General features: G+C 35.2%; 3 long non-coding RNA genes across 5 annotated transcripts; 2 read left to right on the top strand and 1 right to left on the bottom strand.

Moving 5' to 3' along the window:
* The first annotated feature begins 62,691 nt into the window (after window positions 1–62,691).
* On the top strand, window positions 62,692–83,609 carry LOC143694401 (uncharacterized). 2 transcript variants are annotated; one of them, XR_013182865.1, is made up of 6 exons: window positions 62,692–63,797; window positions 72,067–72,161; window positions 73,870–74,102; window positions 74,686–74,758; window positions 79,776–79,841; window positions 83,192–83,609. It is a non-coding gene; the product is annotated as an uncharacterized LOC143694401 (long non-coding RNA). The 2 variants fall into 2 exon arrangements; XR_013182864.1 differs by lacking the exon at window positions 62,692–63,797 and having other exon boundaries at window positions 72,002–72,161.
* LOC143694402 (uncharacterized) lies at window positions 74,778–224,027 on the bottom strand. Its single transcript, XR_013182866.1, has 3 exons — window positions 223,936–224,027; window positions 162,460–162,576; window positions 74,778–74,808 (listed from the first exon to the last, which is right to left on the bottom strand). It is a non-coding gene; the product is annotated as an uncharacterized LOC143694402 (long non-coding RNA).
* Window positions 166,190–218,362, top strand: LOC143694235 (uncharacterized). Of its 2 annotated transcripts, XR_013182584.1 has the most exons (5): window positions 166,190–166,379; window positions 184,648–184,759; window positions 186,860–187,031; window positions 187,345–187,383; window positions 217,451–218,362. It is a non-coding gene; the product is annotated as an uncharacterized LOC143694235 (long non-coding RNA). The 2 variants fall into 2 exon arrangements; XR_013182583.1 differs by lacking the exon at window positions 186,860–187,031.
* Window positions 224,028–288,358: the final 64,331 nt, after the last annotated feature.

The raw sequence follows: 288,358 nt of genomic DNA, 5'->3' as shown, positions 1-288,358 counted from the left end.
ATGCAAAGTTTTATTTTGCTATTGTGTCTTTGAACAACGCTTAGCATCTCTACATATGTTAATTATGAGCACAGCAACACCACTTTCTGGGTCTAGGGATAATTAAAAAGGGTATCAGTTGTAAGGGACACCATAGATAGATGGAAATAGGGATTCTAGTCACTATTCCCTACCCAGACAATGACTTTGCTCTCATGTCACATTCAGACAGTGAGTACTGAAAGAATGAAATAAGCTCCAAATTTCTGTCCAGCAAAAGCTGTCTCTTGAACTTTGCTCTGAACTTCTGATCCTATAGAGACAATGTTCTTCCTAGCACTGCTGAACTCCTACACTATAAGTAATATCCAAAGAACCATCTCTGCACTACTTTTTCTCTAGAGAAAATTTTCTATTTTGTGCCCATGAGTGAAAATTGGGATCTGAATACTACTTTTAAACAAAGCTTAGGAATCAGTCACTCTGCCTCTCTGCATATCTCTGGCTATATTCTGAAGTAAAAAGAGAAGAAAATTGCCTTAGTACCTTTGAGGATATAGCTATTAGACACTAATGTTGCTCCTTTTGGCACAGTGGCAACTTATCAAGCACCTCAGCAGAGTGAGACAATTATATAAAACATATTTATATAAATTATTTCACCTGCTTGCTTCATTTCCCTATTAAATATCTCTGGTTACTCTTATCTCCCAGAGAGGGTCTTCTAGGAATCACCCTCATAAACTGTGCTAGCATGCATTCAACATTAACTCAGCATTAGCTCAACATTTAGTAACTAATAACACTATAATTTTGTTACTGGGATTGAAAAAAGTGGTGAGTTATGGCTCACAAAAGTACAGTAGAGAAAGATTTTATAGTTATTAAAGGATATGACTTCTGAAAGTTACCTGCTTTTTGCTGCTGTTCTATCTTTGCATAAGCACAGATTTCCGAGGAAAATACCTGTTGCTCAGAGAGAGGATTGTGTGATCTCATACTGCAAATATCCTTTCTCCTCCAAGCCAAGGAATTTTAACCAATTTATACCTCAGGGCTTTTACCTCACTGGACAGCTGGTTGTATGTAGTTATCTCAAGTCAGTGTTCTCTTTAATTTCCCTTCCAGTTCTCTCCCTTGGAATAGCTCATTAGTGAAATACTGGACAAAACCTCTTAGGTTTTACCACCTGTGCCCCTAATTCCTAACTCAATATGGTCAGAAATAAGGATTGACTTGCCTGAAATCAACTGCAGCACAAAATTAGGGGTACAGAATGAAAAGGTTACAGGCATTTTATGGCATATTTTTAGTCCAGTAGACCATGGATTTTAATAGCAGCAAGGGCAAGATCATGCTTTCATGAAGGAAAATTTTCCTTCCTTTCTGAAGGAAAATTATCTTAGTATATATAATCTTTACATAATTTTAGAAAATCTCGGTTTGCATATCTAATTTATTTTATTTTGCTATTTTTTCCTTGATATTTCTTGCAAGGCTTGAGTAGAATATGTACCAGGAACTTTTAAGTGGAGACTGGGGGAGCAGAAATCCTGCAAAGTGTTAAATAGGCATGCCACTGGTAGGGAACACTCAATGCTTTGGTGCTCTGGGCCCATGAAACAGCAAGTTCCAGTGGCAATTAATGAGAATTCATGACTGATTTTTAGCTTGAATATTGTGGCTGTAAGTGGAGTCTTAGTACCTTAATGATTTGGTAAATTAAGAGACTTTGGCCTCCTCTTTGTAGATTTTTCTGTAGCCTTTCTAACAATTTGTGGGCATATAATCTTCTGAATGCTACATATCCTTGTTTAAGAAACTTAAAATAGGTTTGGTTAAACTTGAAGTGTGAACCACTGCACTGTGGTGTTTCAGCCACCCTTGCTTCCTACTTCCAACATCCAGATCAACAGCCCTCCTTGACAGAGTTATCAAGGTTCTTTTCTCTTAAGAAAGTTAATTTATACATATCAGATTTCCTCTAAGGGTGAGGCTTCTAAATAGCAACCTGCTTTTTACATAACTAGGACTCTGGGAGTGGCTTTCTTCTGTACTCTTTGATACTGGAGTACTGGCTTTCCTGGGCTGCCCTCTAATTTGCAGTGATTTTGGTGAGAAGAGATTAAGGTCTGTCATGCCAGAGATTTGCATGAGCACTTCTTCATTTCATATACAACACTTCAGTTTAGCTTTTGATGTGAAAGTAGAGCTCACAGTGTCTGACCTATTTATCCCTTTTCTTTTCCTTTTTTTGAGATAAAATTGTTGTATAGATGAATTGCACACAACAGAGTATGTGTGTTTGGTTACTGTGTCACTTTTGGTAAATCAAAGAGAAAAATCTTTTGTAATCGGCTACCCTTTAATTTAATAACACTTTTGATAAATTGCTTGTATACAATAGGTTATCAAACCCAAACATTAAAGATTTCAGTTTGACAATGCTGGAATGAATCATACAGATGGAAAAGGCCAAATTCACAGTTCTTTATCTGGAGTAAAGAAAAAAAAAATCCTATCAGTTTCAAGACTTGCACTAATGAATGAATAAAGAATTTAAAATCTGGCCTAAGGAAGTTAGAGATATGCTTGAAGCATAACTGTTCATTAGAACAGCATTTACAATTCCTTTACCAGAGAATTTTAGCACACTGTGGATCATTGTTTATTGTTTATTGTATACTACCATTAAGAAATACCTCCTTATCTTCTTTTTCTTTTCCTTTCTTTTCCTAATTTATGCCCTTTTCTTGTAACTTGTTCAGCTTCCCACATACACAACCCCCATGCTGGATCTGCTGCACTCCAAAGCATGTGAGTGACAACAGGCTTGACAGCCCTTGGGGTGGTGAAAGATCTGGCGAGAGCAAGCCTCCCCAGCATGCTCATCAGGTTAGTGAGGATACTGTCATGGATAACAGTGCCATGTATTCTTGTCAGCCATAAGTGTAAAGTGATTGCAGCCAAACCTTTCCTCACAACAAAAAGAGAAAAGGCTGAAAAAAAACCTTCTTGAGACAGTGAAAGATTATGATGCTTTCCAATAAAAGAAGGCTCCCTTCAAAGTCCTTTGCAGGCATACCTGTTTCTTGTTTCTATCACTTGCACACTGTAAAGAGGCCTTACACTGGCTGTAAATATAACCTATTTGAATTTTATATTCTTTTATGCTGTTGCAACAGCATGCTGAGGCTTTAGGATAAACACAGACTAAAGCCAGCTTGTTCCATTAAGACCTTGATTCACCTATTTTAGAGATTTCCCTCTCAGAAAGATCATGGAGGTAAAACATCTTTAATGGGTTACCCTGACTGTGCAAAGGAAATATCTACTAAGGGAAATAATCTACTTCAGTCTCCCCAGAACTCAAACCCAGCCTGTCTTCATCAGCTCTGTGTGTGTGTGGACAACAATGTCATTCCTTTAGGTGGCCAGCAACAGCAGAGACCCTCTCCAAGAGGATCATAGCAGAGTAGGTGTATCTGGCCCATTCATTGGAAAAAGGCCTGTGCATGCTGCCTGTGATATGGTGGAAGGAATAGGGAAACAGCTGTCAAGCCCAAAGTCAGCACCTCAGCAGCTGGAATCTACCAGCAATTTCAGTTTGTGCTACTAAGTTGAAACAAAAATGCAGTCTGTCCCATTTCAGTTTGCATTAAAATGTGCTCTTTACTTGCTGCAGAGGTAATAATCATAATAACTATTGCAGATGAGCATTTACCATATTTGCTCTCCCTGTCATATCACATCACCATTCATGACTAAACATCCTGAGGCTGAGAGAAAAGGATAGTACATCTCTATTTCCTTTGCACACCCTCATATTAGCCAGGTAAAACATGACTTCCACAAGCTCCTTTTGATTGAGGTAACAGCAATTGTTGTCTATTTAAATCTGGTAGGTGAAGGATTTAAAGTTAAGTGACATTTTCTAGGTCAGAAAGAGATTCAGCACCTGTATTTTTCAATGGCATGCCCTGACTTCTGCCTTGTGCTCCCACAGCTAAATTTTATCTCACAGAGCTGAACACTGGTGATGAATGTGCTGTGGAATTTACTTTGGAAAACAAATATTTAACTTTCTACAGATCACTGAAGACCTGATAAAACTTTTGAGTGTCACCTGCCTAATTTCTCTCTATTTTTAATTGAAAAATCTTCTTATTCTTTTCATCTAAATATGTGGTTCAAATAAGAATGGAAAGGCGATTTGCAGTTCTTTTCAAATATCACTCAAGCAAATAGGATTTACAAAATCAGAGTGTTCAGAGTGAGTCTTTGGAGGAAAAAAATCCTTTTAAAAGCATCAGTTATTTCAAAAAGAGGAGTCATATTTATGATTAATCAAGAGGGCCAGTGCTTCCTTCTTGTTTTTGGGTGTGGAGAGGCAAATGGCCAAGAAGGCAGGGTTGGGCTGTGTGTGGGGGTGATGTGAGCAGCTTTGATATCCTGAGTGATGCTCCCCTGTGCACAGGCTGGTGGTGCAAATTCCACAGTGCAGAAGGGCAGAACAGGAGCCAAGTAAGCCCTCCAGAGAGCCAGGTAGTGAGATAGATAGTTTGTTCCCAGCAAAGACATGGGAATGCTGGCACCAGCTAATTAATCTAGCTCCATTCTCCAAAATGGGAGATTGGAGTCCACAAAAGGCTTTTGTTCTTGTTTATTGTTTCCAGTAATTTCCTATGAGAACTGAAGGCTTTCTTGTGTTAAGGCAAAAATTTAAACACCTCACAGTTGCTGAAAAATATATCCAAATACAATATTGATAGGAAAAGCCAGCCTGAAAATGCTAGGGTGAGGAAGAGATTCTGCACAGGGCATTTTAGACAGTTCTTTTTCAACTCTTTTCAATAAATTAACTAAATATAGTGCTTATTTATTGTTTGCATTTCTTTAGATCACTCAGTTTATAACAAAATTCTAATTTGAAATTTTTTTTTTTTTTACTTCAAGATCTTGTAGATTTAAATTTTAAATATGTTAAACTTTTTTCCCTCATCTCCTCCCTAGAAAGCAAAGGAGATCTTTTATAAGTCTTGACACACTTAATCTTGTTAAGTTCTGATATTAAAAAAAACCCCCAACAAATGTATGTAAATCATTCGAGTGCTAGGAAGTATTAGGATAGGGACTGAGTATAAAAAGGAAAACATAATTGTATTACCATATTGCCATGTTGTTTAACTGCCCATAGATTCAATATTTAGTTAATTTCTGCTCATTTTACCCTAAAATGGGATGTAGTAAAAAAGACAAAGTGCATTGAAAGGAGAAAAGGCTGATTAGGGAAACAAATTGTTTCTATATTAAGTACATACAAATAGATTAAGATTATACAAGACAGAAAAACACAAACAAGGGGGGAATTACAGAGATCTGAAGCAGCATTATTTGCCTGGGGAAGACATGTTTATATGCAATGACTATTCACTACTTCTCTAAATTCAGGAAGCAACGGAAATCAAATTATGTTTTCATATAGTAGGCTCAAACCAAACAGCATGTTTTGGTTTTCTCCTACATTAAAAAAAAAAAAAAAAAGTTTTCATCTGTGTAACTTGTTGCTAAAGTATTTGCCAATGCCAAAAATTTACATAAATTTTAAAACTCATTAAACAGACTCAAAGAAGAATAATCTTTGAAAGGCTAATAAATATAAGTTAAAACCTGCTACTCAGGAAGACCTTGAACTTCAGATCAGAGGAAGCTGTTAGACTGTACTAGGAAAGTAGGTCTTTAATATATTTTGCTGTGTTTCTATGCTGTTCAGTAGAGGAACTACCTTCTTGCATTTCCCTTGATCAATCCTGAAAGCAAAAAACTACATGTAAATTTTATTCTACCCCAAAAAATTACCTTTTTTCTGGAGTTCAAAAAACCTGAACAAACATCCAAAATTTAGCAAGACTAAATATTTTGGTTGTCAGAAAAATATTGGCCAGGTTTCAGTGAATTAAATTAAAAAGAAACAGTAAAAAAACAAACTACCTATTTACAAAACAGAAAATCTCATTTTCCTCCCACAACTATTCATATCTATTTGCAGTCATTACAGGTAAGAACATACTGCTGGTGAGGATACTTAAACATATAATTGCACAAAAAATATAGCAAGTAAAGTAGTAAAACAGGCAGAATAAGATAATACAAAAGTTAGGCTTATTTTATATTGGACCATGTTTAAAATTTTATAATGAGTTTTGGACCAACTCCACTGAAAAAATTAGAGAATCTCTTCCTATTGTTTTTGTGACATTTTACTTCAGGATTATTTTGTTGTTCTCCTTGCCTCAGTCAGTTTACCTAACTTTCACGATCCAGTCAGCTAAAAGAACAATTTACAAGTTGAATACTTTAATAAAACAAAGTGAGTGAATTTTACTTATGGTCGGCCCTGAAAATAAATTTTCTCTTCTGCTCACTCTTTGTAGCTAATTATCTAATCTCCTTCAAATTCTTAGTAAGCATAAGCTTGCCTTTTCTGGTGATTGATACAGAACTACCCTGATCTATTAGACTAGGGCACACCTAATCCTAATATTGCACCAAAAGGAATTGAATTGGAAAAAATAAATTAAAGCACAAATCTTCAGCATGTGAGAAACAAAGCTGACTTTATTGCCTCTAAAGATGGTGTTCTAATTCTGCAAATTTAATTCCACATTACATCTAGAAAGTCCTAGCTGCAATAGTTCATATTTATGGTAATATTAACACTTTTGAGAAATCTGGATGTTATATAGGTGTGACCATCCATCCTTAAGGAGAAGCAATTTTGTTAAACTGTCTGAAGCTAAACCAACTGCAGTTGGAAAAAGCAGACAAGTTTTACTCAGAAACTGGGGCTTTTTTTTTTCTTAAAAAAACAGCCTTTTCCTTTCTGTCTCAGAAATCTGGACTATCATTCATTTCAATGACAATATTTCCTCTTCCTGTAAAATCTTGATTTTTCCTAGCCTTAAGCAATCATGTCTGTGATCATGCTGCTGAAATAAGGAGATTCTGAAAGACCAGCAGAGTGAGAGACGGCTGAGAAGTTGGAGGCATGGCTATTTGTCTAGGTAAGATACCCTTCTGTTAATAGTATGGAGAAGCAGTGATGATCTAGCACAGTTGGAACTGGATCTGCTTGCTCTGAACAGCTGGGAGAGCAAAGATGAAGCGTCAGCTATTTAGTGTAATTCCGTGTGTTCTAAAATCCAGAATGTCATGGGAGTGATGCATCGCCTTGGCTTGTCAGACTGGTCCTTCTGTGGCACAGATTATATCTGAGGCTGTCTGAGTTTGCTCAGTGTTTGAGATAAGGAGAGACTTTGAATCTTGCTAAAATCCCTTAAGAAACCAGACACCTGAACTGCAAACAGATGACATAAGCAGCAGCAGTCAATAATTTGGAAGTTTATCTCTCACTTGTACCATTCAGTGGGTGTTTAAACATTGATTTTCTTGAAATTAGAATCAGGCTCCCAGGTTCTAAATTAATTTTTAACTAATGTACAAAAGGAAATGCTCCATTAAATTGCTGCTACTGTATTACTTGTCACAACACCAACACCACCTTCTGCTGTTGCAGAGGCCTCAGTTCAGCAGCCTCTCATCCTCCAAACTGCTTGAAATCAATAACACTCTATTCAGTCTCCCAGCAAACAGTGAAAAATCTGTTAGCCTAATCCTCACAGAGAAAAAAGAGATGGAATTTTATGTGCTTGTTATTTACATTTAAGAGTAAAATAAGGGTTGAAAAATACTCTTTTAAGGCTGAAGTGTTAAAGTTTTGTTGTTTACCTAGGACTTTGTGACAGAAATTTACTTTGTTTCATGGACTCTCTGTGGACTCCAAGGTGGGTAAAAAATTCTGACCTGCAGCCTGAGGTCAAACTATGAACCTCTCCTTCCTGAAGTTTTCAACTTTGCATAGAGCTGCTGACTAGAATGTACTTATGTGATCTTCAGTTTTCTCTCATTTTCCTTTCATTAAGGGAAATGTGGATGTTCAGTAAAGTTGCCAATCAGATGTGCTTAATATTGGACTAGGTCAGGAAGTCACAAGTTTTTTACATGCCTTTTGTGCAGGAGCAATTAGAACCGGATAGCTTTCTATTTCTCTTGTCACATGGAGGCTTTTTAAAATATAATAAGATAGAAACAAATGCAGTAGGGTGATTTTTATTATACCTAGCTCATCTAGCATTGCTCTCAAATTAAGTTATAGTTTTCAGAGGAAATCACCATATAGTATATTTATGGTTTTGCTATTGTAAATCACACCATCATTATTGAGATAGAAAATCTACAATAATTATACTATCATCTCTATTTTTCCTATAAATTCTGCTATATATCAATGGGCAGAGAAATAACAGCTGATATATATCCAGTGCATATAAATGAGCTGCTACTTATTCATTTAAAAGTAAAGCAGCTTCTGTACAATCTGTTGCATGTTCCCATAGCTGGAAATGGGCCTGTGAAAGCAAACACAGTTGCATATCAACAGGTTGGGCCATCAGACTGCATTGACCCTTTGAGGTCAATGAAAAGAATGTTAATGAGTACAGTGGGCTTTTCAGCTGGATTCTGGGTGTTATGTACCTATTCACCACAGATGTCTACTTCAACTGCAGAAGTAAACAAAAATATTTAAGCTACAGGTATCATCCTTAAGGCATGACTACTTTGCTTTCACTTCCTAACCAAAACTTGCTTGGTCTGGTTCAGGACGCTTTTACACAGCTTTACTCTCATTGCTGTAAAATCGAAACAAAAATTTAGTGAAAACTTTTTTGCCTCCTTGCATAGTTTCAAAAAAGAGTTTGGTGGCACACAAATGGCTTCAATTAAGTGAAAATATGTTTAATTTCTGTAAGTCAATAATTTGAAACAATCATGTTTAAAAATTTAAATTAGCATAATGAACAGAAAAAAAATGCCTCTTCTAATCTTGATATTGTTTTAGGTTGAATACATTTCATTGTTGACATTTGAATTTGTTACTGGTTGAAGTTTAAATTACAACAATGAAGGCATATATGTTTCAGATTTAAATTTCTCTTTGTTTAATATAGCTGTCAAGTAATGAGAAAAAAGATCATACAAATAACATTTTTAAATAGAAAAATATTTTATAAGGTGGTCAAATTTCATTTGGCTTAGCTTCAAAAAGGAATGGGTTATTTCAAATTTGCAAATCCATGAGCAACAAATTTTGTATCTGATTTGCTTCATTTGTAAAGGCAAGCTGAAGCAAACTATTCCCTGCTTGATGCTCACAGTAAGCATATCTCCTGATTTCCCAAACCATTGGAGAGGATAGGTTCTAAAAGCTAGTTTGAAGTCCATGATAAAGAAAGAGATTTTCTTCTAGTTCTCTGTTTTGCCTTATAACTTTTCTAAATGCTCTGACAAAATGCAAGCTTAAATGTAAATTTGGTGTCTATCACAATGATTCTCTTGCAAGACCTAAGAAATAGTCCAGGCCAAAAAAAATCTTGAGGGGATCATATTTGGCTGAAATTAATGATTCTTCTAAAACTACATTTCTTGTATACGGGATGCAATTTTCAAAATTTCATTTTGAGGGGGAAAAATGTCACCACAATGCTAAAGAAAATCTCATTTTACCATTTTCATAACAATTAAGCTTTGCTGACAATTTTACTACTTACATTTTCGATTTCTATTTTAGATTTTTTCCCACACTCTGTAAATTATAACACTTTAAAAGTTTAACCAACCACAGGAATTTTCCTTCCCTTATGTCTCTCTTCTTAAAACTTACCTTCCTGGAGGGTTTGGAGTCTGGAAGATCTGTTATACATTGAATTTTTTTCCAAAAATGGAACTATCAGCACCTCCACAGCTCTAAGGGTTAATTTGCTAAAAGCTCTTCATTGTTTGATACAGATTTAATATAAAAGAGTGATTATTCTGCAAGGGACTCTCTCAAAGTGTCCAATGCTTGGTGCACCTGCAGTAGAGGTGAACAGACCACTGAGGAGGTCGTAGATATAGATCTCAGGCAATTCAGTACAGACCTGGCTGTTCAAACTGAAAAGCTTACACTTCCATAGTTATGACCTGGTTCTGTGGGTTATTTTTAAAGTAAAACATTAAATCTGCCCACCTCAGTGTAAAGAAAGTGTGGTTGGACTAGATGACCCCACCACGGTCCCTCCCAACCTTACCCTTTCTGTGATTCAGAGAAAGCAGCAAACTGATTTTCCCTCCAGGAGGATGCTCAGGGCTGGGGATGAGATATGGCAGGTACATGCCACTGGGACATAGGTGTGAGTGACATTTCTGGCATGTTCCTCACCACAGATCTCCCTCCTGGCTAATTATTGTCCAGTGATTGCTGAGCTGGGGAGCACTGAGTGGTTCCAGCACCCATGATTGCCTTTTAGCATGCTGCTGTGGGGACTCTGGCTGTCTGAATGTTCTCTGCAAGGGAACTTGTGTGCCCATTGTTTAGTCACCTAAATCCTTTGAGGACACAGGCCTTCGGTGAAAATAAAACTCCAGCTGAGTTAGAGGACATTTGGGGAAAGACTACCAAAATGAAATTGTTTAACAAAGATAATCTCCTGCTCACATATCACAGTGCACTATTTTGTAGTGAAACTGTTGAATTTTAATTACTTGAAGAATCTGAAAAAAAAATTGCTGGTTTGATTTTCAAAGTTTTCTGTATTTATAGTTTAAATTAACTTTACTGCTTATATACTATTGTTTATGTTAAGTATACTTCATAGCTATTAAATTTATATTTTTCACACAGTCTCTTGGATTTTTTTCTTTGTTTGATGTTCTACAGGGATATATGGTCCCTTTAAGGAAAGAGTAAATTTTACATTACTTCACATGGCTCATTGTTCTGACTGTTGCTGTGTATTTCCAACAACATATTCAGGCTTTTTTGAAAGTTTTGTTGTAACTGACTGCCGGCATCCGAAAGTGCATTTCAGGACTAGTGCTTGAAATGTATATACTTTTTCCAGGCCAGTTGAGTAATGAAAACATATTTAATTATTTCCATGCTCTCGAATGGTGTACAGTGTAATTAACTATGATGCAGATTTCCAGGCTAATTAGAACAAAGTGTGGTACCAAATTAATCGGACACAAAAGTACCTCTGAAGAGCAATGAAACAAGTTTATGACTTGTGTTTCATAAAAGTAACATGAAAGTGGAATGAATGCAGTATATTAAAAAAATTAGGAAAACTGTTAAGATGATCTTCAAGGCAAGACAAATTTTTGTCAGTTCATTTAAGAATCAAGTGGTCTTTGCCTTATGTGATTCAAGCCTCCCTCCTTTGAAGTGTAGCTGCCCACCAACATGCTGGACCTCATATCACACAACTCCCTATACCATCTTCTCCTTAGGCAGGAAAATCTTTCCCTACAGCTACTTGGATTCTCACTGATCCACTGACACATACTCTCAGATTTTATGACATCTGCTATTTTTCCTAACAATTTCTAGAGTCATACTAAATTTTATGAGTTGCAGCTTTCTTAGGAGGGGAAAAGCACATATAGGAGAAGTCTGAGAATTCTGTCATGTCCTAAAACAGAAGGGAAGGGAAGGGAAGGGAAGGGAAGGGAAGGGAAGGGAAGGGAAGGGAAGGGAAGGGAAGGGAAGGGAAGGGAAGGGAAGGGAATTTCCATAGAACTGAAAGGATATTTATATCTTGTTACTTTTTTCTTCATTGCTCTGTCCCAATTTTTGTTATCCCATTATAAACAGATAATTTTTTGTGAATAAAGATAATGAAGAATTATATTTACATTTCCTTCAAACTGCAGCCTAAATCTTTCTCTCTGATTCTGTGAAATATTTTGGGGGTTACTTCTGAGTCATAGTGCATAGTAGAGGAAAAACTCAGATGGGTTTAATTTTTACAGGCCTGTTAGTCTCACCTCAGTGCCTGGTTAAGTTATGGAGAAGATTATTCTGGGCAGTATTGAAAAATGCCTGAAGGACAACACAGTCATCAGTCAGCATGGCTTCATGAGTGGAAAGTCCTGCTTATCAAACCTGATTTCCTTTTATGACAAGGTAACCCACCCAGCTGATCAAGGGAAGCCAGTTGATGCGCTCTTGAATTTCAGCAAAGCTTTTAATATTGTTTCTCATGATGTCCTCTTGGACAAAATGTCCAGCCTTCAGCTGCACAAAAGCATCATGTGATGGGTGAGCAAGGGGCTCATGGGTCAGGTGCAAAGGGTTACACTGTATGGGTGCTGCTGCTATTCAGGCACTAGTGGGGTACACAGGCCTCCATCTTAGCTCTCTTCAATATCTTCATTAACAAATTGAATGCAGGACTCAAAGGAATACTAAAGTTTGTAGATGATATAAAACTAGGAGGAGCTGCTTACTTTCTTAAAGAGAGGCCCTGAAAAGAGATTTCAACAAATCAGAGGTCTGGGCAATTGCCAACTGTATGAAGCTTAACAAAGACAAGTGACTGATTCTGCAGCTGAAATGGGGCACCCTGGATGAATGACAGGCTGGGAGGGAGAGGCTGAAGAGCAGCACTGCAGAAAGGGACCTGGGGATCTGGTCAATGGAAAGCTGAACATGAGTCTGCAGTGCCATGGCAGCCAGGAGGGCCAAGAGTGTCCTGGGGGGCACCAGACACAGCACCGCCAGCCAGGCAAGGGAGGGGATTGTCCCTCTCTGCTCTGCACTGGGGCAGCCTCACCTCGAGTCCTGTGTACAGTTTTGGGCATCACAATATAAGAAAGACACTGAACTGTTAGAGAGGTTCAGAGGAGAATGAGGCTTTGGAGAAGCCTCATGAGGAGCAGCTGAGGTCACTCGGTCTGTTCAACCTGGAGAAGACCTCACTGCAGTTACAAGGAGAGACACTGATCTCCTCTCTTTAGTGACCAGTGACAGGATGTGAGGAAATGGGCTGAACTTGTGTTGGGGAGGTTTAGTTTGGGTATCAGGAAAAGGTATCTTCCCCCACAAGATACCCAAAAGATGGTGGCTGGGCACTGGAACAGGTTCCCCGGGGAAGTGGTCACAGCACCAAGACTGACAAAGCTTAAAAAGCATTTGGACAATGTTCACATGGTGTGATTCTTTGGACTGTCTCATGCAGAAGTTGGACTTCACCAATCCTTGTGAGTCCCTTCCCAGCTCAGGATATTCAGTGATTCTGTGATTTTTTGATGCCAGAGTGTAACTGGTTTTAACTGTGGAACTGAGAAAGTGGCAGAAATTTTCTTGTTATTCACAGAATGGCTACAACAGAAGGGAGTTTTTTCTTTGGGTATGTCAAAATCCTCAAAGTAAAGGTGGCAAATACAATTTTTGCTTTTTTTCTGCTTCAGTTTTCTTCCAAACAAGAAACTAGTCATAAAGAGGTGGCAGAGGTGCCTGCCACCTCATGGAGGGTGGCAGGCACCTTTACCTTCTCTCCCTGGCAGTCATTCTCTCTTACTGGTCCATTGCTGGGGATCTGGCATCATTCAGCTGTTTTTCATGAAGAGGAGAACAAAGTACTATGCCAAGATCCCTCCTTTAAAAGGCATAATCTTTGTATTTGTTCCTTTGATTTCAAATATGGTTTATGGCCAGTATTTCTAATTTGATCTGGGCTATAAATGGAATGTTAGAAGAGGAAAACACATCAAAACCAAAACACACCTGAAATGTCTTTTAAATCTTAGCACCTATGATAATATTTATCATCTTTACAGTGTGGGGAACTGTCTCACATTCTACATGTTCTTCCAAGAATCCTCTGTAACAATGATGGTGCTGAAAAAATTAGTGATGGCCTGAACTCATGATTAAAAAACTGAAGCTATACAGTCCATAACTACAGTTAAACTGTAACCTGAGACTGCTCATACCCAGTCAGACATAAAATGAGACTGTAAGTTCCTGAACCCTTGATAACAATGCCATTCCCATTGATGTTATCACCAGTCAAACTATTCTCACTGGAAATTAATTGTCAAAAAATTCAAGTAGAGGAAAAGCTGCTGTGCATGCAGTTGTCATAGAGAAAAATTAAGAAATATTTCCCCCATACACGCCATTGAATCTGCACTTGTATAGACTAAATATAAAATGTTTTGACATTTTCGGACTTTTACTTAAAATGTTTCACAGCTAACTAAAGGACACAATTCTGTTAGGTTTGATATACAGCTGTTCAAATAATTTAGGCATTAGGGAGATGACCTGCAGGACTATTTTCATTTGAGCTTTTCTTTTTTAAAGGGCTAAGTCTGTGTTTTTCTTTTAATTTCTCTAAGAGCTGTAGACCTTGTGTCCTCAGCAGAGAGAAGATGAACAATACAAAACTTTAAGCTTAAGAGGAAACAGACACAGAAATGAGGTTTTTGGGTTTATTCGTTGTTGGGTTTTTTTCCAAAATCCTTCCCTTACCACTGCAGTAAGAGGCAGCAAGAATATCTTGAGAGTGCCAGAGTGCAGAAAATGCTAATAGGCTTTACTGGCCCTGACCTGTCTCCTCTGAGGCACTCACCCCTGAAATGGTCTCATTTAAGCTCAGGTTTGTGAATTCAGTCTTTTCCTGATGTGAACATGTTAGTCTTGTTCCACCCCTTGTTTAGGTGTGTTGCTCTGTCTCTAGCCCTCTCTGTGTCCCCAGTGCTTTCTGTCACTGACTGGGCTTTCTCCTTGCCATGCTGGTGGTTCCTGTTGCCAGCACTGCTTCTGCCTGTTGTGTTGGGCCCCTGCTCCCCTTTTTCACTCAGCTGCTAAGGGGACAGTGGTCCTTGTGGTTCCCTGAGGTGCAGTGCATATATGTCATTTGATCCCCGTGCAGTGCTCTGGAAGACAGGGACAATCTTGATGCCTTTGCTGCTATGTTCTGGGAAATGTTTTCCTTCAGACCATTGTTTAGTGCATCACTTTTGTCTCGAGCAGGAAAGGAAGGATGATTTTACTTAAATAATCAAGGATTACACAATAACTTACAATGCAGTGATCTAATTCTCAAGACACTCAGCAAAAGCTGCTTCTACCAGTTTCAGGGGTAAATGGGGTTCAGCTCTTCTGCAATTCAACCCCATATATGTTAAGGCTCTGGCCTACCACGTGGAAAAGTTTCGATAATTCCAGTTTTTCTGTTGCTCTCTAGAATGGTTTGTATCTTTTGGAGGCGATTAAAGCATTTAGTAATTGGACTGTGCTCTTAACCAGGTCCTATAACAGAGGCAAGAAATAGATGATTAAGAGCCATGTTCCATTTATGACAGCCAGGGGACAAATTTTTTTGCTGGTGGTGCAGGATGGATTGACTTTAATCCAATTTCTGCCTTCACAGCAGTGAAAAGGGGTGGAGAGAATATGTATGTCTCAGAACAGGCTAACCTTGTTTGTGTCAGTCATGTTGTGTCTAAATCTCTATTAATACTGAATGAGCATTTGTGTCAATCACCAGAATACATTTCATCTTAGTGCAGATAAAGCTAAGGATGGATTTAAGTCCCTTGCATTTTTCTGTGGTAGCTTGAAAAAGAGATTAATTTACCCACTTGATGCACTTGGTTGAAGTGAAATATGCTATACCAGTCCAACACAGATGAGGAAAATATTTGAAGCTTATTTATTAGCGCAGGTTTAAAACCACTAACAGATGCTAGTTTTCATTTTGCAAGAGCAATTCTGTGTGTGAAATAAGGAATATCTCAAGTTTTCATAGTTCACAGTGAACCACTTGTTCAGACTGGAATTAGACCGAAGGAAATGGTCTTTTTCTCTGAATTGTCAGCTGCTGTTCAATCTCTGCTAGCAATGTTTACAAGGAAAAATTTTTTGTACACTGTCCTCATCTGCCATCTGGGTTTAACTAAGTCTGTGAAACAAATACAATTATCAGGGGGAAACAAGTCAAAACAGAATTTCTCTCTGTAATATGGCTCAGTTAAATTCCCCTTCTCAGGTAAAGTGAAAGATTTATGTTTGAAGGAGCCTTAACATTAACACATACATGTGACATATATGCAATGCAGTTCAAGCATTTTTCACAGCTCCTTGATTTTTAGTGTGCACATATGGCTGAATACAAGATTAGTATTATTATATCTACTTGAATTCTCATTCATCCCTCACCTCCCCATGTACATTGTGCATCACCCTCTCCTTCATTCATCTGTGCTTAGATTTTTTTTCTCCCCTCTTTTAAAAATGTTATTTTTTTTCCAAAATGAGATTAAATAAACTGATATTAACACTTTGTTTGAACAATGGCACTGCATTATATTAGAAATTTTTGATTAAAAACTATTAGGTAAGCACAAAAGTGGTAGAAAATGCTGTGTGACTGTAAAGAGAGCATGTAAGTGTTGACCAGTTTCCAGAAAATTTAAACTTCTGGTATGTTCTTTTCTAAGTTTCAAGAAGTATGTAGAAGAACATATACTTGATTTGATAGGCTAAAAATGTGCATATAACAAAATTATCTGACGATATCTGTCATGGATTGTTACCAAGGTCACAGTCACTAACAGGGGCTCATCAGGTGTATAAATACATACATACCATGTATGTATTTATAAACAACAAGATTAAAAGGGAACCCAGGCAGTATGGCATCCATACCAACAGACACTTTTCTGTGCTCTGCAAAGGTGAAAATTGAACTGAAATGCTGAAAGCGAAAACTCTAAGAGTGATAAAAGTCATTATTGCTGTGCGTCTTCTTTGTATGGCAAATGACTTGAGTTTTGAAACATTAACCAAACAAATTTCTTGTGCAATGTCCTGGAGAGATAAACAGCAGGACCAGGCTTCTCAACAGTCAAGACTTTAATTTGGGTAGGCACAGGGGAGAAAAAATAGATTATTATTATTAAGGTCTTATTGACCTTATCTAGTCAATAAGAAAAACAGAGAGAAAGCTTTTGTTTGATTCTGGCCCTCTGCCTTTTCATTTCTAGGCTGAAGTCTCGATAATTTTCCGTTTTATTCAATCTTTTCCTTTGAAATGGTGCTTTGGGTGTGGGATAGAGATGAACTTCATATTTATTGATCATTATGGAGAGATAGTCTGACTGACACTCTGAAATGGTAGACTGAAATCCCAGATCTTGTCAGTCTATGGATATCCCAATCAGCATTTTCCAACATACTTAGAGGACAAACTGTTTAGAAAAGAGGTAGATTGTATCTTGCTGCTTTCAAGTCAGGTGCATGTTTTACTGAAACTACATAATTGACATAGGCTCTCTGCTAATGATTAGTTAAAATCCTTAGATTATAGCATGCAGACAATCTACTACTCACCTCTGGCCTTAAAATCTGTTGTCAAGAGTCTTTGACTTGTAGGTCAACCGCTAATCTTTATTAGAGTTTTCAATAGACTATGATTTCACTTTCAGTGTTTTTTTTTCTCTCTCTGTGCACATTATATTGATATTATATTATATTGCTTTAAAATATTTTCCTGATTTTAAAATTTATAATTTCACAGTCTGGATATAACTGTTCTTGAGACTTACCATTGCACTTGGAATCCTTTTCATATATTGGTAACTTGTCTGCATAATTGTGATGGAAGGAGATTATTTTCTGACCTTTTCTTTGATTTCAGTCCTGTTCATGGATGATGTTTTTTTCTTGCATCACAGTAATATCTGCAAATTGGTAAATACCCTTGAGCTTACTGGTTATAATTAATGCCTTAACAGACATCTTATTGTTTTTGTATTTATATAGTATTAGATGTTTCTTCCCTTCCACTTCATTACAGATCATATTTATACAAAGGCTGGATGGCTGCCTAGTCTTTTTTTTCTGTATGTACAGAAATAACAGAAAGATCTGTGTAGGTCTTTACAGATGGGAATGGTCAGATCATATGAAATCAATTGTGAAGACCATATTGGAAATCTAAGTCAGATGATTCTTCTTGCAATGGCAAATTTTGCTTACTAGAAAAGAGCTTCAACTTCCCCCTTACTAATGTGCATTTAATTGTTTGGAAGGATTGCAAGAACTGTAGAGGCATTCATAACTATGAGCTGAACTTCAAGTACAGGCTTGAGTTCTAGTGATTAGCAGGAGAAAAGGCTGCAGCAGGCAGTGCATTGCTGATTATGGGAATATTATGTACTACAGAACACCTCACATATTATTTGTTTATACCTATTTGTTTATGCTTTACTACTAAATACAGCTAGGAAGACCACAGACAAAAAAGAAGGCCAGAAGAAAATGGCATTTAAGGTCTCTGTATCTTTCTTTTCTCCCACCCATTATGCCCTACAATCAGAATGTAGTAAGGCATTTCTCTAGCAAAATAGGATATCTTAAAAAAAAACAACTCAAAACACCCAACCAACCTTGTGCAAAATTTCTGTGATCCTTTCTATGTATTTATATCTCAAAGATTTCACTTTCCTATAAAATCTCAAGTTAGCTGTCCTCCCACTCTGCTGGGGAGTGAAGTGTGTCAAGTGAAGCATCTCTAAGCCCCAGAAGAGAAAGCTATCTTTGTAAGCTTCTCTGCAAGACATCCTCCTGATAGGATAGCTCCCTTTCATCCTCTCACTTAGTCTGCAGCAGCTTTCCCACCCAGTCTGCCCCTTTTCATGTTTTGTTTTCTCAAGACTTTCTGATTTTCATCCTTAACCTATGAGCACTTTTTCCAGATGTGCGGCAAATGCTGCCTTTTCAGAACACAGTTTTGAAAACAAAAACATTCCAGTGGCTAATTTCTCTCAGAACATTGATGTCTTTGTGTGAGTAGATACCAGATGAGTTCAGAAGCTTGGGGGAGGCCTCTCCTTTCAGCCTTCCTGGTAATATGAGTCAAAACTCTATATACTCAGCATGAAAAGGAAACCTGCTTCCTCTAGCACCGGATGGGGCAGAAAAATATCTGCAGCTGAGTTGATATTATTCCTTATGGTGGTTTTGTTGTTTATTTTGAGATTTTGCTATTTCTTGATTTGGTAGAGTCATTCTGTAATTATTACAAGGTGTGCAATACTTTGAATTCCTCTTAACAAAATGCTTGAAGCTGATTTCAGTGGCAGATTACAAATTTGAAGACTGAGCTTGGTCCTTTGATTTGGCCTGTCTTCTCTGATGGGGTGACATGACCCCTATAAATAAAGTAATACCTGTTGAGGCTCCTGGAGATCATGGCCCATGTTTATGGAGGTACAATGCTTTTTAAAAAGCTATTTTTTATCTATAGTGAAAGAGGTTGGGAAGATTAAGGCACTAAGAGGAATGGATGAACAGTAAGATGAGACCACAAGTTCAGAGATGCCTTGAGACAAAAGCTACTAATAAAACCACTTTTTTAATAAAAACACACTGAGTGTTAGGAATTTCTCCTGAAACTCTGAACATGCTGGAGAATATGTAGTCTCCAATGAAATTAAAGAATCCTAAATTAGTGATTGTTCTGCTATATGTGGACCTGCTTTTTAAGGTATTTTAGTTAACTTTTGCTTTGAGGCTGTTGACTTTCTCTGAAAGCTAATCTAAGCCCCTCTTTTATTCAAACAGCTCAAATATTTTCAGATTACTTCTTAGAACTTTTTGGAGAGAGACTGAAATGGCTTTTGGCTGTGTTAGCACACATCCAGGAAATATCTAATGGCTCAAACCAAGCCCAGTGCAGCTGCTTTAGAGGAGATATTAATAATCTTAAACATCTTGGAAAGATACATGCTGTATTAATGGATCATGACAGCTAAAAACAAGGTCCTTTCCGGTCTCTGTCATTACTCAGACTTAACACTACTTGAATAATGTCAAGAATTTTTTGTGAGTAATTTAGTTCACAACTGTCTCGAATACCTGCTGAATACATTCTTTCTACTTGAGATCCATCCTAGCAGAGACATAAAGAAAATGTAGAGAACCTTTCAAATAGGTTTTTCTAAATGAGTATGAAAAGTGTCAGTTTCTAAGAAATGCTTTAAAAATAACAGGACAAACATATTAAGTAGCACATGTATCTTCACAGTTTTTTATCCCAAACTTAATATTTTGATAAAATGCAATTGACTTTCCCGCCCAATCATTCCTTGATCGCAAGTCTGACATTGACAATAAGTTGTGGCCTATTGTAGGTAGAGGAATAGGATGAAATCTAAGGAAAATACAGTGTATTCCTGTAAGTTGTCAACTATTCATGAGAGAATAATTATCTTTAGCCTTAATCAACTTGGATCCAGAAAGAAGCATTAATTGTATTAATCCCATTGTTCTATTTTATGCACAAACTTGTATAGTACTTGTTCATTTTAATTTAATTTGTATTATCTAAAAGGTTTTCCCTCACAGGTGCACAAGAAACAGGATAATAATTTTTTTTTGATTATACACTTACATTTATGTAACAACATAAATATATGCATGTCCTTCAGGTTTTTAGTTTGAACCTGAGTCCTATATTTTATCCTCAGAGATTTTGGGGTGACTGTTATTACTGCTCATGAGTTAAATGCAGGAGATACTTCAACAGTGACAGTAAGTGTGAGTGACATTTGATTAGATAGATTGATTGGGTTAAACTACTCAAGTTTGTCTTGTCAATTATAAACTTTATTTCATTCTCTCTCCACAGAAGAGAGACAGATTTATAGTCTGTATACCATCAGATCAATATGCATTAAAGACAGTCAGTTAAAAAAAAGGTGAGAGAATTTGTGTCATTGGCTCACTAAGGACTGCAAATGAAATTATGGCAAGTTGAGGTTTCACTGGCGTAAATTATCCACTGTTTTACAGATTATTAAGCATAAATGGAAGGATAATCTAATGTCATCACGGGATCACTTGCAGAATTTAAAATTCTTTCCCAGAATGATTTTCCTGGCATCTATTTAAGAGATGTTCAAGTAGTGCTTGTTCTTTAAAAAATCCACCACTGGAGTTACTTTGGAAAAAAGGTTTCAGTTAAGGATGTTTTCATTTCTAGTCATGTTTGTCATGTCTTGTCTGAATAATTAAAGCTAGTTTATTTTCCCCTTTTACTCAATTGAACTATTTATTGTCTTTTAAAAGATTAAAGTGTGGTTTTCTGGTTTAATATTCTTTAAAAGTGTTTCTTGAATAAAGTATGTGTTTTATCAGTGTTTTCACATTCACAAGAAATCTATTCTGACTTCCTGGGATTTCGTCAAAGTCAACAGAAAGGCAAGCATTCCCTTTATTTTATCTCCATTTATGAGAAATGTGGTTAATCAGGGATAATTGGATCAGTTTTTGGAAGAATTATTAGGAATGTGCTACAAGGTCACAGATATGGGTTGGTAGATTTCCCCTGGATTTCCTCTTCAGATGAGTTGTCACCTGTGAAGTAGATAGGATGCTGCTTTTGCAAAAGGGTTTGTTAGAGTCTTATAGTTTATAATTATTTATGGTTTAATAGTTTTTAACCAGTAAGAAGCTTCCTTTCTTGTTGCATTTTCTGAGAAACAATTCCTCCTTCCTGAGAAATGAGAGTGATGTGATTGTGAATCAAAGTGACCTGGCAGGGCCATGTGAGCATTCTTTCTAGCATTTTTTTGAACAATTTTTCTGAACAATTCCTGTCCTTACACACCACCTTTCCATATGAGAACTGCAAAGCTGATTATGACCTTTCTGCACTAAAAACATAAACCCAGCTAATGTGGTTGTGGGTTCTTTGGGATCCTGGAGTAGCTGCCTTCTTTCTCCAGTTTGGCCTTGGTACTTTCTGTGCCTTTGCTTACTTTAATTTCATTCATTGCAAGCACGGTTGAAGTTGTTTGATAGTAAAATAGGATATCTCCGGAGTTTTCAGCAGGAAGTCTGTTTTCTGAGGAAAAATTCAACAGAATTGCCTTCTCCAGTTCTCAGGGTGGCTGATATTGGTTCAGCCTAAAGATCAGGATTAGTAAAGGGGAGTTCGAGCATGTGTAGCAAGCACCCTGTCAAAACTGATTGGATCATTTTTACTTTTTCCATGCTGCAAGCCCAGAAACTATAGGGAATGTTCCATTGCTATAAAAATTAATTCTTTACTACCCCAGCCACTAAACAGTTTCCTCTAAGGCCTAAAATATTTTATCTAACTATTATGCCAATTTAATCTTAAATTGACTTCTGAATTAAAGATGATGTGCTTTCTTTAGTTGTACTAATGAATATATTTTCACAGCAAGGTTGATTGATTTCAAACATTGTCTGCTCCATTAACCTGTGACAGCACACAGCATTAAAACCAAACTTCTTCAATACCTGATTTTATAATTGAAAAATAAATATCTTTGTCTTAAAGGAGAATATTTTTGGTCAGTTAATAAATATTTCAGATGTTGATCCAAAACTCCATCTGGAATTATCTGAGAATTAATGTCTGTGATTTTTTTTAAAGATTTTTTGGCATTTTTTTGGCAAGAACAGAAGTGATAATAGAATTGAGAGTGCCATAGCCAGATTGCACCTGGGGGAGGGGAGGAGTGATTTGGTTTCTATGTTGCTGCTGCTGTGAATGCTGACATCCCTGAAATCTTATGTAGTTTTGAGTTTGAGGGCTGCAATTAAGATTAAAATCTAGTTCATCAACAAAATTTAGTCCTAGAGGCAGTCTCTAAGCCAGAACAGACCCACGGGATGTTTCATCTGAGCTGTGCTTTTATGACAGGGGAGGTAGAGAATAACTGTCTGGGCAATAAAAAAATTCTGTAACAACTGACACTGTTATTACTGCTGAAAGTGGCTTAATGTAAAGGCAAGGTGGATGTCACTGTCACTTGATACTTGCTCTGACCAAGGAGTGGACACCCGTAGTGACCAAGACCAGGTCCCTATTAAGAAACTGGGACTCAGGTTAGCATTTTGCCTGTTCAATCTGGTTGGACAAGCCATATATATCAAGGGTCCCTTAATAATTTATTTTTCTTTCTTTTTTTTGTCAATAAATCAAGTAATTTATACTTATGAAGTGATGGATTTAATTTTAGGAATCGTAAGAAAAACATCAATTTTCAGACTTCTTCTGGAAAATACTTGGGTTTAGAGAATAAGCTTCCTCTGACAATGTCTAAAACTTTTTTTTTAAACTGTTTTACGTGGAAAAATCTAGGAGAAAACAATCAGCTGCTAAATATAAGATTGAAAACCTTTGGGCATGTGCAAGGTCAGCAGAAAAAGTAAACAATGTAGATCACAAACTGAGTAAAAAGCACACATGCTGTTACTAAAAAGCAAGCATCCAATCTGACATATGAACAAAGCTGTAGTGTGGAAGGCGCAAGGGTAAACTGCAAGCATTAGGCTTTCAGCCATTAGTGCCTATGAGCTCATTGCTCGTGTGATTGCTAGCCCAACTGAAGAGAGCCAAAGAAACAGTTCAGGACATAACCTACAAAACTGGAATAATAAGGAGGGTGTAATCTGTTATTTGTTTACATGGTGGGTGAAGCAAGAAGTAATGCATTTGAACTGCACAAAGTAATTCCTCCTCAGGTCTCTGTTAGCCCCTTTTGTCCATGATGATATCGTACTAAAAATACTCTAAGCTATATCAAAAGCAAATGCAAATGAAATCTTCTTTTAGATAAATGTGAGAAAACGAGGGGGCTAATTAACTACAAACAAACAAACAACACAAACAAACCCAAAACAACAAAAAAGCACCTCAAAACCCCAACAAAAAACAACCCATCCAAACATAGCACAGAACCACTAAAACAGCAACACAAAAACCTCCTGGGGTATTGAAACTGTGTGGTCTGGGAGCTTTGAAAGACAATATTTTGAGAAGAGAGGTTAATATATTTGTGGGAGAAATCAGAGGACTCAAACAGATTCAGCGAAGCAGAAATTCAGGACTGGTCAGTGATGACCTTGCAGGAAGAGGATGAAGGCTCCTAAGATCCAGCTAAGAGACTTTGAGAAGTGATGAAGCTATTGTTGGTTTTCTATGTTATGTTTGCAGGAAAAATTCCCTCCTTCATTTAAGAAGAGAAATCTACAATACTTTGGTTACCTTAGTACTTTGATACAATCCTTTGTAATTTATAAAATAAATAATAACATGTAAAAGATATTCTTTATTTATAATTACTCTGCTCAATAAGGATTATATCTTGATTATTAAGACATGCAGAAATTATTTTAGTGCTGAATTAGAACTGGAAGAAATTTCCCAAAGCAAAACTTTTATGGGCCTGCATTTCATTTGTGGTTTTTACTGACATACCATTATTAAATAGGTGAAGCACAGAACTACTGAGTGTACTCAGTATTTTTTTTATCAAGGGGAGGTTTGGAAATGGTATCTGGAGGTCCTTGCTACACATAAATATCATGTGTTTGAGGCACTTGATATGAATTTTTGGTCACTAAGATACTTGGAGAAAAAGATTTTTCTTTTAAATGAGGAAAATATAAATTGCATACAATAAATAAATATAGGAAAAACATTCTTGATTTCTGTTCAAAGAAAGGCCTGATTCACATTGCAGTTAATGTTCCAAATGTCCCCCAAGGTCAAGTTCTGAATCTTTATTTTTGCAATGTGCCTGTGGTCAGACTGATCCTAAATTAAATTTTTTGCTCCTTTGTCCTCTTTTTGCGTCAGGGTTATGTTTAAATCAAAGCATAGATAATGTAGTGTACTGCATGAATTGTATTAGATGTGTTATATTGATATACTTCTGTGTTTGTGAATAATCAAATCCCATGCTTCAAGATATTGCTTGATCACTTTTTATCACAAAACATTCATTGGAGCCTGGCTTCCTGGGAAGGATTTTACAAGAGTCTTTCGATTTCATCTATTTGGTAAACTTCATTCAGTAGAACAATGGATTAGAAAGCCTGTGTTTGTAAACTTTATTCAATATAAAAAACTACAACCCTCAGCACATGAATGACTGGTCAGTGGCAGTCTTAGACACGGAGAGACAGGGCTATCAATGTTATTTGGGAGGCTCTTAATGAGATAAGGGAATGTATGGAATTAAAGTAGGAAATCTACCAGTGTTATTTCCAGTTGAAATACCTTCAGTTCATTTCACAGGGCAAATAAATACACCAAAAATAAGCCTTGTTTTTGATAAAAGAAACCCCACTTCATATTCTTAAAAAATATACAATTAATATTGCCAGTGAGGTGCTTCCTACTTGGAATTCCTAAGTAAGAGCAGCAGGATGACATGCAGGCTATAGACTGGGGAGCTGTATGTGAGAAAATCAAATGGTGAAGTTGTCAGTCTAGGATATACCATTTGTCAGTAACAGTATGTCTTAGATTTACATCATTCTTTTTATGATGACTATAACTTTGATTATGAAACTTACTTACCTTTTTATGAAGTATTTAATTTCTTTTTGTACAAAATTAGCGCTAAATTGGCAAGTCTATGAAAGATCCTGTAATACTGAGTTATTTATTGACAAGCGCTGTAGTTTTGTTCCTGTAAATATCTGTAAAAGTTGATTTTTATATTAACAAATACATAATCCATTTCAAGAATGTACCCTAGTAATTTTTTGGGACTGTGAATTCAACAGTTTAATTATATATTGTAATTATGCTGACATCCGTTGTAGAGGTCTCGTTATGTTTTTGCTGCTTTAAATTTTCTCAGGAATAACTGTGTGAAGCAAATACTATTTGTGATCCAGGAAAAAAAAAATAAAGTGGGAGAGACCAGAAGCAGTTACAAAAGTTGCAGCACCAGCCTTAACATCTTGTCTCAGCTCAGTTTCAATATATTCTCCTTGAAGTTGAAACTAAGAAGAGATTTCTCTTAAGGCTTGTACAATGCCTGAAAAACCCTCTTGTAAGACTGAGTACTGAAATTTTGAAGCTTAGAGGAAGAAAGATCTATCTTCATAATATTGCAGAAATGGCTATCTCCTAATCAGGTGAGAAATCCTATTTAAGTTATTTTCTCTAGCTGTTGTTAGCTCTATCTTATTTAAAAATAACCTTGCACAGATGCTTATCCAGAGCAGCTCTGATGGCCTCATATGACTCTGATGCTGCAGCTGAGCTTGTTTGGCAAGGGAATTGTTCCAGCTGGTTAATTCCTACCCATTGGTAGGTTTTCGTCATTGGATGACACTCTTGAGTTCCATTGACAAATTCTACTGTAGAGGAATTCTATTCCTTACAGGAGAGCAAGTGAGCTGGGACTTCTTCCTCAAATATGTGGTTGTATTTAGTTGTACAAATTTGGACTTCACATTTCAATGCCTCCTGGAGGGGTAGTTTGACTAGACCTCTGTTTCATTGCTCAGGAAATTCTCCCCCAGTCTTTGTGGACTTGCCAAATGAGCCAGTCTCAGCTGGTACACATAAATGGGGTCTCCCCAGCTCCGCTCTCAGTGAGCACCCTGTTGTTGCCCAGACACATGGGGATGGGAAACAATTGCTTGCTACTGTTGATGCAACAAAAGTGCAAATCATGCAACCAATGTTTGTTTTGTATATGCCCTGTGTGCATAGTAGGAGGAATTGGGAGTGCCTGACTCAAGTTTCACCAGCAATCGGAAAATCTTCCCTATATCAGAAACAAGGCAATTTCAGTGTGTCAAGGTCTGATCATGTCTTTCCCACTGATTGCAAAAATAGATTTTCACTGGCTCTATTTTTTCTGGCCTATTATATGGCTCTGAACCAAGTACTAGCAAAGGGCTACACTATTCTCCATGTAAGACAAAAATAGATAATTTCGGTCCTGAATTGTAAAGTTGTTGTTGTTATCTCAATAACTCCCTTCAGTGGAGACTGCATTCATTACACCATAACACTGTCATCCTCTTCAGATCATCCTTCCCAAAAATCTTCTAAATATAAAAGCATCTTTTCTTTCCATCCCTTTGAAGGACTGAATTTTTATCTGCTGCTCTTGGCGATATTTTTCTTCAATTGTTATAGGAATCTCAGTCCTATGGAGGACTGAGGATTACAATAAATGGAGGATTACAATAAATTAATAGATACTTAAAGTTAATTGCTGCCTGTTAGTCATGAAACTATAATCAACAGTGATCATATTAACTTGTATTTAATTAGAACATATCTAAAGAAAATAAAGGTAGCTCACTGCAGTACCTTCTCCAAACAAAGAAAAAAACCAAAAAAACCCCTATACTTTATTGCTACTTTCAGTGTGTATCTTTAAGTTTCAGTTAATAAGTTTCTTTTGCTTGTCAGTGATTATTCATTTAGTATTTTTATCTCAAAGTCTTTAAACACATATAATAAGACACATTCTTTTTGGTAAGGAAAAGAGATTAATCTCTCTGGGCATCTCCTCATTGCATTTTTTTTAGCCTCTTCTTTCTCAAAGTCTTGTATAAATAGTAGATCTTGTTGTAGTTTAAAATCAGTCTTCCTAATTCCACCATTGTGGAAAAATATTCAGTCTAACTTCCCTTGATGATTCTACTTACATTGTCCAGGATTTTTTTACATCTTTTAGTAGCAGTATGATGATTTGAGACATGTATCTACATCATTTACTTGTCTAGACAGCTGTGTGGAAAGCAGAAGAATCATAGAATAAGATATTGAGTCATGTACAGAGCTGTAAAAGATTAGGACTGTACTTATGAATGTTGCTGTAATGAAAATAATGCTTAGTAAGTCTTCCAAAATCTGCAACCTTGCAAAAAAAGCAGCAAGTTTTTGTTTGGTAATTTTCCACTTAATGAACCCTTTCAGTGTCTCTTAAAGGTTGTTAATAGGTTAAAAAAATTGTCAAGCTTTATTTCTCAAAGCAGCCATTCTGCCTTTGTTTCCAATCCCAACCAGGCACCATGTATTGAAGTTATGATCTGCTTTCTTAGCTGTTTTTTTGTTCACTGGACTTCTTTTGACAGAACCAAGAAGTTAGAAAAAACCCTTCTCATAACTATTAAGCAGTTGAAAAGCACAAACTATACTAAAGAAAATTTCTGGATCTAAAAGTATTTTGGGAGACATGTAAAAATGTTTGTGATTCAGGTAGCTGTCTGTGTCCTTCAAAGACATTAAAAACCCAGACTGACTAGCTAGTAGGTGTTGCTTAGTCACAAAATCCTACATGTAGTAATCATAGCTCTAGACTATTATTACATTTACATTTTCATTAGTGCTATAAACTCCCCTGCACAGCAGGATTTAGAGGCAAAATACATCTTGTACAGAAATTAAAAAGAAAAGTGTTCCCTTCACTGATGTGTCAAGGTTGAAGAGTTCATTATACCATGATGATCCTTAAAACATATAGAGTGAAATAGTCCAGAAAGAAGGTGGGATTTTTTTGTACCTGGATCTTCTATCTCAGTTAAAATTGAGCATTGTATTTGACTTTTGTCCTTCGTCTCAACAAATTCTGTGAGATTTGTCACCAACACAATCTAGGTGAAAATTATATCTCCTGATTAAATTAGCATGAACATTTCTATTCTGGCTTTCTAGAAGACTAATGATTCAAATAGTATTATTCTCTACTAAAATATTTGAATTTTGTTTTTATACAATTAACAACACTTTTCTGTAATCATGTGTATCATATACAGAGATGCTAAGGCCCAAACAAAGATTTTTTGTGTCCTAAAATATATCTGAAGGATGTCACAGAAAGATTAGGGGTTTTATGAAATCCCAAACCTGAATAGTTCCATAGATGTAAATGGCCTAATGTATTTCTGACAAGCAATACAGAAATTTACATATATTCCAAAATGGTCTTATTTTAAATCAATATTTAAACTTATGAAATTCAAAATGCATGAAACATTGGTATTATCTTACAAGTCTGACTCATTGGATTGAAATTCATTTAACAGATTGAGTAAGAAGCACAAAAGTATCAGGGATCTGCCTCCATAAAAAGCTGAATCTCCTGAACCCTCTTTAAAAAAGGTTTCATTTTCACCTTGTCATGATCTTGGTGGGCTCAATGCTCATGCTCAATATTATTCAAAGTTGTTCAGACTTATGGAAAAAAGATCTATCACCCAGGCAATGGTAGAATTTTTCTTGAGGAGGAAATAAAACAACTAGCATTTTCTTTCCAGCTGCACCTTCCTGAACCTAATTTTATTTTGTATTCTGTATGAACTACCAAAAAAACCAAATGGGTCTTGGCTCTCAAAAAGTGAGATAGAATGAAAATCATTAAATATCTTTGCCTGTTATTCACAGTCCGAAGCTTTAGTTAGCATATGCTTGATTGAATTAAAGAATATAAAATGGGGGAAAGCACAAGTAAATCCCTATAGCTCTGGAATTGTGAAACAGTTCTAGTTAAACAAATATTAGAAAACTGGAACTGTAATGGACATAGTAAATGTTAGGCCACAATTATTTTAAAGATATCTAAAGCTCTGAGGCTAAAAGGGATTCAAACATAAATTAACAAGGAAAACACAGTGGTGATTGCTAATTGCTCCACTAACATGGCAATGTGCAACTTTTGGGAAATTTTAAGACTTTGATCAGAATAGGAACAAAGACTGACACTAGGCCACAAAAAATACCATGGGGTTCTTAACAGGATGTGGGATATTTTGTTTGAAAATTTCTGGATGAAATTCAGTATATGTCCTTTGTAGCTGGCTGTCATATCATGTAGTGGTAGTTATGTAACTACTGTTCAGGATGTTAATTACTGCCTTTCAATTAAAAACATTCCCAGTGAGTGGACAAGGGTAACAACTGCAGAGGTTTTTTTAGACCCTGCATCTTAGGACCTCCTGGCTCATTAAACACAATCTCATATTTCTTTTTTTTTTTTTGGATCAACCAAAGAGGCACTATTATTGAAGACTGGTTGGACAGGGAGATCATGATGCAGAGTTTTTTGTCCCTGAGATCAGCTCAGGTGGTTAGAGCATGGTGCTAATAATACCCAGGTTCTTGGTTTTATCCTTGTATGGGCCATTCACTTAAACATTGGACTCAATGGTCCTTGTGGGTCCCTTTCAACTCTGAATATTCTGTGATCTTTTAGTCACATAAAAAATTAGTTCTGTTCATAAACCACTGCTTTCTCTACCGGCTAAAATTTTTATTTCAATAACTCTTAAACCTGCATAACATCTAACTTGTTTGTTCTACTTATATATATCAAAATAATATTTTCCTCAAAACCCTTTTATTTCTGTATTTATCAAATTCTTTTATTTTTCTATATTTTTTCATTCTTTCAATCATCCCAGGCATTTAGTTAGTCTTTCTGAAAACTGGTGATTGCCATTTTGTATTTCAGAGGAGATCTTAATGTTTTATGTTTCCTTATTGAAAATATTGTTTGATATGGAATATTTTTTTTGAGCCCAACTTAGAAATGGCTTGCAGTCAGTCTCTAATTCACAGTTTTCACTGTTTTTCTTAGGTTCTTATCATTTGTGATTTCAATTGTAACTTTCAGTTTTATTATAGACAGTCTTGAGAAAGCCTAGTACTGAATATTGGAAGTACATGCCTAAGTGACAATTTTTTGACAGAGAATGTTTTATTACCCTAGGTTGGTGATTGGTGATCCTTCACCAATGAAAATTCATTCATATAATCCTGTGACTGACTTCATTATAAACTCATCCACAAAGCTATTTCAGTATTATAACCAATGTCTTTATCTAAGATGAATTCAGACATCATTATATATAGTGAAGCATATATATAACCATGTAAGTGAGTTTATATGAATATAAATTGTATATATAGTTGTCTTTCATCTACATTCTCAACTCTAAGCTCCCTCTTGTCATTTTATGGCTTTAGATGACACCTTGGTTAATACACTTTGCATGTAACTATGGCTTTCCATCTACTGTACATTTTTAAGCGTAGTGTTGTAAGTTATTTAACTCATTTTCACAGTACATTTTGACTGATGAACTGGAAGAGCACAATGCCAACTTTGTCACATGATAAAATATCTAATATATATTTTAGACGTAAATATACATAGGGATAATAAAGCTATGTTAATTGATATGATGATTTATCTTTCTGGCCATGATTGAGAGTACGTTAGTCTAACATATTAAAAGTTTTTCTCACTGAATTTGAAAATAAAATTGAATCCTATTTGGTGAAGAGGATGCCAAAACAGGTATAGTGAGAAATAGTGTAGGGGTTATAATAAAAGCATAGGTCTGTGACACAGTCTTGATCTACTGGTGACTTATATACTGAAAAAACATTATAGAGGTGCTGGATGTAGAATCCTTCTTAGAGGAACAAAATAACCAGATTATGTTTTCAGAATTCAGAATCCTTTATGGAAAAAATTGCTCAAGTGTAGGCAGGAAGGAAAATACTTGTACTGCAGTAAAACTTTCTATAGCTTACAAGGTATCTGCGTGGTAGCTTCCTTGAATACCTGGAGATAAATCAAAAGAATTTGTTAGAAAAAACAGACAAGTATGGCAAAACAGTGACCCTGAAACTTCGTCTCCTCAAAGATGGTCTGGATAATTAATAGAAGAATTATATTATTGTATGTGTAATAAGAATATATTAATAATAATTTCTTATTGTCCACCTTCTCTATGGAAAGGTTTTTGCCAAAGATAATGGAATAGATTAGAAATCAGTGACTTACTAATTTCCAACAGGGAGACCAAAAATGGAAATTCCAGGCTCCTTCAGACTGATATGGACTGAGACAGGGTCTACATTAAGCGTGCTGTCATTTTGTCATTAAGAATGCAGAAAATAACAAACTCCATCGTACCTATTTTGTCTTGAACTAATGCTAATATATGAAGGAAAAAAAATGACAGGACACATACACATACACATACACATAATGAGTATTGCTTAGTGTAGCAGAAACAAAAGAAACTGCAATTCCAAAATAGTATTGCTTTTTAGTTAGTGAAAAATGACAAAGTATATTTAATAAATGTAGTAGGCATATGTGCAACAGTAGGCAGGTAAAAGGAAACTTTTACCTCTGTGCTCCTGGAAACTCAGTTAAAAGGTGATTGAACCACAAGGTCTCATCCCCCCAAAACAGGGGGAACAGACTGATCATTTCAAGAATGTGGAAAAGCAAGCTGGAAGGTGGCAGCTAGCCAGAGGCTGTAAAAGAATTTCTTGTAACCAATCAGCTGAACATGTGCTTAAGGCCAGAAAGGCAAAGAAAATCTGATGCTCAAAGTCTTATAGAGAAAAAAAAAAGATATATTTTTGATAGGAAAGACAACATGCAGCTTGCTAATCACTATAGTAAGCAGAGAGTTGAGGTTCAGATTTTTTTTCTTTTTTTTAGATCTCTATGGCTACTCTGTTCAAAACAAAAGATTTAATTTAATTGCATAAATAACTTCTCACTGACTAGTCAAGTGTTTGATATATCTGAAAATAATGCACTTATCTGAAGCAAAATATGAACTTTGTACCTCAATATCAGATTGCTCTTTGTAGCTTTCAGTACTCACATTATGTAGTCATTTACACTGTGAGCAGCAGCACACTAAAACGATGGTTCGCTTTACATCCATATCACAATCAACATTTGTATGGATGACTGCTTAGAATTCAAGGGAAGTAAGAACTGGGGCACGAACCAGCCTTTTTGTTCTGCTCATCTGAATAAGTTTATTCCCTCAAGGCTACAGAAATGTTGAAGACGTTAAGTGTTCACTCAGAACAGAAGTTCTGTAGGCTGCATGGGGGCAGAAACTACCAAGGAATGTTTCGTATCAAATTTACACCCAACAGAGTGAGGATGAGTAATTGTTAGGTGAGAAGTTGCTATAGCTTTGTGTTAGCAGTTCTGAGTTCAGCTACAAGATATTATCTAAGACCCAATGGAGATCTGACTAGGTGACTCAGAAAATTAGTAATGGCTTATACAATCATTTCTAGGTCAACAGTTTGTATATACTGAACTTTATTCTGGTAAATCATCACTAGCTGATGACTCTTCTGTGGTCTCTGAATTGTTATTCTATATTTGTTTTAGTGAATGGACTACTTAAAATAACTGCCATGGCAGGCCGCCTTTGGCATAGCTGCTCATTGCTGCAGTAGAAACAGAGACCTGACTGGAATGGAGGATAGAGCTGCTCTGTCAGCCCTAGAAGCAGCTCTTTCAAAGCAGAAATGAGATGCTGCAGTGTAATATGGAAAAGGTAGAACAGAGAAATTTAAAACCATCTGAGACAACTGAACTGTCTGTTCTGATATTCCATATGAAAACTTAAGTTCACCAAGTTTCCCCTGAACTGAACTTGGTGTCTTGTGTAAGTGACATCTGTAAAGACAGTGAGATCCAGAACCACCCTTGCAAGATGCCTTCTCCTCTCAATTGGCTACTGGAAGAATGAAGGCTTTTTTATGGTGATTACATTATTAAAGGACTTGAACCTGGATGAAAAAAATTTGAGCCTGAATCAGAAGAATCGCATAGCTTCCTTTAGTTGCTTATTTCCAAATTTCTTCCAGTGCTTTTTCACTTTCTCTCCAAGAATTGTTTACTTCATTTCTAACTAAAATTCTCATGTCTTCAGCTTGCAATCCTTAGCTAAGATAGTGTTTTCCAAAGAGTTTGTATAAGCCTTAATTGTCAAGTATAGCCTCTGAAGGTTACTATATATCATAGGTCCACCTATGAGAGCCACCCACTTCTACTTACACATTATATATGGACTAGGCATTTTAGAAATTGTATTTCTGCTTATTTATTTATACTTAGAAATTCCACGCAAAGGCTTAAATTAAAAGAATCAGATAAGCAATTTCTCTCATTTAGATTTCCTCTAGATTCATCTTTTGCTGACAAAACAGGCTCAGTCCAATGTTTTCTGAAGACTAAGGGTTTTTTTTTCATAACATATTAATTATACATATGTTAAATCAGGTTTTGACATGACTGCAGGAAATCAGGTTTTCTACACTCTTAACAGTAGTTTCCATGTATTTTTCATTCCAGTGAGTTCTTTTCCATTTCAGTAGGGCTCAAAGAGTACCTTTGCAATCTCATGAACACAATGTTTACTAAATCATTAATACAAAGCATGTTTCAAAAACAGAATAAGTTTTCCAAAACACATTTTCAGAGGGGATAAGGAAACAGCATTTTCTTCAAAACTTGTTAGTAAGAAATTCAGAAGGTGGTTCTGAATGGGAACAACTGCACAGGGCAAACAGATGGCAAAAATCAAGACTTTTATATGCTGCTTCAAAATAAATAAGGAACAATAACTTGATCCGCCATGTTCTTCCTCTTCATCCTCTTTTTTTCTAACAGAAGAATTCCTGCTGATTTCTTCCTTGTGGAGGTTAGTGTTGAGCTCACCCTTACCCCCACACTCTTTGAAAGAGTTGAAGAAACTTTTGATTCTCTAGAAGAGCTCATTACAAAGCCCTGATATGACTGATTAATTTGTCCAGATACAGGTGGAAAAGGGCAAAAAAAAGCAGTGGGGAAAACATGAAAACTCAAGAAACAGGTTGACAGTTCAATTTGTAATAGGATAAATTGAAAGAGTAAGGAAAGTAAAGACAGTACAAACCTGTTTCCCATATTTTACACCTGTGGAAGAGCTGCATTTATTTCCCTGATTTCACCTTGAGCTGTAAAATAGATTTGGGATAATTTTAAATAATGGTTTTCAGGGATTAGGTACCTTCCATTATATTAAATCATGTAGAAAGTTGTAAAGACGTTACTGAAGGGGACCTTTTTTACTACTAGTGTTCAAGAAATTATGTTTTTGAAGTTTTTGAGACACTTTACTGTATTTCTGTGATAAAAGGTGTTTGGATCATCTTAGCAGCAAAAGCTGGGTTTTGTACACATTACAGGGCATGTGTATTATAAATAAGTGTGTGTGCATTTTAATATTGATTACAAGCTTCAGTGTCTATTGAAGTGTTTGAAATGGAAGTAACTTTTTAAAGGAATAGATAACATATAGGTAATAGTATTTAACTGAATCAATGGAGTACAAAGTAATGGGAAAGCCTGATTTTCACTCCTTGGAGTATTTCTGGTATTGGCTTTTCTCATACAGATAGCTTAGGGAAAATGTCCAAAGACCACCACTTACCTTGGCAAAAATCCTCAACTAAACTAAAGTGTTCTAGATTTAAGTTCTGATGGCACTAGAAAGGGCCAGCTCAAAACCAGTTTATCACCTGACTCTTACTCCATAATTTACCATGATTTAGGTAATGGGTTCATGAGCAACTGCTAGAGGAATGAATTTGTTTAATCAGTCCATCAACATTGGTGATCCAATTACTTTTCAGTGCTACTTACAGGAATTAGAAGACAGACTTTTGCCCACTTTTGAAATGTAATTCACAGTGGCCTTTGGGCAGTAATATGCTAGAATTGCATCTAAATGCAGGAAGCTAAGCAAAACCACAGAGTTTGTAATTCGTCTGTCTCAGCAAAAGTATAAATTTAAATACAAATGTAAATGCATTCCTAAATAATGATGCCTTTGTTAATTTGAGCTGCAATGAAGATGACAAATTTTAATGAATGGTATGATTTTCCTCTTTCCAAATGTATTATTCCAACCACTTTATTTTTCATTGTTCACTAAGCAGTACTGGAATTAAAGAAACTAAACATCTTCCAGCTTGAACAGGATTTTTTAACAAGCAGAATATTTGAAATTTGTTTGCTTTTTTTCCAGTCTGCTTTTAAGAGTCTTAGTGGGTAGAGATTAGGCAACTTTTCTACAAAAACTATTCTATATTATAGTTGAAGCAACTTGGACCATGTTTCTTTTGCTTTCATCTTAATTTTTTCCTACTAATATTAGTTTTCTGGACATCAAACTGGTACGTAGAGTAGACTGTAAATTCTTTGACATAGGCTTAATAGTTGAAAGAGTTCTTCTCTCAGCATCCAGACCTTTAGCCTAATAGCCTACAGAAGTGTGGAAGTATTGTAGAATGTCGTATTTCAGTTTTCTTATGTCACCCCTTTGCCAATCTGTATAGTGGAAATTCCCTGTTAAAGAGCGTTGTTAGTACAATACTTAAGAGATCACACTTTAAGTGTTTATTACTTCTTTTTTCATGTATTTTATTTTGTTGATTTTGTTAAGTGAACAGTTTCTTGCTTGCAACTCTGCTTCATCAGTTGTCTTTTGTTAGACCAGTTACTAAAATTGGAAGCATCTGAAAGCTTTGGGTTTATATGAACCTATTTGACTACAATGTTAAATCATTAACTCAACAAAAATTTCCCTCCTAAAACTCATGGTCCACACTATACATGAGAAATCCCTGTGTCACTCTGTGGCTTCTGTGAGCCCTTCTTCCCTGGAAATTTATCTACTATCTCTCACATAAAAAGTAGTATATGGAATACAATAGAAGCATATCTCCAGAAACAAAAAAACAACAAAAACCCTCCAAATTCCAACAAAAAGGGGGGAATATTTGGAATGTATGCAAAATATATTTCTTTTCCCTTAGTATTTTACACATGCATGTTAAGGTGTGGTTACATCAGTCAAATTCCTCAGGACTAAGCTAAGAAATGATGAGACAGGAAGCTCTGTTACACTGCTGTAACAAGAATATTGTGCACATGTTTTTGTTTAGACAGCTCTTTTTTGTCCAGAGGTGCCAAAGTCATTGTCAAAATAGTCCATTCCACCCTTTTCCAATTATCATGTACAATTTGTGAGCAATGCTAAGATCCTTCATAGAATAATGAGAACTTTAATTTCACTGCACACCTGAAATGCAGGTCAGTGCAATAGGTGACTGGCTGAAATGTGTATACAAGGTATGAATAATGCTTTCTTTTGCACTTTTGTGAAGACAGCGAAACAATTTCAACCTGAAAAAAACCCAGAACCTAAACCAAACCGCACCCACAGCTCTTTGACTTTTAAACCAAAATTGCACTTGCTATTTTGACTTCTTTATGAATCACTTAGTGTTTTTGAGGCTTTATGTGCTTTTGTTCATAGCACAGGCAAACTTTTCATGAAGTTGCCCATTTCATACTAGCATTGCACTTATGGCCTCTTTCTGTTCCAGAGGAAAGAAAGATTATTGTTTCTACATCTTTTAGTCCACAAGAATCCAAATTTCATGTACTTTGACGGAAATATTGATATTTAGTGGAGTATTAAAAGTTTTCAATTTTTTTTTGAGAACCTTATAGGAAGTAATTTTGAGTTAAGGAGAAGGGGAGGAGCAGCCTGTCCTTCAGAAAAGACAGGCTCTTCATACGAGAGGCAGCTCTTGCAAAGGGCATGCTCCATTTGGCTTGTTTCCTAGGTAAGAGATGAAACAAGCCATGTTGCTTCAGGCAGATGAAAGCTGGGAAGGAGATGGGGGTTGGTTCTGACCCCAGTTCCTACTTGTCAAAAATGTGTGATTTTTTTTTTCTATTTAAATATATTATAAAGAGCAGAGGGGGGCGGGTGAAAAATGGAGGAAGAAAGCCAAAAAAAGTCAGCTATTTTCTGGCAGGTTAGCCATCAAGTCTCATCATGAGAATGACTATTATGGTATGATACCAACCCTGCAATGTGGAATGCAAAAATGCCTTTTACTGAGACTGTCCCATTTGTTTTTAAGGGCCTGTGTGCCAAGAGGCTCTCCAGGAAACTGTTTAATACTGCAATCTTAAGGCAAAATATATTATTTTAACTGGAACTTTGTTCTTCAACTTAACCTTTAACACCACCTTAAGGATCAGATTATTAAAAAGTAAAATGTGTTACATATATATATGTGTATATATATACATATACACACACACACACACACACACACACACACACATATATATATAAATGATTTGACCTTCATTTCTAATTTAATTTTAAGAAGCAAAGTGCTCAGACCTACCACACAATGGACAGCACCTCTTTCTGAGAGAGGTCTGACAGACTAAAAATGCATGGTCAGACTCCAAGCCTATCAGAGTACCATTGTTCTCTAGTCATATTCTATGGTCCTTATTAAATGAGATGCAGCAATCTCAGCTGGTATCTGAACTACAAATCTAACAAGTAACTGGGGAAGAATGTTATTTGCTCTGAGTATATTTCCCTCCTGGGAGAGATCCAGGTTAATGCTTGATAATCCTTTTGTATCCAGGGTTCAGGCTGTCTTTCCTTAAAGAAAACTTCCACAGAAGTCACTAGCATTAATCTTGTAATGTAGGAATTAACACAGTTATGTTAACATTTATATCTTGAAAGCCTGTACAAATTGTCAAGCTAACAAGATGAAAAAAATCTTCGTTCTGAGAGATTTCCTTCTTAACAAAAAATCTCAGTGTTGCATGTCATCTTCGTCTCTTGTCAATTTATGTTCCATAGCTTATTCTCTGTATAAAAGAAGTAGTCCCAGGGAAGTCATTAGGAAGTAGGAATATTATAAATGTTTGTCTAGAGCCAGAGTTTGCAATTTTATTGCTGCCTATTAGAGGTGTGAGAAATGGAAACTTTGCCCAAACTCAAGCACTGTTAGAAAATGTTGATAGCTGAGCATATCCATTTTTAGTTCTAGCATGTTCTGCTGTGTAATTTCTTACAAATTCTTCATATATATGCTTTGTTCTTTATCTGCCTGCAAGTTGAAGAGAAAATGCAGGAATTTGGTGGAAAGTTATAGTAAGTATTAAATACTGGCAGTGAGAAAAGGAACTATCAAATATGGCCAGAGTAGAATATCATCTCAATATATATCAACAATAAAGACATATTTACTTTGTGACTCAAATTGTGTAATATGTCTCACAGAACTCAGCATCATCAATATTATTAAATTAAATCTTCATCAGTTGGATTATAACATCTTAGAGGTATCAATTGCTTTTGAGAGCTTAAGAAGCTTGTTCTATGCAAAGCCTCTCTAGCTATGCTAAGTCTTGGAAAAGCTGCAGTCATTTGCATTTGGTGCGACTACTTTTTTTATCATAATTTATGAAAAATAATCAGTATCACAAAGTCAATACTTTTAGCAACAGACCTGTTTGCTTTCTGAAACTCACATCAGAAAAATAGGTGGCTAATTATCAGAAAAATATAGTTCAACTGGACATTTCCAAATTCTGCAAGTTATATCTAGTGCACTCATTAAAATTCTTGATACTGAAAATCTGTTTAAACTTCTGAAGCTCAGGCTGAATCTGAACTTCCAGACACTTGGGAAAGTAACAAACTAGATATGCTCACATATTAGTCAGAAGTGCTGTTTAATAAAAAGACAAACAAATTATAATAATAGTAATATGAATAAGTAATATGCATCCAAATAAATGTGTGGATTTGAGTATTAGTTTAATAGGATGATAGAACAATAAGGAAGCAATTAACTGAAAAGAAAACAAAATAAAAAAACCTCCCCCAAAATGCCTGTGAAGAAAAAATACTCTTGTCAGAAACGTTTTTCTTCTCCCATATTTTAAATAATCTCATTTTTTATTGCAAATATAGTTTTAATAATCTCTAGGAATACTTTTATATATGGATTTCAGTTCAGATTTTTTAGTATTAATACTAATTAAATCATACATTTTTTTTAATCCATGTTCTCTGGAAAACTAGAAAATGCTCAAGTAGGATTAATCTTTCACAGAATTAATTCTCTTTTTTTTTTTTTTTTTTCCAGATCCATACAAACATGGCAGGGTTTTTTCCCACTTTTAAGTGTATCTTATCTATGTTATATGTACTAGTTAATAAAAATATCTCTCTATCACGTGTCTAGGGGACATGAGACACCCCAGCTTGTGTACTAGAGCCATGAGGAGATATCTTATCTGATAGAAAGAGGAATTCAAGGTTGCATGGTAAAAGCATGCAATAATTGGTCTGAAATCACATTACCTACTTTTTAATTGTGGCTCCTCCACCTACCAGCTGCATATCATGGAATGACTTGGCTCCAGACTTTAAAGGCCCTCCTAAATCTCTGATACACAAGGCTGCATGAACGTAAACACTAGAAGCTGCTGCAGCCTGTGTGTGATTGACATTCTGCTGCTGTAAACCAACGCAGAACAGCAAAGGTTCTCAAGGGGGCATGTCCTGGTAAGGCACTGTTGGTTACTGGGGTGCCTGAGCAAGGACCAGAGGGGAGGACAGAGAGGCCAGGTCTAGTCCAGAACTGGGTCAGACAGAGCAGCTGGATCTCTTGGATGATAAAGAAGATGGTCAGGGTAGGAGCAAGGCAAAATCAGATGGCACTGTTCACTCTGGAGAATGCAGCTGGGCAGGGGGAACTGGATGTAGTGCTTTGCATGTTTGTCTCCTCCACAAAAGAAAGACTTCAAATAGTTTAGGGATGGCTGTGCTATACTTCTTCCTTGAAAGGAATGCAGGGAAGTAGATTTGTTTTCTCACATAGTATGGAAGTGATCCTCTGTATCCTTTCCCTCTGCATGAGAACAGTGTGCTGGTGCTTAGATTTTTTATCTATCTGAAGAGAAGGGCTTCTACACTCCCATAGAATATATGGAAGATGCTGCCAAGAATATGATCAAGGACTTTTTCCTCCCTTAAAAAGAAGAAAGCAATACCTGTGATCTCTTTTTTTTCACATGAAGATCAATCATAATGACTGAGAAAAAGGATGATATCTAGAATTAGTTTTTGCTAAACTGCTAAAAACTTGACCTAGAATATTGATTTATATAGTTGTGGGGATATTAATTTTTTATTACTCAGTAAATATATTGTAATATGGTTGCATCCCTGGACATATAAAGCAGTCTTACTTAATTAATGAAGAAGAGAGTACTCACACTCTTTTTTTAATGTGACATTTATCATAAAACAAGATTAAATAGTTAAAATTGTCTAGCTCCTTTCCAGTTGAAAGAAAAATGTAATTCTTTACTAGAATTACATGTACAGGATATATGTTCAACTCTATGTATGCAAGTCCATATCATGGAGAGTTTCAAACCAATAAAGTCTTGGGGTAGCACAATAAACTTACAAATATATTGAGTCTCAATATATTCTTTCCTTAGCTAAGAATGTATTTCTTTAATTTACTTTCCTTACATACATCTGTCTCCATGGATGTGCAAGGCTGCCAGTATATTTGACTTCAGTTTCCCAAGGGAATCCAATGATTCCTATTTCATGCATTCAAAGCTATACACAGAAGTAGACATTCAACTACAACAATCAACAAGCTAAGCACAATAAACCAGGCTTTCAATCTTAATGTAGAAAGCAAAGCGACATCCAAGGATCAAGTGTTCTCATTGCATGTTACAGATGAAAGACATGGAATATTTTGATATATCAGAGACTGGGACAGAGCCCTTTGTAGATACCTGATACTTTGCCCACAGGAGTAATATCTGAGTCACCTGCATCTTACTTCTGTGTTTCAAGTCAAGCAAAGGAATAAGAGCAACTAGACTTGAAAGGAGAAGAGGGAGTCAGCTTCAAATGACAACATTATAATGACCTGTCTTAGCTATAGTAATTTATCAGAAAAATGAAGAACTTTCAGCATCTTCCTCTCAATACCACCAGCTGTGTCTGAGCTGACAGTCTTTGCCATCAAGACCTTGGCAAAACACTGCTTACAGTGAAAGTGTGCGTGGGAGTGGGAAAACTGGGGGCATAAAAAAGAGTCTACTGCATTGATACAGTCACCACAACTAATTCTGATCCTAGCTTGTACTTTCTCATCATGTACCTCAATCACAAGCTGGGCCAGGCAAAGGAAAAATGAATTATAAATTCTTAAGAGATGTTGTCTTTTAGTGACTAAATATTTTTCTCAGTTTTTCAAAAACAAGATTTCCCAAAAGTTATAACCCCTGTTATATTTTTGGCTGGAAATAATTGTCATTTATCTTCATATCTAGAAGAACACTAAAGCTTATGCAGAAAGAACTAAAACTAAAAATTTTAGAGAATCATAAAGAATACAGTTGCAGTTTATTTTATTTTGTATTTTCAGAAAGAACTGAATGCATCAACTATGCTGTTGAGAAGAGATAGGAGCACATTATTTTTTTGCTATACATTTTTTAGGTAGAATGGTGTGCTTTTGAGAAGCTGGAAAATACTAGAGGCATTTCATAGTACTGTTAAATGGGTATTTCAGTGTTACTTTGCTTCCCTTGCATTTCCTTGGATCTCTTATCTTGAGCCCATACCAGGCTAGCCAGCGTAAAAATTTCTCAAAGGTATTAAGTGAGCCTGGTGTCACTGCTACTCTCCAGCTTCTCAGATATATTTCCAGCTGATCATCATGATACCCATGCCTATATCTTACAGGGGCTTTTGTAGCAGAACAAAGCTGCCTTTTAAGTGTTGCTGCTGTACAGCCAGGCACTAGTCCCCAAAAATACACCTGGGGCTGCATTCCCTGCCCTGTGTGTCCTGTGTGATCTAGTGCTGGCAAAGACTGTCACTTTGCATGGCTAACTATAGGGCAGACACCTATACTATGTTTCATCTGCTCCTTCAATCAATGTTAGAGATCTCTGTTCTAATTCTACAGAGTAAAAATAGTTCTCTGTCCCAAAGTACCCAAAATGCGCACTGGGGAAAGAGAACAAATAAATGACATAAGTAGTGTATGCAAGTAAAAAAAATGGTTAACAGTACCTAAAACAATGGAAAAATTTCTGGTAGCCAAAATCAGAACCTGAAGATTGCTTTGTGTGTTGCCACAGGAGATCAATTAGAGTAGCATGTGTGTATTCTGAAAAGTAGACTTCTGCTGAATGCAGAGGCTGTCCACTGCAGCTGCTTGAGTGTGATATTATAGTGTAGACACCATCATCTCTTAAAATGTATAATGATGCATGAAAAATGATGTGCTTGTGAATTTTGTTAGAGTTAATTAGTCAATAAATATTAAGAGCACTGTAATTATTAACAAGATTTTTTTTTGCTTTCTTTTATATAAACACATCTAGTCATTCAATAATTGCAGATATCTAGTGGCTTGGGGCGACAGTGGTGCAATTAAATTTTTTTGGCTGAAAGGAAAAAAAAATCTCCAGAAATCTAAAAGCAATGGAAACTGAAACAATGAATGAGAATACTAAGTGTAAAGCAGTAGAAAGAAAAAGAGTAGCCTCCTGTTTTTCACTTTAGAAACAGTTGATATAATAATGTTTTTGTTCTGTTTTTTTTTTTCCTGCATTTTGAAATACTAGTTCTATTAGTATCCTACTGAGCTTGAGGAAAAGTAGTCATGCACACAAAGCAACTATGGGTTTGTTCATGTGAAGACATTCAAAATACTTTACAATGTGAGTGAATCTGCATCCATCTTATCCCTGCATGCACCTTATACTTGCATTCAGAAATGAAAAGATCTCTGTGGGACTAGCTAGCACTTTGATTCCGAATGTTAACAAATACAAGGACTATTACACATTTTAACTTATGTACATGCCTTGATTTAGGCTTTAGTGAGCTTGAACTAATGTTCCTAATAATTCTAATGCCAACAACCATAAAACTGTTAGAAACCTTGTTTTTGGGGTGTCAAATAATGGCATAAACAAATTCTTCAAAGTTAGAAGATAATTTTAAATGTTGTACTGCAGATTGCAGTCTCCTTTGGCAATAAAGGTCACTAAAGCAACTTCATACACTCATGTCAGTTTTTCTCACTGGGCCTAATTATACTATTCCCTTAGGAGGAAAACCCACCACAGTCCCACTATGTTCTTGAGCTAGGGTTTGGATTGGGGCAACAGGATGAAGATTTAGGCAACTGAGATTTGCAGATGTTATAGATTTTATAAGCTGTTTTTCTCTCTTTTGGAAAATCTACGCAACCGAATCAAATAGAACAAATGCAATAGAAACCTCTGACTTGGGAATGGAGTGTGTTCAGTGTCACTAAGGCCAAATTGTCTAAGAAACCAACACCATCTGTTTCCTCTCTTCCAGGATATTTATTCACTTTGAATTGTTTGTTCATTCTTTAGAGATCACTTACTAATCCCTTCAGAAATTCTTCGTAATTTTTTGCCCAAAATGGTATTATTGGGAAAAAACAATGCAAAAAAACCACTTAATACTATTGTTTCTTGAATTCCAAATTCCACTTTAGGAAAATGCACAAAAGAACATAGACAATAATAGGGCATACAATGCTTTTCTGAACCACAACTATGGAAAGGCTTTAATGCCTTTTGAACAATTATATGCTAATTCTAATCCCATAAGGTTTCCATAATCCCATAACCTACTTCAGGCATGGTTAACCAAGCAGGATAATCTTTTCATCTCAGGAAGGGATTTATAGAATAAGGAAATGAAAAAATTAATATAATCAAAATTATTTGTCTTATATCTTCTTATGTATTTTTCTTCCAGTTTTCCAATACTTTCGGAGCATCACTAAAATGATAATAGTCAAAAGTTAATTGTAATGGTGTTTTAGGATCCAAGAAAACTGTCTAGAGAGATAAGGAAGTATAGGTAATTTTCATTCATGGACAATAGGATTTTTCTTCCCTTTAAAATTCTAATGCATCTGAACAATTTTAGCATCAGAACACTAGATAACAGCAAAAAGATGGGTGATCTCATTTATTATGCCAAGTATTGCTTCCTGTGCTGTTGTTTCTTCTTGAAGTGACAAAATTCTTTTACTCAGTCTTAAAGGAAAAGCTCAGCTGTGCCTAAGAACTTGAGTGTTTTAGTCTGTATTCTAGAATTGTAAACCCTGGAGTTGAACTATTGGTGTGAGAGCTAAAGAAATGCCTTATGCTATTCCTAAACAATATTTTACCAAATCTTTCAATGTAAGATCTACTGTTCTGAAGCTTCTATGACATAGGTTCAGGCCAAACTAGTGAGCATGCCAAGGAAAAACCTACGTGGTTTGTTTGTTTCCTTGTGATGTGAAGGTGTCTTTTGAACTTTCTTGAACTGGAAACAGGAGATTTGCATATATGCCAATATTAGAACAATGAAACAATCTCGATTGTTCTGAGGAGGGCTTTGAAGGTGGCCACAAAGGTGGGACCAGTGGGTTCTTAGTAGTTAATGTGGGTAAGTGGAGCTGAGCTTTGTGAACACATACAGCTACAAGTTACTTTCAGTCACCTCAGAGCTGATGTAAATTAAGAATTGCATGCCTGAAGAGCACAATGCCCAATCTAGGCATGCTGTTCAGAGCTATGATCCAGAAGCACTCAATCCTGGTAACTGCAAATAGTCTACATATTAAAGTTTAATTTTGAGCAAAAATTTTTAATACCCCTAGTGCCAAAGTGTCTGCCTCAGCTCTACTGACATCGAGAGGCTAACATACCTCATAAATTCTCTGTGCTGTCAGTGAGACTAAACCTTATAAACACATATTTTAAACTATACCTTGCACTCACATGATTCAGCACAGTAGCCAAGATCATTCAAATGAAATAAAATTTAGAAAACCCCAATATTATTGTGTTTCTTTTATAATTTTTTTCTGCAACTTGCTATTTATTACCCAGAAGCGGCAATAATTAAATAATTTTAGTTTTACTTTCTGTGTTGGGCTTTATACTAGAATCAAAAAAGTCTTCAAGCAGTGGCCTATGCTGACTAGAAGAAGGTTATACTCTTCTCTTGTCTTGGTGTATTTGGACCATGTTGGAAGGAATTCCAAAGTTCCAATAGATTAGAAAGGCAGAGAGTGAGTATGCTGGATTGACCTTTTCTGGTTGTCAGCTGCCTACCAAACCACTCTGTCACCCCCTTCTCCATCAAAAACACAGGGGGAGAAAAATACAGTGGAAAGCTCATAGGTCAAGGTAAGAGCAAAGAGAGATGGCTCACTAATTACCTTTGTGGGACAAAAAAACTCTGTTTGAGGAAATTAATTTAATTTATTGCAAATCACATTCAGAGTAGGATAATGAGAAATAACAGCAAGTTTAAAATCACCTCCTTTCCTCTTGGGCTCAGCTTCACTCTTGACTTCTCTTCAGGGTCCTGCCAGGGACTGTCCTGCTCCAGCACAGGCTCTCCTACAGGGTCACAGCTTCCTTCTGTGCATAGTCACCTTCTCCAGTGTGGGGTCTTCCATGGGCTGCTGGGGAACCTCTTCTGTGGCACCTGGAGCATCCTCTCCCCATCCTTTTGCACTGATCCTGGTGTCTGCAGAGTTGTTTCTCTCTCATATTCACTCCTCTCCCTGCTCTGCTTTGCACAGTGTATTTTTAGCCCTTCATGAACCTGTTCTCCCAACTCTTTGTCTGTCTGAGGGGCTCAGCTTTGGCCAGTGGTGGGTCCCTTTGGGGCTGACTGGACTGGTTCTGTCAGACATAGGAAAAACTGGGATTTTCTCATAGAAACCACCCTTGCAGCCTCAGTGCTATCAAAACCTTGCCAAATAAACCAACGACAGTGAACCAGAATAAAAATAGGTTAAAAAAGGACCTAAATGTCAGATCAATAGATCAATAAGTAGTTAAGAAGTGTCAGTTGAATTACTTCATGCCTTAAAGTACATATGTTCAAAATTTGGGTTATTTTCCTTGTTATTTAAATGATGCATAGTGGTTCTCTAAGTGAAACATGGGGTTTTAGGATAAAATATCTTTTATTCAGAAAATAATTAGAGTAAATATGCTTGAAAATAATCTTAATATTAGATTTTAGTTTTACTCTTAAAAAAAAGGAAAGTAATATTATTGCTATAATGAGTCATAGATTTGCTGTCTGGATAAAAAATACATTACAGCAAATGTATTGCAGGATGTTAGAAACCATCCAGGAAAAGGGAATAATACTAGAATATATTTTAGCTGGAATATTCTGTACTTTTGTAAATAACCTGAAGCCCTAATCTAGTGGTTTAGGTAGAAGATCACAGAAGTTCTCAAACATTAAAAATATCACTTACAAGATTCCCAAATAAAATTTGTGAACCTATGTAGGAGGCTTACATCATGGAAAAGATATTTCCCACACACGTGATAGAAAAATTTGTCAGAGTTAAAGAAGATTTTAAATAAACTGAAGTAAAATATTTTGACCAAAGTGTTGACTACATTATTTTTATTTTTTTCTTTGGGGGTGGTGGGGGGGTGTGAATTTGGGCTGTGCTTTTTGGTTTGTTCATTTGGGGTTATTTTGCTTGTTTGTGTTTTTGGGGTTTTTTTTGAAGAAAATGCAATCAGTGACTCTGAAACATGTTTTGAACTTGGCTTCATCACATTATGTGTTCATGGAAATTGGAAAATTTAGAATATTTACTTTTAACACTTATCGAAATATTTTGCTTTTTTATTAGACTTTAGGAAAAATAAATTTAAAAATACTTATAGTTCTCTCTTGTAAGCTCCTAGTAGTTATTTGGACTGTTAAAAACTGTCCAAGCTTAAGTAATGTTTTGGTCTCACCCCTGAACAAAGCCTTCTTTTTCACTGTTCTAGAGCTGCCCCCAGAGCAAAAGCAGTTGTTACAACTACAGCTGTGCTTGTAGTAGTGGAAAATGGTTCTGTGCATTTTGGTTCAGATCAAAGCACAATCATATCAGGTATTGTAGGAGGGGTTTAGAATCCATTGCATGCCCCTTGAAAATGGATAGCTGTTATTTCAGCGTTTTTTAATGAAGGCAGTCCTTTATTATCTAATGCTTTGTCTGCACTTGCATATTTTATGGACTTACAGGGGATAAGACAGGAGAGAAGTAGACTTTAAGTCTCAAGGCTATGGAGGCTGCAAAATTCAGTCTAGCTATTAGCTCTGAGCTGGAGCTGTGCCTTTGCTAACAGAAAAGCAGCAGCATAAGTCACTGAGGTGAAGGTTTATTAATTCTTCACTGCCTTCACTGGGTTTACATGGTAAAGATAAGGTCTCTACATTTAGAGCTTTGTAAGATAAGAGTAAGTGATACCTTATAGGCTGTTATGTGTATGACTTTTGGTACGTGCTACAAATTACTGCTTGAGCTAAGGAGCAGTCACCTATTAACCTGCTGCTGGTTACACAGGCTCCAGATTGATTGCTGACAAGATTTTGCTGTTTGGAGGGAAAAAAATAAAGTGGGAGACTACCCTTCTTTTCTAGTTCTGAAGAACCACAAGAACACAAACCAGATCCTACAGCTACGCTAAAAAAAGCTGGAACTTGCCTGTAATACAGACTTCAAGTGTATTTTGCTGGGGGTTATGAACATTTGTAATCACTAATTAACTTAGCTGTGAAGATAAAAACTGTTTTGTCAACACTGAGAGTTTCACTGAGGAGTGGGGAAAATTTAGGGTGGGTCATAACATGCAGCTTTCAAAAAAGTTTTTGCTTGTGTGGGATAAAGTCCTACTTGTCTATGCTGGCAAAATGCTTGTATTATAGACATCTGATAAATCATGCATGAAAGAAAATGATAAGAGGGAATGTTTGTGTGTACACACTACAGAGCCGTGCATGTTGTAGTGCAGAGCTGTGAATGTTGCATTTCAAGTAAGTATTTATATTTTTTGGATGAGTAACAAAGTGAAAGGGTTTATGGGGAGTGGATAAAAAATATTGACTTAGCTTTTTCTTAGAGGTAATTCAGGATATTACAAAATTATGTGCTTTTGGAACATTTATGATATTTCACATGGACAGTTAAATGTCTTTCTGACTGAATATACTAAGTACCCCCTCTTTACATACTGACTGGGAAGTGTGAGAATTATGTAAGCTTTGCAGTTGTTAACACTCAAGTTTTACACTATGCAATAGTTTCAAAGAAACTAATAGTTAAACTGAGTTTCTAGAGAAAGGGTAGGTTTATGTTAGAATTATGCACACTTTTTCATCCATGTGAATTTTTCTCACTATATTTACAGTGTTTCAAAATGGATGTGACAGGCAACAAACAAAAAGGGGACAATGCAGTAAATATTTCCATACTGGTTGTTAGGTTGTGAGAGGGTAGGCTGGAATAATTTATGGGCTGAGAGAGTGACAGAAGATGTAACTTGCATCACTTTATTCTCCTTTAAACTTATTTATGCATCAGATCTCAGCCCTGGAACAAAGAATAATTTGTTAGGTAAAATCTGTTCTTCAGGCTTCTATCTCAACACTACCATCAATAACTTTGCTTTTGTTGTTTGTTTTGATTTGAGCCTTTTTAGGCTGTTATGTATAAACTCCCTTGCCTCTATGTTATTCATGCTCTTAATATGGCCTAGATATATAGAAGAAATGTGAGAACATTATGTTACTTACTGGAAAGAGCATTGATGTTCTTATTTATATCACTGCATGGGAAGAAAAAGTTCAGTTAAAGTAATAAATACTTTACAGTAACATCTCAGTGACCCCAAATTATGCACAATAATATTTTATGGGTGAACCTGTAAAGAAATTGTGGGGGAGAGGGAGAAGATAGCTAGATGTAAATTTATAATCTGCCATAAGATATTACAGTTTATTGAAATAAGAGGGTATATATGAATATTTAACTCTTCTTTTGTAACTACTCTGATTAAAGAGATTACATAGTTGCACATTCTATCTCTGGGAATAAGTTAGTGATGAGTGGTCTGTTAGCAATAGATTAAATGTTTTTCTAATCATTTTATCTGAAACACCTGATCAGAAATGCTTTTGGATTTGGGTTCATTTGAGAGGTGCTGATCCAATTGGCTTATAGGAAATATTTACTAGAGGAATCAGTTTCCTCTCTGTGGGGTGTGTTTCAAGCTTTATGAATTGAGTTGTTAGGGAATGGCAAACTGACTAGGGGGAAATGGGAAAAGCAGTTATAGGATTGATGTGCTGCAAATAATTGCACTTTTCTTCTTGTCTACTAAGATACGTAATTACATACATGAAAGAATGACAATGTTTTATTTCCCATCCACTTTTTCAGCTTCTGCTAGGACATGAAATTCAATTGGTACCTTTTATGGGGCATGGACAGGTTCACTAAAGTGAACACTTAAGAATAGGTGTAGCCTGAACTCTGATCCAAGGCCTTGTAAAATATATTTCACTTTCTACATTAAGTGGAGCTTGGATTAGGTTTAAAGGTACTGTAGGTTTGAGAAATGTCACATAAACTGTTTTTAAAAAGTCTTCATGAAGCTATAATTCACTTTCTTGGCTTCCAGGTTCTACTTTTGTCATGGAATTGTGTGCTGCCATATACTGTGACAGCACAGCTTCTTGTCACAGTTTCAGGGACACATACAAGAGGACAAAAGGGGTTGCCCTACAGGGTTGTCACAGTGCTTTGGGATAGTGACAGCTCAAATTTCATTACTCTGCGTTTCTGGAATATATTAGTGTAGCTTGTCTATACCACAGTGTTATGGACTGTATCAAGCTTCAAAGAAACCAAGGAAGTTATTTTATCTGTCAAATTATTACCTTTATTTTAAAGATAATACATCTCTTTTCAATTTGTTTATAGGGTTTAATTCACCTTATAAAGAGAAGATATTAAATTAATGTTGTTACAATACTAATGTTGTTACAATCAAAATAGAAATTATCAATGTCTCATCTCTAATCAGCTTCAGATTTTGATTTATATATTTTAACCTATTTCTATGTTGTACCAACTATATGGATTTGAAATAGCACACCTGTCGTTTATTTCTCTTCCTTTATGGTAATTTCTGAAAAAAATGGTACTATATTTATTCCTTTCACTGAATCTGTGTAAAAAAAATATGTTTAAAAAAAGAAGATCAGATGGGCTTTTTAGAATAGTGATGCTGAACATTATTGGCCTGCCATCTCTCTTTTCAGTGTATACTACTACTGCAGTAGAGTCCAGGGGAAGAGACTGGGGGAAATTCCTGTCTCAGCCGTGTTTGGTCCTGCTGCAGGGTCCACATCAGCCACTGTCCTCTGGATGATCTCACACCTTCCCAGGGCCCCTTCTCTTCTCTGGATCCAAGGCAGGAGGCTGCCCTGGGAGGCCTCCAACTCTCCATCACCAGCTCTGCTCCCACCCCATCTCTGGAACGAGGTGATACTCTTCTGGCTACTCTTCTCTAATAGCTTTACCAGAAACAGAATGGAAAGTACCTGAGATTTCTGAGCAAAGAGTGCTACTTATTTTAACAGAATTCTATAAATATTTTATTAAATCTGGGTTCTCTATTATGTTGGGAACCCTGGGACGAAAGTTCCTACAGAAGTGAGGTTATTAGAAGCAAGAGTTACACCTGTCTAAACTGAAGACATACAAAGCATAAAATTTTTTCTGCTGCTCTCATTTCTGACTAATAAAGAAATATGACAGGTTTTTATTTCATTTTTATATGGCTGTATTTGGAGTAGGTTTGATTTCCATTGATCAGTTTTGAGACTGACTTAATATCCATCATTTTTCTATTTCACTTATCTCTTCCAAATCCTAGCAAATTAGGCAATACAAATTTTAGTGCCAGGGCTGCTTAGAGGATAGCAGAAGAAGAAGAGTTCTTGTATATTGAAACTCTGCATAAGTACGAGGAAGTAACTCATGACATCTGCACAAAAGCATTTGTAAGGAAAGTCTTTAGACACCTGGAGCAACTACCCTACCTAACTGTAGGCATTAAAGAAAAATGTCGATTTTAGCTTCCTAACATCACATAAAAGTGGAGATGAGCTCTCTCTGTCTGTCATCTTGCTGAGGGTCTGAATTGCCTTTTAGCAGTTACTGAAATACCCTCACAGAGGGAGCAAAGGGTGAATAGGCTTCTGACTAGACTCCTGAGGTTTATAGGGATGAATTTTCATTTATGTATGCTGCAAATTTGTAAGTTAAGAATGCAGTCATCCTGCCAGAGCTGGATGTCACTGTGCTAAAGCTGTCTTAGAGTTGGTCTCTGGTTTACTCTTACTTGGGCATGTTCTGACAGGTTTGGCTGGTTTTGACACATGTATGTCACATAACATTGCACATAGATCCAGGCTGTGAATCCAGAGGTGTTTAATGCTGCCTGTCATTAGAAACCCAAAGCAAGGGAAAAGTCCAGGTTTGAAATAGTTTCCTTTTGTTAGCATTACTCACTGTTTCCTACCCTGCTCAACAAGATGGTTATTGTTAATTTCATTTTAATGATCCAAAATATGAAAGCTTACAGGAGGTAGAAGCAAGGACAGGTAGCACAACAGGAATACAGAGAGATTATCTAAATAGCCAGGGATCAGGTTAGAAAAGCTAAAGCTCTGATAGAATTAAATTTGCTCTGGAACACCAAGGGCAATAAGAAAAGGTACTATAGGTATGCTGGTGATAAAAAGAAGACCAGGGAGAATATAGGCCCTCTCAAAAGAAAATGAGAGACTTGGTTACCCAGAAGAGGGAGAAGGCTGGGGTGCTCAACAACTTTTTTGCCTCAGTCTTCACCATCAAGTATTCCTGCACACCCACCAAGTTGCAGAGGTCAAAACCAAAGACTAGGACAACGAAGGACCATCTGTTGTAGGATAGGATCAGTTCTGAGACTTTCCAAGGAACTGGAGATGTAAAAGTCCTTGTGACTTGCTAAGATGCATCTGAAGGTTCTGAGAGAACTGGTGTAGGAAGTGGCAAAGACACTGCATATTTGACAAGTCTTTGTAGTCTGGTGAAGTTTCCATTGACTGGAAATAGGGAAGCATAACTCACACTTTTGAAAAAGGAAATAAGGAAGGCCTAATAAATTACAGGCCAGTCAGTCTCACCTCAGTGTCTGACAAGACCATGGAGCAGATCATCCTTGAATCTATCTATGTGTGTAGAAAATTAGGTGAATAGTGACAGACAACGTGGCTTCATCAAGGACCTGTTCAGGCTTGACAGGTGGGCCTGTGTGAACCTCATAAAGTTCAACAAGGCCAAGTGCAAGATGCTGCAGCTTGGGTCAGGGTGATCCCAAGCACAAATACAGGCTGGTCAGAGAATAGATTCAGAATATCTTGAGGAGGGCTTGAGTGTGCTGGTGAACCTCACCTTGACTCAGCAATGTGTGCTCACAGCCCGGAAAGACAATTGTGTCCCCAGCTGCATCCAAAGCCGCACGGCCAGGAGGGTGAGAGCGGGGATTCTGTGCCTCTACTCTGCTCTGGTGAGACCCCACCTGCAGTGCTGCATCCAGCTCTGGTGCCTCATACATGAGAAGGTCATGAATATGTTGAAGCAAATCCACAAGAGGGCTATGAAGGTGATCAGAGAGCTGGAGCACCTCTTATGAAGACAGGCTGAGAGAGCTGGGGTTGTTCAGTCTGAAGAAAAGTCTCCAGGGAGAACTTATAGCAGCCTTTGAGCTAAAGGGGACTGACAAGAAAGCTGGAGAGGGCATTTTACAAGGGCATATAGTAATAGGACAAAGGGGAATAGCTTCAAACTGAAAGATAGTAGATTTAGATTAGACATTAGAAATAAATTCTTAATTCTGAGCGTGGTGAGGCACAGGAGCAGGTTTCCCAGAGAAGCTGTGGATGCCCCATCCTGGAAATGTTCAAGGCCAAGTTGGATGGGGCTCTGAGCAACCTGGTCTAGTGGAAATTGTGCCTGTTCATGGTGGAGGAGGTGGAACTAGATGATCTTTAAGGTTCCTTCCAACACAAACCATTTTATGATTCTCTGAAAAATACATAAACATCTGATCTACTGTTTGCAGATTCATAATTAAGCTTTGTAAATCCAAATAAATTTGGAAGTTGAAAGTCTGGAAAATCCACATTAAGCTCTTCCTCAGTCTGAGCTAGAGTCACCTTGCAACATCAGAAAAAGGTTATAAAAGGGCATCGCTCTAAACCAGCTTGTCTTTTATATATCCATCAGATCATATGTCCTCTCTTTTTACATGGTAAACTTTTAGTAAAGGACCTGTGCATCAGGAACATCTGGACTGCATTTTTGTTTAGACAGTAGAAATATGGAAAAGCTGGTATCATTATCTACAGTTTATTTCTGATGATACCTTGAAGAACTAAATGGTTTACTCGCAGATCTGCATGAACATTCACAATAAAAGCTCTCCCCCAACACCAAACAACCAACCAATCAAATTAAAAAAAATTGGTTCCATAAATTGTCCTTGATTTAGAGCATGTAGCAGCTCCTTTTCTGAAGACAAAGTCTAATATTTTTTGTTATACTTGCACACAATTTGTTCAGCTTATTTAACTAAGAAGAAATTATTAGAAGGCAAACAGAGAATTCATTCAATTCAGAAGGTTTATCCATGTATTACTGAACTATGAACTTACTGAAACATACAGTGCTATAAAGACCCTTATTGTAAGTTAGACAAATATTGCCAATAAATACTGGCTCCTGAATAATATACTTTTTAAAGTTCAAAGACATGCTCTATTATAAATTGCAGTAATACCAATGTCGCTTCAGTTACAAACATCTGTTCAGAACATTTCTTAAGTCAGCACAGCTTGTTTTAAAAGCAGAAACCTGAAGAAAACATCAAACTATAGCCATTACATAAGCTGAAGGCTTTTCACACCTCTGTGAGGTAAAAGTTTATGCAAGCTCTCATAAATCAATAAACTTTAAATGAAAGCCTTACACAATTTTGTGTGTAGAAGTGCTTGCAAAATTCACTCAGTGACAGGTATAAACAAAATAATGTCCTTGGCTAAGAATGGGTCTTTTAATTGTGTATATAAATAAAGTATTTTTTCAATCACTTCATGACTAAGATTCGATCTCTACTCAAAAATATTATCATGGGCAATATTTTCAGAAAGCTGTTGGTAGAAGTCATAAAAATTTTCAAAACATCCATGGCAAAAAATCTTATGAAACCTATGGAATTTAAACCTTTAGAGGAAATATGTAAGATTCATCACTATCTTACTTCAATTTCTCTGGCAGACTACAGAATAATTATGTACAAATATTGTGTGCAAAAGAACTTCTGTAAGGACAGAGATGCATATAATTCATAGCCTGAGCTTATTTGCAATAGGAATTAAAGGAAAAGTGGGCTTTTTATCTCTGTTAAATGACATTCACACTCCTGGTATAATAGTATGCCTTTTACAGCAATGACAGATGGATTCAGAGGGTTGAGGAGCAGCATTAAGCAGCATTAAAATGTACATGTGTATATCTATTATATTTACATTGATAAGTCATTCTTTTGTATCTTTCTGAAATATTGCCACCATAATATCTACACATGTATTATGGATCCTTTATGCTTCTTCAAATGACTTGAATGTTTCCTATATATGTTTTACTTTATTTGGGTAATTGAATTCAGTAAAGTTTTCACATTTTATCTTTAAATCATTTCCACTGAAAATTCTCAGCAGAGGTGTTTTCCTCTTCCTAGTGAGTTCATAAGCTTTGGCTAGATCAACTAACATTTAACTGAGAAGCTAAATTCCTTCCACTTAAATCTCTGAGCCATTTGTGCATAATTACTCACTACTATTTTTCGCCAGTGTGATGCTTCTGTGGGATGTTTAAATTCCTATTGTCTAGACCTATGTCCCTCATGCAGATTTCTATCACCCATTTTCAATAAATCTTTTAGGTGCATATCTTAATATCTTCTAGGAGCAGAAATAAAAGTTTCTACAGAGGCAAAAAGGATAATCCTCTAATATAGTCTCTGAAAAACACATTCAGAAAACCTCTCTCCAGCTTGCAAAAAGAAACATTATCTTTCATGCAGGTTACTAAGCACAGGTTATTAAGCAAAAATATGCATTATTTTCATGTTGATGATGTTGATAATGGAAATTCATTTTAACCAGGACAGTTAATAAGTTAATGGCACTAGTTGAATTTATTTTGTTCTTCTAAAAATTCAAAACTATTTGCTTAAAGACTAGTTTAATTTTATACTTACCAATTATCAGTTTAGTTTTCAAATGTCATTTTTAATCAGAGCTAGACACTCCAATACTATTATCATAGCAAACAATTTCATACATTGACTCAGAACATGAAGGGATTGCTTGATTGAAGGCATGAACTAGAAGTCACTGTTTGTAACACTTTGTGGGGGAGTTAAAAAACTAAACTAACCCAGCCCTTTATCTCATTGTATCCAGATAATAAAATTTTCTTCAAAGCTTACATTTCTAGATTTTAGATTAAAAAATTAACATTGTTATTAATTCTTTTTTTTTTTAAATTCAGATCTGGAGTCCTATTCAGAATACTTCTGAATGAAGATTAGATCAACTTTCAGATATCTTTTCACTTGCAAGAGATTTATTTTATGCAAACAAATGCTCACATTTTCAAGCATTACTTAATTGGAACATTTCACAGGTGTTATTAATCTCCTAACAAAAAAGAGATCTCATCAGTTGAAAGATTGTTATTCAGTACAATAAAAATTATTTTTATAATACTGAAATTGTTTACTGCATTTGTGACTATCAAACAATTTATTTTTCTTCCCAGCAAATCTTACTTTTCTAGCAAAGCAAATTTTCCATTGTAAGTACTGACAGTGAAATATTTTTCCCAGAACCAGAATGATTACTGCTTTGGTACTAGAAGAACTTTACATAAAAGAGCAACATTGAGATACAGCAAGTCACTTCTAAAGTTTCTAAAATATTTTTCCTCTTATTTTTTCTGTCCTTTTTTGTATCTCATCTCAGAAATATTCTTCAGGTGATATTAGTAGTGTATCCTAATAGCTGAAGATAAAAATGCCAAAACCACTTTCAAAACAGTCTAAATATTTTTAATAGATTTTTATAAAATAGGAACAGAATGCCTGATGTTTTATTAGTTCTTTGATGAAAGTATTGCTATAATTAATTTGTAGTAAGGAATTAATGTATCCCAAATATCCGTGGGTGTATTGCTTATTCAATACTATAACATCCCTGTAGTAGAGTGCACTAATATATAGTCCCTTACTGTAAATCTATATAGGATAAGTATATAAATATATATTTACCTAGTTAAAAAGAAATAAAAAGCCAATGCTGTGTTCATTATGACCTTGCTGTTACTCACCATTCATCACATAAAGACAGAATGAAAAACACAATTTCAAAAAATGTGTAGATTTTTAATTCTATCAAGCAAAATAAGATATTTTCTGGGATTTTTCCTCCTCACTGAAGCTAAAGTTTATAAGCTGGACATTAGTTTTTTGTGTGTGAGATCTCCCTGAAAAGTAGAGCTACAATTGGATGCAGATCCAGAATAACAAGTTTGGGTTTTTCTAGTCCTTGATATAATGAATGCAGGTGAAGCTTATACTATTTAAATGGTGCTGTAGCTATTTCCTTGTCAACAACTAGTGCATATAAGATACTAATTAAAGTAAAATTTTCATTTTTTAGGTACTCACCCTTGATTACTGCTGATTGAATTCTCGTTGTGTAGACATATAATCAATCACTGGTGTGGCTTTACTCTTCATGATGTGCTAAAGCACATAGTTGATATTTCAGGTTGATTACCAACTGCCAGAATTCTATTTTGCTATTCTATACAATAATTAATGAAAGCTACATGTGCAGGCCCACTTATTTTATTGAAATTCAAATTACTGTGCAGTAAAGTTCCTGAAATATATGGCATAAATTGTGGAGGCCAACATGATTATAAATAAAATTATTCATATCTACGCAGGATTTACTTAACTTCCACATTTAGAAGTCTACTGTCATGTTTTCTTTTTGAAATGATACCCTAAGGAGATATTCCTGGGGTAAAAATGTAAAAAACATTATGAAAGCCAGTTTCCTTAGTTGTAGGCAAATCTTACTATAATGAAGACTTCTCTAACAAAATCATTGCTTTTAAACAAGATTCTCTCAGGCTTGAATTCTGTGTGTCCCAGAAAGAAAACGTCTTTACATTTGCTTTATTTCAGACTGGCCTTTTCTAAGGGCACTCTGAGGTCAACTCAGGTCTCAACCCATTCATTGGAAAGACACCAGATTTTTCAAAAATCAGAGCTACAGCACAGCTGTCTGAAGCACAGGTGTTCTGTGATGAACATCTCAACAGCTTCCTTTGAGACGTACCAGCATTGGAAAGAGTTCAAAATCTGATTTAGATTAAACACAAAAATTATGCTTCTATTCAAGGTGAATTTTGTAGTAACTGGTTTTTAAAATAAGGTGCAAATATCTTAATTTTAATTGAATTTCTTCAGTTTTGAAGCCATTGATAGAGTATCAAACAGGGAGTTTAAGCCAGAACTCATAAATACTGACTGGTGCTTAAAGAAATCGAGGCAAGGAGTCGCCTGTGTTCTCTTGGAACTTCAAGGCTTTATCTGTATATGTTTTATTCATATCCATATATTAATATTTTTTAACAACCCCAAGTTCTATGAACCTAAAAATAGCAAAATTCTTTTCATGGAGGTAGTTTGTGTTAGAGATCTAATAAATAAAAGCCAAACAATGAATCAAAAACTGGTGGTCCAGAAAAGGAATAGTATGTGAGTTCGTAATTTTATAAAATAGTACTAACCAATCTTTACAAAAACTGGGGTAGAGGAGGAGGTTGACTGATCATTCAAAAACATATGTTTTCCTGTGGAAAAACTAGCCTCTGTTTGTCTTTCTGATCTTTGGTATTTTTTTCTCAACAAGAGTGGTACTGGTTTATATTTATCCTACACTGATGAGACTAAGTCTTTGCAATTCAAAGAATAGAGAAATGAGTCATTTATTCACTTATTTAAGTGAAGCATTTTGAATTTGAAATTAGCATGCTTTTATAGTATATAAAAACGTGTAGAGGGGGGAAAAGCATGAGGACTGATTCAAATGAAGTAGAAACGTAAGGTTCTCATTTGATGGCTTGAATGAATACTTTCTTGGCTAAGAACCATTTGAAAAAAAAAAAAATCAAAATAAAACCTAAGCAGGGCACAGAGCATTGCAATCTCCATTCCAATGCAAAGGAGTATTTTTAAAATAAACGTATCTATGTGAATTACTGGTGACTATTAATGACTTGAGTAGAAGGCAAATACAATGCCCTGCTGCCAAGAGGGCCACATGATTTGCTTTGAACTGGGAAAGAAGTCCATACTCTCTTTCAAATCCTAGAATATTTAGAGAAGTTGGTAAGAGATATTTATATATATCACACACAAACATACATGTAATGCATGTACTTATACATGTAAACACAGTACCTTTTTTTTTCAGTGAGTGGATCTAATAGTGTTATGATGATGTGTAATATAGCATACCTCAGAACTTACTGGTAGTTTCCTGCTAATATTTTTACAAAGGGATTTGCTATAAATGCTAAATAACATACCTAATGAAAAAAAAAATTATTTAGTACAATTTAGAATAATTTTAGAATAATTTTTCTGTTTTGTATGGAAATACTGTGATGGGAAATTTCTTTTATGACTGGCAGCTTTAGGATGAATTATGCATAAACTCAAGAAGCTTATGGGTAGCAAGAGGAATTTCTGGGTCTTAGGACACAGTGCAATAGTAATGGCAAATTACAACATTTACTGACCTGAGTCAACTGCACCACATAATGTATGAGAGAGAAACATTGCCTATTTCCTTCTCACATAAATCTTATCTTTTTTCTTAGGGAGACAAATACATAGTGACAAGGAAGGGAGTAATTGCGTCTATCAGGGGTCTGGGATCTAATTTAGAATTCAGAAATATTTGTTGATAGATAGAAGCAGTGAATCTTTCCTCTCACATAAGTTATTTAGCCAAACACCTTTCTTCCCATAGTTTATTGCATCCAATTCATCACTGTATTTATTTAACCAGTGAGTAAATCTTCACATCTGATTTTAAACTGGTGAGTAAGATACTGCCTAAGGGTTTAATCGCCACTTATCTGGGTAGAGAATTTAGAGTTATGCCTTTTAATTAGTCACCTTGGCTGAAATGTCTGTGGATTAGGGAGGCCCAATGAGCAGTTATGGCTATGTAACCATCTGTGAAAAATATTGTGAGAATATTCTGGTGTCATGATTTATTGATTTTTTTTTCTTTAGGTATGTTATACTACAAACCATGGAAAAAGCCTATGGATTATTGTATATAGCATCCAATAATGTAGCTTCACTGTTTCCCCTCTGAGTTTCTTCACTGTTTCCTCTCATTTTAACCATCAGTATTTGTGGAACAGGAGATGTGAGAAAGCCATACTTTGACATTTTATCTTTCATCCACAAGGGTAAAAACCTTGTAGGGATTGCTGTGTGAGGAGGACACTGCACTTGGGAACTACAACAGGGTTCATCTCAGTACAGCTGAGCAGCACACGGGTACAGTTCTGACTTGTGGTCATTCTCTAAGATCAAATGGCAAACAGTGAGAAGATAATCCAGAAAAAATATGCTGAGATCACACCGACCAGTTTACCCAGTGACCACTCTAGCCTCTTTCAGATCAATTTTTATTCCTCTTTCAATTCAAAATCTTTTTTTTATTTGTTGAGAAAAGGAGGAGGGAACAGTTATGTCCTAGCTTAGGTCCTGTAACTATTTCTGGGAATTTTGATGCATTTATCAAGACTATACTGCATTCATTACAGTGAAGTAAGTGACATTTGAAAGTGGAAAAATAAAGATATTAGGCATTTAAGCATGTAAATACATGGTAAATTAATTTTTTGACTCTGATTATTTAATGAAAATTTTAGAAATGATGTCACCATCATCAGGAAAAGCAAAATTCAGACAAGTCATGAATGGGGCTTTTGTGGATTCCTGTTGGTTACTGTCAGGAAATAAAGACCCTAAAATATTTTTAAGCCACTATTTCAACAGTCTATATTTTATAGTACATTAAAATTCAGGTGGGGACATTGTAACTAGGTTGTTCTTTAAGCCTTGTCCCAAGTGAAAGGGTAACACTTCAGGTTAGAGATAGGCAGGAACCAAAATGAAGACAGAAATTGCAAAGAAGTCACGAGCTGGCTTTATGCATTACTCATGGGGAATGGATGATAGAACCATTGCTAATCCACGAAGATATTTTTGTCAGTTACCTAAAATATTAATCTCTCCTGAATAAGATGGCTCCTGTGTGATATGAATCTCCAGCTACCCTTCACAGAGTGTCAGTGTCTGAAGAGGTGCTAAGTTAATGAAGAATGCCAAGTGCCAACTCTCAGAGAAAATTTAAATATAGGATCCCTTTGTACATAAGGCTAGAAAAGCAGTCACTGATGACTGTATCTAGAAGAAGGGACTTTTACTGTAATTTTTTATTAAGAAATCTGATGGGAGCTGTTTATTTGCTTCCCCTCTGAGCCACCCAGCTGTTCCTTCTATTTGTGGTTTTAGAGCTAATTACATAATGTCCCTAATTTATACTCACTGGTAAATCAGATCAGAGCATTACCTGGAGGGCAAGCTCTAATTAGAGGAATTTCAGAACAAATTGTCTAAAGAGCTTGTTTAGTGTGATTAAATGCAAGTGATGGGACTGTCTCTCTCTCTCCCCACTCCTTTTTTTAAAAACATGAATATTTACCTTGCCCAAAACCTTGCAGATTAAAAAAAGAATCCCAGCAATGACAGTTTTAATTAAAGTGGTATAAAATAAATGGCAGTGCTACCCAAGAGAGCAAACTGAATATATGTAGATTAATGCTCTGTTATCTTACTACATTTTTAATATCTTAGAAATAACAAAGTGGACAGTAAGTGCCTTACGTCATGGATGAATGGGAGAAAGATAAATGTGAATTCTCAGATTATATTGTGTCCTCAGCATGTTGCCTAGGAACACAGAAAAACAAAGAAGAAATGTATGCAGTCATTTGTCCTATATAGCCTTGGAAAATATATGGTCTCATCTTTAAAATGACACATATTTGTCAAGATGTGTTATCAAAGGCCTTGCTGAGTAGTGGAAAGGACTAGGTAGAAATGATCCTCTGTACTTTGCCTGGGGAAGGATTAAAGCTCAACAGTTTATATCACCAGTAGTTAAATATCTTGAAAGTAGAAGGATCCTAATCTTTTTCAAACTGTCTCAAACAGCTATATGGAGTTTATGAGAACAGTGGGCAGCAAAGAAAACTGTGTAGTCAAACTAAAGAAGAGATGTGACTTTTATGTTTGGCAGGTGGTGCAAATTCTGGTGGGGACACTGGAATCAGATTAATCCATTAAGATCCACCAACAGAGGAAAGAGAAGTGAATGGAGATTTAAGAAATTAATACTGAAATTTTTATACTTTATCCTGTATTGTGCTTATGGAAATGTAAATTATCTCTCTTACAAGACAATGAAAAGGCTAATATATCATCATGCTCTGCCCTATTCCTGATACCTTTGAATTCCTACAGTACTGTGTAGTTGTCTGGAGTTCTGTAATTAAATTTCTTGTCCTTGGTAGACCTTGAATAGCTTGACTCTATTATTCCACAGGAACTAAGGTAATGTCAGCCTCTTTTTCCTGAAGTGACATCCCTCTTGTGTGCAAGGACATCATGTAAATTTTTTTCCTGAAGAAGATACCATGAACTCATTTTTTAGCAACCTTCTTGTATAAAAATAGCAAGAACTTGAAACAAGTGCTACAAAGGTTATTTTAATATGTACCCACTTCTTGGGCACATTAGGATAATGTAGCAATTATCAACTGAAATAATAGCTTCTCTTCCCTGCCTGTTGATTAGAAACCAAAAGAAATAAATCATGTAAGCAGCATATGAAGCCTGCTGAATGAATCTTGAAACACTTTGATTTGCTCTCCAACTGATCTTTACAGCATTTAGGAACAAGTACTTTTCTAGTCTCCCTAGATAAACAACTCTTGAGAAAATATTAACCAGCTGAAAGTGGTATCCCTTAGGGAAAATCCCTTATTACAGAGCAGCAAAAGCTGCTAGAAGTAGGTGACTGCCAAGATTCTGTAATAAAAGCAGTAGTTCATAACACAGGCAAAGTGAAATGAAGGAAAACAAAACCCTCATGGTGCCAATCTCCCAGAAGGCTTAAAAAAATTTTTCAAATTCTCAGAAGGAAAAAAAATATTTGAACTTCTTTTAATTTTTTTTAATGTTTTCCCTTTTATAAGATTGGCTAATTCTCCAGATCTAAGCATTGCTAGACATATCCTGATGCATATTATTTTGACAGGTGAAGTTTACAGTTCAAGAACTCCTATGAATGCACATAAGAACTAAGAAATTTCCCCAAAATTTATCTTGAACCTTGAAAGAGATAAAATACAATAATGTACAATCTGCAGTTATTTTTAATAATAAGTATGCTTGAAACCCTGTATCCAGCTCTGTTTCGTGGGTTAGAGTAGAAATGCACAGTTCCTATCAGTTTTAGGATGCACAGATCCACCTCCTGCAAGGATGAATATAAAGAAACTGTCTTAGGTGTGAACTGTACTGCAAGAAATATGTACCTTTTATAAATTTTCTTATTTTCTTTCATATTGTGCTCCCTTTATGACTGGCCGGCTCTACAGTTTCTAAAAATGGTTTGTATAATTGTCTGAGAAGTTTTGACCTACTTTGACACAGGGAATTATGATAATACCATGGGGAACTTGGAGAGAGTAAATGATAAGAAGAAGAAATCTCCTCAAATTTTATGCTTTCTTTTAATTGTTTTTAGAGTTCAATACAGGAGAGTCCAGCATATGATGAATCTCATCCTGGTATCAGAGCACTGTGTTGTAACTATGAATGTTTGTCCACCATTTCTGAAATAACTGATTAGAAAAACACTTTTAAATTTGGACTGCTATGAAAATAAAAATAATTTTTATTGTTGGATAACTCATTAAACTTGCTTCAGTTATTTGGCTACTGGAAGAAATGTGAAGAAAGGTGGTACTGAAATGTCACACTGTAAGATACTGTGTGGTGGGGGATGAGTTGGCAGCTGTCTGTGGGAAAAGTTTCATCTCCTAATTACATCTTTCAGAAGCAGTGGTGGTGCTTCCAGCAGCATTGTGCCAGAGAAAGGCAGGACCATGATGGAGCTTGTCTCCAGAGGCAATGTGACTTGAAGGCACCACCTGCCTTGCAGCATAACCCATCACTGAAGGGTGAGGGAAACTCAGCCATTTCCTACATAGTAGAGATGGATCTACTTTTGTACATACCAGATAAAAACTACTATCATCAGTTCACCAGTACCTTTGTCTTCTGCAAGTGGTTTGGTAGCTGCCTTCAGGACTAAACTTGTGAGGCCCAGTCAGAGAGAGAGGTCCTGTGTGTTTTGATTTAGATAAATGCATTCTACACTTGTGTTTGCTGTTCAAGGCCAGAAGGGAGGGTTGAGGTTCACTCAGGTTCAAAAATCACACAGGCAATTAATACAGAGGTGAGCAGTTTGAGGAAGAGTGGACACTGCTATTTTAAAGTGAACATGAAAAGCTGCCAAATATATCTGATATGAATGCCCTATCCTTGCTTTTTCTGTGTAATCACACAGTGATCTATATGAACACACAAGTCTGTCCCTTGGCTTGAGGGTAATGAGAACTAAAGATCCTACCATGTGGTTTGCTTTAAATTTAGAGGTAATAAAATAGATTAGGAGAACTTGGATGATTTCTGAAGACTGCAAAGGTTTGTATTTCATTCTTCTGGTGTGATCTGCAGCAAATCCTTTTTTTCTTCCCCAAATATGATAATATTACCTTTCTCTTCAACATTTATTTCTCTAATCTGTGAAAATTTCTAGTAAAGGAACTCTTGTTTATTGGTGCTTTCGGAGAATATAAGGCTGTGAAGCCCAAATCTTGGTTCATGCTCCAGGCAGTACTTTAACATATGTAATAATAATATTGATATATTTTTGAGGAGTGCAAATAAACTCCTTGGAGAGAAATAGATGATAGAATTATAGTGAATGAAGATTTAAGACTGACATCATAGAGGAAGGTTTTACAGGCATTTTAAAGTGATATTTTAAAGTAGTGATTTCAAAGATATAAATAGCAGCTATGCTACATACTGTCATTTCCTTTATGTGGTAATTAGTTATTATTAGATATTTTTGCCTTTGAAAGGCTCCTGACTAAAACAAATATATAAAGAACATTGCTGCTCAGTGGAATGCAAGACAAAAATTTTCTAAAATAACTTAAGATCCCTAATTCATAATTATTGACAATAATTATTTGTGATGCTGATAGTTGGACTAGATGCCAACAATTGCCAAATGAATGACAAGTTTGAAAGCAGAGATCTCACACACTAGTCAAAATCAGGTCAAACTTATTTTTTTAGAATGCTTTATCCATTGGCCAATTCAACGCACACAGCCAATAGCTAAAGTTTGGCTTCATACACCAGAGATTCTGAGTGAGGGAGACTGGCAGGAAGAAATTTTTAAGTGGTTCACATTCTTTCTGCCAACTACTCTATTAGGACGAGTGAAGTTTAAATTGCTTGATTGAAAACTTATTTTATTTGCTCAACCTTGAAGTTAAAGCTGTCCTCTTCCTTGACTTCTGCGTCCATGAAATGGACAGAGTTGATAGCCCATAAAATAGACTAACTTCTCACTGGCATGCTATTAATATTTTGTCATCTAAAATATCAAGAAAACTAGAATTATAGGGGTTTATTTCTCCTTGGAAAAACATGTTAAAAAAACCCTTTAAGTCTGAAAGGAAGTGGTAGCATTTATTTGGCTTGTGGATTGTTTTATTTTTCAATTCAAAATGAAAAAATGTGATCTTTTCAGAGGGAAAATACTACCAATGTTTTTGATTTACCAAAATTTTCAAAAACAGCTGAGAAGTTTGCCTGCAAGACCTGTAAATTTTCAGAGATACCCCAATATTTAAAGGATCTCTAATAATCAAGTTTGTTGTAAATATTTATCATTAAAATGTATATTGTATTGAATAGAAATTTAATATTCTATTACCCCATTGTATACACAATATACAATTTAATCCATATTTTCACCCTACTTTAAACTTTTGTTGAGTATTCTAATAAATGATTGTATCTGAATGAGTTGGATCTTTACTGTGGATGGTGGTTCAGAGCTTTAAACAGTTGTTTATATATAATATAGCATTCTTTTTCTTTTTGTTTCTCTATGATTTCCTAAAGTTTTTAAATGGATGTTGGAAAGAAGGTGTCTTTTAGAGTGTCAAATCTGGCAAACTGAGTGCCAGATACCAACAATTCATAAGTTAAATCCCTGGCAGTATTCTGGAAAAAAGTCTTGAGGGAGTACCAGTTTTCCAACTAGCAATTTCACAATATCTTTAATATGCCCGTTGGAAAAAATAAATCTGATTTTCTTAAAAGTAGCAGTCTGTCAAACACTAAACACATCTAATGATCTTATTGTTTTAGTAAGTAGAACTGCATTATTGTGCAGGCTCAGCTTTTTTCTTTTGCATATAATAACAAAGAATCTTTACAATGCCACTTGGTTTGAAGAAAGTTATTTGCTGATTTTCCCATCTGCTTTCAGAGAGGTGGCATAAGGGAACTCCTGGCCCAATTACCACCACTTGGTGCTGAACCACAGAATGATTTGGGCTGGCAGGGCCCTCCAGAGATCTCTAATCCATACCCTGATGAGGGGCATAAGACTAACTTCAAAGTTAGACCTGAATGTTCTGGGTCTTACCGAGTTTTGAATATATTCAGGGTGGAAGAGACTACAGCATTTCTGGGCATGCTTCTTGGGATTTTTTTTTCCCCACTTGTACCTGATCAGAATTTCCCTTGTTTCAATACACAGCTTGCAGAAAGAATTGCCTGTCTCAACATCTCCTGCAATCCCCCTCTAGGTAGCTGAATACTCCAATGAGATCCCCTTTAATCAAGCCAGTTTCACTCATTCACACTGTCCTTATGGATCATAAAACCATATCCCTGCTGGGCTTGAACCAGTGGCTCAATATGTATTGAATGTGGGGGAACCCAAACCCGTGGCTTTATGCAGGACACTGCCAAGGGTTCTTACTTGTCCTTTCTTCTTTGTGGCACTGCATCCACCCCTGCTCAGGCATGACTTAACCAGAAGCTTCTGAGCAATATCTACCCTGCTTCACTTTTTGCCAGCATTTTTCACATTTTGCCAGCTGCCTCTGCAGGTTCTCCAAGCAGTCCTTTATAAATAAAAGAGATTTATCATCCTTCAGCCTCTACCATGTCTGAGACCTCAGAATCTTTCTCAGAGCCCACATTGCTGCAGCACAAGGGGAGATTGCTGCAGGCTGTTCCTAGGATTATGCTCCTTAGCACGTCTGCATCTGTCTCCTTGGGCAGGCATTCTCCATCCCACACCAGTGGACTCAATGGACAACCTCACCTTATCATCTGTATTGTTCTCTCTGGGGTTGTGGAGATAAGTCAAATAAAATCTATTCTTTATTTTTAGATTCTCCTGCATCCAGGAATAAATAATGAAATAGGTAATTGGCAGTAATAAAGTGGAACTGTAAAAAAAATCAGTTGATATTTTTTGATATGTGTGACTGAATTGTGTCTCACAATGGAGGAATAACAAATGTTCCAAATGATTTCAGTGGAGTGGATTTATCCCTGTTATTTATGGAGACTCCCTTTTCTGGTGAGGATCTGGGACCTGAAATAGCCAGCAGCCTCTGACAGACAAAGCAGAAGTTCATCCTTATTCAAATTTTTATGAAATTAATATAACAAAACCAGATCAAACATCAAACTCCACCCCCTGCCCTGAGGAAATGCACCTTAAGTAACTGAATAGCAATCAGAACACATACAAGATTTGTTCTGCTAAATATAAATGCTAAATTTATTCAGTTGACTATTGAACATAACTTTAATAAAATTGATTATTAAAGAAATTTCCATTTCACTATAATTTAATATTCATAGCTCTTACATACTTCTTTAATTGTTCTGAAATAAAATTAATCAAGTTAAATTAGGTTGCTTTGTAATCAATAATGTGTTGCTCTGCCACACAAGTGTCAAAAAATGTTCATGAAATAGGGAGCACAAAATGATTGTAAATACATTTGGAAGAGACAAGACGAAAGATACAAACACACAGGAAAGACTACTTGAGGTATTTTCTTAATACCTTTCTTTTGCAGATCATAAGGAATTTGTGGTAATACAATTTTTTGAAAATAAAATACCAAATGGCATAAATCACACTATTGCTGCTCACTTCCATGTCATGGGAAAAAAAATTGTACAAATGTGCCTTAGTATGATTCAGATAAAGATTAGATTCACATTAGTAAGAATGTAAAAGAAGGTAGATATCTAAAGTTTTTATAGCTCAGAAGGTGGCTAAAAAGACTCTTTATTAATTGATTTGGTAATTAACTAAACTTACCCATGATCAGAAAAGAAACCACAGGTATTGGGATGAATTTCACAAACTATTAGTCATTGTGTACTATACCTTTCTTTAAATATCACCCCTGCTTGAACAAATGGTGGTGCACTGAGCTTTTCAGATAATGATAAAACTTTTGAGACTTTTTTGTTGCTAACCTAAACAAACATGGAATATGATGTCTGTGGATGCTCCCCTTTTAGAAGAAAGGCAAGAGATCAGCTTGTGGGTTATCTAGTGGTATGCATATATCAGCTACTTATTCTTCCTTCAGTTATAGCAGTCATCTGTGGTAACTTCAGTCAGTTTAAAAGCCAAAATTTCCTTTCCATGGAAAGCATGCAGGAAGAGAAGTGATCTCAGAGCTGATCTCATCCCAGGACCAGGCTGGGACATGATTAAGGAATGATTTAGGACTCAAACCCTGGAGCTGAGGAGCACTCCTGAGTCTTGTAGATAAACACTATTTTACCTAAAGCTGTATAAGGCAAATGTGTCTCTGTTTGTCTGAGATTAAAATCACAGACGTGCAGTTTTAATGTTTTCAGATGAGTCTATTAAAATTGCAAAAGTGCCTTGTTCCCTTTTACACTTTTTTTTTACAGTATAATCTGGCTTGCTAGAACCTGGCCTTGCAGACCACTGTGTTCATGCATGACCATGTTACAGCTAATCTTTAAAGAATTTAACAGTCATCTTTTCTATGCCAGTATCTGCACCAAATTGAAATATATTAATAATTTACAGTTATAGTCCAGACTGTTGTTATAAAACCCTCAGAAAACAAGCAGAAAAGCAAGCATAACAAAAGTCCTACAGATTATAATATCAGGAAAATATTGTGTGTCTTGCATAAATATAATGTAATTCAAAAAGAAAAAAAAGTTACAGTTTTGAAATAAATGGTAACAGATAAAGCAGTCTCTGTTTGGTGGAATGACCTACCAAGTCACTGAATATCCATCCAATTTCCTTGTTTCCTCTTGATGCATTCCAGCCTGTGAGACAAGCCAGTGTTTGAATGACAAATGCTTCATAACTGGATGCTATTTTCTAGGAGACCTGGGTAAATTGAATCCCGTTTCAAAAAGCAAAATTCCAGTTAACCTGTATCTGGAGCATTCTAGTTTGGAACTTGGCAAGTGTGTATGTCTTTCTGTTTTCAGTAATATCATGACATATTTAGAATGTTTTATGTGTGATTTTTATTCAGTCACTTTGTTAGAAAACCTGTTCTGAAACTAGTGAACCCTTGAGGGATGTTAATCAATAGAAATGAATACATTGATGAGGAAAAGGGATTTAATTCTACCAAATACTTGTTCAGATTGGCCAATGCAAAGAAACCGGATCTGACCAGAGAAATTTCATTTTTATTCATGATTGTGTTTTTTGAAGCTTTCTCTTCTCTTCTCTTCTCTTCTCTTCTCTTCTCTTCTCTTCTCTTCTCTTCTCTTCTCTTTCTACTTCTATTTCTATTTCTATTTCTGTTTCTATTTCTATTTCACTATCTAAATCAGCTTTTGCCAACCATTTTCCATGATAGTTTAAGTGCCAACAAAGGAACAAAGAAAACAATCCAAGATGTTATGAATTTCTTAAGATAAATGGTTTGCTTAAGAGAAACATTAACTATGTGTATCTCTACAGAAGATATTGATTTTATTAAAAGCAAACATTATTGGAACAGTTTTAACATTTATTGTCATCATAAAAAAAAGTTCTGTCATGAAAACTGTTTGGAACTTCAAGCTTGACTGAACTTGAAAAATGCAGAGCAAAATTTTGCCAGATTTCATCTGAATCCTTCTCTGGCATATAAAACTTGGATGAGGTTTTGATACTTCTGGAGCAGATTGAGAAAATAGGTCCAAGCTTCAGATGTGTGAGAAAACCCTCTTGTGTTCTTTTTCAAGGATTTTCTTTCCTAATCTTTCACTGGCTTTATACGACCTTCAACAACATAAATCACTTCAAAATATTGTGTGCTTAATTCTTCCTAAATATAGCAATTATGTACTGCATTAGTAGGGATGTCATGGTTTTAATTTATTTATTTTATTTTTGGAAGCTTATTTTTAAAACAAAGCAGTAAATGAGTGTTACAACTTAACAACTGTAACAATTTCACCATGAGAAATTGAGGTAGAACTGTATCTCTTCAGATATGCTTTCCCATTTTAAAGCCAGTTTACATGAACCAAGCTTATGCTTCCTTTATATTCTTTATATAAAGCCACCACAATTCTCTAAATGTTCATTCTGTGCAGCAGTTTTTGTGAATAGGTTTAGCTGGCTGGACTTTGTGAAAACTGCATTTAACATTTATGCAAAATGAACATTCACTTCTGGCAGTGTTATCACAGACAGCCGATCAGAGATTGGTAGCAATTTTGTGCAAATTAATTGACCAGTCACATCTAACAGTTAAATAGAAAATCAACATGGGACAGATTTTGACATGTTTGAATGGCTCTTTTGTTCACTACACTTAGGCTCCCACAGAAAGCCAATATTCAGGGTGAGTAAGACTACTGACTGATGGCTAATCTGCATTTGGTACAAGATGAGAGATTTTCATGACCAAGCTATAAAAATTAAGGAATAATAATTAATTGGATAGCTTAAAGTAGATATCTAATAAAAATATTAGTAATGGTAAGAAGTCTCTCATGAGCAGAAAAAATTAGATCATTGCAGAATGATTCACTGTGAATTATTCACACAGCTGTAGAAATTTTTCAGCCTGACAGATTGATGGGTAGAACATGCCCATAAAGACAGGATATTCCCCACTCTTTGTTATCCTTTCTGTGCTGCACATTCTACAGCTTTGACTGTGATTCTACAAGTTCATGCAAAGCAAGGAAAGTTACCAAACAGGATGATCTCTGATTTTACTACAAGCACAAAATTAAAGGATAGAACCTAACAGAAACAATTGGCTGAAGAAGGAAATGGAAATTACATTCTCAATTGACAGTGGAGTTCTCAACTAAAATGCATATTATGCCCTCTTTGGTCTCAGTTTTCTAACAGATATGTGGAAAAGGTTGGAGTGAACTGAATGATTTTGTATCTGGTCAAGTAAAACTCTTGTTACTAATAAACAAACTAGCAGTCATAGGAAAATAGTAATTTTTTTTTTTTTTACTGCAATCCAAAGCAAACTTCTAGTGGTTAAATTACAGTGACGAAATATGCTGTAAAACTTCACTGACAAGGGCATAATATTTTTCTGAAATAATATGTTTTTAAACCAACATCTTACTATTTCTTCAAGTAACAATAATATTTCTGTAGTTTTGAATAGATTTTTCCTGTTGAAGTTACAATAATACTGAATTTTATCAAGTTTAACCTGATGAATTTGTGAATAGTTCATTTTAATTTTTAGCATGAAGACCTTTAGCTAAAGGTAACTTCTGTATTGGCAATTTAACAGCTTAGTAACTGTAAAACATTTACAATAAATGGAACACAGTCTTTAAAAAGATAGAAAATAAGTCTGTCATCTTACTTAAATATGGAGCTGCTATTTTAAATACCACAGCTGGTACCCTTTGATTACATAATGCCTATTAAGTATATTGCTTTTAATGGAAATTTTGTAGTGATTGAATTTGGATAGGAGAAGGTAAGTTTGTAGACACATGTGCACTGTTTCAGCTGCACAGTGCAATGAAGTTTTAATCAAAGAAATAGCATAAAATATTTGACCTTTCGGATTTTAGTTGTACTATTCTGAAACCATCCCAGAAAGATTTTATATTAAACATGAAATCATAAAATATTTTTCCTTTTTTTTTATGTGTTATGGTATGCTAGGTACTTTTTACTAAAATGTTAAAAATAAAAAAAAAAAAAAGAAAAAGAAAAAGATCTAGTCTCATTCATCAGAAAAATGATATGGTGTGTTCTGAACCCTGTTCTAGTCTTTGGGGTTGATTATTGACTAGGATGATTTTGCTCTATAGAACTCCTAAAAAGTGTTACTTCTTTTACAGATAAAAATGCATGAATGAGTCCTACATAAAATATCTTGTGGTTTCTTACCGCCAATGTAAGAATCTTTGGGCCTTGGAATATGTATGTTCAGTATGTATGTTCAGTAGATAATCAAATGCAGCAATGTCATATAATACTTTTCTCTGAGAAATATAGGAGGCCAGAGACACTTCATATGCAATTTAAGTGCTCAGATCTAACAGTTATTTACAAACCTTGCTTAATTGTTCAGGAGTCTTGAGATGCATAGATATCTTGTTCGTAAAGTTGCCATCCCTGCGCAGCCTAACCCAGCAAGCATTTACATATATGGAAAATTCACTCAAAAATTGCTGTCCATAAGTAGGCCAAGGTCTCTTGGATAATGCAATTACAACAGCAGAGGTTATATAGGAAGTACTAAACTTGGGTTGCCTTCTCACAATTAAAAAGCTGAAGCCCATGTTTTCCACTACAGTCACTGCATTTTCTTCCAGAGCAGTTTTCAAAAGAGTTTTCTGAACACACTTCCCAATTCCCTTGTCAAGCTATCTCCTTTCATGGCAAGGAATACAGCATTCACAGGGCCAGAAAGAAAAAAAAAAAAAAGAAAAAAGGAAAAAAATTACCTTGACTTTATATTATAATAAAAAGGGATTGCTTCTTGATTTTTCAGTACAATAACATCCATAAACGTGACTTTGCATCAGAATGAGAATCCAGAGTAATCTTCTCTATGGATTCTTTCAAGAATATAATTTGAATTCCCTGGAAAATTCAGTGGTAAATGAGGTTAAAACTTTGAAGTCTTTTGGAAAATGAATACTTAGTCCTGAGAAAAAGAGGAATTCACTTCCCTTGCAGTGCTTAGGAAAGCAGCACACACACTGAATAATGTAACAGGCGGAGTGGGTGGGTGTGCATGTGCAGGCAGAACATCTCACTGCCACTGTTGCTTCACAATGAAAATTCATTCCCAGACATGTCTTTTCTACACAATCATTTTAACACATTCTTTCTAACCTGAACATGTTGGGCACAAAGGAGCTTCATGCATCATGCTGTTTATCCTTGACCTTTCCTGCTGGGTTCAGAGAGGTACACATCTTCTATTTTATCTTGGAAAATTCTAATTAAAAGAGAAGGGAGAGATTTAAACGTGTGAAATTTTAATAGACTTTCCCAGTGTAGCAATTGTACATTATGTCATCTTGGATAAATTTTGACTGAATTAGCTTTTGCAGAATGCCCACCAGACCTGCTTTCACAGGCTGTTTTGCCATCTGCACTATTAAAACATCCCCATTAGCTATGCCTAGGGTTTAATCTTTTGCAACTGATTACAAATTGTCCATAATTCACAGCCTAAAATAGAATCACAGGAATTAATTTTTAAATGTTAGACTTGCAAATTCATTATACCAGAAACAAAAGGATATATCTACTTATATTATTTTTAACCTGGAAAGGATGAAGATTATGTTTGTCACAGATGCTGATAATAAAGATCAGATACTAATAAAGTATTAGTCAAAGTACAATTATTAGACTCATGGGTGTTCAGAAAAGTTTTAGTATGTTTATATTGCAAGCCTGACAGAAGTTCTGGTATTTCTCATGAAGTCTGGTTGGAAGAATCCCACTGTATGTGAGTCACCACCCTCTCACTGTGGTTAAATGATACATACTCAAAAGTAAACAAGAATTGCCAGAAATTCTGCTCTGTAAACCAAATATCTGTTCTTTTAGACATCTTGAAAGAAGGTTTTTTTTCTTTTCCTATGACTTCCTTAACAATGGCCTTCCTCATTTTTGTCTTTTAGGAAGGAAAAAAAAATATAAGGGGGAGTATAGAAGGTACTGCCTGAAAGCTGGAACTTCAAATCTTGCTCTATGACTGTCATCTCCCTGTTCAGACAAAATGTGTATGCTGTCCTGCACTCTAGTTTCCTCCTCAGTAGTCCTTACCTAGTTTACCTATGGTTCCTGTATCAAGACCAAGGGTGATAAATGGTCACCTAGACCTAACTCCTGGTCATCTTTGAAGCAGTTAGATGTAAGTAAAGTAACAGGTCTCCAGAATGTGTTTGCTTTTCTACTACTAACAATGTATTTCTGGTTTGGAAGTCTCTTTTACAATAATCAGAAATAAGGTGGGGCTTCTGCTTAGAATCTGTGTTCTTAAAATCAGAATTCTGAGTCTTGTTGCATACTTATTTAGAAGTAAGAAATATGGATGGGAAAGGCAAAAAAGTAAGGAGTAGTTAAGGAATTTTTAAAGATCAGAGCTGTGTAAAACCACAAAGGTCATTGTTAAGTCCTGGTTGAATTTGTATTCCCGTGATTTCCAGAGTTTTTGACAAAATGGAGACGGAAACCCTATGACCATCCTCTCCTTTGAACTCCTAGTCCTATCAAACTCGAGGTTTGCACAGCAATTTACATCATGAGAGTCCACTAAGCCACAGCAGCTGGGAGCCCTAACCACTCTGGAAGAAAATGGGCATTTGTTGTCATGGTTTGACAACAGGCTTTCAGAACTATAATGCTTCACTGGAATTCAAACATACAATATAATGCCTACAAATTATGATTTTGGATGCAGAATATGTTTTGAAAATTACTGATTCCATTTCCAGCATGCTGAAGGAAAAGGAGGAAATGGCATTTTCTGATGACAGCTCTAGTACCTACCCTGTAGAGCTATATGAGGTAAGCAGTTGTTTTCTGCCTTTTAATCCCCTCTGTGTCCATCCTTGTACCTGAAAATATATAAAAAATATATCAAAAGCATGAACATTTATTTATGTAGGAAAAAAATATTTACTTAGGAAAAAAACAGAGAAAACACATTTTTTAGGGTGAGAAATCTGATACTAAAGCTATTCTTGAAAGAGCAAAGAGAAAACAGATCCCTCTCAACACTGAACAGCACCATTGCATTCCTCTGAAGAAACCATCTACATTTCTTGGGGTGTCACTATTCCCTGGGAAGTTTGAGTGCCACAGCAAGCAGGGCTTAGAATCTTTACTCTTGGTTCAGAAATCCAGACTACATTTCCTTTCATGATTGCTGACCTAGGAGCAGTCATGAAGAATGATTTGGAGACAGATAAATCTGCCCTCATCCAACCCTCAGATGCCTGTCACCAGTCTATAGCAGATGAATAGTGCATTGATCAGCATGTTCCTTCTATCCTTGTGCATATGAAGACATTGGGGTGGCATGCTTCCTCTTTCTCTTGCATTTTGCACACCACATCTATCAAGAAACTATGTAGGCTAGGCAGTTCAAAGGTAAAAGAAGCTGTCTCAGCAACAGGGGAATGACTCAACAAGGAAATGACACCAGGAGAATTAAATGTTTATCTCTTCAAAAGGGTACAAGACATCTAACTATTCATTCAGAAGCACTAGGTGTGGCAGTTTCTTTCTCTCTCTCAATGATCCTGTATCCAGTCAAAACAGCAGCTTGTGGCAAAAGTCCCAAATAATGTAATGCATTTAAAAAGTCCAAACGAGCATCTGCATCATGTAGCTGCCTATCCTTCAACACAGAATAAATACCAGCTCTAAATATCAGGCAGGGAGCTTGCTCAATATTAAACTTGAAATAACTGGACTTTAACATGTTTGCAATGACTTAAAAGGGTAGAGAAGGAATCCAGCTCAGGCTAGTGCAAGGCAGAACATTTTTTTCAGAAATGCTTATTAGGTCTGATTCATTCCCACTACATTATTGTCCACAAGGCAGAAAGATCATATGTATTCTGAGCCACATCAGCAACTAGAGCACAAGGGAAAGAGGATTCTGGGGTTTAGGGTAAGGTCAGTCTATGTGCAATACTTGGGATAACTGCTGATCTCTTTGGGCTCTCTAGTACCAGTCCTTTCTGAGTCTCTCAGGAGATGGTTTGCTTGTACTAGAACTGATATTTCAAGCATCAACAGAGGAAAGCTGAAAAGAAGCAGAGGAAACCAAGCAAGTGGATGCCACAACATGCTGATTCATACTTTAAAAATTCCATGGTGGTCTGGTAAATTCAGCTCCACCAGTAGCCGGGGTTTTCCATGGATTCTCTGAAAAGAAGGGAAATAAAATCTTCTTTTGCAGATATTGCCTGGACATGCCTCAAATCTGGGCCTTTCACAGGGTTGCTGAAACTCATCTAATCCTTGTTTCCACCTGCTCCAGCACATCATATTGTTCAGCTCAGTAAGGCTCTATCTTTAGCCTCTCAGCAGTGGGACACTTTAGGCAGAAGAGGATTAAGCAGGCACACACAGGTTTAAATGCAGCCTGTAACTAGTCACAAATGCGTTATCTGCATAGGCTGTCATTACTGGCAAGAATATAAAACATAATTGTTGCATTGCACTATTTCTGATTAATTGGTTTAAGGCATGAAGGAAGAGTGTTTCTATGTAAATAATAGTGATATTCATTGCAATAAAACTTCATTCCACCATGTCTGTATATTTAGCATTTTTTAAACAAGGGGAACTGATCTTTATAAAGAAACCTGAGAGAAAACATGGCTGAAGAAAATCTGTCACACCAAACATTGTTACTACAATGTGAAAAGGACATAAACCTGACAAATCTAGTTGGCTAAATCAAAGTGTGGGCATTTAATACTGATGTGGGTGTTGCTTATGCAGATTTTAGAGTATTAAATAATTTATCTCTAAAACCACAGTGTTTTATTTCATGAGATATTGTTGAACAATTTGGTTAGTATAGAAACAAGAATGACAACAGGAACATGATTTTCTCCCATTTCTTTTTTTTTCCCTTAAGAACCTGAAGTGGTGTAAGGATTTAGAAATTATTTACATGGATCCTCCAAAGCAGGTGGTTTGAATTGGAAAGACTTATTACTGTAACTAATCATATGCAAGCATCTTTGTTTTTGTAAAGATGAAGTTCCTCATATGTAATACTCTCCTCTGTGAAATGTTCTTCTTCTTTGGAAACTGAGATGTGTCCTCGCTCTGAACTTGGATTTGGCAGAATATTTCCCTGTACCTGGGATCTCTGCCAGAAAAATGTGAAGACATGGGGTGGGACAAGGGAAAGAATGGGCTAGCTTGAGGGAGAGGTTAGCAGCCTGTGGTCAAGGGTTACAGAAACTCAAAATATGAAAACTTCACTGAAACGGAGTTGAGAAAAATGAAGAATATTTAGGGGACAATTCTTCCAATACATAAGAATGTTCAGATGGAGATGCACTGAGCTGGACTCCTAATTTCTGCACATAGCAGAACTCCACTGACAGTAAATGAAGTCTTACATGTTTACAGTGATAAGAATTAAATTCTAATTAGGACTCATTATTTCTTCTTTTTTTCTTCACACTTTCGGGGTGAAAATTAATTATTGTTTGGGTTGAAATTTTGAGATTAGGTATTTTAGACATGTTGGAGATTGATTTTTTCTTTGTAAAGTTAACATATAATCCATGCAAGCCAGACTGATTTTAAACAAATGCTCTGTAAGAAGGAGGCAGCTTTTGCACGTCTGAAGAGAGATAGGTTTGAAACAATATATGCGCACCTATTTAAAAATCATAATTTATTAGTATGAAGAGTGATACATGTGGGTTTTTTAGGCAGTTATGACAAAGGGAATTATTTTTAATGATCAGAAAAAACTCTCAAAAGTATTGTATAATTTTTGTCCTTTCAAATAACTAACACTTTGGGCCTTCAGGACTGAACCCTTAGGACTTGAACCTTTCTAACTTGTATTTGGCCCTCTTGTTTTGGTAAATAACAAAACCTTTTATCCTCTGCTTATATTCATAATATAATAAAAAAAGATTCTTGTAGCAGACGCAAATTTTTAAATTGTGAACTGTAAATTATCCATGAGGACAGACTTGGTTGGCTAAAATGCCTTTCTGCTTGTAAATCTAAAAAATGTTAAGATAGCTCATTTGATGTCTCAAATCCTGTCAAAGTAATCTTGACTTTTAAGAGCAAATGCTCAGATCTGCATTCAGTTGGAATTTGATGTGCAGCTATCACTGTGGACTTAAGATATGTAATTATATATGAACTTGTCCCCTGGCTATGCATAAATGATCACGACACCCAGGAGAAGGACTTTAACTGAAATAAACCTTGCCTGTGGAGCAACCAAGAATTTTATGCAGACATCACATTACCACATTGTCTTTGCCTAGAGGAGTGGCGAGTGCAGGAAAACAGGGTGTGACTCCAACTGTTTGGCTTCTACATGCAAATGATATTGCCCAGCCCTCATGATTCACTGTGAGCACGGTTCAGGCTTAATGTAATTTGAATTGTTGCTTGAAGCAGTGTGTTTTGTGTAGTAAGACCTTCAGGGCAAGTAATTCAGAGTAAACTCTATGTAGGGGCTGTCCTATCCCCTTGCACTGTTAACTCTGTCCACACCCTATGCTGGAAGACTTGTCAGAATTGTTTGATTTATTAGTTGCTGCAATTGTTGGTGTGACAAAGCAGCCTCTTCTACTCTACAGTGCAGATTTTATTCCTCTGTGACAGGCAATCACTATTTAGGGAAGTTCAGTGCGTTATGGAGTTCTGAAAATATGCTTAACAAGACATAGTTTATCAGGCTGCATAAAGTTTCCTCATGTCACGTGCACTGCCAGTGCTGATTCGGTCTCTTGAAAACTATCTATCTATGGGAATGTTGTTGGCATAGTGATAATTTTCTTAATATAAGATGACCTTGGTTAAGTCACAGATGTAGTGGATGACTCACATAGTACTTACACTCTTCACATCCCTATAAAGATTCCTTTTTGTAACGCTAAGACTTCCACCTAGCTCCTCATCAGTTTCTTTGTATGAGTTTCACAATTGAGCTAAAGGAGGAAATCTGTGTTGAAGGAAATCTTAGTTTCATCATCTCTGAGTATGCAGAGAGTGAGAGAGAGTCAATCTTTATTAAAGGAAATGAGGACTCTTCTTTCTAGCTGTTTATGCTTCTTCCTCTGACACATGTTGTCAGCTTTTTTTATAATTTTATGTTGATGATTTTAAAAGCAAAACCCAAATTCTCCTTTCAGATTCATCCATCCATTAATCCAGCCCTCAAAAATGATTTTACTACATGAATTATCAAACAACAAAATGCATATCTTATACATGGATCGTATTTATGAAATCTTCAGTAAGGAAGATATTGATGCTTTATACAGCAGAGACAATGAACCTGGCTACCCATTAAAATCTTTCTCAAAATAAAAATTTAAAAAATTTGTGGGAAAATTATGAAAATGGGAGCTATAGATTAGACTGTGGCTGTCTTTCAGCTGTAGCTGAAATTGGACTACAGAATGGTCTCCCAAACTGAATGTCCCCCATTAAAAAAATGAAGAATTATGCGCAGACAGTTTTGGATTAATTATTTGGTCATAATTTTGAAACCTCAGGAGAAAGTAGAATAATTTATACATCAATCTCTACCCTTCTGGGAGCAAATGTGAAAAGAGCTAAATTAGAACTTTGAAGCATATACTTGGGTATGTGCTTTTGAAGATTTTTTCTCCTCAAGGAAGAACATCTTTAACAACCAGTGAAACGTAAAGGAATTTTTTATTCTTGTTTTTTTGTTTATTTTAATATAGAATCTTTTTCATGCACATGCAGTCTTGAAACTGCTCACAAAAACATTAAGGTCACTGAGAGAAAACTATAAGCAAGTAAATATTATCTAAATATTATCATTTGACAGGTCAAAGCAAGCAGATGAAGACTTCTGGGTTTGTACTTCATATAAAATCACATCATACTCTGAGAGGTAAATGAAAGAGAAATATATCTGAAATTATGTGTTATTTTTCAAGTTTTCAGTGAAATTACTGTATTTTATATTTATATGAATATATATATATGCAGATGCATAAAAATATATGTGTATTTTATATATATATATATATATATATATATATATGGTGTATCTGTGTGCATATGCATACCTGAAATGAAAACACCTAATTTAAAAATAAACCTATGAGGAAAATTCTGTGAAAATTTTCATTGATGTTAATGGACTTCTATTTTGATGTATCAGTGAAGAATATAGTCTGTATAAATGATTAAGGCAAACTTTCTGTATTGCTGCATTCAAGAAGTCAGTTAATCACATATTCAATTTATATCAAGGTTAATATAAGAAAGCTACTGAACTGGAACCCATCAGAATATACATTCAGTGTTCCAAATTTACAGCTGCAAAACAACATATAACAAGACAACAAAATCTAATCCTTATTGTTTTCTTAAATTGCTGAAATTGGAATTCAAACATTTTGTCAGCCAAAGCTGAATTTCAGAGAAGAACAGCAAGAATCAATAGGAGCCTGTGTCATAGGATGATGTTTTTAATGAGTAATGGAGCACAGAGCAAAAATCCCTCAGGTTTGCATTCACATCCCATAATTGACAGAGACATGACATCAGGAGACTAATAAGATATCAAATTTGTGATATTTTCCAGCTGAACTTCCAACAGGTTCAGAATATATCCTGAAAACATATAAAAAAACCTCATCTTTGGATTTACTGGAGTTTGTCTTAAAAAAATATATGTGATGGAAAAATTTCTTTGCTTTAATGTGAACTATATTATATCTGGAATTGTATTGCAAAAACCAAAATATATCACAGGTAATATTTTATTCAAGCTAACACAGAATGGAAATGGAAATTCAAATAATTGTATTACAATTCTCAATATGCTCTGGGACAGCATATTTATAAATATTTCTATTTTTACTGAAGTATTCTAGTGTTGCAACATTCAAAGAACTAACACAAAAATTAACAAACCCATAAGTTTCATATATTTGAAACATTTTCAGTTAGTTATTAGTATTCCCCTTAAGAAATGTTAGAAAAAGTATGATCAGCCTTCACACCTTTTTTTTTACTGTATGCTGTCTCAAATTTTGATTTCTGGTCCTTCAACTGACTAAGGCAACAGCAACAGGTATTTAGCTCAGGAAGGGGTCCATGCATAATTTTGGTCACTTTAACTGAGTCCAAATGCCATAAAACTCCAGTTATTTTAGAGAAATGGACACTCTAAATCTGTAATTCAAGTTTGGGGTGAATTGTCTATTGTGTTAGACTGACTGCAAAAGGAATTTAAGTTCTTAATTTAAATATTCCCTCTAGGTACTCAAATCAAGGTTTTATAAATCTCAACACAAGACTAACAATTTACAGGAATGAAGGGACACACTCTGTCTTGTACTTAATATTTCAGTGGTATTGCAGAAGTGCAAATGAACTCTGAATTTTGGTCCTTTCCAGCTTGTAATGAATGGTCTTGTGGTAGTGAAATACCTCACTTTTAGCTGAAGCTATTTGTCATTCACATCTTCACTTGCCCTTTCTAATGATCTTAGGGAGTTTATTTTTTTATTAGCAAAACCTTTGCCACTCTCCTTCAAATCTTCAATCAAGTACCAATAGCTTACATACACTAAAAACATGTACAGTTATCCACCAAAGAAGACAAATGATCATTTTAACATATTAAAACAAACAAATAAGTACTTGTTTGACAAAACCACCCCAAAACCTTGCTGGAAACTAACACATGATATGACAAGAGGTTTATTTTTCAAACCAGTCTCTTTTTTTAAATTGCATATTCAAATTATGGCACTTGATATCAAATTGCATACACTGTCTAAAACACATAGTTCTGTGGGCTATAATGATCTGTCCCTGCTTTGGCCAGACTGAAGTAAACATCATACATGTGGTACTCATTTCACATAAATTTCAGTTTCTGATCGGTGGTTACTGTCACTCGTTCAAGATAACAAACAGAAAATTATGGGAGAGCAATGTGGTGCAAAGTAGCCTGGAAGTTATCCACAGAGCACGTCTTTTATATCTCAAGTTGTAATCCAGCTCACAAGAATGCCTTTCATGTATGAAGAAAGAGGTTATTATCCTATCAGTATACAATCTGTTAATAACAAACATCAGGGGAGAGCGATTCATTTGCCCTGACAGCTTTGTGAACAGGCTTAGAAACTGTTCTGAATAGTGAAATACATTAAGAAAAAGATGTTATTTATGGCAGAAGACAGGAAAGGGAGCTTTCCTTCTGGAATTTAGGAAAGTTCAGCCAGCCAAAACATAGAAAAAGATCCAAAATATATTTGCAAAATTAATGAAAGACAGACCTCCTTATTTTCACCTCAGATTTAAAGGTGAAAAGCCATGTCACTCAGTGACACATTTTCAGGATACAATATTGAAAAGCTATCAATTTTGCTCATAGAAAAGCATAGGTAGATCTGACTTCTTATGAAAGCTGGTCCTTTTATTGGTCTGACCTCTGATTTGATTTTATTTCTACATTGTTAACCTGAATAAATCATTTCATTCAGCCTGCAATTGTGCATGCTGTCATTTTTTCTGGCCTTTCTTGAGAAACATTATGGAATAGAAGATGGAGGCAACTTGCTCATGTCTACATGAACCTCGAGGCACAGTCTGCTGATGTATTGAACCTAGACTTTTTTTAATTGTCATGTTTTATAATTATTTGTATTTCCATTAAACTTATTTTAATATCAATTATATATATATGTACATATATACATTTAGGCACACACTACTAAGCTAAAACATATTTTTCTTACTGACTATCCTTCTCTCTGATTACAAACATGGCATTGACAAAAAATCATACTACAGCTGATAATAAAAAGAAGTAAAAAATGGAAAAAAAGAAGGTTAAAAACATTTAAGATCATCATTATTTTGTGCTACCTTAAGATATAGTTGTACAAACATGGAGACATAAGCAAAAAATTCAGAAATTCATATTTTCTAATTGGATGTATTTTACATACCTATTGCATAGTATTAGCAATATATGGTAGATTAGCAATAGATTTTTGTTATTTGTTACAAAAAAAATCTGAAAGAATTCAGCCAATGACAGTCTGTGCTCCTCCAATCAAAAAAAGTTCTTGTTCTAAGAGTTTATGCATTTGATAAACAGTAGAAGTGGAAACCAAGATAAAGAATTCCTTCCTTCCTCCCCCTTCTCATGGGTGCTAAATCTGAGGATCAAACCCAGGTTTTCTGCCCCCCTAGTGCCTTCATTCCCTTTCTCTGCAGTGAGCTTTTGCCACAGTAGGAGTGATGCAGTTCCAGGTGGAGGCGCTGCTCGGCTCAGCAGGACCTGGGCCAGGCACACGAGGCCACTGAGCTCCAGCGGCTGCTCAGGAGATCGCGTATCAAAGCCAGGGAACATCATCTGCACTTCAGCAAGCTCTGTAAGCACTTCAAACAACAGCAGAAAACAACTCCTGCTTCATGTGACTTTCCTTGGTTCCCTCTTACATTCTTGTCCAGGTCTCCCATAATATTTGGAATGATCTTTTCTTTTTCTACTATGAATATGTACCTCCCACCTGCTTTTCTACAAGCATAAAGCAAAAACATCTGTAACCTACCTACAGTGAAAAAGGGCCTAACAATTTTTTGTTATTATGTAATAAAACACATTTATAGTTCCTGCCCCCATTATTTGTATTTTAAACTCGCATACTATATTTCAAAGAAATAAAGTGAGAGATTTGAAGAAAAACTTCATATGCAACAGTTTAGTTTTCCATTTATTTAGGAAAGGTTAGTGTCTTTAGTATAAAAGATAATTCAGCAATCCAATTAAACTATTATTGACTTGCTATGCCATTACACAGTGGAAAGATTGACTATGGGCTACTTTCATTTAAATGATTTATTCACGTCATGTTGTTGTTTGGGTGGTTTTTTTAATTAACTTGTCAGCTGATGAAAAGGTGCTGAACTTGCAGGCTGAAGTCCACTGTAAAAAAACCCCAAAAAAACAGGTAAAAGAAACAAATCAGTTTTCTGATTTGTTAAGAAGAAACATTTCTGTAGGGATCCAACACTTCCTCTTTGTATGTCTAACAGGGGCATTCCATGTAAGGTAACTCACTGAAAAAAATCCAGCAAACTGTATCGTAGGTTTTTGTAAAGAGCACAGACACCTGAAATCACAATAAAGTTAATTACTACTGGGTCTGGAATTCTAACTCATCAGTCAAATGATGAGCTTCTTTACTGTGTATTGCATGTGCTAGCTTAGATGAAAATCCTAGGTAAAGAATGTGTTATCTGTGAAGTGGTGGCCAAGCAGGTATGCACTAAATTACAGAGACTGAGCTAGCTGGGAAAAATCCATTTTGCATCTGTTGCCATCTGATAGATGGGAAAAGGAGTCGGTAAAATATTTTTTTTTCCCCAATGGTATTTTTTATTATCAGTCTTGTATCTTCAGGATTAACAGTTCATTAATCATGGACATAAGGATACATCACGGTCCAAATTTCTATCAGATCTCCCACACCAGATGAAGTGAAATTCACATGTGCATTAAAAAATTCACTTTTTCATTACCAACTGTTGTCTAAAAACATTGTTATCCAAATCACATTTGCAGTAAATTTTGAAGTTGCAAAGGTCTAAGGATCAAAAGGCCTTTGTCCACAGAGACATTTTTAAGCTCAAGTGACTCATGATAATAGCAGTGTTTATTCTAGTGAGATTAGAGAAAAAAATTATAGCAAAATAGCTGTAACAGATATTGTGATTCTGATGAATAATAGATTAAAAATGCCTAGCATGAGCTGAAATATTATCCACTAAATACTTTTGAAAATAGTAGAAATAAAAACTTTTTCTTTACATGCTGGAATTGTTTCTCAAGAAATAAAGTTAGACTATAATTATTTTAATCAGGTTTTTTTTTGTAAATGTCATCTACTGAATTAGTTACAGCTATTTGAAAGATTTTACTTCAGTGATGTGCTGTTCATTATTTATACAATGTCATCAGTAAACAAAATGGTTGAGTTCTTCACCTCGTGGGATGAGGGCATAGTAAAGAATATTTTTTTTAATTCAAGATACAATATGTTGCCTAAATTAGCTTTCTATCCATCAAGAACTTTAGAGCTTATGTTGAGACAGGCCCTAAACAACAAACTGTCTTTAAAAGCTCTTAATATTTGCTGGTTTCCTTTCATTTCACAGCTTCAATATAACAAGCAATATTTCTGGATTTCTGTTCATTGCAGCTGTTGTTTGTAGATGATCATTAGACTGGCTTGACACTTGTACTATAAACAAGTGACCAAACCAAGGCAATATAATGAGGCTGGATCACTCAAACCTCTCCAAGAAGTCAAATCAGTTTTCTATTTTGAAGTGAAAAAGACATATGTTTTTAACTAGTATTGTAAGCATTAGAAAATATTGTGAATACAATTCTCATAAGACCTTGGCACCAGTGAAGTCAATGAGGAAAAATCCACCAACTAAATTAAACATGTCTGGACTCTAATACAACTTTCTTGAGATTCATACAGCTATGAAACTGTCGATGAGGTGGCAGGTCTACATTTTCGCTCTATGTACACATATTTATTTTACTGACTCTAGGGGATTTGCGAGGCAGACTTCATTCAGCATGTTCCAAAGAACTATGCACTGTCTTCCCTAATAGAGACATTATCTTTGTTCTTATTTCCATTTGTATTTTTCCCTTATAATAAATTAATCATTCAAACTGAAATTTATCTCTGGGTTTCAGAGATTTTTTGTTGGCTGGTTGTCACTGGTTTTGGTTTCAGTGTGTTTACAGCTATTACATTTTATAAGAACAAATAGATGCAAGATCTCTCACAAGAGAGTTTTTATCACATTATGTTTCCAGTTCAGTTCCCAATACAGATAGCTGAGTCATGAATATATATCCAATGAAAAAATAAACTTCCAAATATGTCAGAATTCAGTAGAAAGTGCCAGGGTATTTCATACACACTGCCTTGATATCTTTAAGATGGTATTAGGTTAAATCCCCTCAGAGGTGTCTTAAACTAGGGTTTTCCAAAGAGCCTCAGGGTACAAGGAATTGTTGCCTGTTTTCTTTAGTTTCTCCTAGCTTTTTTTGGCTTAGCTTCAGAAGACCTTATTTTTCTCTTTAGAAGTCCCATGACCATAAATATTATGTCAAAAGGTATTCTTTTGGTTTTTTAATCTTACAATTACTAGCTAAAATTTCAAAACATCTTAAAATGAAATCACTTTTGGATTCCTGATTTGTGAGAAGTGTTTGAAGTATTTCTAAAATAAGTGCACATTAAAACATATCACTTTTCAATGTAGCATTAAAGTAAATATTTATTTTGTATATTTTTAAAATTCTGATAATTTTACCTCTTGTCGGCTGTTATTATTATTATCATTATATTATTATTATTATTGTTGTTGTTGTTGTTGTTGTTGTTGTTGTTGTTGTTGTTGTTATTTAAAAATTAGAACTTCAGTATATCTTGAAAATATCCAGGCTGATCCTGTATAACAGATTATAAAGATGTGAAAGTTTAAAGCCTTTGCATGTTTTATGAATTATATACTAATATAAGTTGGTGGATTGAAAGTGTTAAGGAAGACAGGCATAGGATAGCCCTCAGCCTCCCACACGCTGCTTTGTCAGTGTGATCCATCAGGGCTATTTCTGTGGTAGAATAGAGGCTCTTTCTTTGATTCTAAAATCATACCACTAATGCATCAGTTAAATATTATCAAAGCATTTAAACCTTTCATATATTTTTATCATTGTATTGCAACATTTTCCTTCAGGCACTATACAATAAAGTGCATACAATACCTACCCTGAGGAAACTGATATACATAATAGCAATTTTGTCTAATGTAGTTGCTTTTTCTTTTTTTTTTTCTTTGTTTTGTTTTTGGTTTTTTTGTTTGTTTGTTTATTTGGTTGGTTTTGTTTTGTTTTTCTTTTGGTTTGAGCAACATTTTTTGCCTCCACCTTTAATAAAAATCCTAAGGATAGAAAAAAGTGACATTTAATTTTCTTGGCTTTGGCTACCACATTGTTGTGTCTACATAGGCATGCACTCATCTAGAGCTGCTCACACCCACACTTCCACCCACCCACAAAGCTAATCACAGTGTTTTTAAAATAAAATAATTTCTTACTGCCTAACCACAATGGCAATACTTCCAACTCATTTGGTTCACCATGAAAAAAATACATGGAATACTCCAGTAGGGAGTTTTTTGGTTAAAATGAACATTATTTAAAACCACAGTATTTAAGCTTCTGGTAATGGAGTTATTTTGCCTTCATTGTGATTCTGTGGCAGTGTTAGCAGAATTTGAGTTCACTGAGTTCATAAGTCAAGATCATGAAGCACTGCAGACCAAATGTGCTAATCTGCTCTGGAATGTTGCCTCATCCCATCTGAAAAGTCTGTATTTGTGTTGAAGACATAACAAACAGACTTTCTACTTTCAGACTCACTGAAAGTATTTTAAATACTCATCATGCTAGGGATCCCATTTATCATCTATGCATTTAGATACTAAGTTTATGCATGTGCAATTCTATATAGCATTTAGACACCAGAGATTTTCTTCTCTTGCCTCTCCACTCAAGAGTTCACAGAAATCAAACAATCCACTTTCTTTTTTTTTCTATTTATTTTATTTTTATTTTATTTCCTTCCTGCTGGGCTAGTGCTTTCACTTTAAAACTGAGAATCAGAGTGAGCTAAAGCCAAATCCCACAGTTGGAGTGCTTTTAAGACCTGGAATAACTTAAAATGTATGTTTTCTAATTTATGAAAGAGGCAAAGAATGACAGACAAAGAAAGGCCAGGATAAAGAGAGGATAAAGAGAAACTGCCTTTATGATGTAAGTATGTAGTTACAAACTGAGAGGTCTTTGCAAAGATTATGTGATATTTGCCATTCCCACAAAAGAAGAAAATATAGCACTTTAATTAATATCTCTAATAACCCATTTTCAACAATGATGTTTAGCTATAATCTTCAGCAGCTTTCATTACTAATACTGCCAGGGGTATATATATTAATTCAGGAGCACATACAAACATATTTCTATGTTTAGGTTCTGTTAAAAGCTGATTACAAAAGCTTTTGCAAACTCAAGGTATCTAAAATAAGAAAATGCAATTTTAATTCCACCTACTTAGGCATATACATCTGACCAGTTTTGGATTTCATGATCCCATACTGCCTGTCACTGCCAAGGATGAATAATGTACTATAATGAGCAATTTTTTTCCTTTATATTTAATCCATATCAATATAACTGAATTACTGCAGCACCCCCTGTGGGGCCACACCAGGGCAGAGCAGAGGGGGACAATCCCCACCTTCAATCTGCAGGACAGGCTTCTTTTGATGCACCCAGGATACAGTTGGCTTTCTATGCTGTAAATAAACTTTGCTGGATCATGTCCAGCTTTTTATCCCCCAACACCCCCAAGTCCTTCTTCTCAAGGCTGCCCATCATTCCACTCATCACCCAGTCTGTATTTGTGTTTGGGATTGCTCTGACCTAGGTGCAGAACCTTGCACTTGGTCACGGTGAACTTCATGAGGTTCCCACAGGTCACTGTCTCAAGCCTCTGGATGGCATCCCTTCACTCCAGCAAGTCAACTGCACCACACAGCTCAGTGTCATCAGTGCTGAGGATGTACAGGATACCTCTGTCCATGTCACTGACAAAAGGTGCTGAGACATGCCAGGGCCAATAACAGCCCCTGAGGAATGGTCTTTGTCACTGCTTTCCACCTGGCCATCAAAATATTGATCACAGCTCTGGCTACAACCAGACAGCCAATTTCTTAGCAACTGTGCAGTCTACCTGTCAAATCCATTCCAAAATCCATTCTGGGGAAAAGAATGTGTAGTACAATGGCAAATGTTTTATACAAGTTCAGGTAGGTGACATCATTCCCTTATCCACCAACTTTACACCTGTTTCAGAAAACTATCAAATTGGTCAGGTATGATATGGCCTTAGTGAAGCCATATTTGCTTTCACAAATTACCTCCTTATCTTCCATGTGCATTTGCACAGTTCCCAGGACAATCTGCTCTGTGATCTTGTTGACCACCAAGGTGAGACTGATCAGCCTGTAGTTTGCAGGGTCTTCCTTTTTCTAAAAATGGTATTTATGTTTTCTGTTTTCCAGTCAGTGTGAACTTCACCAGTCCACCATTACTTTTATAACATGATGGACAGTGGATTAGCAACTTAAGGTATTGGATCCCTCAGGATCTTCAGTTGCATTTCACCAGATCCCATGGACTTGTTCACATTCAGGTTCTTTAGATGATCATGAGCTGTATTTTCTTCTATGCTCTGCAATCATTCATTTTCATAGTCCCTGCCATTGAATTCTATTTTTTTTTCTTTATGTTTTTCAGTCATATGGGCTATGGGAAAGGAACTGTTAATGTCAAAGAATGGGTTTATATTTTTAGGTATAGGAATGGAAATAAAAATCTTAGTTCCAATTCTTGGAAGAGTTTTTGCTATCTTTCCCTCCTTAATTTGTAATTAATTATTTAACTTTGGGTCTTGGTCAAAATTTTTTGTTGCACTTGGGAAATGGAAAATTTGTTGGTGTGGTTAAATGTTCTTTTTGGAGAAGAGGAAGCATTTATCTAATGTAATGTTCACCAACCTTTGCATCCTTTTGGTTCCTGATGGTGGCCATGATATTTTCAGTATTCTGGATCTTAAGATTTACTCTTATCTCATGTGGACAGTTTATCGTTTTCAAACAAAATAAAACCCCCAACCAGTATTTATTAATTTTTGGAGATTAGTACCAGAAATCTTCCCCATAAATATTATGATTAGTATTAAGACTCTGAAAGTTATTATTGCATCTGATGTGGAAGTAGTAATACTTGTAATGCCCTTTTTTAACTGAGGTTTAAGTTGACATGAACTTCTTCTTTGACAGACCTGATTAGCTCAGAGGAAGACGTGAAAAGGGATATAAAAGATGGAGAGAGAGGGAATCCACGCCAGCACTGCTGGGGAGAGAGGAGACACTGTCTATCAAAAATGCTCCCTTGCTGTTTGGGAAGCATATGAGTAAACACAACAGCAGTCACAAAACTCGTGGGAAAGAAAATAAAATGTTTGAAACTCCAGCACTTGTCAGTGTGAGATCCATTGATTCCAGCAGAGGTGGGGGATACAGTGGTTAGGAAGTGAGAAACAAAGAGCTGTACACTGTGCTAAGAAAAATCATGACTACAGAAGAACCACAAATTCAAAGCTATTTCTGTGGTTCTTCATTACTTAAGGACTCATCCTTCTTATAATTAAAAAAATGCAAGAAATAAAACAAGAAAAGCTGCAGAAAATATTTTGCATCTACTGTGCAATTGTATTATAGTGTTAGACTTTAGAAACTTACCATGCAATTATTTCTCCAATGTATTTTTATTTTGGTGTAATAGTCTTTATTCAGTGTGAAGCCACAAAATTGCTGCTCTTCAGTAATCTGATTTCAAAACAGGTATTAATTTGAAATTTTATGTAAAATCTTAGTATGAATCCACTCTTTTCTGGACTAAGACTTAGTTCTTTGGTAAAACACCATATCTAATAAAAGGAAAAGAAGATGAGGATTTATGGCATACAATAGTGATTATTTTTTTCAGTCTTTTTTTGAGCAGAATATTTGAGACAGAATCCACAAATGAATTTTCTTTACAAAACATTTTTTTATGTCCTTAAAAAAATCTTTCTAACCTTTTAAATCTTGACTTTCTAACAAGATTTTAATATGGGATTTCACAAATTTGCTGGTGATGGTGCACCTTATGCCGTGAAGATAAAATCTCTGACAGCAAAAATCCTTCAGGTATAAAATCTTATGTAGAAGCTCTGAAGTGAAAGCTTTTAGCATAGTTAAGATCTCAAACAAAATATCTTAAAGCTGAAACTTCCTACCTTTACCTAATGAAAGTTTTTGTTCTTGACAAAGGAATTATGTTCAGTGGTGAATCTGGCCCCAAGCAGAGAAAGAAGTTTTATTGTATTCATTCTCTCTGTATAGTACTGATACATTCACATCAATGTAGCTGTCTAACTTGGCATTTTACTTGGTTGCATAGTAAATGACAAGAAGTTTCAAGCATTTGAATGAGGTTTTCAACACCAGACATTTTGTCTGAAGATATGTCAGTAATGATCTCACAGGTGTAAAACAGTAAGGCATCTTCTGGCACTCACTGTTAAGTGTACAGTTATATAATTTACCCTTAAGAATTTATTTTTTAAATTATGTTATGGCATAACAATAAAATAGGATGCTGAAATTCAGTTGTATGTGTGTTGAGAACAACTTTACAAAGAGGGTTTCTGACTTTCCATGCATCACATTTCAGATACGTTTTTATCTCTGCTGTCTGATGTTAAATATCAAAAGATAAAGGAATGTTTGTTTTATTTTTAGGTATTTTTTGCAATAGTGAATAGCTTGAAACATTTCTTTGCAAATTTTAAGAAAAAGACTGACACCAGCAAGATTCTTATCTTAAAACGGTGAAGAAAAATTTAAGTCCTAATCTAATAGAGGACTTGTTTCAATTCATCATCAAACATATTTTTTGAGATTATGAACATTTAGCATGCAAGATCACAAAGACATGTGAACATCAGTGCATGTCCACACATGTCGACAAGTGAAAATCCCTAAAAGACTCCTAATAAATCATTTTGTACACTGTTAAATGGCCAAAATACCTGATTTTGCTATGAATATTCCAATAATGCTTTGTTTTGATATCTCCTACTCTGCAAGACAGCTCAACTCTGATGAACATGTGAATCTCTGTAGTGAATAGCTAGACAAACCTAGATAAAAGGTTTCTACAATGTGCAAAAGTATAATAAATCTATTTAGAGAACAGTGTTTCCATCACTATATGAATTAAAATATTTTTGGCTTCCAGTTCACCTATCCAACATCTCTGTACCACCTCTGCTTAAAGTGTAGTACCCCTAAGGATGAAAGACTTAGGTGTTGATCACATTTAAGTGTTTTGTAAATACCTGACTTTACCCTTCAAACACCTTCACAATGCTACAACACACATGGTTACACCCACGTTATCACCTTGCATAAGAATTTAACAGGTTATTTTTTTGTTTTTGTTTTTAATATTTATCCATTTACATTTACAAAATAGAATCCCAGATTTTATACAAATGTCTTCTACCCACCCATATAAAAATTTGAATTAAAGTGGGTAGAGATCCAGTCAGGTTATTTACAAAATATTGAGCTCATGAGATGTGCACAGATCAAACACTTCTCTTACATTACACAATCAACAGAGACAACAAGAAATGAAAAAAAAAAATCTAATATGCTTCCAAATCATAGTCCTGCAGTTATCAAATATGACATTACTTGTACAGTAATTAACATTCTTAATTTATTCACAACTGTTCAAGATTTTCAAATAGGACTAATGTCTGACTAAAAGTGGAACCCCAGAGGCAAAATGAAATAATGAGAGGCTAAGAAAAAAATAATAGCTGTACACAAAAATGTTCCAAACCTTCTAGATAATATGCATGACATGTTCTAGTAGGAGATTAGAGTTCAATGTTCTCACTGTTTTCTCCAGACAGCGCTAATTTGTTTCCAATTAGTAGAAAATGTCCTGCAACTGAGTTACTGGACTAAAGTAGTCACAGGAATATTGTCTCTGCTTGTAATTTTGCCACAGAAATATGTTGTCTTTTTTGCTACCTAGTTCTAAAAAAATATGCCCAGTCACTTTTCTGCTTGCCATGTATTCAGCTTTTTTTGTTTTTTTTTTTTTTTAATCGGATATAATTTGTGAGAACACACATTAATTTAGACATCCTCTCAACCACATTAGATGTCACTAGAGAAGAGAGGATTTGTAGCTGCTCTGGTGGAAATAATGGAGTAATTGAAACTGATTATAATACTTAATCCACTTGCAACAGTCTGCAAGTATCATGCATAGGATACTGAGAAAAGATTAATGGATTAATGAACTGTTCTAAATATGTTGTTGCTTTTGTTTTGTTGTGGTTTTTTTCCCAGGCTGTTGTTAATGCCTTAATTTTTAATATGAAAACGGTTCTGCACTGTTTTAGCAGTAGGTAATTGTTCCCTTATGATCTAATCTTTCTGATGCCTTTGCAGTGACATGTGAGTCACCCTCGGCACTGTTTCAAAAGGACAATAAGGGACTTCTACCTTGAGATGAAACCATTGCTTGACCTTCCAAATAAAAGTTGGTATTATAATTTTTTCTCTTTCCCTTTTGCTAAGCTACAGTTAAAAGATCAGGAAGTTGAAGAAATGGTAACATCTCAAAAGAGAAGTCAGTTCAAGAAAAATAGCAAGTTTATACTGAGAAGATCCCTCTCTGGATGCAACTCCCCAACCCTCCGGCATAAAACTTCTCTTCAGTAAGGCAAGGATGCCCCTAACTAGAGAGGTAATGGAGAAACTCCTAAACCAAGAACCTGGTCCAACTGGGCAGGAAATTCATTACCAACAAACTTTGTGAAATCAGGTAGGTAACAGAAGGGACAAATGTCAGATACAGGAAAATGAAGGGCCACACAAAGGATAATTAGAAAGTTGAGAGCTATGAGTGTAAAAGGAAAGGGACAAAGACTAAATGTCTTGCCACTTCATGCTAAATGACAGGTAATGGTATTTTTCATTATGTGCCAAAATGGTCAAGTCATATGACAATGGTCTGAAAGGGAGATATCCTAAGCTTTGCCATTGATCAACTCTGAGTCATGTTATAGACAGGTCACTTCAAATTCTGCAGCTAAGATTCTTCAGCTGTAAATAAAGATTAAAATATTCTCTTCTTTTATTTTCATCATGTTTAAAATATAATAGACACAAAATCGTCCTGATAATTCCTTTTTTTTTTTATTTTCCTCAATTCCCATCTGGAATTGCCTGGCAGAAAAGAATAAATTGCAAACTTAAACAAAGATATTAGAATTTAGAAAATTTATTATTTTTCTAATAAAAGATCTGTACTATTATCTTTTTATTTTAAAAAATACTACTGATTCCTTAATTTATTATTTTCACTGGGAGATGACATTAGATTTTACTTTTTCATAGCTACAGAATTTGCAACTTCTTCCATAATTGTTAGCCCAATATTGCCCTGCATTGTCAAAAATGCTTCAGTCAAATGAGCAAGACAATTCTAGCCCCTATTAAGGCTTGTTTTGAGTTATTTGGTGAAGTAATGTGAAATTCTTCTGTCTTTCTCAAATCTTCTGTTTTTCTCAAATTTAAAACAGTTTCTTTTACGTTAATATCCTATATTAATGCCTCAAATCACTACTTGCTAAAAAGCAGATTCCTCCAAAGTTTTTCTGTTTATAAATCATCACAATTAATTGAAAATAAATTTATTCACAAACTTCCTGATCATTTCTAGTTAGCATATTGCCCTCACAGACAATATACATTTCCTGCAGACATATAAATAATATATAAATTATTTTTCAACTTGGTGTGCTTACAGCGATAGGCCAAATAAAGAAAAGCAATTTATGTTAGCCGCCAGCATCAGTTTACATTTTTACAGTTGTTTAGAGAACTGACAAAAATATCATAGCTGAAAATCAGTCTTTTTATCAGATTGTGTGTTCATTGGGTTTGTTTTTTATGTCTTCATTTTCCAACTCTTGCTACCGGCAGGCACAGCAGGAAATTCAGCTGAAGTCAAAAGACTAAGTAAATAAACAAAGCAGCTGCTTTAGAATGCTTCAAACAGGGCCAAGTTCTGAATTACAGGACTAGCTAAAATAAGGAAAGTAAAATCTTAAACCATTATAAAACTGCTTGATATCTTTCCTATCATAAAGGACATTTCATTCAGTTTTTAATAATTCAGGGTTTTTTTATTTTTTTAAATGAAGGAAGTGTGAAGGCAGATTGCACATTGAAGTCTAAGGGTTTACCTGCATCTGGATTTGGGTGCACACTTGTGGTTCCTATTTGACTCAGAAGAGGCCTGAGGCCACAGTTTTGCCCTGAGTGATTTGTGACAGATGGTGAATAACAAGTAAACTTGCTAAGCAGAGATCAAGGGCTTTGGGTAAGCATCTCAGATTCCTGCATGGGAATAGGCAAGAGCTTTGCCATAACTTGTATTTCAGCAACATTTACCTGTCAGTAAACCTTACACAAACAAGGAAAGCAGCAGGATGTGAGAAATGCATTAACTAAATGTGGTCACAGATGCTCAAAGTTTGTTGCTTTTGACTGCTGAATCATTGTCACCTTCTTTAACAAGACATGTAACCTCATCTGACACATGGGCAGGGTAAAAAAGAGAGACAGCTGACAGTTCATGCATTTTGCCAACGCAGTGGACAACAGGGAAAGGCTATGCTGAGAAAGCCTTTCATCGTGCCATCACCTTGGGATGACATTATCAATCTACTGTACTGTGCCAAGATGCTTCATGTGCCTTCATGAAAGTAGTTTACAATAAAATAAATGTGTTTTGGAAATGAGAACCTCTTAAAAGTAATAGGTGCAGTATCTAGTTTTGAGCCTGGTTTTAGGCAGAAGCTGCTAAAGCAGAGGGTTTATTTTAGAGAGAAATGTTTTTTTATAAACAATGACTGCAAACAGGTACAAAGATTTGTAAGGAAATGCTGTTTACTGCAAGTTTGATGCAAACACGTGAATCAACATCCTAGTTAAGGTTCCACTGGACTTTATTTGACTAAAATATCACTAATTCAGTAAAAGAGCAGTTGGGCAGTTTGCAATGTAACATTCTCATGTTAACTCCAAAAAAGGTAGTGCTGAATTGATGTTCCAGTTTCATACTGTAGCTACAGTATTAGTTTTGACACTGTCTGCATGCAGGTGGTTTATAATGCATAATATTGATCTGGAGGATTCTTTATCCCTCCCTGCCTTCAGCTGTATATTAACTTCTAGCCTTGATCTTAAAAGTTAAGATGGATGTTCAGTATTATCACCTAGCAGAAAGGGTAAAAAATCAATTTTGTCTCCTCTTGCTTTATTCCCTCATCTTCCAGTGCTTGAGCAGTGGGGTTGTAACAAATGTCAGCATAAAATAATTTATTCACTGATGTTGTGACAACTTCTGTCAGATGAATATATTACTATAGGTACATTGATGCTCCTGAAATCAGCTTTCTGGTTAAGAATAAGAAAAGAGTATAGCAAGCAATCAACTGCTTTTAATGCAGCAATACCTTCATAAAGCACTGCATTGCAGAAGGAGAGTGGTAAGATCTAGCTAAGAAAAACCTAAGTGTAAATAATGCCTTTTCAACACTGGTGCTTATAGACGACAGCTGCTCATTACAGTTTATGGGTTTTAAAGTTGACCTGTACAGATAAAAGAGAAGGGTTTCAAAAATTTTTACTTTCTGTTTCCAAAAATTAAATCAAACAAAGGAAAGATTGTCATATTTACTAGCCCTGAGCTAAGTAACCAGAAAAAGCTTTCATTAATCTTTAGTTTGAATTCTTGATATAGATAATTTTCTATTAAAATGTATTGATGAGTACTCTAAATTTCATTTTGTGACTTTGTCTCACAGCATGCTTTGGGACCAGGAAATAAAAACCTGCCTTCCCACCCTGCCTTCAGGGCAATACTCAGCCATAGACAAGGATTTGTGCCTCTATAGCCTAGTCTTTCCTAACCTTTTAAATCACATTAATCCTCTGCTACCCTGTCATCTATAACTCACTTTGCTAAAGGCAGGCCTCACTCAGCCCTTCATTAGCCCAGTACATCTTTTCTGTGTTTCAGTATTTTACATAGATGTAATGTAGATTAGAATCTGAGTGAAATCTTCACTACTGAAAAGAACATTGAACTCCCAGACTTTCCTCATGTTGATGGATCTGTGCTCATGCACAACAATTCCTTGTACAATATTGTTGACATGATAGAGATAAAAATGTAACAGAACAAGTTATCAAGCTATACTAGGAAAAATTATGTAATTACATTGTTCTTTTAAGATGATATTATACAGACTGCTGACATACCAAAACATCTGAGATCAGATTTTTATGTTCTTCTGATCTCCCTTAAAATGATGTGTTAAGGGGTACTTCTGTTGAAAAGTGCAGAATCTTATACCTATTTAAACTTACTGAATGTCTCTGTAAATGACTTCATATAATGAAATCCTTATTCGATTAGTCTTTAGATATTTTATAAGATGGCATTAAAATGCTTTTAGGACACCTCCTATCTTTCTTAAACTTCAAATAGAACCAAATCTACTTCTGAAAAATACAATATTCCTATTTAAAAATTAAGCCAAAAATCACGTGAAAAGATTAAACACTCTAGAAAGTAAAATAAATGCTATACATTCACTTTAATGCTTCTTTACTTTTTTTTTTGAGCATTTGAGAGTATTAAATTGAGACTTGAAAGATATTTTTGTCTTTTAAACACTTGAGATATTATAGACAAATGATAGCAAGGACAATGCTAGCATACAATGACCTGAAAAAATGATATGAAAATTATGGTTTTAAATTTCCTCACACATTGCTGTTGCTTTTTTTCCTTTGTGTTTGTTTTTTATTCTTTTTTTACAATTCAGCTTGTATTCATGGAGGTTAGACTCTCATTTTCTGCTTATAATCAACACATATTTAAGTTTTTTGAAAACACAGACATATGACCATGCAACGTTAAATATAACTTCCGAAAGCAATACCTTAGATGCTTATAGATCTGCATAAAATGTAGGCACATTTTTTTATCTTCTAAGGACTTTCATAAGTCCTAAAATTTTAAAGGATGTATGTTTTTTATTTAAAAAGAAAATACATTGCTTCAGTGTTTGATAAGTCAAGATAAACCTAATAGACACTTTTGCAGAAAAGGAAAATTAATTATGATTTTTTGCTATATTTCACATTAACTAATAGAAACCAAGATCAGAAACATAAACTTATGAGAAGTTGCTTCTTTTTTTCTACTATGAGAATAAAATCTTTTTCTTTTTTCTTTTTAATTTTAAAGCAATTTATTTTGATTCTATAAGGCTATTCTGAATAACATACACTTTAACAGTAATTCTGTTAACAATTGTTAAACTGTAGGGAGATGAACCCTTTATTGAATTGTCTGCACACCTTAAGCCAACTAACCACTCATTTCTGTACCCCAAGATACAGAATGAGTGCCTTTTTCTTTAAAAAATAAACCCCAGAAGATTTAAGAGCATGGCATAGATTACTGCAGTGCATGGAAATAAAGACAACATAATAAACCCACTTATTTTAATGATGTTTACATATGTAACAACATATCTGTGAAAATTATTCAGATGTGAGCTGTAAATATACAGACAGGCACAGAAGCCAATTGAAATCTTCATTGAAGGTAATTCTGTACCTGGGAAAATAGTAATTTTTTTGTGCAGCAAATTCTGTGGTTTTGGTAAAAACAGCACCAAGTAACAAACTGCTAAGATGTAATTCTTGACCTCCCTCTATGCTATTGCCATGCTGTTTCTCTCTGCTTCAAGAGATAAAAGAGTCATGTACACAAAGGCTATTCTTGGAATGGTTGGGTTATTTAGGCTCCTCTAGGGCTGTTTTATACAGGAATTGTGCTGATCTGGTGAGGCTGATGCCTTGCTCTTCTCATCTGTCTGGAGTGCTCTACTACATACCTATGCACAGTGAATAGTGAATTTAGTGGCTTTCTATTCCTGCACCTTTTTTAAGGAATGAACTGAAAACTTTGACTGTAACAGAACATATTGCTGTTTTGCCCTTGTGCAAACATGTCCCAGTGTTTCACCTATACAAGTAAATAAATCCAGCTATTTAACAGAGGAATATCATTCCTGAAAAGTAGATTGCTTATATCCACAGCTTTAGACAGGCCTCACTCCCAAAGCAGCAGACGTTACAGTAGAAATAATTCTGCTGAAAAAAGCATTCAATTAAGAAATTAGCCTTCCAAATAAATACATTTGATACTTATACAATCAAAGAAAACAGAACAGTAGTAGTAATAGGTAACTGTAGTAATAGGTTTCAATTCCTTCCTGACATACATAAATATTAACATGGAGTGATAACCAAAGGAAAAGTGGCTGATCTATACTAGCAATAACTTTTCTAGATTCAGGTCTGTGGAGTTTGTCTGTGGTCAAACTGCAAATTTTGTTTCTAATAGTTGCCCACGAGGTAGAAAAAAACTTCTTGATGACCCAATAGAAATTAAGTATAATATAAAGATATCATATTCACATAATTGTGTGTGTTTTAAGGAGTGGGTGTCTAAGAGCATAGTTTAAGGTGGTACTTTGAAGCAGCACTGAACTGCTGTCATGAAGCTGAAATAAATTATTGTCAATAGAAAAATCAAGGAAGAAACAGAAATTACAGTATATCAGAAGTTCAGAAAGAAGATGATATTTTTATGTGTTCCTGAGTGGACTCTGTGGGACATATATTTCTGGAATGGCATGATTTTTGATCTGAAAGAATACTTTTGCCACTTAGGAAAGCAATTCTTGTCTTAAAGAAAATTGCTTTGTCTGAACTCTTTTAGTTAGAGGTTATTTTTTAATAATATTTTATGAAATTATATGAAATATATAGATCTATTAAGAAGTGACAATTAAAAAAATTTTTCTTTAAATGGAATGTTAGGGCTGACCTGCACTTTAGCAAAGTTACCCCTTAATCTACATTCCTACAAACTCAAGAGAAAAGCATTATTTTTTAAGGATTTTGTAATTTATATATCAATTTACTTTAAATCATGTTAAAGACAACCCAAATATATTAATAAAAAACATAATGAAAAGAAATCTTACAATAGCATGAAGTTCTAATGACTATTGTGATCAGAATTGTCAGGGGAATATTACCTTCTTTCATCCACTAAGGGCTTAAGCTCTGCTTTCAAACAGTACATAGACATTTAGCTGGAAATTGTATTGCAAAGGGTGAAAGTCTGAGAAGGTGCATTGCAGGTGTACCCCCAGCCTCCTCTCCTTGTGTGGAATTGCACCCCCTGAATCCTAAAGCAGTTCTGACAACACCTGTTTGTACATTATGTTTTCAGTTCATGTCTGAGCAGTTTCATTTCTGTGATAACCTCATGAGGATGGAACAAAATTAAACCAGGACACCATAGGTAAAATTTGTAAGTTATGTAAAAGTCACGTGCAGGGAAAAATGTTATTTCTGAGTAGAGGAATGCTGCTGTCAAGAATACCACTGGGATATCTGTGTGTGCTTAGAACACCATGGCTCTTTCCACCAGTGTTCTGAGTGAACAGAGCTGACAATTCACATCCACCTCCTGGGATAGATCCTGGCATTAACATTCAGAAGCCCAAAGCTTCACTTTTAAATACAAAAAAAAAGACTGCACATAATCATAAGAATCACTGTCCCCATCTATTACACCTTTGTCTAGGCATCTAAATGAAAAAAAAAACCAAAAAAACAGAGTGAAGCAATTAGGGAACCAATTTCATGTCGGTTTCCCCACAGACCTTTCAGTATCTCCCCAAATAGTTTAGAGTACTTGCATGTATAAAATAATATAAATGGAGACATAATCTACAATAAAAGAAGGGTTTGAAATAAAATTTTTAAATATCCCCAAACAATCTACATATCCTGACTGGGAATTTTACTTCAACAATCTTATTTAGAATTACATGGACAGTTCCCTAAACTTACTGAGGGCTGTGTGTGTGTGGATATGTATGCACACACAAATAAACTGCCCACTTGCTCATTAGTGGTTCCATGTATTCAAGAGGGAAGCAAAGGTGAAGTATGGGGCTTATTAATGTAAATACTATTAAGTGACAGAAAATTTTAACAATGAAAATGTCTTAAATTCTTGGCTATCTTTTAGCTTAGCTTAAAAGCTTCAGGATAATATTTTAAAAAAAACACCTACTTCTAGAAGGTTTTCCTCTCAACCTTCTAAAGAATTTTGACAAATCCTTTCTCTCTATGTAGTTATTATACATTTTTGCTGAGGTGTGATAATGGAATTTGTGTTTAAGCACTGAGGATGCCAAAGAACTAGTTGTTTTTACACCACAGGGATCAACTCCTCAAAATGACACCTACTTCTTTTCCTCTTGAGGAAAATGATAAAGTATTAGGCCATCTAAAGAGATGACAAGTAGCTCTGCTGCAGATATAGGGAACTAAAAACCAGTAATAAATACTTTTGAGGTTTGTTTTTGGAGTGTGAACTGATTAAAAATGTGATCCAGCATAGTGGAAATTGAAACTGAAATAAAATTCCTGATTTTCATTCCCATTACTTCTTATTTATTCTCCATTCACCATGATACATCTTATGGAAGAAAGATCCCAATATTTTCAGCTGAAAATGTTGTTGGAACTTTATTCACAGAAATTATAAGTCATGTAATGGCACATAGAATTGTTGACTACATGAACAGTTTAATAAAATTAATTCAAAATCAAACTACACTAATTTTCTGCCCTGTTTAAATCTGGAGTAAATCATATATGTCTTCCCTCAGGGTACTGACACTTCTAGAACTGTTACTCATAGAAACTCCCATTCTCTTTCATTTTATTATTTCTTTTTTTTTTCCCTTTAGTGTCCTTTTCAGATTTTTCTAGGGAAAAGACACACATATTTGAAATGTGGCGTCTGAGTGTTATTAATGAGGGATGTAAAAATCAGCACAGGTGGGGTCCCAGACATATTAAACCTCAAAAATGGCTCACAGAAGTTCTTTGTATGTGTTGCAGACCACTGTTAGGGAAATATCCTTTAGCTCAATTGTAAACTTCAATTAGCAGATATCTTTGGACCATTAATCCTTTTTGAACTACACTGAATTTTTGACATATATATAGTTCAGTCTATTTAAAATCTCAGCTTCTCATCATACAGTGATGTAGAACACACATAAAGGAATGTTTCAAAATTCTATGTTACCACACATTACTTTTAATTCAACTAATTTAAAATGCCAAAGAAATGTCTATTCATGTGAAAAAATGTTCAAGAATACTTTTGTCAGAATTGCAACTATCCCATTTGAATCTCTGATTTTGTTGGTTTCTTTTCCTTGAGAAGAAATATTGAGTTTTTAGCAAAAATAAAACAACCCAGCAAACACAGTGAGGTTTGATATGAGGATCAGAATCCATATCTATCTAGGAAATTAGGGTTCTAAACCTTTTCTGTGCCTGTGTACCCATATAAATAAGGAAATAAGAAAAAATATTTCTTTTTGTTATTGTCCATTTATTTTAGCTTTACTTCTGATGGTTTTTATCAGAATTCAAACTTACAAAGTACATACATTAGAAAAAAAATCACTCATTATCTGACTATAAACATTTTGGTTATATAAAAACCTCAGCATTTGAAAATAGCTAGCAGAGAGTTGATCAAACCAATATGATTCACTATGCAGTCAGGTGGACAATAACTTTATTTTTGCCTTTTGTGTCTTTAAGTTTTGTTCTCAAACACATAGTCATATCATATGGCATATTGCACAGCATAGTCTCCCATAGCTAAATAATATCCTGGAGATCTGCAGCAGAGCACCAGGTATATTTAGGAACTCTTTTACCAAAATATCATTATCTTCAAACAGGTATTCTGTCACTCATTCCATCCCCATTTATTTTTTAGTATTTGGTGCATTACTAATGTATGATGCCATCCTAAATCCTTTTTTTTTTTTTTTTAATTACTTATTAAATATCCAAATTCCAGTTACTATCATCATTGCCATATCCAATACTGCATTTTTACTTTCAAGGGGTATTAATGCCAGAGACACCAATCATGAGAGTGGCAGTAGGTACATCCTTCTACTATTACAGGATCAAGAAGTCTTCTGTTGTTAAAGCAAATTACTGATAATAAGAAATGGAATTTTTATAAAAGAGTAAAATAAGCAACAAGCAGTATGCTGATCTGTGGCTGGTTTTCATTCCTCCTTCTGATGGGCAGAGCAAGAGTTTAGGTTACAATCCATAACAATGCGCTGTTTCCCATTCAAGGTGACTGCAAATTCAATTCTTCCTGGCAGCACAAATTATTCACTTCTCAAGTCATCCTTCTGACACTGAATTCGGTTGCACAAGAAAATGTGTCTGGCAGCCTTGAAATGGAAACAGACAAATTGCAAAGAAGGGTAGCAAGGCATCTGAGCACTTGTGCCACATCTTGCTGACAGATGGGAGACATAGCACCAGTCACCAGTGCTTGCATCTCCAGTGCAGTTAAAGAAAAGGAAGCATTCATCAGGCCCTTCATTTCTCATTCCTCAAGCAGAAGGCTGTTTACATCATGTCAGCAAATGATTACCCTCTGCTGCTGTTGTTGTGCTACCTATTGGAAAAGGTGAAGAGGTTATGTTTTGAAATTCCATGGAGATGTTGATTAAGGAAACAAAGGAAGCTGGTTCTTAACACCCAATGCCCCCCTCCCTTCTCCCCCATTCCCCCACCTCCCCCCCCAAAAAAAATAGGAAGTAAGCATCATCACATTCACATTTTGACATGAGAAATGAGGGTTTTTTGGAGAGGACAATGAATTCAAAGCTCAAACTGCTCACATCTATCAAGAGAGAACCACAGGATCTAAGTTCTTTCCCTTCCAACTGACTCATATCTTTTGGTTGTTTCTGTGGTTTTCAGCTTTTATCTAGTTCTTATCTGACAGCTGACCTGGGGTAACATGGATCTCAGATTTCCTGGGCTTCTTTTTAGGTCTTCATTAACTATGCCTGAAAAACCTAAGTTATTTCATCTGTGAGGAAGGCTGAAAAATTATAGCATTTTGAATGACTCCATATTGAACCATCATTGGAAAAAATTATACATAAACTGAAAAATATGGGGAACTACTGTTTTAGCCATTGAATGTGCTCAGAACCACAAGGAATCATACAATCTTTTCAGGGTCTTTGTCAAGAGCATGACTCAGTCTAACAGCTCATGCTTTTTTGAAACTTGGAGGCAAAGTGTTTGCCTCTCAAAGAAGACAAATGAAAGGTAGAATTTGCCTTGTATGAAAATAACTGAACACAAAATTATTGTGGTGATTTCCATGCTTTATTTCAGACCAGTCTATCACCAGATCTTTTTATTTCTTTTTCCTTGACTGTGTGCATTTTACAGCTCCTGAAGAACATATTTTTCTTCCTCAGTGGTTTAGTCTGGTATCTGGACCTAGATAATTGTTTAAAAAACTATTTCATGTGTATGTAATATAGGAAATTACATTCAGTTTAGGCAGGTCTTTCCTTCCTGTTCAAAACTGCTGTGTAAAAAACTCAAACCTTCCATCTGTGTGATAGTTTTATTTCTCTTTCCTCAAACTCAAGTCTGATAGACCTTTAGTGCCTTTTCTGTCTTGGAAGATAATTTCTTGCTTTCTTTTCATTCATATCTATCTCTAGTACACCAGAGATATCATCCTTTCTCAGAGTGATAAATGTCCACCAAATGCATTACATTGGATTTCTTTTATTTCTGCCACGCACATTTTAATTGATACCGCTTTTTTTTTCTTTCTTTTTCCATGCAGACATGAAGTGTGGCTGCCTTTCCTTCTTATCCTCTGCAAGGTGTAAAGTACCTGACATACTCTGAGTTCTGCCCCAATATCTATTTCCTCTGTAGGCCACTTGAGTCACTTCTACAAAGGTAGATACCTGCACAGAAAATCCCTTAGCCTTAGTTGTGCCCTACAGAAGCATATCTGGTTCTGTACTGTTTCTGTTTCCAGACAGCCTCTCTAAAGAGGCTAATTTTAACATGAAAGAGCCAATGTAATACATAAATAAAAATTTATCTTTGTGAATATTTGAAGATGAATACAGCAGAACGTTTATATCTATAAAACTGTCCCAGTTCTACCTTCAGAGAAAAGGAACCATCACATCTATGTGGTCGACCCAAAATTTATATTTTCATTTCAAAAAAGATACAATTTAATCTAATATTTTTTTCTCTTTATTTTGACAAATTTGTGTTTTACTTAAAAGCACAATCAATATTTTCAAGCTTTTCGAGTATAGTGTCTCTAATTACCCTGTCTGTATCTGACATGCCTTCTCTATATGTTTCTAAAATGTTTTCATTCAGAGATTACAACTATGAAATACTATGTATATATGAGGAAGGTTTTCTATTGATAAAAGAGAGGCAGGTCTTGAAAATATTAAGTATTTAAGAACCTAAAGAAATACAGAGAGTAAGGCTTCCATTTTTATGCCCAAGGCAGAAAATAGAAAAAAGAGAGATGAAAGGACTCTCTTGGTCCTCTTGCTCTTGGTATAGCAGATATTTCTGGTTTGCCTATTTGACAGAGCAGCTCTCCTGGACCACCACTAGAGTCACCCCTAGTAAGTCTGGAGGTTTGAAAAATGGACAGGTTCCTTATCTAGTAATTATACTGTCAAAAATTTAAATAATCCTACTGAAAAAATCCAAGGAGCTTGAATGGAATACCTAATTTCAAAGACATACTTTTAAATTGATAATAATCAAGAATATGGACAAAAAAAAATCTACGAATCCTTGTTGATGAATTAGCTGCCTGTTATACAAATCATTCATCTTTGAATTGGTTATATAATGTATAAATTTTATTCAGGATAACATAATAACCCAAACAGTCTGTAAAACACCCTAACCCCCTAACAGCCTATCTGAAATACCTGTAAGTACTCTGAACACGATCTGGCACACAGAACAGAACTGGCATGCTAAACACGAAACTGCTTTTTCAGCAATTCTCCTGTTAGCCATAAGGAATTTGAATAACTGGGAATTGTGTACTACAGACGTTTGGTTTGTCATTAGTACAATACAACAGTACTTTTCTTATTCCTAAGCAGTGTTCATATGCTATTCATTTTGCAGTTTGGCTACACTTTGCTCTGTTTCTGATTCTAGACTTCAGGTGCATGGTAACTTATGGCTAAGGCTCTAACTTCTGCATTGGACTCTGCTAGGTTTTATGATCCCACATTAGGTAATTCACACCACTGCTGATGATGTTATGAATAGCCAGCATAAAATGAACACATGATTAAGTCACAGACATTGACAATAAAAAGAAAATCGTAATTTGCCCTAGACATGTCTAGATAGTTACAGCAGACCCTATTGAAAACAGGACCGTTTGGAGAATATTTTAAATCTTTAACTTCTGACAGGTAAGTATTTTAAGGCAAAGAACTTTGCATGTATATATAAATCAGCAAGTGCAAATGCATGATCTCTATAAATATGAGTATATAGGTGGTGGGACTGTTCAATAGCCAGATTTCAGAAGTATCAGTGAGGAAACAACTCTATGCCAATAGAAAAAGTTTAGTGTCTTAACAAGCAAGTAGTATATTTCTACATCTGGAAACAGCATACAACCTGAATTAAGCCTGGGTTAGGTAGTTTAGGATTTCTGATGACATTTTTCCTTCATGTTTAAGCTGGATTTTCAACCTTCTCAAAGAAGCAGGATCAACGTGGAGCTCTCAAACCCCTTTCAGAGGCAATTTTAGAAGTCATTCACAGTACATAACAAATCACAAAGTGCAGATTATTCCATACCAACACATGGAGACTTTCTTCCTTACACCTGAGAAGTTCAGAGATGAAATTGGTTTGTGCACAACTTCAGCACTTAGATTTAGATTCAGAAACAGGCAGAGTACTGATGTGACTTTTTTGGAGACTGTTGTCTAAGTCAGAATGACAACCCCCTTTCAATATTTGCAAATAAAATAAAATTAAAATAAAAATAACTATTTTAAAATATGTAAGCAAAGGAATACAATATGCCCTACCAATATAAGTAGGTAACTATGTCAGCATATCCCCAGAAGAACAAAAGGAAAACTAACATTTTAGTGATGAGGTAACCTACAAGACCATTATTACTGAAAGTTTTTTAATATATAAAGAATATTCCTATATCCTATGTTGGGATTAAATCAATTAGCATTATGGTAAGAGAGGCATGAGAATATAAAGAATAAAGAATATAAGATAAAGAATGGACATGCAAGGGCTTTGAGGGGGTGATCTAGATAATTAATTCTTCCAGGCTGTAAATGCTACATTTTTGCCTTTCTTAACCCAAAAACTGTACAAAAGTCAATATCTAGGAGCACTGCAAATCAAAACAAGTATGTATCATCATGTTTCTGGCAAGGAGTAAGACAAAGATAAAAGTGGAAACGTGTGGTGAACAGCTTCAGGGGCTGGTTCTGGCCTCTTGCCTGAACAGGGCCAAAATAGACATCATGCCACAGCGCTCAGTTTGTCTTAATTAATTAATAATGGATGATAAGAGTATGATCTTCTTTCTCTCTTTCTATCTCCCCGATCACATATTCATACCTATTTCCCTCCAAATGATGCTGCTACACATAGGGCAAAATCTTCCTACTCTACTGCTTCTGTCTTTTAGAATAGTATTCCTGAATTTCTTTGCCTCATTAAGTCATAATATCAGCTGAAAACCTCTTTTTTCAGGCCAGTTAGTTTGAGCTTTTCTCTCTATTGGCCTACTAACACCTTATTTCCCTGTCTATGAGTGCTTATATCAAGATACGTGGATCTCACCACCACATTTTCATAGGCTTAGTGCCTCTAAACCTAAAATTGTGGTTTTTTTGAAGAAGAGTGAAAAATAGTGTATAAAAATGTGTTGAATGCATCTTTACAGCTATCAGCCCATAAAATTGTTTCCATTTCTTTATCAGGCAGAGAAGCATTTTATCATATAAATTATGGCAAATTAGTAACCACAGATTTGAAAGATGTTGCATAAATGAAGCTGGATTTTATGATCAGAATCATTGACTATTTGAGGACATCTTCAGCACATGCTTCTAAACTGACTCATTATCAGAATTTATAGCTTGATTTTCAAAGTGGTACAGTCCCATAAAACAGCAGATATCTCAGTTATCTGTGCACTTATCTGTTTAGATAGATAAATAACTTTCTAGCTCATTTGCATGCAGATTATTTTGCATAAATACTTCCATGCATTTGTATCTTGGTTTTTAAATTCTCTTTGGTATCGATGAACATGAATCATGTAATCATTTGAGCTGGAAAGGGCCATAAAGATCACCAGGTTCCAATACCCTTGTCACTGGCAGGGACAGTCTCCACTAGACCAGGTTGCTCAGAGTCCCATCCAACTTGGATGGATGGGAGCACCTGCAAGGATGAGGCACCCACATCTTCTTTGGGCAACCTGTTTCAGTGCCTCACCACCCTCAAAGTAAAAAATTTCTTTCAAATATCTAATCTAAACATCTAATCTAATCTAACCTTTTAGGTTAAATCCATTTTTCATTGTCCTATTACTACACACTCTGGTCAACAGTCCCTCTCCAGCCTTTTTATAGGCCCCTTTAGGTACTGGAAGGCTACAATAACTTCCTGGATCCTTCTCTTCTCTAGGCTGAACAATCCCAACCTTCTCAGCCTGTCTTCACATAGGAGAGGTGCTCAAGCTCTCTGATCATCTTCATGGCTCTCCTCTGGACTCGCTCCATCAGGTCAGCATCCCTCTTACATTGATATCTCAGAGCTGGATGCAGCACTCACAAAAAGATAGCAGAGGGGGAGAATCCCTGTCCTTGACCTGCTGGCCATGCTTCTTTTGCAGTGGCCCTGGATACAGCTGGATTTCTGAGATGCACAGATTTCCAGGTCATGTAGAGCTTCTTGTCAACATTTAATAAGGGTTTCAGTTAATTAGGAAAATCTATTTGCCTCTTTTTCTCTAAATTTCTTCTTGCAGGGAAACTTCAATTTGTTTTTGTGGCTTGGGCACTAGACTGTGTACTTTCTGATTATGGTGCTAAACTTCGTGCTTTTTTTTTTTTAACATAAGGAAAGGAAAATAACATTCTTACAATCTTCCCTCATAACAACTCCCAGGGTTTGGAGTTAATGGGTCACTAGTGTTGTTTAGAATATTGAACAGTTCACTGATGCAAAGAAATATATTTTTTTCTTTCAGACATGGCAAAAGTAGCTGAATAGAAAAGCTCTTGTTCACTGACACTTAACCACACTGTCTTCTACCAGTCATGCAATAAATATATTTAATATTTTTTTCAAAGGGAATCAACAGAAAAATACTACTAGACAAACCAACATTTAATGCTGGTTTCCCTTCCATTCCTGGATCTGTCAGTGAGTTATTGCTTAGCCCTGTAGATGCAGTTCATTTAGCCAATGTACGCTGAGATTTATTGAGGCATTTAAAGTTTTGATAACACAATTTGCTTAAATGTTTATGCAACATGTTATGCTTTGATGTTATAAACTATATAAGAACATATTGTACTTAATGGTAGGGCAAGCAGCAGAATGTTAAGAAAGCTGTTTTGAATAAGATTTTGCCAAATGTTAAAACTTTCATTTTCACCTCTTTTTGTTCTTTTTTTTTTCCTTTTAAATTTGTGATGAAACATAGCTATTAAAATCTGGAATAGCCAAATTATATATTTATGTCTGTGAGAGCCATGTATCACTGAAACACTTAGTGGTGTGCTATGCATTAGTCTAAGAGAACATATTAATTCCAATGAAAAAGAGATATCAGAAAAGTAAAATCACTGAACATTCTTACATCCTTACATAATGACACAATCCTGACAATTTCCAGTTTGTGATTTTCATGATGTCTAGTGGATTGAATACATATTACTCAAATATGTAAAATTATTCAGAGGCTTATTTTGTTCAGCAGCAGGATCTCAATCTTTAAACACTGTTAAAATTATGCAACTCCAAAAGTCTTGTTTGAAGTTCTTTCTTTTGTAGGAAGTCTATCTCTAACCATTCGGTTTAAGGGATGGTAACTGAAAATAATTTCGAAGTAGACTTTGTAAAATGGTCAATAATAAGCAATTTGTTACTGTAGTCATATTTTAAAATTATATAATTATTGCAATATTACTTTGAAAGAATGAAAACCCACAAGTTAATGCTGTGGGTCCCGCTCCCCTGTCCAGGCCGCACTGAGGCCTGAGAAATGCTCAGAAATGCTCGTTAGGCCTTGGCCTTGAAAACTAGCACCTGGGCTCAGCTCTTCCCAAGCTTATCAGAAACACCGTCTGCTCCCAAGAACTGCTAAAAAGCTCCTGTTTTCCTTTTTAACAGACTTGGAAAATTGTTATTGCCTGAATGGAATGGCATTCCTGTTCTCACACTTTTGCACAACATGCCAACCCAAACTGTGGTCGAGATGTGACCTTGTTTTGACTAAAGCCCACTCTCTTTCAACCCTATAAACTGTGATCCAAAGTGAGACCCCTCGAGCTCTCCTGGACTGCAGAGGGCTGCATCCAGCAACCTCCTTCTGAGGGGCACACCTCTCAGAGCTAGCAAACCCTCAGGTCTGCTGTACCTGCAGGTACGAATCCTGGGCTGGTATCCTGACTCCTTGAGGCCTTCAGCCATCTGGAGATGCAAAAGCATCCAAAGGGAATATTTCATTGACCTCTGAGGGGAATTTGTCACAGGTACTTTGCTCGCACTGACTCTTTCTGTCTGGGTGCATAAACGTGTGCATATGCTATAGTAAATCTGGGAGAAATGCTATTTTCTTGAACATTTAAATAACTTGGATATTGAAGTAAGTTAGACCTGTAAGTAAGCTTGTGACTTATGACTTAAATGCTGCTATGTATTATTCTTTGTTAAGAGATTAAGTTCAACCTAAGTTATAAGCTAAGTGTTGCTGAGTGCTGTTCTTTTGCTAAGTTGCTAAGTACAACTTTGAAGTTATGTTAGGTTAAATGCTGTTAAGTGTTACTCCTCTGTTAAATAGTTTAAATTAAGTTATAAATTAAGTTTAAGGTATAAATTAAGTTAGATGTAAATTAAGTGTTGTTCATTTGTTAAATTGTTAGGTTTAAGATATAAGTTGAGTTAAAGTACCATTGAGTGCTCACTATCCTTTGTCACAGGCACTTAAAAACACACCCAAACCCACACACATACACCCCTAGATAGTCCTTGGTTAATTTCTGTTTTGATTGTTTAGATTTTGTTTGGTTTTGCTGTTGCTTGTTTTTCCACGGTGTGCCCTAATTGTCCTGTAAGTAGCAGAGTGAATCTTGTCAATGAACTTTGTCGAGCAGTCACTAAACATTAAATCTGCCTTTTGCTGATACCCTTGCTGATGATTTTTTAAGCAACTTCAAATATTCGTTTGTAACAAATGCTGACTTGCAGTTGAACTTATATGAGCATCAAGGTACTATGTAAATGAGAAAAAGGAAGAAGACACTGGTTTTCCCAAGGCAAAGAGCAGGTTTGGTTTACTTTCGTAACCCAACTGAAACAACAGTAAGAAAATAGTTCAGGACAGAATTTTTTTATATTCTCTGCAAGATAAGGAGGTAAGGAAACACAAAGAAGAAATTGAAGACATCTGAAGGTAAATTTACAAAATAAATATATGTCACATCTTAGTTTTGGTAATTGTTCAGGCTGTATCCCACTGTTGATCAGGATTTATTTCCAACCACCTCTGTCATTTGGTTCACAATCTAAACACTAACTAGATGAGATTATGGGATAATTTCTAAATTATAAAATATATTTAAACTATTTTCTTGTTGACATGTAAAGATCTAATCTTAAGAAAGGCCTTACTAGCTTATTTGTTTTAGGGATAACTGGCTTTCACTTTTCTGAACACCAAAAATATTTGAGCACAAGCAAGGAAAAGAATGCAGTTTAGACAAAATTTTCAAGTTCCAAAATTATAATTATCCGAAAAGCAATCACATTTAAAATTTGATTTTTTAAAATTACTTTTTCAGTAATATTATATTTCCCAAATAGAATTTTTTGCTTAGTAGGGTGAAAGCAGTTTACACATCACTCTGTTTATAAGCAAATTTGTGTCAATTTTTTATAAGATGGTTTGCAAATCAGCCATCAGCTTCATTTTAGGATTAGACTACGGCTCTCTAATTCTTGGTATTTATGTTCAATCATCTTGAACTTCATTATTCAAGAATTTTCAATCACATACGGGACAAATTGGGAATGACTGCTTTAGAATGTTTATGCAGCAGGTGTTTCTATTTAATATCAGTACTCATGTAGTCTTTTGAATAGTCAGGAACTTTAATGGCCTTCTGTAGCATCTGCAAACGAATACTTAATGTAACATATTGTTGCATTGTTTAGAAGTTAATCATCAGATAATACTAGTGATCATATGCAATAACATCTGTTAATATCAATCAGTATAATTTTAAGCACTTGAAAAGCTCATGAAAAATTGGAAATCCTTCAAAACAAAGTGGTTGTTGATAATTTTTCTAATCAACAAAATTTTTAAAGAACTCAGCAAGTAGCCCAGTTAGCATTGTTTATTTTTTATCTAATTAATGTTTATGTCTGAAATATATATATGACTAGCATGAGGATCATACAGAAAGGAGTAAAGTTTAATTGATGTGGAACAATTTAGATGCCAATAGAGAATCTTATTATTCGAAAGGCACAAAAAGGATTTTAATACATATTAGAGTGCCTCTTAAGCTGTATGTCTCAGAGTGATCACAAAGGTGCCTGGTTATCTGCAGTGCAAATATTCTTGGCTACAGACTTTGCATCAGTGAATAATACGAGGCTGTAGTGCATCCTACTTGTGCATATATGAACATTTTATAGGTTGCTCTTAATCAAATGTTAGATCAATGTGAGCAGATTTTGTATAACAAGCAATAAGATCTGTATGAGAGAACGTAGGAGTCCTTCACGTGTGTAAGAGAGAATATTCCAATTAATGTTTCTGGCCAATGGCCTCTGAGTAAAAAAAGCTTAATATAGATCCAGGAACCCTTCTCTCTGCAAGGTAAGATTATCTTCACAAACAGACCAAAGTATCTGGGCTATTTTGCTAAGAAACATCTGCAACCAAGGCATGCCTACCTTGATCACGGGCAGTGGTCTTTGTAGAGAGTGGTTTAAATTTCTGCATATATTAACCAAATATTTATGTGGGATCACAAGCTGCTTTCCAAAGTAAACAGAGAGCAAAATCATTGTATCTACCACAAACATTCTGTTCTGCTGTTGCCTTCAGCTCTCAATAATGCCCAAATACATAGGGCAAAAAGTTCACAGCCAACCAGAGCTAGTTGGAGGAAATATCAGATTGAGAGATTTCAACTATACGTGCAGTTAAATTTGGCCAGAACCCTGTAATTAACACAAGTGACTCCTCTGAAAAATGTTATGCAATCTTGAAAAAATGTAAGCAGTTGGGATTTGTTTCATATCTCATCCAAAAATAGTGTTTTTTCTAACACAAGCTTCCTGAAACCATAAGGGAAAATATATAGACTACTATTTTAGAAGCTACCACAGGTACCTAGCTACAACATGACTTAAATTATATTACCCCTAATTTATGCATATGTGAGAGACAAAAATTAAGTCTTGGTTTCCTTGCTTTCCTCCTTGTGAGGGGAAATAACCTCATTAATTCCTAGATCATTTGTTAGGTATTTCCAAGGCAAAGTAAAAATTGTATCAAATGTTGCAATTCACATGTGGTCTGAACTCAGAGACCTTAAGATTATTCCATTTACAAGGATATCAAATTTAATGTAACTTGAATCATGATCCCCCAGGGGCAGACCTGATTCTCTATTGCCCATATTTTGAACCTTATTGATACTGCCTTAAGTACTTACAGGATTTTGGTTTTGTTTTGGTTTGCTTTGTTTTGTTGGGGGTTGTTTTGGTTAGGCTATTAGTAATGAAATTGAAAGTTAAATGTATAGGAAAAAAGAGCATCTGTTTACTCTACACTTGGCCAGTAAGACACAGATGTCTTTTTTTGTTCTCCACTAGCTATAAGAAATAAGATTGCAATAATTTAAATAAGACCATGAGAGTTCTGTTCATTTATTCCTGGTTCTTCAATGGTTAGGTATTTTTAATCTGGAAAGCATAATAAATATATATATTTCATACAGATTTTAGAAGATGAAAATATATTTCATTTGAATGAGAACATGATCTTAGGTGCTGGAATAACACAGTTTCAGAAAAGCAGCTCTTTGCACGAGTGAATTGGATTTACTCATTTCTGTGTGCCCTACATATGTGTATAAAGAAGTGAAAGTGACAAAATGACAAAACCATGAGAATTCTCAGGAACTGTTAAAGAGACTTCGTCAGTCTTCTCTCAGAATTCACATTTTTAGCAGCAGTGTTTCAGATACTACATCAAATAGACAACTTTGTTAAGGTTTCTCATGTCTATTCTGTTATGCAATACTTCTAGATCAAAATAGAGGGTGGACTAACACATGCACTTCAATAGCAATGAGAATTTCATGATTCCTCTTCTTATTTAAGCTTATTTGAATGCATTGCCAAACTTTGAATATGGTATTGAAATTTAAATTCCCACTCTATTAGGTCTAGATAGTTTTACCTTGCTTTCCTTTAAAAGTTTCTGTTTCAAAAAAAGTAAAACTCAGAATGCCCACACTTCAGTTATTAGACATTCAGCTGGGGAGGGAGGAGTAAAAAACTAATTAGTAAATCTTATTTGTTTGATTCCTTTGTAAGAACAAATTAAAACACACTTTTGGTTTTGTTCATTTTGTACACAGCTGTTTGAAATTGTGCAACATTATATTAATTAGAACACAATTTGCCCAAACCTGCATTTGCAACAATTCATTAAAAAGTCCAGGTGTAAAATATGAGGGATTTGATTGCTCAAAGGACTGGTAAGGGCATATGGAGTTTGTCTGCACTAAGTTGTTGGTGTGAATCCAATGTAGGCCAAGAGTTAGAAGCTTTTGAGTTACTTTCTAATGACTGTTCTGTAACTCTGGAGATATGCCTAGGTACTTGCACTTATTCCCAAGTTTATAGCTCACAACATTTCTGAACACTATCCTGGTATTTACAGATAAATGGGATGAGCAATAAAAACAGAAATAAAGACTGATTTCTTTTCAGTGATTCATTTTTGCGATATATTGAGAAGCATGCAGAGATGATGCTCTAAACTTATTCTTTCAGTAGCAGTATGTGAAGGGGATTATTTTCTAATGCTTTTATTCTACCATCTTCAGCATTGCTTTCAGTACTAAACTGTATTACACATCACCATTATTCTTGCTGTCACTCTGCTTTAAGGCAGTAAAAAAATATTTCAAGGCACAAAACCTTACATCAAGAAAGGCCCAGTTTCTGCTTGTCATCAAGACTTTTATATTTTCTTTTCCTTTGTAAGGATTTTTTTTAAGGAGTAGGGTGAATTACCTGATTTTCCAATGGCCTGAGAGAATCTGGTCTTTAATTCTAGTTAATCTGGTCTTTAGTTTGGAGGTTGATGAAGCCATGATATATAAGTGAAAGAAATCTGGGGGCAATACACACATAAACAAATGATGAACAGCAGGCAAGACCAATTATAAACTCATTTTGTTTCATGAAAAATATTTACACCTCTCTGGAGAATCCTTGAAAGGGTTTTTTACATCTAGTCTGCAGGTCTCTTTTTAAATTTTTCTAATTTACCCAACAAATGCTGTGGTTAGAAGTTCTGCTGCCATCTGATTGGGATTGGGCCATCATTACTGCTTTGATGTAACATGAGTTTCTGTGTAGCAGGTGGTCTTTCCTGCTGTTTATAGTGCAGCCTAGGGAGGTCTGTCAGATGTAACAGCTCTTCTTTATCTGCGTGGAATTTGGGTAAATCACAATGGAACAGATGGAAAAATGCTCACATACCACCACAGTCCCACCTCTTAGTAGCAGCCTGTAAAAATTCCACAAACCCTCCTGACTCCCCAAGAGAGAGAAAAAAGCCCGATGGGTGTGTTTCTGAACTGCTGGAGGATACTCACATTGTTTATACACAAACATAAACATAAACCTGGGCACTAAGAAAAGCAAACAACCTGAATTACCACAGCTGCTCTGTACATATATTTTACAGTTACATTCTAGCTTTCTGCAGAAAAATATTAGGAAATTAAGGGTGTTTTTTCCTAATATCCTGTGCTAATTCAAAATTCTTTTTTTTCTCCTTTCTTATTTTCTTCCTCTTTTTTTTTCCTTTTTTTCATTCATTTTCCTTTTTGTCCTCTTATCCCCTTTACTTAACATTTTATACAATTCTCTATTAATTTTATAAGAAAATGATTTAGTAAAACCAAATATTGTCAAGATTTTTGCCTAAATTTTTTTTACTTCAATGAGCAGATTGATAAACAGTTGCAAAAAATCTTCCTTTTACAAGGATTCAAAAATCTCCTTTGTTTTTCAAAAGATGACAAAAATTACAAACATATAACAAATACTTAAATATTACTTACTAAAAATAAGAAGAAAAATTAACTTAAGGAGAAAACTTTTAATGAAGTGAACTACTTTAGAACAAACATTCTTGATGCTGATGGTTCAGATTTTCAAAGAAAATATTTTCTTTTCCCATACCAAAACCATGGATTATTTAAACTAGTAACATTCCAAGTACACTTCATACCGAATTTCCATGAAATACCTGCCTGTTCTGTGGGTGATAAACAGGGAAGTGACTTATTTCTTAAATATGGCATCGACACTGTTTTGGACTGACCCTGACTGAATGCCAGGTGCCCACCAAAGTTGCTCCATCACTCTTCTTCTCAGCTGCACAGGGGAGAGAACACATAAAGAAAGACTCATGGGTAGAGCTAAGGGTGGAGAAAGATCCCTCACCAATTACCATCATAGGCAAAATATTTGACTTGGGGAAATTAGTTTAATTTATTAAAAATCAAATCTGGGTATGGTAATGAGAATTAAAAACTACATCTTAAAACACCTTCCTCCCACACCTCCCCTTTTCTTGGACTCCACTCCAAAACTCCATAGAGTTTCTCTATTTCCTCTCCTGCCAGCATCAGAGATGGATGTGGAATAGGTTTGTGGCTAGCTTATCAAATATTATTTCTTCCACTCCCTTCATTCTTCCTCCTGCTCCAGTGTGGGTCACTTCCAGGATGTGCAGTCCTTGAGAAACAGGCTGCCCACCACAGTCCCCCATGGTGCTACAGGTCCTGCCAGAAAATCTGTTCCAGTGCAGATATCACACAGGGTGACAAGGGGACAGCTTCCTCACTGTGATCTTCACCCTGGGCTACAGGAGAATCTCTGCTCTGGCACTTGGAGGTCCTCCTCCACATCTGCATTCACTGATTTTGATGTCAGCAGAGTAGTTTCTCTCATATTCTCACTCCTTTCTCCCACTGCAATTGCTGCTGGGCATTTTTTCTCCCTGATCTAAACATGTCACCCCAGAGGTGCTGCTGCTGCTGATGGGCTCAGCCCTGGCCCAGGGGAGGATCTGTCTTGCAGCCAACTGGCATCAGCCCTGTCACAGACGCAGGAAGCTTCTGACAGCTCCTTGCAGAAGCCACCCTTATAGACCTCTGGCTACCAAATCCTTGCCACACAAAGCCATACAGACACACATATACATTTAATAATGAACGTTTCTTCCAAACTGATTTTTTTTTCCATTTTTTCAAGATTCTTTTCAACTCCCACTTGCTTATAAAATGACAATGGAAGGTCTCGGAAAACTGTTCTCTCAGAGATATATCCATTTTTCAGTAGTATAATGTATATAACAGTAGTATATTCATCAGATAAAATTCAGGAGAATATATCTCTTAAATGTATGATAACTGTAGATGGGAAAGATGATCAGTCCTTCAGGAATTTAACTCAGCTAGCCATTGCCCAGATTCTGTTGATTTTAATTTTACTTCTGAAAGGGGTAAATAAAAATTCCTTGTATCAGAGCAGTGCAGTATGAGGTGCTCAGATGATTTGATATTGAGTAGCATGTAAAGGTATTTTTACATTAATATTTGACTGAGTGTTACATGAACCTCTAAGTTTATAGGTCTACGTTTTAATTCTGCCCATCTGCTTCACTCAGCAAAGTCACATGTTTTGCAGCCTGGTCAGACCACTTGTAAAAGTATAGGTCAGAATTAAATAATAAGGCAGACTTACTTATCTGCAATAATGCATTAAAAATTATGCATTATGTGTTTTGTTATAAGGGATGGAGATAATATCCTTAAGCTCCCTCACATAGAGACGATTTCTGCTACTGTTAATTGATTCTTCTATCAACTTCTTTTGAACAATTCTTTTAAAAAGGAAAGATTTTATTTGTTTTGTCAAATCAATTTACAGGATACTAGATTTAGTTACAGGTATATATAGATTTAGCACAATGACACACAATATAGATTTAGCACAATCTTGATACATTGTTTAAGTCTCATCATAGTAGGAATAACAACATTATGGAGAGAGAAATGTAGCTTCTATGCAAAGCTAGTGCAGCAATTAATTCTGTTTATCTTATGTGAAGAATACTTTTCAGTAGATATATGTGTTTCAGAACTGAAGTTTTTAATTTTCTGGTACCACCAGGAAACAAAATCCTTTGTCATCTCCTTGCAATGCAAAGTCTTTTCTAGAAAGTAAACCCTTCCCTGAAGGCATTTTCTCCCTCTGAAATGTTTTCCATTAATTACAAGTAGCACAGAAAAAGCTCTGTGTTGTCTGAGTGAAGATAAAAAAGCAACAAACAAGAAGAGTGAGTGTGAAATAAATGGAAAAATGGAAGTGTCTTAGCAATTTCCACTTAGTCTTTGGAAAGTTACTTTTGTCTCCTTTTTACACTGCTTGCTTCTGCCAAGAAGAAAGGAAATGAGTAAAGGGGTGCCCCATCAAGCACCTTGTGTGTAAGAATATACTGTAAATTTCAGAGTTAATGCCAGTGAAAACACATACCTCAAAGAAAAGCAGAATTAATCAGCACTTTTGCTCTAACAATTATGATTCTTCATTTCCATCCAAAAAACCACAACTGCTAAGTGCTGATGCAGGTTTATATATGAAATTATTTCCAGTGTAATGTTTTCTGACATGTTTAAAATTAGTACTAGCTTAGGTGGGTAAATAATAGCAGCTTTCAAAGGCAGCTAATATTTTAATTTAAGATCACCAGTCTGTGCTGTCTTGCATGGCAACAATTGCGTTTCTTCCCCTGTAGACCCCATGTATGCAAATGTGCCCAATATATTATCAGATTTTTGTTACAATTTGAAGAAAAGCCTGTTAATAGAGTGTATGGGTCACTGTGAAAATCTGGTCATACTATTTAATTGATCTGGCCCTGAGTCAGGAAAATTTTAAGAATGTTTTTAGTTTTTAACTGTGCTTAACCCTGCTGATTTCTGGTAGTGACATATTTATTTTTAGATTGTTGTCTTGAGCCAGGGTACTCCCAGATAGCAAATCAATCTATTACAGTATTTTCATCTTTATTGTGGTTATGTTTTTTTTTTTGTTTCTAAATTGGTTTGAAATCTTGGTGCAAATTTTGAAACACAATTTTAATATAAAATTAAAAAGATAAATTATAATTTTATAGAGAAAATGGCCTGTATGTTCATGTTGCAAAAGTGAATTTTCTGGTTTGCATAAGCACTTGAATTGCACTGGGAAGGAGCACATTCTATTAGAAATTCTCAAAATTAACCACCATGCACTTGAACATGACCTGTTCTACTACACTGAAAACTATTCTTCATGTTAAGTGATTAGTTTAACATTATCTACCTCTGTGCACCAAAAATCAACTTTTTTGCCTTGTGATATTTTTTAGGTATCTCGCAGAGCCAAAATAGATTGAGAGCTGAAAGACTTTCTGAGCAAGACAGGTAGAAAGAGTTTTAAAAGAAGAACAAACATATCTTATGTATCCTATTATGTTGAATGTAACTTAAACATATTCCACCTCTGAACCTTGTTTTGAAAGTCTGTCTTTGAAAAAAATAAAAAAGTCAATTAGAATAGCAGCTACAGTTGAAGTAAACAGTCATCAGGGATGTAATGCCATTCTCTGTTCATCCAGCTTGAAAATACTGTTGTGTCTGCACTTCAGCATTTCAGTCTGATGTCTAATGACTTTTGTTCCCAGTTTCAGGGCTTCTAAAATACTGCTGAAAGCTGAAATCTTTCCTTTGTTTGAACTGCTAATTAGTTTTGTGTATATGGGATTTATGAAGTACTGGGTGTTTAAATCATATCTCAGATTAAATCTGCCTGGAAATGTTCTGCATTACAAAATAGATAAATAAAAGCAGCATCCTAACAAACTCGAACTTTGTGAATTACATGCATCCACATCCTACAGATGAAATGAATCTGCAAATCTTTTACCAAACAATTGCTGATTACTCCAGTCCTCTTGTTTTAATTGTATTTTCCTTGATTAAATCCTTTGTCCAACCATGAATGGAGTCTCAGTGCTCACCAAGAAATAATGAAAACAGCATGCAATGCCAGGGTTCCCCATTTCCCTGCCTGTTTTCCTGACAGAGAAAGGTTTGCACAAATCTCACACAGCTTCTGTCACCTGATATCTGAGTTCATTGTCTAAATAAGGGAGAAAAATTATCTACTCAACAATAAAGCTTATATTTTCATCTTCCTTAGATTTTGTAGACATTGTCTTATTAGGAGTCCAGTCTGTCAGGAAAAGCAAAGTCTATGCAAAGAAATTTTTATTGGTTCTGTGTTATGTTACAGTACTTTTATTAGACGGTGACATTCCTAAGACAGCACCTGCTGGGTGGATTTGGGCTGTTAGCCAGAAAAGAAATAAAAAAGAAATGTGTGGTTTAAATCCAAGCAGCAATGGGCTTGCACTACTGTAACAAATACCCACATGCCTGAACAGTTGGAAAGTTAGACTGAATCACAGTTGTAAGCACTGGGGATAAATATATGTATAAGTGGCACTGTTATCACCATAACTTTCAGAGCAACAAAGATATAAAATGTCTCTTCTACATCTGTTCTCTTTTCCCCTGTGAATATAACTATTGAATGATATTTTCTACCCAATATGGATAGAAAGAGTGAACTTTTCCTTTCCTTTGTCTGTGGATTTGTTAGCACGCTATGGCCCATTCTACTGCCAAAGCAACAGAATCTATAATGAGAAAAAAATAAAATCCAATTTTTCCCTGTAAATCTGGAACAGGTCTAGATTTAAAGCTGTATGAATGTGTCTGGAGGCAGAATTATGTCTAGAAATATTTGTGGGCTTCCAGGGCTGCTACGAGTCTTCCCCATGTATAAAAATTCACTTCCCAGAGCCAAAGGAGATCACAAACCCAAAGCAAATGTAGTTCTCAGACATGATACGAAAGATCATTTCTCATTTTTGAGTTCTGCATTGGATATTCTGTAAGTGAGATCTGGATATATGATCAAATCTGAAAAGTTAGCAATAAAAAAAAGAAAGCTGGAGAAAAAAATACACTAAACTAGAGGACGGAAACCTTTTTTTTAATTTTTTTTATTTTTTTTCCTACATCATTTCTGGATGTAGAATTTTCTTTCTGAATTTGTATTGTGTGTTTATACACCCCCAGTCCCCTGCAATATAGGGCAGATGTTGTAGAATTCCTTTTCATTGATCACAGGCAGGTTATTTCACAAGGAGCATTAGACTGGTCTGGTCCCTCATGCAGAGAGAACTTCTGCTTTAGAAACTAATGTCTAGCAGCAAGATTGTCATTGAAAAAGAGAGTAAGTAATGTTCTGTCATTTTCTGGCATTTATCACTTTCTCAAAAGAGCAATATTTCGGCCTTTCAGACATCTGTCTGTTTAAGTTCATGGGTGTTGATTTTATGGGATTAGTCCAGACGAGCATAACTTGTTCCGAAGCAAATACAAGTAATTCCTCAGACTTTTAATGGGAAATGGGTAAGATGTAGATCACATATTCTCTGTGTTATAGTCATAGACCTGTGGCAGATACAAGACAAAAGCAAAAATTTCATGGTTTGACTAATAGTACTTATTGGAAGCCTATTATTATTGATGCAATTAGTTTACCAGCTGTCTCAGTGGTTTGCTCCTGTGCCTGGGTCAGGGCAATCCCACACACAAGTACAGGCAGGGAGGAGATTGGATCAAAATTAGCCCTGGGATAAAAGACATGATATCTGTGGATGACAAACTCAATATGACTCAGTAATGGGGATTTGCAGCTCAGAAAGCCAGCCACATCCTGGGCTGTGTCCAAAGCAGCACGGCCAACAGGTTGAGACATTAATTCTGCCCTTCTGCTCTGCTCTGGTGAGACCCTGCCTGAAGTGCTGCAAGCAGCTCTGGGGCCTCCAAGACAAGAAAGATGGAGACCTGTTGGATTGAGTCCAGAGGAGAGCCACTGACTTGGTCACAGGACTAAAACACCTCTCCCATTAACACAGGATGAAAGAATTGGAGTGGTTGGGTTTTTTTCCTTCTTTGCCCACAGAGATTGTGAACTTCCTATTCCCAGAACTTCCTATTCCTTGATTATTGTTTGGTTTTTTCCTTTCTAGATGAATTATCATCAATATCATCATCATCATCATCATCATCATCATCATCATCATCATCATCATTATTATTATTATTATATAACTAAATATTATAAAATATTGCTGGTAGTTTTAATTCATTTGTGAAAAATCCTGAGAAAATGTTGCATTATTAATTCAAATACTTAAAATGTTGAAAGAAAGTTCTGCTGAACCATTGCTGATTTGGCCTTTATTTTTGAGGTAATCCTGTTGGGATCAATTCTCTTGTTAAGAGCAACACTTTGTTCTCATCACTCAGTGTTGCTTGATGCATTTTCCTTGTCAACTGTAGGAGATTGGAGCTAACTAGATGATTATAGAGCCTTTCCAACCCAAAAAAGCCTGCACCAATATGAAGTAATTCACCCAGTTTTCTTTTTGCCTCCATTTCATCCCTAGGCTGAGATTTTCTTTTTGACCACTTTACGGACAGGTATTTACATTTTTACAAGTTGCATCACCTGAAGACCTTACCTTCAGTCACCCTTTTTATTCCATCTTCAAATGAGAAGCAATATGTTTACTACTTTGGCAAAAGAGACTGCCACTGCATGTGCTCATAAGCATGTGCTTCTTTAAAAGGCAATGCATTCACTGTAAACACGTATTTTTCCTGTTTGACGCATTCCCAGTCTTTATGCTGTTTAGTGCTGTATATTGTTAACCTCAAAAACAATGCATATTTATATGCAGATTGGAAGAAAATGAATGCTTAGAAATGTTGCATTCATCAACTCTCTTTGCATTTTGAGGCTTGTCTTTTGTTCTGGTCTTCAAGACAAATTCTGCGTGCAGCGTTAAGTCATAGATCTCAGGGTACAGCTCCGATGGGTTAATTGTCATGAAAAGGTTGAGAAGTGGTACTGGAGATCCTAGATGCAAGGTCTGCTATGACTCCTGGGGAGAATATGCTTTCAGGGCAGAACATGAAGTGCTGCTATAAGTGCAAGCTCACAGCTGCTCTTAAACACCTCTAGAGAAACCATTAAAGCATGATATTTAGACAACACACAGTATTGATAAAGGTTAATTTCCCAGAGGAGATCTGGGTCAAAAAAATCCCTAAGTCCTAGGAGAAGCACAAAGAAATCTTGTCAGTATAACAGTAGGGAGATTCCATCAATATATAAGCTCTTATGAATTAATTCTTCTGCAGTGGTGCTCAAAATTAATTCAATCTCATACCAGACCTTGACAGCTCTAAAATTTTGGGATTTTGAAGCATTTTTGAAGGCAAGATTCTAATCTTTCTTCAAGGAATGTAACTTTAAAATAAAAATTACATAGATGTGTGGCTTTAGATGTGGACAGGGAGTGGAGAGCTGATTTTTTGCTGTGAAGTGTAGAGGAATTCTATTGTCTTCATAAAGCACAACAGTCACACAGAATTTATAGAAATTAAAAAACTGTGAACAAGTATCATGCATACATTATTGTTCTGTTTCTTATCTCTTGTCCCCCTACAGTAGTTTTTTTCTTTTATGAATATGTAAAAACTAAAGATTTAAAAGAGAGGAATTTTTTTTCTTAAATAGTGTTTTTCTTAAAGAAATGGCTCTCTTTCTCATTTTAAAAACTGCTCAGGATAAAATGTTGGATGTCAGTCATAAATTTTTTTTCTGCTGCAGATCAGGAGTAATTGAACTAATATTAGTGAAAATGTCACACTAGCATTAGAAAAATGCAGCCTATGAAAGAAGTTTCTTATGTCACTCTCTTTCTCTGACTTCTCCCACAGTCCTGTTCTGCAAAGAGGAGCAGGAGGGATCTGTGGAGAACATCTTCCAACAGCCATTATCCCTCCCTGTTCATCTCCAGTGATCTGTCACATGTCACATTTTCCATCCTTAAAGGCATATGGTGGGTATTAGAGATGATTGCTGCAGCATGCTGATCCTGGCCCTACATATCCTTGTTTGACACACTAGATTTTTGAATGACATTTAATTTGACAAAAAGAGTTGCATGTGCCTTTCATTTTCTGCCTTTTTTTTTTTTTAACACATCAACCACTTTCCTAAATACAATAGAGAAACAGAGTTTCTCTTTGGTTTGTACCAGATTTTCAAACTATTGAAGAATGAGATTAATATTGTCTTTAAGATAAATGGAAAAGGTTGGGCAGGTGTCATCAAAACAAATGAATGGGTTGCTTTTCTGTATGAGAGAATATGATTTCATCTGACCTCTTTAGTCTAGTATATTTAATAAATCAGTAATTATATTTTGGGCACATTGACTTATACTACAGTGAACCATTTCTATGCAGAAGATAAGCACAGAGTAGGACAAAAATTAGGATAAGCTGTACCATATGAATTGGGCAGAGAGGAATGGAATATGTGCATATGGGAGAATTTAATGTTTCAGATGAAGATCAGCTTTTATTTGGATTCAGTCTGTGTTCTGTTACTGGTTTGACACACACTCTAGGTCAGAAAAGGGGGTAAGAGCAGACATGATATAACAATTACTTATTTAAGATTCTGACACTGATTTCTGTTTGGTTTTGTTTGCTATTTATTTAATCTATGTCTTTTAATAAAGCATAAAATATCTGATAAATTTCTTTAATTAAAAAAAAATACCCACAAGATTATTAAGGCTGAAAAGCTGTAGTGCCTTGATATCTCTCTGTATAGAGGGATATATAAATTTTCTCATTCTGATTACCACTAGACCTTGTTATTGAAGAAGAGCCTTTCTAGGGTGAATACAGGTGTATATATACACATATATATCTATGTATATATACATACATACACACCTATATATCCCTCTATACAGAGAGAGTTATCAAGGCACTACAGCTTTTCAGCCTTAATTATCTTGTGGGTGTTTTGTTTAATTACAGAAATTTATCAGATATTTTATGCTTTATTAAAAGACATAGATTAAATAAATAGCAAACAAAACCAAAGGCTCTTCTTCAATAACAAGGGCTAGTGGTAATCAGAATGAGAAAATTTATCTTGGATTACAAAGCAAAGTTCTGTCTCTCATGAATTTGTACAGAATATTTTTTCTTAATATATTCAGTAATGTTTTTATCAGTCCAGTCCTAAATTGCATAAGCTATGGAGTTTTGTTCCTTTTCTGGGGGTCATTAGGAAACCTTTTGCACTGTTTCATCACTGGAAAACATTAATATTCTTTACTTCAGTTTGTTTCTCTTTTCTGCTCTTTTTTCCCGTGTTAAACAAATTTGTACAGAACTTTAGGACGAACTGTAGCTCTCAAATTTCTTGGGGTCCTTATAGTGCTAACTTCATACTGCTGCATCATTCTTTTCTTAAAAAACCTAAAATACTATTTATTATATTTTTCTTTACAGGTTGCAAAAAAGTGTGGAAAAATGAATGTCAGTTTCTATTAAAGGTATTCATTACTTACATTTCAAATTTCCTCAGTTCAGTATTGAATCTTTGTCAAAGGAGAAAAAGGGGGAAAAACCCCCTAGACTGGGTTTCTACACTTGCTCATGCAAATAACATTTTCTCACACAATATTCCATTTATTTCAGTCATTTTGGTTGCATAATATAGGTCAGGTACAGCCTTTGATTTGTGTTTTATTTGAATGGTACTGATAGATATAACCAAAAAATGACTTGAGAATGTATGAGTGCACGTGGGCAAACTTCTGTTTCGCGTCCAGTACAGTGTGCCCTGTACTGCCTTCCTCAGTGTTTGGGAGATTCAGATCTTGCAGGTGCATTCAGCTGACAGAACCCCAGTGCCTGTAGGTGCCATTCATCTGTCTGGAGTTCCTCCTACTCAGTTTACAGAGTTCAAATGAGGCCTACAACTAGGACAGGGAGTTTTGCAAGATTAATGTTCCCATATACTGACAAGGTGACTGGGTTTGCACAAAACACTGTTGCCCAATTTTAAAAATGATAGTGGACATTTCTGATTTTATTAAAATTTTTCCTCACTCTGACACTAGTATAAGAATAGAGTTAGTCTTGTCTCAATTAGGACTTCATAGACATTTTTCTTTTTTTTTTTCACTAGAAGGGCATTTACCTCCTCCTTCTTTCCACCACATAACAAAGGCATCTTTGTGGGTGAATTTTTGAGTTTTAGATAACATGCAATTCTGTTGTGATAACTGCCTTGGTACCTAATGACTTAATTAGATAATCACATAATTACAATAGGTAAAAAAAAAAAACCTGTGCAAAATGGAATAATTAACTGAAATTAATTTTTCCTGGAAAAGAAGGAGTAAATTTTAAATTTCATAGACTTAGCTTATCAGTGACACTAATTAGACCTTGCATTTTAATAATCTTCCATTAAAAGCTGCTGAGATATAAACCAGATATGTTTTTTACTCTGTAGAGCCATTATGTATGAACAGAAACATAATAATTTGAGAGGTGAGCATAGATTTCTATTTTCAGTCCTATTTTTCATATCACATGAGCTGACTTCTAAAACCTTTGCAGAGCCTTCATTATTTCACTGTTTCATTTCAAATAGTCAATTTTGATGGCAAAAGAGTTTTATATTTGGCCCATGCAAGACACATTCCAAATAGTTGCTTTGCCCCAAATTTTCATTAGCTATGACATAACCAAGGGTGCTACAGTTAGTTAAGCAATTTATTATTTAGGATTACTCAATAGGTTCATTGTTATCACTGAATTAGCACCTGAGTCATGGTTGTTGAGATGGATTTTTAATCTAATAATCTGATATATGTTTTTATAATATTTACTATATCATTGAAATGATCAGAAGGAAAAAATTATATGGGACTTAAAGGAATTTTGAACATCTGAGGGATCATTTGTTTAGTTGACATTGATTTCAAAAAGTGATTTTCTGTATTTCATCATGTGCCCTAAATATATGATCATGCCTTTGAATCATCTCATTGTTATAAATATCAGAGATGAAATAACGAATAACATAGATTTCTGAAGCTCTTCTCTGCCTTTGTTTTTCTTTTATTTTTCTGTGTGGCCAACAGTGTTAGGTCTGCCTGCCTGCACTGGATTCCTCCAAAAAATGTTCGAATTTCATAGATTCTGACAATTCAATCCAATCAAAAACTGTATATCCCCCAAGGGAAAAGCTAGTTCTCTATTGTGAAAATAGAAACCATCCTTCCCCAAGGCACCAACACTGCTTCAGATGTGTGTGAACTAGCAGGCTGGATAGTAGTTGTGGCAGCACTGAGCAGAGTCAGGCTGTGAAATCTGTCTGGGAAAATGAATAAATATTAAGATGCTTAGTCAATGCTGATATCTGAGGTTATATTGATATCTACAATGACTGCCATGCCGTATGTCACACAATCTGGACTTAATTTCTTGCTTGCTTTCTTCTGAGGGTTACATCCATGCTCCTTTTGCTCTCATCCAAGAGCAGCAATATGCTAATAAGTAAAGAGACTTCTCTTGAAGCTATTATTAACAAGGAATATAATTTACAATATATGTTACATATTTAAACAGAAACTTATATTTACCTTTACAGATGTGGGCTTGCTAGCTCTACAGAAAGAAGCTGTTTTTGGAGGTCTTGTAGTGTAATGTTTATTTTCATGCTCACCAACATCTAAGAGCAGGTTTTTGAAAGGCTTAATTACACAAAAAAAGGAAACTAAAAAAATCCCTCTTTAGTTATTATACTTAGTTGTAATAAGCTCTAACTGGTCTTGAAGGCAGTTAGTACCTGTACACCTTTTTAAGAGGTATCTAGTCCTAGCAGAGCAAGCCTATGGTTATATATTTCAACTTTATTTAATTTTTTTTTCTTTAACCCATCCCTCACTGCTTCAGAAACACTAACATTAAAAAAATAAAAATCTGATATCAAAAGAAATATTAATTAACATTATTTTAAATGTATGTATTTAAACCCAGGCTTTACAGTCTCACTCAAGATCCATGTGATTCAAGGATTCCAGCCTTTACTGTCTTGCTAAAGTACAGAAGGGAGTAATGGAAGACAATGGAAAATGTTTCATCATTTGCCAAGCAAGTCCACACACCCTCAAAACTACTGGCAATAAATCTTCTTTATCTCACAGGAATATAATAACTGTAATAATACATTAAGTTCTCCATGAGTATCCTGGTTTGAGGATTAATACTTCCCCAGAGATGGAATGTCCTCATATTTATCAGGTACTTACAAATCACTCTAGACATGAAGCTAAAATGAAGAACTGAAGTTTAGCTACTAGCCTATAATTAAATACTGTTAAAAATATACATATTAAATAATACTAAAAATGTATTTCGCCTTTAGATTTAGTCTGAGAGATATCAGCTGCAGTTTATTCAAAATAAGAAAGTGTACTGAAATATTGCAAAATGCACACAGAAATTACCACAGCAACAGTCAGAAGTGTTTTATAATGCTGATTGCAGTAAAAATCAAACTCTGGTACTATGGGTTATGGTCTGCTTTAAATAAACTATAGCATAAATTAGTTTGACATATAGATGGACCTACAGTCTTTAAAATCAAGTACATAATGTTGAAATATCTTTATCTTTTTGGTTTTGTGCTTTAAGATTTAATATTCTGCAGAAATGAGCCACTGTTATTTTCAAGTAATAAGTCTGAGTCTACTTTAAGCTGCTGTTTATTGCTCTTTTCTATTAATTGCATAGTAAACAATGATTTTTAGTTATGAAATTTTTAATCTTTCTATATCATTGTAATTATAGAAAAAGCAAACCCATGTATTTTCATGCATATATGTTTGTGGGTAGGACTAATAAGTAATTACTTGTGAATCATCCAGTCTAGTGTCTTGCATTGTTTTGTGCAACTTCTAAAATTTTTGCTGAATTGCTTTCATAATTAGATTCTATCACAAGAGATAAAGTCCATAAATTATTCTGGATTAAATTAATTTACTTAAAAATAAGCATTTGATTTTTTTTTTTGTCTTTGCAGTAAATCAAATGACTAATTTTGAACAAAAAGCATTCCAAAGAAATCAAAATAACTATTCATGTAGTTCAGACCCTAATTCTTAGTTTGGTCATACTCATTTTAGAAAGTAATGGACCAATTCAGCTTTCTCTATTCCTGTTAATTGGCAACAAATGTTGACAAAATATGAATATAAATACTTGCTCAGGACTTCAATATTTCTAGATTACAGTATGGTTATTTACACATATTTTCTTCTTCTATATTGTAAAATTCTTGCAAGGATTTTTTGGTGACTTTTAATTGGGAAAAGAAAAAAAAAACCGTGGTAATCATGGAAAGATTTTTCTATTTGTGTGTATTCAAAATTATTCAGAAAACTTTTACCCTTCTGAGTCCTCCTTGCAGATATAGTCTGACAGATAGGTAGACAGATGGACAAATAGAATTGGCAGATAGGGATCACAGTTTATTTTCCTAGTGAATAAGTTGATTACTTTAGGAAAGCTGACTATACAAACACAGGGAATGGAAGAAAACAGATGGTATGCGTTCCAATGCCTGGTGGCTGTTTGAGCATTAAACATTTGTCTGAACCAACTCCTTGTAAGTTAAGAATTTGTATTTTTTAATATCTTCCATTAAATAAAGGCCCAGTGAGTGGGGAAATAATGAAAGAAGAATGAGCTTGTAATGTCAGTTTGAAGATTTTAGCATTCTTTATGCTTTAAACCCAATAAACTGTCATGGAAAAGTCTTTGTTTAAAATGAGGAAAATAAAAATACCTAAAAGTAGAAATAGGAAAAGGTAAAACTCTTAAGAAAATATGCAAAACCTCTTTCAAAACAGTTTATTCTTTCATGAAGATATTTTGCACCAGTCATTTCTAAGAAGATCTTCCATTCCTGGTGACTCGATAGAAACGTTAGCTTGCAAGTCTGCTTTCAGATGAATGGTGGAGTGCAAGTTCCTAAGTTTTATATAACTGCTATCCTAATAGCAGAATCAATGACATTACACAAACCTGGCTCACACCCATCACCTGCATTTACAATGAGTTGCTGTTCATTGCATATGTGGTTGTTGTTTTTAAGTCACTGAGGATTAAGAAAGAGAGAAAAATGTACTACAGTCCAAAGTCATGAAGGGGAAAGTGTGTTAGAGCCACATACACTGTATATTTATTTACTTATGATGAGCCCCAGCCACGAGTCATCAGCTTACAGTTTCTCTTACAATCACCCTCATTGGCTATTCATGAACAGGTCATGAATAGCAGGATTATATCACTTTGTTTTTCCTTCCTTAATAGGAGCTATTAAAGAGTCACTTTTCAGATTGGTATTATTAACTGTTTGTTAGGCTATATTATATGAATAGTGCTTTCCTTATTCAGAAGAGGAGAACAGCATAGAGAACTGGAAATGGTTTGAGAAGTAATATGAACATCAAATTATTTGTAAGACAGGAAATAATTGGCATACATTGGCAAATGTAGTTTGAATAAAAGAGCTGAATACTGGCCTATTGAAGGAAATAGTTCAGACTGTTATTCTGAAGAGATCTGCACCACTACTCTCCAAATTGCTTCTACTGCTTTTGAGATCAGTATATTTTAAGGCCAAAAAAGGGCATTTACTTCTTAACCTAATGACTAACAGACTACAGGACAATCAATTTCACTAAGTGATCCAGAGTGGCAACCACAATTTTGTAACATAGAAAGAGGCAACCAAACAGACTTCATTTTAAGTGTTGAAACCCCCTCATTCCATGGCATAAAGGATTTACTGCAGCTCTGTCTAAGATGTCTCAAAGGTTTAATACCTTCTTCATTAAATATGTGTAGCATGATCTCAGTCTGAATTTGTGTAGCTCTGTGTCATCACTTTTGGGGAGCATTTTAGTTAACTAAGGACTGTGAACAAGTAGAAGACCTTAAATAACATAGGACAAAAATTCTTTTACTATGGTAAACATCATGTCTTACCTTGACAATAAACAACAATTGTGGATTTTCTTGCTCTCACTTGCTCAAGAACTGAATTTCAGAGCCTCTTATCCAGACATGTGCCATTTGAGTGATAAAAAGTAAAATAGTTTATTTGTTGTTTAGAGTTCCAAATGTCAGCACAGCACTTACAAAAGATGCATAAGTAATATCAATTAATTTGTGCCAAGATGATTTTGCTAGAAATATTCAGACCTTTTTTCAAAGATCTTCAAACTCAAAATAATATTTCCATTTCTTTTCCATGTGATCTTTCTATGTAAAATACAAGAGTCACACATGCCAATTCAAAAAGAGAAATTTTAATCTTGCTTTTTTTTCTTCGCAGTACAATTTTTGGAGTTTATTAATTATTCTTATCTTCCTTCTGTTTCAGAACACTAAATGCATTATTGAAATGTCAGCATTTCTTTTCAAGCTGAAGATCAGGTGTAAGCCACACATGTAGTACTCTCGAAATCTAAAATTTATCACTGCTGGGAGAAAGAAGAAAAAAGAGCTACACAAGTGAAAAGTTTAGTAGAACATGATGGACTTCAACAGTCATTGAATAAAAGGCTTAATACTTATTTTAATACTTCATTTTAATTAAATATGAAAACAACATTCAAATTGAAATAATCAATACATCAATCAACCATTCTCCAGATTATATCCAAGAAACCTCTCACAGAACAAATAGCATGGCTGTACGTCTGCCACAGAAAGCTAAAAGGCAAGAGGAAGCATGCTAGGATTTTATTATAGATGTGTTTGTTTTTCTGGTAGTTAACATTTATTTTAGCAAAAAACCTCAGCTATTCAGTTGCTCAGGCTTTTTTGGGTTGGTTTACATATTATCATGTTGTTCAAGCTTTTGAGTTTACATATTATCATGTTGTTCAAGCTTTGAAAATAAGAGAGGTTTACCTAAAATTAAGAGATCAAAACTCTTTTGTTTTCTTTATGCTTGAAATATCAACATCTAAGTCACATTCAGTAGTGATAACAAGATCTTGTGATAATAAATGCTGGGAGGGAGCTCAGCTGATCTCTAGGTGAAGCCCCTGCTCAAAGCAGTGGATATGAAGTTAGCACTTGCATCTAGTTTGATCTTCAGAGCTTCCAAGCATAAATACTGCTTAACTTTAATGAATGGTATCTACTTCCGACACTTGTTTGTCCTCACAAAGAATAAATTACTCTTAGAGATAGTTTTAACCATTCTTGTTTCAATTTAGGCCTATCTTTCATCTTGCTATCACATACCCTGGTGAAGAGTCTGGTTCCATCTTCTCCATATCCTTCAAGTACTAAGTTCTCTCAAAGCTGCCTCTTCCACAGACTGAATATGCCCTAGACACTCGGTCTCTCTTCACAAGATAAGTGCTCCAATAAGCTCTTTCAGTCATCTTGGGAGGATTTGATGATCTTCTGTTTATTGACATCTTTCTCATAATGAGGGACTTCAGATTGGATACATTATTTCTGGTGTTGCTCTTGTCTTAGGAGCTGACAGGTAGAGGTGACCAGAAGGATGAATAATAAAAAATACGTGACAATGGGGTTTTGCCTTTTGGAGGGGGAAGAGTGTCTGTATCTACAGGCATTAAATATTTGTCAGCAAATGTCTCTGTGCTATTATGGAGTGGGCACAAATGTGTTGGAAAGAGTGTTATATGTATGTGTAATCAAATGGACACTTTGGATTCTCCACAAGAGGGAACAACACAAAGCTTCAAGAATGTGGATGGACATTCTTTTTCTATAAGATGCCATTACAGAAAAAACTTCAATAAGGATGATGCTTCTCCACCCCAGACAGTAATCTAAGCAAGATTGCCAGCAGGATGATTTGCACATCATGATCAATAGGAAACTGATATATATCACAAAGTTCAAAATCTGCTCTTTAAAACCATTTAAAAAATGGTTTCTCTTTAAAACCATTGTTTAAAAAGTACAGAGTTCTTTTTTAAACTTTTTTCTTTTTTGTTATATTTTTGATTCCCTGAAGGCAGCAGGGTGGTTGTGTAAATATTTCACCATATTACAGAGGCAGGTACATATATGCACATATAAATCTATAACTATATTGTGTTTATATTTGCAATACTATTGGTATGGTGACAAGTCATGTTTCTATGAAAAAGAGGAGTATGACAGGAAGGAAACACACCCAAAACAGAGTAACACACTAGTGCAAAGAGATTATTGTATCTTTCCATGAAAATTTGCTTTCAAATCTGCACATATTGTCAAAAAATGTAGAATCTCCACACTGAATTCAACACCTTTAACTTGTTGAAACATCTAAGTCAATGTGTTTTTCCCTTGTCTCTTTAATTCAGACTCGTGTACAGATTTATATTGCCCACAGAAGTAGCCGCAAGGGCAGACTAACACAGTGACTGTTTCAAGAGAACAGAAATTGTGCCAGAGGGTATTCATTCCAGGATTTGTTTGTGCACTTTGCCATTAGCATCTGCAGTTTGCATTTGTGAAATTGCTTCAATTATATGATATTTCTATCGGAAAACTGGTTACTAATTTCTCCACAATCTCCCATCAGAAGAACAATAGAAAGGCTATCTATAAGAAGGTAAAAAGGTCTTGTCCAACTAGATGGCATCACCAACTCACAACTGTACTTGCACAGCTACAAGTTCAGAGATAAACAGGAAAGAGGATTTTTTTCTTTTTGTATTTTTTTTTCTTTCATTTTGGCTGTTTTAATAAAGAATAGTACCTCAAATTTTAACTTGTACCTCAATCTATGAAATCTAGTCTTTTGAGATTTTTTTTTGATGCATTTTTTTGGGTTTTTTAAAAATTTTATTTAGAATAATCTTCTGCAATGGGGAAAAAAGTTGCCATACTCACACAAGCATTAAACTACTATCTTCTCAAGTATAAATGAAAATAGACTTGTCACTGCTTGTAAAGAAAGGACACAAGAATTTTTATTACAGATTTCATTGGTAGCATCAAAGCTAGGTTTTTTGACAATACTTAAGTTTCCTTGTTCTTATTAATTATACCTGTACTGTATGTCAGTCACTGTCAAATTTTCTTCTTTGAGAAGGCCTTCCAGCCCTGTGGTGGCATGAAAATGTACCTGTCTTTTCAACCAATCTGTGTCAGTACCTTGTAAATTGATATGTGTTTTAATAGCCTTGGTGCAACAGTCTTTTGTGGTGAAGTTATGCCTTCCCTCCTAATTCTAATGAATAGACTCATTGTTGAAAATGTGGTGGTTAAACATTTACTAATCTTGACTGTCTGCAGAGATGCAGAAACTTGTTGGCTAGTCAGACAGGTGGCTCCTTTTCATGTGGCATTACAATACAGATAATTTTTATGTGCTTCTGTTTTTGTGCCAGACTCAGTACACACCCATCCCAGTCTTTTCCCTGTGTCTTAGGGCTCTATGTGTGCATGCCTAGAAGGCTGATTGCTGAGCAAGTTTAACATGATCTCAAGGGAAGAAAAAGGTGAATTTATTTAAAATAACTAGTGTGTAAGTATGGCAGAGTGGTTTTCTGCTGACTAAAAGGGCTAATTGTCAACTACAAAAATGTCCTTAATGAAGAAGTAAGGTCACCTGAACCAATAAGATCCAATATTTGCATTTGGAGGCTATAGAAAAAACAGTTGTGAAGCAAGTGAACTTTTTATTAAAACTGAGAATTGGAAAAAATCAAATCAGTAAAATCAAACCCAAATCACCATACCTTGTATTTTAGTGAGATTGTTTTGTTTCAGTTTTTCAAAACCTTTTCCTTTGTCTCTTTTCCCCTAATTGTTCTCATCCCTAAAATAAATCTACTATTCTTGATATGGGTTCATGTTATGTGTGGGACAGTAGAACCCTTAAACATTCTTTTTTCCATGAAGTACAGCCCTGCCTGCATGGAACCTGACAGCTTTTTAGCAGCACCCAGCAGCTTGTCACAGTAACCAATGGCAAGAAATGGTGAATCAAGCTAAGCATCTCCTGGATGGCTCTGAAAGTATTCACTTACAGTATATGTGGGATGCATTCAGTGCTCTCCCGGTTTAACAAATTTTCTCTATGAAAAGTCATGTAAAATTTGTCTTTCTTCTGTGCTATTGTGTAACTGTTTTCTGCCACACCTACCTCTTCAGAAATGTGTTATGCTTCTGGTTAGTTTTAAGCTACTTATGATAGGGAAGAGTATCTTTTTTTTTCAACTACTTGGTAGGAATAAACAGGGCATTTCAGAAAATCAGATTTCGAAGGTGATACCAGCTTTTTCTCAGGTGAGTGTTACAGTTTTTGGAACTCTCTGACCACCACCCACTTTCATTGAAGTCAATTAGTTTTGTAATACTTAATAGCTATAGATCTGACTTTTTATTCTGAGCTTGCTTTCATTTCAGTAAGTGGGGATAAGCTGTAGAAAAGTCAGTTCCCAGAGTGTGTGAATGATAGTCCTACTCTAGAATCCGTTTTTATATCTCTGCTTATATAGTATAGTATATAAAATATAGTGATGGTCCATCCTGAAATATAAACAAACCCAGATGGAAGAGCAGAAGACCTGAGAAAGAAGGGCTTAAAATTATTTCTCATTCTGTCCTACCTGAATGCAACCAGGTCAGTCTAAATTTATCATTCTCACTTTCCCTCTGCAGCCTGAGATGCATTCTGACCCCCCTGGTGTTACTGGGTTTGGGAACTGTTGGCACAAATGGTTTGTGGGTAGGCAGTAAAGAGGAAAACATCAATGATATGTCTATAGAGGGGAAGCTAAATGTGTTACACAGCTGTTGTTTTCTCTGTAAGGTATAAGTAATCCTTAGAGGGTGAGACCTATGAAATACAACAGCCATGGTCTGAATGGCCTGGTGCCACCAGAGCAATTTCCTTCAAATGATTCTGTTCAGTGTTAACCAATAGCACATGAATCATCAGGCAAAATTCATTTCATATGTACAACTCTCTTCATTCTATACATTTGATCACTGGCTGGGATTAGGTGAAACATGTAGAGTAGCAGTGTACACTTCCCATAAAAAAACTGCATATGGGCTTTTGCTGGAGTGAATGACTGTAAATATTCAAGAGCAAAGAGAAGCAATGGAAATTTTGTGGCTGTGACTTTGAGTTGATACTACAAAAAAAGACTTCATCATAAAGTGGAACAGTTCAGATTTTCAGTTCTCTGACAAAATGACGTACATCCCCTTTTAAGAACAGTCACATGAAAAGAAAATAAATACTATTTTAATTGTGGTTCTTTCTGCATATGTTTTCTAAGAGATTGTTCTGAAATGGCATTTTTTTATGTAACAATCATGTCTTAAGTTTTCTTCTTTTTATCCTGTCGAAGTGAAATTGAGTGATTACTTTTCAATCCCTCTGCCAGTTTTTACAGGGCCTTAATCTCATTCAAGAGGTAATAGACTAAGGAATATATTGAATACACTGGATAATTAACTGAAATTGAAGTCATTAAACAACTAGAATAAGTGGCAGTTCCTACAGGCAGAATTTGAAAAAAATAATAGTAGCATGAATGATTATAAAGGACTATTTCACTATGAACAGGAGAGACAGAAGATTAAGAATGTGCTGTGGCTTTTTCTAAGTTCTAAAGAACATCTTTCCTGTGTGTGTGTGTACCAGGTCTGCACATAAATATTTTTGCTAGCATAAGGAAAACTCGATCAATTCTGTGTGTAGGTAACTAAATTCTACCCATAATTATCTATCTGTTAAAATGAACTTTTGTTTATAGAGGTTCCACTGTAAGTGGTTAAGTTTCCAAAGCTGTCAAAATGTTTTTAAAATGACTTCTATTTTGAGATTAGGACCCTGAATTTTATATTTGGATGCTGAGCACTACACATTAGCCATCCCAAAGAACAAGAAAGCCAACAGTATCCTGTTTGACTTGTTGCTTGAATGGAAAAGGACTTTTCTGATTGTGTTTCTGTTACAGTCAGATACAGTTGCTGTTGAAGATCTCATGGTTTTCAACATGGTATCAACAAACAACGAAGGGATGTATGAGACCCTCTAATTTGAGGAGTTTGTCTATACAAACCTGTAAATATATAACAGGAATTGGAAATCATAGCACCATAGAATAGTTTGGGTAGGAAGGGACATTAAAGATCATTTCATTCCAGACCCCCTTCCGTGGCCAGGGGCATTTCTCTCAACATTTCTGGGCAACCTCCTCCAGTGCCTTACCACCTTGAAAATAAATAATTTCATGTTAATGTCTCCTTCAGTGTGAAGCCACTACCCATGTCCTGTCAGTACATACCCTTATAAAAACTCCCCCTCTATCTTTCTTGTATGCCCCTTGAGGCACTGGAAGACTGCTACAAGGTCCCCTTGGAACCTTATCTTCTGAACAACCAGGCTGAGCAACCCCAGCTCTCTCAGCATGTCATAATAGATGTGCTCCAGCCACCTGATCACATTTGTTGCCTCCTTTGGACTCATTTCAACAGTTTCTATTTTGGGGGCCCCCGAGCTGAATGCAATATGGGTTCACATGAGAGCTGAGTAGACTATCAGAGTATCAAGATACATAAAATAGATGTGTAGACTTTATTCCTTTTGGCAGAAAAAATATTACTATGCCAAATATTTTGCTCTTCTTGGTCAGGTCAGGTGGGGGCCAAACACCAGGATCACATAGTAAGATCCCTTTGAAATAGCACTCCTGAAATTCTCAAAATCCACTTCAAAAGTACACAAGGACTGGAAAAGGACTTTTCCAGTTGTGTTTCTGTTATAGTCAGATACACCTGCTGTTGAAGGCCTCGTGGTTTCCATAACTGGGACCTTCTAGAGCAACCCACAGCTCCTTGTGTCTACCTGAGGTCACTGTTCTTTCTGAAATGGTAAGTGAATTTAAATGTGCCTAAATTTCTACCCACACCACATGAATTTGCATTGGTGTTGTGTCAGAGAACATTTCTCTTCTGCAGAATATGCACACTGTCTGTCTCAGTCTACATCTAACCAAGGTAAACTGCTAAACTGCTAAACAACCCTTTCTAGTGGCTTGTCTGAGGTTAGATATTCAGAGGGAAAATCAGGAAAGAAGAGATGAAGATGTAGGAATTGATGAGACTGTAACTGTAAAGAGAATAATTTAGTATCCATATCACCAATTCACTGGAGCAAGAACTATGACCATGCATCACTATAAAGCTGAAATTTAATTCTTTCTCTGTCTGAGACTGGAGTTTGTATATATCTAAAGTGATCAAGCTGATTGCAAGTTGCACATGTTTCAGATTTTAAGTAACGATGGTTATCACAAGACTAGAGTTGGATTTAAAAAAAAGGTCCTGCTTCCTATAAAACCCAGACTTTATAAACAATTACAGCAATACATAATTATATAGAGTAATTAAAATGGTGATTGCAATCTCTTATTTCCTCCCTACATTTTCCTTCTGTACTTTTTTTTTTTTTAATAACCCTTTAAACAATGAGGAATCCTTTGAGAAAGATTTCTGGAGGATATGAATGGCAGTAATTCTATTTGCTAAGGTTGACTAATATAATAGACAGTATTTTAAAATTAACTTTGATGAGCACTTCTGTCTACAGCTGTTAATCCCTTCTTAAGAGATTAATGCAACTCTGATGGAAAATCTCTAGGCAGGGATAGATTTGATTCCTAAATAAATTAAAGCTAAATCTAAATAGAATTAACACATTATTTGAATATGAACATTTGGTAAATTTCTCATACCACACCAGCAAGGTATTTTGTGTCTTGATATGGCTCAGAGAATAAAGTAGTCTCTCTGCTGCTGCCTGATTGTTCTTTTACATTATATGCTGGTGTGAACTACTAAAAATAAAAATAGCAGTTAATATTCTTAAAAAGGAGTGCTGAGGACATGATGGCAGGCTTACAAAGGTACTTGGGTTACAATATATACAGATATATTGCAAGCAGAATTTTTAAATGAAGTAAATAACAACTTTTTAAAAAATTACTGGTGTTCAGGGTCCAGCATAAAAGCTTAGTTTTCGAATACCTGAAATTGTGATTAGAAACTTTCTGTGTTCAAATCCTTTTGTGAAGCACAATGATTCTTTACAGATTTACAGCCAAGTGAAGAATAGAATACTTTTTAAATCACTTGTAAATTTTTAAAGTATTACTAGAAAATATGGCACAGATACATACAGTGCTAAGTCTTATAAGACAGATCTGATTTTCAATTTTTGCAAATAGAGGAGTTGTATCATTTATGGATGAAAGTACTGTGTGAGATTTAAGTTAAACACATTTTAGGGTATTACCTGATCTTTATGAAGTAAATCTCCTTCCTAAGTGCAGTAGAGCAGAACTGATTGGATCCATTACAGTAATTTGTTGCTTTCTCTAGAAGATACTAAACTTCATGAACTTTCCATAGATTACAGTAGGGAGAAATTCTCTCTGGACATAAAATGCACACTTGGCAGCTGAGATAAGTTGAACATGGCTCCTGCTGGCTCAGTCAAAACAATATTCCTCTGGTAGAACTTTAAGTATTACATATGAACTGTGTTCAAAGTTTAATTCTTACTGAAGTTGAGGGAATTGCCCTCTTTTGTCCTATTTGTTCAACTAAAGGACAGCTTTGCTATTTCAAAACCATGGGTGTGCATTACTATTTTTGCAGAACAAATATGATTATAGTAAGAACTTTTATATCTTCTAATACACAGATGTTTTTTTTCTTCAAGATCTTGTTTTACTGAAAAAAAGTTAAATAAGATATATTGCTGACACTGAAAAATTATTGCCCCCTCCCCCCTGCCCCCTCTTTTTCTTATATTGGTTTGAGAACTCATTTTTTCTTATTTCTTATGCATTTACTCTAACTTTTCAGAAGATACTCTGGAAGAAAATGGAAAATAATGAAAGTCAAAATGTGAAAAAAAAATTCCAATGCATATGATACAAATTTACATTAGCTTCTTAAAAAAAGGGTATCTGTTCCTATTTTCAAAGTCTGTAAAAGTAACTATAAAATTCTTTGTTTTGTTGATTTTTTCTATAGAATTGAACTTTCAGAATTTATATATTTCTGATTTTTTCTTTTGCTAGCTTTATAAAAATAAAACATGACTGAAATCTTATAAAATCAACTATAAAAGTATACTCTATACTGTGTCTATTAAATTTAGGTTATTTTTGTTTACTTTTTAAATGTACTGAATTTTTTTTCTGTAGGATTTTTTTCCACCTTTAAAATAGAATTCAAATTATGCCACAGCAGTTGTCCTCTACTCCTTGCCAATAGGCAGTGCACTGTTCATGCATTGTTCATGAAAGTTTTTACTGTCATCTATGTTTCTTGTTTAAAGACAAGAAAAATTTAACACTAATTCAAAAAATAGAGGCAACCATGAAATGCTCTGGAATTTATTTAACATTGCTGCCTATTAAATTAGAGCTAGGTTTTTAGTGCATGATAATTTGTTTTTATTTTATCCATCAGACAGTGGCTAAAACTAGATTCTCCTTTAAAGTAATATTCTGCCCACTTTACATTCTGGGCTCTGCAGTTGATTTGTACTTTGACTAAAGTTTTATTTTCACTGCTGATATATCTTTCTTTAGTGTGAGACTCTGTGGTATGAGTGGTAGTGGCTTAGGTTGGATTGACTGACCATTAAATTTTCTTTGAAATTACTTAGTTCATAGTTGTTTATGTTTATCAGAAATATGTCTGATCATGGTATTTATACTTTTCTGGCCTAGTTTTAGCATGCAGTAAAAACGCTCAGAGAAATCAAGAGTGGCCAATCGTTTTTTATACTCAGTTAATTATAATAAATTTTATTAAAAAAAAATAGATTAGGAGACAGAAATTAGTAGGAATATTATCATAAACTATTATCATACTTTAAATAATGCCAAGGTGAGCTGCATGATGCATATCCTGTTAGTTCCATTTATGTATATTTACAGAGAACTTAATATAATTATTTGATTCTTCTAATCTGTGCTGGTTTTGGCTGGGGTAGAGTTAATTTTCTTCACAGTGGCTGGTATGGAGCAGTGTTTAGGATTTGTGCTGATCACAAATAGGTTGATAACAGAGAAATGTTTTTGTCATTGCTGAGCAGGGCTTGCACACAGCCAAGGCCTTTGCTCCTTTCTGCACTGCCACGCTGGTGAGGAAGCTGAAGATGCATGGGAGGTTGGGAAGAGACCCAGCTGGGACAGGTGACCCAAAATGACCAAAGGGACATTCCAAAACATGTGACATCATGCTCAGGATCTAGAGTGGAGGGAAGTAGGAGGAAAGGGGGAGGCATTTGGAGTGATGGAGTTTGTCTTCCCAAGTCACTGTTAATGTGACAGGGCCCTTTTCTCCTGGAGATGGGTGAACACTTGCCTGCTGTGGGAAGCAGGGAATTAATTCCTGGTTTTTCTTTGCTTGTTAGCATGGCTTTTTCTTTCCCTATTAAACTATTTTTATATCAAACCATGAATTTTCTTGTTTTCATCCTTCTGACTCTGTCCCTGATCCTGCTGGTAGGGGGTGAGTGAGAACCTGTGTGGGGCATGGCTGGGGTTAAACCATGACATAGTCCAATATATTATTGTTCAGAAAAATCTGAAGTTCAGTGAGGGAATGTAGCAGGAGGATTTCCTTTTTCGCCCAAAAATTTTATTTCTAATTTCAACCTGCTCCTCTTCATCCTCCAAAAAAAAAAAAAAAAAGAAAACCCAAAGAAAAAAGCATTCTACTGCTCAGAATTCAGAAGGCACAATACTAATCTCTGTGAAAAAAAATCTCATTGAAGATCTTCTAAGAAGGTTTGATTTTAACTCCAGCATCTGAAGAGCAAATAATGAATGGCTGGTGACCTATTTTTTGCTCTTTAAAGCTTTATGAATTGTGCCCTAAATCTCAGTGTCATCTACAACATGCTTTTTAAGAGAATTTTAAAATACAGAATTGGAATGGAGTCAAAACTTTAGTGTCACATCATTCAAGAAGAAAATATTGTATTTTATAAATTTCTAGGATAATAGTAATAATTTTCTTGGCTTTGAAATAAAGAGTCCAGCGAAGATTTAATGTTCAAATGTCAAATGAAGAGTTTCTGAAATCCCCTAAGTTTCATCTCCACATTTTTATTTCATAGGCTGATGAAAAGTCATATGAAAACAGAAAAGGTTTTACAGATGATACAGAGATATTTTAGCTCCAGACGTAGCTACAGACTATGAAGAGTAATGCAGTGTCCATGGTGTATCATGCACAGGGAAGGACAACAGAATATATAGAAAGTCTGAGTCTGGTTTATTAATTTCCTGATGGAATTTCAACAAACCAATGTGATTAACAGATTGATATAGGCTTTCCCAATGCTTATCATCACTTTTAGCAGTACATCAGTTAGCTAACTCAACTGTGACAAACAATCAAGTGCTGTGAATTTAAGTAAGAAAAGTAAGAGAATGAAAGATTGTCTTTCTTTACAACTCTTTTCAGCTGTCCAACTCTATCATTCAAAGCTTTTAAACCCACCCTGTCCTTCAAAATGCAAATGTAATAGGACTTAAAAAAACTACTTGCAAGTGAGGACATGGCCTGTTTTTCAGCACATAGACACACTTAAAATACTTTACTGAAAGGGAACTTGTTATATAGCCATGTCACATCAGCCAGAGAGCTATTGTAGAGCATTAAAGAGATAAGAAAAATTACAGCTAAATTAGATGTTTTAAAAAAGTGATGAAATAAATTATAAAACAACAGTAGGGTCCTTTTTTATCTATTTTAAGGAAAATGGTTAATTTAGCACTTGAATGTAAATTTGCCTTCTCCATATGCCAAGAAATGTCAAATGAGTGTGGTATAATTACTCTGACACTATCCAAGTATTATTCTGTGCAATCTAAACATATATTGTGTTTTCATGAGATAGTGGTAGACAGTATTAAAAAAAATCTTCCTAGACTGAAATAGCTAATGTTGATAGGTATTGCATTATTATAAATTGTGTTTGCCTTATGTACAATTAAAATAAAAGGAAAAAGAAAACAACATTAGTAAAGAATGTAAGACTGACAGCTCAAAATGATAAATTTTCCCTTCTGGATCAGGTAGAAATTGAGGTATAAGGGTAATTACATTCTTTAGTGCATTTTATCCTCCGCTGTATCATTCCTCAGTTGTCCCAACATTATAGATCTACTTCAACTTTAAGACTACTGTAAAGGAGAAAGAGCATGAAAAGAAGTTAATTTTACAAAAGTTGTTGCATCCTCGATGCTGAGGGTATTACAATGCAGGAAGTATGTATGACAGTGATAAAATCTGCAGTGTAGGTAACTACCACCTTCATCAACACGTTACATATCAAGTAAACAGGACCAAATAGTTCATATAGTCTCCAGATTCTCTTACATATAGCTTTTTCAAATATAGCTGGGGTGAGATGGGTTGCTAGCTACATCTTTACATTAGTTATGCATTGCTCCCTAAAAATATGACTGAGCACTTTGGAAAGACATATTTGTATCTCATGATAGTGAGTCAATACCAAAAGGAAAATGTATGGGCTTTTAATATTAGTTTTCTTTATCTGAATACTATCAAGATAGTTTGCCATTAAGACACCCCTTAGTATTTCTTCCTATCTTGTGTTCAGACATACATTTAGAAAAAAATAAGTAAAAAGGTCTTAGGTTTTCCTACCAAAGGTAGTCTGAAAACTGAGTGTACCAGTGCACACAAAATCATAGAATTGTAAAATGGTGTGGACCGGGAGGGATCTTAAAGATGCTTTGCTTCCACTTATCCTGCCATGAGCAGGGACCCTTTTCACTAGATCAGGTTTCTTAAAGCCTCATCCAACCTAGCCTTGAAACTTTCAGGGATCTTCCACTTCTCCAAGCAACATCTTCCTTATATGTCCACCAGCAAATGTATGTTATGAATAGAGACTAAGGTATGAAATAAAAGGTACTGGATAGATATAAAACATAGTGGTGATAACAACATCTTTGTTCATTTCAAAACAGTGATGGACATGTTTCTCATGCATTAAGATTTCTTGTTTGATGGATGTGCCATTCTGCAAGTTGGTGGTTCAACATTAACTTTAATGGAAAGAGACAACACACTGTGCCTCGCTTTTAAAAGAATTACCATTGCTGCCTATATCGGCACTTAAATTGGACTGGAGGAAGTGCCATATCCATCCATCATTGCCAAATGATAGATTTTCATCTGTTATTAACAAAATTGAATTGCTTGGGCAGTCTGCTGAGATAAATTCAATGCTCTATGTGAAAAAGAATGTTCTTGGCCTGGCCAGCTGAATATCAACAACTCAAGACGAGTTCATAGAACAGTAATACACTGGATAAGGAAAATCTTATACCAAATGACATTGTTCTATCCCTACAGGTTTTTAGTTGCTTATCATGTATCTCTTATATTAGCTAGGAATATATTATTTTCCCATGGGTTTAAATTTGATTTGATTGATTTTGTAAAATCAACCTTAAGAGAAAGTGTTAACAGGAAATTTTATTCTAGTTATCTTTTTGATGAATAGATGTACATTCTTGAATCTGAACTTAATATGGAAAGAATACCAAATAATAAATATAAATTTATGGTCTTAGAACTGAGTAGAGTGAACAGGAAAGTGAACAATGCTATGTCTCTGCTATGAATTTAATATAGTTAAATGAAAACCCACCTATACACATAAAACCAAGCTTCAACCTATTCCAAGACGTGAAATTATGCACTGAATCCTCATGTAACTGTTGCAATAAACTGTTAAATATGGAAACAGTTGGTGCAGTATGGTTTGGGATGGAAGGGACCTTAAAGATCATCTTGTTCCACCTCTCCTGCCATCAACAGGAAAACATTTTACTAGACCAGGTTACTCAGAGCCCCATCCATCCTGGCCTTGAGTCCTTCCAGGGATAGGGGTATCCACAACTTCTCTGGGCAGCCTGTTCCAGTGTCTCACATCCTCACTGGATGAATTGAAGAATTTCATCTTCAATTCTCAACTTAAATGCATTTCATCCTTGTAAAAAGTCCCTCTCCAGCCCTCTAGTAGGCCACTCTTGTACTGGAAAGTTTTCCTGAAGCCTTCTCTTCTCCCGGATGAGCAACCCCAACTCTCAGCCTGTCATAATAGGAGAGGTGCTCCAGCTCTTTAGTGGTTCCTCCTCATTTTGACAGTTCTATGTCTTCCTAGTGTGCTTCTGTATTTGAAATAATTATTGAATTTAATATTCCACTTAGGTTTAAAGATGTTGTCCCAAAGTACCACCTATCCTAATAAGAAAAAGAACTAATGATTTGTGGCATAGCTGGCAAGGTAGATGGTCTGTCTTTGGAACACCCAGAACAAGTTGTCAAGCTTAATTTATTCCATTATAACACTTTCTTAGACCAGGAGTTAACTCAGTGCTCAGACTTCAGGTAATGCAGAAGAGGGTATGCAGGATACAGTGGCATAAAGGAGGAATATCCTAAGGAGTTTCATAATTAGCTGTAAATGTGAGGAAGGACAAAAATAGGGAAAGAACTTATTCTAAACATCTAAACATTAGATTATCCATCCAACAGAGCTGAGAAAGCAGGGATTTTCAAGAAAATATAACAAAGAGGGAAATAGTAATAGATCTTTTGGTCAAAAGATCAGGGTTATTTTTCTACTTTGTTTTCAAAAATTTAAAAGCAAAATGCAATACTTTTAAAAATAATATCTAATATATTACTATTGCCAGTTATTAACCTCAATATCTTTTTATATGTGTAAATACTATTGAAAAAAACAAAAAAACCCTCAAATTAAATTAAAACATGGGCAAGAGGAGACAAGTCCCCTTCAAATATGAGAATTTATGCCAACAAACTATGCTTTAGGTGCTATCAATGAGATTTATTGGATAGATATTCAGAACTTTAGTATTTACGCATGATAGTGTAACCTTGTTAATTTTAAAGCTGGAAAAGCTTTTCTAAAAAAAATTATTTCTTTTTAATTCCCTCTTCTTTTCTGGGATTTACTTTTCTCATGTTGTGTCAAATCCCATATTAAAGTCCTGGAAGGTTTAGAGGCTTACAAAAGAAAAATAATTTAGTAACATAAACAAGATATATATGTAAGACAATTCCATGAGGAATAAGTTCTGAAAATGAGTTTGAGTTATCTAAAAATGTCCTACTTTATTATTTCACATATATTTTCTGATAACTCAAACTCATTTTCAGAACTCATTCTTCATTGAGATATCTGTCTTCTCTAAGAGGTTTTGTCAAGAAATTCTTCCAAGCATGTTTCTTTATTGGTAAGTTTGCTAGTCTAAATTTCTGCATTAAAGGCAGTTATATTCCTAATGAAATTTGTCTGAATCAAGACTTCTGTCCAGTAAATATTGAGTATATCTTATTGAACATCAGTGGAAAAATAATGCTTCTACTGAAGTACTAAATATACCAGGATCATCCATAAAAAGTTCTGCCCCCATTAATTCCATACAAGTTAAAGAAATTATTTTATTGCTAACTACAATCATAAAACATGCAAATTTAATATAGTCTAACCAATTGGGAAAACATTTGCTTCCCCCTGAACACTAATTCCCATGTCTACCATTATTTCAATTTAGATAAAAAGTATTATTAGTACCAGCAGTTGAACAAAGAAGCTTGTACCAAGCCTGTAGTCTACCAGATTCATGTAATATAGAATATCCGTAGTCAAATCCATCCCCTGATATAGGCATCTTTTGAAAGGCATCTTCAATGGTACCAGGCATTACTAATGTTTCACTGAATGTTGGCAAAGGTTACTGTAACAGTTAAGACATAAGGTGAACAAATAATTTAAGCCATAGCATGCAGTCAGATTTATACCAGGCTTTTCCTGAAGTAAGAAATGCCTGTGAAGGCCAATTGATAGGAATTTTTTAAAATTTTTTCTACAGATTTGATTCAGAAATGCAAGATTAAATGTACTCAGGTACATGATAGTGATGACATTAAAAATGTGACAAAGCTTGCCAATTGACATCTGTGCCAAACATGTCCAAAATGGTTTCAATTTTATGTCTGACTGTGGAGGAATTGGATAAGAATAACTAATTGTGATAAATGTACACATTTTAGTAAACATCTCAGGGTTTTCGTTTCTCAGTGTTCTTATCTGTTAGCAAAGTCGATTTACATCTTCAAATTACATCTATAAACTGTAATATATAGATTTCAATACTTCTTTTTGAATCAAGCATCTGCAAAGAGTCAGCAGTTTACTCTTTGTTTATGATTATGGAAATTTTCATAATCCACTGATTATGGCATACATCAACTAAGGAGCAAACTGGACTTCTGAGCAGCACATTTGTTAGTGTCCCCAAAAGCAAGGCAGTGTGACTATAAACTGTAAGTCATGTGTGCTGAGGGACTCTGCAACTCCACAGTGCTGTGAGCAGCTGAGTGTTTAGGAGCACAGTGGCACAGCAACCAGTTATATATAGACTATATTACAGTGGCCATGAGCATCTTTCAGAATGGAAGCTGAGTATGCAGAGTTGAAAAGTTCATGAGTGACCTAACACAGAAAGCCCTCAAAAATGCTTTGTGTGAGATAAGGAAATACCAGGAAGAACTTCAACATAAAATTAAAAAGAGATATTAAAAAATATATTTTCTGTCCCAGGAAGGGTTTTTTTATATTTTTATTCAAAATTATGATGAAGAGATTTCTATTTAAAAAAAAAATTTCCAATGGGTCCATTTAATAATTTACTGTGAAAATATTAACAAAAGTTCTTTATGAAAACCTAAACATCATATATTTTGTTTTAAATGTTACATATTTCTTGTGAAGTTTGTAAGATCATCTCTTTTCCCTCTTTTTCATCATTCAGAGTTTTCTTTTGGACCCACTGATATGATATGTCCTGAGAATGACAAGATATTGGGTTAAAATCTTTAAATATTTTTTTTAAATATATACCTTCAATTAAAAGATACATTTTTTTTGCACAGATTTGAAACTTTCTGATTTTTATTGTAAAAATACAAAATATCTGCTGACTTACCTTACAGTTCTAACTATTATTAAAACAAGTGAGGGCAAGCATTAATTTGATATTTCCTGCAATAAGTAGAGATTGAGGTCATTATAGGACAAGTTAACTGGTATTTTGAAAAATAATACACATCTACTGTGTTTGAAATAACGATGAAGCTTCAAAGTTAATGTGATAGAAAATGACCAGTTTCTGTCACAGGCCAGAAATGCTTCAATTCACTTTACAGTTATTTTTGTTCTTGCTGAGGTAATTCTGGCTTTTGTATTATTTGGCATAATGTCAGACTATCCCTTTTAAAACCTTCCAGGGCATTTTACTTCTTTTACATTGGTTATGTAGACAGAGACATAAGAACTAATAAGCCAAGAAAACACCAGATACATGCTACAACTTGCATGTATGGCTGTAGGAGTGGAGTATAATTGAGAAAAAGCAACATTTTTATTTAAATGAATCACCTATTCTTCATTTAAAGGGGAAAATATAAAATTTCTTTACCAAATGAACAAAGAACTTTTTGTCCTGTAAAAAAGATCAAATCAGATGATGTGATTTCATATAGATAAAGACTAAGAGAAAACACACATACAAGTATTACACTCCTCTAACACACCTGATGTGCTTAAAACCTCAGTAATAAAAAGGAAGCATTACTAGCTAAGACATTAGAGATATAAAGACATGAAATACACTATCATCATTTACAGTAGACATAACAAGCTATGGTTTGCTGCTTCTTTCCTTTTGTCCTGCTGTTTCAACCATGCTAAAGTCAGTGTAAAAACCAATTTACATCCAAAATAGAAATGCAAAAAGAATGCTGCATATTTACATATATATACATAACACACTTTAGGTTGTTTTTTCACTTTAGAGGCAGCACTTTTAATAAAAATATTAGAAATACAAAGACAAAACATCTATCTGTGACATGAGATTGTAGCTGACATTCAATATTTGATGGAACTAACATTACATTTTTCCATTAATTCCATTGGGTATTATATCACAAAATTAAAAATTGTATGTTTCTTTAATACTAATCACATGGATTTCTTTCTGTGATTTTTTCTGTACCTTTAATGATTTGACATCTTAGCTGTCTTCAATATCTGACAAAGTGGTAGAATTTAGAAAAGGCATGAAATATAGGAGTGGATTTTAAAAATAAATGAGAACATTTACCTTGTTTTGAGATGACATTTTTGCATTAAAAACAACTTAGCTCATCTTATGTGTGAATCGGTGTGTGTCAAGCAGTGAGAATAGCAGTGAGTGGCAGAACTGCTTTAAATAAATGCATAACCTCTGAAGCTAACTCTGCTCCAGCATGTCTTTACAGTGTGAAGTCAACTAAGTGTGTACACCTATGTGCTTTTACAATCCAAACAAAATAAGTATGAATGCTTGTAAATAATTTACACAACTTTTTTATCAAGAGAACCATTCCATGGAGAGTTTCACTGGAAATTCATTAACAGGGCTGTACTGATATTTAAGTGTCTTATCTCAATTGTGCAGAGAAAGCTAAAAGTATTCCAGAAAATAGAGAAACACTATGAAGTTAAGAGTGGAATGCACAAATACAAATTGATGGTCATCTGCTCTAGACAGTCTGTACATGCTGGGCTTCATATCTTCATTTTTATAACTTCATTTATAGATGAAGGTAGGTAGTGTTTTATGTATTCACATATTCCAGGTAAGAATAAAGACTGCACAATTGGTGCCAGATTAAAAATTTATGTGGGGAACATCCATCAGTTCCAGCAAGAGATGAAAATGTGTTTAAATTATATGTACAGGGACATATATATGACCCTTTTCCTGTTTTTTTCCCCTTGTTCTTCTTTTTTTAATATTTGAATTTTAACCATGGGCCTATTTAGGCATTTTGCTTACACAGTACAAATAAAATAATACTTAAAATTCCTCCCCCATGCCATATGCATATACTTATATTTGCTTAGAGACTGACAGCCTTGGTAGATTTTGCACATATCTTCTACATTCTGAAACATAAACCTTTCTTGGAAGAGAAATTATAAAATTTTTGACATAGTTTAACTTTTCTGTGTGTTCCCTTCTCAAAGCAGTTTGCAGGGGCAACTGAAGCAGCCTGAAATCAGGACACTCAGAAACTGCAGCCCATTGCCTCTATAGGGAATCCCACCTTTTCCAGAGCACTTCAGTTTCTGCTTTTCAACTTTAAAGCTATTAAAGACATCAGTTATGCAACAGGTGAGCTGAACAAACTCTCCTAATAAGTCAGTGCAGGATTTTATTTCATTTCAGCTCTAATCAACAACTCTCAACAAGATCTTTCAATGTGAGGTACTACTTAGAGCAAACCAATGAATTTCTCAAAACTCAGCTTCATATAATTTCTAGGAATTGCTTTGGATCTTTTTCAAATAAGGACAGAACAAACACAGGATGATCACATTCATAACATCAAGCTAAAATATTTCCAAAAAGAGAGGAAAGCAAAAAAACCTGAACTATAAGTTATTTCAGAGTACCATAATGAAAAAAGAAAGGGAATTTGAGACATCAAGATCCAGCAGTGCCACATATTGTGAAAAATACTAGAAGTGTCCAGAGGTTATACTGTGAAAAACCTGGTAATTACAAGTCTCTGTCATCCAACCTTGTCAAAACCTTTTCTCCAAATGCTGTGATCAGCTCCTATGAAAACAAAGTTGAGATAGGATTGGTGCTTTATCATGTTATAGGATGTTCATAGGACTGAATCAAATAAAGAGTCTTTCAACAAAGACAGGAATTTAATGATTTTCCATATATCATATGTGACTGGAGGAAAAATTTATAAAAGCATTTTTTGTTAAAGGACTCAGAAAAGCGGGCATTTCAAGAACAGCTAAGCAGAGGATACTCCATCTAGATTTCTGTATATAAATGTCCTTCATTTTCTGTTTGCATGCTCTTCAGAATTACCCAGAATTTAGAAAAACAATATTAATAATGTAATGTAAATACTTGTCTTTCTGATTTTGACTCTGCCTAAAATATTTCAGAGTGTGAGTGAGAGAGCAGGTCAGAGTGTAATGAACATTGCCCTTTGCTTTAACACCGCAATGAGTTCATTGTGTTCAGATTAGTTGCGTGTGGCTCCTGCTGAAACTTGTGAGAAATTACATTGTTCTTTTCTTCTGGGGACCCTTACTGGTTCTAGGTTTCAAGGTTACTTAGTGCAAGTCAAGATGAGATGGTGGGTGGGCTTGTTTATGTTGTGGGTAGGGGTACCCTCCAGTGTCTAGTGAACCTCAGCAGGCTGTTACATGCCTCTTTGTCTTGTTTTCTCTAAGAAAAATGTGTCCAAGAGAAGGTTAGTCACAAGTTTGGACAAAAATCCAGCATGGCCAGAACTGTTCCTGGTCTTCTTTAATTGAATAGCATCGGCACAGCCTGTTAGTTTTGTCTTCCCCTGCCATTCCTACCCCCTTAAATTGGAAACACAGATGGAAAAGCAGTGAGTGTGTAAAATAATTTGCATCTCATTTGCCTATTACTAAATGATTAAGCAAAGCAGCATGTAGAAAGTTCTTTGGAAGAAGGAAAAAAGAGCCTGAAATGGAAGAGTGGAGCCAATGAAGCACCTGTTGTTGGACTGAAAATTTCTTTACACCCAATTTGTAAAATTATATCAGTACTTAACCTTTTAATCCTGAAGAGCAGAAGGGAGGGAAAGAGGAGAAAAGAAGAGAGAAACAGTAACTTTTCTTAGCCTGTCAGTATTTTTCTGGGTCTTCCATTTGCAAGGACTCTATGATACCACTTAAGAATGTAAACATCTCTCAGTGATGTATGTGCTGGGAAAGCGAAAGAGGAAATTGAGGCTGAAGAACAGATTCAAAACATTATAGGGAACACAGAGTAAATGAAATACAAATATCAAGATTCTTCCAGGTGCCTCTAATACCATTAAAATTCAAATAGGGACTGAAAGTTCACTCTATTTGGAACCTCGTGCAATTTCCTATGTCCTCTGTCCTATGATGTATTCTGCTTTTTGACCCAAAAATGTTAGAGATTTCCAAGCTGGGGATAAGTTTATGAAGGTATTTGTCAAGATTTGATAACTGTACATCAATTGAGATCACTAGAGCATTGCAGACCAGAAAAGCTGGGAATATCTTTATATTTTAAAAAAATATTATACATCAAAATTATATTATATGAATATAAAAAATATTGTAGTGGATCTATTAATCTCCAAATTATTTAACTCGAGTAGGGATATTTCTACTCAAGACACTATTTGTAACAAGTAGGAAAAAGATACAAGACAATCTCAGGCCATGTGTTATGCAAGAGGACAGACTAAACACTGCCCTAAAATGCTACTGCCTTCTGGCTTTCAAATCTGTGAATCATCAATCTGAGATTCTCTTTAATTGACTCAGCTCATTGCAAGGGAGAACGTGGGGGTTCAGTCTGTACTATCTGAATACAGTGCAGAAGCTATCAATAATGTTCATAGTTTACACACTTCACTGTTGTGCTTCCTAGCCTTAATTTAATAAACTCTGAGTTGCCATGGATTCAGAAGATAAACACACAGATTTTTCAATATCAACTGAAAAGATGACATTCATATATCACTGCTTGTAATACACAGAATGAAAATTTATGGTCTTTCAGCTAGACAAGGATTATCAGAGTCAGATGATCCCAGAAATCTAACGTGTGGGCAGGTGGAATAGGAATTAAGAGGGGAGCTTCTGTGGTTCACCTATCTTCACTCAATAAAAATTTCTTTTTATTATTAAAATTCCATATAGAGTATATGAATGGGTGGAATATCAAACTTTAAATCACTTTCTAAAGCAGCTAAAGAATTTGGTACTTAGACTGCAATTTGTAAAATGGTTATTCAATGTCTTTGGAGCAGAAACTAAGGAGGGTGTGTTTAGACTTATGTGTATGATTTTTCTTATCTACGTGTGGATAAGACTGCTAAGCATTTTATTTTACATTGAAATATCCCATCCCATATTATTTCTCAGGCAAGTCCAGTACTCTCACTCAGTAGAGAGTAGGTCAGCATAGAGACTTAGATATTTTTTTAGTAGCTTACTGTGGGTGTATTTCATTACTTTTCAGGGAATATTTCTTGAAATGCCAGAGCAGGTGCCTTAAAATGCCTCATATTTTGTACAAAACCCCTCATCCATAAAAACCCTGCTATGCATGTTAAATCTTAATAGCTGGAATATATGATATTAACACACCACCAGCTACATTGCAGCAACAGTATGAAACTGAAACTTATACCTAGAAAAAGTCAGGGTATTCAGCGTAAGTGATTTAATTTGAGCTTCACATCTTTTCGCACTGTCTGAGTGACATGTCAGTGTGAAATCAATTTGTAATGTTGAATATTTGAAGGCTGAGACCACAGTGCAAATGAAAGCAGGCAAAGAAAGCATAGGCATTACCAACTGATTGCTAACTAGAAGGAATGCAGGGGAATTAAAAGCATATCTTTTTCTAACTACCTTTATGGATGAATATAAACCAAATAATTAAAGGGTTAAGATTGCCAGGAACAGGGAACACATAGCATAATTCTCCTCTTCTATATATACTGTTGATAGTTTCCACTGACTCTGAAAGTACAGTTGCCTAGAGAGAGGAGGTTACTTATTTTCTTGGCATTAGTTTTATTCAAAGCTTTTATACTCTGTACACAACCAGTAAAAGGAATAAAATCCTTAATTGTTGGGACCGTGTGTGCTTGCAGGTGGTGAGCTAGGAGTTATTATTGACTATAAGAACAGTTATAAGAACAATTTAAACAAGTGCAACTACAGCACTTTAATTCAGTAAAGTTAATTAGGGAGACATGTAGAAAGCTTTCCATGGAACTCCTTTCCTCTACCTCATCCCTCCTAACTCTTCATCACAGATAGAGTAAATTCCATATAATTCTATATGCTGCTGAGATGCAATCCATCTGTGGGTTATTCAACAAAGGCACATGCTTCCAAGATGTGCATGTCTTAAGTAGGTCTGTAATAACCACTTTTATTTCTTAGAATAATGGACAGTAGTAAGATGTGGGAATGATGTGTTTTGATCTGGGCAGTGTTAAGAGAAAACACAAACAGGAACAGTTCAATACATAACAGACAAATAAATTGTAGGCTCAGTGTTAGACACCATTTCATAAGGCTGAAGTTTAAGGAGCTTTAAGTAGTCTCCCTAGAATAGCAGAAGCAATTTCATCTGTTGAACAATATTCAAAAAAATTCATCAAAGCTTTAAAGAATTATTAGTTGAGGAGCTTGCAGTGATACGGGCAAAGTCTTTGGTTCTCTTATGATTTTTAGTCTGATTAGTGAATGTTTTTTGAGACTACTTAATAAACTATCAGCCAAAATCTCAGTCTTGATTTAAATAATAAAGGTACAAGGCACATGAAGCTCTCAAGACATTTAAATTTCTTGCTAACAGTACCTTTGCCCAGCTACTTTGTCTTTTGAATAATCAGTTGAGATATATCTACTTGCAATGTCTCAACAATATTTTTATGGTCCTTTCAAATCTATTTTTACATTGTACATTTCTTTTTAATAATCCACCATTTTTACTCATTTCTAATCACTTTCAATCATCTGTATTTAAGACCTTGATGAGAGGTCCTCTACAAATGCAAATACATAGTTTCTTTCCTAATCTCCACAGATTTCAGTATCCCAACTCCCTTTCTACAAGGAGGCTAGAATCAAATTCGAAGTCAAGAAAAAGAAAAGGGCATTACAAATACCTGAAAAAGACTAGGTGTGTGACCTTCAACAGATGAAGACAACATGCTATGCTTGAATTAGCCCTTTTTCGTGCTTTCTCCATCCAAACTGTTTGCCCAATCATTCTTTAAAGTGAGTTCAGTTAAACTATTTAATTGAATCAGGATCTACTTCTAGTAGTGATTTATGTTTCAGCACCATGTGGTTTTTTATGACTGAGTTATTGCCCCTTTATTATGGGAATAGAGCAGGTTTTTACAATGGAAATAGTGACAGGCAGACCCTTAGCTATTGTAATGTTAGTAGTGAGACTGTGCAAATACAAAGGAGTTCTTGAGGGAATTGCAATTACATGATATAGATATATATACACATATTTTCCTGATTAAAACCTGCCATCAGTGTTTTAATGGGAAAGCCTGGGAGCATATAAATCCTTTTGCCAATAGGCTTATAAATTGTCTGGATTACTGAGACCACTCCTGATATTCATGGCTGAAGATGCCTCAAGTATTAATATAAATTGGGTCTTTGGAGTAATGCACTACTGACTGAAAAAATGGTAAATGGCTGGGTCTATAACCAAAAGTAAAAATCAATTGAAGTTTAAAGAAAGAATGACCAAAATTGCATCAAGTTTCAAAGATGTCAAAAATGAGGTCTGCATCTCAAGACAAACCCTGTTCATGTTAGAAAAAATACCAACTTCACAAGTTATCTGAATTCGTGTGACTAGATGCATTTTTGTAAGAGGACCCTAAAGAATAATTAATATTCCCAGTTCAGAGTATAAGCTACAGAATTTTTGAAACCTTTATCTAAAGTTTAAAGAGACAATAATAGAAACCATTATGAAAAATAATGTTCATTCAGACACAGGAATATTGAGGAACATATTATTTCTTGTAGGTATCAGAGGAAGCCTATAAGATTTCTATAATAATATAGAAATCCTTAATTATTTAGTCACTTTCTTATAGATAGACTTAATATGTGTTAGAACTTCCCAACTAATGCAGTTTTTCCTTCCAATCAGGCAGTGAGGGTAGAGGAGCTGGAGAAAGTTACCTGTGCTCTGATACATCTGGGTCCCTGCACAGGACATCCATCTCCTGGTGCAGGCTGTTCTGTACTTTTCAGCCAATACTTCTGCACAACTACAGAATACAAATGCCTTCTTTCAAGTCACATATAGAAATTTTATTCTCAGTTTTCAAGGGCCTTAGAACACCCATAGAACCTGCCTTGACTAGCCTCACAGGATCCTTACCCATGCACACATTCTACCCTGGATCTGGATCTCCATGTCAGCTCAGGGCTGGACACCCAGGGTAGCCTGAGCATTGTCGTAGGTCAGCCTGAGTCTACTCCTATTTCTGCTGCTGTAGATTACTGACAGGTTTTCCTGGATGGACTCTGAGCCTACATACTAGCTTGGTTGTCTGTAGTTCCACCTATCCTGCAGTGATTCTTGGGTCCTTTGCTTGTCTTGACTTGTGGAACAGCCACACTCTCACTCCTCTGCAACAGCAGCTTTCATTTTCTTTCCTTTTTCCCCTCTTCTTTTTCTTCATATTTATATCATGGCTGATCTAGCTTGGAGTGGAGCACTTATTTTTCACTTAACAATGTGAAGTCTTCAGGCTACAGTTTAATGGGAGGCCAAAGGGCTGCTAATAATACTTGAAGTCAGTAGTTCAGAAGTCAAGTGTTTTTAGGCTGCCATCTGGGTTTCAGAGAGTAAGAAAATTCAAGAAATTCTACCTACTTTCTCTCTTCACCTTTACAGGTCAGCCTGCAATGTTATAATAATAGTACTACTTACTTTTGACCTAAGCTCCTTCAACTGAAGGATATAACTTAGTTCATTTCTCTAGAGGGGCTTAGATTTGAAGGTGATTTGCTTAAAGTCATAGATCAACAGAACTGAAAAGGAAGTTGTTATGCTCAGTACAGCCCACATTATGTAACCCCCAGTTTGTGCTCAAACTTCCAACTATTATGCAGTGTTCATTCAGAACATCAGACTGGAAATCTTTTGTCTTTCCTGCTCAGCCTTCATCTATACTTGAGAGAAAGAATAAAATTCTTTCAGAGGACAGGTCTGGGGACTCAGATTTCTTACTTCTGGCAAAATATGAAGCATTTGATCTCAGAAACATTAAAGTTGTAAATTCTAGAATGCACCTCTGTAATCCAGAGTACAAGACCTACACAGTCTACTTTGTCATGTAGCACAGAAAGGGGCTTTAGCATTACTCCTCATAAAGAGAGGAGTGTATGGCAGTCAGGGGACAGCCTTGAGACCTGTTCATTAATGTTTGTGTTATCCTTGGAGAAAAGGCTGCAAAGGCAGAGATGCTACTACTCTGACTATCTCTAATTGACAAAGGTTCACCTGGGGGAAAATATTAGCAAAATGAAAGGAAGAGGCAAACTAAAATAGGTCTTTCCACTTCTTCCTCTTTCTGCTGTGAGGTCTCAAATAGCAAGATGAACAGAATTCATTGCATTAGTTTCAGTAATTCTTGAGATTATTTATTTTTAATCTCAAAATAATAATTTTTTAATAATTAATTTCAGTTACTTTCTTTGCAAAGGAAGTATGCACTGAAATTGAACATGGAGACCAACATTTGTGCCCAGCATGGGAAAAGAGGGATTGGTTTATCAATTGAATGACAGATTCTATTTATAAATTTCTTTCTTTGTCTTACCCTGAAGTCTTGAATCATAATCATATAATTGGTTAGGTCAGAAATGACCTTTACGTTCATCAGGTGCAACCATTAACCCAACACTGCCAAATCCACCACTAAACCATGTCCCCATGTGCTATGTCTGTATGTCTTGTATGGAAAACATCACCTTCAGGGATGGTGGCCCCACCACTACAGGGAAGCCCTTTCCAATGCTTGACAACCCTTACTGTGAAGAAATTTTTCCCAATATACAATCTAAATGTCCTCAAGTTCAATTTTGATATCTTTTCCCCATTACTTGATTCCTAGGAAAAGAAACTGACCCCCATATCATTAAAACCTCCTTTCAGATAGCTGTAGAGAGCTGTAAGTTCTCTCCTAAGACTTCTTCCAGCTAAACTCCAGCTCCCTCAGATGTGGATTTCAAGACTTGTTCTTTAGACTCCTCACTAGCGTCATTGCCCATCCTGGACACAGTCCAGCACCTCAATATCTTCCTTGTAAGGAGAACCCCCAAAATGAACATATTATTCAAGGTGTGACCTCAATAATGCTGACTTCAGGTGGTCAATCACTCTTGCTGACCGCATAATTTCTGATACAAACAGAAGACTGTTGGCCTTCTTGGCCACCTGGACACACTTCTCCAGCTTGGAGTCAGGTGATCCAGCTGTTGAAAGGAATCATACGATTTGCTGTTGCTACCATACACTTTTCTGCTAAAACTCTAAATTCAGGGGAAATATTAAAATAAACCCTAAATATATTGAAGTAAATTAATTTCCAAATTTTGAATGTCAAATTTGAAAAGAGGGAAGGAAAAAACTAGAGAAGGGTGGCAGCAGGGTTCTTTCCATTCTTTTTATGTTCAAAAGTTAGCAGGTTTAAAATCTTCCTTTGCAGATATGAGACCTGCTTGACATGCTGTTATTATAAAAAATTTGTAGCTGAAGAGACTGTTACCTAGGGAAATTTACATATGTAAATTTGCATAAGTTGAACATGTCATTGCTGGATTTTTTTGCTTTCTTTGGTAGTTATTCCGTTTACACAATTTTCTCTGTGGTTCTCACTTCATGAAGGTTTATTAATTTACTAACTAGTCACTCTGAGTCCCATGGTACTTTAACTATATGGAGTTGGCTAGATCCCATGAACTATTATGCCTATAATTTTAGTTTTAAGTAGAGCTCTTATTTTAAATACTGGAAGACTAAATTAAAAGTCAGGTTTATATTTTCTGTTTGGGGAAGATTATATAGCTGTGACATACAAAGCATTTAAAAATTATTATAAAATGAAATTAAATTCATTTGAATGAGTTAAATCAGTTTCACAATGGTACTATGCAGGCATGTTGTTTTAATGATCCCATATATTTCTCTACAAGTTAGTTTGGGTTATTTTTTAATTCTTTGGGGATTTGGTTTGGCTTAGTTTAGTTCGGTTTGGTTTTGTTTTGCTTTGTTTGTTTTGGGGGGTTCTTTGCTTGGTTTTTGATTTTTTTTGGTTGTTGTTTTTGGTTTTGGTAGTTTTTTTTGTTTTGTTTTTTTGGTTTTTTTTTAATTTAATCTCTAATAACTAATATAAGAATGGCAATTCCTCTAGATTTTTACTAGAGCTTAAATCAAAGGCAGTATAGATAAGGTAAAGCAAGAAGCCAATCTTGGATTAAGATGGGAATTGTCTTTCTTCCAGGTATAAATAAGTCATGTCTTTCTGTGTGTGTTTCTTTATTCTTTCGGAGATTGAAGCATTCTCAGTCAGGGATTTTCTCATCCCACTAAAACCACCTCAGGACATGTGAAAGACAACATCAATAAACATCCTATGGCGTCAGACTATGAACCATAGCATTGGTAACTGTGGTAGGAATTTTAGTCTGACTTGAACAAATGACAAGAGAAATTGTTGGTTAGTCCAATGATCGTTTAGTGAAAAGGAAATAAATCACTGGAGTGAAATTCAGAGCAGGCAAGCTTTAATAGCTGTTTCAGGAGCTAACCACAATTTGAAAAACTCATTGTATTGAATTTATCTCCCTGGTCATCAACATGTGCTCATAAGCAAAATCATTATTGTGCTGCATGAACTTCACTGTGGGGAAGAATCAGGAGCTATCCCACATGATATAAAGCAATGTGTGTATACTGAAGCAATAGGGACATTCTCAAAGGATTTCCAGCATTGCTGTATGCCACATGCAATTCCCTCTAAAATGAACGTTCTTAAGATATAATTTCTTCCTGACAACAATGAATTCAGTGTGCATGGAAGGTAGATGCAAATCATTGCCCAATGAATTGTTTTAAATTGTCAGCTGAATATAGTGCAGTTGTTACCACATGTGAACATATATTGCTAAATTCTTATGTGGTCAAAGTCCTTCAAGTTTCATAATGTTTTTTATGAGAATATTATAATAGTAATAGAAAAAGTGTGATAAAATTGAGTTAACTCCTGCCCTCCCATTGAAAGAAAAAGCAAAACTTTGAAAATGAGTAAACTGGTGTTAAACAGCTAGGGAAGAGGATTGCCTAGAAGAAGATGACTTCCTTTCACATCCCATGGCACCAAAAGGCTACATTAGTTTCACATTGAAGCCATTTGAGTAAATTGCATTTCCAGACTTTAACATCCCATGGAATTGCCTTGTCATTGTGACAACCAAGAGAAAATAGGATAGGAAAAGGGAGGAAATTGCAAAGCTGAGAGGAAATTAGATCAACTTTGCTTGTCAGAATTATAACTCGTTGCACCCTGGATCAATTACCAGCATTAACTGGGGTTGCTTCTCAACAGATTAAGCCGGATTCTTTGGAGGTGAAGCAGGAGTTGGAAACCAGGGCTACACTGACTGATCCAGTTCCCAAACTATCAAGTCTATCTTTCTGTCTTTCTGTTATTCAGTGAATACTTTACAGAATATTAATAAAAAAATAAGTCTTCTTGAAGGGAAACAGAGAGACTTATGCATTGGGACAGATAATAATCAGGAGATGTGCACATAGCTCTGTGAGATGAGAGATACATTCAATAGAAAATGCCATTTTTGAGTATCATTCTTATATCTTGTTCCATGTTCTGTATGCTTGACTACTGGTTACAAAAATTTCTTTCTTCCTGGAGTTTTTGAGTCAATCAGAGAAAACCTGTCATGTATGCCTTCCAAGTTAAGCTTCCTGGAAGTACTCAGTAAACCTAAATATATCTTCATTGAAATAGTCTTTTCCAAAATGCCTGATAAGTCTGGTGCTGAATTGCTTAGGCTTATAAAGACTTAGGTAATTTAAACATAGCAGTGATTAGAAATGTAAACTCCTAGGAAGGAACCTTCTAAGGTTATTTGGTAATTGAGTGGGGGATTTCAAGCATTTCTCCAATCTAAATATGGACTTAGTTGCTTAAGAGGTGGTTAGGACCTCTTTGTCCATCTAATCTTTTCTCACTGCTGCACTGACATCAATAAGACACATTCACAACAGTTACTCAATATAACTATCCTTAATTTCAGTAATGTGAAGTGAAGGAATTAAGCACTTTCAATTAGAGGAACATCCTCAGGCATTATTGTGACATTTGCAGTACAGATGCAGTGTGTACTTAAAAATATTCTGAAAGCAACTGGAGAGGGTGGTTTTGAGATTTTGGCTTGATTTATATTCTTATGTTGCTATTTTACATAAACTTCTCCTTCAAGCAAGTATTATTTTGCTGTTTTCTCTAATTTCAATAAATTCTAATTTCATTTATCTAATTTCAGTGATGTTTCAAGTCTTTTCTGTATACTTGTTCTAATAAACACATTAGAAGACTGATATTTTCCAAAATATTTTATGTATATTATTCAAAATAGAATTTACTGCTGTTATGCTCCCTAACTTTTTCCATTTAATTTATACAGACTTTCTTGAGAGCAAGTTGTAGCTATTTTAATTATGAAGAGAATGGTTTCTAGTATTTCATGTATGAATATTGATGAAAATAACTTTTAATTAAAACATACAAATGGTCCCTTTAGAAGGGCATACACCATTATTTAATCATACCTACAAAAAAAAAAACAAACCAAAACACCTTGTGATTTATACATCGCATGAAGATTAGCTAGCAAAGACTGAATGTCATATATTTTCAATCATTAAGCAACACATAAAAGAACTCAAAGTAGCTCAGTAATGACAACTGTAAAAATGTCAATAAAATTTCTGATTTTTCATTCTTTAATAAGAAAAAATGTGAATGTCCTTAGATAACCTGTATTTTGCATATTATTTTTGCTATTATATGATGTATTTTTGTCTGGCAACAGATGTGTAAGATGATGATTTTTGGTGTTAAAAAAACAAGTGAAATCATCTTTAATTTTTGCCTAACATGTCATTGACTACAATATAGTTTTTAGTAAAAGCTTGTGTTGTTTTTCCTTGTAGTTCTGATTTTATTGTGTGCTTTCCAAAACTCCAGCAATGGGCTTACCCTGCTTCCTGTAGAACTATGTCAGCCCAGATTAAGAACACCAGAAAGATTAGGTTTGGATATTTCCTTCTCAATTGCCATCCTGTTGTTCTCCAGCGAACAGGGTCAAAACTGATTCTGCAAAAATGATGGGAAAGTTCAAACATATTTTCAGAAAGCATTTAGGGCAGCCTACTCTACTGACAGATTTTCACTGGATATCACATAGTCTCCTGCAATCAGAACAATACTTGGCCAGTAGTTCTACTGCAGCAAAAAAAAAAGCAACTAATGTCATAAAATGTTAGAGAAAGTAAATGACAGATCAAAGCTGAGAATTTTTTAATCTGATAAAAAAGCTGCCCAAATGAATGGGAGGAAATATATGTACTGTTATTCATTTTCAAACAGAAAATAAAGTTCTAGTGATACCAGTTGTATGTTAACTTGACATTTTACAACAGTGGATATTTGCTTAAGTAGATTTTATTAGTTGCCACTAAAAATTTCAGATTTTTTTTTTCATTTAAGTGTGGTCTGGGTAATACAGAGTACAGAAGGGAAAAAAAATTAAAACTTGGGATTGTGAGCCAGTACCAGCTTTCATTATCTTCATTTTTTTTTTCTTGGTTTTCTCCCTTGCCTTATTTTCTTTCCCAGATTGCAGATTTCTTATGCTGAAGAATAAGTCATGGGCTTGCATGATATCCTTCAGTGTCTCTCCAGGTGCTCATAAAACAATTACATACAGATCAACACTCTTTATTTCTTGTTGCCCTAATAGCAATAATAATTATAATAATGACATTAAGCCAAAGAGTGAGGCACATGATGTTAGTTTTTGATAGATAGTATCCTCCATGTGATCATCCAGAGATCTTACTAACTTATTTCAATTAGCAAGTCAAGCATAAATTTGAAATATTGCCAAGACAGGGACAGGGAAAATGCAAAACTAAAGTTTTCTTTCTTAGGTGGGATTAGATGGAGACGATAATGAAGCTGCCAAAGTAATCTGAGTTTTGCAGTCAGAAGAGGTGATGCCCTTCCTGGCTGACTGATTTTCTATTGGTAGCCTGTCATAATTTATAAAACATAATCCATACAGCTATGAGAACAAAAGAAGGGCTGGAGGGGCCAAAATAGATAAGAGAACACAGGAAGACCTCTGCTAAGTATGAATACTGTTGTGGGGTCATTCAACATCACTGGGTTTTGGATGTCTCAAATTCTTTCATAATTTAAGCAAGTCTGATCTATTTAAGGAGGAAGCAGGGGACTAAATAAGGTTGTACTAACAACAATTGTTAAGTATTGTTAGTTATATCTAGAAATGCCACATCCTCTGCAAAACCATAGAACAAGTGCATTTTTTTTTTCTGATAAAATAGCCAAGTACACAAGAACATTTCAGATTTTTGTCTGTTTTTTATCCTGGTTTTCTCATACACATTAGCACTATTCTGTCCTGGGGATTTAAGGTGAAGTAAATAAGTGGAGTGAGATGTCTCACCTTTTCTTTCTAAGTACATATGTGATAGTGCATAAAATACTATGAGAGATGACTTTTCTTTTAGAAATTTTTGGTCATGTTAATGGTTTGTGTTTTACATGGGTAGTAAAAATACCATAGGGGAAAAAAAATACAAACACAAATAGGTTTTTTCTTAGATGCACTGTAAATTTTCTCTAATGCTAGAGAAATTTTTGTGATGTCAGCTGAAATCAGTGAAGCTGAAAGCACAATTTCCCTTGTACTCAGCTACACTACCACTAACCTGGCAAGCCTGAATTGCTACACCTAGTCCTCATGTGACTCATATTTTCTGGTTTTATATATGGTTTATATTTTGTTGACAGAGAAACGTGTTGCTGAATAGATAACAAATAATCAATATTATTACTTATGCATTTCTTTGTGGGAGAAATCAGTTTGCAGGAGGAGAGGAGGGGGAAATTTTGTTATCATTTTTTGTCTCTATTAATTTTATATATTCCAGACATTTTGCTATGCAAAGGCAAAATACCACATTGAAAAAATCTATAAAAACTTATGTTCCTGGAGTTTTTTTTCCTATAGTCTTAGATTTATGTCTGATTTGCTCTATATTTATGGTCAAATTCATAATATTTAAAGCAGTAAAATATTGAAAGATGAGATAATGTACAATGGGTCTTTGGGTTAGAACTATATTAAAACCATAACTTAGAGTTACCATCAAGACTCTCTCCAGGAAAAATTCTCAACCCAAGTAATATATAGATTTTTACTCCATAGAATCTAACTGTTTGGGTTTTTTTGTGTGTGTTTTTTGGTGGTTTTTTTGTTGTTTTGTTTTGGGGTTTTTTGTTGTTGTTTGGGGTTTTTTTTGTTTGGTTGGTTTTTTTGGTTTTTTTTTTTTCAATTAACATCTCTTATGACCTTCAAAATAAGCCATAAGTAACTCTCAATCTGGACATTCAACCGCTGGTAAAAAATGTGTGCTTATTACACAGCTGTCAGATAAGCTGTCATCTAGAACCAGCTAAATTTATAATAAAATATTGGTGTTCTATACCTTAGTCCGATATTAATAGACTGTGAAATCTTTGACAAATCCTTTCACTGTTTGTGCTTTGTTTTCACAGAAAACCTTTGCCTTTGGTCTCTAATTAGAGAAGATTTCTGATATGGGGATGGCCAACTACTTCCTTTCTACAGAACCTAGCAAACCCAAAGATATGAGAAAGAATTAACTGGGACTGGATGTACTTTCAAAAAGCATCTCAGTTCTAAGCAGATGTATGTTTGGCCATATTTGGTCATGTTTACATTGGGTACATGTTTTATCTTGATTGTTCTCAAAAGTTTACAAGACAGTTATTACTGCTATTTCAGTTTTATTCTGCCCCATGATTTACAGAGAAGTAAATAGCCAGTCTTGTAGAGCTTTTCCAATGCTGCTAGATGGTGAGAAGATAGGTGTCGGCTGAACATCTCCCTAACTGTTTGCTTTTTAAATGTTTTATCTGGATATTGACACGTAGACACTGAAAGAGTCATCTGAGAAACAGGAACAGTATAAGAAGGCACATTGTTTAGAAGGATATAGGAACAAAAATTGGTATACACCTATTGATATAGTCCTCCAGCCTTTAACTGGACATCTCAGCATAGTGAAGGAATTCCAGGATGTCTACATGAAAATGTGGAACTTGCTAAAAGGGGTCTTTCAGTTGTGGAAAACCTATCAAATATCCACTAAAATCAGCTTGAATCTACTGTACCTAATAAAATAAACTTTCTCTTTGTGTTCCTCAGCTTTTTTTTGAAATTCAAGTTCATGGAGGCACGTCAGGAGTCAACATTGAAAACAGCAATAATAAATTAAACCCGAGTAGTTTATAGAAGGTTTACATCTTAAATACACATTTGGAAGACGGGAAAAATCTAGGCCAAGGATTTGCTTCCATCAGGAAGAGTTCGAAGGAAGCCATTGATCAGTGATTGTGTCATAGAAGAAAAATGTAGATGTGTACAGAATATTTTCAAATCTGTCATACTAAGTTGAATTATATTTTTCAATGACTTTTTTTTTCCAAAGAAAGTGACAAATTGGACACTGTGCTTCTTTCTATAGAATTTTAGAAATCTTTGCACAAGAGGAGCTGTGGACTCATGCTTCCAAGGCACATTTGAGTCTTTCTTGCAAACAAATACATGAGAGAGAAACTGACACCCATTTTCTTTGTGTTTTCTATTCAGTTCCATCATAATGAGAAACAAAGGCTTCATAATGCCCTGTCATAAAGAAATACAGAACTTGGAAAGATTTTTTGGCTTTACCACAACTTCGTCTAAGGATGAGTACAAAGAGTGGAGAGGCTGGTGACACCAGAACACCATCTAATTCAGTGATAATGTTCTCTTTTCACATTGTTTTCTTTCCCATGTTGTCAAGGTAAGACTTTACCAGGAGAGTTTTTTTTACTCAGTCATTTATCTTTTCTATGCAGCAAGACAGTTGAGTGACAGCATTATTTAGACGTGTGACAAGATGGCATGTGGTATTACCAGTGTCTTGCTAACACAGAAGTAGTCCATAATGTCTTGCAATTTCTTTCACAAGGCTGTGCAGTGTACTGAGTATGAGAATATGAAGAAAAAGGAAAACAGAAAGTTTCATTTGGCTCCAGAAAGGCAAGTTTTTAAGCAGAGAAAAAAGTTCCTTAAATTCTCAGGAAAAAAAAGTAGAAAAACATTCACTCTCACTAAGACTGAAGTCAAATTTATATTTGAGATAATAGATAGAACTTCATACATATTTTGATTTTAGTGTAAACTAAACTATCTCTTCATTAACACAGTTACCTATATAACACGTACGTGTGCATCTGTGGTCATGCATACACACTTATTGGCTCTTTATTTCTATCTTCTTTCCTATTGGAGAGGACTGGCACTGCAGGAATTTGCTCAATAAAATGTTAAGAATAGTAGATATAAGCACTGCAAGCTCTTTCCTGGCTCTACTCAATTTTTAAATATTGTCTTTGCAGTATCTTCTTCATGATATTTAACTTCACGTGTTATTTAATACTCAGCTTCGATGTTTCACCTCAGTATTAAAGGTGCTTTTTTCAGCACAAGTTTCAGTTAGTGAAAAAAATCTCAGCAGAAAACTTTTTTTTTTTACATTTTACATTTTTCAGTAACAATTTGATAAAACCTTTTGTCCTTTTTTTAAAATTTTCTATAAGTCTTTCTGGATAATGACCCCCCCTTTTTGCTGGATATGCCATTTGCAGAGCTTCTATCTGTAAAAAAAAAGTCTAAATTATAAGATATTTTCCCTCTATAAGCTTTGATCGGCAGACCTGGTAGGTTCCCTCTGTTTATCTTAAGAGCTCAAACAGGAACATGTGCTTCTCATTTGCAATAACATAGAGTAGTAAGAGTGCTCATTTCTACAAAGAAAAAGGAAAAATAAAAAGTATTTAAAACTGGGACGCTGAAAATTCAAATCGTTGTAGGAGTTTTACTGAATCACAAAGGAGGGAAAAGATGTAACAGAGGATTTAGAACTGGATCAATTGATTAAATATATGGCAAACAGGATTTTGCTGTGAAGAAATGTTGACTTGTTAATCTCTCTTGCTATCAGAATGCTGAGGAGGCTGAGTAAAGGCCAGGTGTGCTTTAATTCCCAGCCTCCTCAGGGAAATGCTCTCAATGTGTTTATTAAGCTGTGTGGGTAACAGCATTTAATAAACTGTTTTCAAACATTAAAGCTGTTTGCTTATCTGAGACTGAAAGGGGGAGAGATAAGTAGTCTTTCCTCTCATTTTAATGGCTTTATGGAAGGAAATTACTTATGATAGGGGTTGGAACAGGGACACTGCTGAAATGTGCCACTGTTCATCAAACCCAGGTTGGAGTCTATGGGCTGTGGTTACCACACTGTCACAGTCCTGGAATATTGTTGCAATAATTAGGAAGAAATTTCATTTCACAGAAAGTATGGGACAGGGTAAGCTGTCTATATCTTATTTCTTCAAACATGTCCCTTTCATGTGCAGCCTTTGGTCTTTGTGCCAGGACTTCCAATGAGGTGCTACTTATGCTTTCTGGTTTTCTAGTGCATTTCTTGTGTGATGTGAGCACTGGCTTGCTGGTGGTTGGGATCAGCAGCTGTGGCATTCATTTATTTCCTGCAAACTAACAAATAGTTACTAACTGCTAGCTGGCACCATCTGGACTGACTTTAGATCAGTGCTATAAAGAAGGTTACCTATTCTACAGTGACATTTCCAAATGATTCAGGATAAGAAAGAGGTCAGGACGGAAAGTTAAAAATGATCAGATGTTGTGCAATAAGTAAGTAGTAACATAACACCACTCACTTGTGATGATGATATTAATACGGGGATTCAGTATTTGAGCTGAGTTTTAGTCTTACGTGAAAAGTAATTTGGCCACTGGGATAAGTTGTCACAGCTGCACTGAGATCACTGGAGGTTTGAAGCCGGCAGCAAAAGCGAATCCGCTTCTTTTCTTTGGTGGCTTTGGTCTTAGGTCATAACACATGCTTTCTAAAACTAATAACATCTGGCAGACTAAGCATGTTAATGGCCACAGTTTTGGTGGAGTTCTTGTGCATACAATTAGCTAAATAGTCGCTCAGCTGAATATGGACATGGGAACATCACAGGCACACCAGGATCAGCTAAGCTGAGCAGATTTGCATGCCAAAGTATTTGCATTATAGTCCTCCCAATGTCCAACTACCCAAATCCCTCAGGAGATTCAGTAAAAGAGGGAAGCCTATTTGCACAGCTGAAGGTATTTACTTTGCTCAGGGAAACAACTCTTTTGTTTTTCCCTTCACTGCTAAAGGAAGGTCTTCTATGCAGTTTAAAATAATTTCAAGAAGAGAACCAGATTTTTTTAATTACTCCTTCTTTTCAGTGTATCAGACTATCTGATTTAAACTAGATTCAATCCTACATCATTCACAATTTATTTATCTCTTTTGTAAGTGCCAGCACAAAGAGACTCTGGACAGCTAGCATTTGACATGAATATGATTTGGTGGGTTGATATAAATACTGAAAGGCTTGTAAGCCCAAATGGGCCATATGTTTCACATATTGGACCACATACCCAGCCCTCATACATGAGTGTGCCATGGGCAAGTATTAATTCTGTCCTGCTCTGGTGAGGACAGCTCCAGGGAAATGTACTAAGTTCTTTATCTGTATATTTCTGAAATGTTAAAGCATCTTGTTCATAAATTAGAAAAAAAAATCCATGAAAGAAGTAGAAGGAATAATAACAATTTACTAATGCTCTTATAGTCACTTCACTATACTTCACTATGACACGAAAGCTTGCCATCACATTTAATTAATACATGGATAGGAATTCCACATTCTTTCTGTGCTTGCAGTAAATGCAAACTTGAGTAGATTTCTTTCAGTATTGATTTTTAGTTGAACACTGTAAGGAAGACAATTGCAGAAATCTGTTAAAGCCTCAGGCTACACTCCACGTTTGATCATACTGGATGCTTCTAAACTGAAGATTATTCCCTTTTGACAAGAGAAATACAGCCATTGTCAATAAACATTGTTTCCTGCTGTCTTGAAAATATTCTTACTGTGTGTCTGCTTGATGTCTGAGTATTTATGAAGAAATTTACCATAATCTGTCATGTATGATTTTTAATATTGACACATGATTTTCTCATATGAAATACATCTATGTTATCTTCCATCAACTATTTAGAAGTGAAGTGCTTTGTCTGAACTAATAGAATAGAATCTACATCCTCAGGTGTTGATTCATTCTAGTTAGTATAGACAACAGTTGAAGTGGACAAAATACATTTTAGGTTATGTATTGCTCAGTTTTCTCTAGTTCTATGTTTAATAATTTTAAATCGAGTTGAACTAGTATTAAGGGGTTCCTCACAGATCTTGTGAATCAACCCTGGTAGGCAACTAAACCCAGCATAGCATCTTGTTCAACCTTGTTCAATCTTGTTTTACTCTTCTGATACTCTCCTCCATCCAACCCCTAGTTGGATGGAGGAGAGTATCAGAAGAGTAAAAGTGAAAATCATATATTAAGAAAAATTATTTTGAAACTGTCAAGTGGAAAGTTTCAAATTTTGAGAATTTTTTTTATTCTGGATACTTAAGCCAAAACCAAAACTTTGCCTTTGATTCAGATACTTGTAGCAAATTAGCAAAAAAACATTGGTTAAAAAGAATCCTTTTCCTTAAACCAATTTATTGTTGTACTTCTTTTAACCTTGGATTAATTCATCCGTAGACAATACACTCTATAGATATATTTGAGTCATTACAATGCAAATGGGGATCCTCCAGTTTCTAACACATAATTGCATTTTATTTAGATACAGCTAGATTTTGTGGTTCAGGCACTTTGTGATGTCCCTTGGTGCCTAGATCCATGAATAATTCAAATTATTCAGGCTGCATGTGCAGTCATAATGTGCTTCAGCTAGGCAAACCAGGTGATGGAAGCCGTGGCAGGTTGTAATATGGGCAAAAAAACCACAGATCCTGCAGGAGCTGGGAAGTTCCCATGATGCCTTAATTTTTTCCCATTTTATCTTTTTTTTCTCTCTCTTCTAAGAGAAACCAATATGGATGGAGGAAGGAAACACCACTTCCTTGTGCTTTAGATTGTACATTCTCCCTTATTAATAGTAAAACTGAAAGGATTCTCTATTGATCAGTACTGGTTTATCCATGCTTTTGTAGGAATCATGTAGCACAAAATTGGATGGTTTTTTTAACATTACCTATTTTAATATTTTCCACAATTTGCTTCACATGAATGTGGAACTTTGTGTGGCAGTACAGCTTGCACGTAAAGTAGAAGACCTGGAAAAGCTGGTTGAATGAGTTTATATTTATTTTATTATTTTAATTTATTTAATTTTATTTTATTTTATTAACTTTGTGTTTATATAATGGTAAAACATACTTATTAGTCTTTGTTCTACTTTTATTTTCCTACAAAAAACACTGGAACATTTTTCTTTGAGAAGTTAACAAGGTACCAAAGAAAACAAAAGTAATCACTATACAGAAGTGAAAATAGAGAAAGAAAAGACAGAAAATGTCTCTCACAGAATCTGCATCTATAATTTGTCAGTAAACTGTTTCTTTTCATGTCATGCTCTACAGAAAGAAACCTACCCCCCAGAAAAAACAGCTTGCAGAAGCATCTATTATCTTGAACCAGTGTTGCTTGCCTCCCTCCCTTGCAGTCTTCCTCAGCAGCATATTAAAGGTCACATGGTGTATTATGAAATACTTGTGAACCTGGTCTTCTTCATACTGTTTTATAGCTCCTTTCCTTTCCTTTCCTTTCCTTTCCTTTCCTTTCCTTTCCTTTCCTTTCCTTTCCTTTCCTTTCCTTTCCTTTCCTTTCCTTTCCCTTTTCTTCTTCTTCTCTTTTCTCTTTTCATTTTTTTTGAAGAAATTAATATAGAATTTCACTGCTGGAACTGTGTTATAATATGAGTGGTTAGTCTATCTGATTCCTATAATATACATTAATAGGAATAAATATATTTTTCTTAGAATTATAAAGCTGAAATGACACAAAACCCCATGGCTGATCTTCTATTAGCAGAGCTGTTAGCCATGTTCTGTAGCAATATCATTAGTGTCAGGAGTGAAGGAGTATTCAAATTCCTCAGAAGATTTTTTCCACCTGGAGGAAGAATGTTCTCTCAGAACAAGATAATGGCCTTCAGCCTTAAATTTCCCTGGGAACTGCAGGTATTATTTCTGACATATTCTAATAGTAATAGGAATGTGATATATTCTGTTTTGCTGTCACATCAATATCTTTATTTTTTGTGCAATAGTAGTTTTTTAATATGAATGTACTTCCTTATATCTATACATATATGTTAAGGGTAAATACTGTTGTCATGGAACAAGTTTTCTTTTGAGTATTGGATACATGAATTTTTGTCTTTTAGACTCCTTCTCCCTTTTCCTCTGTCCACTTGACATTTTAATAGTGATTGTGCTGGTTTTGGCTGTCATAAAGTTAATTTTCTTCATAGTAGCTAGTATGGGCTGTGGTTTGGGTTTGTGTTGAAAACAGTGTTGACAACACAGGGGTATTTTAGTCACTGCTGAGCAGTACTTACTCAGCACCAAGGCCTTTCCTGCTTCTCACAACATCTCACCAGGGAGGGTGAAGTAGAGGGAAGGGGGGAATGTTCAGGGCAATTATGTTTGTCTTCCAAAAACACCATTAGATGTGATGGAGTCCTGTTTTTCTAGGGATGGCTGAACACCTGGCAATGGGGAATGGTGAAGGAATTCCTTGTTTTGCTTTGTTTACTTTGTTGTTATTTTGCTCATGTGGTTTTTGCTTTACTTATCAAATTGTCTTTATCTCAAGCCATGAGTTTTCTAACTTTTACTCTTCTGATTCTCTTTTCCATCCCATCTGGACAGAGACTGAGCCAGCAGCTCTGGTGCTTATTGGCCAGAGCCAATAAGCTCTTGTGTTACATTTCTTTTGTACCACTGTCCTGTAGCCTTTATGGTCACTGTGTTCTAAATTTCTACTGGGGTTTCTTTTGTGCATTTTACTACATTAAACCTCATTCTCTGCCTATTTAATGAAGAGTCCATATTTTTTTTTAAGATTTCAAAAATTAACTCTGATTTCTCACCAAGTCTATTTTCATTCAGATTTTATTCTCTTTCTCAAAGTGTTTTTCCCCAATATTAGAATTTTTTTTTATGGGAATTTTTAATATTCATGGGTATATTCAAATTATGTCTAATGAAACATCCTTCCCAATTAAAATGTCAAAAGAACACCTGAAGAACTTACTTAGCTCTCCATTATGGAGACAGTTGTCATTAAGCTTTCTGTTCTCTACATTCCATTACTCTTTTAACCATTCCATCATTTTAGAGGAGAATTTTGAGTACTTATGGAGCTTTATGAGAAAAACCAAACACAAACCAAAAAACTCTTGATCAGCTAGATGGAAAAAATTATCAGATTTCCAGCTTCTTTTTACAAACTGTTTTTCTTACCAATGTTTGCAAATTGATAGTTTTCTCTTCTAGAGATATTTGAATCCTGTACCTCAGAAATTGTTCTGGATTTTACATAGTTTTTATTTTTTTTTAATTATTAATGCTTCTTTTTATGCATGAAACAAAGCAACTCATTCTGGATATGCAGACACCTGTGTGATTTCAAAGACACTGATAAGCTTTTATTTATAAGTACTTAGAGTTGGACTACTGAGAATTCAAGACTTTTTAGATTGCAAACCACTATTATACCATTCCCATATAATCTTGTATCTGCTTCTAAGAGGATATAACCACCTGTTATGAAATTTCCAAGGGTGAAAGATCTTATAATGAGTGAAAAAAAGTCATATTTCCTCACTGCACAGCTGTTAAAATTCCTAAAATGTTACTTTACCCCAGTCTATCTTAATCCAGTTTTATCTGAATTTTCCAATCCCAAGATATCAAGACCAGGTGGCAGATACATGACCAAAGATACTTTGAGTTCTGTCATGTAATTAGAGATGTTTTAATATACATTTTAAAAGATTATTTACAGCTCCATAGAACACAAGTTAGCAGTGTTTGTTATTTACAGCTTCAGAAGTTAATCAAGTTTTAAGATTTCTTTCAGAAAGTTACATTACTTCATCCTTCCAAGATGTCAAAATAAATTTGAAACTGAAAGTTTCTCTTTCATGCAGAAAAAAGTTAGGTTATTAAAAGGTCATAATCCGTTCTAATTTGTTATATTGGGTTTGCATGGCCAAGCTTTGGTAGTGGAAGTTGGCTACAGGGTTGGCTTCTGGAAGAAGTTGCTGGAAGCTTCTTCCATGTCCAGCAGAGCCTAGTGGTTCCAAAGACAGATGTGCCACTGGCCAAGGCTGGGCCAATTAGAAATTGTGATAAAACCTCTGTGATAACAGACTTAAGAAGAAAATTAAGTTAGTATGCAGTTTTAATTGTGGTCAGAGAACAGTGGGGTGAGAACATGTGAGAAGAACCTGTTCTTCTGCAGAAATTCTGCAGACACCAAGGCCAATCCAGGAGGGGCAGGAGGTCCTCCAGGAGCTGGAGCTGGGATTTCCCTGCAGCCCATGATGAGCTGGTGCAGACCATGGTGAGCCAGCTGTGCCTCACAGCCCCTGGGGTCCATGGGGGATGCAGAGATCCACCTGCAGCCCAGGGAGGAGCCCACACTGGAGCAGGTGGATGCCTGAGAGGAGGCTGGGACCTGTGGGAGCCCTGTGGAGAGAGGAGCCCAGGCTGGAGCAGCCTGTCCTTGAAGGATTGCACCCTGTGGAAGAGTGACCCACGCTGCAGCAGACTGGGGAGTACTGTTGCCCATGGATGGACTCACATTGGAAAAGTTCATGGAGAACTGTCTCCTGTGGGAGGGACCCCATGGTAGAGCAGGGCAAGGAATCCTCCCTCAGCAGCAGGAGAAACCACAGGTGATGAACTGACCGTAGCCCCTATTCCCTGTCTCTCCACAGTGCTGGGAGAGGAGGTAGAGATGGGAAGGAGAGAGGGGTGAGGGGAAGATGTTTTAATGTCTTATTTTACTTCTAATTATCCTGCTCTGATTTTGCTAGCAATAAATTCAATTAATATATTTAATTTGAGCTTGTTTTCCCATGACTATTTGATGAGTGATTTCTCTCTGTCCTTATCTTGACTTATAGGCCTAGTCTGGAAAAAGGGAGGCTTAGGGGAGACCTTGTTACTCTCTGCTTCTGCTTGAAAGGAGGGTATAGTGAGGTGCAGGTTGGCTTCTTCTCCCAAGTGATAGAACAAGACAAAATGGCCTCAAGTTATGCCAGGGAAGGTTTAGATTTGAATTAGGTACAATTTCTTCTCTGAGTGATCAGGCATTGGAACAGGCTGCTGAGGGAAGCAGTGGAGTCCTCATACCTGTAAGTGCTCAAAGATCTCGCGCATGTGGCCCTTAGGGCCAAGGGTGTATCAGGCAGTGTTAGGTTCAGGGTTGGACTGGATGTGTTTAGAGAGCTTCTCCAACCTTTATGGTTCTATGATTCTTTCCATCTGTATTATGGATGGCTTTTTATTAGCTTTGTTAATCTAGTAAAAACTTTGAGTCATATAGTTAATACTGCTCTGCTGTCATTACCAGCTTTATGAATATTTTAAAAACTGCTACTTAGTTTTAAGTCATATAACTGATTTTAAATAAAAAATGTTTCATTTTTTACATCTCTTAATTTGATGATTAGCAAACACTATATTGTATTTGTGTGAATTAGATATAATATGAACCATTTCAGTTGTCTAAATATGTTTGTATACAAATCACATATAATATGTAGCAAGGCATGAATCAAGAAAGGATTGAAAAGGGAATTCTGAGGCTAATGATAATAATAATATTAATAAGGACAAAAATTCCTGGATTTTTTTTTTTCTAAATTGTAAACATGATCTTAAAAAGTTCTAGATTTGAAATTTGAAAAATGCTTTCAACAACACTTGTTATTTAACACTTGATAAAAATGACAAGAAAATGAGGAAGAGAATATTAAAAAATTAATATTAAATACTATAGAAGCATAGATTAAAAAAAACCCAGAGAAATTAGATATAAAAATGGGAAATATTAACAGGCAATATTAAATTAACACAGTTGTGAAACAGTGATCTCTTTTTAAAAGTAACATCTGTGATTCTTGCACATGAGAGACACGTCAAAACATCTTTTTTTTTCAAAGAACTGTTATTCTTTTGAAGTGCCAACCTCTGAAATTTATTTTGCTTTGATGTTTTGTTGTTGTTGTTGTTTTTGTTTGTTTGTTCTTTTGTGTGTTTGTTTTTTTCATCATGGGGAAACCCATGATGTCTATAAGTTGATTTGAAAGGCTCTTTAAATCTTGTGCTCTGTTTTAGAAGGTCGAGTTTTTGAGAAGCCAGTTGTGGCAGTTCTTTGTAGAGTGAGTTCTCAATGGAGCAGTGCTCATGTTGTAACTAGCACAGGTGGCAGTGTTTGGGGTTGAAGTGTCCTGTTGAACATGACAGCTTTGCAGAATTCATTAAGCTACTGGGATACAGTTCATGGACTCTGAAATAAGAAGGCAATTTTGTTCTTAGCAAGAACATAAGGAACTTGAAAATCTGAATCTGTAAAATATAAAAATAAAAAAACAATAATGTCAATTAATTGTATCTATTAATACCAAAAATAGAAAATTGATGATCTGTTAATGGACTACATAAGTAAACTCATGTATAATGGAATATTCAAAGCCAAAGAGGTTAGAGGACAAAGAGGTTTTTATCTCCTACAAGTCATAAAAAGCCAGAAAAAAAGCATGATTATTTCCCACTTGGCTAAATAAAGAAAGCCTAGAGACATTAAGGCTGTTCATGTTCATAATATTTTCATTAGCAGTGGGGAATTTGTTTCATTTGATTTCTCAAAAAAATGCAATTTAAGACCATTTCTTTTATGTACATGTCACATGCTGACTTCAAAGGGAAAGGAACAAAGAGATCCAGACATGAACTCTTTAAATTTTGTTCATTTTGCTTCTTCTTCTTCTCTGGCCACAGATATTTTTATACATAGTTATTTTCATTCCTATATTTTTTTTATCTGATAATTCATTATTTATTTTTTATACCACTTTTTGAGGTCAGTATCAAACATATAATTTAAAATGTACAGGTATTAAAGGTTAGAAACTGTTTTAAACATCCTTTATGGGATATGGTTGCATGTTATGGGTTTTTTCAGGCCTCTGGGCTATTTTGAAAGGATGTAAAAGCCATACAATAGCCATTTCCTGTGAGTTTTGTCAGAGAATGAGTCCCTGAGCCAAGCAAATGTCCAGAGTTCAAGAGATTAATTAGCACTGGTGACTTAGAGGTGGATCAGACAGTAAGCACTATACAGGAGTTAATGATGTACAGCCTGGCTTAGGTGAGCTCATCAGCTTGAAGGAGATGGAAGGTCCCCTTGAAAGGCACTGAATTGTGCTGAACATAAGCTAATACAGCTATTTCAGGGAAGTTCCACTCCTGGATCTAGTTGTGCCCAGGCCTCCCAAAACTCTCTCCCCTTAAGAACTAAAATGAACAAAGATCTGCTGAGTAGGAGCCAATATGAGTGATGAGGAAGAGAACAACATGAAAACAGAATGGTTGCTTTGTTTCCTGTTGCCTGTTGTTTACGGATTAAAAAGCTTCAGAATGGGATGGTGGCCAGAAAACACAGTGGTTTGAGTTGTTTTAGTTGAACTGGAAAACAAGCAAATAGTTCCCAAAATGCTGAACCTGAAGAGGAATTTAAGGTTTCTTCTGTATTTACATCCAGATGCATGTTTAGTCTAGTTTCTGAAAGGGCAATATCAAAAACCTAAATTGGGCATAATAATATGTTTAGGGTTGTAAAATTGCAAAAATATTTGGATAGATGGATGCAAAGAAACTTGCATAAAATACTCAAGCAAGAGGAAAGAAAACGTAAACTAGTAAATGAGACTACACAAAAGTGTATATTGGAAATATTATGATGCCTCTCATCCAGAGAAGATGGTAAATAAGATATCCAGTAGCTAAAAAGGAAAAATATTCCCATGTCAAGAATATTTTGAAGGAGTCTTTAATTATAAAGCAAATGTCTACAAGAGACTTAAGAGATTTCAGTTTGATCAAATAGTATTTTTAACAACATGATCCTATTTTTAAACAAGGACACTTATATTTTTCCCTTTTCTACACTTCCAATAGGTATGGGCAAGTTATTTGATAATTTATTATTATTATTATTATTATTATTATTATTATTATTATTATTATTATTATTATTATTATTATTATTGAAATATTAATTTACAGACAGTGGCTCTGCCTGCATCTGTTTTTTTTTTTTTTCTTAATAGTAGTAAACTATTTTCAGTAACAGTTTTTGGAAGTGTTGAGATATTTCTTTTATTATATACACACATTAGAGCTTCACAGCCCAAAGAAAGAAAGACTTTTCAGAGCACAGTAAGTACTTTCAAGGAGTGTTTAGACAATTATTTAATTCCCCTAGATGTACTGAACTGGAATAAGATTTTCTCATTTAAGAACTTTCATCAATGTTAAGGATGACTAACATTGTTACATCCCCAATTTCAAGGGTGATTTTTACCAGAATGTATATTTCTGAGACTATTTATAAATAGATGTAGATAAATCAGAGTATATATAGCTACACAGAGCTTCAGGGGAACCAGATAGCAGTTTGAATTGTTGTATAAGAAGAAAAGAAGTAATAAGAAAGGTAGGCTTTTTGTGTTGGTTTTACGATTTTTTGGTGTGTGTGGGTTTTTTATATCACCTCACCAGTTGCTAGTCTGAGCTTTTGTGGCTGTTGGAGAATTCAACTTACCATTGAATGACAGACAGAGTGTTAGAGATTAATTTCAAAACAAAATAAATTTTGATTTGAAGGCCTTAGCAAAGTTATACCTTAATATTGGCATACTAATAAAGACTTTTCAAAAATAAGAAGACAGGCAAGATCCAGGAACAAACTATTTTTCTTCCAGAAGTATACAATTTCTTGATCAAGGTGAGATGTACTTTATTGATATTCATCGATTATGGTGTAGTTGAAATCTCCAGATTGTGAATTAGCTCTCTTCTTCCAGAGCTACAGTCTCAGCAAGGGAAAGGAGCTGTCATGACTGGAACACTTTTACTCTTTCCAGAACGTGGAATAAAAAGGCCAGTAATTGCTAGTTTGTCTTGATATATTTTAGGCAGTTACCCATGAACTGAATTGTCATTCAAAATAACAATATTTGCTAATTTTAGAGGTCTATAGTTTTAAAAGATGAGCAATTTCTATGGAAAAGGATATCAGGACCTGAAATAGAAATGTTTTTTGCACTGCCAGCTCTTTCTTGATTTTTTTCTCCCAGTTAATTCAGTGACATTAAGTCACGTCTATTGGAATCCCTTTCTTTATTCCTTTTTGTTTCATCTTCCTCCAAACTTAGCAATTATGTGAAAACAGCCATGAGCACATTGCTTATAGAGCTGGAGGGTTTTCCATCATCTTGCCCTCCAGATCCCATTAAAGAGGAGCTGCACAGCATATGTCCCTCAAACCTTCCCAAAGGGTGTCTGGGGTCGAACCCTTTGATTTCAAGGCTCTTGTGAATGTTATCATAAGAAATCAGATAAATAGAGCTTGAGATTCTTGTCTTTTGGCAAAGCTTTTAGATCTCTCTGGTGCTCTATATTTAGGGTGGGGGTGAAAACTAAGGAAAGGAAAGCCAGAGCATGAGAAGTCTTACCAGCTGTTGCAGGGGGTGGAGGTGGGGAGAGCTGGGTTTGTGTGAGGTGCTGAATCCTTTGCTGACCCCACGGGCAATTAGCTTACACTAGTCAGTCAGGCACTTATTTTCTCCCTACTAGACAATGTTGCTGGCTTCTCAACAAGCCCACACACCATGTGTTCTAATTAGCTAATTACTACTATATTTCTAACTTATCCTATTCCACAAATGATATTAGAGAGTAGATAATGCCACAAATCCTCAAACCAACTTTCACAATCAAATGGTCTGTTCAAATAGTGCTTTGGTCTTCATAAAAGCACAAAGGCCCCTTATTTATTCCTATATTTTTTCTGACAAGTACCTCATTATGCAGAGACATTTGAGTTGGTAATTTTGACACAGGTGATCAAAAGACTGTTTTAGAAACTGAAACTGAAATTCTTAAATCTCCAGGACAAGGTGGATCAGGGTGATGAAGAGGGGGGCTCAGCCACTATTTTCTCCCTATGTCATTCCTCAGGATGCAGCTTAGACAGTTCTTAGGAATCTGTTTTGGATGCTGCTATGCAAAAATTTATGAATTTTGTTTAGTGTTTATTTTGATGTATTGTAGTCCCAGTTTTCATACTGTGGACTGGCATGTTTAGTTTCAGCTACAGAATGCTTAAGTTTTTGGTGTTTTTTTAATGGGACATTTTGACACATTGTAACCAATGTAAAATTCTCTATTTCAGACAATTTATTTATACTCAAGCAGTATAGAAAATGCAACATTTTTTGTCATTCATATAGGCTTCTATACCTACCTTTTAGTGTTTAAACAATTCTTCCTCCCCAATTTCAGTTATATATATTGGCACATTACTCCTTTTTGCACTTCAGGAACTACTCTGGTTAAGATCAATTCATGCTAGTGAAGGATAAATCTCAAAAGGTTCAAATCAGATCAATCGTGCATTTTTGAATGCTTACACAAATATTAGCTATTCAAAAATAAAACCTGACTGGCAATTTCAGAAGTAAAAATTTTCTCATGGGAATATTTGGTATTTCAAACTCCATTCGCAGCCAAAAATGTTGTAAATTCTCACTTTTAGTTAACTTTTACTTGCAATCCTTGGTATGTTACACCCTGGCATTTTAGAAATTCTAAAAAGGAAGTTGACAAAAAATTGCTTACATATGTGAAAGCTCTCTTCGAAATTGAAGTAGCTGTTCTAAGTTTTGTGGCTTTTTTTTTGTTGTCCTTGTTGTTGTATTTTTTCCCTATGGTGATTTTTTCCCAGGAACAATTTGGCTTCCAATTCTACCTTATTGGTTTTCTATGCTGTTGTCTTTACAATCAACTTGGTCTACTGAACACACCCTGACAGAGATTCCTGGTCTATAGTAGAATTAATTCTTACTATTTTTTAAAGAAATATGCAGCTATTTTTAGGGATTAAAAACATTGGAATTACATTAGTTCAGAAACATAATTTTTAAAATTTTGAATTTGATTTCTTTTCATTCAAACATAATACAAATCAAGGATATAACTACAGCAAACCAAAATATCTAGACTGTCTACATATGAATCAAAAAGGCAGCCTTATTTGATCTCATGCAGCATGTTTTCTGTGAATGTATTTGCTCTGAAAAACTCAGAGATCCTATTCTCTAGACACATAAAGAGGTTTCATCTTTGATCAGAATGTGATTAAAAGGCTTGCATAGCCTGTTTAATTAACTTCTTTCACCATTGGCCGTGACTTCAATCATTTACAGCAGCTTAAATTTCACAGGTGTGCTTGTGTGCTTGTTTGTTTGTTTTTCACCCAATATAAAACAGCAACACACAGTCTTCCAGCATAATTAGCATTCTGCCATCTCATCAGATTATTGTCCTTCTGGGCAGGAAAGGCTGGAGGGCTGTTTGGGAAGCCCAGGGCAGGGAGAAGGAACACTGCCACCTACTGAGGTACCTCTCCCCAGCCCAGCCCCAAACTCAGCTCTCAGAGCAACAACCTGAAGCTGCTCATGCTGAGAGCTGCTGCATCGCCCCTGCCCCGGCAGTGAAATCACACATACAACTGTCAAAGGTCCCGAAGTTATTCCTATTTACGTTATGAAAATTCATGAACATCAGAAAACTCCTTGCTTTCCCTTTTGTTGGGCTTTTGTTGCTGGTTGGGTGGTTCACCTAAATATGTGTGGCAAAGCTGAAAGGAAAAGGCATATGTAGTGATAACTTCTCGGTGCTACTTCCTTTAGAAGATATGGCATGCAAGTGTGAGAAATTTTCTTGGCACTTACACCCAAAGACAGGTGTCTGACCAATATGTTAGCAGGCATCAGGCCATTTGGCAGATCAACATGAGCATACTTAGCCAAAAAAATATGTTCATTGACTATATTTTGAAGGCATAATATTCACCTGGGGAATTAAAAATGGAGCTCAGGCAATGAGAGTTTCCAGACCCATGATAAAGATAGATAAATAACTCAAAGACCAGTTATTTAAAAGATACAGTTTCAAATATATTTCAAGCCAAAATGATATTTTTGCTGCCTAATTTGACTTGGACTCTTGAAAGTGGGTCTTTGAGGAATATATTATCTCTTCTAATTCTGATACTTTCTTACGCTTTCTAGTAAAAAATATCACAAACAACATCATTCTGTATGTAGCCTGCTTGCAAATAATATTTACAGTTAGTTTAGGTAAATATTCAATAATATGAAAAAAATCAGATTGGCATACTCAAAAAAATTGACTAAAGTGCCTCATCTCTAGAGCATGTGAGAATGCCTTTTATTTTTTGTTTGGAAGACCAGGTCTTCAAAATAAATGATACAATGCTCACTGACTTTAAAAAGTTCTAGTGGAAGCACAGGGTACAAATGCCACCTAGATTTTGTTTTCTGTAATAAATAAACAATTTCTCACATTTCCATATGCATCTTTGAATAGTGTTTTGGCTAAAAACTTGAATTGTTTTGTTTGACATTACACTGGGAAAGCTCTTCATCATCCTTACTTAGTATTGTCTCTCTATTGCAAATTAATTCTTTCTTTTTTTGTCACTCATGATGTTGTTGTGTATCTAACTATCTAATTTCATTACCCTAATTTATTTTTTACAGTGTTGCTTTCTTTTTGGAAACTCTTTGTATAACTTCCACGTTTGTATTTGTATTTTTTAATATATAATACAATGTTTAAGCTCAGTAAAAACTTCACAGAATTTAAAGTTTGTTTGCTATGATTGACAAGGCTGTGACTTGCTGTTTAGAATCTCTTTTTGTCTAGGGAGTTTATATATTTCTGTATATATTTGCTTTTAGAGTGTCATTTGAATGAACACGATAAATTCAATAACTGAGCAGATGTGTTGAGAGTTTAGCAGACACGCATACATTTTCATAGATGAGGTAAACCATATCCATTTCATTACTGGAATATTGTCCAGAAAAGAAAAAAAAACAACAGAGAAAAGAATACAAAGACAACACAAAGTTCCTTAATGTTAGACAACTTTTATAGTACTTTGCTTTGAGGAGCTGCAATTAATTACTGAAAAAAATTCTTTAATTCTGACAGAGCATGGTTTTGTGTATTACAATTACTGTCACTGGGTGAATTTGACTAAGTCATTCTTAATCATATAACAAAATTGAAAGAGATCATGATTTAAATTTAAAGCCTGAACATGCTAAGGCATCATTTCCCATCTTCAAGAGAAGCATCATTGCTACATATGTAAATAGTATTCACTTTGTCTTCTGAGAGCAGCACTCATAGCAGTCATCTGGGTCATTCCTGGATGAAAACGGCAAGAGTAGATCACAGCAGTGCCCATTTTGAAAGTATCAGATCTCGGAAAACTAGAAATATGTACTGTAACAACTCGGGGATTTTAACTCTTCCCCAGGATGTATGAGTCACCAACACCAGCAGAGCAAGTGAGGCTCTGTAGCAGGCAAGTGGTGTGGCAAGGCAGGGCTGTCTCACTCCCTGCCTGTCTCAGGACATGCTGTGGAACACTGGGTTCTGCCAGGGACCACTGAAGGAGCTCTGAGGAAGCTGGGCTTTTCTCACACAGTAAAGTGATGCCCCACTGAAAGATAATCATTTGGATCAGGGAAGCAGGACAAACACACCAGGTAATTAGCTCTGCTCTTAGTTTACACAGCTGCACTGCTCCAGGTCCAGCATGATGATGTCCTGTGTGGTGTAGGTGTGCTCTTGGGACTCTCCTTAGAAGACACCTGACTCTGACTTCCTCTTTCAAGAGAATCACCTAAGCAATTCTTCAAAAACTTTACAGTTATCAGTCCTTTCAAAAAACAATTGGAGCAGTTGTTGCATGTTGAAAACCCCCACTGCTATGCACAGATCAATAGTTACCATCATATTAAAAAGAAAACTGGGAGAATGTAATTTCAGTACCTACCCAGCTCATATTAAAACATATTAAATGGAGAAATTTCAGCAATAGGAACTAACTATAACTTCAGACTACTTGTGGATAGGGCTTACTTGCTTCCCATCATTGAATTTTTTTCAAGTTTTATGAAAAAGTTTATTTACACCAGCACAGATTTCCTAAGCAGGCTCTGCCTTCTTCCAGGTGAATGCCATTACCATTCAGACAGAAGGTAAAATTAGAGACAAGAATGGGAGACAACCCAGTCATATTTTTTCCAGGATGTTAAACAAAATAAATCCTTATCAAATTTTGGTTTTGTTAACTGTAAACTTTATCATAATGGATACAGTGGTATTCAATGGAATTAGCCTTGCAAAATCCCATGTAAATTCTTTTGTTACTCACATGAGACCCATGAGGCATTTCCAGGTCCTCCTATGGTCAAATCTATATTAAACACTTAAACCTAATCATCAGAACAAAAAAAGTTATATGCTGTTTAAATTTGTACTGAAGCTCTTCAGACATTTCTATGCAAAATGTAAAAAATTGGGCGAGATCTCAGTTTTCACTGTGCTTATCTATGAAACTGTGTCCCTGCTTTTTTTATGTTCTCCTCAGTGTGATTGCTTAAAAGTTCCTAGAGGCACACAGCTTTACAATTACTTCCTACAGCAATTTAATGATATTAGGTGCTTAGAGCAGGGAAGTGTTCTCAGTGTGCCCTCTGCATTGGTGCCATCAAACTTTCTTGTGAAACACAAACTAGGCTTTTAAAAGAAGAGAAAGTGAGGAAAAGGTAGAGGAAGAAGCCTGGGGATAGACAAAACATAAATTATTTATGGAATTAGTCTAGATTTTGGAAAAAATGGGGCTGGAGAATGGACAAAACCTACGTGATATTTCAAGGTCTTTTTCTGTCTTTTCCTCTACGACAGTCTTATAAAACTGACTCATTTTCATGGAGAGTATATGCATGAGGAATGCGAGGACTTGAAGTTCTCCATAGATTCCAGCTGCAGAAGAGCCCAGCTGCTTGTTCTTGGCTTGGTTTGTATTCTCTCCTTCTTGTTTATATTTCCAGGGCCCTTCCTAGTAGGAATGTCTAGGTCTCCTTCCCAGCCCTTCACTCCCTTCCCATCCCCTTCCATCCCACCCACTTCCCTCTATGGCAGGGGAGAAGATATATTTTATGCTTCTTTGTCATAACTTCAGAGCACTGTTTGTTGTCCACACTGATTTCATTAAAAGTCTAACTTATTGATTTATCAGCTCATGTCTTCTTTCAAAAATAGAGAATTCTCTGAGCTATAAGTTTATTACCTGAAAAGACTGTATTTATTTACAGTAGAAGCATCTGTTTTAGAATAATATTTTTTAATTTGGTAAAAATAAAAAATATTCTTTTTAACTACACAATACCTGCCAGTCAATTGGGACAGAGTTCTTAAATTTTCATTCAAGTTTCAGGACAAATTTATCATGACACGTGATGGAATGCTGTTTTCTAATAAAATAGTTACTTGTTCACCTGGAAGAGATGTGTTTCTTGATTCTAAACGAAATTGTCATATGGTTTGTCCAAGAATGAAATCCAGTACCAGAATTCATGTAGTGGAAAAGCTGTTAACAGTATTCAAATAATTTAGCTTTGCAAACCCAAGGGGATCACTTTTCAGCATCAAGGAGCCCAGTATAAGGTATGTTGTATAGAGCAGTAATTAGACAAGAGCGTAGAATCCCCTGATGTAAAACATATTGGAATCTTAGCCTCTAAATATAGCAACAGTTTCCAAATGTTTGGCTAAGGACTAACATTAACAGCATGGTTTTCTCCCCCCTGTCCCTTTTCCTTGCCAAGTAAACATTCTTATCTATGGCAACATTCAGAATTTAACCATACTTGCTTATTTTGTACTACAACTATTTTCATTTATAGTAATAGAAGAGAAGGTACCAGTACTGGAGCTAGTATAAATCAGCACAGCTTTCTTCCTCCAGTGGTTTTGGTGGAACTTGTGGTGGATTAACCCTGGTTGGCTGCCAGATCCTCAGTCAGCCACTCTATCACTCTCCCTCCTCAACAGGACAGGGGGAGAAAAACAGGATGGAAAATCTTGTGGTTGAGATAAAGGCAGGAATATCACTTAGCAGTTACTAGCATGGGCAGAACAGACTCAACTTGGGAAATAATAATTTATTGTCATTTAAATGGTGTAGGATGGTTAGAAAGAAAACCAAAAACCGCTCCTCACACATCCCCTTTTCTTCCCAGTCTCTACTTCAGTCTTTCATTCCTGATTCTTTCATTCTTTCCTCAAAAAATGTCCTAGGAGGATGGGAATGATGGCTTGTAGTCAATTCGTATCACAGTCTAGTCTCTGATTCTCCTTTGCCCTTATTCATTTTTCCTACTCCAACATGTGTTTCATGTATTCCAACAACTGTTCCATGAGGAACAGTCCCTTAAGAACAGACTTCTTCTGCATGGATTTCTCTCCCTGGGCTACAGTTCCAGCCAGAAAACCTTCTCTTGTGTGGACTCTCCACAGGCTACAGGGAAACAACCTGCATCATTATAGTCTAGGGACTGCAGGAGAATTTCTGCTCCAGCACCTGCAGCATATTTTATCTTCCTTGTTCTCTGATCTGGGTGTCTGAAGAGTTTTTTCTCTCACATTTTCATTGCTCCTGTATCTCAGAATGGCTGCACAGTGTTTTCTACACTTTTTAAACACTTTTTCACAGAGGCACCACCAGATCATCTGACAGGCTCAGCTGTTCTCTGCAGCAGGTCCATTGGAGCCAGCTGGGACAGGCTGTGTCTGGCAAAAGGCAGAACCTGGCCCTTCTCACAGTGGCCACCCCTGCAGACCCTGCTCTAATATCTTGGTACATCAAACAAATACAGAAGCATCCTTGAGAACATCAGCTAAGAGTTTTGAACAAAACGTATTTTTATCAAAGAAGATCTTCACATCCCATTAAGTGTTATAATTCCATTCATTTAGGTATGTAAGGTTCAATTTTTACTCTCACTAATGTGAAAATAAGAGTTCAGTTCCAAATTGCCACTTCCTTAATTTCCCTCATTTTCTTTCCTGCTACTTTTTAATTGTAAACTTGATGTTTCTTCCTCATCTTGTGCAGGTGAAACCTATGCAGGCACTGGCATAAGAAGAAAAAGAGAATGCTGTGAATACCTGATTCATTAGCTATAAAAGTGAGAAACTTTGCATGTGGACAAAAGCTCTTTGGAGCTTCTGATAGCCGCCCTAGCACTGCCTTCAAGTTGCAAATACAGGACATTTCACATGATAGGGTGAGTCATCCATTTCAGTGGCACTTCCAGAACTTGTAGGGATTTATTCAAGAGGAAAGTACCAAAATCAATAAACTTCTTTTTGTCTCTAAAATAAAGGACACTTTTCTGATTTTAGCTTTGTCATCATTGACTCTGCTGCTGAGACAGATGTTAACCCTTCCAAAAAAAGGTTTGAATTTTTAAACATTTTCTAATATCTGTCGCTAAACAGAAGAGCCTACCAAAAAGTTAATGGGTCTAGACTTAGGCACATACATTACCATTTGGATTGATACAAGTGATAATATCTGGGATTTCTTTTTTCTTTCAGTTACAGATAAATAGAAACTTCAGGGGAATAGCAACTTCTGTAAGTATTTTCTCACTTACTTTGATGGTTTTTGCACAAAATTTCCTATTACTTCCCTTTGTTACACCAGATTTATTTTAACGTATCTAAGAGCAGCATTTGATTCTTAGAAATTGACACAGAAATAAAAGCAAACAAAATTTAATTGCCAGTCCACAAAGATTCTGCCAAATATTCATTGAAGAGTTAATTTTTCTATTCTTACTTCTTACTTTTTTCTAGAAAAGGGAATAAGTAGTAATGAGAAATATGGCATTGCTGTTCATAAAGACAAACATTTCAACAACATGGGGATTTACATTAATTTTTCTCACAGAAACAGACCCACTTATAGTCTCTTGGAGTTCTCTGGATCCATTTAGGTAGCATAAAAACTAAAGAAAGATAAATGAAACTACCATTTCAGTGAGAAGGTATTGAGATTTTGGCAGAATTTATAAAAATATGTTTGGAACTTCCAATTTTTCTACTGCATTACAGATAAATAACCACTTAATGGGAGAAGGGATTCTGACAAAAGTTGGTAACTAAACCCAAATCTGCAGTATCAATACATTTACTTGATGAAAAAGCACGAAGAAATTTGGTATTTTTTTTCTACTTTCAGATTTCAATGGTCTTATATTTGTTTTGGTTTATTGTTTCTTTTGGGTTTGGTTGTGTGTGTGTGTGTGTGTTGATGCTTGTAAAGATAATTCCCTTTCCCCATACCATTTATTTTTAATGAGCCCTTCAAAATAGAACATAAATACTGTAAAATCACAAAAGTAATTACTCTCACTTACTTATAAAGGAATACTGAACAGAAAAAAAATCAAACAGGACACTGGTTAATTTAGGGCTTAAATGAAGCTTGATAAATGATTTGAAACACTCCTTAATGTCACAAATCTGGGATGCAGACGTGGGTGTCACTTCTATAAAAATTATCAAAAAATAGCATTTTGAGCAGCAGCGGCATTTCCTAAACACTTCTAGTTCCACTCCTGCTGGAATTTGAAAGCCATAGTGCATACTGAGAGCCTCCATACCTGAGAAGCCACCCAAACAACCTTGGAGTCAAGCTGTACATCCCTATTATAATACAAGTTCAACTCCTACAAAAAAAGACCAGCTACACCATATAGTGAGCTGTTGCTGCAGCTATATTACTGCTTCTGTAAGATCTATTTATGATGATTTGAGAGCTATGTGTGCTTATTTGAAGGTTTTTAGAGTATAACCATAGTGTGTAAAGCGGCCCAGAAAGGGAGATGCACGAGCTCCTGTACCAGCACTGAGGTGCAGTATAGAGGTCAGGGACAAGGAAATTGTAGGAAAGCCCTTGAGATTGTCAGCATAGGTTTATGCTGTTAAACTAAGCAGCAGCAGGGAATGTCTCCTGACACTCAATCACTGCATATTAGCAAAAGAGCTGACAGCCTGTTTTGCATACAACACTCCCAAACAATGTCCAGGTACAAATCAGGATTTACTACAAGGGAGTGAGGAGTGCCAGTAGGTAAAAGACATTCAGACAAAATATATTGATGACAAGGAAAATTTCATAGCATAGATGTGGAGCATTGCTCCTGGCTGGTCTCAAGGGCAAAGAATGGTGCACTAAATCTACTAGTACAGCCATAGATCACTCTAAAACAATTAATTAATTGCATAATAAATTCCATATATAAGAGGAATTTATGAAATTTCTTGCATTTTCTTTAAAGTTACTGGGTCAATGGAAGCTAGATTTGTAGATTTGGGGCCAATTTCAAGTCTCTATACGTTGTCATTCACCACTACCTTATTACTGTATTATTAGCATTGTGCTTCCCAGAGACATAGGTAAAGTATTTTAAATGTTATAGCTTTATAGCAACACTTACATAAATGGAATATCTGTATAAAATAAATATATATAGGGAGGTATAATTCTGTATATATTCGTATACATCAAATATAAAGTAGTACTTATAAATACATAAATACATAATTCCATAGCTATGTGAAATTAGTCTCAAGAAGTTAACCATTAGTTCTTGGACCTTCCCTCAGATCCAGTCTAAAACCACTGTATTATGGAGTTTGTAGAAGAAATATTTTGTTCTATTAATTCTTGAAAGTAGTAGCTACAACATGTTGATAACCTCTGTACTCCTAACTCTTCTTCAAAGAAGGGGCTTTAATTGCTCTCTTCTAGGGACCCAACATTCACATCTCTGAGTGTGTTCCCTTCAGTGTTGCTTTCTATGATACAGCAGAGAAAGGTAGAGAGTTCCCATCATAACAGTGTACTGATGGGAAGGGAAAGGATCTGTTCCCAGATCTGAACATTGAATAATCATTTTCCATGCTCAAGAACCATAAAAGCCTTTATACAGCCTTCATTTATAAAGCCTTTATACAGCCTTTATACCCATCCCTCTGTTGTCTTGTACTTTCCCTTTATAATTCAGCATGCCTTCCTGTGAGTTACTTTCCCCTACGGAGGAGAGTTCAATGAGTGCTAATTCTCCAAAGCTTTTTTAATATGTGTGCACTGGGTTGTCAGGAATCCCCAGAGTGCACAGTGTACCTGGTTAGTGCCTTTCCATCTCCCTGCCTTGGCACATTGTCTTGAAATCACAGTGCACCAGCTGCAGGCTCCTGCAGAGAGCTTTGTTAAGATGTTGAGCGCTGCCCTGTGCCGATTCCTCTGACAGCTCTGCCTCACAGGGCCAGATTTCCCATTGCTTCCCTTGCTTTTGTGCTGCACAGTGGAGAGGGTGTGCAGATTTCTAAATGTGCATACATTATGCATAAATTTTTTGTTTAGCTCAGGATATTAAGAGGAAAGGCATTAATTCATATGGGGAGAACTTGACTCTGATGTCAGAGCTCATCCTCCGCTAGTGTTCATTTCTAACTCGAAAGCCTCTCTTACCAGCACTGTCCAGAAAGCTATGGCATTTCCTTTGTTTTCTGGGTCGTGAGTTTGAAAATTGCTGTGGATGACATCTCTCAATAAACATTCTCCTCTCAGAACTGCAGCAAAGGACATAATAAGATATTTCCTCACACCAGAACAATTAATTCATGAACCTATTGCATGCTATCTTACATCCTTGTCTCTTCATTTAACAATATTTCAAACTTATTCCAGTGTTTATTTGCATTGTTTTGGCTCATGAGGCTTCTGTGAAATCAGAGTACAGAGAGAAATAAAAGACTAGAGTTTGCTATATGGGAGAAGTAGCTCCCATAAAGCAAGAGCCCACACCTTTTGCAGGACCCTTTTACATTGGCTATACTGGTGCACTATCTCTAAACACCAAGTCAGAGCCACAGTTCTTTATGAAAGGCTTCATTTCTGTTCCTTCTTGATCTGTACTTACTTGGAGAATAAAACATTCATAAAGTTCATGTTGATGACAATAGAATTCTAAAACACGAAAAATATGAAAATAAAGTAAAAAGGTCAGGCACAAGAGAAATGTGAACCAAAAAAACTATAAAATAGAATGGAACATAGAACAAAAAGATTTAATTTCTCCTGCAGGTAAACAACAGAAAGACTTAATTACTGCTTCAAGAGGATCTGATTTCATGCTCCCAATTAATTTCATCCTGTCAGGACAGTTATTTCACAGCTATTCTAGACCTGCACTGACACATATGACATGATCCAGGTCTCATGTCTGATCTCCTGCACTGTTCAGGCTCGTGATTAAAAAGAAAAAAAAATAAAACCACCACTGACAAATTTTCTGTAATTTCACAGTAGAAAATTATAGCAGAATATCTGTGTTTTAATTGATTGGTTTTAACCTCTACCCAAGGAAGATCCAGCTACTGTAAAAACAAATATTCAGTCATTTGTTTCAGAAATCTTATAATTGAAGTAGAAAAGTTTTGACAGGGAGTATTCTGGCGTAAAGGTGCATATTAAGTCCATATAACATTTTTAGGAATATTAATCAGGAAAAAGTTCAATCAATTTAAGTAAATTCTGCACTTTTCTGCAGGACAGTCAGCATAGTGGGAAAAGCTCAGTTGAGCATCAAAGGTTTCATAAACAAAAAAGGCCTCACGCATGACCATGTTGATCTAAAAAAGCATCAACTACGGTGAAATTTTGTTTATCATGAAATTTTCAAAATTTGGATCAAAACAGATGTATTCCCTGTAGTCACTAATGCTGGCAATAACATCCTGTTGCTTATGAATGCATCTTGAACCATTTGCAATTACTGTTCAAACCATAAAATTATCAAGGGAGTTCCTATTATGTGTAGAAAGCTCGGCAATCTTGTTTTCTAAAACAGTAGCTGATTGAGCTTTTATGTGCTCTATTTCTGTAAAATTATATCTAAATCACATATTATTTTGCTTTCCATTTCAAAACCATTTTTTATTCCATTTCTATATATAAGGGACAAGAACGTACTCTTCTGAGGCAGAAACTAAGGCTAGTATTTCAATAGGGATGAGAGTAGGGATGCTAATCAGACCTGTTAATTAGTATTTACCATTTCATCACAGACTCAGGTATTGATCCAAGCACATGTAGCAAGTTCAGAGCTTCCTTGGAGTTTAGGGGGAAGTTTGTTTATCTTTATGTTTTATTATTATGGTGATTTTCACTCCATTCTCTTCTATAACGTAAAGTAACAGAGTAATATACTACTTCACAGGTTTTACCTCCTCATTTTCCACCAGTACATCTCATTCCATTCCTATGACATCTAGACATGCTAGATATATCTACAGTTCTTACAGGGTGCAGGAGACCCCCTTTCCATCTATTCTCTAACTGCATACATTTAAGTTTACTGCTTAAATGCACCTGTTTAGCAATCAGATCTACCAGAAATAGTGAAACCATTTCTTCTTAATTTTCACAAAGTCTTCATTTTCTAAACTTTCATGGTGGGTGAAAGTGATAGAGTCAATTTTGATATTAAGTAATGTTTCTTAAAATGTGTCTCAAAGAGACTAAAAAAAAGTTTTTCTTCCTCTAGTAGAGGAAAATTCCAGGTCTAAAGACAGAACATGGAAATTTCTTATGTCCATATTTTTTTTATCTTTTCCCCTATATTTCTTTTCGACCACTCTTTCTGCTGGTGCTGCTAAACACTAGTTTCAAATAAAAAACATGGAGACAGCTGTAGACTTGATGGTTCATTGGCATCTTTGAAGGTTTTTGTTTTATGGACATCTCTAATCAGTTTCTATTTAGATCTTGTTTGCCTTGCAACAACATTGTTCCCAATATTGTATTATTCCCATCTTTTATTCAGGTGTATTTTAAATAAAGGTACCCTATGTTTTCTTTTGTGATCTGTTGCTGATTTCCACATCTCTGTGCACCTACAAACAGTTTGGAACTGATTACATGCAAAATATAATTGAGCTGTAAGTCATTTCAGTTGAGACTGATTATGTTTATACAAGAGAAGAAAAAAATTATTTCAATAACAGTCACATATTTCACCAGAAGAAAAGTTGCCTTTTATGTTTGACAGACTCACATCTTGACATTTTTACATTCTTCTATGTTCTAAATAGGGTATTGGATATAAATCACTTTTATTATAGCATGCATTCTTTTTTTACAATAAACTTTTAAACACGTTATTGTGTTACCTAAAGAAAACCTGTACATTTTGGATAACAGCAATAATTTCTCTCATGAAAAGTAAAGATTTTAATAAAAGACAAGGAATACTCCAAGAAAGCCTTACAGTACCCATTGATTGATGTTATTCCCACTCAGAGGAATTTGTTACACACAACTGCTTAATTCTCTCCTTTCTCTGAAGATGTCCTATTGTTTCCTCTCAGCAGTCCAAAGTAATTTCTGTTGTATGAAGAGCAAATAACCACACAAGCAATCGGACACGCGTAGAACAAAAGAAGACAAGTGAGCAACACCACATCCCTTTGATTCTCACAGTATCAAACACCAAAGTAACTTTTCCATGACTAACAGACTCTATGGAGACCATTTAATCTCTCTGTCAGTTAGACTTTGGAGGCCCCATATGACAGATTTTGCTACCAACACTTCACACAGGATTGAGAATTCTAATAGTGCTTCAGTGATATGAAAGATAACAGAACTCTCTTAAATCATCCACCATGGGATAGTGGGATAAGCATTCAAACAATGAGATGAGCTTGGAGCAGAGGGATTTGTTGTTTCTATGCAATTAAGTTTCTAAGAGTTCTTCTCAGCCTGCAAATTTAAAATACAAATTCCAACAGACTTCATGCCTCTCCCTCTTGGAGACTTCAGGATACAGGTTCCCCTTTTTGGAATAGCTTTTAACAGATAGCACTGATCTTCTTACTCTACTATTTGTAGAATGGATTGGAAAACGCTAATACCATTTATTGTCTTTAAGAGTTTATCCAAATAAGACGAGGAAAAACAAGAATCTACTTTTGTCTAAAAGTATTGCTTTATCATCATAATATCTGTCCTGCTGCTTTACTGATGCATTGGGATAATAAGAGATGTCATCAATGACAAGTGGCACTTAAAATTTCTTCTGAATTTTGTTTTGAGTTGAGAGTGAGATCCTTTGACAGATAGTATAGAGGAGGGGCATTGATTATACTCTGACCACAAAAATAACCCAAAAGCTACAGACTTTGACTTCAGGGGTTTTCAGGTCAAGACCCTTTATGACATTCACATTCAATATTCTCAAAACAATCATAAACATGTATACAAATTCACATGGGCAGTTATCCTCAACAGCTTCAGAGGACCTATTTTTCTTAACACATAGATAAAAAAAAATCCTTAATTGAACTCCCACAACTTCTTCAACTCCTTTCAGATATTGTTGACTCCTTATCAGCAACTCTCTCAACTTTGAGTAATCAAGTTAACTTGATTAACTTGATCAAGTTCTTCCATTATTCAGGACTCTGTGTCTCCTGCCATCCAATGTAACCTAGTTATAAATCCTGTTAGCTTGGTATTTGTAGGTAGGTGAACAACTTTTGCTGAGAAGTCTGTTTATCTTGAGAAGCAATTGCATTTTATTCATGTATCTTCACTCTTCTCAAAGATTCATTTAACACTTGTTAGACTTAATTTAAATTCCATAAAACTGTTAAGGCAAAAGACATTATGGATCTCAAATTTGACCTTCTACATTACTTTTGGCGAAAGATTTTCACTGTGACTTCAGGAAAATGACAATTTGTAGTTTTACTGATGATTTTAAGTATGACTTAAATGTTTATTGTGACTTTTTATTGATAAAAACCACAAAGCCAGCTTCTGGGTATTGTAAACCCAAAACATTTATATAAGTAATCATTATTAATTATTGCTATGAATACTACATGGGATTTTCAATTATTCAACAGAGTTATGGATACAGAACTTAACTAACTAAATGATTGAAAGAAGCTTGGTCAGTGAATCCAGGAAATTATTCCAGTGCTCCATCAATATTATTATGTGAATAGGAAAATATCATATGTTACCTAAAAAAGCAAACATATGAGTTGTTTCCATTGATTTCAAAAAACCCAGTTTTTCTTTCCTAACTGCAGTGCTCCTAAAATCTATTCCACCATATAAAAAGAAATTATTTTGTCTGGAAATTAAGTTAGTAAGTCTGTTTCTCACTAGTATATGATTTAGTTGCAGATTAAGTCACATAGGTATCTCTGCTCACATGTTAGCTAAATAAGAGCTAATGAATAAAGTCAAAACATCTTTGGCAGAAATTCAGCTTATCCTACAGTTTGTCAGCAGAAAAAGTAGTTTAGGCTGCACTGATGATATTGGCTTTCTCTTTGTTAACTGTAGTGGTAGGTCTGTCACCTCCATCACATGTAGACACAGAACTTTAGGCACCTAATCTCAGTTGTTGCCAAAAAATTCAACCTGCCTGGATGTAGTCCTTCATGTTTTAGTGTAGTCCCTCCTGTGACTGCAATGGAAAACATTAAAAAAAAAATTAATGCTGTTAGGACTCTTCTTGTTATGAAGAAAAAAGAAAAAGGAAAAGAGAAATAAGATCACTAAGAGTATGCAGTAATCAATACACGTAATGAAAACAGATAGGAAAGCACTCAGTGTTGTGAATTTTAATAAAAGATATATCTGCCCTTGCATACAAAAGAAGCCACCACAGTCATGAAGAAAGATGTTTTTAAAACAATATTTTTCCATCACTATCTGAGCATATAAGGATAATATACAGGAAGCAGACACTACTTCCAGTTTAGATACTCCTTACCCAGTCTTAAGTTTCTGTTCTACAGTATGTAAAAACACACGTTGTGTTCCAAATGTGCCTATCAGTCATTTTAAAAAATTCCATAATCCATGTAAACTATATGTGCATTTCGGCTAAGATGGATTCCTTTAGTTTTAAAAGTAATAAATCTAGGCCAGCTATAAAATAAACCTAAGGCAAGACTATTTAACACCCTGGATATTCCTTAAGAATGAGGAAAAAAGTAATGTTCCAAGCAAATACAGTGTTTCAATTTAAAATTTACAAGTCAATTTTCCAAAACATCTTATTACTCAAATATTTTACGTATAACCATTCAGTATATGAATTTTTAATACTCAAGTGAAATGGATAAACATCTTTGTGCATATATAGCTACTGACCCCGTAATAAAGTATCAAGCATATAAAAAAGCTGAATAAAAGCTATATGTCCCAATTTTCCTAAAGCCTTTGTCTGACTTTTCTTAAAGTCATGCTTGAATTTAGAAACAAAGAAACAAGAATGTTAGATCTGCATGTGTCACATCTTAATAACTTTAGATGTTGTTTAAACGCTCTTTGAGCCTTTCCCATGGTTTAGCCAGAAAGACGAACCACACACAGAAAAAACAACAGCAAGATTCTACTGTCATCTCAGATATCATAGTGTGTCTTTTATATTTATATTGGTAGACCTTCAATATTTGTCGCATTGTGGGAGTAAGTTCCCATTAAATCACATTATTGGACTTGAGAAAGAGAAGAAAAGCAACACAGCATGAAGAAACTGATTTACAGAATTAGTTTTAAAATCTAATTTGAATTAGAAATAATCTGTTCATATTTTGGATATTTAGAGGACATTTTAAGAGAAAATTATGTCTGAACCTTCTCAGCTAAGACAATTGCTGATCTATAACTTCAAGCTAAACTAAAACTAGGCTGAATCAAAGGGCTTACCATGACTTAGTACCAATAAAATGTGTAGGACTCTTTACCTGCTGCATATTTACCTCCCCACTTCTTACAGAATTTGACAACTCTGGGGTAACCTGTAAGTTTGTCTTCTAGTTTGATGGTCTCCATATAGACAATAAGTGAGATCTAAGACTGGGAGAGGGATTATGTCAATGGAAACAGACATTTCTAGGATCAAATTTATATATACCTATGACACGTAAAGTAGACTGTTCTGTTCACCTGGGATCCTTTTGCAGGCATCTGAACCCCTAACAGAAAAGTTTCTGATTATTCCCATCAACTACATGAGAGGTTATGCAAATCTCTGCTGGCAATGACACACTAATGAGTAAGGCAAAAGAAAGGGTAAATACGTGGTAGTCTAGGATGACCAGAGAAAAAGGTTGCTAGCCTGATTCAGTCCCTAAAGTATGTGAATAGGAACTTAAAAATAGTGTCCTCTCAGTTGCACATAAACCCCAAGTACCAAAAAATCCAGACTTCATATATTTACTGCTTCCTGCAGTTCAGAAGGAATGGGGGGTGTTCCTTGGGTTTTTGTTGTTTGGGGTTTTGGCTTTTTTATTTGGTTGATTAATTGGTTGAGTTTATTTAGTTGGGTGAGGGTGGACTTTTTTTCCTGCTCATATTGTGATTTTACTTCTTCCAGAAATTGACTTTAAAATAATTACATTTCCTCCAGGTTGTTTTGGATTTATTAATTAGAACTAGTAACTACAGAATGATATTTTTTCATAGTTGTTTTTTTTTCTTAAAGCTTCAAGTTTGAATTAACTGGTAAAGAATTTTATATTATACATTACTCTGTGACTAGTTAAAGAGAGAAATAAATTGGAGAAAAAAAAAAGCCAAAAAAAAAAAAACCAGAAAAAACTTATATGTACATGTAAAGTGATGCACTATTCAGACTGAAGAGAATAATCAGCTGCTCCCTGCAATGGTAAGAAAAGCCTTGACAGCTGTGAACCAATTATGGCCTCTAAAACCTTCACTGAGACCTAATCAAGAAAAGTGTTTGTTACTGTGTCCCAGACATTGCAAAGTAAACAAGATGACTGAATGCCTCGGAGGCAAGTAGGGAGTTTCTTAGGCATAAAACCTCAGAACTGTCTTTGGGTATGTTTGTATTTCTTTCAGAAGATGTAGAATTTTCTGAAATAATAAATTAAGTACATTCCCCAAAGATATCTCCTTAAGAAATAATTCTGACATAAATTTTTCAGCTCCCTATCTTTCTGTTACTGAACTCTTAATTCTTTTCTCCATGGAAAACTTTCATCATGCCCCACTTTACCCATGTGAGCCTACCCCACCCCTTCTAAATTCCTAAGTGAAACCATACCCAGAGCCAGAAGTATTCATAGCACTTGTCTAGAATACTTAAACTTATGGAGGAAAAGGCTCTCATTGATCAAACCTGACTAGTTCACTGCTGCAAATGTTTGCAGTGAGCTTCATTTAAAACTTGGATTAAGCAGCTGCTGCATTGGCTCCAAATATCCTATCCAAAAAGGGTGAGATCAGGGACTCTGTGCGAGCATGGGAAGCTAGTGAGGGCTGGGAGTTTTGAATTCAATATATGTGAAGAACAAAAATGCCTCAAATCTTGGTGCAGGGGTTATTTTCTGTTGGTAAAACATAGATACGTAAGAAAAAAGTAAGTGACTAATTCACAGTACTAAGCCCAGTTCCCTGACTAAAAGCTCATGTGAGATTTAGTTCACAAGCCCTTGTGCTGTTTTCCCTCTGTGGACACGGCATGTGTTTGATTCTTATAGAGTTCTAATAAAATCCAAATTTATCACTTCAAGGCAGTAAATTAAGTGTATCTTAGCCTATAGGGTTAAATACTTTTTTGGCACAACTAAGCAAAGCAAAATTGGAATGAGAGAAGGAAAAAAAAAAACACTAACAAATAAATATTGCAATAAACCAAAATAAATTATCAAAGGCATGCAGTTGCTAGTGAGAAATTTGGGTAGTGTTTTTAAAAGAAGATTGCACCATTTTTTGATTCAAAGTGAAAGCAGAAGTCTGTATCATTGTGGCAGTTGTCTTTAAAATGTTTCACAAGGCTATGTTGTTCATCTCTCTGTCTAGCCCCTACTTCTAAGTTTCAAGATCAGTCAAATTCAAAAATTAAAAAGAAAACTCTAGACAGAACATTTGAGTCTGATCAGGTTTTGATAGGGAACCACAAATCATACCCAAATTCATTCCAGTCTGGGCCTGGCTTTCATTCAAAGATTACAAAAGCCTCAGTAATTCTCCTGATAAATCTAGGCTCTGGGCAGGAGATTCAATAATAAAGCTCTAGGCCAGGTTGTGGTTCTTCCTGAATTTGTAACAGAAGGGCTACAAATTCTAGAAATCAAATACCTAAAATACCTTATAGTATTTCTCATTTGTCCTTGGAAATTATCTTGTTTTTTGTGTTGTGTGAGTATTAAAACTTTTCAAAATTTAAATAGAAGAATAATAAATTCATGTGTGTTTATCAGCTTCAAGATCTCCTGAGCTGCTTTACTATTACAAATGCTTGGCACATACATGGGACAACTCTATAAATATTCCTGTCCAGCAAGATGATGAGAAAGCTGATTTGACAGTAAGTGCTACTAAGGAAGTTGCCCAAAGCTGGGAATGCCAGAAATACAGCCAAGATAATCCAGAGGACCAGCAACTTTATTCAAGTGCATTTTGTGGCATGCCCTGAGCCACTCATCCCTCACTCAGAGAGACGAGGGATCTGTTGGGATGCTCCGTGGTGATCCAGCTCCTCACTGTCATTACCATGAAAACATTAGGGGAATGAAGGGAATACTAAAGAAAATGGAATATTGCAATATATCTAGGTCTGCCACTGGGAATAGAAACATCCAGAGGAAATTGAATTTGCCATCATAGGACCCCATGAAATTTTATGAAAGCCCTTACTTCAGTCCTATTTCAAGTATCTCTATAGATCCAGTTTACAAGGCAGTATTAATTGATGTTGATTAAATAAGAAAAATGTGGTTTGCATGGATTTAGAAGATAGAAATCTCATTTCTGTGTTACTGTATGAGTCAGAAATGTGTTTGAAGAAGATACTGAGTACTCATTCACTAAAGATCAACACCTGATTCCAAAGGGATCAAATATGTGGATTTTATGAAATTTGCTGACAGTTCATGTAGATCATGGCATCTGTCTTGTTTTCTTGTTCCATAACTTCTATAGGAGTAAGTTTTTGCACCTTACTGGAAAGCATATAGCTGCCAGAATATTTCACTAGACATTCCTAGCCATAATCCAAGCAAATATTTCATTTTAACCACAGTAGAAGGAAACAGAAATGGCCACATAGGTCTAGAAAAATGGGAATTATAGTTTCAGACATGCTCTTTGTATTCTGAACACAGATGGGGAGAGGAGAAATGGTTTTTTGAACTTGTGTTTGTGGATTTTAGTCTTGAAATTTCACCTCCTGAGGCTTAGTGGAACATTGTTTGATTCCTTTATAAGTATATGATGAATAGGATCTTCCATCCTTTGTGCCCCTTTACTAGCTTGAATCAAATGTGAAATACTTCAAATTTGCTCTGGGAATATTTTCATTGTATTCTTCATGTTTACCTTAATAGAGCTAATCAAAAATGTTCTCACCAGTACTTGCTTTAGCAGATGCTCTGAGGATGAGTGATTGTTGTAGATATTTCAGCTCTTAAATTTTCTCTCTTACGACCAGTTTGCAACTGGTTTGAATTATAATGGTTTGTTGTATATTGTTAAAAATCTTGGTTTTGAATATATCAGCATGGACAGATGACAATGTAATTTGGTTCAGATTAACAAAATTTAAAATAACAATAACCCATACCTGCAAAATGTATATATATTGCACAAAGGGAAAACAATAAACAAGTAAAGGCTGACCAATCTCTGCAATACATGTGTGATGGAATACCCTTTTCTAACTGGTTCAGTTTTACAGTCCCTCTGAAGCTTCTCTCTCAAGTGCTGATGTCAAGAGGCACTGATGGATTGTTCAGGAGAAATATCTGCTGTTGTGCAATTTAAAACATACCTTATTTAAAACATATCGCAGAACCAAAAATTTTCATGTTTCAATAATAAATATGATATTTTTCTCATAATTTGTCTGCTGCCTTAGGTTAAAACAACAATGCCAAATATTTTTATTTGTGCTCAAAGTATTTTTTCTCTAAAAACTAGTTTCAACTTTAAAAATGTTTTAACTTTCTGATGTATTTATTTTGTAAGCATTAATATTTTTCCTTCCTAAATGAGATATACGCAGGCATGATGGCTATTTTCTTGTAAAAGTTATAAGAATTTTCATTTTTTTAGCATCTTAGCAAGTCAGTGGGGTTTTTTTTAAAGCTCATCTGTTGGTTATTATGATCTATTTTTGATGTGTGCCCATAACAATAGAAACTCTGGTCTGAGTTAGGTGCCTTTACTTTACAAAGAACTTACTTTACAAACACAATGAAAAAGGTGGAGTATTCCCAATAGAGTGATGAAACCAGCAACAATGGGCTCCTGAAGGTGAAACTTAACCACTTTGTTAATTGATTTGATACAGAGGATTGATGGTTTAATTTTCTTGATTTTTCTCTCTCATTTCTAAACAGTGGAGGGAAAAAGCTCATTTAGAAATAAAATGATTCATTTATTATTCATGGTAACCAGTGTGATTGTCCTTGTGCCAGACATCTTGATATATTCTTGTCGATTTGAGAATTTCACTTTTATTTTTTGTGCTAGAGTAGGGTTATGCACATGTTTTGAATGAATCTCCTACAACCCAGTGAGGTACACATAAGTTTGGATTTAGATTATAAAAATGTATTAAGCAACCAGAACACCCTACATTGTTTTCAACATGTAGGATGCTAGATACAAGAAAGATAACAATTGCTAGATACAAGAAAGATAACAATTATCTGCTCTTCTACATAGAAAACTTTTAGTTATTCTCTAACAAAATTCCTCTTGAACTATTTACTACATACTTTCAGAAGCCAAAAATGATTGTGCAAAATTATTTTATATTTATCAAATCTCAAAAAAACTTCCCTTCTTTTGTTTTACATTTACTACCATGGGCAGCAGGTAAAAATGAGAACTTCTTCTATTGTGCTTTTCATAAGTTTTAAATATTTTCCTAGAAGCACACGACTTTTTTGATCTGCGTTTGAGGAAAAAAAAAAGTAAAAAAGTAATGAATCAAGAGGAAGTTTGATTTCATACCACAAAAGAGAAATAAGGTTTTTTATCACTTTTTTAAAGTATCTTCTGATCCAGATCAGGTAGCATGAACCAAAAAGAAAAATTGTGAAGGGTTGTTTTTGGGTGTTCTTTTTGTTTGTTTTTTGGGGTTTTTTAATTATTATTATTTTGTTTGGGTTTGTTTTATTTTTACATAATTATTATTTCTTAAACATGTATTCAATAGCTAGATTCTTGTTCTCCCTATTCAATATTCAATCCCTCTAGAATCACAACCAAATCATAACCTATAGCTGGAAGAGGTCAACAGAATAGGAAGTTATTTGGATGGTACAATGGATATTCAGGAAGAAGAAAACAATTTTCTTCTGCTTACTTGTCTCCAGAACAAAGAGTTTGTGGAGGGATGAAGGAAAGAGAAGATATAGACTAGCTGGTAAGAATGAGGATGCAAGTAGTTAATATAACTTATTAGCAGCATAAAACTGGCACAAAAGACATTCTAAGCCAAGAGCAAATTAATTTTTTAGCCAAGAGGAAGGAGAAAGTGATTTTCCCTAATATTAAGAATACCAAGATGTGAATTTATATGGCATTTTCTCTTGGCAGTGATTTCTGCCAATAGTAAATCTGGGCTTTGGGTATTACTAAGCCTCTGATTCAGCACTCAGACAATAGAAGATTGTGATAAGAGACAAATGTTATTGTAAATAAAGTTTAAGAGGTTCTTCTGTCTTTTCTAAGTTCCACTTTGTTCTTTTCATGAGTTTAGGAGAATTACAACTTTGAAAGTAAAAAAGATAAATCAGAAACTTTTATGACTAGAGTATCCTGCTGCAAAGAAGTGATCAGTAAATTCATAAGTTCGTATTTTCTTCATCCAGTAGAGATACCTTTACTAACATAGGATTAATTCCATTAACTTGACTTATATAAAGGAATCTAGTCTAAACTAGTCATCTGGGCTTGCTCTCTCTAGTCAAGGAATAAATAGCATTAGAAAGTGGTTTATCTGACTGCAAGCTAACAATAGAAAAAGGATCCCTTGTTGGAAATGCCACTGACTCTGAAATGGAAGCAATTTGAAAGTGGTGACCAATTTTTAATAATAGTAGTAGTAGTTGTAGCAGCAGAAATAGCCTCAGTATGGAAACAATCATGACAATAGTAGTCAGTAACAGGAATAAGGGGCAAAAGTGATTGCAGTACTCATAGTAATAGCACTGGCAGTCAGTAATTTTGCAGCAAAAGTATCCTAATAATCGCAGTAGATTTGACTATTTCATGATACTGAATTTCCAGGGGTTTAGCATAGTTGTTAAGGGTAGACATCACCAAATCTCATTTCATAAGCAGCTACAGTAGCAATCAAACAAAACATTAATTTCACAATCAGTACAAGGAGTTATTTTTTTTAGAGGAACACACAAAAAGTTTTATATAAGGGAAACATGGTCCGTGTCCCTGCCTGCACATCTGCCAATCTGTTGTATAAAAGCAAAAAACGCAAACCAATCCAACCAAACAAAACCAAAAAAGACAGAAACAAACAAAACAAGAAAAAGAACACTTCAAGTATCTTGCTTAGATTCAACACCTTTTTTTCCCAATTCAAATATATTGCTAATTAAAGATTAATTTATTAAAGCAAAACAGCTTCAAGAATGAAAATATGGGTTGCAGTGATGAAATCATAAACGGCAACAGATGTAGACTAACATGTGCTTAGCATTCTAAACAACTTTTCCTCTTTTAAACTATGCTTTCCACCTCTTCAGTAGCCCCTCTCTTTCCAGCACTCCCTGCTGCACCTACAGGTTAAGCATCAAAGTGATTCTATCCAGTGAACCACTGAAAATTCAGAGTGTAGCATTGCCATACCTGCCAGCCTTGAAGGGAAACAGTGAGAGAGCTGGCAGTGTGTTACACGTCTCAGGCTGCATGGCGAGGAATAGTTGGACTTTGGCTGTTGCCTCCAAAAATCAAAACTAAAACCTGAAATTTAGAATAGAAATGTCAATAATGTCTTTCTATAGTAAGGCTGAAGTTTCGTATAAACAGAATGCTCTTCAAGTGAGAGATTTTATTTAAAAAAACAAGAGATACCTTATTTGAGAAGATATTTAAAGACTGAAATCTGTTTATTGAAACCTTGTCAGTTTTAAAGTTGAAAAAAATAGCACAAGATGTTGCACTTTGCATATGTTCTGTATTGGATAACTTTCAAAATACAGGGTTTTTTTCATATGAAAATAGTATTTATGATCTTTATAAACCCTCAATTAAGTTCAAGTTATATGAAAATACATGTGTCTGACTAGATTCTAATGCATTCTAATGTGGATGCAGATGTGGTCCTCTTAGCAAAGGACTTTCCCATTTTTTTCTTCACACATTATAGGCCTGTAAGTACCAAAAGTCCTGAAGTTGAAGCTAATTTTAAGACATAATTATTAACTTATTATAAATCCATTTTAAAATTGCTGTCTTGTGTGAGTCTAAGGAAAAATAAAGATCTCTGATTATAATATTTAAAAAATATAACATTAAATATTTTCTGCCTTTTAACGCATGCCTCAATTTTAGCAGCAAACCTTTTAAAATTCATTTTTACCTACTATTTAAATCCTGTAGACTGAGGAAAGCAAGAGAAAGGAAAGATGTTTATAAGTTTTGAGAGAGGCATATTTGGAGGTTGTGCAGTTTTATCCAAATAACTATCAAAAACTAAGAAAGGTTAGATATTTATTTTGATGGATGTTTCATAGATAAAACCCAAGATTTTGCAGAAGGTAGAAATAATACATTAGAAGGCGTTAGCAGAATTTGAAAAGATTCCTCAGCATAGGAAATCAATATTCTTCAGGGACAGATGTACTGTAAGTCTGTCCCATTAACACTCACATCTAGAGTGTGTTTGCAAAAGATGTGTATTTCAACATACCTTGAATGTAAGCTGAATTTGCCACATACAGATGAATAGTTCTCTTCATCAAGAGCTGATACCACTTTGGACACATGGCATTTTGTTATCTAACACATGGTATATCAAACACAGCTTACTGCTGAGTTCATACTCAAGCTTCCCTAAAAGTACACAGAACTAAGTTAAAAACAAAAATGAAGCAAACTTAAAAAATATATTTCTTTGTGATATATTGGAAGGAGCATTCAATCAGAAGAGTGTTTAAAAGAAAAATTATATGTCAGATGTAACTTATTCAAATAGGATTAATGGCATGATGACCTTTAATAGATACTTGGATTCCACTTGTTTATTTATTTCTGTGTTCCTTAAACACTATCCTTTTTTAGCCACAAAATATTCTATTAAGTCACACAAAAGCTTGTATGTTAAAATGAGTGATCTGTCTAGATTTAGTAATTTATATTTTCCCTTACTAGCACTCTTGTTGTATCTACCATAAAATATAAAATTCTCTTTCCTGTTTTGTTTCCATTAAATTTTGTTCAATACATCAGATATTTAAAGCCTAGTATTTCATATGTAGATGATTGGGATGAAAAATAAAACAAAACTGAAAACTGGTTTCATATTAAAAAAAGAGCACATATATTGCATGACAGAGCTGAAAATGTAAGAGGTTAACCTTTGAACATAATTCCACACACACTCACATATATATTCCCACACAATCACAGACGAGCCATAAATAAGAACGTCTCAAATTACCTAGAAATAAAAGAGCCTTTCACGGATCACTTGATTGTCCCACACTGTGTTATATAGTTTGGAGTAATAGTTGTTTCACATCACAAAGCCATCAGGTGTTTCAAGACAAACGAAATATAAAAGCCATGTTTGGAGGAGGAGGAAGGTTGTCAAAGTCTGAATGTACCTATTGAATCTCAGTAATTGCCACTTAGTGTTTGATTTAATGAAAGCCACTGAATAAAGGCAACTATTTTCTTTGTCATGGCTTGTGTTCCCATTTGTATATACCCTTCTCTGTCTCCCAAAGTCAAAGCCACAGTCCTCCACTTCCATCAAAGCACCACTTCCCTCCCCTTTGCATTCATCCTCATCTGCATGTCTTTCCCACACACTAAACAGCTGTTTTAAAAATTAGTTTTCAATTATTTTCTCTGAAGCTAACAAGCTTGCTTTGACTGAGCCCTTAGACACACTGAAAAGACACAACCACAAATGCACTCAAATCTGTGTTCCTGCCTGTGTGTTCTAGCAGAAATATTTGGCCTTCACTATAGAGGTTTTTGTCATCCAAGTTCCTTGCAGACAGACCATTTGGTTATCACAGAAGAAATTGTTTACAAATTCTATTTTTCTCTTTTCTGTCTTGCTTCTGACAAATCTAACAATCTCTGTCAATCAAAGGATGGGAGGGTATTGGTCCTATCAGAATCAACTGTTCAAATTGCTTAAATCCTACTCTGATAGTGGCATTTGTAAAAAATCCAGAGGAGAAAATTTTAAGAAAACTCTTCAGATGATATTTTACTGCTAACTGCTATGAAGTCTGTATGGTTAAGATTTATTTAGGGAAAAAAGGGTCCTCCTATTGTTTCTAGGGATCTTTTTAACTCAGTTAATTTCTATCCTGATCATTATATTAAATTTAAATTGAAAGATTCCTTAAAAAATTAGATTTGGATATTGGATATGAAATAGGCTTGATGAAACACCATGAGAACAACCTTTAAGTCTGTTTCTTATCTGGAGTTTCTGTACTGTTGAAAATTCCTGACCTGAATTTAGGATTTAATTAGGGTTTACTACAAAAATCTTTGCTGTCTGTACCCCAAAGATGGGGTACAAAATTTGACATGTAGAGGATACAAAATTCTTCAATGTTTTTATTCTCATTGAGAAACAAAAGAAAAATAGGGAATGAATTTTGGAAGAGGCAAAATGGGCAAGGCAGCAGAATTTAGCAAATGATATTGTATGTGTATGCATAATAAAAAATGTATATGTATGTGTGCATATATATTTATGTATATGCGTATATATATATATATATATATATATATATAATTATGTATTTTGGATGATGTGGACATGGAAGTATTCTTACTTCACCAGCACACCGGTAACTATAGATCTGACACCCAGAGTAGTTAAATTCTACCTATGTTTTCTCTGAGGTTCCAGAATGTAATTTAATACTTTCCTTATAAACAAGGGATTAGGCCCACCATGATACTTAAAACTTATCTGTAAGGAAAAAAGTTGTCTGGCATCACAATTTCACTATAAAGGCCTTGTCAGAACAATTATTCTGAAAAAAGATATATCTGTTTGCAAATAAAGCATTCACAGGAGAGCTGTTCTAGTCTATACAAGGAGCAAAGACTTTGGGCTCCTAAAACAATTCCTACATCTGAAAATACAGTAGTACTCAAAAGTCAAAAGGTGCTTTTGTGAGGGCAAAGCCCAACCCAAAAATCAAACCAGAACACCCACTGAGCTTATTGTGAATAGATAGAAATACCACACGGCCAAAATTGCATCAGCTTTTGAATGTCTATGTACATTCTTACTGTACACGCATAATAAAACTTATCCTTCTATCTTCATTTCTATTTCTTAAATTCAGATCTTCATTTATATTTCTTGAATTCAGCTTTGAAAAAAAAATTACAAATGTTTTCAGTGAAATTGGAATGGGTTTTTAATTGTTTCTGAGGTCTGTTGAATCTTTTCAGTCTGCTTTTTCTTCCTCTGTCCAGGTTCCATTTGATTGAAAACCAGTATTTGGTCTAGCCTTGTCCTTCTAGTCTGTTTATTTAAAGTTAGAAGAATGAGCTATAAGCTTGGAAGAAACTTGACAGAAAAGATAGGTATTTCTACACTTATTTTAACCACTTAGTTGCTTCTAAAGCCTCCGTGTAGATCCAGGTAGAGATGGTGATGCAGATCCAGAGCCAGAGCTCTGGCTGTGCTGCTGAGCAAACACCATCTGTGTCAGAGCGTGTGCCAAAAGCATCCATGTAGAATATGTCTGCTGGCAAGTATATCCTGTACTGCACATCCTGGTAAACCACATCTGCTGCAAAGCTGCCTTTTTTTTTTGCTTTTTTTTGCTTTTTTTTTACCCTTCATTTTCCCCCCAGGAAAAGTGGGGAATGTCCAAGCAAAATGAGATTGCTTTGCTGAAAAAATCATAAGTGTTCAAAAGCAGGAAATTCTAACAGCTCCTCCCAATTATCTGGACATATCAAAGCAACAGTATCTTACCAATGTTTCAGGACATCCAGCAGCAGGAAAGTGGCATGTACAACTCAGTAATTTACATATACATTCAATAAAACAGCCGTGAAATGCTGTCAGGGTCCCAATGCTCCTTTCAGACATGAACATCTCTACTCAAATGGCTAAAAATTACTTATCAAAATGACCTCAGTATTACATAGAATTTCATATAGAAAACAATAAAATAGGAAGCAAAAATCTGAGTTTCACAGTAGTATGCAGTTTATACCAAGACCCTCATTACATGTGTGCCATTATACTTTTATTCATCCAGTGAAATTAATGCACTGAAACCCATCATTTTGCATTTCATAGCCATTCATCCTCTCTGCTTCCTGTTTGTAATTAAACTAGAAGCCTGGGCAGGATCTTATTTTAACATATGCAAAATAAATGCTGTTAGAATTTTTGGTAATGCCTGTTTAGGGGGGATGATATCCACATAGGATGTGGAAGGATATGAAGTATGACACAGTCATACATATGAAGATATCAATATGAAGAATTGTAACTTCTGGGACAGCAAACCTGAATTATATGTGCATCTCACTGGTTTTATTCCCTTTTTATCCCCCCCTGCCTTATTTTTTGTGTGTGTATTGTGTGTATTACATCTCTGACCTTCTAGGAAACTTATTTATCTGTAATACAGGAGACAATGTAATAAACTTTACATATGCTTGGACAAAACAAAAGACTTCTATGCTTATCCAAAATTTTTATTCTCATTCCTTTTTTCTTCTTCATAGGTTAAAATCTACACCTTGCATATTTTAAAATTGAAAGTCAGTGTTAGCAATTTGTGCGACGAAAACCCGACAACTTCACAGATTTCTGTTTTTAAAAGCAAGAAAATTCTGTAGTGTTTTGGTGTTGGGGGGGGGAAAGATTTGGTATGATTTTATTTAAGTTGTTTTTTTTTTTTCTTTTAAAAGAGGCAATTGAGCAGCACAGGCTGTCTATATGCCTACGCGATATGACAACCTAATTAAGTGGTTGGAAGGCTAAAGAAAGCAGGGTGGGAGGGAAATCCAGGTGAGCAATTCAGAACTGCTCATTTCACTATTGGGCTGCCAGAAACCAAAGCAAATACACATGGAGGGAAAGGAAAAATAGGTCCATAAAAAAAAAAATTTAGAAAAATTAACTGAGAATAACAGAAGATAAATTCTTGGCTTTAGCAGAGATTATAGATTTAACATTGTGCTTTTTTTTATGTTAATGTTCATTAGCAACTGAAAGAGACTACCAGAAGAAGAAGAGAGTAGAATAGATCAAGATTCTTTTTTAGGTAGGTGGAACAGGGGAATACTTATTTTTTACATGTGAAATCTAAGTTTCCTAGGGTAGATAAGTAAGAAAAACTCTTACAGACTGAGCAGAATCTTTGATTTGAAGATCACAGCTGCAATCACTGAAAGATTCTGCAAGCATCTCCTTTTTTTTCCACCCAGTAAGAGAAATTGATATGTTAGAGTGGTAAAACAGATATTTTAGTAGATTCATGAAAGAAGAGGAGTTACAAGACTATATTGTGTTACAAGTATAAAACCTATCAGAATTTTTTTTTTCTCTGTATCTTGTCCTGGCATTATTAGCTTCATACATACTTTGTGAAAAATGCCATAGAAACCTAAATGTTTCATTTTTATAATAGTATGCTGACAGATCTTACAGTGCCCCATAACATTATCATGTCTATTTCTGTAGCAATGGTATGGAGGGAAGATTGTAGAAACCTGTTATAAACTAAGCTGCTTTAAGTTTTATTATCCTTTATACAACACTCAACACTGTGCAACAGGTAAACTATAGTTACTCAGAAAGACTTAATGCTAAGAAAAAAATGAGGATAAAAGTAAAAAAAAAAGGAAGCTATTTGTGGATGTGGCATTTCTTTATACATCCTAAACCTCTTTTTTCTTAATATAAGACATAATATGAAAGTTAAGAAAATAGTTTAATTTTTGCCTATTTATTTTTTTATTTATATTTTAGTTCTGAAAATTTCCTTACAATTCAACATTCTCAAAAGTAGAGGTCTCATATAGCATTAGAAACATATACATACATATACAGGTATATAAATTTTATATATATATATATATATATATATATATATACACATATATATATACACACAGGTTAAAGTGTTTAAAGTGTGCATATATATACATACACATATATATATGTGTATATATATATATATATATATATATACACGCACACAATTTATATATGTGTGTTTAGTTCTACAAAGACTCTTTCCATTCTTCTCTTACCATGGATTTTGGATTAAATTCAAGAGAATGAATGAGACAAAACATATTACTTTACTAGGAAAATCAACATTGTTTTTTCATACATTACGTGATACTGAAGGCAACATTTTATCTTGATTATATTAAGAAAGAAGAATGCTATCTGACTTCAAATACAATAAATTTATCTGAAAAGTATTTTTGGTGTAGAGGATAGCACACAAGAAATATCAAAGTAGATAAAACTAATGATTTGCATATATTTAGATTAATCTCATTCTTTATAATCACTTTTGTCACTTTTTGCTTTTTCATTAGCTTTTGATATTTCATAGCTTGTTACATTATCTCAACATTCTTTATTAACAGTGCTTGTTCTTAATGTTAGGCAAAGCACAGCCAAAACAAATTTAGCTCTAAGCTGCAAGTGATTGCTGTTTTGGAGAGTGAAAATAAAATGCAGCTCTATGGCTGTGCCAGGTAAAAATACTTGTTTGTAGGTGCTCTGGGATCAAAGAAATTCAAATGCAAAGCGAGGCACTGAAGCCTGAACAGGAGGGGAAACGACACTTCTTGTGGCAGTGCAGTTGTCTGGAGCAGGCAGCACTTGAAATATTAATCAGAAGAGATGTATAACCCAGCTTCTTCTCCTTTAATGCCTACATTCAGCTGGGAATGTTCGCAAAATATTTTTTAAGGCAAAAAAATTTTGTACATAGAAACAAAAGGAAGTCTCTTGGGCCTGAGTATCTAAATCCATAAAACACAACCTGCACCCCTCCATGCCTGCTCTAAACCATGGCAGCAACTGGAAGCAAAGAGATATTTATGCTTAATGTTTTCTTTTGAATGATCACATCTACATTTCTACTCTGGGCAACTGGAACTTAAAGCCAACATAGATTAATAAATATTTATATTTTGGAAGTGTTTTCTCTAAATAGAACTATTTTCCTTCTTCCTCCGATTACACATTTTATGTTATTGTTGGACAAATATCTCCAGGTTATAAGGTTTATTTTACATTATTCAGCTCCAGGTTATAAGGTTTATTTTTTAATTATTCTACTTTCATTGTGGAGCATGTCATAATTCCTTTTCCTCCTGATAACTTATTCTATATTTCTAGGGAAACTGTTTAGACTGCCTAAAACACAGCTGCTAATAATGGATGTTCTAGCAGTGTAGCCCTTACCTGCTGCTGTTCAGTTGTCTGTCTGAGCCAAAGGTCTAACAAGTCTTAGGGTACAGTCTGAGCCCTGACAGTATCGTTAGTCCAGGTACAAAATAGTTTCCAGATATTTCATGCCCTTTGAGATTAAATTCCTTGTACACACCAGGCACCTCACTAATAATTATACTGACCTCTTAAAAAAAATCCATCTTTATGTGGATTTGAAGTTGCTTTATATAACATTGTTCAATTTTACCCAGGAAAGCTGAGACATGCTCAAATGCTGTGGCTTCTATGCCTCAGTGTCTTATCACCCATGAAAATAATGATCAAACTTGGGAAAATTGTATGACTGTCTTCCTAGAACAGTTTTGTTTTCAGGAAAAGCCTCAGAGCATGGAAACTTGTTTGTCCTTCCCTAAAGTAAACCTGAGGCCCAAAGCATCAGGCAATGCTCACTTTAATGTTGTCTTTGAATATGCTATCATTTTCTGACCGATCAAAATGTGCTATACTGGCCCACTCTAGTAGCCATTTCACTCTACTGCTTTTTCCCAGCTTTGACATGCATTCTTTGACTCTCAGGTGCACAAATAATATAGAACATCTTGAGCTGGAAGGTTCCAGCACCATACAATAGAAAATAATTGCAAAAAAATTGGTGAGGCATTAATTGTTTAGTACAAGAATAAGATTTCCCATCACATGTCTTTTTGCTAAGCACTTTTCCAATCTAAATTACCTGTAGTAGTAAAAATCATAAATTTTGTGAAGACTGGCTCTTGAATATAGCTCTAAAGTACAGATTGGCAATAATAGACAGCTTGGATGTTTTTTCTCTGTGCATGACACAGAAAGAGGTGACAGTAGGCATCTATGAAAATTCCTTATACAACATAAACAAAATTTCTTCCCTGTCATAATAATAAAGCCTGTCACACAGAATGTTGTTTAAGTGTATCTTTTAATTCTATATTCAACATTTAAACTGTATAACCTATTATTTTTTAATGTTAAAAATAATTTTAAAAACTTGGGAGTCTCAGTTTCATTAGACAGCACTTAAAATCTCATTTTTCTCACTATTGGTTCTTTCTGAATATCTCTGTCTCTGAGTTTCCTTACAAAGGATACAATCTGCTCAGCCCAGAAACATGCTCAGGTCAAGGAGTGAAATAAAGCTTTACCTTTCAGTTGACAGCATGAATACGTTCATGCTTGTACTGTGATGAAATTTGCAGTTGTCTATGTCATCAGAAAATTTTTCTATTATATAAACAAAGAATAGAAAAGACACTATGCTGTAACGAGAACTTTCTAAGTATGAATTTGAGATCACTGCACTCATAAATGGCAAAACCTTGAGAGAATTATGCAGGGTGTCCCAGTAGGGCATTAACACATAATACAATCCCACACTACAGGTATCTGAATGTGCCATGTATATTACAGGAAAGAAAAGTGAACTATTTTATAAATGTGCTTTAAAGAAGTTTAAAAAAATTGAAACCATGTATTTATCCTCCACCTGTGAAACCAGGTGCTTTATTTATTGCAAGAAACTGAAAGAGGCATATATTATACTAATAACACTTTAAAATGTCTAAAGTGGCTTAAAAAGATCTTTCTGTGTATTTGGAGCCCTAACTTGTGAAATACCATAATTTTATGCAGGGATAATGTCCCCATCAGGAATAAGTATTACAACTTTCTACAGAATAAAGAAATTGTTCTCAAGCTTATTGATTTATAACGGGCTGAGCAATAAAATCTAAAAGTGATTCAGGATTGTGCTGACTTGTCTGTCCTTTTGGAGACATGTTAGCATGCCACACTTGTTAAATAAAATGTGAATCCTTTCTGGAGCAGAAGTACTCAGTACAGACTGTGTACCAATGGTGATGAAGTTTTTGTGGGTTTATGTATGTGATAATTTAGCAAATATGTATTTTAGCATAGATAAACTGCCCATATTTTTCTGCACACTTGTAGTCATTTCCTGTCATCTTCGTACTCACATATGTTTCTCTCATGTCTTTGTGATATACACCATTAGTCTGACTTTTTCCTTCATTAATTTAAATGCAATAATTATATAATTCCCAATGAAAATTATGATCTTTATTTATGCCCTCCATCTCTGTGATAATGATTTTGTTGCAAAAAACCAACCCAAAACCAAAACAAACAAACACCCCAAACAACAAAAACCATCCAAACAAAAACCATCCAAACAAAAACAAACAGAAAATTTTTTTAAAAACCTTGCAATAGTGTTAAAATAGTAAGATAAAACCCAGATCTTTAATGAAATCTTCCAGGTGCCCCCATGGTTATGGGCCCACCCGGCATCAGATTTCTACAATTCTAATATGTTTGAAAAATTAGCATATATAAAAAATACTGTCCAATTAGAAAAGCAGTTGGTTAGGTAATTTCCCCCTGGGTTCTGTCCCAATGGAGTCTCTCTCTTGATATTTTACCCCTACATTTTGTTATGTCTACAATCTATGATGCAAATCAAATTGTCCTTGCTAGACTAAAAGCAAGACTAAATGGGATTCCAAGAAGGTAACATAATATGCAAGAAAATTATGTAAGAAAGTGCAACTACTATGCTAAAGTGACAAAGTGTTAGAAACTATGCAGCTATATATTAAAATCTATAAAGCTACAGATATATAAAAAGCAATCATCTTTAGACATCAATGTCACTGAATCTGTATTCAAGATTTTCACTCAGCACGTCTGTGCAAGGAATGGAGATTAGCCTGCTCCTCATCCTTTCCATGTGTTTTAAATGATTATATAAAGTGGCTCTGAGTAGTATGTTTGCTAGCACATGCACCATGGAGTGAAGAATGAAGATATGTTTTTTCAGTGATAAATATTTGACAATTCTGTAAGATTCTAGTATTTCATAATGAATCCTGTAATTTTATTCTAAAAAAGGCAAGAAGACGGCATAGTTGGCTGACTAAGGCCATTGAAGCAACCAGTGGAATATGTCTTGAGTTTGCAGCCACACATTAGGGTAGTATCAACAGTTATATGGCATATATCTGCATTTGTTTATAGGGAGATGCTTCTTTCATTTTAGTCATTCTGGTTTTGCCTTCCAGAGACTTCAATTCTTCGAGCTCTTCCAGAGCTTCTGTTCGTTTTGTCTTCTGCGTGACATGGTGATTCAGAAAATAGACTTAAGATGTAGCAGAATTCTATTTCAATGTACTTTAGGGTCTCAACTTCTCTGTGAGGAAGAGAACAGGGACAGACTTCTGTGGGTTTTTTTATGTTAATGGTCAAACTTAATAACTTGGCAGTGTGATCAAAACAACAGAATTTTTTTTGACATATACAAGAGTCTTTACCAATACCTTGAAGTAGTGTCCAGAATATACTCTGGAATGCTAGCATATTTGGAACAGCATAAGGAATTGGTCATCTAGAAAAAGTTAAATAAAGATTTTTTTTTTCTTTCTTTGTCCCTAAAATCATTTTAAAAGTGTACATAAGGGCAAGCATAGGGAGACTACATATCTTGCCTATTGAAATTTTTGATGAGGGAATCTGTGAAGATTTTACACTGAGGCTCTTCAGTGCCATACTACCAAAAGATAGGAAAACAATATTTTCAGGCTTATACATACAGCCAAAGTCCTACAGAAACCTCAGGAAATCTTCAGGGTTGACAGGATGAGTTCCTCTGGTCAGGTCATATGTGATTACATTAGGATTTTTATTCCATTCCTCAAAACTTTCTTGCATCTATTCAGCTGCATAAATCATATAAGCTGAATTTAATTTAACACATAAGCTGAATTGATATACAAGAGGATTTTCTTTCTTTTTTCACCATTACCTCCTCAACTGCCTACTTTCCTGGAAAGGTTTTTTTTCAGGAAACAGAAAGAATCTAGTCTAATCAACAAGTCCAGAATCAAGCAAGGCTTGCATTTATCACAGCATGACTGCGATATCACACATGACTGTGACAATGATGTTAGCAAACTTGAACTCCCAGATCATTATCTCCTCATTTAATCCCATCTTGGGGTGGTGAGCACTATAAATTGGTAAGAACAACATTAGGCCCCATTTTCTTGATCACAAACCACTGTGTAATCCCATAATGAGACTGGAAATAGCTGTTTTGCTGGCCGGTTCCTAAGCAGAACAGTTAAATAGTATCAAAAGTTTCTTTACAGTTGGCATACAATCAGTTTAACAAATGAAATTATCTGCATTAGTACTGTACAATTTCATGTTTTTCTTAACAGAACCTGGGCATCTTCACCAAAGAGGGGCAAAATGCCAGTGATTGTGGGGAACAGAACCTTTTTGAATGGTGTGACCTTTTCTGTATCTGCAGCTTGTTGAAACTCTTCCCACCTCTTTTACACACCCTATATAATTATTGACTTGAAGGTCATTACTTATTTGTCTGTAAGATAAGCAGCTTTCCCCTTCACCTTTTTTTGTTGTTCTTGTTTTGTTTTGTTTTACACAAGCTTTTATAACACAAAATACATAGCATGCATAAAAGATAATACTGTTTTGGCAGACACACCTTTTTATCAAATCAAGTTTGATGATAGCATTTGACATAGGTAAAACCTCTTGTGAGTCCCTTCATAGCCACCTACTCAATTTTTTATTTGATTTACTAATCTATGTATAGTGAACTGAATGCTAGCTCTAGTGCCCCAGCTTTGCTGCTCATTGGTTGTATTATCTGGTATGGTTCCACAGAAAAATACAATGGAGGTCCACCTGAATGCATCTGATAGCTACAGTATATGGGACTAACACCAACACTCCCTTTACTCCATTCCTCTCCAGGTGCATATATTTGATGAGGGGGGGAGGGTTGTTTAGTTTGTTTTTTTCTTCTCAGAGAAAGTCATTTGAGAACACAAAATGAAATAAAATACTCTAATCTTTATTGCTTTTTATGTATCTTACCTGTAGGTTCATTGGTTTGTGTGAAGCTGTGGTCAATTCCATAACTCTCTGTGCTTCATACCAGGTCCAGCCATAGTGAAATATTGTGAAATACACAATCCACTGTCTAAAACTTCTGTTTGTGAGTGTATTTCTTGGATGGCCAATGATGAATATATTGGATACATTGGGAACCCTTTCTTTAAGATGGTCTTGAGAAAAGTCATTACATTTTCTCCATCAAAGACTGTTTCTACCAACAGAAAGAAAGGCCTCTAGAAGAGGCTTGCTGTGACCCCAGAGGTTAATTATGGAGCAGGAAAAAAATTTGGCCATCTGCTTAACTGTTAGATAAATACATTAAACAATAATGATCCATACAACATCTTGACTGTAGAGATTGTGGCAAATAAATTATATAAGCAACCGCAGTGAGGCAAGAACTCTGTGAAGAATGTAGACAAAAGGTAGATTCGGTGTCCTAGAAGTCCCTTCCTCTACAGTAAAGCAAGTTCTATCCTTGTATTGCAGATATAAAGGCTAAGAGGGAACATCATCAATATGGGATATCTGTAACTGAGAATAAATACAATGCACAAAACCTAGGCTTCATAGAAACCTTGAAAACTGAGTGTGGGAACATCAGGGAGGGCCAAGAGGAGGGGCTGGGGCAATCATATCAAAGAGCAGGACTTGATTTATACATATTCTTATATTTTCTTATTAAGTGGTATGTGAGAGGAGCAGGACAGAAACCAAATGCAACTTTGGTCCTTCCTAACCACCACGCAAACATCAAATGTTTACCATAAAGATGCCGAGTACATGTGAGACTGGATTTTAGCCTGGAATTAGAATTCAAGCTTGAGTTGAGGAGGCTAAATGAATCCAAATACTTTAAGTTCACAATTTAATTTTTTTTTTCCTTTTCTTTCTTTTTTAAATAAAAAATACTTTACCACCCAAAGGAAAACTACCTCTACACTTGATTTAATATATTCTTTTCTCTCTCATTCTCCATCCAGGAAGGAGGAGGAGCAGAAAGACACCAGAACACATGGAATGGAAGATGAAAGCAATTATAATGCATGATGTAGGAGGAAGAAAATTATGGGGAAATTATCTTTAGCAGTTCACTGATAACTACCTTCATAGTTTATAAAAGAGTCACTGAAAATATATATGTAAATTAACTGAATTTTCTATTGGAGTTTTCCTTTGCTGTCTAGATTGTGAACCTTAGTGAAATTTTGTAAACTAAGGAAAATGATAAAATAAAAGCCAATATGTTTTATTTTAAATTATTTCTGATGCCAGCCAGATGCAATTATTTTAAAAAATATACATGTGATGATGAGTTACTTAATCTAGTCCTGAAAGAAAATTCATTTTGGGAACACTACAATTTAGAGTGATGAATGAAAAGCTAAATACTTGCAATCTGGACTTTAACCTTTCCCCTTTCTCCTTGCCTCTTTCTTCCAAGAGACCATTCCATTCAACTTCTGTACGGTGGAAAGACAATTCAGCTAGTCATCAGTATTAACTTACTGATTATGGCTTGGAAATCATGTAATTTCACAATGTTTTATATCATGTAATTTCACAATGTTTTATATGCATGCAGAATCATTTTCTACTGCATGATTAGATATCAGAGTTTAGATAAGCTATTTATTTCATGTACTGTTCAAGACAAATATGGAGAGCACAGAAATTTCTCAATTTTTTAACATTTATTTCATTTTTTTTACACAAGTATTATTTCAGCTATTTCACAGGAGGATTAACAGTTATGGATAATCATTTGGTGTACATGTACATGAAAGAGAAGGACAAAAGATCTGATCTTTTTATTGCAATCTAAGCTTCAAAAATAGTGATCATAAAGAATGTCCAGTTAAAAGTTTTTGAACTCTGATTCAATTATGCTGATATAAACCAGGAGAAAGACTTTCAAAAACAAAGTCAATTTTTTAATAATAAAATCCATCAGTTCTGAATCCATGAGATCTGCAGCTTTGTGTTCTCTTGATTTTTGATCAAACTGTTTAAGAAGCTAAAATTTTCACTCTTTATTTTACCCATTTCGGTTGGTTGGTTGGTTGGTTGGTTGGTTGGTTGGTTGGTTGGTTGGTTGGTTGGTGCTTTTTAGCTCTATATTCCAATTTCATTCCATGTATGCAACTGCTGTGTTATTTTGGGGAAAGATTTTCTTTAAATTTAGTCAGACCTAGATTCCTGGCTAACAGCTGCATATGTTACTGGTGACAAAAGGTTTCTTCTTTTTGGGCTCTTTCTTACTTGTTATGCTCTAATTCCTGTTAAACACTAAACTGATACACACCATTAATTCCCCACTGGTAAGTGACATCAGAGTCAATCTTCTGTCATAGGGTACAGCTGGTCATTTGTTACTGCTTTAGATTGGCTGGGCATCTCCATGTCTTGAAACAGGAGTTGGCATCTATTCATAGAGACAAGAGATGGGACTGGAGGTACAGGTCTTTCACATTGTTTTCTGTTCTCATTCTTCCCCTATTTCTCCCCTGTTCATTAATGGGAGTGACAATCTGACTCAGACTTGAGCAGCAGCTATCTCTAGAGTACACAGACTTCTTGGACAAAAATATTGTTTTCACTACACAGCTTTTCCTTTTCTAGGTAATCTCTATTAATTTCAATAGGCCCCATGGTCCCCTTAGCAAACTGAATGAAAGCAGGCTCTGATCAGATGACACTATGCAAAACCCTGAATTTCCCTCACTTTCCTTCTGAACTTGTTTTGGGTAGCCTGCAGCAGTGGATATGTTTGGCCTGTCTAGAACCCTTATTCTTTCATAACAAACTATTCTGAAAGGTATTTTGAGATCACAGTTCATGTATCAATAAGCTTTATGGTTTTTCTTGAAGATATTCTTAGTCAGGATGTAAATATCAAAAGTAGGATGAAATAATAAATACTAGTAAGATTTTCTCTGATTCTGTTTCTTCATTACATTGAAGGTTTTTAGTATCAGGTCAGACGATTCTGTTTCCTTTAAAGTTTGTCTCCAGTATTTCCTGATTTCTTTCCTATATCACAAAATTTTGCAACTCAGATGTATTGTGTTTGGTTCTTTCCCTTTTGGAAATAAATTAAAAACATTATTTAATAATTTACTCTTTAGTTATCACCCCAGAGAGGTTTTATCAATAGTTTATTTTGGATAGCCATCTATCAATTCAGGGATTTTTTTTAAGCAAAAGAGAATTTAAACTACCATTGTGTTACATACAATAATTTCTCTAGACATTTACTTGAGGTTTTATCTCAACATGGAGGCAAGTCTGTCAATTGCATCTCATCCACAAAAATTCCACAAGACAAGCATAGGTAGTGCCAAGGATTTTTCAATACTAAACACAGTGAATAACCTGCAACACAGCTACAACCTGCAATACAGGCACAGCTGCAAATGTTTGTGTTAATAAACCATCAAAGGTGGGTTCCACCCCTTTTTGAAGGGAAACTTCAGAGTCATCTTGCATTTTTGTCTGCATCTGATTTTTAATGTGATGTACAGAATATAGATAATCTTCACTGAAAGGGAGAAAGGTGAAAGTGATCTAAAACCTATACTAGACTAATTAAATGGGAAACTTAGCAGCAGTAACAAAATAGAGTAACAAAAGCCAAATCAAATTTTCTGCCTTTGTTATCAGTGAGTTGTGTTTCAAAGAACTGAAGCTCTTTCAGAATTCAAGAAAAATTGATAAGTTATATCCCATTTTTCCCATAATTTGTGAAGTAAAACTCTTTATTGAAAGTAAGAATCCCACTCTATTGAAAGTAAGGGCACCCTGCAACTTGTAAGAGAAAAAGGAAAGTGATAACAAATGCTTCCTTGAAAGTCTGTCTCGAGAAAAAAAATTGTAAATTAATCCAAAAGAGAGCATTTCTAGTAAAATCTTCAGCAATATGTTCAAGAAAAAGGAAGCATGCGTGAAACTCTGGAGCTAGATGCCTCTTTCTGCACTTTTTGAATAATTTGCATTTGAAATACTCAGACTAATATATATATATATTTTTTTTTTTTTTTTAAATAGCATATGTAATGTCTGTTTCACCTATAATTTCACATTTTGACTGGAAGAACTTAGCTCCACAGCTCTGTCTTCTGGCAACTGTAAGCAAACTGTAGTAGATCACAAATAGTTAAATCCTGAGACAAGCGATAAGCAGATTGCAATGAAGTAATTCAACTTATGAGATGGTGGAGTTTCTTCCTGCATTCTTTTCTGTGTAGCAAATTGTCCTGATTTATGTTTGTAGATAGGCAAGGAAAATATACATTACTCATTCTTGATTTAAAACGTGGCTTGTAAATGGCTAAGAGATAGGTAGTTTTGTCTCTCCAGTGAAAGGAGTCATCTCATACAAAACTTAATAAGTTCAACTCTGTGCTATCTCCAGATAGCTTCCCTTCTGACTGTAGTACATACCTGTTCATTACGTAATCTTCAAGTATAATATATGACATATTTGAGAGGATTTGGGTAAAGAACATATTTCCAGAATTTACTTCCGATGGTTTGAATATCCTGACACTTTTTCAATATTTTCCAGCTTCTAGAGAATAAGATCTTAACTCCTAATTCTCACATAATCACAGAATCAATTACGTTGGAATAAACCTCTGAGATCATTGAGTTCCACCTACGATCAAACGCCACCATTTCAACTAGACCATGGTACTGAGTGCCACATCCAGTCTTTCCTTCAATACCTCCAGGGACTGGGACTCCATCAGTTCCTTGAGCAGTCTATTCCAATGCACAAGCACTCTTCTGTGAAGAAATTCCTCATATTATCCAACCTAAACCTTCCCCAGTGCAGTTTGACACTGCGTCCTCTTGTCCTGTTGCTGGTTGCCTGGGAGAAGAGATCAACCCCCACTTGGCTACAGATGCCTTCAGGTACTTGTAGAGAGTGATAAGGTCACCCCTGAGACTCCTTTTCTCCAGTTTAAACATCCCCAGTTCCCTCAGCTGCTCCTCATCAGAATTGTGCTTCAGACCCTTCACCAGCTTCATCACCCTTCTCTGGACACATTCCAGCACCTCAATATCTTTCCTGAACTCAGGGGCCCAGAACTGGAAAAATATAGCCCCCAAAAAATACCCACTCCCAACTTCTGTTTGCAGTCTTAATTTCATGGATTTTCTGGAAGAACCTCTAGCTACTGAAGCTGATGCCAAGGTCACCAATGACATCCTGGCCTAGGATCATCACACTAGTTCCAAGTAGTCATGTTCTGCCTAACTCTTCATCCAATGCTACAGGGGAAGTAGTAAGGCAGAGAAGCTGCTAACTTGTGTCTCTCACAGCCCCTCTAGAAATCTTCAATAGTGTCTAGCACCAAGTTACTTAATCAAGCCTCAAGGATTTTTTGGGGTGAAGTTTTGCCAAGTGCATTACACTATATATACTGTACAGTATATATACAGCATTTGAAAGAGATTTTACTCCTATATAATAGAAGCTGTTTGGTGTCAAGAAGTAGAAGAAAAAGAAACCTCAGGTATATCCATGTGTTTTAGCAAAATGAACTGTTTCAGAACCCACTCTTTGGTCTTTTGATCAAATAGAAGGATTTAGCTATGCCATGCTATTAGGTTCTTACCTTTGAAATCAGCCTTTTAAGATATGCTTAGTAGGAATTGTTGATGATTTATGTAGACAACCAAGATGTACCCAAAACTTGTCTTGAAGTTTTCTAGTCAGGGCAGAGAGGTGCCATTAGCTGATTTAACTTAGTGATTTAATGATAAAAATGACACAGCTTCACAGGCAGGAGACAGGATAGTATCTGTTTAATCTACAAATACAAACTGAGTGCTAAAAATTTTAAGGGAATTAAAAAATTTCTTTAAAGGCAGGAGATGAAATCATAAGTAAGTGAATTACCTACAGATAGAATTTGGAAAAAAAATAAAATATTCTCTGCAATTCTGATCATAAGATACCTTTTCAACCATGAATTTTACTTAATTTAATGGGGATTCTGGTAATAATCTGAGTTGTGCTTATTTATATTTGAAGAAGGGAAAAGTGATAGAGAAAGAAGTTTTGGTTTGTATGTGAGGGGGTAACATATTGATAGATTAATTATGATTTATCTTGTTGCAGTGTTAGAGCTGTAATCAAATATATTTGCCACAAGTATAAAACCAGATTATATAGTATATTATCTACTGTCTGTGGCAGATTTTATTTTTAAAGAGCACATGAGGGTTGTGGGACATGCTATTATGTATTTGTTTCTAGCTCTAAGTTTTCAGCAGTGCATTTTTCTGACATGCATAAGTGATATAAGACTTTTACAGTGCAACAAAAAGATATAAATTTACAAAATAGGGGGGAGGGATTTTATTTTATTTATTAATATTAGCAGTACTATATTTTCTGAATTTTTTTAAGAAAACAGGAAATCTATACATAATGCTTTATGTATTTCTCTCTCCATGTCTATAGATGGACCAGCTGAGAATTTACAGGTATATTCACGATCTAGAGACAAAAATATTTGTAGAATCATTGATGAAAAATCATTTGGTAAGTCTTGGGTTTTAATAGTTATTTAGACATCATGATCAGTGGGGTGTGTTGCTAAAAACACTCCAGTAGGTTCAGTTTTTAAGTATTCATTTTGAATGGGATAAAAAGGTTAAAATTTTTCTGAGGTGATTTGTAAGTTAGAATTTGGTTTTTTTGTTTGTGATTTTTTTGCTATTGTTTTTGGGATTTTTTAGGGTTTTTTTCTGTCTGGAAATGAATAATTTCTGTGAATAACACTATCCTGTAAAATGTCACTTATGCGAGTTAAAAGAAAATTATTTACCAAAATATCTTAAGCTGAATATTTCCTCATGTTCCTAAACTCTACTGGCTGTACTCATTCATGCAATGTCAGAAGGTGTAACAATGCTCCTACTTGTACCATCCAGAGATTTTGAGGATTGTGAATGTCTTTTCAAGACTTGTAGCAGGCCTAATTTGTCAGTAATAGTGTTGGTGTGGTTGGAACACAACAGAATGTCTATCAGAACATCTTTAGCAGAGGTCAGTGTATTGTCTCGACCCTACCCTCAGTGGGTTGGCACTATCTAGAGGAACATCCTGATCCTGCACTAGTTTTCTGAATGCCACTAATGACACAGGATTTATTCATGTAATGTTCATTACATCTTTGATCCTTTAACAACAAGAGTCATTTTCTTAAATATCTCCTACTGATTTGTGAAACCCCTCAAAGACTTTTGCCTGCTCCCTGTGATAGGGAAGGCTGCAACTTCGGGGGGAAAAAGATTTGCTTAAAGTCTCCATGAGGTTTGGCCTAGTTCAGCAGCCAAACACCCACCTATCAATCCCCTCTCCCTTGGGATGGGGAGAAAATAGAAGGAAGGCAGAAACTATAATAGTATAGTTGCATAGTAGCAAATTAAAAAAGAGGAATTTATTCACTACCTGTAGTCAGGCAGATGTCCAACCACTTCCTAGAGACCGAGGCCCCAGCGTGAGTAACAGTTTCTTGAGAAGACAAACACCACAGCCATGAATGCTCCTCTTTCCCTCTCTTTTCTCTAAGCTTTTCTTGCTGAGCATGACATCACACAGTATGAAATCTCCCTTTGTTCTCTCTGGGTCAGCTGTCCCATCCCCAGCCTATTTACTTACAAATATAGTTCCTTCAGGCTATTTGTAGAAAAACTATTACAGTTCTCACTTTTGTGGATTTAGAAGAGGTATTTAACAATAAAACAAAATTTATTCATTAATTATTTTATGCCAGTTGATTTGTTTTTTTCTTTATCTTCCACTTGTCCATTTCTCTGACTACCACACACTCCTTCCTTCTTCTGGCTCCTTTTCAAACCCTGAATACTTTTAAGGAGTCTCTAAAGGAGCAAGAAATACAGATAATGGTTTCTCTTTGAAGGAGAAAGCAAAGCACATATTTTAAAGGAGATTGATTTGGAAACATGCAGAATTGCTGCTAACACCTGTCAGGAATGTAATGTTCAGCACCACCACATATCAGCCTATTAAAAAAAGACTTCTTTTTTTTTTTTTGTGTGTGTGTGTGAATTGAATGGCCAAAGAAAAGCAAAGCAAAACAAATAAGTAACTCCTAAAGAAAAAATAAAATCCTTTAGAACTTGCAAAATTTGGGAGGTCAGTAATGAAAACTGTAAAGTACAGAAGTCAAAATCTGACATACCTAACAGTAAGATTGTCTGTGCAATCTTTAATATGACTCCTACATACACAATTCTACAGAATTGTAAGTTGATCTGTAAAACTGAGAAAGCTGCCTGTCACAGTACAGTTGGCTGTATTGGTTTGTCTTTACTATTCAAACTGGATGGTGCCTTTTTTCTGCATGATTTTGAACACATTCTGCAGACAGGATTATTTATTTTCTACAGTACATAAGCACTTTTGCATAAATTATTTTTCCTCTACAATATTCTCTTTATTCAAATGAATTGAGGGACAGAATATTTTGACATCCTCTTTCATGTATGAAGGTTGTGAATTTTGCTGTCCATGAGTCTCTATTAGTACCAGATATGTTCAAAAGACACATCTCCACAATTTAATTTGCATGAATGCAGAATATGTGAAACCTAGAAACAACAAATATATGGCTAGGGTCCCAAAAGTTTTGATGTTAAAAATGGGACATTTTAATAGTCTGACAAAGGAATTCATTTGCAGAAGCAGGAATTCTCATGCTTTATTCAAATATTTTATTTACTTTACTGGTCACTGTATGCTGTTTTCCAAATTGTTATATGCAAGATCCAAATCCTATAGCAGGAGTCTACTTTTCTACATGAACTGGCTCAATTAAGTCTGATATACAAAAAAATATTTGCAAATGGTAACTATTTAGTCCACTCTCCCTCTCAAGAAACTTTCATCCATTACATTTCTCTCTACACTGCCATATGTGATAGAGATCTGCTCTGCCTGGCAGTGTGCCCTTTCTGTCATTGATCCTTCTTTTCTAGTCCCTCGCAGTTACTGACATATCAGGTTATGCAACTGGCCCTGGCAAATCTTGAAAGGAAAATTAAAAACTATTACCAGAACATCTGCATATAATAAAAAAAACCAAAAACCCAGGCAAATTTTGAAGAATTCAAGTCCTTCTTGAAGTCTGGAATAAGAGCAGCAAGCTTCAAGGTATGCATAGAGCAACACTAATGCCAGAGTTGAGAGGAAAATGTAGTTGGCAGTTGTAGAGCAGAGGAGGCAGAGAGGAAGAAAATCTCTGGTCAATGTGGGACAGAGAGTTATTTATGTTGTATGGTTGGCTCTTGGCACAGGAGTGTCTTACTTGATTCTCCTAGGAGAAGGTGACTGAGCATTGATGGAACAGTGTGGCTGCCTATGAGCTATGATTAACCCCTGCCTATGGAGCCAGATTAACCCCTGTACTGATGTCCTTTTTATTTTAGGGAGAAATCCTAACTGTACATCTATTAGAGATGAAGAAGATATTTCATATTATTATAGAAATTACATGATTTTTGCTAGTTTCTGAATCATAATAACCAACCATGAAATATGCTTGAAATTTTCCCAAATTATGAAGCAGAAAAAAGTCAAGCTCATTTAAACTATGAGACATTAAACACTGCTTTTATGTCTCAAATTTTTCAAATCCAAAGCTATATATGATCAGATTCTCCTCTCCAGCAACATATGTGCAGGGCCAAAACAACCCAAATTACATCACCAAAGTATTTGGAATGCTCTGTAGAAGCTAACGAGGATGTATTTCTTTCCTATATGTGTCACGATGATGCTTCCATTGTGATTCAGCTCAGATCTTTGTTCAGACTCCCAGCTCTCTAGAAGAGTTAAATGATTTAGGATTTTTCTGAAAAGTATCCACTATACCAAGTGCTCTGCTACCTCCTTTAATTTCTCGTATCTCAGCTGCCACAAATTCCCCTTACAAAGCTGTAAACTTGGTGGTTTGAGACTTTTTTATTCTAATTTTTTGGCTAAATCTTAATTTTTTCAAACCGTGAAATCAAATGTTCAAGTTTGCAAATTTGCTGCCAATTTGGAATGAATAAGTTACAAACAGATACTGCCTTTCTCATTGTTTTGTCATTTCTCTATGACTACTACTGCTATTGTTATTTAGATAGGTACTCCCTATTTATGTTTCAAAACATATTGTTAATTATTATCCATGTTTGTCTCCAAGAATTCAATGAGTTATTTGATGCATCAAGACTGAACAGACTGCATGAGATAACCTTAGCTTTGGTTATAGATTTCTTAGTTCCCTGGTGTGACAGGCTTCTGCCACCAAACTGAAAACTTGAAGAGCAGCACATATCCTATTGCTTCCTTTTAGGCACCAAGACACAATGGCTTACACATAAAAGAGCACAGAATAAGTTTTGTGCCCTGATACCATTGCAGATTTCTGAAGTGACATGCAATCCATATAAACATTCCTTTTATAGCTTTTCATGAGTTCAGTGTAGGTTTTCTGTCACTCTGAAAAGAACAAGTGTGGGCAGGTGCTGTGCACTTTTCTTTTCATGGCTCTGCAGATGCTTTAAAGCTTTCCTTTAATGGAACTGCACAACAGTATGTAGTAGTGCTGTGAACACCTGGCGAGTAATTAAAGCCACGAGGTTCTGTTCTTGACATAAACCAGTCTCATGCTAAGCCCTGCAGAACTGAAAGCCCACATGCTGCATTATTGCCTGCACAGTCTCTTCCAACGACAGTGCAGTCATAGCTCTTCAGACAGACTGAGGCTTTGCACCTCAGTGAGTGATGGGAAAACTCACCCTCATCTTGGGGTTTGTCATGTTTATATATTCATCCAATAAGGCCATGAACTGTGGATAGAGGTCTCTTGATTCTGTTTTTAGACAAATTTTAGGCTCATTACTAGCAAATATAACTCAAATTCTTCACATTCCATTCTGTATCGCTGGCAGTTAAAGTCTTTACCTTACAGTTAGTAATGAATCAAACAATAATTTTATATAAGAAAGGGCACTGGTTATCTTAATGCCTACTTCCATGACAGTAATGTTTCTCCTAATGTATTTGGATGGCACAATCACCATTATATATCTTGTTAATACATTAATTGAACTTGCTTTTTTGATTAATACATATACATTATTAGTTCATTTTAAGCATAAGAGATGAACATTCTAAAAAAGCATATGCAGAATAATAATAATTTTATATTTGACTAAAGTCTGCATTTTGAAATTTGGACACATGAAAATATTTTCTTTACAAAGAAATTTTCAAGACAGGAATGGTATTGGTGTATTCTTAAGATCTTTTCTTTCTTTTTATTTTTTTAATAAAATAATCTTTATCAGTCTTTGGCTCTGTGAGTGTTAGTAATGAAAACTAAATTATGCTTGACAAAATACATCGAAAAATTGCTTTTAATGACCCCTTGCATTTAAAATTTTACACTTTGTTGATATAACTGTGTTAGTTTGCTTATCTACTAATATGCAGCATTAAGCAATTTCCTTTGTTTATTTCTGTCATTAGTGAGTTAGCAACAGTGCCTCATAATGCTGTATAAGACAAAAACATTGGTGCACGCATCTGATTCTCTTTCAAGCAAATGTTCTAGAACAGTGTAAAGTGGCTTATTGTTTGCTTTGTTTGTTGGCTTCAAAGAATTTTGGGAATCCAGCTAGTCATATCATAATTTCAATTTGAAGATATTTTGGTAGATAATATTATGCAAAAAAAGAAAAGATTTGCAACCTTTCTTAAATGGAAAATACATTTTTCTGTCATTTTCAATTTTTCAGAAATTTAAGCAGGGAAGCTTAGTCTTCAAGAATTTATCAATATGCAAATCTGAGGAGGATTTAAGAAATATACATCTGATCAGCTTAAGATAAGAGCTCATCTATTTGACTGTGTTACTTCTTTTAATTTATAGGTAACTGAAAAGGTGTTAAAAAAAAAGAAAAGCAACAAAAGTTCCTGTGTATTCTCAAGTTCGCAGGAACTTTATTACCATGCAGATTTACTCAGTCCCAGTCAGAATCACTGCTGATCTCTCTGAAATGTTACAGGTCCACTTATCACCAGTTCCCAGGTGATCTGCAATTTATTCATATCAGAAACCGTTTTTCCTCTGGCCACTCTAATGTGGGCTGTATATCATCAGGCAATGACAAGAACAGAGGGATTGATCTCTCCTGGCCTAATAAGCTTATTTTTATCTTCAACTTTGCCTTTGTAGTGGAGGAGATATTATAAGCTGTCTGACACTTATTTGGAGATGTATATACAGAAGAAACTCCCAACAGCTTCAGGGAGTGAGTTATGCGTGCTCAAGCAAAATTGATGAAATCACTTCATAATAATCTTTGCAAAAAACCAAACTTTTAATAGGAGAAATTTTCTGTTCCTAACCCAGAAACTTTCAACAAATGTTCTTCTCCACACATGAGGTACTCAGGTAAATTGGCACACGCTGACCTGGATTCAGGGACAATGGCTGTAATCTGTCTGCAAAAAGCCCAGTAGGCTGTACAGAGGCTTCATGTCAATCAGAGAAAGAAATGGAAGTTAAACAAGCACTGCTAGATTTTTGTGCTTTTTTTTCCTCGTGCTCTGTTTGTTTAACCAGCAGGGTGTCACCAGGTGGATGTTAGTGTTCGTGTACAAGGCTTTCACAGAGATTGATGTTCACAGCAACAGCTGAGTTCATTTACAATGCCGTTCTCTGAAAGCCTTGCTGAATAGATTCCTAAAGACAGTGATTTACTGTCTGTCTTTTCCTCTTTTATTATATTCCACCACCAGTGATGCCTATTCTTATTTGATGACTTCAGTATCCTTGCTCAAAGGTGCTCATACATTTTCAAATTCTGTTACTGTTAGAAAAGGGAGAGAAGGACGAAGAATGATTGAGCTGTCTTTGAATAGTTGCTGGGCTCTTGCTGTCCTGTAACTATTGTAACATGCTGCATTGTGTCAGGGTTACTGGGAGGTGTGAACAGCAAAAAACTTGAAAGAAAAGAATGCAGCTTCTGGAGAGGTCCTTCTACCAAGTAGTCTTTACTATCTCCTTTCCTATTTAATATGGTTAAGTACAACATGACAAGTGAGGATCAACACTGGATAGAATTTAAATCACTGAAGAGTTAAAAAGTTTCAACACTTATTAGGAACTTAAAATTGTTTGTCCCAAGATAATGTCCTAGCAGCCTTTATTTCTGAACATTTTATTATCTGCAGCCCTAGATATGATGTATATTCCTTCATTCAGTTTGCAGATGGTGGATGAAACTGGCAGAGTTGAGCAAAATTTTCTGTTAGCAACATTCAGCATTTAAATTCTTAAACCTTGGAACAACAAACAAGCAAACAAACAAACAAACAAAACCCCCACAAAATCCCAACAAAAAGCCTTCTATTAAACTACAGGTTTGTTTTTTTTGTTTTTTCCTGGTAATTTTCCCATTGATGAGATGGCTGGTGGTTTTGAAGTTAGGATAGGGGATCAAAAAGAAATAAGAAAATAAAGATAATTAATACATGAGCATATGGAAATAAAGATACTTGAAATGGTCCAGCTTCTGGATCTCCAAGGGTCTCATATGAAAGTAAACATATATTCACCAAGGAACTGAACCAAAATCAGTTGAAATCACCAAGATTTTTTCTACTAACGTATTGGATTTTGGAAAAGGCTTTGAAAAGCTCTCTCAATTTAGCAGCAATGCCATGACCCCTTAAATATCTAAATTACAAAGTACTTCCAAAGAGTGTACGTACTAATTTCAGTGATAAAAATTATAATCTTGTTCATATCTTTGTTTCAACTTCTTGTATTTTAATTACACTCATTGAAATGTTATAAAATTTAAAGTAAAGATATATAGTGGAAGACAGATACAGGAAAAATATTGAGCACACTGCTGCTTATAGGTTAGAAAGCTCCACCCTGTAACTGAGATCTGCTAAATGTAATGCATATTATGTCATTTTTGTCTGTATTCCAGAAGGAGAAATATGCTCATTTTAGTTTTCTCAGATAGAAATTGCAGTGAACTGTTGTGAGAAACTTTTGTAAGTATCAAGAATCTGGATGAATTTCCCAACAAAGTGAACTAAAATCTTCACTTTAGGTGGATCTGCCACTTAATTGAACTTTCTTCCTTTTTAAAACATGAAGAAAAATGTATAGAAAAGTTGGGAGACATCTCTATCAAAAGATGATGTTGATAAGAAGGGAATCCTCAAAGTCTAATGATCTGTTGTCAGAACTCTACTCTGTGTGGGCCTTTATTTTACTACCACCTCCAGTTTTAGCTTTCTATGAAAGTAGAAATATGAAGAGAAAGGATACAGTCTTGGCACTGTGTAATTTCCCTGACTTTCTTTTTAGGGTAACTTGCATGCTTTTCTTTTTTTTCCCCTTGCATTCAAGAGCTTGGCTTCCTTTTTCTCCTTCCCAACTCAAGCTGAGGCATGGATATTAATAACAGGATGAAGTTTGCATTGCTTCTGCTGGTGCATATATAGAAGAGGTTAGTCTTATAAGCAGCTGTCACCTTTATCTGTTGTCAATGCCTCCTCCAGAAAAAATCTAACCCTAAGGTTACTAAAGACAAAATCAACTAATTTCACATCATAAACAGTAGAAAAATAAATGAGAAAAGAACACAGTACTTAGCAGTTTCAAAAAAATCCAGTCTTCTAATCCTGGTAACACAGATGCATATCCTAAATAGCTGGAAAATCAAATATTGTTCCTGTTATTGTTTTGTAAAGCAATTTTGATAACGACACACATTTGGCCAACTCACAAATAAAGCATGCCTTGTCCTTTGAATTGTGGATGGTTTGTACTATGCTAAGAATGACAACAATTACAGAATTTGCATGTGTCTGCCAACAGAACAGATGGCTTTGTAGGTGGAGGACAATGGAGAAGAAAGGAAAAGAAAGGAAATGCTCAAATGAAATCCAAAATAAAAAAGAGATCTTAACCAGATCCTGATATGCAGTATAGTAAAGAACTTGATTTGAAAATATTGCAGTAGCAGGGGAAGTAAGGAGATTGTAATGATTTTGAGATGATTTTTGAGAAAATATTGGAAGTGGATGGCCATGTTTCTACCACAATAAATTATGAATATTCCTTAGTCCTCTCCTCCATACAACTGCTCAGAGTTATATTGGAGTAGCTCATTCCATCATATTGTCTATGCTGCAGTCCAGGTTTTGACCATGAAGGCATATGAAGATCCAATATGGAAAGTTAACTTGTAGAAACTGGTCTTATAATGTAATGCCAAACTGATCAAAATATGATTGAAATGGTTACTATAGTCATGATTTTGAATAGCTAAAAAAAACTAAGGCACATTCATAGTCCCATTTCTTTTATCCTTATACTTCAGTGGCCACCTATTCACTCAATGGTGCAGAGCACATGGACACTGGTACTGACATTTTCCTACAGCAGAAACTGTTTTTCTCTTACATCTCTGATAGACACTTTGCAATATGCTGAGCAAAAATATATCTGTGTCCCATGCATTTCACAGTCTATGAAACAAACAGATTTCTGTGCGTAAATGAAGAACAAGACACAGGGAAGTATATGATGTGATGTGATACTGAGTAGCAGTAGTAGAAGACAGATACCATAGCACATCAGTAGCTGAAATGCTACCTTTTAATTTTTTTATTTTATTTTATTTTTAAACTACTGGAACAAAAAGAAATTTCAAAAGAAAGATTTTAGTGGTAGAATGAAATAGATCTGCAGAAATCCAGGGTGACCTCTCCCTATGTATGATAGACAGAATTGGAATAAGTGAACAAAGATCAATGAATTGAATATAGAAGTATAGACAATTAAAACTGTGACTTGACCTCAATACTAAACAAAAGACAAAAAGAAAGGTGAATATCAGCTAAGAAATACTATGAAAAAAGCTGTTGTAAGAAAGGGAAAAAAGAAAACCACATTCTTATTTATCCACTAAGCACAAAACTGATTGACAGAATTTCCCTTTAATTCAAAATACTGTTAACAAATGACACTAGGGCAAACCATATGCTAATAAAAACAAGTTTTTCAATAGGGGTATTTGCCCATTTGTGACAAAATCATAATTAATGTAATTTGGGACAAATTCTACATGCTTGATGACTTCTGAACTTCTTATCCATCACTGAATCAAGTCCATATTTGGTCCAAATTATTTTACTTTTATTAGTATTTATTGTAAGTTATATTTTTCCCCTTGTTTTATTGCCTCCTGTAAGTACCTGTAGGTCCAGTTTGTTCTCCTTGACAGCATTCTTTAAAGTTTAGTCACTCTGTATGCCCACACTATCTCATCTCCTTTCACCTTGCCAGGCACTTCCATATGACTGCAAAGGGTTTTTATTGAAGAGGGAGGATTTCACACTGAAGATTGCTTCTTGTGAATTCATCCATGAGGTGTTTTTTTCCTTATATAGCTATATATTCACATTCAAATTAGTCATTTTGCTGGGGCACCAGAAAACAGCACAGAAGCTAAAAATAAATTCCCATTGTCTCAGACTGTCCCAGGTACTGGGACTTACTAGGACAGACTTCATTTGCTTAATTTTCTATTTTTCATTGTATTTCTTTTTTCCTTTTTTGTTTCTTAGTATCTTTGCTTTCAGCTCTTTTGTTTTATTTCATACTGGAAAATTTATATGTGAGACCCTTCAACCAGAAGAAATTGCTCTTTCAAATTTTGTTGAAGATTTTGACTATTTTTGTGGACATTTCTGTCTCCAATCAGATGTGATTTACAACGACTTGCCATTATTTTTCAGGCTCTGTTTCCAGCCGTCATGATGGCTATCTTTGAGGCAAACAACTTTTTCAAATATCCTTCAAGACATGGTCCTTAAGGAGAAAAGACAAGAGAGAGAAATTGTCTAAATTAGCTCTCATATTACAGAACAAATGTGTTGTTTCTGTTCCTCATCAAATTTCATGAGTTACAACACTGGTCAGAAAAATCAGATTCAAAGCCATAAGAGGTGCCAAAGTACTAGGAGACATCACAGTCTTTTGTGCCAAGACCAAAGGGAAGAGGTGAGATGAACTTAGGACGAGACCAAAGAGCTGAAAAGAAGGACCTTCTATGTCTCAGGTTTATACTATATTACCAAAGAGGCTTTCAGCTTGTTCTTTGAAATCAAGTAAAGAATGGTTAAATGCTGACAGTCAAGGAAAGTTATGCATACTTCTTCCACTAACAGAAGGTGTGCTCAATACAGAAAGGAATCAGATGATATCCACAGTACAATATGAATTTAAAGGTTTCTATACTTAGGCAAAAAAAAGAGTGGCTATGTATTGCTACAGATAAAAATTTAAAGTCCCAATACCTGCCACTTCTCTTTCCAGTAAAAACCTCGAGTGTCCTCTAATGATTAAAAAAAAAAATTCTCTGTGTTGAAGCACAGCTGTTGAAAAGAACTTTGCATAGTGAGATCATGTTCAGACATATGTGCATCCATGTTCATGCAATATTTTCCTTTAATTTGGATCTTGCAGAAAAATATTATTACCAAAGATATTTTAAATCTGAAAACTGTTCAGCCATCTGAACTGGATTACTGGATAAAATAAATAATTGGAAATATAAGAATATTATCATATTGATGTGAGGATAAAATTTCTACTGAAGGTATTTTTAACATTTCTTTGGTTTCATATTGTGCTTATTTTAATACATTTAAAACAAAAAAGACACTGAATTAATTCTTAAGAGATGCAACCAGAAGTGATTGTAGAATAATTTGGAGACTGTAAACATGGTTAGTCACAATCTGATTTCTAGTACATATGTGAAATATTGGAGAATTTCAGTGAAGTTGATTTAGTAGTAGAATCTGTCTTGTGGATTTTTTTAGGATTGTTTTCAAAGATCAAAAAACCATAACAATTACATTTTTTGAATTCATTGTCTCTTCCCAATTAGATAAGGTGAATAAGATCATTCATAAATCTTCAATTTTCAGATCCTATGGCATAGGGTCCATCTACAATTTTCCATCTATCTTTGTTGCCATAAAACAATGGATATCCTGCATGCTTACCACTGGCCACATGATATCCCCAAAAGGCCCCTGTAAATATTTGAGCATACATCCATGGTTAGAGTACCAGAAGCATGATGTGCTTACACTAGTGACTCAAGCAGCAAAAATATACTTGAGCCCGAATCAAAAGATAATGCCTCTTACCTATTTGTTTGACTTTAATTCCTGATATATTGAAAGCAATCTTGAAGCTGCTTCAGGTCACTGCAAATGTTTTTGACTGATTTTGGATTTAGCACTTGTATATATATACACATATATACGTACATATGTGCGTGTGTGTCTATATATATCAACTAAGACTGTATTTATCATATTGTTAATATACTTCCATACATTTTACCCACTATAGCTCTGTGACTCTAAATACATACTGACGTGTATTTCATAGATATTACATATTGCATGTTTTCATTCTTTTTTCTGGGCACTTGCACAAACTTCAGGACAGTTAAAAGTATAATTTGTTTAATGAAAATAATCTTATATTTGAAAAAGCACTCATTTGAAAATACATCCATTGTCTACCAGAGTTTCAAGAATATATCTTTATTTCCTTTAAGGAAAGTCTCCTTCTCCTTAAAGGTCAAGTGTTAAATGGTTAATGGTATTGATTTATAGCTAATAGTCACTTCATTTCTGTTATGGGAACTCTGAGGACTGGTTTGGTCTCCTAGCTGTGATAAAATGTAGGTTAAGTATGTAATTTATTATTTGTCCCTCTGTGATTAATTGATAATTTACAATGCTGATTACTTAATCATCCGAAATATTAACCAGCAGCCAGCTAAACAATAGCACTGGGTTAAATGGTTTTAATATCAGTGATCAAGTGGTCACTGAAAGGAAGAAATCCTCTCAATTAAAGAGCTGACTTTAGATTTTGCTGTCAAATGCTCCCTGTTAACCTCACCTTCCTACTTGCTGCTGAAAACTCAGAACTGATCTGGTATTTCACCAAAATCAGCCATTTAAAATGCTGGAATCAGGATTTTAGTTCAGCAAATGCCTGTATTGTTTCAAAATCCGTGGGAAATTCCACATGGCCTGGAAAATGTTTTGTAACACTGTCAAAAGATCTTCTATATGCAAACAAATAAGACTGCAGTTCATTGTGCAGTGGTCAATCAATGCAATAATTCAAAATAATACTGCAATGATAGCCAAACTTACTGTCTGCTATGTAAGGGAATTCATTATAATTCAAATATATGTCCAAAAAGTTCCACTTGTATCATCTACAGTATCCGTGGTGAAAAAAAATTCCTGCTTCAAACTGTGTATTGACTTTTCCCTTTCTTAGTGAGTATTGGGGAAATTCTCCTCTTATTGTGGGTCAGCACAACTCAGAAAAGTGTTTTGCTCATTTGCTCTGTGGATTGAAGATTTAATGTCCTTTAATGATCAATGAATTGCCGCTATGATAACTGTTTTTTTATGTTTATTAAAAAATAGCATTCAATTTTTGTATATCTCTGTTTACTGAATAAAGAAAAATTTTAAAATTATATTACCGATGCAGTTTTTGCAATGGCATTTTACTGAGCTAATAAGCATGTCCTGAACTTACTTCATTATTGTATTGTGAAACACAATAGAACTTATGATGGCATGTTCTGTGCTTTAGTTGATTGCAGTGTATTGTGTACATCTACCTGCAGTAATTTAATGTATTGTGTAAATGTACCTTAAGAAGAGGTAAGTGCTCTTAAGAAAGGAGCACAGTGAGCAGTCAGACTGCAGTAAGCTGATACTTTGTGTTTCACTTTGGTTTTCCTAGTGTGGTTAGCTCACCTGGTTGGAACATGGTGCTAATACTGCCAAGGTTGTGGTTTACATCCCCACACAGGCCATTCACGAAAGAGCTGGACTCAGTGATCCTTGTAGGTCACTGCCAGATCAGAATATTCTGTGATTCTGTGATAGTCTAAAGTGACAATGTCACCAGATTGATCTGATCAGTCCAGAGCTGCAGTAAAAACCTGGTAATGCAGCAGTGAAATGCTGAGGAATGTAGCAAGCATCTATAAATCCTCATCCTGAGCAGCTATACTGTTTCAATCAAACCCAGTCATGTAATAGTTAATAACACTGCTGGGGGAAAGCTTGACTAACACTTGTTTCTACTCTTCAATCACAAATGATTGCTACTCATTCAATGTCATCAGCAACTAAATGTAAAAAAAACAAAACAAAACAAAAAAACCCAGAGTTTTAGAACCTTCATTTATACTTTAAATAACACAAGTTTGGAAATTATTTCTGCACTTTATGAAGTCAAATAGTATGTTCATTATGTTAAAATGCTAAAAAAATCAGTTTGATACTCTCACCCAAGGTAACTAGCAATTGCAGTCCATACTACATTACTTATCTGAATGTCTTCAATTTAGAAATGTCCTCAATCAATCACTGAATCACCATTTTTTCATGACCATTTTGCTTGGTTTGTGAGGAAAACTTACCAGCTGGAAAAAACCACCCTATATCAGGCCAAAGGCAAGTTCATAACACCACATTTATTGGATAGATCCATGAAAAGATGTCTCTTTCTCAAATATTTGGAGAGATAACTTGGCCATTCATCTTCTTAAATAAACTCTGATTACTTTTTTAGCATATCCTAAATCAGAGGAAATGTCTATTTAGTGTTAGGAAATAAAGTTTCAGCACATTGTAATACTGCAGGTAGAACAATAGCTATTCTTTAATATTGAAGAAATCCAGTCATGGAATAAAAAGATGCTACCTCAGAAAGCATCAAACTTAATTTCTCTTTGGGACAGATATTTAAGGTACTATATTCTGTATGGTAATATTTTATTATGTCCAACTACTTGTTTTTCCACTTGGAGAGGTGCATTTATTAACATAACCTGTTCAGTTGCTCAATATTTTTATAACTAGTTTTGTTATAAATATTAAATCAAATAAATTTTTCTTAAGCTGTGCTAAGTTCCTGGCCATTCATAAAGATGTAGGAGACAAGAAAAGACCTAAATAAGTCTGTAGAAAACCTACATTAAATAGACTTTGAACATAATTTCCCTGAAATATTGTTAACATTATGTACAGGTGCAAGTGTATACGAATAGTGTATTTGTCAGAGCCCATGGAAAACTTACTACTTCTGAATATTGTCCTTCTACAACTCTCAACTCATTTGATTTCCATGCAGCTCTAAATAATTTATAAGCAATTTAAAAAGAAGCAAAGGTCATATATTGCTAAAACACCCTTTTATTTTATTTTTTTAAAATATTACCGTGATAATATTATCCATATGGAAAAATTTAAAAAAAAGGATCCAAAAAACCAAACATTGGTTTCATTATGATGCTAGTACATTTTTTCTCTTATTGCTTTGAAACAGGAATGGTAAAAGATGCTGAAAAGATTTAATGGTGTATATACAAACCAAAATATGACATGAGTGTCAACATTGACTTTTGGGTTTGATCTGCTGGTGACCATCTGTCCATCTTTGTGATTGGAGAAATAGAGGACTTAACTGCAGCAGTAGGTAAATCCTGTATCCTGTTGGCTTACTGCTTTCATTAAATCTGTGAATAAGTGATTAAATATATATTCAGGTACACAGAACTCACTCACTCTGTTCTTCATTGTTTTGTTTTTGTATAACCTCAAACTTACTTTCCACCCCCATATGTCACTAGAACTGCTTTGCAAACTCCTACAATCTTGAATTTTATTTTTTTTTCCAGGGGGAAATTTAAGCTAAGAGAGGCTTTTCCACCATATTGTCTTCGTCCTCTGGTCCATCCATCTGCTACAGCTTTTGGTTTCAGTGGAAAAATGTGGAAAAAAGTTGGTTGCATTATGATTATAATTAATGACATCAATTAATAAGAAGAGAAATAAAAGTCCTTATCATTTTCAAATGTTTCTGCACAATGTGTTGGCTAAATGATAATGTTGACTAAATGATAATGTCTGAGATCAGATACAGAGAGGCACAAAGACTCATTTGTTATTGGTCTGTTATTATCCAGTAAATGACATTGTGGTATGAGTATACTTTGAAATTAAATGGTGATATGGTCAGTTGCTGGAACATAGGCAGACATGACATTGATTCCACAGAAGATTGCAAAAAATATCATTTTCATAAAATGAAATAGGATTACTTGCCATTACCCTTTTCAAATTGAGGAGAGCAAGTAAGTGCTGCAATAGCTCAGGATTCTAAAATGTAGTAGATAGTGATGTGCAGATGGCCTTCTGTCTTCTACAAACTGTAACATCTCCCTGCAGACTGCTCTGAATATGGACTTCAGGCCTCTTCTGATTCTTTCAGATAATGATGTCTAAATATTACTGTCATAAAATAATAAATGAAATTCAATATTAAACAATTTTCCACTCATATGTATCTTCAAGTTTGATTAATTCTCTATCAGAGGAAATTTTCTCTAAATAATAAAAATAAAAATAAAATAATTGGCATTATACTTGGATAATAAAATCAATAATTGGCATGCGGAATAAATTGAGATTAAAATGGGGTTTAAAATCATATATAGAACAAAATTGTTTGGGTTGGAACTGACCTAAAAAATCATCTAATACACCATGGCCAGGAACACCTCCCACTGTAACAGGTTGCCCAAAACTCCATCCAACCTGGCCTTGAACACTTCCAGGGATGGAGCATCTATAACTTCTTGCAACCTGTTCCAGTGTCTCACCACCTTCACATTAATTCACATTAAAAAAAAAAGATATTCACAAAAAAAAAATTCACAAAAAAAAAAAAAAGATTCACCTTCACATTAAAAAAAAAAAGATATTTGTATTCAAAATATATTCAGAAAATAGATAGGTACAATTGGCATAATGATGATCAATATCATGTTACAGAGTTTAAGGATTATTTGTTTGAATATAATCAATAACAATAATGATAAAAATAATAATTATTGAATTCTCATTCTTTTATCACCTTTGTGAAGTAAGTGTTTCATCTTGACTATAAGTTTTTCAGGTTGGATGTAAAAATAGAAAACAAAATAAAAATTAAAAGAAAAAAAGAAAGAAATTAGATTAATCAGATTAAAAGAATAGAAGAGCTCCCTTGGCCTTCTCTGAGTAACTAATATGGCATGTAATAAATAGAAAAGGTTTTAACCAGGAAAAATATTGTGTGGTTCAGACTACGATGCTCAAAAGAACTACAGAAAAGTTATGCTTAGCTCTTGGTCACCTGCTGTGAGGATCTGACCCAGGAGACCGCTGATTCTAGACGTGATCAAGTAGACAGTTTAGTGATTAACTGCTGTGGTGTTACACATGCCCTGTGAAAAAAAATATGCCTTGACAGGTGGATTATATTTTTGTCTCTCTTCATTTTGAGGGATGATATCTGAATTTCTAGATGAGGACCTTAGAAAGCTCCACAATTTTCAGTTTCTAGGGGAAAATAAATGGGTATGCTCAACAAAAACAAAAGGACATTAAAAAGTAGTGATGATCCACTAGGCTGAATGCTAGAGGAGAGACAATTTAACTGCTGCTACCACTCAGTAAAAGCAAGAATAATCTTTAATGCAGAAATATTAGAGCATCAAAGTGAAACATTCTGCAAATGCATATAGCACTCATTTGGTACAGGAATTCAGTGCCCCATACAGAAAGGAGCCTGAGCAAGCAATGGACCATAAAAAGTGATCAAGAATCTATATTAACATCTAAAGTACCAATATACAAATATTCAGAAAGTAGGAATGAATATGCTCAGATACTACAGATCACTGAACAGAATAGCTTCTGGATTGCATCACTACAGAGCAATGTGCAAAACTCAAGTAAACCCTGTGACTAATGAACTCATGCCTAAATCCAAAAATGAACAACTGTGTAATCAATGTGACAACAATGAGTCAACAGGAGTGAAGCTTTTCACACCGGTATGCCAAATAATAGATGATTCAGAAAAATATTTTTTTAAACTGAAATAAATCATGTAATACTTATATCTTCTTGTATTTTTATATTAATTTGCTAGTTCCTTTACAATCAATTAGGAATTGCCATTCCTCACCTTAAGATGTGAGAAAAGAATATCTGAGTTGTAGTGATTTTCCATTGGAGTATAAACCAGCAGTGAACTGGTCTCCCTCAGAGTTACTCCCTGAACTCTTGGCAAGCCACTTAACCCTTCAAAACCACAGTAAAATGAGAATAATAGAACTTCTATGATCTGTTTGTAGTTTTTTGCATGTTTAAGAGAGACTGGTGTTAAAGAGGAAACTATACCTTTGACTAGAGATAAGGTTGCAGTTTTCAACCCACATAGAAATTTAGGCTGGGTCTGCCTAAATGTTTCTAAGGTGAGTATGTTATTAACCAAAACCAATGGATTTTAGTATTATGCTAAAAAGCTCAAACAAAAAATCAGAAATAAGAAACCTATTGCAAGCATGTCCTGTAATTGGGAATTTAAGAAGCAGTTGAAACTCGGGTGAGCTGAGCAACTTTTCACTTCAGCATGTGATGCACCCTTGCACAGGAGCTGAAATAACAAAATCTGTAGGCAGGTCTGTGGGAGTTATTTTCACTGTCTTTTGGTGGCAGGCAAGGGAAGAGGGACAGGTGCGTGGACTGAGGAGAAGCTTGAAAAAGCAATTTATAGTGCCCTATCACATCAACTTAATTCAGATCTCAGTACCAACAAAACTTAAAAATATGAGTGAAGAAAGGTTATTGTGAGAGGAGAAAAGTAACCATCTGTCATTGCTGTGGCTTTCTGGAGATGCAGATTATAAATGGGGTTAGTTCCATTGTTGAAATTAGGTGTTCGTTTCTATTAACTTTCTAATTAGTGCTTTTCTCTACCATTTAAATCAATATTGTTTAAAAACCTGCTTGGATCCTCCTGGCAAAGAGGAAAATTAGTTCAATGGGAGCCTGAATTTTAATATCATTGCGCAAAATTCAGAGAATTTTACCAGAACTTTGGGCCAGGACTTTTTGTGGTGACATTTAATTTCAGCCCAGGCCTCATCTTTGTCTATCAAATCAGAAAGGAACAAAGCCTTATCTGAATACCACTGCAATAGGAAAAATCACAGTGTGCCAAAATGTGCATAACAACATCTGTATTTGTTTGGTCATGCCCCACCCTGCAGATCCTCATGAATCTTCACTTCCTCCACACTGATGAAGCACTTGGAATGAATTTGGTGGAATAATACAGCTGGAAAGACTAGGGAGGTCAGGCTGAGTGTGCGAGCCTTGAGTGTGCTGCTGGGCATAGTTAGCAGTCTGAGGAGAATCAGGGAAAGCAAACTTTCTGCAAAGGTATTTGGAGTGACATTGAATTTTCTCTGAACTGCTCTGTTTCTGAGCACTTAACAAGTATAAGAGATCCATCTATTCAGTGGGCTTTTCAATTAGTAAAATAAACAACTCAGGAGCACTGGAAATCAAATTTGCATCCTTTGATAAGTACCAAGAAAAAGTGCTACAATTTATCAGTGATCTGGTTAAAAGCCTTTCTCTCTGTCCCTGCTACATAATAGAGACACATATTTAAAAAACGCTGTCTGGGAAACTTACTTCAAAATGAGGAAGATAGCTGTTGGCAACATAAAATATCTTTTCTTGTATAGAGATTCACTGCTTCCATTCTTTCCAGGGGCAATATAAAAGAAATCAAGAGCACCATCTTCTAGAAAAGGAGGAGTCCAGCAAATTGTCACACTGCTTGATGTATTTCTCCTCTCACCTCAGGACTATCTCCTACATAATTGGCAATAAATTGTTGTTACTTCTTACTATGGCAAATCTCTTTGTGACTTTTATATAGTTGGATAGACAGAGGTATAGAGAGAATAAAAAACCCAACAAGAATAGTGCTTAAGTACTATCAATAAAAAGAGAATTTTAGTGACAAAAATCTTCTAAAAGCTAAAAAAAAGGCAGAAAAAAACTTGGAATAAAAGCTGTGTCTATGCATCTGTGTTCATTTTCTGTCCTCTTGTTAAAAAGGGAAAATAGAGCCAGAAAAACGGACTGAGAATTTTCTCATCTTTCCTCAAGATCCTGGAATTTTTTCCATTGGATACCTACAAACACACACCTTGCTCAGGTCTCTGATACAAGCTCTTAATTATTCAATCAAGAATAAAGTAGTTTGTGCACAGGAATTCCAACACAATTTCTTGATTGCTTTTTTTTATTTGCTTGTTATTTCTTTCTCAGGGAGGTTCCCTGGACACAATCCAATTAACTTAAAGAAAAAAAAATTGGACGAACTTTTTTGCTTTTGTCTTAATGTGGGGTTTAGATGTGTACTGAAATGTCCTCATAGAAGAAAAGCCAATAGTTTTTGCAGCAATATTTTCCTTCTATTCATGGCACATCTTATTTTACCTTGGCATGAGAGTAAGAAGGGAATTTGCTAGTTTTCAGATATTGTTCATGACAAAAAACAGTTTAGGAAACTTATATTTAAAATCTAGTAAAGGTACAGATTTATCTTTCAGGACTAATTTTTTTCTAGCCCTGATTCTACTTCTGTTTTAAAGGTCAAAGTAAAACTAAAACACTGTTCTTATCTAGATTTTGTGGAAATCATAGACAGTGGTTACTATGGTTTTGCTGGAGAGCACATAAGGGTTTTCATTACTATATATTTGCCAAAAAAACCTCAAAAAATTTTATGATATTTGAATCCATGCTGTATCATGCTGCATAGAATTTATTCCAAGGAACCACCTTCACATCAGCTATGGTCATCTTCTAGAAGAAAACCCCAAAATTTGGATGTAGTTTTCCATTTTTTATCAATGTATTCTAATAGTTAAACTGTGGGTGAATCATGAAATTTTTTTCAAATTGTTTTCATATAAAACATGTCTATTGTAGAAGTGCATCTGTGGTAATTTTTGCATGAAGTGTGCATTGTATCTCCATATAGATACAGAGATATAGATAATACCTATTCTAAAAATTCAGTGATAAGAAACACAGGCAACTCTGACTTTCACATTTTTCTCAGTGAGGGACTCCACTGAACACAGTATAAAGTAGATAAGATTTTAATAGCTTTCTCCTCTCTTCCTTTCTTTGGACCACTAAAAAATGCTGCCTGTGAAATAAATTTGCCTCTTTGACATAATGTTGAATGCAATTATTTTCTTTTATGGAACAGTTCCTGCTAGGAATGCAAATAGCAAAAATATAACCCAGTTTGACCAGAATCAGCTAGCTTGTGTAAAAACCAGGATCATTCAAATTCATTTTGCAGTCAGTAAAGTTCCCACTGGCTTCAATACCTATATATACCTAGGGTTTAAAATTCAGCACAAATATCATGCGAGGGAACCTTGTAATTTTTCTTTTTTCTTCTTTCTTTGGTTTTTAAAATAATATAAATTATGGTCTTTTGTATTTCTTCGCAACTTAGTCCTGTTCCAGTATTGTATATGAGTGGAATTTTCAAAAGGCCTCAGGATTAATGTAATGCAGTTTCTGCTGAAGTCTTTGATAGTTGTGTCGGTAACCCACTGGCATTATGGGAACTAATGGAATTTTAAGAAATCCACAAAACCCTCCTCCCCTCAGCCCCATTCCCCCACTAAATGTTAGGGTCACCTTCTTTCTGAAAAAAATGATCAATTTATTATTTTTTGTACTACTAATAAATCAAAGCTCTGTCTTTTAGTTGTGTAGCTTATTTATTTTACTACTGTTTATAAACATTATAGGTTTGTATTAACAAGAAAAACAGGTTTATAAAAAATATGTGGATCAGTAAATGATCACTAGTAACCAAGCACAAACAGCATTAGATTAAATTTTAACTGTTGACTGTATTCAGGAGACTTTTGTCATTGACTTATTTTCTTTGGAAAACTTTTTATTGCTTAGACAATAAACAGAGTGAGTGACACAGTCATTTCTTGATTTTATTCCATTTTCCTAGACTTCCATGAATTGTCATAGTTTTGCAGCTCTCAGTATTTCTCAATATGTCAGCATTTCACAATATACAGCTGTAGAACTTGATGGGTTTATGTTGACAGTCCTTTCAAATAAAGCAAGAGTCATGTAAACAAATGCTTAGCCTGTGGCAAAGCTCAACTCTTAGCCAGGGAGCAATGTGAACTGCTGAAGAACCAGGCTTTAGAGAAAATTAGTGGTTTGTTGTTGTTTTGCAATGCTGTCAAAAACCCCTTTGCTGAAGGGTCATATTGGGGAAATAATGCCAATTAGCAGTTCTGCAGACTCCCTTTTTCATAGTTCCATACGTGTCAATGTAATACACAGAAGCCAGTGAGAAGTGGGGGAAATGGGGCAAATTCTTGTTTTCTTGCTTTTTTTGGTTTCTTTTTTTTTTTTTTCTTTTTCTTTTTCTGTTTTTCTTTTTTTTTTTTTTTTTTTTTGGTGGGGCAGGGGCATAAAAATGCAAAGGAACCATTATAATTTAAGGTTCTACCACAGCTGAGTGACCATGTGGTACTCTTACAGTACTTGAACCACCCATTCAGTTTTTCTGATCTGGAAGATGAGCAGAAAGGGGGAAGAGTGCCAGAAAACGTCTTCTTATTTTAAATATGTTCTGATGAGAAATCCTGCTGGAAATTGCTGCTTGCTAAATTTGCCTTTCTACTGCTTCTTCCTGTGGATGTATACCAGAAAGAAAAATGGTAGTGGCTTTTTGGTTCTTTTTCTTTTTTGGACTTGAAAAGCAAAAATAGAAAATAGCTTGGTCAAACCCCTCTATTTTTTTAATTAAACCTCTGACATTATTCACTATAATCAGGTTTTGGTGTTAGGGTTTTTTTAAATTTCATTAAGGCATCATCCTGATTTTGCTCAGACTGACTCCTCTATCCTTGATGAAAAATTCAGTAATAATACAACCTAAAAGTCTAGAGCTTTAAAAAAAAATATATATAGTAGTCATGTCAAAGGTCTGATACCTATTTCTGGTTCAAAGCTTAGAGCTTTATACTGGTTCAAGTGCTACTCAAGTGCACATGACAGAAAACAAGTTGTGCCAAAGATTCTCTCTTCTGCTATTAAGCACTGAGAAGTAACATCTAATTCAGGTAAAACAACTGGTTTCTATTAGCTGAATATTCAGTGGATCTCTCTTCCAAAAATTATATTTGTATACTTTTACATTCAATTCTGTATACAGAAAAATGATAAGTAGTGTTCCCAAATCCAGATTCTCCATCACTCCGAGTCATCTCTATGAATGTCTTAGTAAATTGATTGAGATACTTAATTAACTTCTGTCAGTGCTAAACCTGTATGCACTTTCATTTTCTCCCTAATCATTTGGGCAGATCTGACATATAAATACATTTCAGGTAGCTCTGGGCCCGGTGCTGTCTACCATTCAAAGAACAGTAGAAATGAAATAAGGGTGAAAAGCTGTGAAACCACACTGTGAAAGCAATTCTGCAGGCAGAGTCCAATTTATCAGAGTGCTTTTATCTATGGAACTCCCTGAGAAGCCAGAAGACATTGCCATCTCATTGAGGACCTTTTCTTTTGTCATCTGCATGTCCAGTTGTGCACACTAGTACTGGTACTTTAGCATCTGGCTGAATCTTTGTGTGCCCTTTTTGTATTGAAATACATAGATGTATTTTCTATGACTTTTTTTTAACTAAGATAAGTCATCCTTTTTACTTATTATTATGTCTGAAAACATGTCTTAGTGAACTCATGGTAGAAAGATAAAGTAAAAATACTTTAAAAGATTCAAATTATTTTCATCATTAATTAATGCATTGAAATTTAAAATTAAGTGATTATTCCATAGAGTTAAGTATAAAAATAAATATCTGGAGACACTTTGCAATAACCAAATAATTGATTAATCAATTAATCATTCTGCATACATTCAATTAAATCAGAAGCATCAGAGAACAAACAGAGCCTTTATATAAATGGAGCTAGAATTCTAGTAATTAAAAATAACTAGCTGTTCTTTTGTTATATAAGCTGTTTGCTATAGATACAAACATGCTCTTTTTCTCTGTTTTAATAAATCAACAGGAAAATTCAGGTCTAAACACGTATCCTGTTCAAGAGAGATGACTTAAGCTGATTTTCCACTTATACTATTTCTTTTTAATGAGAAATATGTGAGCCTTGGGTTATATGATTACGGTGTAATAATCAATAATTACTTGCAAAGAACCTGCTTTAAGAAGTTCATTTGGGTAAATTTCTCTCTACTAATAAATTTGCAAGTAGGTAGATGTTCCAAGAAGTGCACTGAATTGGCTTCATTTGGTTCAGACTTATTATCCAGATGCCTACCTAGAAGACTTGGCTGGTTTCTTTTTCTTCCCTGCTCTTCCTTGTCTCCCCTTACCTCACTTGCTTCCTGCTGACTTGCTAGCATTGTAATAACTTTTCATAAGTAGCTCAGAATTTCCGAGTAAAATTTAAGATAATTCTAATATCCAATGTGTTCATCACTACTTTATGAACTTATGAGGAATTTCTACCTTTCCAATTTGCAAAGTGTCATATATTGGCACTAGTTACCAGTGGCTATTTTAGTGAACTATTAACAATTCTGCAGCATGAATGGTTTAACAGCTCCTGTCTCTATTCCTCAATCTTTGTCCCTACCACTTTCTCTGTGAGGCAGTTCTATATATTGCACCACTTTGACCTGTAAATCCTAGATATGAAAATTTCTTTTTTCTATAAACTGTCTCACACAGATATTATTTGATTGTTTGTCAGTCAGGTTTATTATATTGAAAATATATTTTATTACAAGTTTTCTCTCTGAGGGAGATTGCATTTTTTCTGCCACTGCTATTTTCTCCCCTTCCTGCTGTTCATTTCCTCCCTGTGATTCAGGAATCTTATTCACAAAATCATTTTCCGTTGTAGAGAACTACTGCCATTAGAGAAGTCCCACAAGACGTTGCACTGACATTTGTATTTTTTTCGGACCAATTCTGAGAAAATTTGTTAAAATTTTGAATTATTCATTCAAGTGGCTAGTCTTAAAAAAAAAATCACCCTAAATGGTCATATTTCCTGTTGTTTTGACAACATGTCAGATAAACACTCTTGAATTTTAAGAGAAGGCCGTGGGAATCAATAATGGCACATAAGTACATAGTATAGCATGGCCCCTAAATTGAAATATCAAACCTTAGGGCAGGATATAGACAAGGCATTCCATTCATAAGGAGTCACAGAGGCAGTTACTGAGTTCAGTCTGGGTTCCCTTGTGAAGCTTTGTACCTATTCATGTAATCTCTACATACATGCTATGTTATATTTTTATTATGCCAAGATAACAAAAAGCACTCTAAATAAAAAGAACATGCTTCCACAGTGAAGAAGATATTTTATAAAGAAGCAGACTTTTTAAGCATAATGAAAAGAAGTTTATTGTTAACAGAAAGAATTTATTTTTCTTTTTTTTTTTTGGTTATCGGTTCAGAATACATAACACTCCAAGAATTCCATCAAGATCACAGATGATTTCCAAAGATACATCCTGTAAGTTAGTTCTGCCCATCTGGGAGGCCTCTAGCTGGCATTGTTGCTTGGGATTTCTTTAGGGTTTTTATAGATTTGGAAATCTTCAAAGAAGATTTTGAGAGTTAAAAACTTTATTTGAAAATTATCTATTTTTTAGTAAATGTTTTAATTTAAAAATGAAAATGTCACAGAGCATTCAAGCCCTTCCGTCTAAATTTGAAATGAAATTAAAACATGCTGAGCAGTTTAAATCATGTATGTAATACTTATATTGACTTCCTTCTGCCAAAAAGTAAATGTTTGAATTTTCAATTTTTATGTCCCCTGTCATTCCTGTTCTTGTTTCTTTGTCTCAGTTGTGCCTGGTGAAACCAAATCTTATGGCCTATTTCCATACCTTTCCTTAGAAGTTTAAGATACTAATATATAAATAAAATTCCCATCATGATGACCTTTACATATTAATTACTTTAAGATCCAGGAAAGCTTCCGAGCCAGAGGTGAAACTCAGTGTTCTGAAACTCAGAACATATATTTCAGATATCTGTTCTGAAATAAATCTTTTATTTCTGAAAGGAAGTGTGATCCAATAGGTGGTGATAAAATTTGACATTCCATTTCAACAGCATATTGGAGCAGAAATATTTTGGTAATGCACTTTATTTACACACAGTTTTAATTTACAGGTCTAGGTGTGTTTCACAACATCATTGATCACTTCTTTCATATTTTTCTCCTCCTGACACATAAGGGCTGTTAGTTTGGAAAAAAAGAAAACAAGATCAGTAAACAAATATAAATCAAAGAACAAAATGTAAATCTTCAGATGAAAAACAGAGATTTTCTTATATTCTGTCTGAAAAGGTACAAACCAGCAACTAGAAAGTATATGAGATTTGCCTCTTTAAGACCAACTTCAGAGAACTTTTCCTATTATTCATTACAAAAATACCCACCCACCAAAAGGACAAATTTTTAAGTTTGGATGTAATACTTGCAATAGTCCTTCAATATTCAGCAGGTATTGTACATTGTACAATTATTGCTTTGGACATCATTTAACATCTGTTCTTGCTAATTTGCTGCCCATTTCTGAACCTTTGTTTCTGAGATTTATTGAAGATTTGGCTGCTTAATAATTACTTAGTGTTTCTTACTTGGAACGCTAAGAGTCTCTGGAATGTTCTTAAATTAATAGAAATATAGTTGTAGGGAAAGCCTGCAGGTAAATACTGAGAGACGAGACCTGCAGAAGCAAGTCAAAATTGAATATTGAGATGACAGTAGATTAGTTAGCTACAGTTTAGAAAAGCAAGGCCCACTGGTTAATAGTTTATCTCCAAAGTAGGGACCAGAGAGCCACAGTAAATTTACTTAGATAAACAGACAATCATACAACATAAGCTCAACTCTTATGTGCTGTGAGATAGGACATTCTTTTATTATCTGTTTGTGAGATGTGTTAAATTAAGCTTGAAATTGCATGAGAAGTTTGGCTGAGAGAAATTTTGAAGTGTTCAGGAAACAGGATGGTGGTAGAAAATACAGCAGCTTGGCATGCCAAATGGTTTGGATCAGCACAATTTTACCACGTGTGTAGCAATAAGAGATTTATTCAAAAAACAAAAAGATTTTAACTCCACCGACCTTTGTGCTGTTTTACCATTCTGAATGCTAATGTCTAAGATAGAATTGAGCTATTTAACTTATTTCTTAAAAGTTCTTGGTATGTTCCCATTCTTTTTTGCTCCTGGGATAAGTTGTTTGTAAGGCATGTTTGACCGTGAAATGGAGAGGCTCTGTTGGTCTTTGTTCAACTGCATGTGATTGCAAGGTAGTAATAGCACTTCTGAGATCCTGGATGCAGCAGAATTTATGATTGGCAAATTCTACATACGCAGGAATTCTGGAGCACTGAAAATACGACACACACTGAAGAGGCTGTGCTTTAACAATAGACCTGGTAAGGATGAAATGGGATCTTTGGCACATCTGGAAATATTGAAAAACGGTAGGGAAGGATGGACTGCTGCACAGGTATTTAAAGTGTTTATGTATTGTACCCTAGATTTCCATCACTGACTGATTGAGGAATGACTTCTATGGTATGCTCACATTAAAGAAAAGAAAAAAATGAATAGAGTTTTTTGAAAATTTTATTTCATTGGTTAAATAAATAAAAAGAATATATTTTTAAATCAACTTGCTCTCTAATTTTCCAGTTTTCCAAGTAACTTAAAAATGGATAAATTAATATAATTCCACTGTTGGATGATGTTTTACCTTTGAAAAACAATTTTGGATATATGTTTTTATTGAAATAATGTTTTCAAGAACAACCTTAAAAGAAATACTTTTTAAAAAAGCCAAATGAAACTTTAACCTTTAAGCATGTGTAAGCATAGCATACTGGAAAAAAATAATACACTTTAATGTGAAAACCTTAATCAATTCCCTCACATCTCTTCAAGAAAATAATTCCCCAATACCAAGCCTAAAAGAAACTCTGTCTGAAATTTCAAGATGTTGAGGAGAATGGAAATTACTATGATTTTTAAAGGAAAGACACTGGCTTTTTCCTGTGTTTGAGAATGAAAAATAACCATTGCTCTGATGTGAAGAGAACACAAAGCAAAGTGATAAATACCCAGTATATTCTTGTTCCAATGTGTGTCTTGCCTATCTCTGTACCTTCTGTTAACATCTTCCTCCTCAGTTTTAAGTTTACGAGTACTATAACCATTCAGATAATATTTCAAGAGGCTGTGAAGATGTATTAAAAATCTTCAGTTTATTAAGGTTTTCAAATACCTGTCCAAGTAAAGACCAAGTCCCTGGACATTCACTTCAGTGTTTTGATACAGATCTTTTCCTTGCTTAATGGCAACAGGTGGCCTGTCTAGAAGTGCTGGCCAGATACCAAAACCTAAGACTGTAGGAAAATTGCAGATGAATTTTAACAGAGAAGGAGCAGAGTGTTGTAACAAAGTATTTACCACATTTATGGCATGTATGGAATCAAAATCTGAACTATTGGGTCTTGAATTTAGGCTATTCAGTACTGTTAAGAGGATTTATTTTTGTTTTGTTTTTAAAATGAAAAGAAAGGTAATTCATGGGGGTATCCATGCTCATCTAGTCCTTTTGATTATTAGTCCTACGGCTAAGTGCACTCTCTATAGCTATGAAAGAGAACCCCTTTGATTTCTCCCTTAACAATCTAAAAAAAAAAAAGAGTCCTTGCCATGGTAGGAAAAGCCAGACTATCTTTTTTTCTCTTTTCTTGTTTCTCCTGTTATTTTCTCTTCTAGACAATGCTTTTCAGGGAAATGTGTTGTGAATAAGCATTTATCACATTATTAATACTTTCCAAAAATAATGGGGTTATCTTTAAAGACTACCTGCGAAGATACTGGCTTTATCACTTTAAAATAGACTGAGAGGAAGAAAATGAAGCAGTTAGTGCCTGATTTCCTGTTAGAATTCTTATAATCATTGTCTTTATAAACCTACATCTCTTTTTTAACTTGATCCTATATTTTCATTGATTTCTTTATAGTCTGATTCTCTGCAAAATGGAGAGTCCATGAAGTTTCTTCATATACTTAACATCCATAAAAAATATTTCTGACTTGTTATTTCAAAATTCATATTAACTGCTTAACCCAAAATTTAGTCACAAATATATTTATACAATCTCTTGCAAACTTCTCAAATATTAATGTATATTAGTGTATGTGTTATCTTTCTGTGACTTAAGTGAACAAGTCTTTCCATGTTTACAAGTCATGAAGCATGACAAAATCATCTAAATAAAAAAAAAATATATTTTTTGAAAAAATTTATTAGCTGAATTTTACAGTAAAATCTCATAGAAGAGTTAATGAAGCAATTTGATTTCATGTATGAATAAATATTGCCTAAAACAATTCATCTTGTATTTTTATTAACTAGGAAACCTGGGCTATTTCTTTGCTGACATATTTTTTCAGGGTAAATAATGTATTTCAACATATTGACTAAATCAAAATTCTGACCAGTAGTAAGTTTACAGATTTTATTTCATCTTGAACTACATGGCTCATTCTCATGTATTAGATCACAACTTATTGGAAAGTGGAACTTCAGGTGGCTGTGGGCCAACTGAACTGAATCCAGAGTAAAGTGTTAAGCTTTGACATGTTACCCTTGGAAACAATGGTTGAAAGAAAATTAAAATTCTTGTGCTGGTAGCTGACAATTTTACACTGCTTGGGAGCTAATTACTAAGGGCATGTCTGACACCCAGACCAGTCTCTTTCCAGACCACTTGATATAAACTGCTGAGTGTGGATTTTAAAAAAAAATTAATAAGAAGGCTTCATACAGACCAGTTCTCTAGCTCTACTTGTTTTGATTAAGAAACACAAGCTAATAAACAATAGGGCTGCTAAAGTCATTGTTTTGCTTTGTGACAATCTTTAGTCAAATGAATGTGCATGTACGAACACACGGACACATCTATAGTTTCTCTCTACTGATATTGAGTGTTTGTATCTTCTTATCATTTCTTATCAGGTTTAGCCAAATTTATTCTCTGTTTTTTTTACAAATGCAGTTCCAATAAATGGCTTATGACGAGACTTTCCAAATACTACAACTATATGTATTATAAAAAGTACACACTATAAAGCTCAGTTGGAAAAAGTTTTGATTTTGCATTATACAACTCAAGAACTGCAGCATAAGTCTGGAGCTACACTGCATGATAATCCAATCCTAGTCTGCATTCAATCTGTCACTCTTCCTACCAGATGCAGACACTACTTCAGTGCCAACACAGACCTTGAGTAAAACACACAGCACTGAGGAAAAAATTTAAAAGATGAAAGAAGGAAAGATAGTTATAAGACATTTGAATTATATTGCATATCATTGATGATAAAAATAAGAATATATGGTGCATAAGTTAAGTTTTAAGATGAAAATCATGGTGGTTTTGAATAAGAAATATTCACTTATTTTTACACTATAATACTGTCTAGATGCAAGAAACTAGTAAGCAACTTTTTTAAGTACAAAAAAGAGAGATTTTTTTTTTGTACCTCCTCAAGTGGCTTCTAGCTTGCCAGTTACTATGCAGTATCCTCCTAAACAGAAGGGGTATTGGAAAGAGCATCCTTAGGAGTTTGACACTAACATTAAATTATTAGGGTGTCCCTTTGCCAATAACAGTTTTCAAAAGTTCAGTGACCCAGGGCATCGTCTTCCTTTCTACAATGTACAATAGCATTGTCCTGAACTTTACAGTTGGATGGACAACCTGAATTATGGGAAATCAGTTAAAAATAGCTGTACCTGTTTGATCAGATTGTAAATTGTCAATATTTTGCTTGTTTTTTTTCTGTGAATGAGCAAGTGTGAATTCTCTACAATGCATGGAGGAAGAGTGAAACACAAACCCTTCCATTTATTCAGCCTCATGTACTCGGTCATTGAATATGTGCTTTCCACCTTTTCCTTCTGACATCCTCAATGTGTTCAGATTTTCAGACAAGTTGAAGTACACACTGTGAGTCTGAATAGTAATTTACATCATTTTGTAACAAGATTAAAAAAAAAGGTGAAGATAGCTATGATCACAAAACTTGTAATGGAGGTTGTATCACCCAGCTTTAAATGTTTATACTGTGGGGGTTTATGAACAAACACAGGTTTTTATCCTCCACTCCCTGCACTATCTAAAAGCAGAGGTAAAATTGTGGCAAATAGCTGTATTTTTTAATAAATATTAATTATAATTCCTAATGAGGTATACTTGTACTTGCAGTGAATAAAAGCAGGATCTCCTTATAAAATAAATATTTTTTTAAATTTAATAAAATTTATTGCTTGCATTTGGAAGATACTATGCTGATGGTCTTGATGATCTGTCTGGCCCTTTACTCAGTTTTTCTGTACTTGGTGCAACATATACTTGAGACAAGAGAATAAGCTGGAGGAAATGCAATTTTAGGATTCTGCTAGTTGGTGATTGTACTAGAAAGAAAATTTTAACAATCAAAATAGGTTTCCTCACTTTCTTCATAAGTCTCTTTTTGTTTTAAAATTATTTGAATTATAAAGAAGATGATAGCCATAGTGATGATCAAACTAGAAAAGTAAGATCATAATGAAATAAAAAAAAAAAAATCAAGAATCATAATTCTTATGACAAATGAGCAAAAAAGACAGCTTTTTGTTAAAACAAGGAGAACTAATATTTATGAGCATGTCTGATGTGAAGATTAAGATAAGCAAAAGATCAGATAACAGAAGTATCTATACTTAATTTAAGCAGGTGTATTTTCCAAACATTATGCATTGTATCTCCATTCACATCAAATTCAGTGGTACTTGTGCAATTTTAAACTTCATACCTGACTTTCTCCCTGAGGCAATATATCACTACGTTTGAAAGTTTGTAATGGAGAATTGTAAAATACCTGGTTTGTAACTTCTTAATTTATAATCCCTGTAATGTCCTTTCACTAGTCTCTTGATATACAATGGCATGTAAGCAAATGCTTTAGCATAACTGTGAGCTACACATTGTATTTTACTTGTTTCTTCTACAAATTACAATTATTGTGCTTATCTGTAAAGCATCTTTTTATGCAAGTTTTATAGAAAGGATTGCATAAAATTTTTTTCTTTCCTAACAGGAAACAGGACTTGGTGCCAAGGAGGTCTCTGGCAGTCACATATCCATATAATGGTATTGGAATTCTTTATGCAGGGTGAGCACTGCATGAGAGCTACGATTTACAATAGTTTACACATCACACAAACTGTGCTATTACTTAATCATTTCAGATTACCTCACTGTTGTAGTGAGCTACCTCTGTGTATACAGTCCATAATTTCATGTACTGGCCATAAACTGGCTTCTCATTTGAAATAATGGAGATTCTCTGAATATGGGTGGAGCATATCTGTGGGGTACAAGGAGCAACTCTCAGAGATCATACATTAGATAAGATAAAAGGTATATCTTAATAATACTGTCTTAATAAGAATCTTCAAAGCTTTGTTTAATCCTTATATTTGCAAAAAAGATGAACTGATTTAGTATCACTTGTGTGGCAGGGTGGGTAAAAAATGAAGGAGAAGAGGGGAGAGAGGAAAATGGGAGAGAATACAGAGATAATAGCTCTCTCGATAGAAACAAGAAGACAAAGTTATCTTAGGCATGATCTAAAGTGTTTACTGATGTTTTCCTGCTATTATGGAGTTACTAGAATAGGACATTAGCAGGGCCAAAGAAGACTGTAGTGCAATGGTTTCATTTAAACACTCATACTGAGTGCCGATCTGCTCCGCTTAAGCACCATCACCAAAATGAAGCAGATAGGAAGTCTCTGTAGCAGAAGCAGCTGATTTCCTTCACTCTGACACTTGCATATCAAAACTGTTACATAGTAAAAAAAATAATAAAAAAGAGATACATATTGCACTCCTTGGAGAGACCTGAGTGTTACACTACAGAGGAAACTGAAGGTGGTGGTTCTATACGGATTCTGAGACTCCAGGTCTTGCTTTTGGCTAAATTTCAAAAAAGCTTCCCATGCCTGTCATCAGCAATCTTGTTTACTCCCACACCCAGGTATGTAGGTCTAGAAGAGAGTCTGTATTTTAATTAGATATGCATTCCATGTGACTGGAGAGCCAGTAGCTGGCCTCAGTTTTAGATAGTCAGCCCTGTGAATGGGAGTTTCAATCAGAAAACAAAGCAAGGGGAAATATGCATAACATCCAAACCTTCTGCATGATTTAGAAGGCAGGCTCCTATTCCATTCTGTCATAAGGATTGGATGCAATAACCTACCCAAGAGTTTAGTGCTTGTTGCTAGTCTTAAACTTACAGTACAGACATGTCTTTGTTTGATGTTACAGATTTGAATAACCCAAATTGAGATAATAATAACTGATTTAACTATAAACATATATGCCACAAATCTGGAGTAAACTTGCAAGAAGAAATGGTCAACTGACTTCTGCACTTTACAAAACAACTCTCTTGGTTAAAAAAAAATGAGACTACATCAAAGTGCCCACCCTCTACCTTCCCCATACTCTACTGACTGATGTAAAATCTCTGCATTAAAAAAATTTAAAAAACTGGCATGAAATGAGGCACTGCAGGAACAGCAAAGGTATACACAAAGTGTGTGGCACAAAGTGCGATAGTATCATAAAAATTTATCTAACAGAGTAAGTCTGAGTTCCCACCTGATCTAGATGACAGTGGACCATGGGAATATTTCTAAGCTCAGGTGAATATGAAATCAGAATTTTAGCATGTAACCAATAGGAAGAAAATGTCGGTACTTTGCAATTACAAGTCTTTAATAGGGGAACAGATATATTAGCATGAAGAGCTTTGAAAGAGAAGGAAGGAATTTTATGTTTTGCTGACTCTCAAAGCTAACAACATAGTGGGAGCTGATCTATACTATATGTCCTTTTAAAGCTGGCAGGAAAATGAACCCATGCTTTGAAGGGCCAAAACATAAGATAGAGGGGAGACAGCTTTCCTCCACTTTGTAATACATTCTCCTTGATGTGTTGCAGGAAAAAAAAAAAATTAAAAAACCTTAGGTTACATTGTATATCTTTTAGTAATTCAAGGACTCTTAGTTGAGAGTTACCAATCTGCTTCAAAAATCTGCAGTGAAAAATTTTAACCCATGGTACAGTGAGACTTAATGTCTTAATAGAGTAATCATCACCACCATATTCTGTGTTATCTAATGAGCTAACTTTCATGTTTTCTTTTTCTTTAAAGAAGGCCAAATAGCAATGATGCAGTGCATATGCTGAATATAAAAGCCTATCCTCAAAAGGACTGTCAGATACTGGGGGTTTGTACTTAATACCAACAGGCATGAGAAGACTAATAAGTTAATAGCAATGCCAGAAGTATTAGTGAATCTGGACAGGATGTTGCCTGGAGTTACTGGTGTCTTGGACAAGAGCAGACTCTATATATGGGTTCGAGTGTTACAGCACCTTCTAATATTCAATGCCACTTAAAGGGTGCATTATGCCTAAGCAAACAAAATGAGTGATACCACTCCTGTCTCCACTGACCCACATAACAAAATGTACACTGACAGTGTTCCAATCAATTAGTTTTCTTACCCAGCTGGCTCTTCTATTCTCAGTCAATGAGATCACAGATGAAGCACTGATTCCCCATTTCCTTCATCTGAATTAATATGGATTTGCTCATGAACTTAACACAATTATTGCTGTAAGGACATAGTAAAGAAAAAGGTGTTTCTCGACTTAGAAGGCGGGTGACAGAGTGCTGAAGGAACTATCCCTTTTCAAGTGAAGACAGCAGAAAATATTCTATTTATTTTATTTAACACATCACTAGGCATTTGTCTGAGATAAAGACTGAAGATACAGATTCTTGTGAAGGTCTCAAATTTCAGACAACTAATGATTTTTTGTGCATAATGAAGACAGAGCACTGCTAGAAAATAAAGAAAAGGTTAAGGCTAATATTTATGGTATCAAGAAAGAAAAAAACTAGATATTAAAAAGATGTTGACAAGGTTATGTCTTGATAGTAACATTCCCATGTCCTTTACTGAGCTAAAAAAATGTTCACATTTTCCCCCTTACAGTCGGGACCATTAAAGAGCCTTTTCCTTGGAACCAGCTGGAGCCCAAGGCTGCCTTTAAAACTTAGGGTAAGGTTTAGGGTTGTGCCTAGGGTTAAAATTTTGAAAATCACAAAGCCCAGAGCTCCAGGAACACTGCAGCTGCAAAAGCCATCCAAAGGTGAACACAAAACTGCCACAACATGGCTGCCTCCTGTGGTGGTTTGACAGGAAATATGTTTTCTGGAATGCTGTGGTTAGGCCAATGGATGCTCAGATTTTAATATTGGCACCTAATGTGGTCATTGGGAATTGGGCCTGCCTCTGAGAACACAGGGCTAAAGCAGGGCTCTCCCCTGGAGGCTCTCTTGGGTTCAGGTCGGTGAAAGGTTCAGAGCTGCCCTGCCCGGCTGCGGGCTGGGCGGGGCAGGGGCAGCCATGGGGCCGGGTGAGGTAGGCCGGGCCCTGGACAGAAGGGAGGGGAAGGCCCCTGCTGGATGGAAGGGTGGAGGAGGAGCACTGAGAGGCATCAGGCAGCCACCCCTCCCCCCCCCACCCAGGAGAGACAGAGAGAGAAGGAGAAGGGGGGGCGGCGAGAAGGTGCCTGGCTGGGCAGCCATGGGAGCTCTGGACAGACAGACCCTCAGATTTTTAACCCTTTTCTTGGATGATGGAAACCTTACAAATACTAATCCTCCTGGAGCTGAATGAGAAGAGAGATAGCGATGAGATAAGAGGAAATGGGCCACGAGAGAGAAATAGAGAAGAACTCAGGTGGAAGAGATGATGGAGTAGTTTATGCTGGACTCTTTTTGTGTAGCCATGGACAGAGCCATGTTTCCTTGTGATATGGAGACTGCATTCTAGGGGGAGGCAATGCCTCAGGACCAAGAGGGTTCGGTATGGGTACCCCTCGGCCCCAGGGGGTGAAAAATATGGGTGAGACAGATGTCCCAAAGTTGAGACTGTGCCTTTTTGGAGTGGGACAAAGCATCCTTAAAAGTCGACCCTAGAAGCAGCTCTGGTCCCTGTTCAGTGGTGAGAGCAGTGGACATGAAAGGAAGCGGTCACCATTGGCACAAGAAGGACTCCTTCTCCTCTTGATGAACTGAGGATTGAGTATTCTGAAGGGTGGTGCTGGACCGAGAGTTGATGATTTGGGGGATGTATTGTATTGGGAATTTGGTGGGGAGGAGGAGGAGATGTATTTGTGAAGTTTTCATTTTCCTTGTGTGTTTCTTTTTTTTTTCCTTTCCCTTGTAGCTTAGTTAATAATTTTTTTTTTCCTAAGTGGGAGCCTGCTTTGCTTATTCCTGGTCACATTTCACAGCAGAAACCAGGGAAAGAGTATTTTCATGGGGGCACTGGCATTGTGCCAGTGTCAGAGCATGACACTCCACAGCTTTTTCCTTGGAACCAACCTGAGCCCAAGGCTTACTTGACCGCCAAGGGTTAGGGTTAGGGTTGCACCTAGGGCTAGGGTTTTGAAAACCACAAAGCCCAGAGCTCCAGGCACACTGCAGACCCAAAAGCCAAACCAAGGGGAATGAAAAACTGCCACAACATGGCTTCCTCCACAGCTTTTTCCTTGGAACCAGATGGAGCCCAAGGCTGCCTTTATGGCCTAGGGTTAGGTTTAGGGTTGCACCTAGGGTTAGAGTTTTGAAAACCACAAAGGCCAGAGCTCCAGGCACACTGCAGCCGCAAAAGCCATCCCAAAGCTAACGCATAACTGCCACAACATGGCTTCCTCCACAGCTTCTTCCTTGGAACCCGCTGGAGCCCAAGGCTGCCTTGACAGCCTAGGGTTAGGGTTAGGGTTGTGCCTAGGGTTAGGGTTTTGAAAACTACAAAGGCAAGAGCTCAAGGAACACTGCAGTCACAAAGGAATCCCAAGACGAATGCAAAACTGTCACAACATTGCTTCCTCCACAGCTTTTTCCTTGGAACCTGTCTTGAATTTCCTGGCAGTAAATTTCAGTAGGAAATATATTTTTGTAAGGCTCAGCTAAGAGCCATCATTAGGGATGTGGAGCCACATTGACGGATTTCAATACGCCTGACCTGGTTTTCAGAAATGCTGAGCATCATCAACTCTCAATATCATCAGTGTTTGTAAACAGCTGAAAAGCAAATATATAAATACCCAGGTTGAGTTTAACTGCATTGAGGAAGCAAATGCCACACAGCTTCTTATACAGGCTTCTCACGGTTATATGGGGGCTAGAGAATTGGAAAAGAAATATGAGAATATCTATGGGTTGAGATAAGAGCTTTTTAATAATTGAAATTTAGAGATCATCACCACCACCACAATAGTAATATTGATGAGAAAAAAATAATTATGAAAAGGAAAGTAACACCAATAAATAAAGCCATAGAAAAACAGACAATGCAATTGTAAACAATTCCTCGCCACTAACTGACTGATTCCCAGACATTCCTGAGCAGCAGCTCCATGGAAAACTTTCCCCTTGGTTTTATTGGTGAGTATGACTTATGGTCTGGAATATGCCTTTGTCCATTTGGGATCAGCTGTCCTTGTTGTGTCCCCTTTCAAAATATTATGCACTCAAAGCCCCTGTGCTGGTGGGATGGGGAGCAGAAAAGGCCTTGAGCCTCTGTAAGCACTGCCCAGCAATAACTAAAAAGTCCCTGTGTTACCAACATTGTTTTGCACAAATCCAAAATGTAGGCCCATACTAGTTACTATGAGGAAAATTAAGACCACCTCATTCAAAGTTAGCACAACTTAATACCCAAAAAACCCCTAGTCTCGACCCAAGCAATGCTTTAAGTGCTTATACAAAACATTGTGTCCTTAGCAACCATTCTCTGGAAAGCCTGGAAGGTTCTCTCTTACCAAAGCATTTCTCTACTTCTGCAAGACTCTCGTAAGTTTTAAGAAGTGAAATGTTCCTTTCTAAGTGAGAAGGTGGCCAACTAAATGTAAACAAAAGAACAAAAGAAAAGCTGGGTCCTACTAGTGAAAATGCAATAAGAAATTTGAACACTATTTGTTACATCCAGTGGTTAAGAGCCTAACCATTTAGGATAACATTATAATAGCACTGAGACAGAATCTAAAATACTGTACACAATTTGGTAAGTATTACATACTTTCAACATGGAAATTACATCAGCAATAACCACTTCTAATTAGACTTTCTTTAAAACATGGATGGAAATTGGATTTTGGCTCTGTTCATCAGTCTCGAAAACAAGAAATCCATAAATGTAGTCAGACAACATTTAGAAAGACATAAAATAACTTGAATCAACTCAATGATATTCCAGTGTGGGCTGTTATGCTATGCTATCCATTTTAAGCCAAAATAATGTCATCATAATTCTGCTTATAAGTTTGCCTTTATAAAGGCTTTAGAATATCCTGTGTAACTCACTAATTAGATTTTCATTTATTTTTATTTTTTTTTAACAGAAACAGATGGAAGTCAGAAGACATTCACAGGGTACAAAGCCATTGCACATATTTAAGTGTGAAAACTCAAAGGAAACACTACAGTAGCCACGTGGTTTGTGAGAAGTCATCAAACAAATATAAAGTTTTCCCTGGCACTGTTTTTAAACTGCATCCCAAATTCTAATCAGTATAAACATATTGGGATTATCTGCAAAATGGTAGTTATGTAGGCATAGGAAGTTATTTCTATTTTTGTTATGCTTCAAAAAAATCTTTGTTTCACATGACCTAAATTTCAGGCTTCAACTTATAAGTATCCATTAAGGCTCTTAGAAATTACCTAAATTAATAGTTATAGATTCCAGAGAACCATCTTCTCCATTTGAAAAGCAAAATGCTTCTTTTCTGATGCCTAAATATACCAGATATTTAGCTGAAAAAGAGAGACAAATATCAGTATAGCAAAGAAAAATAACTAGTAATCAGATGAAGTGGGCAAATGGATGAATTCCAATTTTACATATTTATATTTTATTTTCTTATATTTATAGCATGTGTGCTTTTTAAACTGTGCCCAAAGCTTATGAATGAGAAAAAGACACTGTCTACATAAGAATGGGTTTCCAAAGCAAAGAAACTGAACTCATCCACGTGTAAATTACAGCACAAAAAATACCTTCTTTGTCCAGACATTTCTAGTACAACACCTGATGATAAAGAAGATACTTCCCAGGAACACTTGCCCAAGACAAAAAAGACTAAATATTTCTGCTAGTCACTGAAATCTGACTAACTGTTCAACTGCCTGCAGTGTATTTGGGTCAGTCACCAGGATGAGTATGAGAAAGACTTCAGATAGAAGGAATAAGTAAAATGAAGATAAAGAATTGGCATTTCAATAATGTTGCAGCTCAGCTGTGCTTCAGAACTGGAATGTTAGGGAGGTGAAAGACTTCTTTAGGCCCTTCACCTGTCTTAAATGTGGACATAGATCAGGTAGTCTTTCTGCTGTTGTCTATAACCAATACAGGGTAGGTATCCTAACTGATAGCCATGGGATGTTAACTGTGCTTATTCCAAGCACATGCTGTAAAAAGTAATGTCACACTCAAGAATTTCTAGGTGTGGTTAGTAACTTGCTTTAGAAGGAGTTCAAAATATAAGACACACAGCTTATCTGTGGTGGTAAGAAATTACCTCAATGATCTGCCTTAAACCACTTCACAGAGCAGAAAATGCTTAACATGATAAAAGAAATTTTATATGTGATTTAATATACCACTGCAGTAGAAACTTCACAGATAATTTCAGGTGATTTTTTTTATTTTCTTCTGACCTTATAACTGTTATTACAATCATCTAATCAGTCAGTTTTTAAAACTAAGCTAGACTTTTCATCTGGGTCAGCTCTTTGAACTCACATTCTGTTTTGTTGTGATTGTCTGTATTTGTAGTGTTTCTCTGATCTGTGCTTATTATCCATCTCAGCAGCTGAATAAGCATTTTGCAAGTCTAGGTAACAGTTTCATATCAGATAATAATTTTTACTGACTGCTCATTTCAGTCAACTAATCATTTAAAATTTGTTAATGATTGTCTTCTATCTTTTTATAGAGAGCACAGCACAGGGTGAATCTGAAATGCGTATATATCAGATAAGAATGTTTAAATGTAAGATGATATTTGTCCACAAGAATCAAGGAAACCACAAAGCCACAATCAACGTCATGTAAAAGGCACAAATTAACATTAAGCTCTATAATTACTTTACAATTTAGAGGCCTCACATATATGCAGAAAATATCCTTTTGTAACGTGGTTGAAATTATATTTCTGAAAACAGATGCTTTCTCCTGCCATCTGTCATAAGCCTATTTGTACCCTAGCCTTCTTACTTGTTTAGAAGCCAAAATAAATAAAACAAAAATATGTCCTGAAAAGCTCTGGTAAAATAATGTCAGTTCATTAATTTTCATACCACGTCACTTTCTTGTGTTAATACATAGCATATTTGTCTCTCTTTTACTGTGAACAATAAACTTATCATAATTTTATTTATTAGCATTTTTTTGAAAGTTAAAAAAAAAAAAAAAGTTTTCTAGTCCATTCTAGTGAGACTTACCAGACTGAGGATCCCCTCAGCAAAAAGCTGTAAAAATGTTGTTGTCACTTTCTAGCCTTGTGAACCCAACCAAACCTGCCATCAAGGAAGCCTTGAGAAGCAAATATCCTGGTCATGACCTTTGCAGTAAAAGCCAGGAAAAGGCTGCTCTGGGAAAAAGGTAGAGCTGTAAAATCTGTGCACTTGCTCTAAATTTTGGTCTTAAAGTCAGAATTCTTTCATATACTATTAGATTTTGTACTGCAAAGTATTTTAAGATTTATTAGTACATATGAAATGCCCTGATCAGATACTTATAAATAGGTAACAGTAAAAAAATTCTACACAGTCACCAGATTAAATATATATATATATTTATATTTATATATACATGCACATTATCCCTATATCTATCTCAGTCTATCACAGCTCCAATGACTCCATGTGTATTGAGTGGGTTTGACAAATATTGGTTGATAGTTCACTTTATTAAACCAGATTTTACATACTGGATAGCAAATTTAAGAAGCTTTGATGTGTAATAGATCACAGTTGGTGGATATGTCAGCTCTGCAGGAATGTGGGTTTTCTTTCTTTTTTCTTCTGCATCCTTTGCTTTTTTACAATGTTATCTTACTTGAGATGCAGGCAAAAGAAGCATAACAATAAACTTGTGCCTCAACTAGAGATAAACAGACATTTCAAAGAGAAAATAAGAGAATTTGCCCATGAGTGAAATGGTTCAGAACACTGAGATTAATATAAAGTTTATTTTTGTCCTTCCAATTTCTGTCTGCAGACTAATGAGAATGGCACTGTAATGTGTTCTGATTTAACAGTTATTTTATGGCTAGGACCTTACAGTGCATTTGAGTCTTTTTAAGAAGTCTATCAGAGCTTCAAAATATAGAGGCTGGAAAATATTTCTTTCAAAACTACTGTCTTCCCACTGAACTTCACAGCAACTGACAAAAAGGTACCATACAATCCTGTGGGTCTGTGAAAATATTGGTAGGCTCCTAATATTTGTAAAACATTTTAGAATGTTATTACTGAATGGTACATTAAATCTCTTCCCATTTAGCTATAGTTTGTATGTTTCATTTTTTTTTCTTTCATGCATGTTTATTTTGGACTCAGAAGCATGCATTCAAATCACTTTCCAAGGGCAGTTGAGCTCCACAGTAAGACAGATAGTGCAATTAAAAATTATTTTCTTTGAGAAACTTGTACAACTGAAGTCTTTAGTGCCTGTTTATGGCATATCATAAAGTTGTTTTTGTGCAAGCTTGAAAAGTAATATTGTGTAAATAGTGAAGATTAAACAAGAAAAACAATGCCGGCAACTTTCACATATAAATTCCAAATTAAGGTTTTCTCAATAAAAACAGATTAAATGTAGAAAGCTTACATACAGATTGCCAGCACAACAACCACTGCAGACTCCTCTACAAGCTTTCATGCCAATTGCAGAAATAAAAAGAATTGAAATCATCTGTATACTTGTTATAAAAAATTGTATCATTTTTAGACTGTTAGTCGTCAATAGAAATAAAAGTATTTAAAGTGTCATTCTCAGAAACTTGAATCCAAATTTGGGACAACAGAACTAAGCAATAGTTTAGAACAAATATTTTAATCGCAATGTAAAGATCTGTGATAAATGATCTGATAAATCATTCTCTACTTTGACTTCAGGATACTAAACATCATCCAGATTTTGGAATAACATAGAATCCAAAACATTTAATATTAATATGACCAGACTACCAAGACCGACACTTTTATTTATTTACTGATTCTCTTATAGTCAGTGAGATAGAATAGACAGGAGAATAGGCATTCTTTCTTAACAACATGAAACCATGGTCTGCTTTGGTCAGATATATAAGAAATACACAGGAAAAATATGTTCATAAGTACTCTAATACAGTAACTAAGCTGTCAGAATTCGTTCTTAAAATACACAAAACCAGAAAAAAACTTTCTTTTAAATATCTTTACATTATACTCTAAATTATATTAGCTTAATTCATTCTTTTCTACCTAAGAATAGTGATATGAACATTTAGGGATCCTGGTATGAAACTCAGAAAAATCTAGTTTTGCTCATATTCCCTCTCTGTGTGACTTTAGTCACTGATTGGCATACATGGATCCATCCTGGAAATAAAATCTCTGCAAGTATATGTGAGTGTTTGCATATGAGACTACATATGCATATTATTATGCATACATGCACACATATACTTGTGTGTGGATAGACATTTATATACACACATATATCCATGCTTGATCATTTTAGTTAAAAAAGACAAAATATAGTCTTCTGTTTTTAAAATTTTTTGAACAGTTTATAAGATATACCATTGAAATTTCAAAATAACAATTATTGGATCGATCTTTTTTGGCAAGAAGCACAGAATGTAAGTAAAGGACATTTACCGTTATATATCTAGAGCTCTCTGTTTTCTTACATATTTTAATTTTATGTTTTTAATGTTTAATTAACCTTAAAATTTTCACTGTCCAAGGATGAAACAGGAAAAAAACAGTTTTAAATTCTACTTATGTCATCCACTTGTAAGGGTGGAGGGAGAGCAAAAGAAAAACAAAATAACAGTCTGTTATGGGTGGGTATATTTTAATGACAAAATGATGACAGAAGAGTTATGGCAAGCTTGGGATCTTATTAAATAGGATCCAGCTGAATTTATTGGACAGAAAGAAGGAGAATAATGTCCAAACAAAATAAAAGGGATTTATGATCAAAAATTGATTCAATTTTTCTAGAAACATATGGGTTTTTTAAAATAAAAATATGCATATGTGTATCTGTATTTTTTTAGATAGAGTAGATATATAAGGTAGAGAAAAATATCCCAACAAATTCTAAGCTATTTTCTCTCTATCTAACCCCACTTGGCTGAGTATAAAACAATATTCATATGAATATTGTGAGAAAAATGTTCTCCTATAATATACAATCCTTTCAGGATGGAGAAATGACATAAAGTCTGCAGAAAATATAATTTCTATTCCCAGCTTGGGCTGATTACTGAATCAAAGCAATTCAGAAAAGTATACCTTCATAGGTATTGCCATAAACAAGTTTACATGAAAGCTGGCCATTCCCTAGGCACTTAAGGGAAGATATGTTGACACTCAATGAGATTTAACTGGTATATAGTCAGAAAGACAGCATATGAAGAGAGTATAAAGAGCATATAAAGAGTTACAGTGGTTGCTGCAAATTAAAACAGGGTAGACATTCCTGTACCAAAACAAGGATGACAAAATTGCTTCTGAATATTAAAGAAAAAAAAAAAAAAGAAGTGGGAGTTTATTAATTTGAGAAGGATGAAGGAGCTGCATCATCCTGTGTGTGCCCATGCTGTAGCTGCTGGGTAAGTACAGCCAGCTACAGAGGGAAGGATTTTTGGAGTCCTGGAGAGCAGGTTCACCAGTCGACACTGCCTTAGCATATGTAGATGCAGGGTTGCAGTCCTGTCTCCCTTATTCATGCATTTTGTGTGCACACAAATATATTCATGGAACTTAATACATTTTAAGAGAAAAAAAATCTGAGTTTTACACAATAATAGAATCATTACGTGAGCCCTTTGTAAGGAGAAGAAGTTGAGAAATCCTGCTGGGAAAATAAAGACATCATTGTAATCTCATCATTTTAATTCTCCCAGCTATCTCCTACATTTTTACATAGTCATTTATTATCAATCACACTTTTATAACTAGGAATTATTATTTTAAAAGGGTTGTATCATGAACTATTTGACCCATGCTATTTCTCTAGTGTTGGTAGGGGATTTTATGTACAACATATTGCAGAAGGATAGAAGAGTGACCTGAAGCAACTTTGAAATTCAGAATTCTGTCTTAAATTACCTACCTGAGCCTGTGCACAGCAGTGTGTGATTTTCTGTGTGCATGGCCATGTTTTCATGTCTCTATCTTTGTGCATAACAGGTTTCAGCTTGCCATGTCTGTACTCTGACCTAATAAGCAAGCTCCAGCCTCATTGCATGTCTATCATGCCCAAGCCAGTTAAGCTCCATCTCAGTTGATCTTATTGTCTCAGGAACAGCACCTGTCTACAGTGGCTGAACAGCCAATCTGGCTGGTGTGATGTGGGCACACATCTATGCACACATTTTTGTACACACTAGAAACTCAATTCTCTTCTTGTCATATAAGTCTAAAAAAATTACCCTCAAAAAAAGATTAATTGGGATTTCTTCCACTTGTTTTTATGGTGAACCGTGCATCATACAAACTTACTTTTTTGTCACAGACAAGAAGCTCCTTGGACCTTATAAATGTATTGCTGAGTGGCTTAGAATTTGCTGTTTCCTCTTGGTAGTATCCAGAGAGTTTTTAGAGGTCTTTTTTTTTTTTTCAGGTGAACTTTTACTTTGTATTATTTAATTCCATCCTCTTTCTACTGTCATTTATATACTGTAATACTCTACAAGTGTTAGTCAGAAAATAGTATGATCCTTGAAAGTCCATTTAGTAATCTTGTCACACTCATTTATACCTCCTAGTGACTGTTATTCAATTACCTTTTCTCTAATTACATAAATACTCTGTGTTCGCTGATATAGATTAAATCCTCTGATAGGCTAGCATCTGAAAGACTTTTTTTATCAATATTTTATGTGTCATTCATAGATGTAGCCAGTTAAGCTTAGCTAACAGCCAAATGTCCACACAACAGCTCATACACCCTTCCTCCTCAACAGGACATGGGGAGAAAACAGGATTAGAAAGCTGGGTTGAGATAAAGACAAGGAGATTGATGTAATTCAAAGTCACAGGTTAAACATGGTCACTGGGTAAAAAATTAATTTCATTTATTGCCAACTTGGGTAGTAAGAAACAAATAGATAAACTTTAAATCAACATATTTTTCTCAGGTCCTTCTCTTCACACTGACCTCACCACCCTGAGCAGCACAGTGAGGCTCTGCATTTGGTGTGTGTGTTACAGTCTGTACATAGCAGTTCCTTTCTGCCTCTCTTTCCTCATAGGCTGTTCCTGTACTTTTAAATTGTCTTTCCATCAGATATTGTTCCTTCATGAAAACCCACCTGCTCCAGCATGAATCCTCCCCAGGCTGCAGTAGATACTGACTCCACTATGAGGTTTTTTCATTCTCCTTCCCTGACCTCTGTATTTTCCATATTGTTTGTCATACTCTTTGTATCCTCCTCCTCTCTCTTTTCTGAAACTTGTTTCCCCAGAGATGGCACCATGTGTCTCCTGCGGTAGGAGAGAAATGGAACTGGCTGTGTCTGGCACAGGCCAGACATTGACCTCTTCCCACAGAGGCCACCCCTGCAGGCCCGTCCTCTGCTGCCTCTGCCTCTCTGCTACCAAAACCTCGCCAACTGCACCCAATGTGTTAGTTTTAAACTTTCAGAAATACAATTTCAATACTTAGGATATAACATTAATTTTATTCAACTATGTGCTCCTTTTGAGACATTTTTTCCATATCAGATAATGAGGTCTTGGATGAAAAAGGGAGGAGTTTTACCAGTACTTTGTGAGAGGTATTCTTCATAACCTATAGATTCTGTGGCCAAGAGGTGACTAAATTCCTATGTTCTAATATACTATATAATGCAGACTGCATAGTTCCAGCCCTTGTAATTTATCCTGTTCTGATCCTAATAAAATACATTTGACTAAAACATATGTGTTTAATCTTAACCTCCATAGTGACTGCCTTCAGTTTGAGGTGACTGTAAGGAATGACCAAGTCCCTTCAGTGATACCCACACATGTGAGAAATCTTAGGTAGTAGTTGCACTGTATGTTTGAAGGCATTCCATGAAACTTCATCCAAAATGCTTGTGCTGTATACATAAATAAATCAAATAAATTTAAAAAAAAGAAGTAAAAAGCTCACAGAAATATAAAAGTAAAAAACAAAATCCACCAAGTACAACCAGGAAAACTTTAACAATGTCTGAAAGATAAACAAATGAGAAAAATTTTGCATGATGTGGGAAAAAGAACAAAGAAACTAGTTTGTTTTCCTCACAGAAAATCTCCCATGCATTCTTTGTAAGTAAAACTTGATGCATTGAATAAATACTTGATTCTTTTATGCATTTTTCTTTTTCTTCTTGTAAACAACTTCCGGACAAAAGAAATTACTTAGGGAAAAAAACAAAAACAAAACAACAAACAAACCAGTTATCCATCCAGCCATATAGTCTTAATTTACAGATTTAAAAAATATAGAGAATACAAGGCTATTCTGGTTTTGAAAATTCACTGTACTCAGGTCTGTATGTCATAGCATCACCTATTTTTTTTCTACACAATGCATTCTATGCTCAAAACATAATCCATTCCAGTAAAATAAAGAGCAGTTTTCTATTGACATCCTTGACAGAGATCTTCCAGTTCAGCAAACAAATAGGACAGTAGCACTACTACTCAAGTAAACTCATGCAAGGGAGTTATGATGATTTACCAATGCTCTGACATCATACTGACAATGTCTGTAAGTTATATTCAGCCTCAGTGACGCTGTTCAGTCTGAAGTTAAATCCTGGGATAGCTGTCTACCAGGCTGTAGTCAGGAATCTGAAGAGCTACTGCATGAAGAACCAGTGTGAAATGACTGTTGTCACATATATATATTTGCCTCAGAATAATCTCAGGTGTCAAGACTGGATAGTGAATAGTCAGGCTTCTTAGTGAAGTTGCAATAGATCTGTTCCTGGATCAGCTGATCAGATAGAACACAAGTTGAGAAATTCTATTGTTGTTATCAAATGAAGTATTTGCATAAAGGACAGCAAATTCATCCCCAAGTGCCTTTTTACAAACTACTGTGCTGTATTTCCTAACGTCACTAGAAACATTTTGTGTCACCCTCCAATAGTAGGACTAGCTCAAAAGATGAGCAATCAAATGTAGCTTAACTGCAGGTTAAAAAGGCAAAAGTCAATAAAGACAAAGGGCAAAGCTGTTAGCAGAAATTTATTGATGTCCTTCATTGTCTTGTCCAAGCTTTGCTCTTTATTGCTCTACTTCTATTCTTGCAGGAAGGAGTAACTCAAGTCCACATATAGAAAATAAGCAGAGCACTTACTGCCCAAATCTCGCTATTTCCCTCATATCATCAGTTGCTTTTAGGAACATGTTGTTTTTGTCAAGTGAGGCTGTGGTTTAATTCCAGAGACCTTCCTGGAAGTGAAGAAAGCACAGCCAAAGCCACCAGCAGTCTGATTCAACTTTCAACAGGCCAGACAGAGTTAATCCTCAGGAATTGGTACCCACTAAAGGAAGATGAAAGCCCAGGCAAAGGAGTTTGTGTGAACTTGCACCATTGAACAGACAGGGATACAATGAAAAGGCAGCCTGCTCTCTCATTGATGTTACACAGTATTGCCTGAGTAATGACTGCAAAGAGATAACCACAAAGACAAAGGGAAAAGGAAACAAGAAAATGAGGGGATCAATAAAAATCAGAGATGGAGACGAGGATTATTTATTGTGACAAGGATTAAAAATATATATGCAGAATAAAAGTGAGAAACATGGCTACTACAAGAATCACTCTTACAAGCCAAGGTATTCCATAGGATCAAAAAATCTGTTTTGGTTTTTTTTTCCCCTGGAGGTTCTGGTAATTTATTTGGTTCTGTTTTGATTATCATTTAAATGAAAGGGAGACATTCTTTTTACTACAATAAAATATTCCTACTGGGAATTTGCACTCAGAGGAAAGATGCAATATTCTCTTCAAACACAAGGTCTAGGCACTGAAATGTACATTTCTTTAATTCACCCTGTAGTTTGATAAGAATTAAAAAGTTGAGGGACTTTTAAAGAAGCCTAAAAGTACCTCAATGATTTTTAACATAATTTTGTTTCAACAACCTCAGCATCTTTTGACAATCTTCACATAGAAGATGAGGAGAATTTGAAATGTCTCGAGGACTTCACTTATTTATGCTTTGTTACTTTTTATTGTTTGCGTGCATTTTTTCTTTTTTGTGAATTTTTTTTTTTTGGGTGTGGAAATAGGATAATTGAGGTGGAGATAGGAAGGGAAGGAAGAACAACTTTCTCCATTAGATTTATGCAAAGAAGTAGGGCCAGTGATATAAGATGGGGAGAAATTTTAAAATATATTTGTATTACTGCATTATCAAAAATATTTAAACACATAGTAAATTACATACTTATCCTCTGTACACATTGCATATGTTAATGCCTGGGAATTATGAGATAGATGTATTATTTAATCTAAAAGAATTTACTAAAAAAATTCTGAAAAAATTCATCCTGCTTTGTTAATTTGCAGTGACTGGTCCTTATTTGGTGTGATTTATTTACAGAAAATAATTTCATAAGTAGAAACATCATTATGAAGACAAGGGAATGGGGATTTTATTGACATTTCAGGTTAAGTTAATTTATGTATGTATTCATGTATTTTTTATTATTATTTATTATCTGACATAAATTTAATTGTCAAATTTGTTTTTCAGGCTGCTTTAAAATTCTTTTCCTCAGAGTGACCATGATGTCTCCAGCAATCATCTTACTCTATTCTCTTAATGTTTAAAGCTTTTGATACTTTGCATCCTGCCAATACTCAAGAGGGGAAATTCTGAGGATGTCTTCCACCTTCCTTTACATACACATATCTGACTTTTTGAAAATGTTTGTGTTTAATAGGAATGCAAAGTCTTCTGTCTCTGGGTGATGGATTCTGTACGCATACATGTGTCAAATGGCTTTTTCATTTGAAACCACCAATGCAAACATGTATGCACTCGATAAGCAATGTACCTGAACATAAATTCACTCTTCTTTAAGATAGTTGAGAGAAAGATACTAATGGATCAAAGAAATATATGTTCTCTGTGTTTCATGAAGCTTCAGAGACTTTTAAAAAATCTGGTCTTTTAACTAGTCATAGAATCAAAAATGCAAATCCTAACAAATATTACCAGGTTCTCTGAAGTTAGGACAGGGACTATTGGACAAAGGAACCAATATTTCTGATTATTAATTTGAACAAGAACTCAAAAGGGGTGATTTTTATTGATTTTTTTCTTTACATTATTTATATTATTGTTGTTTCTTTCTTTATTTTATTTCTAACTTCTTGAAGATGGAACTACCTGATTTATCTGATGTAAATCCAAAGTGTCTGAATTAATACAGATGTTTGGAATTAGAACTCAACTTAATCCTTTCTTCATTTTTTTCTCTCATGTTCAAAAAAATGTAGTTTATTTATTGAAAGACAAAGTTCCAATGGAACATTTCTTTGGCAGAGATTTATCAGATCCAACGTGAACTTTCATGTATATCTTTTCCAACCCATCAGAATATTAAGACAGTTGGAACATTCAGGTGGTTGAAACCTAGTTCTCTGTTCCTAGTTTCCCTAAAAACTCAGGAGTTTGAAGATGAATGTCATTTCATGATGGAGAATCTTAGATAAAATAAGTTTCTTTGCCTGTTCCAGTGAATAAAATCTGGAAAAATTAGATCTTGGCTAATGACTTATGAGTTGGAAAATTTAATCCTGGATGAAATTGCTGGATGGACAAAAAGCATTTTACACTACAGTGTACTATTTTCCAAGGAAAGGAAAAGAAAAAGGAAAAGAGAAGGCAAAAGAGAAGGAAAAAGGGAAAGGAGAAGGGAAGGGGAAGTAGAAAGGGAGGAAGAAAAAAAAAGAGAAGACGAAAGGAGAAAATGAAGAGAAAATAAGGAAGGTGAAAGGAACCAAAGGTTTTATTTTTGTTTTTTATTGAGTAGCAAACTTACTACAGCTCAAGAACAAAAAGTTCTAAATAAAGAAACATTCATTTAAGCACATTACACTTAATACCAATATGCAGCATCAATCATTTGAAGACAGATGAATTAGAGGGATTTTTAAAAATCTCCATGAAAATTCTTCTTCTCCTAGTGAGGTCAGAAGGAGAGGACAGGCTTATGAGGGCAAAGGGCAAAAACAAAATTCATCTCAATGTCTTCCTTCCTCCTTCAAACCTGAGAAAAAAGCTTTGATTGTGAGAAAAATAAGGATAAACAAAATAACCTGTATCAGCTTTGGTTTTGAAGTGAAATATAGACTTCAGCACTTCACATTTCCTTATAGCCTCGGATCTCATTGTCAGCATCATAAGATATTCTGTACATCTTTCTTGCAGTTTGCCCTTACCTTCACCTCAGATAAAACCCCTTTCATGGCACTACCAACGGGGTTTTTTAAAGCTCATAACTTCCAAACCCCTTTAAAACTGAATTTCGTGGTGTGCAGGATCTGTCAAACAGATTAGTGAAGAGAGATAGAGTGGCTGCATTTGGGAAAGATAGGTCTTTGAGAACACAGAGCAAATGTGAACATGTTCAGTTCTTTGTCCAAAATGCTTGACTTTTCAAAGTCTGAGAAAAGTTTCCTTGAGGGATATGAATTTTACATGAGCTACCCTATTGTCATTGCATTTGCTTCTTTGACAGTATCACTTTTTTAGCCATTTAATTCTATTTTCAATAAGTGATTTAATCACTAATGTGTAGGAGAGATTTGGTTTCCTGTATGTTAGGTATGGCTCAATAATGGCTCATTTCTTAAAAGTGAGTGCCAACTTTGATTCAGACATGATCCCTAGTGTATCAAAATAGTGTTTAGATACTTCTTTGTAATGCACTTTTACTCACTGTTCAGCTTATGTCAGGAGCAAAAGATGTGAAAGGTACTGGCCCCAGCTGTCTTCTGTTCTAGCTTTATTATAATTTGCTAAATCAGCTTGGAGAAAATATTGTACTATCTAGTAAAATTTTAATATGTAGCAGACCAGCTAAGAACATGATGCATGAACATGCAGGTGATGTAGATCAGCAAATTTTGCTGCTGCAGTTCTTCTGAAAATATGTTCAATAAATACAATTTTTCTCTTTTTTTTTTTTTGCGTTTTGGACTTTTATTATATAGAAGTATTTAAAAAATAGCCATTTCTCATTCATATCAGCATGCTTTTCAGATCCAATTACAAAATATTTTATATTTTGTTCTGGAATATTTATTTTTCTGTTTTTTTAAATTTATGTCACCATTTTGCCTGGTAAATAGCTAATTGATGTTCCTATATACTGTCAAATCAAAAGAATGAATGTATCTCCTGTTCTGATTTTATGATTTCTCTCTCTGATCTTCCAAAGTAAGCCAGCTCAGTTTGTAATATAGTCTAGGTGATGAGTGTTTTCTTTCACTTTTTCTAATAAGAAGTTCCTAGGACATAATGTGCTGATATTTGAGAAGAGAAAGAATTCATGACAGAAATCAGATAGCAGAAATTAGATTGAAGAGATCTCCACAAATAATAGGTTTACATTGCTACCACCTCTCATCCTGGCATTAAATCTTTAAGTGCTTTATTTTAGTATTGTTCTGGTAGTAAGAGCTTGAACTTCAGTCTTTCCCCTGGGTAACAGTTCTAAGAGTCCACCTAATGAATAATTCATGCATATTCTTTTCTTCTCTCTCCCCTAAATACTTGGTAATTGCATAAAAACAGAATAAAATACAACAGGGGAAAATGAAAATTGCCTACTTTATGAAATTGCATCACATTTAATATTTTCCCATGGAAGTGAAGTCAAATCCTCTTGTACTGAAGGAATTTTCACTCCTTGGGGCAAGAAATAAATGAAATAATGAATATTGGACATCACATTTCCATTGTGTTTGGCACTTACCCTGTGAACAGACAGATGTCTCTGTATTGCATTTGGGGAATAAGAGCCTTCTTATAGCAATGAAAAACATACAATAGTCTTCAAAGCAGTTGAGCTTGATGCATCCTTTTCTGACATTACTCCTTTAACTTTTATTTGAATCCTATGGAATTACTATGCTACCTTTCCTGTCTCCATCTCCCATATGATTAATTCATTCTAGACAAGCTAAGAAGGAAGCATCTCAGTGAAAAACACAGATGATGGGAATTTAAGAAACTGGGCACTGCAATAGTGACTTGAAGTACTTTGTTCTTTTCAGAATGTACTTCTCAAATTCTTTGTGACTTCATTTGGACAAAATAGTTCTTCCCTACTTTTCAGGAAAAATATCTGAAAAATATCCTCATCCACCCTGCTAGAGTGCATATAAACAACTTATATCACATCTACTTAGAAGGAAAATATTAAACCAAATAGAACTTCAGAATTTTGGACAGGGAACTTACTTGCTAATACATTGAAAAGGCATCTAGCGCACACTCAGTTCATCAGTTTTCAGAAACTTAACAAGGAATACAAAATGCAGGGGTGAATTTCCCAACCTGGGACATTAGACATCAGCAATTCTTCAAATAAGGTGATAAAGAATTTAACTTGCATGCACTTTCTAAAGAGGAAATTATGTTTCTTTATAAATGGATTTAGGCAGTTACGGTACATTAGTAAAAATATCCATGGCTTATATGGTGTCACTCTTATTGCTAGTGTTGCTACTTATGCTCCTATCACTGTTGTAGTACTACTAGTACTAGTACTGATATTGATAGTGGTATTATTACTGCTACTATTACTGGAATTTCTATTATCTCTCCTTCCAGTCATGAACACAGATTTTATTGTCCTATTTTCTTTTTCTAGTTTAAGGCTCACACCTCTTTTTGTTTGTATCTTGTGTAGAGTGTCAGAAATTCACTTGTTCCCAGTCTACAAAGCCATGGGAATTGCCAAATTTGGCACACAGTCTCTCAATCTCTAAGAATAGAGAAGGATGTCTTCTGAGGAAGTCTTCTATATAACTGCCTCTCCCTCTCTTTCTCATGCACGTGTTCATTCATATGTACAAATATAACTGGAAATGAAAATGACACTCAAGGAATGTTTAAGGTGGCTACAGAAAACAAGGAATGAAAGGAAATGTTAGTCAAGGGTGAAGAGTAGCATATGTCTTCAAAAGCCTTGGCACAATGGGGAACCACCTAAATAGTTTTCTCAATGCACCCTGTCGTGCCTAGGTATTGATGGACATATGGTACATTTCACCCTGAACTGCGAATTTCCTGAAACAGCTGTAATGCTCTTTAAATGTTTTTCTGGATAATGGCACATTCACAGCATACATTATATAACCATTCCTCCCTGACCCTTCAGGTGGCCCATGTACTTTATCAGTCTATAGAAAACAGGATATTAGTGCATCATTTATCTTCTGGTTGCATAAATATGTCTTATTCATTGACATATTCTACAGAGGCTTAAAATTTTCGGCGACTGAACCACGAGAAGGCCAGCAAGATATTCAAGATTGCTGTCCTCCGCTAAGATCACAAACAAGCTCAAGATACAGACACATAAATAACAAAGATAAGCATGAGAGTAGTTCTTTGCTTTAATAATTTTATAGTTCATTTCCGTACTCTTATTTTTGCAAGACAAATTGGGAAAAATGCATGGGTGTATATGGAAAAAGCAAGATGGACACAATTTTTAACATGTAATGAGATAATATGATATTGGTATATATATGTTATGCTCCCCATAGATTTAATTCCTCTGTGCAACCCATCCTGTGACTCATCCTTTATACATGACACAGAATAATTCATATTTCATTTCACTGCTGACTGGTAAAATATCATTTCTTTATTTTTATGATCAGTTACTGGCAGTGTGAGATCTAACTTATAAATCTGCTTGGGTAAATAGATTGGTTTATTAGGAAATTACTTTATCTGTAAGAATCTCTCTTTCTTGTTATTAAAAAAAAAACAACAGATGTAAAATTTTCAGATTTAAAAACATTTAAAAAATCATTTTGTCTAATAATACTGATTTTCTTATATGAGAAACATTATTTGAACACTTTTCTTACTATTCTTTAGGGGAATTACTGACTGATAAAAGACTTTAGGTTAATAAAATTTTAAAAACTGTTGTTTCTTTTTTATTGTCACTGCCCTTTTCTTTTGTTATCACCTCCTTTATATAAAATGGACAGCATATTTTACAAGTCATCCATCTCTTCACACTTCTGTGAAGCAATGTACTGCACAACCAGAATTTGTATGGGAGAAAACCAATCAGGAAGCTGAATGGATTAGAGATTGGTACCATAGCTTTACATTAACTTCATCTCTCCTGAAACTTTAGTTCACATTTTCAAGCACAACAACTAGAAATATGCATGAAAAAAGTAAATAACCAGTTTTCCCACCATGTATTTTATAGAAGTTTTATAGACTTCTTTATCTAATCACTGATTCCAGGACTGCATGCCACATTATCATGTTAAAGGGCTCTCATATGTAGAATCAAACTGTTCCTTTATTAAAATAACTGTTTACAGAAATACTGGAATCAATGAAAATACATATAAATTTTCTATTGTTTTACCCCCAAAAGTAAAGACTCCTGAATAATGAAAACCTATTTGGTTGCTGGATTTTTTGTTTGGATTTTTTTTCCCTGCAGAGATTATATTTAAGGGTTTTTGTGTGTGGCTGAAAACACTGCTGCTCTGAAAACGGTTGTTGCTGTTTTCCCCAGATTTTTAAATTAAGATAATCCTGTCTCTTTCATAGGCCTTACTCATGCAAATACTCATTTCTTGTTCAGAGAATACTTCTACCCACCCAAATTTCAAATAAATCATATCCTGTCAGATGGTGCATCAGTTCTGTCCCAACTCTCTATTTTCACATGACAGTGGCAAAGCAGATCCTCCCCCTCATTTAATTTTACCTTTATATTCTGTCCTCATGATTCTTCTGGCATGCTTCAGCATTTTCTTGATGCCTGGGTAGTGAAGTTGCAAGGTCCTCCCACCTTTTCAGGAGGAGGAATTGCACTGAGGAGGAATAAGTGATGGAGGGAACAGAATAAAATACAGCAAAGTTTTCCTGAAGCAGAACTGACAGCTCTTGTCTTCCAGAGGAATGTAAATGTGGCAGGCAGCTGGTTAAACAAGTTTCCTTTCCCTCTCTCAAGAATAAAACTTGTGAAAATATTGGAATTATTGGTTTTGTATGAAAAGAATAAAAAAATATACTTGCCTAATCTCATTGTAAACAGAAAATACAAGCTATATTCCTACAAGGAGATGTGTTTGTCTTCTGCAGAATCATCAGTGTAAAGATTCTGATGACTACAAAGTGGTTAGATTTATATCCAATAGGATATATTTTAATTATAAAAAAAATTCCTCTCTTTCATTGTTTCAGAAAGCAAAGAACTGGAAATGCTATGAAAGAAAGTCATGGTCCATAAGTGATCTGATTTTCAAATATCAAATTCAAGATTTTGTAATATTTATGGTTAAAAATGACATTAATAATACAAAATCATGTTATGATGACTCAAACAAAAGTAAAAATCACAAGTAAACATCACTCTGATAAATTTTTTTACATTGAATTATTTCCGGCTCTTCATGCTGGCACAGAAGAACACACCTAACAAGACAATAGTAAGCTACTTTCTCTGGTTTGGATAGAAAAAAACATTACAGAGAGGGCTGAATCTCACTGTATTACACCCTGAGTCTCATTAGTAACTTAAATTTGTACTTATGGTTTAATAGAAATGGGCTTGCTAATTTCAAACTCAAAAACTTCTGGAAAACGTGCTTCAAGCTGTTATTCGATTTTCAATATCTTTAAATGGCTTAGATTGTATTGTCTGCTTCCATATTTTATATATAAAACCTGCAATCAATATAAAAATCTGGCAACAAAGTCTTAACATTTCATTTCTCTCCACTTGTCCACAATTTGCCAACTTTCCAGCACAGCACTTCCTAATTGTATACTCAAACACCAGCTGTCACACATAAAAGTATTGATGGAAATGAAAACTTCTGGAATTTAGCAGCAAACAAATACTGAAATGAAAGATTTATGAACACAAGCTAATTTTTGACATTGTTAATGTTAGAAAGTAGCTCCATCTAAACTTCCTGTTGTACTCCAAAGAGCTACCCTAAGACCCCAATTGATGCCCACATGTGCAGATTAAAACTGCTATTAAATTAGTTTCAACTACACCTATCCACAAATTCTTTTTCAGATTTACATGCTATGTAAAAATCAGCCTTGGAAGATATTGAATTTTAAAGATTGTTGTAGATCATGTGAAGACTTTCCCCCCCTCCCACAGGAAATATTTACTGTAGGTAGTAATAGTCTAATAGAAGTACAAATTGCAGATTCACAAAGGTCTCATAAGGTGCTGATTTTACAGATCCTGGTGCTTTAGACAGCAGTAATTTTTAGTCAAAATAATCACAGATCTGAAAAGAGAGAACAAAAAGACAAACCTGTAACTAATTAGGTGGCAAATGTGTCCTCTCACCAGAAACACAACGGCTCATGGGAAAAGATTGCTTGTACTTTTGTAAACAGAAAGACAATGGAGAGCAGCATTATTGTCACATAAAACAAAATCTAGACAACATAGAGGCCCACAACTCATTCTATTGAAGTAGCATTGGTCAGGAAATGGTTCAATTCTTTAAAAGTTTACACCTAGATTCACAAACTCTTTTTAAAAATAATTCCAGAAAAGTCTTAATGTATTTTAAAGATTCACTCTTGTATACATGTTTCCATTGCAAAATGGAAAATAAACTCTGTGCAAACATGAATTTTAATATTCCAGATTTGTAGCTACTAGCAAATAATATTCTTTGATATTGGCCTATGTAAAACTCAGTGCATTATACAGCTCCTGCAGGTACTTGCTCAAGAAATAAAATGTCTAAAAAGTAAGTGAGACCAGATGAAGCTCAGATATACTTCTGCATTCCTTGCTGGCAAGAAACCAGTTATTCTTTCATAAAAGAACTTCAAAATTTTGGAAGATTTTTATTCATCCCCAATTTGCTGCTAAAATCAGAAAAATTTAACTAGCTTTTCATTGACTTGGAAAAGGAAATATTTTTTCACCTATTAGAGAAAATTAGACAAAACATCAAAATTAATGAAAAAATAGATATATCTAGGTGCTAAAAATGGAGTATCCACAAATTCCTACTGCCATCTATTTGTAGTAGCTTGGAATTGCAAGTCATTATAATTTGCATCACATTAAATAATTCAGTGCTTGAGTTATGGCAACCTACCAACAAAGAGACTTAAAAAGGAAATAGAGTATTACTGGAATCGCTTGAAAGACACTAATTATGTAAGAACATTACAGTAGGAGATGTGGGTATGTTTGGAGGTGTTCTTGTCTATTTTTCTAAATTGAGAGTATATTCTCTATTTTCAATAAAATATATTAAGAAAGAACCTAATAATCTCTAACCATGCCAAATACTACTTTTTGCACTATCCAGTTGAGGACTCAGGTACCAAAAGCCCTTCACAGGAACACTAATTTTCCATTCCTTTGAACAAAGCCCAGCCCTGTATTTGAGCAAGGTCCTGTGAGCACATTGGCAGAGGTGAATGACTTTTGGCTGGACCTCTAAAGAGTGGCACTTCTGAGCATGAAATTGCTTAACTTTTACAGGCAACTGTTTAGGCAAGCACTGGGCTGTATTTGAAATCTGTCTGGACCTGATGCATTCACGTTAGGGTTACAGGAGAAGAGCTTCTCTCTGAACCTTGACTTACAGCTTGAAGACATCCCTTCAGTGTCCAAACTCTGTCACTAGTGTGAATAAGGTCACTTTCATGTGACAGCCCAATAACTTACTCATAAAGAAAGCAGGAAGCTCATGGTTAGCTTGGCTGGGCTTGCACTCCCAGATGTCCTCCCAGGAGTCTATTTTTCCCACTCAATATGATTTGTTCTCAGAGCAAGAGGTGGGTATTCATCTACTGCTCTCACTGAAGATGAAAGGCAATAAATCAAGATTGGGGAACTCAAGAGAGGCCATGACTAATACTGTTGGGCAACTGGCTACAAGATGAGATTCTTTGTGTGCAGTTTTCTTTTCAGGAGTCGTTCTTCTTTTTGCAAGAATCCGCCCTACTATCATGATGGTTTAGCTCCTATGGATGCACAGGTCTTCCCTGCCTTGACCAAGAGTGTGTTCAGTCTCAAAGCTAGTAACAATGCTGAGCACTAGCATAGGTTAGAAGTGCAGAAGCTGATGCCTGTGAGGTGTATGGTGACAAAATAGCTTAGGACACTCAAGAATTGGGGACCTAATTCTCACATGTATAAGTGCTTCCTTGCTAACAGGCCTTCACCCCTAAGGAACCATTCTGAAGATGTTCCCTAAGTGCACATCTTCAACAGTATAAATATCCAGTCCAGGGTTATTAATTCTTCTCATCAGGAAATAATACAGAATTCACAGCAAATGAATAGTGAAAAGCATTTTTTTGCATAGTCACCAACATTGCCTTTTGGTTATTCTATTTTCATTGTTATGCCTGATTTTTTGAGAGATAACAATTTTATACAATGTAAATATTTTTAAAGCAGAAATTTCAGCTTTGAAACCAGCTGTCATAAGTAATGGCTGGTCAATTAAAACAATGGATTAATGTTCCGTTTCAAAATAAAGAAAACACTAAGAAATACATCATATTAATGAAATAGATCAATTTAGGCAGAAATTACCCAGAAATCACACTTCTTCCTTAATATAGAGATGACTTTTCCTTTTTTTTTTTAACAGATACAGAAAAAGAGTTTTGCCTGCTCTTTAGCCTGTGAGGAGAGATTAAAATAATACTAATATAGTAATAACACTGGACATTGTACTTAACTGACATATGCCACATCTTCATGTTCTCAGTTTCTCTAAATCAAGGTTCTTACTCTGTGCTCAACCCATTTTCTCTCTTCTCACTGGTTTTATTTTCCAAATCTCAAAAGGTGCTTTAGGGAGAATTTCCCCCCCAAAAAATCAGTGTTCTGAGATAGACAAAGCACCACAGCCCCTGAAATGAACACGTGCCTGTGTCCCCGGCTTCTGTGTTTTGCTGAGAAATAACAGCATCTCTGGTTTTAGGGAGGTAGATAGGGGGGTAGAGGGCCATACTGTAATCCCTCTGCTGAGGTAAACTTATATTTAAATGGATTTTTTCCCCAACCAGAGTGCTTTAAGGGTGATAAAAGGATAAGGTTGGATGTGCAAAACCAGGGACCGTAGCCAAGGACTGCTGAGGCAGAACATTGCAATTCTTGGGAGGCTGCTGTCTGTAGAAGCTCTGCCACTTCTGCAATTTTGCCATCAAAATCTCATCATGCTGTTGCCCCAGGAAACTTCTTGCTTTGCCTAAGGACATCCCTAGTGCCTTACAGCACACAAGCCAGATTTCAAACTGGCACTGTTCCCATTTCTGACACCTCTGTTGCATCCCAGCATCATCATCACTTTGAAATGGTTCAGAAATTACTAGCAGTGAACACTATAGTGGCTGGGTCACTTCTGCCTAAAAAATATGTGCTGCAAAAGGTATTATTGCCTAGTCATCTAATAAAATTTGCCTTAATTCCATCTGGTTAATTCATGTTAGCTGAATCTGATCTAAACAACTTCTTGCTGTAATCGAAAAGCAGGAGATGTGAGTGACAGTCTTTATAGTTCTTAAGGCGAAAATGTTTTCAATTAAGTAGTATTTGCCTTAGGAAAATGTCACAGATTTCCTCCTGCCCTTTAGATTACTATTGTTTGTTGAAGGCAGCTTTTGCAAGACTGTGTAAAATGCTTATTTGTTTGGCAATATTTGTGCAATGTTGTGAGTCAGAAATGTTACATCTTTGATACAGAAAGACAAATTTTTGAGCAGAGAAAAAATGTAAAAAGAGCTTGAAAACACATTATGCTCTTTTTTTTAACCCTCCTTTTTCTCTTGTGTCTACTCCTAAAACAATTTTCAAAGTACTTCACTGTATTTCAGAGAGCCAGTTACAATCTCCATCATGCAAATTCTCCAAGCAGTCATTTAACAGCAACACTTTTTGTGCTTGTCAGACTGAAGGACACAGAAAATGTGCAATTTTCCCATCCTATGGAAGATATTGAAGGGGGTGGGGAATTCACCCAACTGTTAAAATCATAGCAGATTGCAAATGAGTTTTATTTCTTCTCTTTTTTTATCTCCCTCTTTTATTTTTTTCAATACAGAACTCCTTCATCAAAGGTCTCTAAGTATAACCATAATTTCTGTACTCTTAGTTAGCAAACAAACACAATTCTTGCAATGCAGAAGCTCATAGTTGCTACTGCCTCTGAATTTAAAAGGGGTTGAAAAAAAAACGTTTTGTATTTCCTGTCTTTCACTGATAACTTAGAGATAGTACTGTGAAAATTATGTTGTAACTAGGGGTAACTTCACAGAGCTATGCTGAGAAGACAACCTTCAAAATAGACATGCTTTATTCTGAAAATATTTTAATTTTTGAGAGTTATCAAAAGAAAAATGTGGGGGCTTTTTGGGAAACAGTGGCAAAAACTCATTATTGTTACCAAAAAGAAGACTAGTACTATTCTTGTGGGATAAATTGGTAAGGCTGTTTTACTTTTTTAAATTTTTTTTTTTAATATATTATGCATTATTGCAAAGATAAAGTGTGTGTATATTGAAATAAAAACCACATGGCGAATATAATTTCATTCTGACTAAACATTTGTGCTAGTGTTCCCTTCCTCTGGCGTGGGAATAGCATTGCAAGCACAGGTACAGCAGGGAGGTCCCCTGAGTGATTTGCTGCCTCATGGCTGTGTGCTCTGGGATTTTCTGTCTCACAGAGCATCCCGAGGCTGCACACTGCAAAGGTACAGCTGCAACCCTGTCAGTGTAGCAGAGTGAGCTTTAACCTGACTCTGTCTACTATCAAACACAGAGTGGAAATCTGTTGAAGCAAAGGGTTTAAACAACACAAATTTCTCAGGCGGGACTGAGCTTCCTGCCACAAAAGCTGTATGAATTCTGGCATTCTAACACTCGTGTTTTTTCTAATTGCAGTATAGTGACACTGACATCTCTTTGTTCTTGCTAAATGTCCTTATTATCATCAATATTTCCCCATCATACTGAATCCCAGGAGGAGGCTTCCACAGTCACTAGTTTAATCAATCAATAATTTTGATCATTCTGTTTTTAACTTGAGTTTTTTGTAAAAATTTCATTTGGGAGGTGAGTTTCTTACATCTGAAGGGAGATGGGAAAATGACATGGTGATTAATCTAATTAGTAAATGTCCAATAATAATGCTGTGGGATGCCATCAAAGACACTGTTTGGAAGCTCATGCTTAGAGAAAATACAATGGTTTAATTCCCTTATTTTAAACTTTCTATTTGGACATTTTAAATCAAGCTACTCCACTTGCTAGAAATGATTTTTTTTTTTTAATGCAGTGTGAGGTAACACATTTTAAAGAAGAAATCGAGTATGGTGACTGGGAGGATGAGATAGCAGTTCTGTCCTCATTTACTTGGTTATGGCAAAATTCCCAGAGCCCATTCCATACAGGTATTTATTGTACACAGCATATAGAGTACAAATAGAAAACTGCAGCTTAAGAAAAATGAGTGTCAGAAGCTTAGAAATAACGCTAAAGCTGCTGTTTGGAGGAAGATAAATCAAAAGAACACTTTGGTTTCTTCTATTTAAAAATAAAATAAAAATGAAAATCAATAAACAAATGGCAATAGCAGTTGATATGCTGAATAAGCAAGTGAAGAGCTACAAATACACAGTAGATTTTCTGCTTATCTTCATCGTCAATTTATTGCACTACATGATGCACTACAGAAAAAAGTGACCAAATTCATTTTTTGACTACGTGCCAAGCTATGTAGCAACACAAATCCATTCACTAGCTGCCAATTTACCTCATTCCTAAGATGCAATTCCCCACTATTACTTCAGTTTTCCAACCCTCTTCGGGGCAGATACTTTTTTTCACATTTATGCAGCTATTTCTGGAAGTAAGCTAGAAGGCAAAGTGTGGTCAAGATAGCAGAACCATATTAATTTGTTTCTTGACCAAAATCATAATTCCAAAGACAAGATCACTATAAATAATTCCTTGAAGCATATATATATATATATATATATATATATTTGTGAAATCTCCACCAAATCACAGCTGTGTAAAATATGCCTGGATATTTTCCCAAGGATACCATGTATTAATCCATTACAGCAGCAAGAGGATCACACTGTGTGAGTTATTCAAGCTTTTTTCTGAAGGCAAATGAGATTCAGCAATTTGGTGAAGTATGTCACAGTGGAAGTGTATTGCAAAGCCCACACACAGTAAATATACAGTGACTGGAAGGCAAATATTTCTTGTTTGTTGTAATACTATGTTATGCATGAAGGAGTTGATTTGTGAAAAGCCTTGTAATAAGTATTGGTATCTGGAGGTGGAGCAGAAAGTAAAGCTATCTGAGATGCAAGAAGCTGAATTAATTCAAGAATATTTTTGTTTTGATGGGGAACAGATATAACTGTCAATACGTAAATAACTCAGATATTCCTTCACTTCTGTATTAAGGTCAAAGCCTACATAAAATATGCTTAAAATTGCCTGAGAATTTAAAAATAGCAGCAGGTTATTTTCAAATTTCAACTCTTTGGGTTTCTTCCCACAGGATCAGAGACTTTCTTCTCCCTTTTTCTTTCTTCTCTACATTCAATTCCTCAGTACAGTGAAAATCTTAAAACTATGAATATGAACCAATACAAATTAATTATTTAGACCTCTAATAGCATCATGGTGTTTATTTTTAGCATTTTAAAAAAATGAGTTTGAAAACTTAAATAAGGACCAATAATGGTGCTTTTTTCATATTTATTCAATTTCTGATAATAAACTCTGTTTTCCCAGAGCTGTTATACTACTGCTTGAAGAGGAGGGAAAGGCAGAGACAATGTGTGATGAACTGACTTCAACCTCCATTCCCCATCCCCCTGCACTAACTGGGGGGAGAAGGTAGAGAAAATCTGGTATGAAATTGAGCCTGGGAAGAAGGGATGGGCAGAAGAGAAGGTGTTTCAAGATGTACTTTTATTTCTTACTAGCCTACACTGATTTGATTGGTAATTCAAATTAATTTCCCCAAGTCAAGTGTGTTTTGCCTCTGGTGGTAATTTGTGAGTGCTCTTTCCCTGTCGCTTTCTCAATCCAGGAGCCTTTCACAAAATTTTCTCTCTCCTTGCAGCTGATGGATGGAGTGATGGAGAGATTTTGGTGTGTAACCAGACAGGTCAAATCACCAAAGTGATTCAGACTGTTGTATGACTATTTTTTTGTGCTCTCTAAGTTTTAGTGGCCGATGCTTTGGAAGTGGTACCAAAACGTTCCATGTCCCTAGTTATTTTGACTACCCGCCATACCATATTTTCAGAGATAAAATTTATCTGATTACCTATTCATATCTGGCCCTCGATTCTCATGACACTATTCAAGCATTCAGGGATGCTAAAACGCGATGTACTCTGTCTGTGTCTCTCCTAATGTAGTGAGATAATGGTTTATCTACCTTGATGAATGCTCAAACAGAGACTGTTTTCTATTATACTTTCAAGACTTCTGGTGATAGCAAGTGATGAATAATGAAACAGTCTTTCCTTCAGTAATGGCTTTATATAACAAAATCACTTGATAAAGCAAAGAATTTCAGAAGGTGATGGGAGCTCTTAGATTTAAAACTAAAACTCCAGACATGAATATCTCAAGTACATAAATGCTTCATTGCTCTGACAGGGCAGAATGGCTAGTAATTGACTGTCTTAGTAGGATGCAGTATTGAAAGATGATTACATAAGCAGAAAGAGCCATTTGCAGGAAGTCTACACATTGTAATAACAGAATAAGGGTTTTTAACAAGACAGTTGCTGGAGTGTTAATAACAGAGATGAAAAGCTGGTGATTCTTCCAAGCATGCGAATCACTGAAAGTTTCACATATGTATAGAAGTCAGAGAACCATCCACGAAAAACCCATTCCAGATTTTTCTATAGAATTGGAACTGAAGTGAATTTTTAGGTTGAAAATAATGCTTCAATTATGTTTCAAAAACGAAAAAAATCTTAATACTCTTGGAATAACTCTTTTGATGTGTTCTTATCTGTTCTTTTCCCTTCTTTTTCATTCTATGGAGAAAAAAAGTGTTTTGAATTAAATTTTATGGAATTTCCAGAAAGCAAGTTTCAGCCTTGGAGCAAACCCTGATGAATGATTCAAACACAAAACCATTCTGATACCTGCATTTGAATTGCTAATAATAACAAAATTTGCTACTCATGCTGCCACTGCTGTTGCTCACTCTGCCAGTCCAGATGTCTGCTACCCATCCTTCTGCATGCAAATAAAATTGCTATCTCTTACAAAAACTTTTTAATCTTGTATGACCATGGCTTTTAACATCCATGAACAATCTGACATCTGATGTAAACTCTGTGGAAGACAGTAGTTTTTATACTAGGAATGATTCTGATTTGTAACATGAATGCAGATTTTGTCACTATCTGCTTTAGCATAAAGCCACTTTGTGTTTTGTATTTTTTTTAGAAACTTTTCAGTACTTAAAAATGTAATGTCAAAGGTGGTGTGAATCAATAAGACACTTTCAAACCCTCTCTCCTGCTCTACCCCCCTTTATGTTGTAATGTTCAGATTCGGAACCATTCTCAGCAATAGCATCATGCTGCACTGCTGTGACTCTGCTTTTTAAACTCTATTTTGTGTCTGTTTATCTATATAAGATTTCTCTGACAGTGTCTGTCATTATGTTACATATGTATTTTTTTTTTTAATAAAGACTACGCTATTTGAACTACTAAATGGAGCACACACAGGGTGTTAGCATGATAGTACAGGCAAATAACTGCAAAGGTATTTTCTCCAGAAATCTCATAGAACAGTCACTCCACTAGTTTTGTTAAGCCAAGAAAAGGCTCTCAATTTTATTATTTCACTTGATAATGGACAAACTACTTTGAAAATGGATAAACAACACAACAGAACTCTTACTCACCCAAGTCTTCACAGTCCATAAGTAGCATAATCAAGGATACATTCTTTGTTCCATTGTCGTGACTGGAAAAGAAAGCAGAACAAAGAAAAATCTTCTTAATTTTAAAGGAATTAGGATTTC

This window comes from Agelaius phoeniceus, chromosome 6, assembly GCF_051311805.1.
Source record: "Agelaius phoeniceus isolate bAgePho1 chromosome 6, bAgePho1.hap1, whole genome shotgun sequence".
NCBI lineage: Eukaryota > Metazoa > Chordata > Aves > Passeriformes > Icteridae > Agelaius > Agelaius phoeniceus.
Note: the sequence above shows the minus strand (reverse complement) of the source record. Positions and strands in the feature narration are given on the sequence as shown.